The sequence below is a fragment of the Anguilla anguilla genome, chromosome 12 (genome assembly GCF_013347855.1).
Source record: "Anguilla anguilla isolate fAngAng1 chromosome 12, fAngAng1.pri, whole genome shotgun sequence".
In the NCBI taxonomy this organism is placed as follows: Eukaryota; Metazoa; Chordata; class Actinopteri; order Anguilliformes; family Anguillidae; genus Anguilla; species Anguilla anguilla.
In genome coordinates this window covers 16776320-17008819 of record NC_049212.1, presented here as the reverse complement: position 1 = coordinate 17008819, position 232500 = coordinate 16776320, and the positions used below count along the sequence as shown (strand labels likewise).

At 44.6% G+C, this 232500-nt stretch overlaps 10 protein-coding genes and 1 long non-coding RNA gene across 38 annotated transcripts in view; 4 read left to right on the top strand and 7 right to left on the bottom strand.

The window, feature by feature from the left end:
- Window positions 1–11200: 11200 nt before the first annotated feature.
- Window positions 11201–19120, bottom strand: LOC118209019 (aldo-keto reductase family 1 member B1-like). Of its 2 annotated transcripts, none has more exons than XM_035384103.1 (10): window positions 18956–19120; window positions 16325–16492; window positions 15668–15784; window positions 14486–14563; window positions 14166–14288; window positions 13376–13482; window positions 13205–13286; window positions 12081–12164; window positions 11675–11757; window positions 11201–11538 (listed from the first exon to the last, which is right to left on the bottom strand). In XM_035384103.1, exons 1-10 carry the CDS (start codon window positions 19019–19021, stop codon window positions 11496–11498), a joined length of 951 nt encoding a protein of 316 aa, XP_035239994.1. In that variant the 5' UTR covers window positions 19022–19120; the 3' UTR covers window positions 11201–11495. The 2 variants fall into 2 exon arrangements, with proteins under 2 accessions (XP_035239994.1, XP_035239995.1); XM_035384104.1 differs by having other exon boundaries at window positions 18949–19086.
- Window positions 19121–22129: 3009 nt separating this feature from the next.
- On the top strand, window positions 22130–102187 carry sphkap (SPHK1 interactor, AKAP domain containing). 3 transcript variants are annotated; one of them, XM_035385751.1, is made up of 13 exons: window positions 22130–22379; window positions 54687–54781; window positions 74510–74612; window positions 77492–77602; window positions 88776–88835; window positions 90026–90163; window positions 90274–90529; window positions 92270–95672; window positions 96626–96781; window positions 98032–98112; window positions 98208–98260; window positions 100506–100690; window positions 101198–102187. In XM_035385751.1, the coding sequence occupies exons 2-13, from the start codon at window positions 54729–54731 to the stop codon at window positions 101342–101344; spliced, it is 4746 nt and encodes a 1581-aa protein (XP_035241642.1). In that variant the 5' UTR covers window positions 22130–22379; window positions 54687–54728; the 3' UTR covers window positions 101345–102187. The 3 variants fall into 3 exon arrangements, with proteins under 3 accessions (XP_035241642.1, XP_035241645.1, XP_035241643.1); XM_035385754.1 differs by lacking the exon at window positions 96626–96781; XM_035385752.1 differs by lacking the exons at window positions 22130–22379; window positions 54687–54781 and adding an exon at window positions 70183–70739.
- Window positions 102188–107821: 5634 nt separating this feature from the next.
- daw1 (dynein assembly factor with WDR repeat domains 1) lies at window positions 107822–120714 on the bottom strand. Its single transcript, XM_035385755.1, has 13 exons — window positions 120601–120714; window positions 119468–119540; window positions 119167–119311; window positions 118729–118787; window positions 118466–118588; window positions 118218–118317; window positions 117971–118078; window positions 117276–117382; window positions 116979–117081; window positions 116717–116831; window positions 116522–116598; window positions 108746–108908; window positions 107822–108644 (listed from the first exon to the last, which is right to left on the bottom strand). The coding sequence occupies exons 1-13, from the start codon at window positions 120638–120640 to the stop codon at window positions 108610–108612; spliced, it is 1248 nt and encodes a 415-aa protein (XP_035241646.1). The 5' UTR covers window positions 120641–120714; the 3' UTR covers window positions 107822–108609.
- Window positions 120715–125400: 4686 nt separating this feature from the next.
- On the top strand, window positions 125401–129233 carry slc19a3a (solute carrier family 19 member 3a). Its single transcript, XM_035383796.1, has 5 exons — window positions 125401–125612; window positions 126075–126885; window positions 127078–127270; window positions 127698–127839; window positions 128011–129233. Exons 1-5 carry the CDS (start codon window positions 125466–125468, stop codon window positions 128131–128133), a joined length of 1416 nt encoding a protein of 471 aa, XP_035239687.1. The 5' UTR covers window positions 125401–125465; the 3' UTR covers window positions 128134–129233.
- Window positions 128582–159405, bottom strand: agfg1a (ArfGAP with FG repeats 1a). Of its 11 annotated transcripts, none has more exons than XM_035383784.1 (15): window positions 158820–159405; window positions 146358–146451; window positions 140684–140799; window positions 140020–140182; window positions 138449–138611; window positions 137412–137522; window positions 136539–136610; window positions 134447–134656; window positions 133280–133457; window positions 132611–132690; window positions 132402–132497; window positions 131683–131715; window positions 130449–130601; window positions 130208–130302; window positions 128582–129690 (listed from the first exon to the last, which is right to left on the bottom strand). In XM_035383784.1, exons 1-15 carry the CDS (start codon window positions 158984–158986, stop codon window positions 129631–129633), a joined length of 1791 nt encoding a protein of 596 aa, XP_035239675.1. In that variant the 5' UTR covers window positions 158987–159405; the 3' UTR covers window positions 128582–129630. The 11 variants fall into 11 exon arrangements, with proteins under 11 accessions (XP_035239675.1, XP_035239676.1, XP_035239677.1 ...); XM_035383785.1 differs by having other exon boundaries at window positions 130208–130296; window positions 158820–158986; XM_035383786.1 differs by lacking the exon at window positions 131683–131715 and having other exon boundaries at window positions 158820–158986.
- A 1481-nt stretch (window positions 159406–160886) lies between these two features.
- On the top strand, window positions 160887–165161 carry LOC118208855 (transmembrane 4 L6 family member 20-like). The gene is made up of 4 exons (XM_035383805.1): window positions 160887–161304; window positions 161998–162063; window positions 163785–163936; window positions 164457–165161. The coding sequence occupies exons 1-4, from the start codon at window positions 161122–161124 to the stop codon at window positions 164710–164712; spliced, it is 657 nt and encodes a 218-aa protein (XP_035239696.1). The 5' UTR covers window positions 160887–161121; the 3' UTR covers window positions 164713–165161.
- Window positions 165162–165310: 149 nt separating this feature from the next.
- On the bottom strand, window positions 165311–167432 carry mrpl44 (mitochondrial ribosomal protein L44). The gene is made up of 4 exons (XM_035383797.1): window positions 167214–167432; window positions 166299–166767; window positions 165875–166053; window positions 165311–165730 (listed from the first exon to the last, which is right to left on the bottom strand). Exons 1-4 carry the CDS (start codon window positions 167387–167389, stop codon window positions 165556–165558), a joined length of 999 nt encoding a protein of 332 aa, XP_035239688.1. The 5' UTR covers window positions 167390–167432; the 3' UTR covers window positions 165311–165555.
- A 610-nt stretch (window positions 167433–168042) lies between these two features.
- On the bottom strand, window positions 168043–175721 carry mffa (mitochondrial fission factor a). Of its 6 annotated transcripts, none has more exons than XM_035383800.1 (8): window positions 175486–175721; window positions 174593–174810; window positions 174100–174272; window positions 173527–173606; window positions 171743–171892; window positions 170360–170407; window positions 169164–169248; window positions 168043–168879 (listed from the first exon to the last, which is right to left on the bottom strand). In XM_035383800.1, the coding sequence occupies exons 2-8, from the start codon at window positions 174768–174770 to the stop codon at window positions 168748–168750; spliced, it is 846 nt and encodes a 281-aa protein (XP_035239691.1). In that variant the 5' UTR covers window positions 174771–174810; window positions 175486–175721; the 3' UTR covers window positions 168043–168747. The 6 variants fall into 6 exon arrangements, with proteins under 6 accessions (XP_035239691.1, XP_035239689.1, XP_035239690.1 ...); XM_035383798.1 differs by having other exon boundaries at window positions 173527–173618; window positions 175486–175720; XM_035383799.1 differs by having other exon boundaries at window positions 173527–173618; window positions 175539–175720.
- Window positions 175722–177416: 1695 nt separating this feature from the next.
- Window positions 177417–224750, top strand: zgc:158328 (uncharacterized protein LOC567225 homolog). 3 transcript variants are annotated; one of them, XM_035384254.1, is made up of 36 exons: window positions 177417–177705; window positions 179789–179923; window positions 180016–180125; window positions 180453–180557; window positions 197964–198086; window positions 200957–201079; window positions 201811–201936; window positions 202206–202328; window positions 202814–202936; window positions 203028–203165; window positions 203526–203648; window positions 204058–204180; window positions 204454–204663; window positions 204815–204946; window positions 206133–206261; window positions 206605–206733; window positions 207772–207906; window positions 208007–208141; window positions 208761–208886; window positions 209582–209713; window positions 209987–210115; window positions 210618–210749; window positions 211356–211484; window positions 214499–214627; window positions 215456–215584; window positions 216191–216319; window positions 217654–217782; window positions 218107–218238; window positions 218408–218536; window positions 218676–218804; window positions 219433–219561; window positions 219699–219827; window positions 219951–220079; window positions 221850–221978; window positions 223155–223283; window positions 223620–224750. In XM_035384254.1, the coding sequence occupies exons 1-36, from the start codon at window positions 177620–177622 to the stop codon at window positions 223688–223690; spliced, it is 4578 nt and encodes a 1525-aa protein (XP_035240145.1). In that variant the 5' UTR covers window positions 177417–177619; the 3' UTR covers window positions 223691–224750. The 3 variants fall into 3 exon arrangements, with proteins under 3 accessions (XP_035240145.1, XP_035240146.1, XP_035240147.1); XM_035384255.1 differs by lacking the exon at window positions 214499–214627; XM_035384256.1 differs by lacking the exon at window positions 216191–216319.
- Window positions 178952–222862, bottom strand: LOC118209106. Its single transcript, XR_004761682.1, has 3 exons — window positions 222741–222862; window positions 197047–197179; window positions 178952–179165 (listed from the first exon to the last, which is right to left on the bottom strand). It is a non-coding gene; the product is annotated as an uncharacterized LOC118209106 (long non-coding RNA).
- A 7456-nt stretch (window positions 224751–232206) lies between the features above and the next one.
- The window catches only part of mecom (MDS1 and EVI1 complex locus), a 138419-nt gene continuing 138125 nt past the window's right edge, over window positions 232207–232500 (bottom strand). For all 8 annotated transcript variants that reach the window (XM_035385689.1, XM_035385693.1, XM_035385694.1 and 5 more), the window contains one exon: window positions 232207–232500. This exon is cut by the window's right edge and continues 358 nt beyond it. The gene's annotated coding sequence lies outside the window, so the exon portion shown is untranslated.

Genomic DNA, 232500 nt, shown 5'->3' with positions numbered 1-232500 from the left:
CTAAATTTAATGTTATGGTGATAAAATCCATATCGATACTGAAGTAGCTCGAGTTTTTTGCTGGTAATGTTTATTTAACTAATGATTCTCAGTTTACACTATTAGGCTGTTATAAGACTCCCTCGGCTTCAAGAGATGCGATTTCGTCCTTGCGTGATTTATTGGCTGAGTTTAATGACAAGGCGTTTGTTTTAATGGGCGATTTAAATTGGGATTTGTTAACTCCTGATCCCTTCAAAGGTATTTGCAACTCTAAATCTCACTAAACTTGTCAGTTTCCCTATATGACCCAATACGAAATCCCTGTTTTTAACCTCTGCACTACTTGTAATGACTGTTACACTGCTTTCACTTTCTCCACGTGATGTCTGCAACTTGTTTGTCTACTGTCTTGTGTACCATTGTAACTTTGTGTTTTATGGCAGGTTCCCCTTGCAAAAGAGATTTCAATCTTAGTGGGTTTTTTTTCCTGGTTAAGTAAAGGTTAAATAAAATAAAATAAAATAAAATAAAAGGCGAGCGCAATCAACCACAGACCGCCCTGTTATCTGTGCCCCCTGAGGGTTAGTGTTCATGCGAGATACAATTCACACCAAGAACAGTGAGTCCTGAGACACACAACACACTCTCCATATGATTCCCAGATTTTACACGATGGCTTCAGCTTGGGATGTTTCAAGGTGTGATCCCTGCAAGAATACAAACTAAGATGTTTTTGCTGAAAAGTGTCCACCATTGGAAATAAACTTGGTACATTTTGGATAGAAACTGGCAGCAAAAATAAATAAATAAATAAATTCTGCATTTACCAAGAACCTGTGTAAAATCTCACAGTCTTAATGCTTATAGTGTTATCAAGCCCACCTTCTGTGTTTTCCCACCTTCATGATGGCTACCGGTTCCACTGTTTGCACATCCATAATATCAAATGTGGGTGGAGCCACTGGGAAATGTGTGCAGGGCCCTGAAAGGGCGAATGAGGTTATGGTGAATGAGAGAACTGGGGCCAGCGGTACGCTGTGCCTTCTGCATGTGTCTTGCAGCTTGCTCATAAAACAGTTATGGATCTATTGGAATTTGATCTGAGGAGTTCGCTGCTTTAGAGGGAAGGGAGGCTGAGCTCGAAGCCTGACTCACATTCGCACCATCTGTCTGTTCACACAGCATTGGTGACTGCTGACTTTTAAATGAATGTTGAGACCTCATTAAGATGACAGTTGTTCTCAGACAACTGCTCCTGATTAACAGGCCTGCCCTTGTCAGGATTCTTATTGATCTATTTGGGGTTAAAGGGGTAGCATGGTCATTTTATATCAAATAAAAGTCACATTAATGTCAAGTAAAATATATATATTTTTTAATAAAAAAAACATTATGGGCTAAATAATTTTACCATCTTATGCCCAATTTTACTTTCGCCTTAATTTGATTGGCCTAATCACATTTGTAAGCCCCTCCCATCACTGTGATGTGTTGTTAGATTTGGCTACCGTGGCGTTTGGTTCTGTAGTCAAGCTGGGTTGTGAAGTCATTGCATTGGAAGGCTACACTTATGCATAAACAGCTGGTGCAAACAAACTGTAGACACCTGAGTGACCAGATGTGCCTCTCTTGTGTGATGAGGTGGGGAAAACCGTTCTGACAAAAACCCTTCCTGGATGATGCTGTTGTGCTGTTGAGCTTTGGTCAGTGAGACTCCCTGTCACAACAGATCCTGGTGATGGATTTGTTTACGCTAACATGTTGATAGCAACAAAGGAAATCAAGTGTTTTTTCATTTGAACCATGCTGACATTAATTTATTAAATTAATTCAATTAAAATTAATTAAAATGTCATGTTAAACACAATTTAAATTGTAATGTATTGCATGCAAGAAAAAAACAATGAGCTGAAAATTAGCGGTTTTCATTTTAATTGCCATTGGTTCAAATCCTATGAGTCTCATACACAGGGAAGGTCTCCTGATCCACTGTTTGAAGGTCACTGACTGCCTTTGCCTCAGAGGGCATTGTATCTGGAGAGGTCCCTGTGCACCCAGGGCATTAAAGATACACAATTACAGCGATGCACTTTTAATCCCTTTTGCCTCTCGGTAACCCAAGACTGTTGTTCGAAACTCACTCATGGAAAAGTGAACCACGGTCTTTCCAAAGGCAGAATAGATATAATTGCTATTTGATCCTTTTTACGGATCGGCTGGCATTTGATATATTGCTCTTTTAACAATAGCACTGAATCTTTTACGGCTGCAGTAAATCAAGCCATCCACGGGCGGCTGCCGCTGAATGGCCTCCGAGCTCCGCGTCGCTCCTGATGATATTCGCCTGTGCTGCGTTTCACCTGCAGTAACGCGGCTGCCATCCGGAATAATAAAGGAGATGTATGACTCGGATTGATTGTTATTATGACTGTAAATATGCGAATGGACATTTGAATTTGATTGGAGGTTGAGCGGTGGTTTCGTGGTGATATTTGAATGAGGAGGATAAAATGATTCTGGGCACACCTGGCTCCAGACTAATGGCAGAAGATGGGAGAGAGTTATGTCTCCTCACCCTGAAATACCCGCTAATAACACTCTCCACCGCTGCCTGCTTTTGCTCAGGAAATTTATGTTTTTTTTTTTTTTGTTTTTTTGCTGCAAACTGCACAGATTTATCTGTGGAACCTCCAGGGTCTAAGGAAGCATTATGAAGTGTAATGAAAAATAAGGATCCGGTCTATGAACTTTGACCTTCCCCTGGGGATTGAGCAGTCCATCGAGGGTGAGGGTATGTGTTGTATGCTGAGGTGAATCGAAGGTCAGGAAGGAGCATGGTACTCCAGGGATTTGGGTTTACAAACTAAAAGCATCTCTAATATGGTCCTGGGGAGAGGAGAGAAAACATTTAACTGAAAGCATGCGAGTACTAGTTTTTTTCTGTCCTGTGTATGCATACATGAATGCATATGCTTATGTGGATATGTATTGCGGCAATAAATGTGTAGGAACATAAATGCAGACGCGCACATTAAAAAAATATACATAAGATCTTGTTTTGAAAAATGTATATAAAACTGAGTAATTTGACAACATTTTTGACAAGACTCTTGCTCTGGTAGTGTATTATTTATTGAAAAAGGTGAATTACTCAATTACAGTAGACTTTTACTGAGAATATTGCAGCAATCACTCAGACTCAGAGCTGCTGATTTTCACTACAATATCCACAAAACCTGCATTTTCTTACAGGATACAACATCTGAATAAAAACATAAATTAATACAGCTTGTTTCATTTGTGTGTGCTAAGATGGCCAATATTGTTTCTTGTAACTTGGCCTAATTATGATGTCAATACTTTTAATGGTGGGCCTAAATTATGCGAGTCTGAATTGATTACTTATGGTCATTTTTGTACATTGAAAATCTTCAAATATCATTTCTTTTTGCAATGAGTAAATGATAATTGTAATTATCTTACTCAGATTTGAATGAACTGGAATCGGCTATTTGACATTTTTATACACTTAGTCTATGTGAGTCATTCTGGATTAAACTATCTACTAAATGCTGAAAAGTACATCCAAAATGTAACTTGCATTTTGACTGCAAGGAAATAGAAAATTCACTTGAAGGAAATGGAGTTTCCCCAGATAAAGTAATGTTATTAACGTGAAGTGTGCATGATGAAGCTCTCACCTCACACACTGCTGTCCTTCCACCCTTCAGCGCTGATGAGGAGCTGATGTATATGTCTGTAATCAAGACGGCTGCCGATGGTATCGCAATGTTCCCTCGGTGAGCACCTTTAGTTTCCCTGGTTACTGACTGCTTTCGCCTCCCAATTGAAGTCTTATAAAACGTACCCCTAGATGTATCTAGATTTCGGACCCTGTATTTACTTAAAAACACAGGCCCTTCTCTGAGATCTGTCTTCAGCTTTGACACCCATTCCCACAGATTGCTTGCAGGCTTGTGTGCAATTTTGAGCTCAGATGTTCATTATTTCTAATAGCCAGCCAGCTGTAGGACGAAGCTGCTGACTAACAATAGCAAGGCCAGCGCCATGGCTGTACGCTGGTGTCTGTGATGGAGGCTTCATGGCAACCATTCAGGGTTATAAGTAAGAACAGATACTGACTTCTAGAAAATGGAGGCGAAATGCGCACTTGCCATTTCTCATTTGGCTGGCCAGCATTTCATATTTCTTATCTTGTGAAAATCAAATTGCAATGTAATCAACAACAAAAAACAAAACAATTTTTGTGGTCTCTGTAACAACAGCACAGAGCACACATATTCATGTCATCTCTTATTCTTTCTCATCATTTCCGTATCATTCTATGGGCTAAACCTACCCTCATCTCCTGCCATATCTGATAGGACATCAGACCTCTTTGAATACTACCTTTGCCGTTATTGCATGTGGATGAAATGCAGGTCATTCCTCTGTTGATTTGAAAGGAAATGAGAACAGACTGCAGTCCTCAGATCACTCTGATATACATCTGTATGCTATCACCTAAACTGTGCGGATTGACAGTCAGGCACTGCTAGATATGCCCTGCATTACCATGTCCTTCTGTAAATTCCTTCAAATTCCTTCATCTTTTTTCCTCAGGTTTATTTTTTAATGTTCATTTTCAAGCTGGTCATGCTACAACAGAAGGCAAAGGCATTAATGTGATTTTCAAGAGTCTTCATCAGAACTCCCGAATTCTGACTTCCTGTGGTGAGTGACTCAGAGACTGATGGGAAATATTAATTGAGGTGACCATTTGTATCCAAGGGCTGCTGGGCAGGAGCGGTGTGTCTTCTGCAGCTGATTGCAGTCTTGCTGCTGCCCCCTCATCCCTAACTATTCCTGCCCTTTACCTGTGATGACTGAAATGCCACATCAGTGCCCTGACATTTTATCCCCCCCCACCAGTGTTTTTATTGCAGACCACCATCAAAGTAAACAAACCGCAAAATAACTCTTCCAAGCCACTAAGAAGTTGGCTTTTTCCAGCAGTACGTGGGGCATTTGTCCCAGATTCATCACTGCTGAGAGAACTTGTCATGGTAGCACGTCGCACATCAAAGCCCAGACAACCCTAATCTTTAATGCTGACTGTAGCTGGATAGACAAAGGTGAGGAAAAACACGTCAGTGGTTCAGCACAAATGCAGAGTTCGTCCAAGCTATTATTGGACCGGTTGGGAACTGTAACCTTTCCCACCCCAGAGACCTGTCCCAGCTCAGAGCTGTAGAACAACAATAACGAAGCATAGCATTCCTCACAAATGGCTCTACAGCAGTCTGCAGCAGGACCTCTTCCACAGCCTCAGCCCACCTGTAAATCCATCACTTAACCCTTCTGTTTGCTTCGGGTCAAACTGAGCCATATAGACATTTTCATAAAAGAGAAATGACACTTTTGAGAGAGAGCCTACATTTCATAACCAGTGACTAAACCAGTGTACATTAGGTTCTTGTTTTGTGTTTCTGTTGATTGTTCATCATCTGTATTTGCTTTATTTATGTTCAAAGCAATACATATCAATAATCTACTGCATGAAAACCTTGTTTCATTTAATTTTTTCTAATAAACATGATTTATGCCCCCCATGCCTCCATTATAGTGGATTTTTTATACAACTGCGTTATTACAAAAAATGAATGACAATTTCATTGTATTTAAATTTTATCTAGCCGAGGTAAATGGCAACTATTAACATATATATTGTTTATATTCAGAATTGTGATAAACATCATATTTATTGGAGTATTTTTGCATACATTTTATTTTTGCATTGCTTTGAAATCCTAGTATTGTCTTGGGTATATTTGAACCCAGGCTAACAGTTCCATAGGCGCCACTAAGTATACAGAACACAAGGTTTCGTGCAGGAACATAAACAACAGCACAGAATGGAGAGGTGTGCCGTGCCCACAATCCCTCTGCTGTTTCTGTCACATAATTACATCCATTATCACAAAAACCACAGGGGGAAAAAAAATCCGAATGAAAGGATTAGTGGCTTCAAAAAAGAGAGAGAACAGCTCCTTTCTCATTCTTAGACAAAAGGTTCCTGCGCTCTCTGCCTCCCCCAAGAGCAGGAGGGGCCCGAGCTTTCAGAACGTGGTGACACAGAACATTACCTTCATTTACAGCGAGGTAGATGATGACTTTGTGTCTGACAGGGTGACTGTGACAAAGCATCTGCCTAATGATCTCTGACAAATTCCAAAGTCCTTCCCTTCCGACGGCCTCCGCTGCGGGCACACGGGATCCCAGAAGGACCCGCAGCGTGGCCGGCGCGTGGCCGGCGCGTGCCCGTGGTGTTTTGCGCTCAGGTACGGATCCTGCTTCCCGTGGAGACGGTGCTTCCCGTCCCCAGAGGGGAGCGCCCAGGTGGGGGTGCGGGCCGCGGGATGCGCGTCGCTGGAGCACCTGCTGCTGCTCTGACAGACAGGCTAATGCGGCTGACGAGCCCGAAACCACATCCCGTGGGCGGGTACACCGCACCGGGGCCCTCAGCCAAACCGAGGGGAGCAGAACTCAACCCAACAAGCAGACGGAACGGCTACGCACCGACCGTCTGACAGCAGGGGTTGCCATTCCTGCCGCGGAATAATTAAGCAGCGCTTGTTGCTAATAAGAACGTAAAGCCCAAGGCAAAAAAAAAAATTTCCACAACGAGACAAATGCTTGCCTCTGGCAGGAAATGGTATGTCTTTTTTAATCAGCGTGTGAGAGGATGGTGGCCACATTTATGAATAATCATCCAAAAATAGCCTCCCGTGTCAACCTTCCGAGTTCACTGGTTCACCAGTGACGGCGTGAGCAAAATGAAAGCCCTGCATTAGTAAACAGCCGGCGTTCCTCCCGTGGATAAAAATCATTGTTTTCCTGCCAGGCGGCCTCAGTGTTGTGAGAACCACCTGCTTTCACCTGTTTACAGACGGCTCATAACTCACAGTTATTCACGGACAATGAAAATCTAAATTTAAATGTAAAACATCCTCATTGTGGATACTTCAATGCTCTCGTCCGGAGAAGGACCTTTAAATCCTTCAGACCTTTCACACACGTGTGCACACACGTACACATACCCCTCCCCTCATGATGGATGGCAGCTGACCGAGAGATGAATGATGCCGATTATGGAGGAGTCCCCCCCCCCCTTTCTATTCCCTCACCCCTTCCTCCTCTTACTTGCTTATTTTTTTCTCTCTGTCCCCTTCTCTGTACCCAACCCTCTCCCAATCTCTCTCCTCTTTTCTTTCTATACCCCTTCTATTTCTCTTTCTCCCTATCCCCCGCCTCTCTCTCTCTCTCTCTCTTTCTCCCTCACAGCAGTGGTTTATTTTGGATGTATTGGTCTACACTAAACGCGTGTGCACTGCTGCCAAATGGCGGGGTCTGCTGGGGCTCAGCAGTTCAAACGCATTTCAGAAAGCCACAATCCTGCAGCAGTGCCCCACATCCAATCCGCACGTGAAGAGGACATCACCAGCTACACACTCCCTCTCTGCCTTTCTCATTCCAAGAGGATTTTCAGCTGAGCTGAGTGAGAGCTTAAGCTATCGGAATGAGATTTTGCCCCCCATTTCCAATACGTGATGGTCCAGTGCTGCCCATCACAGGGGACAGCATTATCATTACCCTGTTTTGAGGCACAAAGAGATGGAGATTTGTATTATGTGTTTTTAGGCTTCCCTGATTTTTTAACTGTGCCTCACCATTGTGTTGGCTGCAGCTGTATAAGGAACACTGAAGTAGATGTACTCCTCTGACCCAATCACCCACACAGCGGTGCTGTATGGGGAGACCTGACTGACAGGAACCCTCAAAATATATGGTGTGGTTACAGTAATTGTGCAGGGATGGGTGGCTTGGGATGGTGAAAGATCCTTTCATGGGGCCCAAAATCCCTGGAGGCACCCCTGCACCCACAAATACGTTTGCTACACTGCAGGCTATACAGTGTGTAACACAGTCTATAGAAGAGCACTGAGGAAATAATGAATCGGTAACCCAGAACCCCTGTCCACACCCTACCCCAATTGGGTCCAGCCATTAGAGACCACTGGTCATGGCAGGCTAATGATATGATCGAGACTTGAACATGCCGCTTTAAGGGCCCAACCTAAGCTCACAATGACTGAGCCACTCAGTAGACAAGCCCCTTAGGAGCCCAGCCATTCAGGATGGAGTAAACTCTGCTCTCTGGGGGTGAGGGCTGATTCACTTCATCCTCCACACCTCATTTTGAGGCCCGCCATTGCTGGCCTTTCAGCTTTTGTGGATGAGATTAAGAGCTCCACACAAATAAACAAGGGATTTTACGCCTTTGAGTGGCTTTCCTACACGCTCACACACTCGGATAGCAGACAAACGAGCCACCAATGGCGATTCCTTTCTCATCCACTAATTTCCCAGTGTCTCGTTTTTCATGGAAATTAATGAAAGATTTTGGTGTTTTTTTTTTTGACTCCAGGTGACAGCATGACCTCAGCCCAAGAGGAGAGAGGATCCACAGCCAGCAGGCCGGCCTGGAAATGTCTTGTCTTTGAGTGCCTCTTGAAAAAACGTATCTGGTCCATAATGGAGGCTGTGCAGGTCTGCAAGCACAGAGTGGACATGCCCCCACATAATGGAGCCACTTTAAAGTGCAGCGACATCCTGCCAGCACACTGCACTTCCAGCCGTTCTTTATTCCTCCTGGGCTATAGGAGGCAGTTGTTCAGTGGGCGTGAAAAGAGGCAGTGGCAGTTGGGTTTTCTTTTTTTAAAATCTGAGAAAGAAAAAATGTTGCGCTCTGCAGGGTTTTAACAATGGCTATAAAGTGCGGTACATTGGATTGCTCAGAAAGCCAATATATACTGTAAATTTAAAGCTCTTCCCCGGTTGGAAATTGCTCCTAAAGTAAAGATTAGATTCATACCGACTTGCGTTCATTCACACAATACAGCAAGATATCTCAACTGTGCTGTGAAGAAAAAAACAATTGAACAAGTATTATATAAAGCATGGTTTCCCTCTTTTTTGTGGAATATCTGAAATATCCTGTCAATCAGTTAACTTAAGAAAAGAGACAAGGATGGGCATGTAACCATTCTTGATGAAGTGTAGCCCTGGCTGATATTATGTCAAGTCAATTAAAATCACTGTAAATAGTTAAAATAGTGTCCGTCACACTCGCTCATGGACAGCAATATCTAGCTTGTTGACGGACAGATTGCACTTGATTGGTAAAGTTAAGTAACTCTACCTATGAGATCGTTTATTTCTGGCTTATGGGGAGGTACTAAGGGTAAAGCTCTGGCGGTTTTCGGTAGAAATCATTATTAAGTGCTGGACACCGACGGGAGAAAGGTAGCCTATGCATGCTGTTTAATTAACATCTTTATAGGTCTACGATAAGTTTGACCAATGCAAGACTAAGTTAACAAACTATATCAAAGTATAATGATGCATTTTCCTTTAAGTTGTGTTTAACAGAACTGCATGAACTTAGCTAAACCTTGGCTAACAGTAGAGTACCACAGATGGTAGTTGGCAGCATTGCTACAGCCACATACAGACGGGCGAATTTAAGGAAAAACCAAAATAAAGTGTCTTAGGGAGCTGCCAGAACAGATTTTTTTTTTTTTTTTGCTTTTTGGGTTAGAGGGTTTCTTGGTGTCTAAATGTTTTGCCACAACTAGGAACTACTTGGGCCTATTTTGGATGTCAGTGCCATAGTAATGGCAAATGAGTGAACCTTATAACTAATGGCACCAATCTGTATTATGCAATGTTGTCACAAGTAACTAACATCTATTTCTGTTGTTAACCAAAAAGCTCCTTATCACTACTGGTTCGAAACAAGGCATTTTCTTGGATTGAAAAGGTATTACAAAGAAAAAACTCACGCATCGACCATGAATATGCAAATCGATGCATTTACAGCGTCAAGGAATCACAGAAGCCCAAGAAAATATAGTTCAGACATTTTTATTAACATAGTTTATGGAAGATCTGAGGAATGTTTTTTAAAGGCCTATATGTGACAGGTGCTGGTGTTTTGGTCCTCAAGTAGAGCAAGGTCATTTTTCAGTTTTTTGCAGATTATGAAAGTGCATATTATAAGCTTTCAAATGATGTGTCATACATTTGAAATCTGAAAATAGTTGAAGAAGATATGCTTATTTGAATGTTGGTACTCCTAAAATCAAGTAGCAGAGAAAATCCCCTTGAAAGATCTTGAACTTTTCACACTTCTCCCAGGGAGATAATGGGTGGGAACAATAACTAGTTAACTCCACCCCAACCACTCCCCCACTAGAGTACCTGTCAATCCTTGCCCATTTAGAGTTACCCTATTTAAAGTGTTATAACTCCAGATGTAAACACCACAGACTAGAAAAATGTCTTAAATGAAGCAATACATTTGTACCATTTGCAATACTAGCTTAGATTACTTTATATTCATAATTTTGTAAGAAATAAAGTGCCACAAATGCAATGGTCAAGGCAAAAAATCTAAAATGAATTTGCTCCTTTTTTAGTTCGCAATGAAATACTGGGAGATTGTGGGTTAAAGTATACATGTCCTGGATCAAAAACTTCTTGACCACAAGTTCGTAAAATCTAAGGGTGGATATGTAGAACTACTAAAGATCTATGAAGCAAAAACTAAGCAGTGTACCCAGCATCTCCAAATCTACCCAAAATGTCTAAATTATTAACAGTGGTCTAAAATAGCTAAGGGTCCAGAAACAAGGGTCCGTTAGGTGCAACGTCTTTTAATGCTCCCATAGAGTGAATGCCATGGTAAGAAAATGTTCGGTTACGCTGACCTATAAAACGCTATTCCAAAAGCAAAATTGGACATGTTATACATCGTTAGAAAGCTTATACTCTCACCTACTGATTGAGCATCCGCCATTGTAGCAACCTCACACAGTAAACAAACATAGGCTACTACCACGCGGCTTTATTTATGGGCGGTGGCTTGACCGAAACTAAGTTACAATAGCCAACGAAACCAAACATGCTAATTAAACTGCACCCCCAAAAGCCAGCTGTAAGAATCACTAAAACAAGCCGACTTTGCTGACAAATTATGAGTATTTAGTGATCCTAAAAATGTTGTTTATTCTATTGAGTGACTTCTTCAACACTTTAACTTTCGTAATATGGAGAAAAAAAAAGGAAAACAGTAAAAAAAAAAAAAAAATTTAAAAAAAACCTTTTTTGCCTCCTAGCACGATTTCAAGATTTGCGACTTGCGGACCTTTCCTCCAGCACCCGTCACATATTCATGCATGGGATATGAGTAAATAAATGTAAATATAAATGTAAATGTAAACGCTAAAATGTGTTGGTGGAAACAAAGTTTAGCCAGCTTTTGAACAGTTTGAAGTAATCATTCCAGTACACTCGACTCTATGTGAATCAAGCACTGATGCAGAGTGGAGATGGCAGTGAGATCAGCACAGTGGTATGGATCCGTCCTCCTTAAGTGGCAGACAGAGAGCTCAGTACTCAGCTTTGAATGGGTAGTCTTTATGGTCTATCCCCCTGAAACAAAAAGAATACACATCAGGTGGGGAGTAGAAAAATTTGAGGGGCCGCAGGGTTTCTGAGCATATATGGTTAAATATAGATGTAAATTGAGAGGTGAGCATTGGCGCGATCCACTGAAATCCATGCTCACCAGCTGATGGTAAAGGCTCTCCAGTTTCTGTTGAAGCTCATTAGAGTAGCCATGTCTTCCTCGCTAAGCTCAAAGTCAAAGATCTGTAAACGTAATGTAATATAATGAGTAGGGAACTGAGCTTGTAACCCAAAGGTTGCAGGTTCAATTCCCAGGTAGGACCCTGCTGTTGTACACTTGAGCAAGGTACATAAGCTGAATTGCTTCAAGATATACCCAGCTGTAAAAATGAAGAAAGTTGTTTCAGTCACTCTGAATAAGAGTGTCTGCTACATGTCAGTAATGCCAGTAAAACCTTTCCTCCACATAACTGGAAGAAATTCTGGTAAAGGATTTCCTGACTCATGCACCCCCCACCCTGCCTGGAATGCCTGTCCTGCACTTGGGTCTGAGGTAAAGTTGTTACCTGGAAGTTCTCCTTAATGCGGTGAGGCGTGGCAGACTTGGGAATAACGACCACGTTCCTCTGGACATGGAACCGGATCAGGACCTGTTTTCAGGAACAACCACAGTAGAAAACCATGGATCACATTTATGTACTTAAAACCTGCAGCACAAATTGAGGACTGCCTGAAATTAATGTCTTACTTAACAAGGCTACAGCTGATTACACAATCAGCCAATGGTACTGCCTACTACTCACATTTTGTGTATGAGGCAGAGCTTAAAATGTGCAGCTTAAAATTAAAAAAAAAAACCTCATGTTTAGTGCATTGAATACACAGTAAAATGTCCAGTGTTAACGTTTACAGAGTTTATATGCATCCCCTCAAAATGTGTATACAGTATTCCAGCTGTGCTGGCAATTACTCACGCCTGCTCTTTAAAGGTAGAGAAATTTCACGCAAAAATCGACCCTTGTTAATTGTGCAAACTTTTGTGAATTCAACGGAATACATTATCAGCCACACTTCTTATTACTCTGCCTGTTATTTTCACGATCCTCCCTTAAATGCATATGCATTAAGGAGAGAAGTGCTCTTAGTGATGACTCTCGTAAATCGCACTCGTACTGCACTTCGAATCCGTGTGCCACTCTGATACGAGATGTGCGTTTCCTGGGCAGAATGCATCATGTCTGCATCTGAGAACAGTCGTAAAAGGCTTAGCAAACCTGGCCCCATGTGACTAAACTGACCACCGTTTCCAACCTGGGCATGTAATTCAAACAATTAGATTTTGGGTCAGAGGTGAGATTCCTGACCCTTTTTGCATACCACACACTGATTAGATTAGGAAGAACACAAGATTTTGCGTACAGTTTATCTTAAACCAATTTTGGTATTTGCCATAGCACTTGCTACTGGCACGTTCTTCTTTGATTTAGCTAAGCACTAATCTACTTTTAGACAAGAGCATCTGGTAAATTAATGTACACTGAGGTCCAGTTGTATACAGAGTTTTAATTATTCTGTATAATATTATTAAATAATAATATTCCCTTGGACAGGCTCTTACTTTAAATTCCCACAGTCTGTGAGCACTGTGTATTAGTTCACCCCAGCAGTACATCATTAACATTTACTCTACCTGTGCTGTGGTCCTCCTGTACTTGTCAGCTATGGCCTTGATCTTTGGGTCCTCCAGCAGAGATGGCTCTCCAGCAACTGCACTGCAGAAACAGAAAGGATGCTGTGTCATTTAAATATTTACCCCGAAGGCTGAGCTCGGGACAGGTGTGTCCCCAGAACATGTGCTCACAAAGGTCTGTCCGGGGAGCCCAGGGGGCTGTACGCTGTCACAGCGATGCCTTTGGAGTGACAGTAGCTGATCAGCTTCTCCTGGGTCAGGAAAGGGTGGCACTCAATCTGAAGGGGAACACGTAGCATGAGGTGAGCTCCGCTCTGTCACTACATACACTACACTACACAAAGGTCATTGAGCTACTGCTACTGGGGGACTGGCATCATTAGCAAACACCAAAAGAAAACACATATAAACAAATATCAAGGAGTGAGAAGTAGTTTTTATTTTATTTTTATAACATTGGTAATTTAAAAAATTGGCAATAAAAAAAAACCAAAACCGACCAGGGCCATGTAACAGTATATCCATGTCATTTTCCTGTATGGTTTCTCACTCTCAGATTCAAATTTAATAGTGAAATCAGCATTTTTTAAAATGTTTAATTTGTATTTTATTTTATTTCTTTTACAGTGTAGGAGAAAGTGCATTCACCTCTTGCACTCACATGCATGCATAAATCTTAGTGGGAGTAAGTTGAAAAGAATGCAGGAGAATTGTTATTGTTTAAGAAAAATCGACAGTCCCAAGAGATCATTGGAATAATGATATATTATTCCATTATAGCACTGCCCCTGGGAAACAGGCGGCAGAATGACAGGTGGCAGATTTCTTATGCAGATAATACCATTGAGGGCCTGGGCTTAAACTGAGCGGACCTACAGACCAATAGAAAGCTGTGAAAATCAGTTTGTGTCCAGCCTGAGGAAATTCTTCCTGTCTGTACCCTTTTCACTTCAGACTCTACCTGGTTATTGGCAGGCTTGTATTTGAGGCCTGGTTTGTTCAGTATGGCCTCAATCTGTTCATGGTTGAAGTTCGAGACTCCAATGGCTTTGACCATCCCTGCATCTACCAGCTCTTCCATACCCTATAGAACAACAGCATTTATCGTTGATGTCATTCACTGCATTTGAATAAGTTTCATTGTTTCAACATCAGAGACGCCAAACATTCAGATTTATAACACATTATTTATATAAAATTAACTTGACCAAAGCTTTTATATATATGATATGTTTTATTTTAATCAAAAACAAGATGGCTGTGAAGGGTGAATTATTTTACCTCCCAGGTGTCTAAAAAGTTGGTGTCGTCACATAGCATTTTTTCATTCTCATCCTGAGGAAACAGGTCATCTCCAGCCTGCAGTGACAAATTAGTTCATCAATTTTAATACATTTTTCCCATGATAATATTTTCAAAGAGAGTATGTCCTTTGGAAGGAAGCTTCAGAAGACACATGCTTGTTTGCTTGTTTGTCTCCCAAAATGGAGGACAAGATTGCAGTAATGGGTTGGGCTTACAAATGTAATGGGGGAATTGTACATTTGTTGAAGTAAAATGAAAACAAATGTGTAAAGTGTTGTTTATTTAAGAGACATTTACAGCTAGCTACCCTCATTGAAGCCAGACGATGACCACGGGGAAGTACTGGTGCTGGGAGATCAAGGCAGATCTCCCCTCAGGGATGTTCAACACTGCTATCTAAGGGCCCAACGCTGTGTGTGCATTTGGATTTTTAGATTCCTTATACTTCCATGATTTATTTCAATATTAGGAGTTTTAGACTGATCCTCCTTTGTCACATTCCATTCCTACCCAGAATGTTCTACCCCCTCAAAATAGACAAACATTTATTTTCAAACCCACAGGATTATACACAAACCTCTTCCACTGCCCTGTCATCTATCGCTTACGTAATCTGAATACTAATGTATCTGAAGCATTTCCCCCATAAAACCCACTCCTGCCTAAACATGTTGCTTTCCATTCCGTGTGACTGTTCTAATGCATGCTGGGCCTCTTCCATCACTTTCACCATTCCGTTTAAGCATTACGGTACAATGAGACGTATTCATATAAATGTGTCGCACAGTGTTTCACTTAAAAGCATGAGGGCTGTATTTCTCATAGGGTCAAGTATTGGAGAATTTCAATTGGAAATGCCTATCTCAAGTGCTTGGAAATTAAAGTTACAATTTGTATTACTTCTTGCAAAACATATTAAAACCCTCAATCTGATTGCTTACAGCAAGCTTTACATATAATACAGCAGTCTGAATCATTGACTCAACTGGAGATCCATCTGTAGGAGATCATGAATTGCAATGAATAATAAGATAATGAATGATTATCCACGGGTTTACTAGAAAAGGTTTACAGAAGCTAGGCAGACTTTCCTCACTTCAGCATGGCCAGGCTCGCAGAACCATGATGTCATTAGCTGACCGGCAGTATTACGATTACCTTTAAGCCGATGGGGCAGTGTATGAGGTAAAGGTCCAGGTAGTCCAACTTCAGGTCATTCAGGGTCTTCTGACAGGCAGCCTTCACCATGGACTTTTCATGGAAGGTGCACCACAGCTGTGTAGAAGAACAGGGCTATGACCATTAATTTAGCCTCGTTAACTGACATATGCAGAAGAAAACAGAATAGAGCAGAAGACTCATCAAAGTGAAAATATATATTTTCCTGTTAACAATACTGTTTTGATATTTTAAATTAGAACATTGGGGTTAATTTATTTTGCTTAGCAGATGCACTTATCCAGAGACACTTACATAGCTGATGTTTCTTTCTGCATACCATACAATTAACAGCGAGATAATTTATTACGCAAATCAGTTTAAGCATCTTGCCTGAGTGCAACAGCAATGCCCCGCCTGGTATTTTAACCTCTTACAGGGACTGTGCCATAATTACAATTTACAGCTGCCTGGTAATGGTTGCATTTCATTAATTGGTTTACACTTTCAGAAAACTCAAAACATTGTCTGGCTTACACATGCTCAGCAATACTGTGACCATTGTAATTAAAACTTTATATTGAACTATGTCTTGGATAGATCCAAAGTCCATACCGGCAAGGGTAGAACTGTGACATCTCTATCTTAGATGTTTACCTTACTGACAATGAAGAGGTCTTCCCTTTTCACCACCCCTTTCTTTATCATGGCACAGATGGCATCCCCAACCTCAGCCTCATTCTGGTAGATAAAGGCCCCATCAATGTGACGGTACCCAGTCTCAATGGCTACTTTCACTGCTTCAGACGCCAGTCCAGGAGAGGCCTTTAAACACAGACGGAGGGAGAGAAAATGAAAGAAAAATATTTCTCTGTAGTTCTATTCCTGTAGTCTTCTGTGGACATTAATCGCAGACACATCCATGCCTGCCTCCTGGAGAGTGTTTCTGATCTGTCGGACAGGTGTTTGGGGGTTTTTCTTCAGTATGGTGAGAATTCTTCGGTCATCAATTGTAGAGGACTGGACTTCCAGGCCCTTTGCAATTACTGAGCTCACCAGTGCTCTCTTTCTTTTTAATGATGTTCCGAACAGTTGATTTTAGTAAGCCTATGGTTTGGTCTATGTCTCTGACTGTTTTTTCTTATTTCTCAGCCTCATAATGGCTTCCTTGACCTTGACCAATGACACAACTGGTCCTCGTGTTGACAAACACCAATAACACACTTCAAAAGCAATCAAAAACCTTGAATCAAGGATAGATACTGAAAGCTGTCTTACACCTGCAGTATAAGAGGAAGCAGCTGAGCACACCTGAATCAGAAACACCTGTGAAGCCATTTGTCCCAAAACATTATGGAGGGCGGTGCATATCAAGATGTTACCGTGGGTGTAACAAATCACCTTTGTTCAAAAAATACAATATAGATATTTACACTATTTTTGCACAATTAAAAGACTTATTGATATGTTATCATTCCATTGATAAAATTATTTTGGTCCAGAGCTTCCTTGGGTTCAAAACTGTCTATTCAACCAAAAAGAAGCTGATGTGTTTCAGACACCGAGTCCTTCATCAGAGCACTGAGGAAGAGAGTTCAACACTCTTCCTCAAGTGCACAGTAACAGGCACTTGAAAATGCAAAGTTCAGAAGCATGCAACTCCCGACCCAAATGATGTAGAGCAGGTGTGCAAAACTCTAGTCCTGGAGGGCTGGTCTGCGTGCAGGTTTTTGATCCATTCAATTACCTTAATTTTAGTTTTCTGACAGCTCTATAAACTACGCTGGTTCACTCCTGTACATGACATGCACAGTAAAATATTTAGGGTACACACGCAGTTTGTAACTTGGTATATATAAATCGCTTGTCACACAAAGGCAACTTTACAGTACTGGCCAAATCATAACACATGGTGGTGCTATAAAGTTCAAAATATGAAACATTTTCAAAAATTCACATAAAGTCAGTTTTTAATTTATTTTTTCATTTTTATATAGAGATCTTTAACTTACTGCAGTGATCAATACCTAGGAACATATCTATGGGTCCTATGGGGTGCTCCAATCATTAATTGGCCACCCTTCTAGGATGGTTTATTTTTTCCACATTTTCTTCTGCTAGTTTTGGACACAAATTGCTGTCATATCAACAGGGACTGACAATAAAGTAATGCTTTACATTTTCTGTAATGAAAACTATGTAATGGAACCATTAAACTATGTAAAGAAACCACTGAACATTTCACATCACTACAAAAGTCAAAACTGTAAAATACTGATGTCTTTTTTTTTTTTTTTGCTATTTATGGCATTTTGCTTGTGCGCCTTCATTGCGATATTTGAATGATTATATTCAATCAAAAGTCACCACTGTTAACTATAACAATTAACGTCTGGATAGAAGTGTATTTTGACCAAATTATTTATATAGTTTTATATGTCATTCTAATGCCGGTAAAGAAAATAATTTTGGTAATCACAGCATTTACGTCAGAGTTAAGACTGAAATTAAGTTGAATGCTGAATAGCCTACAGCATTTAGTATGGTAGGCTAAGACCAGGAAACGTTTGATTCTGTAGCAGTTTAGAAGAAAGTTTACCAAGCATGTTTATATAAGTGGTCTTCTTTATAGGCTGTGTGTGGCACAAGTTGTACAAGTATAGATGTTTCAGGAATTTGTTTTTATTGCCCGGGTCAAATATGATCGATAAAACTTCCATACTCCGCTTTCGCAGTGCCTACAACTTCAAATATCAGCATGTGCACAGCGGCGAGGAAAACACTAAATTTCGGGACTAGCAGACTGGCTGGGGATGACGGAATTCCACTTGCATGCTGAAATCATCACTTTACCAAACTTAAAATGCAGCTAAACCACGTTACTACGATACTTTATAAACCCGTCTTTGAGTGTTACAATGATTACGTCTTTTTGTAAGCCAACTCTCGTTTCTTCCGCCACGGGTTCCCTCGGCAAATTTCCAATTCATTTTCCCCATAGGAATTTCGTTTTCTGTCGAAAATAAGGTCTGACCCAAACTGTCAGAATCGCTCACACTCTGAGAAAAATCATCTGTCGTTCAGCTAGTGAATCTCATGGTAAAATTAACATAAAACATTGGTGAAAACAAATGTAACTCTATTTAGCACACAAACATTAAGGGAAAGTAAACCCAACAGTAATGGAAGTATCAACAGCTGTAAGAAGCATAAACAGTGGCATGCCGCTGGGATAAATGAATCCAAACTGGAATAAAACCAGTTCTGTGAATACAACCTACCCCTTACCCTCCATGTTCCCAGGCCCACGACAGGCATAGCTGCATTGGTGTTTAATTTAACGTAAGTCTCCATAGTTTATGACGACGAGCAACAATATCTGTGGTTCTGTGTTTTCAGTTTTCTCTCGGGGCTCAAATGTCAGCATTTACCGCATCTGAACGAATGCGAAGTGAGATTATAGGGTGGAGTGAAACTCAATCGTTTCATTGGTTAGCCTGCGTCTGTTTTTTTGTTTTTTTCTTCGTTTCCGCAACGTGACACTTACTGCACTGTGCGACAGTCCACTCTGAGACAGGAAAAGGCATCGGAAAAGCCAGATTTCTATTCAATTTTTCGGTCTATTTCAGACAAATGATTGCGATTCCGACCGTCTGCTAATAATTCGTGCACGATACGCAGCAGGTGTATTTTTACCGGCATTCATGGATCCTGACACCTGTCCAAAACCCAACTTCACCAGCGATGGTGCCGTGCAACAGTGTTGCTTTCCTGCCAAATTTGAGTTCAGCCTGCTGCGCATTCCGTGACCATGGACCCTAATTTAAGCCATATGCCTTATAAGCAATTTTTGAAGAGGGTCTTCTAAAAAAATTAAATAAGCATTGTTATTTTTGTATTCCATGGTTCTGTCATGCAGAGGTGGTAATTGGTATTTCTTTAATGTATGGGCAAGGGTTACAGCAATATGCCAAGTTATAAAGCATGTTCTGCTGAATCATTGAACTGTTGTGAGAATGATAAACTTAATGCCACAATCGGCAGGCTACATCTGTTTCTCTTCAAGTTTGCGATTTTCCTCAGAGTGTGTGAATATCTGTTGCCAGCAAGGGTCTGATGTCTCTGCTTGTTTGTAGAGACCGAAGCTGATTAAAGCATTGTACTCGGACAGCTACTGTAGAAAACACCGTACTTCAACCATTGTCGGAGGTACCCAATGTCCAGTGGCAATATATTTAAGCACCTTGTTTGTGTGGCCCACAGTTCTGAGGCACGGCCTTCTTGCTACAGCCATGGCATAAACGAAATGCAGCATTGGTGCCAGCAGGGATGGTTTTAGCAGAGACTGGTCAGGTGCTAGCATGAGCTGTAGCACTTGCAAAAAATGAATGGTAGCAAAAATTGGCAAATCTTCCATTCATTGTGAATGGCCGCACTATGGATGGTGGGTAATTTTTCCACGAAGGAGTGCTGAGTGGAAGCCATTTGGGAACTTCATTAAGGTCACTAGTTAAACCCTGATAACAATCATTATAAATCTTTTATTCCCATTTGTTCTTTCTTGAGCATGAAAAAAATTTGCCTGCCTCAATGTATGGTTAGGTGAGGTGTATGATGAGATGTGGCAACTGCTGTTTATCCAGCTAATAAAACGGTTTTGACATGATGTTCCACTTTTGGCTCTGAAACATTTTTACAGCAGAAAACCACAACATACGGCATCTATTTTTATCAGGTTGGGACCTGTACTGCAAAGTGCAACTGATGGAAGCACCACCATTTTGTAGCAGTGCTTAAACCGTGTATACACAAAAAGTCGTTCATTATTTGTTCATATACCAAATAGAAATAAACATAATTTTTTGTTTGAGGTTATTCAGATCAGTTTGTTAATGCCAATAACCTTTCTAGACCTACAGTTGTATTGATAAACTTTTTGTTAATATGAGGTCTGTCACTATTTTAATTTGACTTTGCATAAATAATAAAGCATTCTAAATAGAAACCTCTTTTGCATATATTCCTTTACGCATGTTGCGAAACACACATAGATTTTTATTATACCAAAGAACAAATTCAGAAAGGAACAGAAAATGATGAAAGCTGATATGGAAAAAAACCTACAAAATGGCTACAAAATGTCATCTAACACTGCTTCCAAGAATGGAATTTACCTTGTTCTTGATCATATTAGATTTTATATTGCAGATCATAATTTTGTATAACATTTACTATTTTCTTACACATTTGTTATTTTTTCGAAAGCACCTGTTGGTGGAATGCTATACTTCTTCCTCGTATATGTGGAATTTATTGTATTTACCAGTCAAACAGCATATGGTAAATGGACTGCATTTATATAGCGCTTTTATCCAAAGCGCTTTACAATTGATGCCTCTCATTCGCCAGAGCAGTTAGAGGTTAGGGGTTAGGTGTCTTGCTCAAGGACACTTCGACATGCCCAGGGCGGGGTTTGAACCGGCAACCCTCCGACTGCCAGACAATCGGTCTTACCTCCTGAGCTATATCGCCCCATATATTCGGTAATTCTCAGTAATATACACGGTAATATACTGTGAAATTTCTACTAAGTTGAGGTACCACCATTTCTTAGCATTGCTTAAAACAACATGCAGGTAGATGCAACAGTCACACCCTTCATTTAGAATATTGGGAATCCAAGGCCCCTCCCTTGATTTTACAGTGAATCTAGGATACAGAGTATTCTCAGCTAGGCCAGGCATGTTGTACAGACTTTTATGGGTATTCTAGTGTGTTGAGCGATGGTTCAGATATATGTGCCTCCGTCCAGTCCGGTGAGGAGCTGCAATTTCTAATTGTGATGAGCCAGTAAGACACTCTTTATAAGGACCACCTGAGAGAGGATATACTACTGGAAAATGTAATCAGTGCAGACAAACCCACAGTAAAGGAAATAAGCCTGTCATTTCTTCATGAGTAAAGAGTAGCATCCCCATGGCAGAGGACGGCTGATGATTATTAAGATAAAGAGCTGTGTTTCTGGGCGCCAGTTCAGGATGGCAAAATGAGCAGTGCTCCTGCGGCTTTTGTCAGGTAGGGGGAAAGGAGTGACTCACAATGTTTCGGGGGGTGGGGGTGGAGATGGTTGTTGGCAGAGTGCTGTCCCATCTCCTCGCTGGTTAATATGTCAAGGACGATTCCAGTGGATTACCACCCTAATCCACTTACATATTTTAACACTGTGTGTGTGTGTGTGTGTGTGCATGTGCCTGTGTGTGTATGTTTCTCTTCATATAATTGTGTATTTATTTGAATATGTATGTGTTTGTATGTCTTTGCGTGTGTGTTTGTCCATGTGCGCGTGTGTATCTTTATGAGCGTATGTGTGTGTAACATTAGCATGTTATTCTCAGAGGACTTCTGGCTGCTTAGCACCAGCTTTCCCTCTGTCTCAAATGGGATTATCCACAGCCTCACTACACAGTCACGGTAAAAACAGGGCTGAAGACGGCACACTCAAGCCTCTGTTAAGAATCACAGCCAGATCAGCACGAGGCACAGCATCATAGTGAGACTTATACACTGCACTATTTACACTGAGAGAGACAGAGCGAGAGAGAGAGAAACAGAGACAGAGCAAGGGAGACAAAGAATATAAGGACAAGAGTACTCTCAAAGGGAGAACTGGTTCTTCTACCCCAGGGAGTGGGATATGTTCTTTTTGCACCTGGTGAGTACGGCTGCCTGTTCATTACAGTGTTGCTGCTGTCACTACTGTGAAGTGCGAGTGTGTGTGCGAGAGGGAGAGAAAGAGAGTGTATGCTGTTGTATTTCCTGAGTGTGAGACGAGAACAGCCATTATAACATTTGTTTGTATAGAAGTATAATACCTGCTAGTATTTTTGAATAGTCTGAGTATTTAGATATGAAGTCTTGGCAGAATGCAGAACTATATAAATGCATGTTCCCAAGGTGTGGGTGTAAAGTGAGGGACCACATACTCCAGTGAAGTGGAGGGAGGGATTCTCTTCATGGCCAAGTGGTTCACGGCTTATTTCGATTTCTGCAGGGCCACACTTGTACCCCCACACATATCTGCAATACTCAACTGGCCACGCAAGAAAAGACAAGATAATATTTAAACAACACAACGCAGACGCCTAAGCCTACACATTAAGCCTCTTCTACAAAGAATATCTATCATTGTCTTGTTGCAAAGATACATATGCTGCACAAAGGTCTCTGTGTTTAGTGTTTAGTGTGTTAATGAGTGGCTACAGCTGTATGTAATGTCAGTTTCTTTAAAGCACTGAAAAGCTGTGAATAGCTTCATCTTGTAAATTGCATTAGTTAGCCTAACACAACGGGAGTCACCTGAGAGTGAGGAGATGCTGGAGTGGAAGAAAGTAGAAGGGAGAAACAGAGAGAAACAGAGAGGGGAAAACAAAAAAGAGCAGATGTCTGATATGCTTACTCAGCAACTGGAGCCCTCCTACCCCCCCCCCCCCCCCCCCCCCCCAGCACAGTCTGCCTCTTTACCTCCTCACAAAACATTTAATCTATGCAACACAAAGTGTACAGCTGCTATACAACACAATTTATCTACTATACAACACAAGTAGTTTACTATCCAACATAGTGTACAGCTACTATACAACACAATTATGTCATCTACACACCTGTCTGTGTTCAACTCCTATGCACATTGAGTTTATTACTCCTGTTTTCGTACTATGAATTCATCTCCTTTATTAACACTGAGTTCATTTCCCCCGCACGGTGGGGCATCCATATAAATTGTTATTGTCCATCATTACAAAAAAGTGTGCACAAAATGATTCCCTGGTCTTACTGAAAACAGCAGGTGTACCCACACTGTGGAAAAAAGAGATTCCGGTGTGTCAGCCAATTATGTGGAGCATGGTAGTAACATGGTCAACGTTAAATGGTCTAACATCTGTTACTACTAACTGCTGTAGCTGCTCGGCTGGTAAAGAAAGACTGTGCAGTGTTTGGATAGGAAGCAATGCTTCATGCTTGCCAGTGCTGACCATTATCATGAAAATGTGCAGCAATATCCTCATGGTTTATTTATAATGGTTTCCATAAAATCTGATTCAAATGACCAGTTCCTTTCAAAATCTAATTTCAGTGACACACAAGTCCTATTTATATGCAGCAGATAACTCACAGCCCACCTGCTTAAGACCATATATGTTCACGTGTTGCAGTATAATAGAAGGGGCAATGTCATTTTAAACATCACTTTTAATGACATGCAAATTATTTCGTAGCCAATTCATTGTAGGTGTTGTTGATTTTGACAGTGAATGCCAAAGTAGCTGGAAAATCTCTCGGCGTGCACTTTTGCATGCATCGCCTAACAATAACATTTGCATTTCTGTCAGGTTGAACATCGAGTTAAACTTTAATGCGCACTGCACACCCCAGTGAGTTCACCACCCCTACATCAGTCAATTCACCTTTGCAATGCAGCTCACATTTTTTATAAAACAGTCCATTTTCTCTCCTACGAAAAGAATGAAAGAAATTCCAACTTCTACAACACAGTCACGTCTAAAACCCTCCTTTAAAATCCATGAAACTCATCTCCTCTACATACACAGTCAATTGACCTCTTTTACAACACGAGTCAGTTCAACTCCAACAAAGAGGAAAAGCTGGCCATGAATGAGAAAGAACTGGAGGAGGTGAGATTAAAAACATTTTCATTATATTTACACCTATACACCTGGCTGGTGCTTTTGCCCAAAGTAGCTTTCAGTCCTTCATAATAAACCACCAAGTACATACAAGTAGGATAACTAAAAATACCATAACAGAGCAGATATTAATACTGTAGACATTTACTGTAGTGCAAAGTCGATTAGACTCAGCCACTAAGCACACGCTATAGGTGAAATAAGATATGAAGTTGGACTACTTATCTCAGCTCTCAGCACTACACAATACAACGGATACCATTTCCAGTCAATAATACAATGAAAAACAAAATGGGCTTATATTACATTTATAAATAAAGTGGTGTAGTTTTAGTATGAAACCTGTGAAAGTTCTGCAGCTGCGGAAGTGTTTTGAGATGCACACACTCTGAAAACGTGGGTTTTAAGCAGCCGTTTGTTGACATAGTGATTTTTATTCCAATAATGTGGAGCCGGGGTGAGAACAAGTGGTACGATCTTTAACGGGAAGAACTGAGAAATTAGTTAAGGTAAATTTCTGTGACCTAGCTGATGTGTGAGATCTGACTAAATCTAGAAGGGGGGCTGATCCTTTTCTGCATGATCGGCCAACACTGGGGTTTTAAATGTGCCGTGGGCTTCAACCTGGAATCAGAAGAGAAGTGACACCTGCACATATCTTGGAGACTGGAAATAAGAGGAGGTGCGATACTGTGGATGAGTGAGAGAGGTTTAGTGGTGCATGCTGGGAGACCTGCAAGTGGCAAGCTATAGCAGTAGGCAAGAAATGACACAGGGCCTGGCTAAGTGGGGCATATGGTTAAGAATGGACGGATTCCGCTGGTGTTGTAGAGAAAAACTGGAAAACTAGTATCACCTGTGTTCATATAGTGTCATCCATCATGTTTGGGATAAATAATTTTTTTTCTTGATTTGGCTCTGTACTCCACAATTTTAGATTTGTTATCAAACTATTTATATGTGGTTGAAGTGTAAATGCTTTTATTAAAGGGTATAGATTTTTGGTGTCACCATGTAGAAATTACAGCACTTCTTATACATGGCCCTCCCATTTCAGAAAAAAATATGTCTCAAATGTTATGGAGGGCACTGTATATCAGCTGCATTGACTCCTGAAGTAGATGGTGCTGCATTGCCTGTGTTCAGGGGTGCCTAATACTTGTATTTGACTAGATAACAAGCTTACAAAGGTCTGCAGTCAAAGTTGTGAATTCTCTAATGCAATTAAGATGATCCTAATTGCAGCAGCAAAATCTCAGCAGAAACATAGTTCTTCCTGAACTGCCAGACAGTGACTTCTGATCAAGTCACACCTCTTTCTGATGTGGTCACTTACAAGATGGAATTACCCTTCACCCTGTTGCTAATGGTCTACTGAACATAAGAAAACCTGTAGGTCATGTGTACATCTGAGACAAAGGCATTATCCAGTATAAAGAGGATATATCATGTGAAAACCCAATCTAGTGCAGAAGGATGGTCTTTTAATTGAAATCTCCAGAGGGCGTGAGCACAGCTTGTTCGACTCAGATTGCCAGTGCTGCACTTGTGATCTTTATCCAAAGGAATAGATTGTCTAATTCACTGCTTCACCACCACCACCACCCGTGCCAAACGGCAGGTGCATCCACTGCCAGGGCAACAAAAAAATATGCAGACCCGGGCACGCACACACAAAACATGCTCATACGGACAGGTGTACACATGCACAGGTACAATGCTTTCACATTCACAACACAGATGCATATTTACTCGCTTGCACACATTCACAGGTGCAGTATTCCTGTGCAAAATACTTGAAAATGAAGATCAGTGAGGAAGACCATTGTGGTGACTTGGATAATGTTGATATGGTTAAAGAGGGGGAGATGTGGGTTGTATCCCTCAGTTTCATTCTCTGTAAAGTGCTGTATTTTCATCATGGAGTATAGATTTAGCCAACACGGACAAGAGCTATTCAGGGTTGGAACCATTATGACTGGAAACCATGTTCCTTTAAAAGGCTTCATGCTGAGCAAGTTTTCAATTTCAAACCCAGCAACCCAGATACATATCTTCATGCCCAACTGCTTTATGTAATACCATGGAGTTTGTTTGCACATGTATGTGCATGTATGTGTGCGCACATATTTGTAAGTATTATTATTAGTATAGGCGTCTGTGCGTGTGCACATATTTGTGAAAATGTTTCAGTGTTTCATGTATTTCTCTGATTATTTGAGATAATTTCCTAATTTTTAAAGACTAGTAAAGATACATGTACTCTCACAGAATATGTGCATGACATGGTGGTCCACCATATCCCCACCTATGTGCTCACTGCCATTTCTATTAACTTTGTCTGCTTTCTCCAGCAAAATGAGAGGAATTAAAGGGTTGTGAGTCTCTTTCAAAGGAGGGTATATCTCTATTCGAAACCATGAACTTTCTTTTTTCAGTCAATAAAACTCACAAAAAGTTCAAAATAAAACCTCACCTTCTTGCCACTCACTGAAAAACGTTTGTAATGCTCAGTGTTCTGTGCAGCTCTTGCCAAACACTGTGCCCTTTAGAAACATCTACATCCTGCAACCTCAAGGTCTTGATGCGTAAAGATTTCCTCCGCATTTGAATATGTCACGGTGCACAAGCCCAGCATGAATAAACAGGAGGGCGATGATCAATGAGTCGTGAAGTGTGCGCATAGGGCTGTGTCTCCAACAGGGGGTGTCCTCTGGCACCAACAGCAAAGCCAGTCCTGAGAGAGCAGTCTGGCTGACACAAATTCAGGTCACCTCCATCCCTCACCCTGAGCGATGACATAGGGGAAGAGGGAAAAGGGAGAAAAGCAAAGAGGGCAGAGGAAGGGAAGATAGGACGGAGGAAGGGATGAGAAAGTGATGCGGGGAGAAATAAGATGAGAGAAGGGAGGGTACTTGAGAGAACAACATCTGATGTTTCTCTCGGCAGAGCCCCTCCCCTCTCTTCCCGCTTGCCATTGATGGCACTGAATTGAAAGCACCCAAGTTGGGGTGTCTGTATAAGCCATCAGGGAATCACCATGTTCATTTAGCCTCTTCAAACATCTGAAATCTAGAGACTGCGCATGCAGGGCTGTTTCATTAGCCTACATAGCAAATAAACCATTTAACTATTTGCCCAAGGGTAAAGCAGCTTTACTCTGACATTAAAGTTAAAGCCTTCCTATGAGCACCGCAGCAGCTGAGACCAGCATTGAAATGCACACAGGGCTCCACCTTCAACCCAATTCTCTCTTCCGGGAGTGGTCCAGGCTGGTTGTCAGTCGCTGGGCATAAAACCAGCCCCGCCCACTCCCGTACTTATGTGCACTGTAGCTTGGCTGCAGCTGTTGTGGACCCTGGGGGAGACTCACCTGTCAGCAGCTCATGGGGGGGGGGGGGGGGGGGGGGGGGGGAGTTGGGCGGAAGTGAGGGCTGATGTGTCCTGTATGGACGCACCAGATCACAACACATTTTGTGAACCAATGCACACGTAATGTAGAAATGTGACACATTTTTGTCTTAATGTTATCTAAAATCAAGATAACAATCAGTCTTTCCTCAGAAGCCCAGCAGTATATTTCTTCTGAAGCATAGCTCACAGTGTTGCTTTGTCCAGTCTGCATATCTAAGTGATGTCTCCTTAAAGGAGATAACAGGAGGTCACTGAGGACTAATCTGAGAAGAAGACGATTTTAGAAGAAGGAGGACTATCTTTGAGAGACTTGCAGTGGTATTCCAGTGAGCCTGAATGAGGAAATATTTATTCTTGTGCAGCTGAAACTTTGGATGGAGGGTAAAGCTGGATCTCTGCTTCAAGTTTTTGAGCTTTTGGTCTTGATATTCAGTATTGATTTCCTTTGAAATGGAATTTCACAATGGCAGAGTTAGATTCCTGACCGTAATGAACACTTGCCATATTCCTCCCAAAAATACTGAAAGCCAAGGCATTGTTGAAATGAGCATGGAGAGACCTCCCTCACAGTCTGTGATGGAGGACAGCCGCTTGATGAGCTTCCTGTCTGTTGCCATGATAATAGAGTGAGACGGTGGAGCACTGGGCCTGGAGCAGCGCGTGAGTCAGCTGGGTGAGATAATCACAGGGTACGACAGAAAAGTGGAAGTAATTACCCATATTCTCAAAACTCAAATGCGGAGACAAAATCTTTTTTTTTTGTCAACAATTCCTTCAAAAACAATGAAAAATGTCCGCCCCCGAATTCTATTTTAATGGCACTGTTGTTTTTGTGTGAGTTTTTTTCTTTTCTTTTTTCTTTATTGATTTTTCGGTGATGGTGAAGAATCCACAGCGGGTCGAGGGGTGCAGTTCCGGTCTCTGAGAAATAAAGGGTTTGAGAGAGGGGTGGAAAAAAAGGCAGAGAGGAGTGTGAGAGAGATGTAGAAATGGGAAAGAAGCAGTGAGATGCTAAGGAAGTGGCCAGGGGAAGGGAGGGGTCCTCTCAGGTGGTCACTTTGTGCCCTCGGCCCTCTCGGCCAGCACGTGCGCACGGCTTTATGTGGGAGCCTCTCTCTGGTGCTTCATTAGGCTGCACGGCTGGGTGCTGCTGGGGAAGGGCTGCGCAGCTGAGGCTGATCTGTGCGGCAGGATTAGCCCTCTGTATTGCCCGGGCCTGTCACCGCTCCTCTGTGCAGAGGAGAGCAAAGCATCCTAAAGCTGAAAGATTAATGGCTTAAAGATGAACCGATTTTGATGTGATAAATGGAACACTTTGTTCATCCCCCTCCCCGCCCCCCCCCCCCCCCCCTCCCCAGTTTTCTGTTCTTGAAAAGGAACGGAATTGGCTTTTTAATCCAATTCCACAAAGTGCTGTCTGTTCACGGTTGGATGAATTCCAATCTGATCACAGTCAAAGGGCCCAGCCAGAGCCCCCCACCTCATAGGTGACCCCTCCCCCGGCCCTGAGATGTACAAACACATCAGTGACTCATGCGGGAGATGTTTCTTCAGCCAGGACTAACCAACCAGCTGGGTCAGTGCGTAGGTACGTCCAGCAGACAGCCATTAAGGCCGTCATACTTATTTCATACAGTTGAGCTGTCCAGAGTCATTCCGTACTACAAATATAAACATCTAGCGTAGTCATTTTTCAGGGAATCTCCAGTGTCCTGTAGAATCTCTTATCTCTTATGTTTGATGATATTTTAACTGGAATTAAGTACTACACGTTTACTTCCTGTTTCCTGTTACACTGTAATTAAAGAATCACTCCCAAGCCCTCAGTCTGTGCAGCAGACAGTACACTCACACACACACACAAACAGAGAGAGAGAATCAGAATTACTCATAGAGAATAACGTCAATCTCGTATTCACACACAGTAAAATACAAATCTTTCACAGCAGGGTGTGAGCTGACATGACAAAAAAGGTAGTTTTACACATAACAATGCGTTTGACAACGTGGTAATTTATGATTTGCTGCTGCGTTACAGAGCAGTAGAGATTTCTCATTGCTTATTTTTAAAGTGTGAGTTTTGCAGTCGCAGCATTTTTAAAATGACAGCCCTGGCACTGCGGGCACTGTCCACAGAAGATACTGTCTTGGACACCGATTCCCAGGATGGGCTATAATTAGCTTGCTCTCGCTGCCTGCTGTATTTCATGGGCTTCAGGAATCCCAGTGATTGGCTGGGATCTGAATGGGGCATCTGTCAGGCAGACGGGACCCACTGGGACGTGTTTGCAGATAGCGTGGCCTCCATTTCCCTGCGGGGGCTTCCCACGCAGCTGAGACCCCCCCTGCCGCCCCCCCCCCCCCAACCCTCTCCTCGCCCGTCTGCTGCGTGCCCCTGTGCCATTCATCGCACACCACCAACTACACCTTCAGCTCGTAATTACGCTCAGCGTAATTCGTGACAGAGACCGTAGAAAAGGAGAGACCATCCTGACTGCAAAAATTTCACGAACACGGGCAAGAGTTGTGGGGTATGGGGGGGGGGGGGGGGGGGGTTGACATCCTAAAAATGTAAGCACAGTACATTGGGTCCTGCAATACATTGGCAACATCTCTCAGATAAAAAATGTTTTTTTTTTCCTAAAACAGATGTTCATTGTGATACGGTCAGCTGTGGTGATCTTACCCTACTTTTTTCCATCTGTGAGGGTTGGAGCTATTTTTCCCAAGGAAATCTAGGCTGGCAGTATGAGACGGCTGAAAGGGCTCTGTTACTGAAATGCTTGGGTAGACGGATGTGTTGGCGGTCATTAGCATTCAATGTCAAGCAAACGTTTTAGCAATTCCATTTCCCACAATTCCGTCTGATCAGTTCATTTAAAATGCCCTGCAACCACGACAAGTCTGAATTGGATTTGGAAATGGTCCTGCATGTTTAATAAAAAATGGTCCTATTTTGCCATTTAAAGATACTCAGAAGCTCTGACTTAGGAATGTTATGAATACATGATTTGTTTTCTGGCAAATCAAAACTCAATCTTTTTGTGTTTGCTGATCTCCCCTCTGCCCATCCTCCCCCATTGTATTTCCCAGCATGCTCCTGTGTGATCTATCAGTTTGACTTTCTGCTGGGAATATAAGTGTGTGCATGCCTTATCTCTTATAGCTGATACCATTCAGCCAGTCTTTTAGGAAAAAAGGTCCTATTTCTCAAAGGAGCAGCCTATTTATGTTGTTCCTAACCTTTTCAATCATCTGTTTGCCACCATCTCTCAGGAGTTAGTTTATCCTGATAACTATCACATGGATAAATCACCAAGATACATTGAAAGTTAAGGGTCCTCTATACTTAGATGTTCTCACAATCAATGTTTAATTTGATAGATACTGGGCATTATGGATCAAACTGCTGAACCAGATGCTGATAAATTCACATCAGATAGGAGCTTTCCAATCGCCAAGGCAACACTTAAACGAGACACCCGAAGGTTACAAAGGCCAATATCACTGTTCTCAAAGTCTGTTCATCTAACAGCTGATGAACAACGCCAACTCTCTCTCTTGACCTTCTCATGCCTCTGCAAGAGGGCTTGAGATGCATCATTCCTCACTTAATTGAACATTTTCGTTAATTGATGAGGCTCATTAATGCAGCAGCAATCAGATTTTCAGATCCTGAGACAAGGAGGAATGATGAAGTGGTCAAAGCTTGATGCAAAGCTTTAGAGCGAACTCACTTCCCCTCTCCTCCCAATTAGCCAGCATCTCTCTCTCCTTCAAAGCTCCATCTATCCTCTCTGAGCTCCTCTCTTCTTCGGTTCCCTGCGCCTTCGCCTCTCTCCTCTTCAATGTTCCGCACCTCCCCTTTTTCCTAGTCTGTTTGTCCAACGTCTCTATTGTCGTGTGTATTGTCTCTAAATGCCCCAGTGTCTCCCGTTCTGCCCCGGGGTCTGCGGCTGAAAGTCAGATGAAGGTGTGCTTTCTCGTGTGATAGAGGCTGTCACTTTCACTCACATCTTTAGGTCTAATAATAGAGTGGCAGAAATAACCGCTTGTCTTTAAGACAGAGCAGGAGGAAATTGGCCTTTTATTTCTCAAATTACATAGATTATCCATTTTTACAAAGAACATGGAAAGGGAAGGTTTTTCCTGAAAGCAGCGAGTAGGTGCTGGTGCAGCTGTGGGGATTGGTGGCGTAACTATAGGCGGTGCAGACGAAGGAGTTGCACCTGGAGCCAGAATTCGTGGAGGGCCAAAATGACAGGCCCTCCTGCATTCGCCCTAAAGCCCTTTTTATCTCCCAGATGCTCTATTAACGACCATATTCAAATTATTCCAGAACAAAGCAGAAATAAACCTTTAGTTTGTAAACCAATAGTTTACACTACTGGCGAGCATCATGATACGTAGAGTACATTTTGTCAAAGGCAAGGAATCTTAGTGGACCACAGGTCAGGCATTATTTCTGTGGAGGGGACAGACCGGTTGTGTACATGTAAGGCACACCTATGCAGTACCTTTCGAAACAACTGTTTTCTACAGACACATCCATTCTTTACCATTCTGCTGAGATGAGACACATTTTGACTGCTATAATTCAGGTGAGCTGGACAGTGAAGTGAGAATGACAATGAGTCATCGGTTCCTCTCACAATTACATCACTAAAATTTTGCAGGAAAAAATGTCATCATACCTTACTGAAATTTCACATTCCATTGTATTTTACTCAACCTGAATCCTGTTAATATCTGTCCTCAGCATCACCCTTCTTGCATCACCCCGCCCCCTCCTCCCCAATGTAAAAATAAGTCACTACACAAAAATGACTGAACTGGCAACCAGCCATTGTTCAGTGTGCACTTGTTTGTTTGTCTGGGGGAATGGGGCTTCATGTAAGACGACATAAAGAGCACGTTCTCAGCGTGTTATAATTAGCTGGAGTGACGGTGGCCAGGTTGCGGCGGAGACGCGGGGTGCGGTGCTGTGACAGCCCTGTTTCACGGCGTTGCGTGTGGAGACGCGTGTGGAGACGCAGGCGGGCGGGCTGCGCGCGCAGTCCCTCAGAAGTGCAGATGAGAGAACGGTAATGCCTGATTTATCTCGCCTCGCAGCGAGGCGCCAGGCGAGAAGGAGAGAGAGGGGGGAACACAACAAGTTAAAGGGGAATGAAGAGGTGCTGATTAAGAAGGAGATGGTGCAGATGAGGCTGAAAAACATTAGCAGATGGGTAAAGAGACTCCCTCCTGTCCTCCTGTTTACCTCCAGGAGTAAAAAGCATTCTGCCTCGTGCCCTGAAGTGAGCAAAGGCACGTGATGCCGCTCAATCTGGGGCTGCGTGCCCGTGTGTGTGTCTGTTTCCGCATAACTGATATAGTTTTCATCGTCTTTATTTCCCATTAACATGCCCCTGTCTGAAAGTGAAGAGCCCATTGTGATGAATGAAAAGGTATGCTTATGCCTACATCGAGTTGTCATAGTTTATTGTTTATTTTTCTTCACTGTTTTTCATTGCTTGGCAACTGAAAACAATTGCTTAATGCAGTTTTGGACAGCTCAGAACAGTAAAATAATTACAGAGAAAAAAGTAGACTATGGCTGTGTCCCAATACTCTTTTCTCGTTTCCTAGCAGGGAATCCTGTGCCTCCTCTACTGTTCCGATAGTCTATTGCCCAACAATAGATGAGTAGATCAGCCCAGTGAACAAGAGAAATGATAAACTGGATTTTAATTATAATTTCCCATGGTCACGGAACACATTACAGAAACAAACAAAGCTAGAAAATATAGAAAATACAGTATCCCTGTCAGAGTTTAAAAACATAACTAGGAGTTTCTTGAACAGCGTCTTGATTTTTCTTACTAGTTTCAGCCTAGATTCTACATGTTACCTGAATCTGAACTACAGCTTAATGTGTTACTTGTTTCCTTGACTTGTCTTCTAAACGAGATCACTAATCTCAAGAGGCCCGTGGTTAAATTAATGAAATTGTATCAATCAGCCACAAAGATAAGTGTTTCCAAATGGTTTTTTGTGTATAGTTGCAACATGGTGTGATCTGAGCAAGTGCCACATGTTTTTCCCAGTAGTGAGCATCTGGTGGATTACATCAGGCACAATATGCCTTCTCATTCATTCTGTCATTGAGTTTCAATGAAGATGGAAGCAAGGCACAGTTCTTCAGGTGTATTTGATTGTGTTGTGAACCTTCATGCAGACACCATGTTCTCACATGGGTCAGGACGAGGCACAGGAATGTCCTGTTCTAGATGGGGGAGAAATGAATCCACACTGTCTGTGCATACCCCGCCACACATTATGCTGCTCGTAGCAAGCTGGATAATCACAAAAATGTGATTGGTGCAGCTGCAACACTGTTTCCAGTCAACATGAAGAACAGTGAGATCGAGGCAATCCGATCAAAATAACTGCATAAACTCAGGAACATTCTGGACTGCTTAAGGGAACCTTTACTCACCTTCTCTTTGTTCTTTCTCTCCATAAATCTTGTTAAGAAAAATCAAACCTGTACTGAGATTTTAATTATGGTTTATTTTTCCATCAAAATGTGATTTGTTGTTATTGAACAGCTTGTTATGACAAATGACAGCGTGGCACTCCATATGAGGAGAAATGAATCATTCTGAGCTTTATTTGCGCTTACGTATCAAGTGGCCCCCGATAGGCAGCTGAAATACAACATTTATGTTACCTCATGCACTTCAGTCTGGACTGAAAAAAATCTGCTGAGGACAAAACCATCATTTTGGCTACTTTTTCTACAATGATGCAATATTGTTAAATCAAATCACTCCACGAGTAATTTGTTCCTCTGTGGCTTTGAGATAGAGCTGTGTGCTGGAACAGAGGCAGCAGGGGAGAGGCTGACGAATTGAGTTTGTGACCACGGGCCTACCGTGGAGCAGAGACTGGATCCTCTTTGTGTCCATGATTCAGTTATGGGTTAATTCAGGAGGAAAGGGGAACAGGCTGTAGGGTCCTTTCTGATGTGCAGGCATGGAGCTTTGCCCGGAGACACTGAGTGTGTGAATGCTGAATGAGTGAATGGATCTTAAAATGCTTAGTTTTGGAACAATACGAGATGACTGCTGAGAACATGCACATGCGTATGCATACACACACACACACACACACACACACACGCAAACATACACACCTGCACAGGCGCACACACATAAACATACACATACACCTGCACACACACACACACAAACACACATACCTGCGCACACACACACAAACACACACAAACATACATATACACCTCCACACACACACACACACACACACACACAAACATACACACCTGCACACGCGCACACACACAAACACACACAAACATACACATACACATACACCTACTCACACACACACACACACACACACACACAAACATACACACCTGCATGCGTGCACGCACACAAACATACACATACACCTGCACACACACACACAAACACACATACCTGCGTGCACACACACAAACACACACACACATACACATACACCTGCACACACACACACACACACACACACACACACACACCATACCTGCATACTGGATGCTCCCAACAGAACATGAACCTGAAAATGTATGATGTATAATGTGACATGTCCACATGGTGTTGGCATGCTCACAGGCTTGTGAAAACTCACTGGAGCAGAATGAACAGCATGAGAGATGTTGGTGCCAGGAGCAGATTGCATATCAGGAATCAGCACACCGTTAAAATACTGACTTCACGCAGAGAAGGAAAAACAATGCACATAGGATTTCTTTGACAGTTCATTTTCCAGCCAAACATTGGCATGATTGATGAGTCAGTCTTCATACTGGCATTTAACCCCTTAAGTCACACTGGGCCAGATTGAGTTTATTTGCATTCATTCAGTTTATTGTGAAATTTTCAATCACACTGTTTTACGATGCCAACGTTTTATAAACAATGGTACCTTATGCCGTAACATGTAGTGTGGCAAAACAAGCTTGGGTGTCCTCACCTTCTATGCGTTTTGGAAATCCACAGACGACATGACTGTAAAGTCAATGTTTTTATCATGGCAAGGATCCAGTGAATAAAATCCATAAAAAATGTATTCCAAAAAACTCACAGAAACATCAATAATGTCTTTTGTTTACTTAGTAATTCTCCTGAGGAATTACCATTGTTGTCCATTTGTTGTCTGAGTGGAGGACAGTGAAAACAGCTTTGACTCCACAGCACAGGGCATGTGCAATGAAGGACTTGATCCCATTTTACTGTATGTTGGTGAGCATCTAAATTCATTTTCAAAATATATTTATTATTCAGTATGCTTATAAATAAGGAGTAGGCCTGATTTTAAATAATAAATGTGGCATGTGAAATTTTGGGACATGTTTGACATGGTGGGGTGTTGATGGGGGTAGGGTATATGATGAAAACTTAAATCAATCCTCTGTCAAAGGATTGGTAAATTGGTAGTCAATAATGTTTTTGCATTTTAAACCAACCCAGACCACGTTTAAATGCAAATACTGCTGTATAGTGCTATTTGTATGGCATTATGAACGTGCCACACATAGGAATTCATGAACACAAAACACAGATAGGAGAAATATTAAATTTATTTCAATTGGACCGCTTGATACGAAAGCAGTGTTCAGTTATGCAGTCCAATGTTAGCCACTTATGCATTGCACCTGTATGGAGTTAATCAATGTAAACTACTTGACCGAGGCACAAGGTACCTGGGAGACTGGCTGTCCACCCATGAAATAGTGTAAGGTACATGCTTGTTAAATGTAGTTGCACTGGTTCTTCTTATGTTCATTTTTTGAACTGCAGTCAAATGGAGTACATATTGGGATGCCATGTAGGTGAGGCTACAGAGATTAGCACATTTACAGTGGCTGTAAGGAGACGGTGGCTATCCATTTCAATTGTGGCTACTTTCTCCATACATTGAGCCCAAAACACCCTTGACTATTTTTTTATTTGTGCATTTGGCAGTGTATTATTATGGTTAAATAACTGGGCTTGTAACCTAGGTTCAGTTCCCAGCTAGAATGATTCCGTTGTACCCTTGAGCTAGGTACTTGTCCTGAATTGCTTCAGTATATATCCTGCTGTTTAAGCGGATGTAAAAAATAAAAAAGTTGTGTATAAATGGATGCAAAAAATGCTTGAGAGAGCAGAGACTGTTGGCTGCGAAGATTTTCTAGTGAGTGCACATTCATCTCATCAAGGGCGTGTCAGAAATCAATGCAACATAGTTGAAGTGATCATTTTTTCGTTTGTTAACTTCATACAGTGACTTTAAACAAAAACGGACACCAAAGAAACAAAGAGGCACTGGCAAATAAATGGAAAATATATATTGTCTGAGGGGGAAGTAAATATGAAAATGAAATGCATTCAGTCTCACATTAGTTTTGTTATCACAACTGATGGTCCGTAGAGCGGCTCTTCAGCCTTGACAAAATGACCAGTTTGCTGTGGCACAAATGCGTCGTTTTTAAAGGGAAGGAAACGGGGCGATCTGATTGGCAATGATGAAGCTAAACCCCATCACGCCCACAGTTCATTTACTCACATCGAACCAGCCTCTTTTACAGTTGTGCTGTAATTGCCCTAAATCCTGGTGTCATGAAATTCCTCAAATTGGGTTGGACACACCCTAATTCACCAGCGCCTTGAGTTATCGCTAGCATTTGACAACTGCGCTATGACTGTTGAAATTGGGTGAGTAGAGTTGAATTAAAATGAAATGGAAAAGGAAATTACATGCATATTGATGAAAGCCTTCTCATTCAATGATTTTTGTTAAGATAGGCATATTTATTTATATTAGATATTAGACACGCAAAGCCAAATTGAATACTGTCTTAACTTACCATCTAGTTATACAGTTACCAATTTGAGCAAAGTAATTCATACAATCAGATATTTGGCCTACCATTCATAATTAATGTTGATAATAGATGTTCAGTAAGTGGCTTGCTTAAGGGGGCATCACACAAGAACTGGACCGGTTACCTTTTGGCTGGCGTCCCAGCTCTTTAACCACAGCACCGCTGCCTGTGCATCCTGCACACAGCTCCCCCGTGAAGTCCCCTGTGCTGTGCTCCAGAAACGTCTTCATGCTCTCGGCCTCGGAGTCCTCCACCCCACCCCTCCTCCTCCCTAATTCAGAATTAACACTCTGACAGTCCCCAGACTAGCGGAGCGCTGACCTGGGAGGGGAGGCGGCTCTGCCTCTGGGGAGGAGAAGACTCCACTCCGTCTGATTGAGTTCGCAACAAACAACACTCTCGCCAGAACGAGAGCGCATCGGAGCGGTTTGAAAAGAGGCATTACATTTTTTCAGTTTTGGTAAGCCTGGCTTGTTATCAGTCTGAGGGTCCAGTGGCCAACACTTATCTCTCTCCTAATTAACCCTGTAAATGATCAATGTCATCGTGTGGATGGGGGAAACGTGTCAACTTAAAAAGAAAGTGATACATGCTGTACAGTCTCAACCTTTAGTCACCCCCTCCCCGCATGCACACACACACGTGCGCAAAACATGTGTACACACACGCGCACGTGCGTGCGCACACAAACACACACACACACACAACCCATTCATATACAGCGCGAACAGTGATCATCTCAGTACAAAATTTATGTTTCACTTGATTCTAGCTTCATGTGGAGGAGTCTATGCTCAACTATTGCCGTGGTTAAAATGCAAGTACCAGAGATGGACCTGTTAGATTAATAGACCTGCTAGCACAGAGCAGAAGAGGTGGTTATCTCTGACAGGGCAGACCGCTCTGGGATTCTTCACGCTGTACCACCTTCCTGAAGAATACAAGGACAATCACTGAAGAGGTCCTCACAAAGCATGGTTGAAATGTTGCATCTAAATGCATTCATTTTACTCTGCATCTTTTTAGCTGAGCATGATGTAATTATTAATCTTACCACTAATATATCAATTGTTTTGCAGTTATAATTGAAAAATATTCAGATTGCGGTATGGAAAGATGCATTGCACACCAGATGTCTCTTGATGAATTTGTCTTGCTTTCTGCTCTCTCCTGACATCGATAATTTTGGCAGGTAATTACACCATTTTGTGTATGTGCACATTTTTAATCTCTATTTTATTTATTTATTTTTTTACCACAAATTAGACTTGCCAATGAGTTAAAGGAAAAACATCTTTTTGTACCAGTTTTATTTCTACAAAAATTCTGAGGTTTACCCACGCAAACATGCGGCACACGCACACACCCACATGCATACATGCACCTTCACAAACACACATTCACATATCTTTTCTCTCTTGGTTTATTCTATATGCACCCCTGAATGAAAGACACACACACGCGCATGCATGCAGTTACTAAAGTCTTTTTTTAGAGCCACCTCGATCACGGATTGCACATGCAGAGCAGAACAGAGCAGAGTTGGCCTGCCGCAGAGATAACTTTATTCGTGTTCAGAGTACACACAGTGAACATCAGACTTCTTTCTCAAGTTCCAAAAAGCACCCTACACGCCCACACAGAATGGAAGCCTAAATTTTTGTGGGCGTGTGTGTGTGTGTCCCTGTATGCCTGCTGGCATATCTGGACGAGTCGTAGAAACACAAGCCTCACTGTTGCTGAAATTAAATACACAATTTCAGTTGGTCTTTGTAGAGTGTATTACAGGTTTTTATCTTTAACGTTGTTCAAACTGGCTATCAAGCCATCAGGCTCCACAATAACTATTTAAGTGCTCTACATCTGATTTCAGTGTAATTATCCATAATATAAACAAGGCGTGGGTAGGAAGATGAAAGAGCTTTTTATTGCACAGGGAAATGCTGCAGGATAGAGCAGTTTGTGGCACCTTGCTTGATTTTTTATGTATTTTTGTTCCTTTTTATCTACACAAGACACATCTAAAATATTTTTCATGTACTTTTTTAAGAATGACTTTTTGTTGCAGATATTGCAGGTCTCAGAAGTTTTTAATGTGAGCAGTATTGGCTTAATATATCACATAATTTTCCACAATGTAAAAGTTTGGAAACTACTGTTAATGAACACTCACCATTTGTATGTAGTCCTATGAGAGCAACGTCACACAATCCTCTCTGATGTGTGCAGTCGCTTGGCTAATAATAATAATGATGTCTAGACAAAATTGCAATTTCAGACAGGCACTACATATGGATGCTAAATGTCAGAACACACAAGTGCCTGTTGATAAGGCTTTAGAGGCAAGGCTGTGCCCTAATCAATTTAATTATTGGAAAAATTGGATTGTTGGCAAAAAACTTTCCCTCAAAGGGCCTGTTTTGTTTTGTGTACAGACCCAGTGGATACACAGTGGCCAGCGTAACTGCGTTCTGGTGGGAACGGAAACATTTCCGGAATGTTCCCTGCATGTGTGGTCACTGTGATCTTTCTAGCAAATCGAATAATCCCAGCATGCACCCCGGCCAGCCTGCTAAAGTGTGTGCGAACGCACACGGCCTCATCTCACAGCACCCAGCAGCGGTGAGCAGACTGGAAGCCCAGAACACCTGGACACCGCTACACCCCTGCCTACCCCCCCTCCCCCCCATACCTGTGCACCAGATGGACAGACAGAGGAGTTCGCCACCCACTGTGCAGCCAAGTGAATCTCCCCCCGCCCCTCCTTGACCCCCTGTCCTCTGTCGGACATTGTTGCAGCGGGGGGGTGGGGCATCATTGTAATTGAGGTTGGCAGAAGCAGAAAATTGATCATGAACAGATGTGCAGGCCAAACCCCTGGCTGGGAGCCTCACTGAGGAAATGATCCATGTCCGTGAAGGCTGAGCCCTTCTTGATTGGGCCACATGCATCACACCTCGGTTCAGGAAATCGTTTGACCACGACGAAACCGTCCACCATCAATCGTGTCTCGGTGCCTGCTGAAGGCTCCGCTCTTTGCGTTGATAGCAAATACCTTTTCTAGCCAGGGAGGAGTTTATGATGAGTCCTGGCAACCCTCAGGAATCTCCACTTGCACAGTTAATGTGACACATTTGTGTGACTTCAAGCATGAGGACGCTCACTGTTCGAAGGAGGACCGATGTTCCCTCAGTGTGAGACCAGTTGAAGTCACCCTGCCCACCAACTACCTCAGCACTCCAGAGACATTTTGAGGCAGTGAGAAAGCACTGCTTACTCACTGCCTGAATCACATTTCTATTTTAAGATAATTTTTTGGGATTTCTTTAATGCCCAGGGTCCTGTATTATCAGGCTAGTGTTTGCGTGTTCTCTCCCCGCTGTGTTTCTGATTATGTGTCAGTCCTGAAGGCTTAATTCAACACCCTCCCATGTGCGCTCCTCAGAAACCATCTCATTTACAAGCGTTTATCTTTTTTTCCTTTTTTGAAAGTCAACCAGTGACTGACAACTCTTGCCACCGAGGGAGAGAGAGAGAGAGAGGGAGAGCAACACTGTAAAAGTGAGGAGTGAGAAAGGGAAGCCATGAGAAGGAGGGAGCGAGACAGGAGAGGAGAGAGACAGAGTGAGGAGATGAGGATAGGGAGCAGTGTAATGAGAACTTAACGAGCCTTAATGAGCTTTAACAAGCTTGTGGTTCGAATTCTACTGCATTACCTGTTTAACTGCGTTCATGTGGTCAGGCAGACAGATTGCTAATGAAAAAATACAAGTAATAAATCTCTTTTTTTGTTGAAGTGGCATAAATGGTGGGAATGTAATTTTTGGCAAATGACGGTAAGCAGGGGTCTGAATGTTCTGCATCCTACCTGAAGGAAATATTAAATATATAACAGTACTGTGAAGGGATTTGCTTTACAGGTGAAACAGACATACCATGTGCTCTTCATTCTTAAACCGCATGCCATGTTCTGCACCACGCAACACAACAGAGCTTGCCTGTGGATCAGAATGAAACTGGAAACAAATGAAAGTCTCTCCCTCATCGAACTTCCACAGCAAAAATAGGAGTGTTACAGTTAGACGGCAGTGACAGAGAAGCAAAGTGTGGAAGGAAGAGTGGAGGAAGAGGGGATGGAGTCTGTTAGAAAAGCATGACGGGGGGCGGGGGGAACCAAAGCCGGGTAGGCGGAGCTTCTGGTGGTCAGCTGCCTGATCGTGGAGTCTGGTTCCCCGGGTGTTCTGGCCACAGGTTTATTAATGGTCTGAGTGGGTATTGATTTCTCTAAGTATTACTGGAAGAGAGGCCTCTCTGCCAGTCAAACAGAGCACATACTGCCGGCTCCCACTGAGTCCTCCTCTGAGGACCTCTCCCCACAGCCTCCACAGACATCCTTCAGCACGTCTGAAAATAGCTCAGCCAGATAAACGATGCGCTAATGGCTGTAAAGCACAGAGCTGAAAACAATGCGGCGTGGGTTACAGGCTCACACAGACCTGTTAACAATAGGGGCATGTTTCAGCTTAACCTTCTCCTCAGCTCTCACTACTCATCTCTCAGCTGTCCATATCCGCTGTGTGTGTGTGTGTGTGTGTGTGTGTGTGTGTGAGTGAGCTGTTGTCCTGTGGTCCCCTCTTTTTCTCTACATGTGTGTGCATGCACCTGTATTTGTACCATGAAAGTCTCAGCATATACTATCAGCATGTATGTGTGTGAGAACAGAAAAAGTAGGAAGGGGTGGCCCATGCCTAACTCTTTCTCTGACCTTGGACGTGAATATACAGTTAAATGCAAAAGAATTGGAACAGTGACACAATTTTTTTGTTGTTTTGACTGTACTCCAGCACATGGTTTTGAATTAAAACAATAAATATAAAGTGCATACTAAAGCTGTCATATTTAATACTTACTTGGAAATCTTCTGCATTCAGTGACTGCCTGAAGGCTGCGACCCATAGACACCATCACACTGGATACCTTCCCTCATGGTGCCCTGCCATTCCTGAACTGCTGCATCTTCAGTTCCTGTTTCCTGTTTCTGGGGTGTTTTGCCTTCAGTATTGTCTTTAGTAAAACACATGTCAGTTTGATTCAGGATGGCTGATTGACTCAGCCAGTCGCAAACATTCCACTTTTTGGCACTGGATAACTCCTTGGTTGCTTTAGTAGTGTGCTTGGAGGTCATTGTCCTGCTGCAAGGTGAAGCGTAAAAACGAGTTCTGAGGCATTTGTTTGGATCTGAGCAGATAAGTTGTACACTTCAGAATTAATGCTGTCAGCAGTTGCATCATCAATGAAGAAAAACGACCCAGTTCCAGTGGCAGCCATACATGCCCAAGCCGTGACACTGCCTCCACCATGTTTCACAGAAGAGGGGTGGTGCTTTGCATCATGAGTAGTTCCTTTCATTCTCCACGCTTTCCTATTTCCATCACTTCGATGATACAGGTTGATACTCCTCTTGTCTATCCATAAGACTTTGTCCAGATCTATTTAAGGTAATTTTTATCAAACTATAACCTGGCTGTTCTGTTATTGAGGCTTACCAGTGTTTTGCATCTTGTGGCGAACACTCTGTGGTTACACAGAAGTAGTCTTTTACACTTTTTCTTGACAATTCAAAGTATTTTTTTTTCCATCCACTACAGTGGTCTTCCGTGGTCTACCAGGTTGTTTGCTATCGCTGAGCTCACCACTGTGTTCTTGCTTCCTAACAATGAACAAACAGTGGACTTTGACACACCCACTCTTTTGGCTATGTCTCTGATCAATTTATTCTGATAATTTATTTTTTTAGCCTTTTTTTCTGGTCTGCTTTACTAGCATTCATGCTTATTTGGTCCTCGTGTTGAGAGACAACAGCAACATTTCACACTCCAAATGCAAATTTCACACCCAGAATCAACTCTAGACCTATTGTTAGCTTTCTGGTGCATGATCTAATGATGCAAAAAGGCACAGCTAACCAAGAAAGAGCTGAGCCAGCAATTGTCCGCTTATTTTTTTCTCCCCCAAATTGAGGAGACTATGAGGACTGGAATTCCTACGTGAATTACCCGATATGGATGTAAGTACCCTCATATTAAAACGGACAGTCTCCACTTAACCTCATAGTCATTGTTTTATCCAAATCCAACGCACTGGAGTGCAGAGCCAAAACAAATAAAAAACTGTGTCACTGGCCAAATACGTTTGCATTTAAACTGTACCATGGCAAAGGCTGTTTGTTGTTTTGTCAGTATTTCAAGTAAATCTGAAGGTCACATTTCTGTGGATACAATTTGCTACCTTAATTTCCTTTATAGGATTGCCACTGGCCGAATCCGTCAAATCTAAAAGGTTAAATTGGCAGAAATCCGAGCAGCCCTGGCTTCAATTTTCACTTGAAGAAATAAGCTTTGCTGCAAGCAGCGCGGCATTATTTACTCTCTGTCACCGCTGTGCAGTGTAGGGCCTTATAGCCTGCTCGTGAGCCATCATTACCAAGCAGATGGATATGTCATCAGCCACCTCTAAAAATAGACACGCTCCGACCGTGTGCAGGCGAACGGCCCCTGCTCGTACACATACGAGAGAATCCAGGTTTTTGCGGAGTCGGTCGGTGGAGCTTGTCAGTGGAACAGAAAGAAAAACTCTTCATCAGCACCTGTTTGTGTGCAATATTTATACGGACTTCAAAAATCGCCTCAGGGCAAATATTGCTTTATGAAAACCTATGCTGTGTAGTACAAAAAACCTTACAATCACAATTTTTGGAACATATCTTAATGCAAGAACTGTAAAACACTATATAAGGCAAAATGCTATTAAATGTTGCATTTTCATACAAGCGATATACATCAAAATCTGACTATTGAGCTTTGACTGGTGTGTGGATCTCCCGTTTTCTACTCTCTTTATCATTCAGACTCAATCTGTGTGTTCTCGGCACTCTGTCATTCAATTTTTAATATGAAACGTGTCACAGTTCATTCTCACAGGTAGAATTACCTGGAGAGCATCAGGCAGTTCAGCAGGAATGAGGGCAGTATGGACAGAGGGACTTCACATAGGAACACTGTCCCTCTGAGACGGCCATTATGAAATCATAAAAAATAAATAAGTAGAATACATTATATTGACTAATTGTATATATTAGAAAATACATCATTATTTCTACAACTTCTTGTGGGATATTGATAAAAAACAATATTCTAAATTGTGTCCAATGTATGCATTAACAAGATGAAAGTGACAATTGTTGATGTTTCGTGTGATATTTGTTGTATCGTGTGACCAGCATTTAATTATTTGGAATTCATGTTGTATAATACATTAGTATACTTTTTTCATGAGGGATCTTAAGCATGGAGAATTATCTTATGATTAGGATTTTTCATTGCCATGGTTACAGAAGGTTAAAGAAAACTAGGCAGTTCTGTAAACTGTGCTTTATATTCTACAGCTGAGTTCTGAGAAGGAGGGTGGGTTTGAGGTGGGGTGGGATTGGGGGGGGTGGGGGGTAGGTGTTGGGGGGGCAGGCTGGGGCAGAGAAAAACAACCTACCGTTTTCTCTAATTGAACCAAATCACATGTGCTACCTACAAGATCCCAACCACACTACTGTGAATGCAATTCATATTACTATAAGATAAGATAAGATAAACCTAATGCCAACATTCTTGTATGATGTACACTTCATTTATTTGTCTCTAAAAACTGGATGCCTTGGCTGATGTGCATATTCTGTGTGAGTACTGTCTTCCAACAGGGGTGAGATTTCAGTGCTTACCTACAGATATTGGATTTGTGCAGTGTTATGGATGCCAAGGTTTGAATGGAAATTGATAGAAACAGATGAAAATGGAGCTATCGTGTTACGTACAAATGTAAGATAGCGTACCTCTTCTTACCTCTATCCCCCCAGAGGCGTGGAGTGTTAATACAACACTACTCTGCTAATGGCCCACAGAGAACAAGTCAATAATACATTGCTTAATGTAGCAATGGAGAGCTGGTGGGGTCAGGGGGGTACATGGAGAGAGAGAGAGAGAGCGCGCGCTTCTCATCAACTTATGATGAGCTTCTGAAATTTGTGCTTTTCCAATTCTACCACTTCCAATATAAAGTGTGCATGGCAATTTATCAAATATGCAGATTATAAAGTAACGCTAAAGCAATTCTAATAAAGCATAGCAGAACAAAGAATTCAATGATCCACTTCCCAAGAAGTGAGACCTGGAAAGGAAGATAAAGCAGAACAAAGAGAGAAAACAGATTACAGACAAGAAAAGGTAAAATGGGGATATGGCTTTTTGTATTAAAAAACAAAGGTAAACTAAGGCAAACTCACTGCTAAGCAGATTTATTTGTAAACCTGAATATTTATGATTCATATCCTGCAATAACCAAAAAATCCTTCATATAATTTTAGCAGAATTAGGTGCAATATTTGACTAACTCCAATTGACAATACATATCCAAAGGTAACACCAAAGTACTGGACATATCTGTAGTCAAATTCCCAAGGCTTGCTAAACCTGAAAGTGGGAAAACCCCAAGAGCCAAATTCTGAAGTATCTTCAACTTCAATTTTCTTGATGCAAACTAACTGGATAACTCACAGTAACATACAACTGGCTCCAGTCAGGTCTGTATAATACAAGTCATAGGCTAATTAAGATGTTTATTTGAAGTATTAAGACAATGAACCTAAAACAAAACGCACATTTGATTTCAATTGGCCCCTTAAATGAGCCAATGAACTCCGCACTCTCAGGAACACGAAGCAGATGCAGACTGCAGCTTCAACATTAAGAAAGACAACGAGTCGTTACCTTATCAGCACACGACGGGTATTTCTTTCAAAATGTGATTTTCCACTGGGATAAAAAATAATCAGGAAAAAATGGTACACTTCTGAATGCATTCAAAGAAAAGCATTAGTTGGCTTTTATCCCTACAATCAGTCAATCAGTGCTTTCCTCACTGTACGTGATATAAAAATGGAATATCATTAAATCAGTCTGGAATTTGTGCATAGAGCTTTTTTTGTATTTGGGGAAGAGTAAAGGTGCTTTAAGGACTCCTGAATGCTGTTGACTCCTGAATACTGTCGGTTTATGTGACTGTGAATGTGACAGAAGCGGTGAAAGGATGTTTGGCTGTGGCAAGTCCATGTACAAGGAAATCCTTTAATTTTTTTCTGTATCTCCAAAGACAGTTTTCCACCAAGTCTAGTTTGCCTTTGCCCAGATTTACCTCATCCCACTATGCCCTTTCTAGCCTTGTTCACAAAAAGACTGTTTTTCTTAAGGTGAAAGAGAAAAAGGTGCCAAACACACTTTGCATATATGCTCAGATACTGTCGTCTAACAAAAATGTATATTTATTATGAAGACAAAATCACATCGTGCAAACCGAAAAGTGCACAAGAGAAGTACCAGACAAATCTAGAGCGAGCGTTTTAGCTACAACATGCTTTCTTCGGTTGCATTGTTCACATGAACATTCTCTTTTTCTCATTTTGACCTCTTTTTCTCAAGGTGACATCATTTTTCCCCTTCATCATCACCAAATAAATCAGTTTTGACTGCCTCTTTCCTGTCAAAATATGCCTGTAGTCTGATCCCTGCTAAAACAACAGGACCCGTCTCAAACGAACACGTTAAGCTCACTTCTCCCTCCACGATTTCCCGGGCATTTTCCATTATCATCCTGCTTCATCTTTGCTGCTTTATTCTCACCAACTTGTATTCCTTTATTCCCATCGCTGTAATGAGGTAGCTGTCCCCAGCAGCTTGACTGCCATGAAATGGAGCATGACCTTAACCGATGACAGCGGCGTTAATAATAACGTGCAGCCGAATATCTGTGAGGATGTTATACAATCCCAAGAAATGTAACAGGAAATAAGAAAAGCCATGAGCGAATAACAGAGTGAGGGGAGATCAAGAGAGGATCAAACCCTTGTCCATGGGGAATTGTCAAAACGCTGTGACCTTGAATTTGCAAATGTGTCAAATGCAGTAGGTACCTGTAGATCCAGGAGAACCAGATTAGTGACTGTTTTACAAAGAGAGAGAGAGAGAGAGTGAGTGAGAGAGAATTGTTTCTGATTGTGTGTCAGTCCTGGCTTAATTCAACACCATCCTGTGTGTACGCTTCACGAACTGTCTCATTTACAAGTGTTTATTTTTTTCCCTTTCTGAAAGTCAACCAGTGACTGACAGCTCTTCCCTCTCAGAGAGAGAGAGAGAGAAAGGGAGAGAGAGACCACATGAGTCACTTGCAGAATGAGACAGGCTGAGATACTGAAGCCTCAATACCTGACCTACACTAAAAAAAAGCTAGTGCTTTGGCAGGACCCTGACACATATGATTTGAAGTCAAAGTTGAGAAGGAAGCAGGAGGGTGACAGAGAAAGTCTGATATCTGTCAAGATTCTGTGATTGAATTGTGCAATTGCTGTGTGCTGTTCTTGTCTGTCATCCTTGCTTAGGCAACATCATCCTAAACACAAGAAAATAAAGCATCTTGAAAATAAAACATTTAAATTGAGAGAGAGACAGAGAGAGAGACTTTTTGAAAGATGTTGTTAGTGAATCTGGGACATTCATGGTTCAGTACCTCCTCTCGTCACGTCGGGTCACAAAAGGTGGATGAGTGCAGGTTGTCCACACAAGGACACCATCCTGTGTCCTACCTCACAGATGAAAAGATGAACAGAGAGGAGTGACTCACTTATTTAGCTCTAACGAGGAGAGGGTACAGGCAACTGGTTATAAAGTTTCCAAACCAAGCCACAGCACATTATACTAATTGATGGTATATATTTCCTATGTTTACGCATGCACATTAGCACATCTGTTTTTATATACACTGTATTTTGATGCATGTCTGGAAACTTCAATTCTTTAAAAGTTCTGTACATAGGCTACCTGCCAACTATCCTTATAAACAATGTTACCTTGCTTCAAACTATCGTACTCATAGTGTCACCCTTAAAAACCACAATGTACTATACTGAATTTAATTTGAGAAGTGGAGCGATGACGTGTTTTTTGAGAGAACTCAGTGAGCAGGTAGTTTGTGCCGGGGTGTTAGGCTCTGATAATGGGCTGGAGAAGGGAATGAGCTAAGCCCTTGAGCATCAGGGGCTTCAGTATGACGTGAGCACCAAAGGCACACATGGAGAGGTGGAGGATTGGCATATTTTCTGAGACTGTGATAGGAGTGCAGTGATCTGAATGAAAGAGGTCTACTGGCACAGCCAGGCAAGGATACGCACATACAGCACTAGCACAGATTATGGAAGCGCTGTGCTTAAAGAAGTTTAGTGCTCTTAGTACTACACTTACTGTGGTACTCTTAGAGTACTTAGCACTCTTTATCTTCTGTTGTTGTTTCTCGGAGCCATTTTGTGTAAAAGTGTATTAAAAACAGTTATCTTCTTGACATTACATTACATTACAGGCATTTGGCAGACGCTCTTATCCAGAGCGACGTACAACAAAGTGTATAACCATAACCAGGAACAAGTATGACGAAACCCCTAGAGAGAAGTACCGGTCCAAGTGCAGGGAACAACCGCATAGTTCAACTTGGACCCTGAAGGTTAAACTGATTAACACTAACAACGAGAACGGCAACAACGCAGTCTATGGAAAAAATACAAGTAGTCGTTAAGACACATATCTTGACCACAAGTGGTAAATATATTATGTGATCAGTAAATTGAAATAAAGTATACAAGCCAAAAAATGGGTTTTCTTTCCATAAAAATAATTCTTTATGTAGAAAAATACTGGACAAAGAAGTACATGTTCAAGCTGATTGTAAAGTTTCCAAGAGTAGGATGCATTAGACTGCTCAACTATATAGGTATGAGCTAATACAATGACTATTACTTGTTTAACACAAATACTAATTATTTCTTCGTTTTTGTTTTATGTTGATATTACATTCATTATGTATTACATTTATTATGCCAAAAAGAGAAATTATTGCTAAATATTGCATGCTTCCATGATTTGTGCCAGTAGCCTACTGTAGATGCACTACACTAATTTGCATGCGGTGTTTCCCTTGGCTTTCATTGCCTTCTCTCTAATTTACAAAGAGAAGGAAGAGTTCCACTTAATAATCCAATAACCAACAGCAGTCAGGCTCTGAGAACATTCTGCCCAGATGCACCCGTGCTGAACCTCTACAGTCTGCAGAGGACGGCCGTGCGCGCTGTCATTATTACTGAAATATGCACATTATAACTATCCAATTATATCAGCTGGGCATGTTGAACTTAGTTCATTTCTATCACTATAAATTATATTCCTCCTATTCCATGGTCAAGGTGCTTTAGATATTCACACACACGCACGCACGCACGCACACACACACACACACACACACACACACGCTCATCGCCCCCACAGCATCCATGTCGGAGAAACACAGTAAGATTTAATTTCAAAAGAAACTCCAGAGCTTGCACACACTCCTTCATGGATGACACTTAATCAATAACACAATTCAGAAAACTCTTTCATCAACACAGCCTGAGAGCCTGGGCAGGCTGGAGAGCGCACTGTCAGGCCCGTATGTGGCTGAGGTGGGGAGAGAGACAGGAGACATGCAGAGGCTGGGCAGGCTGGAGAGCGCACTGTCAGGCCCGTATGTGGCTGAGGTGGGGAGAGAGACAGGAGACATGCAGAGGCTGGGTGAAGCACATCTGCCCTCCGCAGATAACAGGACTAACGCAGGCTCCTCGTGCAGCAGGAGGAGAGCACAGGCGAAGCAGAACAATTCAGTCCCCAGTATGGGCTCAGGCCCCGCCTGTGTGCATACACACATCTATACACACACGCACATATGCGCACACACACACACATCTATACACACATGCACATATGCGCACACACACACACACACACACACACACACACACACACACACGCACATACGCACACATATGCGCACACACACACACATCTATACACACACGCACATATGCGCACACACACACACACACACACACGCACATACGCACACATATGCGCACACACACACACATCTATACACACACGCACACATACGCACACACACACTCACACACACACACATATGCGCACACACACACATCTATACACACACGCACACATACGCACACACACACACACACACACATATGCGCACACACACACACATCTATACACACACGCACACATACGCACACACACGCACATACACACACATATGCGCACACACACACACATCTATACACACACACACACACATTGATACACACACACATGCACACACACATACACACACACACACATCTGTACACACACACACACACACACACGCACACATACGCACACATATGCGCACACACACACACATCTATACACACACACACACATTGTTACACACACACACACACATACACGCACACACACACACACACACTTGAACTTGAATTTAGTTCTTTTCTATCACTATAAATTATATTCCTCCTATCCCATGGTCAAGGTGCTTTAGATATTCACACACACACGCGCACACACACACACGCATGCACACATACACACACGCACACGCACATGCACACACACACACCTTTGTGTACAGTACATGCATTCACATAAACAAAAAAATGTATAATGCCTTTCTCTATGTACCATACATATCTAATTGTACTGCAAATGCATCTACCTCCATGATACACTCTTGCACCTATAGTACATAAATCAGTACCTACTGCATATGCTGTGAGTTGAACAGGCATTCAGTTTACCGATCAAATTAGAAATTAGCTTAATGAATATGTAGCAAGACAAATAACAATGTCAAAATTCTTATTTGTTCATTTGCATTTCTATGACAAATTGCATCTGATTTTCGGGATGTTCTATTTAAATTCAAGATAAATTCATTGACTTCATTTTTATGCACTCACGGCAACTGCCCTTTGACAGTTTAATTTGAAGCAGACATGTAATTATCTTTCATGTGGTTATAGAGCTTACGAACTTTGGAGAATCAAAAACTAAACATATGGTGTATATTGATAAATGCATGTGACATTTATAATGCATAAAGTGAAAAAATGTATATATTCACTTTATATTATCTAATATATTCTGTTCAAGAATGACACGGTGGTGCAGTGGGTAGCACTGTCGCCTCTCAGCAAGCGGGTCCATGGTTTGAATCCTGGGGCCTTTCTGTGTGGAGTTTGCATGTGTCCCCCGTGTCTGTGCGGGTTTCCTCCGGGTACTCCGGTTTCCTCCCACAGACCAAAGACATGCAGGTAGGCTCAATGGTGAGTCTAAATTGGCCCCTCGATATGAGTGAGTCAGTGAATGGTGTGTGTATGTGCCCTGCGATGGACTGGTGAACTGTCCAGGGCGTATTTCTGCCTCTTGCCCAATGCAAGCTGGGATAGGCGTGGGAGGTGGGAACACATCAGATTCTGAAAACATAAGGTGCTGCTTTTTTCTTGGAGCGCAAATCTTTCATTTTATTTTTTTCCCCATATGCCACCACAACCATCACTGCAACCACAACCTTTACACGTTATTCTGTCATATATTCCAGCCATGTCCCCTCAATTGCCTATAGACATCTCCCTGATAATCCCTGTTGATCGCCCTTGAGGAAGCAGAGCAAACAGACACACACATATTTAAGACTGTTTGTAAAGAGCACTAAACTGCCTTTCGGATCACCTTAAAGCAAAGAGAGACGTGAAATGTCATTGTACAAGCGCTGCTAGACTTTCTCTTGAAAGGGCCTCGCTGAAAGTTGCAGCTTAGCGAATCCGTCAGGCGCAGCAACGCACAACCTGGTTTTATAAGACGTTCTATCACAAAGAAGAATGACACTCTCCCCAATGTTTTGTGACCCAGTGAACCGGCAAAAGAGGAAGAGAAATGGAGCAGAAGAAACAGGATGAATGATTTTGTGAAGTTAGGGAAGACATCCTCGGGTGGTCAAATTCATTGAGAGACTAAATCCACCTGCAGCATTTTGTCAATATTAGAGGAGGCTTCAGTCATAATCAAACCGAAGGGGTATTTTCTCCTACATTACACTCAATCACTGTCTTACCAAAAAAAATGCATTGTACTTATTTTTGCAAGTATTTTCTATAAGAGAGGGCATTTTATTGTTGCTTCACCTTGTCTATCAAAGGAGGAAATTACGAATCGTATCTCACACACACACATACTCTCTTTATAATGTCAGTTTGTGAGTGCTGAACAGAGTGACCAATGTGTTTAAACTTTCACGGCTCTGACTGTGGAGTGCTGTCGGGCGTTAACAGCCTTTATCAGTAATGCACCCTGACTCAGAAGTGCAAATGGGATACATGAGCTCCTGGGCCCAACAGGAGATCAATACAGAGGCCGTGTTCCAAACTATGCACTTGTGCTCTGTTTGCTCGTGTTCCAGTGAGAACACGCTTCCAGGTGCACTTGCAAGACTACACTTATCGACTGTAACAACGCGTAATTTCCGTTTGGAAAGTACTTGTACTTTGACATCACCTCTACAGACCTCTGACCTTAGCAAGAAACACATCTGTGCTGCAAAAATTCATAAATAAAATATACTTACACTTGTACACAAAATCCTCTTGCCTTCTGTCATACATTTTCTTGGATTTTTTGTTCTCAACAAGAACACAAAGTAAATTTGTCTTGCCGTGTTCTTGAGTTTGGAACGCACTTGGTCACATGACCTTTTTACTTCCGCACCTGCTTTACGCCCTAGGTAGAGCACAAGAATACAGTTTGGCACACAGCCAGAGTCCATTGATGATTGATGATGTCATTAATGAAGAGGCTAGCATTCCTCTGTGCTGCAGTGAAGCCTCCGCTCCTAGCATGTTCTCCAATGGCATGCCACGCTCCTGTTTGCTAATCAATTAAGTGAGGATTAAAGGAAGGAGGCAGCGGCCCGCTTTCGCTGCGGAGTGTGTTTGTGCTCGGGATTAGCGGTAAAGATGAGGATATCCGCCTCAGATGCAGCATCAAAGCCAGGCTCTTTCATGGCACAGACGTGCGCCGCGGGGCAATCTTGTGGATTCTCTTCGGCTCTATCATTAAGGGGCAGGCCGTTAGCTTCTGTACCCGTCTAATTACCCACAATCCCCTCACCGCACCCTGTGAGCCTTTGCATCCTGATACTCTGGTACAAGCGCACATCATTAATATGAGCATGGCAGACCCTGTGATTTCTCTGGTATTCAGCTCATTGCAGTTCATCTTCAGTATGACACTGGCATTTCTTGAAATAGATCAGCCATTTTGTGGTCAGGTGGTTGCAACTGTGTTTGAATTAATTATATTTTTACCATTTCTGACAGTGTGCGAGTCTCTAGTGCTCTAGAGACGGGTGAAAAGGCAAGGATGAGTAAACTGATTGTTGTGAAGTGACTCAGTCAGTGCAGAGGTGCTCGTAAGGTTTTAATCGGACACATTTGTGAGGATCTGTAGGACGATGGCTTACTGCAGGTTGTTAAACCTAGTATTGCTAGAGGTTCTAATCAAAGCAGTCATAGAGAACTTTGGAAGTAATCACCTGAAAAGTACAGTCTTCACCTGAGCACAGTATTTCCATTAATTTAAACTTGGTTTCATGTAGATTAGTAAATTTTATTGGAAACCAATTTTAGGGATGGGCTTGCTTTTTACGTGTGAGTACTAATTTTGTTTAAAAAAGTATTGTTGAGATATAGTATAAACAGATATCCTTTTTCATATATAAATGTAATAAAATGTTTGATGAGGTTCTTTATTCAGTTTTCAAAATATCTCCTTCCTTCCTCTTCCTTCTAAGCAATCAACAATCCACAAGCTGACACAACATCAGCTGGTGGAAGAGTACTGCCCATTTCATTTAGGAGCATTTATTACAGTCTTTATCCCTTAGATTTTATTTCTACCTGCATAGACTGAACTGAATCTTCTCTGTAATGACCCCTTGTGTTTTCCAGGTGAGGTAATTCCCAAAGAGAGAGAGAGAGAGAGGAAGGAATATGGGAGACATGCTGAGTAACCTGTTCCGTGTGCTGAGAAACTTCACTGAGAGGTAAGGGGAAGCGCATTAAGCTCACCGCCACACTGACAAAAAATAACTGCTCCTGACTGCGAGACGAGAAAGTTTGAGTCCAACGTCAACACAAGTCAGACGAGCCAAATGCTCCCCTATCATTACCTTACACCTGTAAAAGTGAAGCAAATTCACTTTAACATGAAAACAGACACCCCTACTCTTCATGACATTGATAAATTGGCCTGAAGAGCAGTTAATAGCATTTAGCAATCCAATTAGCCAGCTGCTCAGAGTGGTTGACTGCCTCTTCTCACTAGATACCTCCTAAAGAGGCAGACGAAGACAGGGCAGAAGAGAAGATGTACTGTAACATGTTCCATGGCCACGATCTCTGTGCTGTGCCACCTGCTTACTTTTAGTGAAAGTAAACCTACTATAAACATAGTTTAAAATGTTTTTTGATCAATGTTTTACCTTTTGTCAATTTAACATTTGTGCAAAGACTGATGGTAAAGATGGTAACGTCCCCTTTATTCAATAGAATGTCACCCCAAGGTTTGCTCTTTAACATAAGCGTTCTAAACTGGAAGAAGGTACAAAAATACCAACTTTTTTGTAGTCTGTGTAACAGAAGAATTTCCTTCTTTTTTTTGTAAAGATTGACTGGTGTGAGTCACTCTGTTATAAATTTAGAATTGAAAGTACTTTCATTTAATCCTTCCATTCTCTTCCAAGGGAGAAACTTCAATGTTTGTCATTTTGTATCAGTGATGTACATGAAAGTAATTTGAGTACTGAACATATCCATTCAACCTTGAAGTACCAGGGTGGTTGTGTGTTTAGCAGTTAATGTTGCAGGTATGAGCTCCAGGCAGACTGTTGGTCTCATGAGCAAAGTACTTAACCTAAATTATGTCCAAAAATATCTAGCTGTATAAGTGGATAATATTAAAACAAAAAGGGGAGCTCTGTTTATTGCCTCAAATGTGTGCGTTTGTAAAGCTATTAATAATAGCTTCCTAGAAGGGTTCCATATGACAGAGGACCCTTTTCCGCAGGATGTTGACAGATATGAGAATGATGAGGCCAGCTGTTTGTGAGGTAGATATTGCGCAGCTTCGGGTTGTAAATGCTAATGACTTTCTGGCTATGGAGTGATTAGATCCTCTGCAACCTCCTGGTGGAGTTCTGGGCAGTGTTGAGCATAGATCAGTGTCAGGAGGCACTGGCTGGTGAACAAAATAGTCGGTGCTCCTCTGTCCTCTAACGGGGTTGGTACAGTTATGCATTTGGTAACGTGATGCAATACCGTATGGTTTCTGTGGTTGTATGAAAGACAAAAAACGGCATTCGGCTGTGTTTGGTCAAGTGCTTGCACAGGTCACAGTGCTCACAGCTGCACTGCTCAAACAACAAGCCTTCCTGAATGTCAACTAGATTACATTTTTGTTTCGGTTTGTGCTGATCATTGTGCTTTCTGTGAATGTGGAGAGAGAGAGAGATATGGGAGAAAGAGAGAGAGGGGGGAAGAGAGCGAGAGATAGAGGGGGGAGAGAGAAAGAGACTGAGAGAGAGAGAAAGAGAGATAGGGAGAGAGAGAGAGAGATAGAGAGAAACAGAGAAGGGGGAGAGAGAGAAAGAGACTGAGAGAGAGACAAAGAGAGATAGGTAGAGGTAGAGAGAGAGAGAGAGAAACAGAGAAGGGGGAGAGAGAAAAAGAGAGAAAGAGAGAGAGAGAGAAAGAGAGCGAGTGAGAGCCCTCGATCTGCAGTTTTCTTCACTGCATGGGGTTTGGGTGGAATTTATAGAGCACTTGAGTGATGTAAATTGTGCAGGTGCTCAATCATCTCTGCGCAGGTGTAATTGAACGCACTCTCTCAGCATGTCTTCATGCTGGACAGCAGGTTGCAGATAATTTCACTTTGCTACACTCATGACAAACACTGATTTTATCCACATGCTCTTATTTCAGGCTCTTATTTCATTATTAATGCATAATGGTTTCATTCAGCCAAGATACATTAAAGGGTGCTATTAGTAATATCGTTCTATACAGTTTTATAGAGGAAAAAATGCATTTTTGTGTTTTCCTATTTTTTCTAAGACTGTTTTAATCAGACCCCACATATAACTATTTTGACTGACTGATTAATACCAACTGTTTTTTTTTTTAAATTATTGGAAAGTTTGTTATTGTGCTTACAGTTACATTTAAATGTATTCCCCTGAAATACATTTTTTTCTCTCTCAAATATCTTTTTTTAATGCATTGCAAGGACAAAAGTCTGACAGTACCACTCAAACTGTTGTCTTCTGAAGGTAACAGAAAATCTAGGTTATCTGCATACTGTAGAGCTGGAATTTAATTTCTTTATCATGGAATGTGAGACGAGGGGCATGCAGTTTTCTTCAACTCTGTGGATCTGTAAAAAGATTGAGCTTTGGTTGCTCTCATTCCAGGTCCCAGAAAAAATAATTTTATTCTCTTGTCACCAATTTTAGCTCCATGTTAATTGTCTGTATACATAGATTTTTATATATTATAGATTTGACCTGCAACATCAATTTCCAGAAATTCTTAAGATCATTTTTTGTAATTATTGAAAATGCACTTTGTAAAAAAGAAATTAAAAAAAAAGATTTATGTGACGTGAACCTGCCAATTACTTATGAAGGTGTGCAGGGTGTAAAGGTGGCCCACTGAAAGGCAGTCTGTTTCTTAAACAAGTCTGAGGCTATTTAATTTAAAATGCTACAATGTACTTCCCCCAGTTCTGTCTCCGCTCCTAAATGGGGATCATTTATTCGAGATGTCAGGGAAATGGCTCACAATGGGAACTCGCTCGCAGTGAGATTGAACAGTTGTACTGGAGGAGTGCTTCCTGCTGTTAGTGGCTGCTGAATTTCAGCATCTCGCTGGGGATGCCAGCAAGCACTAATATTTTTCCCGCTTGTTGGCTCTTTAGTTTCTCCTTCAGCTCTTGAGTTTCGTTTTTGAGTAAAAGGGCACAGCAAACGGTGTCTGGTTGCGTTTAATCATTAACAAAGAGTTATAGCCTATGGACAGCCCACACTAAATAATTAACATCAGCAAGAGTGCCAATGAAAAGCCTTTATTTTCTTATATTCAGTGGCAAACATGTTTTGGTTACTGCCATCTTCAGCACCACTGATTTTTAATTGCCCATTCTAAATTGTTTTCAGGTTTTTCTCATCAAGTACACAAGTAATTGAGCAGAATTATCTCACCACAATATAATCCACTCAATGCAGCATAATCCACAAAATCACATAATGTCAAAACCACATAGTGTCATTACACTGCATTGGAACATCTTGTACCAAAAAGATCTGACTCCAACCAAGACCTTTCATTTGTCTGTGTTAATAACTAAAAATGTTTTTCTTGATTAGATTTGTGTGGCATTCATTGATTTGCATTGTTTATTGATGTGGCGACCAACACCGCAAGAACAGACTCAGGAATCCCAAATTACCCTTAATTTTTCAGTTTTGGTGTATTTGGCACCATCTGTGGTGACAGGTGGTCACAAAAGTTTGTTTTCACACTCCAACAAATATTTGGAGTCCCATTCGAACCTACTATGAGTACACTGAGTGCCTGTACTTCTTAGAAGAGAGAGTGGTAGTGTATTTAGGAGGGGAAAAAAAGACCACCTAGAAACAAGAAGACTCCCTAGAGACAACCAACATTGGCATCTGACACAGTAATATTGAGCAACATATCAAACCTCATTTTAAAGATACTTTTTGGATTTCAGGCACTTGCCCTTTCGCAATTGGCACACAAGTTCCGGTGCGTGTGTCATCATATTTGAATGCTTTTCCAGGATTGTTGCCCCCGACACCACCAGTGGGTAATAGCATATAGAGAAGCAATTACAGAACGCAAATGCCCTCGTGAAAAGGTATCAAATATGGCATTTTTTAATATGAAAAAATTAAGGATTACCACTTTATTTTTTGATATTTGCCTGAGAGAAAGTGTTTGAAGGCGTAACTGCACAGTGAAAATTAGGGTCACATAAAACCCAGGACGATACTGGTCCTGGGTTATACTGCATATCTGATGGTATACTGCATATCCTCATGGTATACTGCATATCTGATGGTATACTGCATATCTGATGGTATACTGCATATCCTCATGGTATACTGCATATCTGATGGTATACTGCATATCTGATGGTATACTGTGTATCTGATGGTATACTGCATATCTGATGGTATACTGCATATCTGATGGTATACTGTGTATCTGATGGTATACTGCATATCTGATGGTATACTGCATATCTGATGGTATACTGTGTATCTGATGGTATACTGCATATCTGATGGTATACTGCATATCTGATGGTATACTGTATATCTGATGGTATACTGTATATCTGATGGTATACTGCATATCTGATGGTATACTGTATATCTGATGGTATACTGCATATCTGATGGTATACTGCATATCCTCACGGTATACTGTATATCTGATGGTATACTGCATATCTGATGGTATACTGCATATCTGATGATATACTGCATATCTGATGGTATACTGCATATCCTCACGGTATACTGCATATCTGATGGTATACTGCATATCTGATGGTATACTGCATATCTGATGATATACTGCATATCTGATGGTATACTGTATATCCTCACGGTATACTGTATATCTGATGGTATACTGCATATCCTCACGGTATACTGCATATCTGATGGTATACTGCATATCATTCGCTCACAGTGGGTCTCTCTGGTGGCAGGAAATTGGGCTTGGATGTGGTGGCCATCTGCTCAAGGAACAATATTCACGGAGCTTACTCTCTGGGGTTAAATAAGTAGGGGAATGCATTTAAGGCATCTGCACTGTCGTTCAGGCAAAGACCTGCACAGAGTGTAATTAAATTGATTTGGATCTAATTCATGTGCGATCCATTCTTCAGCTAGAACAGTTCAGCTGCTCTGGGAGTTGAGTGTTTGTGATTGTGATAATGGTGGTAGTGCAGATGCAAGCATGTGTACATGGGTGCGTGCATGTGCAGTTGTGTGGGATGGGGTGAAGTTGGGGGGGGGGGGGGTGCATATATGTGCTATTGGGTGGAATCAGGTTATTGCACCATGGTTTAGTATGGAAACATCATGTCCATTGTGCAATCCACCCCTCCGTGAAAAAGATAAGCCGAATACGACATTCCCTTTTCATTGTGCTTCCCTTCATTGATGAGACACAGGGTTGTGTTCTTGAGTGGACAAACTGCCCTTAACTATCATTTGTGGCCTGACACAAACAGGTACTGAGCCATGAATTTCCCCGATTCACTAACACACAATATTTCTTTGTGGTAACAGTGCAGCCCTTGTTTTCATTACATGAGTACATGTCTCTCCTCTCTCGTCCCTTTCTATTTGAGTGGTGAACTTTCTTGGGTGGTGATCGTCCTCACACATTTTTCATTTATGATCTGATACACAATGTCCTACAACGGGCTGCTTACCTTTTTAGGCTAGGAAAAGAACATTTGGCTGACCTAGTACAGCTGGGTGTGTGCTGTGGGTCCACTGGACCCTGAGAACATTTAAGAGGTTTAATTAATGGTACATTGCCCATAGAAGTGACAAATTGGTGATTAATTTTCAAGGTTTTTAGGGGATCGTGGAAGTGGGAGGATGTGCTTATGTTAAGTGAGTAAGGAAGGGGAGAGAATTACTTTTTAAGCGTTTTAGAAATTAGCTGGGTTCAGTAATGGTTTCATTTGGTTGAATTTATTTTTTTATTAATTCCCTTTCTTTTTTTATTTGTGCGTGGGCTGTAAGCATTTGTGGACATGTAGGTCTTTCTCACACACACACACACGCACGCACGCACACACGCACACACTTTACATCCCTCATGCAAACCCTTCCCCTGGCTCCTCTATCTGCCTTCAATAATCCTTCTTTCTCTCACTCTGTTCTTATAAAAACCCTGTCTACTTTCACTCTCTGATTTTCTATCTCTCTCCATCTCTCTCGCTCACAGCACAGATTAAGGTCATACGATTATTGTTTGACTCCTGAGATAAACTATCAGCCTTTTGTTGAGTTTTTTAAATGCTAATTCATTATAAAATTAGTCTCTGTCGCATTTCTCTGTCTGCCTGTGCCACCTGACAGCTTCAATCCGGGGTGAGATACACGCAAATCCCGATACTATTTACGGAACAGCGCTGAAAATGGGACAAAGCACGTTACCGGTCTGTCAGACATCAACAAAGACACAAATAGAAAAACAGAAGAAAAACAAAGGAGTGAGAGATGAAAATGAAAACGTGTAAATGCGCGGAGGGAGGGGGCGGAAGCGGCCTGAGTCATCGTATGTCGGACAGATGTTTCTAGAAGATTAATATTGTGGAGTTTATTCATTGTACTCTCAGCAGAGTTGCTGGACTGTGTCCTTTTATGCCTGCCGACCGAGGAGAAAGGGCGCTCCCGTGGTCTCACCCCCACACCCCACCCCCACACCCCCCACCACAGATTTTAATAAATGATAGAGACAAACTAGCATATCAGTCACACAGCGACCGTGGTTCGCGCGGAGAGCCGTGGGGATAAATATAGAAGCTCTTCGGTGCGCTGCCTGTTGATCACGGTTAGTGACAGCTCCGCAGTCAGACGTTTCCCGCTTCGCGCCTTATTATTTCCCGTTTACTCGTGAATTTTTAAGCACCCAAACCTTTATTTTTAACATCTCTGGCGGGCCGTCTCATTCGCGCCCGCATTGTCGATGTTTTGACGCGCTGTAACGAGGCGCTTGTCATTGGCTGAGCCTGCCAGGCCTAATTCAGTCCTGATTAGAGTGAAATGGACTGAATGGCCCCCTCAGCCTCCTTCACACTGAGTAATGACGGAGAGCACACCTGTATCCTAACCCTCCCAGTGTGAACGCCTTGTTCTCCACTGAGGTATTCATCAACAACCTGCAGTTAGAGATTCACTGTTAACTGACATATCTGATGGAGGCTCAATTCCATTTACCGACCTGCAGTACCTGGAGTGATTGATCTCAGCAGTGATTGATCTCTGCAATGTAGATTTTTCGAGGTATAACTTTCATAAATATGCATTTGCTCAGGCTGTATGGATCAGTATTTTCACTGAAGGAAAATATCAAAAGGACAGAAATTAGAAAGATAAAATGAGGCAGGGCTAGTGTCTGTTGAGGAATGTTCATATTTGAGAACTGCTGCAATTATTTATTTCAATTCTTCAAAGCAATTGGAAGAAATAAGAATTTTTTGTCTGCAGTCATCAGCAGTAATATCAGCCTGTACTGATTAATTCCGTGGCTCTGTCCATAACACATTATTTATTTTTCTTTTATCATGAAATCTTGTAAATTGGGGTTTCGAACAAACCTTGAGAATCTTTGATCATTTCAGCAGAGAATTCACAAAAACTACCCACACGTTTAGTTGTTTTTGGTCTTTAAAAATTGAAAGAAACTACTGCTGATTATATATACACAAAACTACACCTCCAAGCTGAAAGATCCTGTTCTTTGTAAAGGCCAGCCCCACCTTTGTGCTGATCAGTCTTTGTAGTGTGATAGTCACCAGTGACCCAGACACCGATGGCAGTCACAAATATTCATTATCACATTTCTGCTCCTACTGCTATTTCTACACTCTAATCAGTATTGCATTTCTTATTATTATTTGATTACTTGGTGTGTCAGAATAGTATATAACTCTGACATGCAGTTTAAGTATTCTTTTTCATTAAAGATTTCAATTGCAATCTTGTTTCAGTATTCTGCCTTCATAAGTAAAATGGTGTTATATGCTGATACCTACATGATATGCCTTAGCCACCACCAAACATGAAGGTTATGTAGAGAGGAACTGCCAAACAGAGCATTCATTTATAATAGAGTGCTTTTTACGTATGAAAGCAAATGATATAATGAATATACGTTCTGGTTGTATATAGTAGAGCCGCATAGCTAAAAAAATTATAATAATTCAGTAACGGCACTCATTTGAGAGTCTATATAAATAAGGGCTTACTGTATATAAAGTTTATACTGTATATGGTTCCTATTGTGAATCCAGTGATCTGCAGAATTATAGCAAAACAGTTCCTCTGTCCAGATTTGGGCTGCTGATCTTTGGTTCTGCTTGGGTGTCTCTCCCTCCACTATCTCCCTGTAGTTCTAAGCGGGCCTTCACAGACCCACTGCTCCTCAGTACAGTTCCTTCTTTCGTTCCCACACGGGCACTGCCCATCCTTCTCCAATGGCGAGCAGCCATGTGAGCTAATGATATTAAGAGGGGTCATCTACAGCATGTAGCAAAGTGCAATATGTAGGTATCCTCTGACTCAGAGTTTATACTCTGTGGTCATATGCCCATTGGTTGTGGAGGAAAGCTGATGGTGTGGGGCAGGGTTGGTTTAGGCTGAATCTGGGAGGCTAAAATGAACAGGGCCCTGACCTGACTGTGAAATAATAAGGACAAATGACACCCTTTTGTTTGTTTTTTAACAAATGTGGGACTTCTTGCATGAATGGGTAATGATGTGATGTGAATATGTGGGTGGTTTTGTGGGAAAAACATTCCACCCTGCAAAATGTATTTGACTTTAATATTTTGAATCCTTTTAAACATGTTTAAAGCGCTGTTTAATTTAAAAAGTCACCAGATTAGAGTATCTGTTACATTAATGATCACTGACGTTAATGACCATTGAGATTAATCTGGGAAACGAACTCTGCTGCTGGGTCTCACATACTGCAGATGCACCTTGCCCTTCTCCTGAGAAAGAAATAAGACATAAATCCAAGTCAATTAACTTAACCTGCTGGGTGGGTTAATTCCAACATTTTAATTAGAATGACATTTGCGTGCCATTCTTTCTGAACCTCATTCTGATTAGGTAGGTGTGCTGTTGGATACCTTCATTTCCAAGTATGTTTCACATTTAAAAGGAGAATTAATTTTTCCAATATATTTTGTTTGTGCAAAACGGCGTACCATAATTAGTGCAGACGGTGCCCCAGATACCTGTTCATTATGCATTCCAAATAATGAAACTAAGTGTCAAAGCCCCCGGTTTCCCATTTGTTATCCATCTTAATTATAAACGTTAATGAACTTCTCTGTAGCTGTTGGCTGCCTTTCCTTCTGCTAATAGCTGATCACAGAATAATCCGCTGATTAAGACTCTTATGACAACTAAGCTTCAAAATGAATGTAGCGTTTTAAAGTCCCACAGAATATTCAACAGCTGTCTCAGTCTCTCCCTACTGTACATGCCCTGTCACATGCACATGTACACACACACACACACGAGACTCTTCATTAAGAATACACAGCACCTGGGATTGCAAAATGCGATTCAACAGAAGAGGGAAAAAAGGGGAAAAAACTGTGAATTAACACCAAATTCTGTATCTTCCTTGGCTAAATCATTAAATTACTGCAGATAATTCCAAAGCAGCGTGTACAGAGAACTTATGTTTCCAGTTATATATACGAATGAGCACAAGAGATGAGATGAGCTTGTTAAGAAGAGCTATGCCTCCAGAGGTTGTAATTGCACGCATTTCCTGATTATTCTTCAAATAATTGCATTTAATCTTATTGTCAGTTGAAACGATTTCCTGTGGCACACACGACCTGAAACTGCCGCACTCGAGGGAAGAGGTACGAGCGCGATATAAAAGCCGATATCCAGGTTCATAATTGTGAGTAAACGTGTTCATATGTCCGAATCCCTTTTGCTGGCACCTTCATTTTAATTCCACTCACAGCACGGCTCAGGAAAAAGAACTCGCATGGCAGACCGGCAACCTCGTCTCAGCCTCCTTTGTACAACATCAGAGGTGAATTTGTCTTAATAGTTTGGCTCCAGATTGTAAGTACAGAAGTGGGGTTTACCAAAGCAGCATGTGCCGGTTCCATGCGATACCCAGCCAAACATATGCTAATTTGTGCGAGTACACCCACATTAAGCTGTTATGCAAAGACCCCAATTACCCATACGAACAATTAGCTGCATAATGTATCTGTGTGTAGGACAAATGGAAGAAGTGGAATTCTTTTGATAACATGCACGGTAATGGGAATATCCTGCTTATGTGCCTTAGCAACAGCATCACAAGAAAATTAAAATACTGTTAGACAGAACAAAATGTGTCTGCTCTTGCCACATGTCCATTAAAGTTGATAATCTTATAGGGATTACATACCCTCATCAATAAACCATGTAACATTTTATACTGAACTGCACATGTTTGGTTAAGATCCACACCAAAAACTGTATGAGAGTTAAAATTCAAAATTAAATTCTCCTAAATGTAAAAAAAATCTCTCATTGTAAAAGTCGCATAAAACGTGTTTTCCAGCCTCAGGCAGTAAACATTCAGACTCTAACTCTCAAAAGAGAACTGGCTGAGGCTTTGCTCTGCAGTGCCACTACACAATCAAGCCTGGAGGAATTCCCTCTGGAGTGTGCATGAACTTCCATTTCAATTTAGCTTTCGGTTTGTGTGCAAATCCCATGTTTAGCCTTTAAATGTGCATAAGCGTGGTTAAAATTGAATTTGTGTACTGTGCATGCACTGTCAGGGTCCTGTAAATGCTTTGATTCTGCTATGCTAAGGCTCCTGGTTCTAAATTGGCCCGGCCTGCACCTCCAGCAGGGTTCTGACTTTGTCCGGTGTGTGACTGTGTGGGGGTGTGGCTTTGGCCCGGCTCTCCTCACAGTCACCCTCCAGGACTACAATCTGTCGCACGGCGCCCCACTGCCCCTCTCTTCCGATTAAAAACGACAACTGAGGACAGAACAACTGGCGCTCTCCAACCATCATTAACCTCTCTATCTGATTATAATAATCAACTTCTTTAATCATATCCCGCTGTTATTAATGTGACCATTCTCCAGCAGAGGCGAAATAAAATAAATAGGGAAAAATAACTCCTGTGAAAGCAAGTATGGTTAGACTGATTAATGATGTCATTATCTCTAATTAATGCTGGAGGAACAAGCCATCCCTGGCTTTTAAAAATACACCGCTCTCCATTTGTGTGTGTGTGTGTGTGTGTGTGTGTGTGTGTGTGTGCGCACGCTGCCGGTGATATTGTACATATGGTAATATTGATATGTATGGTGAAATTTGGACATAATTGCAATTACCATCATAGTTACAAAAGCAGTAACTATCTACATCATTTCTGCCATCTTTCTATTGTTTTTTACCTGCAGTATCAATGTGACATGGGTCGTGATGAAGATCATATTGCAACTGCCGTCAGCAATCTCTTTTTCTCCATCTTCGGTGAACAAAAAAAAATCCAAATTACATTGAAAGCCGAGAACAAAAACAATTGTTGCTTTAATTTAATACTTAATTCTGAGTGAAAGCCATCACAAATTGTTTTCATAAGCTAATCATACACATACACACACACACACTTTAATAGGCTAATCACACACGTACACACACACTTGCTATATGGAGCTCTGTCCCCCATTATTTGTCCCCCACTGCACACACACACATACCGCCACAGGTTTTGGTTTAAACATGGTGTCCACCTGCTTGCCACCATGAAGCAGTGATTCAAACAGAGCCGTGGGTTTTGATGCCCCTAACCAAGAATATAGATGTGGCCCCAAAGTGCTCCACCATAAACCACACCCTTCACTTAACAGCTGAAGGATGATTGTGGCCCTAAATAACTGCACAGAGTGTTTATGCCAGTGGCTGGTTCTGGATTCAAAATCCTTTTATGTGGCATTCAATTTCACATAAGGAGGTGTGAAAATTTGTCTGCTTTCATACTGGTTTAATGCTATCCATTTGGCGTCCCAGATATTAGCAATCCAAAATTTTTTGGCTGTTGTGCTCTGTGTGTGGGCAAGCGCATTAATGTACAACCATAGTACAACTCCGCTGCTGCTAACATTAGCTCTTAGGAATAACACAAGAAAGTGTTACTGACAGTTCAATAATGTGTATTGCTAAAGCGCCTTTTCAATCAGTTCTTGAATACCATCATTTTTGCAACAGTGAAAGTTATGGCTGCTGCAACAGGTAAGCAGCGGAAAAGGAGCATTGGAACAAGGAAAGAAAAAAGAAAGGGATAAAAACAGTAACCGGAAACTTTCACATTTTCAAATTAAGGAACATATTGAAAAACAAGAGCAGCAGAACAACAGCTCAAACAGCTCTGCTCAGGACACAGCAGGCCATGGCTTTATGACGGGCCTAACGAAGGCAACGGAAGCACAGGAGGAGGTGTTAAATAACCTCACGTGTGACTGCCTCGCCGTGAGGCTGCTGCTGTCCAAGGTCCTGCAGGCCTTCCAGGTTTGGGGAGCCTGGCAGGTCATCCAACAGCAGGCAAAGAGGAGGAGCAGCCCTCCCTCCAGTGGCCTGGCCAGTTTCATGTGTTGCTTGTGAATTAAGGGTGTTTTTAAAACACAAGCATCATGTTTGTAATACAGTTCAAAGATTAGTAATAGAGGGGGCATTTGTTAACACAAATAATAGCTTGCAAATAATAACTTACATACTATCCATTTACACTGCTGGACATTAACCGACCTACAGTATTTCAGGCTATTTACTGAATGGTAGTGATGTATGAATAAGGCTTCATTAATCACAAATTCAATATCTTTAGCTATCATCAACGATCTGAATTGAACCGATCACAATGTTTTGCCATTGAGTGAAGTATTCCATTAATTAAAATCAATTATTGACAGCACTTGTGCTTACATGGTCACATGGTTACTGGTTTATAAAGCCTCTCTGGGTCCAGCGTAGCAGTCAGAGCTCTTGTCCCTGATGCAGTGATGCTCTCCATTGTCTGGCTATACCAGAGCTGACCATGGCTGGGAGTCCCACCGAGCGATGCTAACTGGCCTCAGAGGGAGGGTTTCAGTCAGCAGCACATTGCTCGCCTCATCATGCCGGTAGTGAATGCTCTGGTTGATTGGGTGCCTGCCGTCTGCCTGTATCGGTTGTGTTGGTTGTGCAGTCAAACAGGCCCATAATGACATTGGCACTGGATTATGCATGTTGAGATGCATGTTAAGATGTGCATGTTAATGCGTGCCCTGGCCACCTCTCCCACCATTACCGAGACAGCCGCAGCGATTCCTGCGTCAGGAACCTGATTCTGTGATCTCACTGCCCCCAGTCAGGTTCCATAGCCACAATGCTGCCCTGCTGGTCAGTGGAGAGGCCTGTCCCAATGCTAAGTCAACTGAAAAAGCTCACATCAAGTTTCTGTGCCAGCTGTGGAAGGTCAGCATATGCTGTCACTCAGAATATGTACTGAAGTACTTCAGCATGAGTGACAGCCTCAGCACCACTTGGTCTGTCTACCTAGCTGCATGTGCCACATCGAGGGCAACACACCTGACCCTGCAGTTATTACTAAGGAAAAAATGAGAAACAAATGGGCAGTGCCTTTTCCCTGCATCCCAACACACTTCAGGAAAGATGGAAGTACAGATGGACAGATACATTTTCAGTGTCTTCTTGATAACCCCCCCCCTCCATTTTAGATTGAGGTGGAAAAACCAGCATACGCACACACACACACACACGCACACACATGAACACACACACACAGACGCACACACAAACATACATCACCAGAGAAATCTCCAAGGAGAAATAAATAAATAATGAAAGCTAACTTGGTTTACTTGCAGTAGTTTGACAGTATTTTCAGTGAGGGATGCTCATGAATGTTCAAATGATACAATTTCCTTGCAGGCATGCAGATGTGAATATTAACTAAGGAACCCCTGCTTTCAGAAGTAGGCTGACCTGAAGCTGTGGTCAAGCAGGGGAAGGGGAACATTGCTCTCCGGACCTCAAGGAGATAGGCAGCGAGATCAAGAACGCAGACCAGATTCACACACACCCTCTTACCTACCACACACACCCACTCACATGAACCCCCCGCCCATACAAACACACACTCCCACACACAACCACTCACACTTATTCCCATGCAGTTACTCTCCCATAAACAATCACTCACACACACAACATGCATTGAGACTAGCCTCCTATTGTTTTGTTGATAAATCTGTGGGCATTTTCTTTTTTTATATATTTTAACTATAGAACAGCTACATTAGCTGTAGTTCCTCAGGGATCAAATGCCTTGCTGCATTGCTTTACCCTGGGGGCAACAGTGAGGGGTGAGACACACTCAGTTGCAATGAAAAGAACAGCATTAACATTACTCTACTGTCTATTATATTGTTCTGTTTGTTTTCAAATCGTTGTAATGGCCATCAAAACAACAATAGAAATTGCTGTTTCAAAGCTGAGAAATAATCTATTTGACAGTGGCTATTAATAATTGTTGTTTTTTTATAAAACCGTCATTCTAATAATAAAGTCAGAGACATTAGGAAAAAAATATATACAGTACATCTCGAGGAATACCCAACTGGGTTGAAATGTTGATGGTTTGATTATTAAATGGGAGCTTTTTTTCATTAGCTATGGTGTTCAGACTCTATGTTTTTTACTGTTGACTAAAACGGAACTATCACGGAAGACATATGGTGGACAGCAGGCTGAAAGCAAAGCCCAGGACCGTTTCTGCCCAGCTGCAGCCCGCTAATAGGTTGTTCCTGACCCTCTCCTTCAGGCTTCGTCAATAACAAGGACACAGGGGTCAGCAGCAGGTCAGGACTGGTGCAACTGTGCATAGATTGGCCAGATTGTAGGTCAGTACTGTACCTACCTATGTCTTGACCTGATCAACCCTGGTCCTACAGTAGGTCCGGTGTACCAGTACTCAAAGGGAGAGACCAGGCGTAGTGTGGTGAGGGGGGTCCTTTGTGGTAGCATACTGTGAGTGTGTTCCTTTTTTTTTTTTTTTTTTTTTGGGGTACTATGGGAATGGGGAAAGATTAAATATTTCATCATTTGTAAGAATGTAGGAGGAATTATGTCAAAGATGGCTGCCGGGTTGGTCCAATGAGTCAATTTTATTGCATCTTTACACATGGACAATTTCATGCAATTTCAAATTTATTGGCATGACAAAATTAGCATTTGTACTGCCAAATACATAACAATGCACAAAACTTTGTGCTGACCCTTAGTGATGAATAAAGACTTATTAACTCCACTATGTGCAAAACAAATAGATTCTTACACCCACTCACACTACTGCACTCCACTAGTCCTAGTGTGCACTGTACACCATGCACAGTGTTTGCTCTTCATATGAAGGGTCATTTTCACCAACATTTATTCACTCAGCAAGAGCCATTTGTATGGCACATTTATGTCTGGATTTTCGAACAGCAGGACTTCTACTTGCATATTTGAAGTAAAGTGTGTTAGTAAAGGGTGCAATGATGCGATTTCACCTGGGATTCCCATTCCGACCCACAGGTCCAAGATCCAGTCACCTAAACACTCCACAGCATTGCAACCTTGTTTTCCCATTAACAGCGATTCTCAAAATGACTTCAAAGAATAACACACGCAATGTGATTGATAGTAGTTTCATATGAAGGTATTGTAAATCCCGGGAGTTATTATTTCCTCGCTTTGATTCTAAAGCTTCAAAATGGACAGTACATAATTTCACGAAGAAAAAAATCAATATTAATTAACTTATACGTTTTGACACGTCATGACGTGGATACACCACATAAGGACGCGCAGATTGGTTTGGACAAGCGCAAACTGTTTCTCTGATATTCAGTCCTGTTATTCTTAAAGAAGACGGCAGTTTGCTGCTGGAGGCGCGCGGCTAAGTATAAACCCTGGCAGAGTCACGGCGCTAGCACTGGAATCCTTCACTCTTCATTCTGGGATGTGCATCATCACGCGCTGCCGCGATCTTTCTCTCCGGTCGAAGATATAATCACGCCGTTCTTGGTTGTTTATCTTTGGCGGGATGGCTGGGGCAAAGTGCCTTCTCAAAATGCCGAGGTATGTGTACGTCCCTTACGGATTGTTTTTCGGCGTAGTTGTGCATGCTTTCCACAGATAATACATGCTGAAAACAGGCATTTTTTGCTCATAATGCACTTTATAAAATGTATTCTCTTTACATATTTCACTGTAGTGTTAAGACGTCAGTAGGGCAAAAGGTTTAACAAACACATACATTGTAACTATATATTAAATTTCTCACCTTTTTTCAACAATGTAGCCTATGTGATCTTAATATTATTTCTCTCAGAAGGCGCCTAATAACGTCAAGGCATCTACTTGCAAATCCTGCCTGGAAAACTCCATTTGTCCGTTTTCTTAGCGCAGAGCAGTAAACAAACCTCACTACTGGCTCCCCTGTCTGGGGATTTGACCATCCGGGAAAATATATACAGGTTATAGGCTACAGAAAGCAAATTATTGCAATAAAAATGTGATTTTATTTAGTTCTAAATTAATTTTACATTATTCCCAAATTAGAGATTTTAACCTGCGCTCTGAATTAAATTAGAAGCGCGCGTGACAGGTTATTCTAATGTGTTTTCACCAATAATTGAATTTGTTATATTATATTATGTGTTTATCAGATTTTTTTACAACAGCTTTCTTTATCACCAAAGCGCACTGAGTATTATTTCTCTCTTTGTGTTTTTTTATTTATTTTATTTTTTATGAAGATGCCATAGTCTGATGCTTGTTTTGTAACATTAAATATTTTTTTAATGGACGTTTAAGTGTAATAATTGAGGTAACAATAGTAGATTCATAAAATAGCAGAAAATCTGTTTCGCGTGCTGTTTAATTAGCTGATATTTAATATCCTACATAAAGCTTGGAGTTTGTCTCCGCAGTGCCATGTTTTTGCGGTGGGAAAATTATCTACGTAAATTATATGTTGGTTCTTCAGTTTCGTGGTTGCCGATTGATTAAACCAAAACATTTACTCCATAGTAATCTGTTTGCCAAGTTCTGAAACTATGATTGCAATTTGAATGAATATACAGACCAAATATATCACTGTGTCTGGTCGTGACCATCAACAGAATTCAGCCCACACAGTGCTTGGCCGTTACAAACATAAGTAATGACCTAGGCATGAATAATTTACCCTCTCTCATTATAACAAACGGTTTGTGAAGTCCGTTTAAGATGGTGATGAAATGTGGCTTAGCATTAAATTAGCTCAAGCGTGTTCCGATACGCTCTGTTTGAAGTGTCTGATGAGCTGTCGAGATAAAGGATTTTAGCCTAAAGGTCAACAGACCAATAGATCCACAGGGCGGGGGCGATTTTATTAACTTTTTTTATGTTTCCCGATAATTCATTTAGAAATGTATCATCACTTATCATCTTGATATATCTCGTATGCAACGTATATTAAAAATTATTACCTGGGTATTTACAGGCTAATCAAATTCATTGTGGAATAGTTGTGTCGCTCAATAAGTAGGCTTCTATCCGTGGCACAATGAAGTCGTACACAGTAAAATGTCCAGTGTTCATTCAACTATTAACAGATTACATTTGGTCCCACTCTGGAATGTGGGAAAAATGTGGTAAGAAAAAAAAATTCCTGAATACCATGTTTACCAAATCACATCCTGGTCGCGGTGTTGCGGTGAAAAGCACCGATCCACATGAGCGGAAGAGGGTCTAAAGAGGATGTTAGATACACCAGTAGTTACTACATTTGAACAGTTTGCACATTAACTTCACAGCTGTATCTGAAATTAATTTCTATACGTCAGGTATATTAAAACGTTTAGGGAAATTTGGAAATGGTAAGTCAGTTCTTATTGTATAACCAAATACCAAATGTTGTACATTTTCTAGGTACATTTGAACAGGCAAAATTGCATATATAACTTAGTTGCTATCCTGCATCCCCATATTGTGTCTTGTGGAGGTGACAAACAAAAGGCTATCCCCATGATGGATGGGTGGAGGTATTGATGGATGGGTGTGAGCCTCGTGTGAAGACATTCTCTCGTTTTGCGGACAGACATTCTCTACCTATTAGGTCACATTTAGGTTATTGAGCACAGCGCTGTTGTTGCCTCCTAACTAGGCTACTACCTTTTAACTGGCCTGCTGTCAGTCTTGTTAAAAACATTTGTAACACAACACAGGCATACCCACCTCTGTTGCAGGTCTTTCTCTGCATAAGAAGAGGACATTAATTAAAATCATTATGTGTGCAGCAGGGTAAAAAAGAGGACATTAATTTAAATCATTATGTGTGCAGCAGGGCATCTTTATCCAAACAGCATACATTTTTAAAATGGAGCCTAAGTGACCAGCATCAGTGTAGTATCATCTCTGGCATTTGGTGTGATGACACTATACATGACATCTGTGATATTACATGGTCCAATAATTCTAGATTTAGCCCAGCTGTGTCCTCTTGGTTCTGGAGCATGAGCACGACCATGAGACAAGACCTGAGTTGCATCATTAACCCAAAGTAGCCTTTAAAAATTAATATATAAAAAGTACAGTATGTGTGCCATTATTCAGGTTTTGAGTTTGTGTATTGGCAACTAATGAAAAGCTAAGACGACTGCTACGGGCTACCTCTAAAGAGATTTAGTTGTTGCTAAAGCTGGTTATGTCATTTTTCTGTTGTACCTAATGCAGTGGTCTTTAGAGGATAGTTTGTCAACAATTCATATAATGAAATTGTGTTTTGTATTCTGTAGTATGACCTGTATTACAATTCTGTATTACAAAGAAATATTTTCGAAGAACATTTGACTTGTTGGGGGGTGGGAGGGATGTGACCCCATTTCCTGCTTTCCCCCCAAGTAATCCCTGCCTATGAGAGGGATCTGTCTGTGTGAGGCTATCCAGATTCAAATATCCACTTCATTCAAAGCACACACGATAGAACAGATGGGAAATCTCTTCCACTTAAGAGTTCTCTGACTCATGTAGAATGTAAGCTAATATTTTCAGAAAAACATTTATCTTTTGAGAGCGTGTCATTATTGTTCGATTTTTTCCATTTTATGAAGTGGCATTTGGTACAATGGTGACTATACTTGATTGTGCATTTAGATTTGTGGAATGGAGCTGTTGAGTGAATTTAGTTCTTGGCTGCACTCCTGGAGTTTTCTTTCTAAAAGGCCCAAGAAGTCTGCACAATTACAAAACTGTAGGATAAGCCAATTTACAGAATCTGATTTGATCATTTGGACAAACACATCATTTTTTATTTTGTCATGGTTGCTTGCATTAGTACGGTTTGGAAACAAATGGGCTGATGCACTTTCCAGCACATATACAGTCCACATATACAGTCCATATATACAGTCCACATATACAGTCCATATATACAGTCCACATATACAGTCCATATATACAGTCCACATATACAGTCCATATCCCTGTCGGCTTTGGAGGTACAAGCGATACCAGTTTAAACCTAAAATTTAATCAAACATTTCTCACATGTCCCCTTTAAAAAACTCTCAATGCTCAAATCTCAGATAAAAGTGCCGTGACAAAAATAGTGGCAATTTCATCATTTTAAATTAAAAGTAGAACTGCGCAGCATGGGTCCTTTTGACAAACTGTCCAGACTCTCTGGTTCTCACCTTATGATTATAAATTTCTTTGGTGTGACAGTAGCGACGAGCACAAGCTGTACACAGTAACGTGTTCTTGAGGACTCTGTCACTGGCCTTATTTCCTCTATGACTTATAAACCACGTGCTCATATAAACAGGTATACGCTGTGAGTTGTGATGATTTGTCTTTATTTGCAGTAATTTCCAGCCCTCTGCGATGTTTGAGATCTCTGACTCTACGGACACGGAGGAGGTCAACACAGAAACTGCTGTGGGGAGCTCCATCACCGCCTGTAAGAAGGTAAATGCTTCTCAATCTGTCTGTGGAAGGGTAAACACTTCTCGCTTGATCCACCTGTAAGGGTGGTGATTACCTCTCAATCCACATCGTAAGATGGTAAATACATCTCACTCCCTCACCTGTGAGAAGGTAAATGCCTCTCACTCAGCCCACCTGTAGAAAGATAAAATTCTTATTGGAAAGCCCATATGAGGGTACTTAGTGCTCAGGCTTATCCATGTGTATGTACATGGAATATATTGCTTTATTTAAGCAAACTCAGAGACAACCAGAGTAAATGTGAAATTTGTAGAGACTTTAGGGGTTGGGGTGGATTGAGGGGGTTACACTGAGCAGCATGGGAAAATTTCACAGAGTTAATGCTACATCCAGTGCCTGTATTAAAATACTATGTCAATAAATATATGTGACAGAGGGCCCTGTCTCTGCCAATGGACAGTAATTGACATGCAAGCACTCACACACTTGAGCGCAGTCTCAAAACAAATACATTTTAAAGCTATGTGATGACTTTCACAATCCCTCAGTTTAAAATCCTCATATTAGCAGTCTGTCGTCAGTGGGTGCATAAAACTGAATGCGGGCAGCTTCATGACAACACGCCATCTGATAATTCTTCTGCTGATTATTCAGTATCATTAAAACAGACCTGGGTTTTCTTTTCGTTTGTGAATGGTTTCCTTTATTTGTGTTTCTGTGTGTTATGTATCTGCGGTGTTCAGTTTGTTGGTCTCCTTCCTAAGGGACAGGGGAAATGATCCTTGAAAGACAAGCCAACACTCCTTTAACCTACACGTCAAGGTCACAAATACGCATGATAAAACTCAAACCTGCCTTATTGTAAATGCAGAAATACGGAAGCAGTCACAGGTAATGGCTCTGTAAAAACTGCTTAATTGGCAAGCAGTGCTAATAAAATGTAGGCCCTGGTGCTTATGAAGTTGATTAACATCAAACTCCAGTAATATAGCAAATACTGGCAAAAGCTATACCCTAATGAGTCTGATGATTGCAAATTAGCAATGTAGGAAGCAGTCTGTGCTGATACTGATCAGTGCATAATTTATGGGTGGAATAAATCATTAGCAAGTTAATGTTTAAATTCAGTTAACTCCAACATTTTACCAGTTTCAAGCTCTAATATAATTAAACATATAATTGCTTTTATATTTGTGTTGAATATAGAAAGTGCAATCACTATGTGATTGACCTAGAACCATATATCATTTTCTGTGGTTGCTTTTGTATAAGCAGTCAATGAAAAGGCTACAGTCAGTAAAATTACATTGCACTGGTAAATTCACTACACCTCTAGCTCTTTTCATGTTCTACTTATTAATGTAATAAATAAAAAACCTTGTACACGTTGTGAATGTGTCTGTACTGTGTGGTTGTAATATTAATAGATTTATCACTTTATTTAATTGTTTCAGTTTTACTTTATCACTTTTTATTTTTATTGAGATATCGGCAATTATAGAAAACAGTAACAAAATTATTATAATACTTTACAATGCCGTATTTATTTACATTGCAAACAGAATTAATATGGAATAATTTCATTGCTGGGCAGTGACCTTTCCCCCATTCCCCCAGCCACATCTCCATCAGTAACTGACCTGAATCAGACAAGAGGTCAGCATATTTTCAATGAGCGGTAGGGCACAAGCATGCGCAGGGTCAGCTGAAGGAGAGAGTTTTGGAGAGGTGGGGGCGAGGACTTGGCCATGTGTGCACTGGGGCACTGGGCTCTAGTGGAAGAGGTCTTACACAAAAATTCTTGGCTGAACTGAATGTCCTGTCCTGTCTCAGTGTGGTTGAACTGAAGGGCCTCGTAGCTCCACTCTTTCTGATGAAGAGCAGCAATTCAAGGAGCAGCAATCAGCGGCTCGTTATCCGGCCCCGCTGGAGTTGGCGGTATTCCGATATTCACATTGCCATACTATCTCAGAAAAATACCACAATATACAATATACCATCTTTATCATAGAAATCAATAAAATAATGAGCAACATCTACCCACTGCTGACGCTGAGCATACCGCTTTTTACCACAGGTTGGCAACCTTACATTTAAAATGATCATCATTTTGTTCGGGCCACAAGATTAAATTCCACTCTGCCTGTACGGTCGAGCTAGCTGGCAAAAATAGCAGTTTAGAAAATAAAATGAGATTAGAAAGCCAACCATAAGAATAGTAAATATCTACCTGGGGTATTATATCTAGCTAGTTATGGTGATTCATGCATGGAACCTGGAAAAATATTTACCTAACAGTGCAAGTTTGAAAGCATTTGAGTGTGTCTGAGTTAGGACAGGTTACTGTACCTCAGGTGCACAGAGGGTAAGACACCCCAGGGAGGAGGTGATTGGGATTAAGGGTTCTGCATGTGACTGGGATTTTACCTGCATTTTACACATGCCCTGTGTGTGAATGGGATATTACCTGTGCTCTTTGCCTGACAACTATACTACCTGTGTTTTGTTAGAGTTGGTATGATTGAGATGTGTTCCATGTTTAACTGTGCTTTGTGTGTGACTTGGACAGCATCTTTGCTTCGCCTGTTCTCTGTGCACTAGAAGGACATTTCCCATTTTAACTGTATTTTTGTATAGTATTTGAACACTAGCTTTGATTGCAGATTGATTTGTATGTGGCAGGACATTGCCGGTTATTTTTACTGTCCTGAGCCTACCTCTTCTCTGGGATTTAATTTGTTTTAACTATTCTCCATTTGTGATTGTGGTATTATCTGTATTTATCTGTTTCCTTTGTGTGACTGTGTTTTTGTGTTTTAAAGGTGCACAGTGTTCCAGTGGTAGTACTGTACCTGTATTCAAAAGAACACATTTTGAGACTGGTGACCTGTGTTTTACAGGTGCTTTGCAGTAACAGTGTGTTGGATTCCACCGAGTTCTGGCTCCAGAATGATAAGACCCTCTGCAAAATTGGCTTTCTGGAAGACAAGTGTGAAGGTAGCTGCACCACAGTGAGTACTGCCACACGCCACTGAGTGTGGCTCCTCGATTGGTGCCTTCTCAGCTGTGACTGTTGTTGCATTTGGGGGTGGGGGGTGGGGGTGGGGGCGGGGGCGGGGGCATGAGAACAATTCAATAAAATGTTTTTTTTTTTTATCAACAAAAAAATGGACATGATCCAAAAAAAGGGATGGATTGAGGACACAAAGCTTTGCGGTTTCTGAGGTTACAAAATGGGCTTATACTTGGCAAAACACTATGGCCAGAGGATCCGAGATGCTGAACAGAGAGAGATCGCAGGTCAGCTGCTGAAGTGAAGCCTGCTGAGAGTACAGGTGTAATAAAGCAAGAAAACAGGATTATCTGTGGTGTCCCGTCCATCGGATTAATTCACTCTGACATGAAACCCGTGGCAGCAGCCTGTCCTCGCCCCTGCCTGTCCTCACCCCTGCCTGTCCTCACCCCTGCCTGTCCTCGCCCCTGCCTGTCCTCACCCCTGCCTGTCCTCGCCCCTGCCTGTCCGTGACTTTAGAACCCCGAGCCTGTCCGTTCTGTGCGGTGAAGAGACAGCAGCCTCTCATTTGCATTCCTAATGTAATCATTCAAAACTAACGATAGCTCATTTAACCCAGCAACTGCCACACATTGGCAACAGGCTTCGCTGTCATTGGTGAACCCCAGAAAACGTTTTCTAATAGTACTCTTAAACATTCACTTCACTCTTCAAGCCTAATTTATGCATTGTCGCTGAACACTTTCCGCAAGTGTCACGTGACACAAATAAAGGTGTAGCATCACGTTCGACGTTCATACTTCGGAGAAGGCCTGTGGGCAGGGTTTTGTTGTCTCTGTGATAATGTGACGCTACACTACTGACCATTTGTTTAACACGTTAAAAACATGGCAACACCTGGTGAAATTATTGAGATTAAATAGGAGGAAGACATTTAAAATGTGCTTTTGTTAATAATGACGTGAAAGCAAAAAAGATGGTTGTCCGGCATAAACTAAATGAGGCAAAACCAGGGAGAATATGTTCTAGTTAAGCAGGTGTGTGAAATGCTGAATGAAGACATGAATTTCAAATATTTTAGGCCAACCAGTTCAATAACATAAGTAACCGTATCCTTCCCTACATCATAAATATGATGCTTTTTAATTTATTCCTATGTCTAGTCCATATTTATTAACACCATTCAAAATAAAGTTGTGCAAAAAAGCATATCCATGACAACAAACCCTCTGGAATTGTTTGCCGTATTCATATTTACTGTAGTTATAAATATATATATATATCAGAATAATAAATATTTTTGAAGAACAAGATGAGTGTACTTGCGTGTGATCTTGTCTTGAACGAGGAGGAAGTGCCTCCCTTCATTCACGTCAAAGTCTTGTCATTTAGTGTGTGAATTAGAAAGTGATATCTTCAAAATTCTGACTATTGTACTCCTGCCATCATTTCTCTAAGAAGTGGAGGTTTTCTTCGAAAAAGAAGTCCACACCATCAATCAGACTGCTTCTCAGAGTCTCAGAGTTCAGTTGTTTTGAAACTGCGTGCAATATTCAGCTAGCTGCAACAACCTTGATATACATTCTCCATCCAGATACACCCTCATCCAAATACACGAACATCCAATTGCTGTCCATCCATCTTAATATAGGGATTATGTGCGCAGAAAGCTGAAAGCAAGTGACACTTTTTTAACCTTTACAGCTCAAAAGTTCAATAAATTACCATCAGTTTTAAACAAGAGAAGACATTTTGGCTTGAGCAATCTATACAAATATGAAGAAGACTGCGGACTGAGCTTGAATAGACTAAACACCCCCTCCTCCTCTGCAGAGGGACCACATGTCACGCAGCCGCATCTGACAAACATTCTCGGGGTGTAGGCCACTTCCTCACGGCACCAACCCGGGCGACGTGTACAATGACGTGAAAGCCGGACTCACAGAGGTCCTTAGAGCACATGACACTAAGAGGGTCTTAACCCCAGAGGTCTTGGAAAGTTCCGTTTATGACTTTTGAAATTTGGCCGTCTAATAATCCTTTGTCTGGTTGGCTGAATTCAGTTATCACTCTTCTACAGCTGATGTGCCGTGAGTGTGTAGCACTCTGATATGGCTAATGTGCATCACTGGGGTAGGGGCTGAGCATTGGCGTTTAGCTGGATTTCACTCCTCCTTCACTGTAACAGCACGGGGATGGCACTGTGTTAATGTGTTTGTTATGGCAAGGCATTAATAGTCTTCAGTGCAATACAGGATCCTGTCTGAATGAGAGGATCAGGTGTAATTAATTCTGAATATTTCATGAATGCTGCTCTCTGTTCCTCCAAAGCAGAACTGTGAATTAATAATGGATGCATTTGAAACGGACTCTGGTTGTGCAGTTTAGGGCTTGGCACGTGCTGGGTATGGGCCAGGAGTGGGCGAGGCAGAGGGTAATGTAGAGAAATTAGGACCAAAACACCATTGTCCCTTTCTCAGGTCTGACTCCACCGCAGGTTTTGGTGGCTACACCAAGCTGATCCCAGGAATCACATAAGAAGAATAAGAGAACATAGGAATAAATCATGATAAGAACAGACCCAGCTAGCTTTGTCATGTCACCTACATCATATGACCCTGCATTAACAAGAGATCCACAGGAGTGGACCCACTCAGCAGCTCCCAGAGAGCAGTGACCCCAGTGATGTGCAGAGTGACAGGGCCAAGCCTGCAGCACAGTGCCCAGGGAATGCCATCACACCTCCCTGCGCGTGTGTGTGTGTGTGTGTGTGTGTGTGTGTGTGTGTGTGTGTGTGTGTGTGCGTGCGTGCGTGCGTGCGTGCGTGCGTGCGTGCGTGCGTGCGTGCGTGCGTGCGTGTGTGTGCTTGTGTGTGTGTGTGTGTGTGTGTGCGTGCGTGCGTGCGTGCGTGCGTGCGTGTGTGTGTGCGTGCGTGCGTGTGTGTGTGTGTGTGTGTGTGTGCGTGCGTGCGTGCGTGCGTGCGTGCGTGTGTGTGCTTGTGTGTCTGAGCATTGTGTGTGTAGAGCTGCATGAGGGCCCAGCTGCTGTTAATAAAAGGAGATTTTGAGCACAGATAGCTCTGGACATCAAAGCTCTCCTCTCCCCTGAATATGGCGGGACACACAGGGCCTCAGGTTGAGCCCTCCCATTAGAGGGCCCACATGCCCACCCACTGCCAGGGCTCCGAGTTTCATTACGGTGTGAATACACGTTTGGCTGCTGTATAGCCACGAGACTGGCGACCCAACTCTTCATCCCTGTCCATGCAGTGAGACCCTGGGATAAGCCTGGGGTCACACACACACACCAGAGTGTATATTGGCCTTCAGTGGGTCTCTGTGTTGTTTGTGTAGTTGTATAACCGGTGGTTTGTTTGTCTTCGACTTTAAAATCGCATGTAAATATTTCTGTAACAAATAGGCATGCAGCTCTAAGTTCTGTAACTTAGAGTCAGCCCATAAAATAGAGTAATCTGATGCAATAGAAATGAAAACATCTTGGTGCAAAGAGAAGTAATAGATGTAGTTGCCAAATGTACACAATGCAAAGAAAGCATAACTTGTGAAGGCTCACTGAAACTACATTAAAAACGATCACAAGATTGTGTTATTACTGGAAACAGACATTGAGAGTAGTTAGGGAAAGGCTCATCTGTACTATGTGAAAGTTTCTAGTGAACAGAAGATCGTGTTAAAACTATTTCACAGAGCATACATTTCTTGTGAAGGTAGTCCGTAGTACTGAATACCAATTTGCTGTTCTTGATAACTGAATATAAAGTGGACGTTTCTAGAATCAAACTAACATCTTATTAAATTTTCAGACTCCCATATTTGTTAAAGGTCATTTTAGGAATAGAAAATCATGTTGAATATAGATTTTTAAGGTCAAGAGGTATATGTAAGTCAAACAATCACTTCAAAGACTGTATCACGCTTCAGAGCTGTTTTTCATGGGCAGTAGGACGGTCTGCCCTCCTTTCACATTTTGTGCTTTGTTCAGGCAGGCAGAGAGCAGACGGTAACAGGCTGAGAGGGGACCGCGTCTGAGACAGAGCCAGAGCCGTGCTGGGGAGCAAAGCCCTGCTCACACAGGCTCACTCACACACAGCTCCAGAGTCAGCTGCTCACACAGGCTCACTCACACACAGCTCCAGAGTCAGCTGCTCACACAGGCTCACACACACACAGCTCCAGAGTCAGCTGCTCACACAGGCTCACTCACACACAGCTCCAGAGTCAGCTGCTCACACAGGCTCACTCACACACAGCTCCAGAGTCAGCTGCTCACACAGGCTCACTCACACACAGCTCCAGAGTCAGCTGCTCACACAGGCTCACTCACACACAGCTCCAGAGTCAGCTGCTCACACAGGCTCACTCACACACAGCTCCAGAGTCAGCTGCTCACACAGGCTCACTCACACACAGCTCCAGAGTCAGCTGCTCACACAGGCTCACTCACACACAGCTCCAGAGTCAGCTGCTCACACAGGCTCACACACACACAGCTCCAGAGTCAGCTGCTCACACAGGCTCACTCACACACAGCTCCAGAGTCAGCTGCTCACACAGGCTCACTCACACACAGCTCCAGAGTCAGCTGCTCACACAGGCTCACTCACACACAGCTCCAGAGTCAGCTGCTCACACAGGCTCACTCACACACAGCTCCAGAGTCAGCTGCTCACACAGGCTCACTCACACACAGCTCCAGAGTCAGCTGCTCACACAGGCTCACTCACACACAGCTCTAGAGTCAGCTGCTCACACAGGCTCACTCACACACAGCTCCAGAGTCAGCTGCTCACACAGGCTCACTCACACACAGCTCCAGAGTCAGCTGCTCACACAGGCTCACTCACACACAGCTCCAGAGTCAGCTGCTCACACAGGCTCACTCACACACAGCTCCAGAGTCAGCTGCTCACACAGGCTCACTCACACACAGCTCCAGAGTCAGCTGCTCACACAGGCTCACTCACACACAGCTCCAGAGTCAGCTGCTCACACAGGCTCACACACGGCTCCAGAGTCAGCTGCTCACACGGGCTCACACACACACAGCTCCAGTGTCAGCTGCTCACACAGGCTCACTCACACACAGCTCCAGAGTCAGCTGCTCACACAGGCTACACCACACGCCTCGCCTTCTCAGAGCTTTTTCAGTTTTTAATATGCATTTTAAATCAGTATACTCAGCTCCTCTGTTCCTTTAGAAAGTGTGGAGAGTTCTAATGCTGGATACACAAGCCTGGATTTTCCTTCCGTCTTTTACTGCCAGATCGTCTCAGAGCCAAGAATTAAAAACCTAAAAACGTCCGTTCATGGTTAAAGATTAGCAAAAAGTATGAGTTTTATGCCTTCATTTTTATATTTACATAAGGACATTGTTATTTAGTAAATATGAATGGTGGTGTAATTACATATTTAATTTGATTTCATTCTAATCAAAGCCACAGGCCACCATGGCAAGATAAATTTATGGCTTGCAATATACAGGCAAATAAAATAATTTTGCTGCCATGGCAAAATTATGGAATTAATTTTTGCTGACAAAACATGGTGGTGATAAGCGATTAGTGATTACCAAAGTCAAGGACATTGCACTTTGATAAGCTGTAAGGTAGCTTTGTAATGAATGCTACTGTTGTACACAACAAACATAAAATGTATGATAATATTAATATTTCACTGTATAAACAAACAATAAACAAATATTATTACCAATTCCTCCAATAAATTAAACCAGATTGAGCATGATCTACCAGCTGTGATGGTAAACAAAGCAATATGCTGCCTAAAATTGCCGCAGTAATCTTATAATCACAGTTGAGCAGTATGATCACATGGGAATTATGCCCAAAACATTCACTAACATTGCCAGGTTCAGGTAAGGAGTATTTAAAATGACATTTACACAAATGAAATCACAGAATCAGTTCCACTTTTAGGAGATTTACCACACGTGAGATTATTTACTGCTGAAAGGATCACATTCAACCCTCAGACTCGATTGCAAAAGATTGTTCTGTCAAAATAAAAGTGTGGCACAAAAAGCCACGCCTCTGAATTACGGTTGGTTTGCTAATCGGCCAGCAAACAGGAACGTGACACTGCACATGGTAAAGTGGATGTTTTTATTGTTGCATGTGCTGTTGCATTGAAATTATTAGGTGTTATATCATTCATTAATTCACAGAGACCTGGCAACAAAGGAATGAATTAATTTTCAGTTTTAATTATGAGAAATAATACTGAATATAATTATATTGATAGTATTGTGGCAATCATAGTAGAGTGGTGGAATATATCACTCTAGTTTTGTGCTTATATTCTTTGTGTGTCTGTCACCTTTAGGTAACTTCATAGCTAGGCAGGATGAACTGGACACAGAGCGTACAACTAATATTTATTGCCAAATTTGCATTAAAACAAACAAGACTGAGATTTAAAACTTGCAGATTGTTTCCCCTGAGTGTTAAAAAAGGCTGCTCAGAAATATTTCTGTGTTGTTGTTTTCCCCAATCAGCACTGGATGTCATATTCATATAATTACCATTAGGAGAAGTTCATTATGGAATTCCTGATTTGATTCAGGTTAATAAAATTGCAAGACACACTGCAAATCTACTTCCTGGTGCCAAAACAAACAAACAAAAAAACTGTCATTGTAACTTAATGAAAATGCTTAAATCTAATTTGGAAGAATTACATGGATGGGTAGGCCTGCAATAACCCTTTTCTATTTACCCAAATTTGATGAATTCCTAGGATGTGGATTGGTTGGATATTCAGTGTTTATGATTGAAGGTTCAATATTCCGGGGATCTTGATTGGTTGAGGGTTCAGAGATTGGAGGTCCCAATTGGCTGATGACCCAGTTTTCTCCAGCGCAGGTGTACATTTGCCAGTTCATTTACTGCTTACTGAGGGGAGATCTCCAGACTTACATGGTGGCAGCTGCATGTCTCTCTGCAAGATACCACAATATGCTAGTCATGCAGAAAGCATCGATATCAAGCCAAACCAACAAAATGTATCACTCTTCTCCAATGGAATGAGTTCTTTCACAGAACATTTGAGTGCTCATCAATTCGACTCAAATCCCAAATTGCTGTCATGTTTATTTTTGTCTTAGCCTGGAATGAAAAATGTGTTTGCTGAAAACCGACAGCTGATTTTTTTCGTGTTCACTTATTGGTGACCTGCTGCTTCAGTAACTGTGACAGAATTCCCATATTCCACACTTTTTTCCCATATTCTCACTCCAGCTCTTTGTCGCTCCCTGACAATGTCATTCACTCATAACGACTGGTTAAATGGTAAATAGAAGGTTCGGCAAGTCTGTTTTAGCACATTGCATTATTTCTTTCTCTTCTTTTGTTTTTTCCTATTCTTGTATTCCCTCACCCTCTCTCTCCTGTGTTCTCAATGAACAGGTGAAGAGAGTACTTTTATTGTTATTTAAATCAAGGCTCTTGCTCTGCATACATAAATGCAACAGAAAGCTATATAGATTTCAGAAATGTCTGAACTCCAGATTTTGTGAGAAGGGTGCATTTGTTCCTTGGATCAACTGGATCTTGGTAACCTGACAAAGTTACCAAGACAAAGGTTTATTATTTTTTTATTTGACCCTGTACTCCACAATTTTAGATTTGTAATCAAACAATTCACATGTGGTTGAAGTGCACATTCTCAGCGTTTATTTAAGGGTATTTTTATACACTTTTTTATCAGGTCTTTTCACAGAAATAACAGCCCTTTTTATACATAGCCCCCCACTTAAAAAATAATGTCTTTGTCCCAAATCAGTGTATTTCCCCATTCTTAGTGGACAGAGGTTCTTTATCAAAGGTAATTACAGGTTGCACTTGCTACCCCTATATCCCTACATCCCTTCTTTCACTCCATCAGACTGAAATTGCTTGTTCAAACTAGGAACCTTTTTGCAGTAAATCAAAGGTCAGGGAAACAGATTGGAACACAGAAAAACATTAAACTTCAAAGTGCTGAAAATGTCCGGAGCAGAGCCGTGTTTGCTGTATGTGTGTCAGCGGTAATGGTTTTGTCGAGTACTGTCCACAGTGCTGAAGTTGAAACAGGTGAAGATCAACTCGCAGAACCAGGGCCAGTAAGGCTTATGAAGATTAGGAACCACATAGGGGTGAGGATGATGATGGTTTCAAAGTGCAGCAGCATAGAATAGGCATGGAGACCTGAGGTGTGTTTCACAACACAAACAGCTCATCTACAGTAGCAGTCTATTAGCCATAATTCAACGTATGTAACAAATAGAGTAGGATTATGGCTTAACACTAGAGCTGATGCCACTGGGCTTTTGGACTTTAAAATGCAAATTACTCCAATACCACAAATGCAATACCCTCCGTCTTCCATGACTTAGCTGGGGTTAAAATAACTGTGCTGTTAGAATTCTAAAAAATCGACTCATTAAAGAAATAATATTTTGTGACATTTTCTTCGCAAAACCCACCTGCTAGACAGTAGGGAACAGGTGCTGACACCCAGGTGTGAATGGGTTGTTCTCTCCACCGGCACGCTTTCAGCAATTGAATGACCAACGCTTTGATTCAAATTGTTGGGTCAAGCGCTATCGAAACTAATTTCACACATATACTCCCACAAATTTAATTCACTGCAATCGTTTGATGATGATGATTTACTTTGATTACTTCAGCGTGGGCATCAATAATTGTGAGCATTGTAATCATAGAAATGATGGGTTTATAACTCTGGAGATGATGCCTCCAACTTACTTTCAGTTTTTCACTGAAATGGCGACTTCGTATAAACTCTGAATAGACTACAGGATAGAAAAATCACGCAAGCAATCGGGACCAGAGGACGCTCTGGAATTACTGATGAGTGACTTCATCATGGACCTGGCATGCGAGCTACGTGAAAATTACATGTCGAACACATAAGCAGCAGTCGCCAAAGTAGCCAGTCACAGCATCACCTCACATACCCATCACTCCTGGGAAGAAAAGCAGTGCCAGGTTGGCAAATGCAGTCTAAAGAGACTAAAAACAATTGCGTGAAATGCCATCAATTTGTGTGCGGTCCCTGCTGACACAAACAACCAAAGCTGTGCATCCCCAGTGGGATTGATGAGTAAAAGGAGAGAGAAAGTACATATGTAAAAGTTCAATCGAAATAGCAGGAGCAAGGGAAGGGAGAAGTGAGCAGAATTTTTTACGACTGAAGAAATTACATTTCTAAATATCACAAATTTTAGCGCTTTTCTCAATGTGCCTGTAATTCTGTGTTTGGGGGAGGCCCTTTCCTGTTTCAGCATGACAATGTCCCCAGGCACACAGCAAGGTCGACATAGAAATGGTTTTGTCAAGAGGTTTTGGCAGCTGAGAACAATATGGGAGAAACCTCACCTGGCCAACCAGAAGGCACTTAAATTGAGGAAGAGGGGATGAGGCCCACATTTGGATGAGACCCAAATTTGGTTTTTATAATGCCAGCTCGCTGAATATTCATGTACCTGGCTTTGGTGTGTCAGTCAGATTCCAGTGTGCCATACTCAAGTTAGACACATTGAGTAGTGGAGATTTTTTCCCCTGCTGCATTATCATCCTTCACCCACATCAAGCATAGCTTTTTAATGTTAGGCCAAACTGTAATTTCAGTTACATATGATTTCTGCAACATGTTTCATTTGACCGGATTCAACTGTGCCTGCACATTGCCTGTGCCTCAGTGTTTTAATTCCACAGTTAAATTGCAGGTTTTGCTGAGTTTAATTTGGTTAACAAATTGTCACAGACATTTGTATTGTTGAACTCAGCTCAGTTCAATGTACAGGTTCAGGCACAGAAGGGACCTCTGAACTGACGCAAATTGGTTATGGACCCTCATAAACAGGTACATATCTAGAGTCAAGCCAAATGGGTGAGGCTTCAGAGTTAAAAGCAATAGGCAGTGAAATAAAATGGTGCATTCAGACAGCTTTCAGAAGTTAAACCAGGCTGAGAAGTCAATACGCCGCAGGACACCTGTAACCAGCGAAACCCCATCAATCAAATAAAACTGATGATATGACAAATGGATGCGCCATAAGGCGTTAATGTTGTGGAGTCTCCCTCCTGCTGAAGGTTTTTGAAGCATGCAATGTGTCTCCTCATCCAGGAAGAAAGAGCTTGTATAAACAGAGACAGTGGTTTTCATTGGTAAAAGTGCAGGTGTGCAAGAAACGTGCTGAATATTGCAGAAATGCTTCTGTCAAATTGATGTGTGAATTCATTTGACAACAACAAAAAAAGACTGTAAGGCACTGAGGCAGAGGGGCAGCAGCACTCAACCTCTCACAGATCCCTCCTTTCAGCAAGCATCTCACATCAGCCAAAGGGAAATGACAGATGTAAATAGCATACGGAATATATTTTTATTTCCTCAAAGAATAATTGCCCGCTGATGCATGTGAACAGTAAATGTTCCCAGTTTTGTCCACATCGATATTGGCTTCTTTAATAGAACAGCCAAATACGTGGCGCGCGATGGCAGAAAAATGGCCCTTGAAGCCGTATCTCTGTTGCAGCAAGCACATTACAGATTGAGAGTGAGTCACTGGTGAGCCTGAGGACCCATAACCAAGGATGTGACCGGGCCGGATGTGTTTATAATGGCATGCAGCACTCCTGTAAATCACGCGGGAGCAGCAGGGTAGCGCTGAGCAGGAAGCTGTGACGTTATGGTGTTACAGGACATTAAACTCAGAGTTTAGAAAATGAAACCCTCCACAAATTTGTGAGGGAGGGGCCAAGAGTGCAGGGGAACAATATCTGTGAGGGAGGGGTCAGAGCAAGATATCTGTGAGAGAAGGACTGAAGGGAGAAATCTGTGAGGGGAGGCCTTTACTCTGTGCTAGGGTTTCGGGGGGTGAGCTTGGTGTGCTGGTGTGCCCCATCACTGGTGTGAGAGGAAACACCTGGCTTCGTTGCTTCAGTTGTCTGAAAAGGAACTAGGTCAAATGAAGTGATGAACCATAAGTCACCCCAGATTAGTGAATGAAAGTATGGAATAAAGACAGGACCTTGTATCAGTTCTCCCCTGTGCCCTAGAGTGTGTCACGTATCTCTAAGCACCAGTCTTTGACATGATGCTGGACTGAAAGCTTTCTTTCTCTCTCCACAGGTCTGCTTTGTGAACCTGGATCAGGGCGGCTTGGATCACCGTGATGACAGTCACATCAAGGTAAACATTTTAACTTTTACCCATATATCTATATGTAGGTAATACAAATACTCCTCCAAACATTGAATCATATGGCTGTAGCTCAATATATAAAGAAAGAAGACATGGTGAAGAGGTTTGTTGTTGTTTAACCAAACATTAGAATGGGCACAAGATGTGTGATCTAAGTGACTGGTTTCAGAATCTCAGAACCAGCTGCCCTGGCATTTTAATGCAGTACTGTCTCTAGAGCTTACAGAGAATGGCAGTTCTGTGGGTGAGTACACTTTGTTAATGAGGAGGTCATAGGTGAATGGGCAGACTTGTTCAAGGTCCACCAGAAAGGCCACAAATATGCTTCAATAACAGCTGTTTACAGCAGCGGTGTGAAGAAGGGCATCTCTGAATGCACAGCATTTCAAACCTTGAAACAGATGGGCTACAGCATAAAACCATGCTGGGCTCCACTCCTGTCAGCTAAGAACAGGAAGATGAAGCTACAGTTGGCATGTGATCACTGAAGATTGTAAAAACATTGTCTGGTCTGATGAATCTTAATCTCTGCTGTGAAGATAGTAGGGTCAGAATTTGAGATAAATAGCTTGAATCCACAGATCCATCTTTTGAATGCCACAGCATACCTAGAAACTTGATGAGTATGTGCATCACTGTATAGGCACAGTCTACATTTTTTTCGAATTGATTTTTACAGCAGGATAATGCACCATGTCACAAAGCGTGCTTCTTCTCAAGATGGTTCCATGAACATGACAGTGACTTTAGTTTACTCCAGTTTACACAGTCCCCAGATCTCAATCTAATAGAGCACCTTTGGGATGAAGTGGAATGGGAGGTTTGTGGCATGAATGTGTGACTGGAAAATCTGCAGGAACTATTTAGACTAGAATGTTATTTAGTCAGGATGGACCAGAATCATTAAGGAATGTTTCAGGCTCTTTGTTGAATCCAAGCCACAAAGAATTCAGACTGTTCTGGAGACAAAAGGCTAACCCTAACCCAATACTGGTCGTTCGTTGTTATGGATGCAGCATTTGTTATATCTGTTACTGTATGTGTTGTTATTTAGTGTGTGAAAACTTAATTCCCAACAGAGAGACCAGAAGTGTAGTTTCTTGGTATTCCTTTTTGTTGGTGATAGAATGGAACTCTGTGGAAGGACTGTTGAGACAAACTATCCCTTTCTCCTACAGAAACTGGCCTCTGTTTCTCCTGATCTGCCCAAACTTATCAACTCTCTGAACATGCGACAGTCAAAAGAGAATGAGATCCTGCTCCTGGGTGGCATTGAGGTCAGCAATACTCTTCCACCAGAGTCCACCCACCATCAGGTAACTCCACCACTCCTTTTCGCAGACTCCGCCCACCAAAAGCAGTGGCTCCAATGAACACAGTTCAGTGAGTGGCACTGTCTTAAATGTGATGCTTTTCCTGCCCTCAGGGTCAGCGTACAGCGGACGTGTGTCTGGTACAGTGTGTAAGGGGTCAGTCACTCACCCAGCCCAGCAGCATCATATACCAGATCAACAAATTTCTGATTGGCCTGGAGTCGGGCCAGGAGCAGCAGCCACACGGCCGCTCCGTGGGACAGCGAGGTGAAGATGACACTAACCGCTCGGTCTCCTCCATCGAGGAGGACTTTCTCACCGCTTCCGAGTACCTGGGAGATGACAGCGAGGAGGACCCGTTCCGAAATGGTGACTGCCCCAGATGTGCAACAACACCTGTTGTTTGTACCACACGTCTTTAGCTTTCACTGTCATTACTTACGGTTCCCTATTCACCACGGGCCAGTTGCACCAGCTGCGCATAAGTAAGAAACTAAGCCTAGTTGTAATGTAAGTCTTTACTAGGTTACAACTTGCGCACTACTAAAAACCTGTTACACCAGACATCACAGTTAGAAGGCAACCCTAAATATAAACTAAATATTTACGCAGGCCATTGACCTGGAATAACGATGTAATTAATATTGTTCAATGACAAACCAATTCAAATGTATTAAAGAATTGGTTGATAACAAGAAAAAAAGACAAAACGCTTAGGTACAACATGCTTTTAAAATAATCTCCTCCATGGACATGCCGTATTAATAAAGTCATTTTTAATAATTATACTAAAGAATAGTGCCTTGATTATTATAGTTTTTTCTCGTTCTCAGCCAATTGAATAGACTGTTTTCAAAGAGCACCTTCCATAGATCACTGTTTTCCTATGTTTTTGGCATCCTCACAACGCTCCTTTTTTCTTGCTTTTTTTCTTTCCCCATTTTGAAGAATTGCTTAAAAACCCCGGCAACATTATGGGTATAACTGTGTTTAAAATATGAGTGCAAACCCATTAGTTTGGTAGAAAAAGGAACTCAGTTTTCTCCATTATAGCCCATGGGGAAATTCAGAAGTGTGGTTGATGCCATATTGGTTGCTCCATTACTTTGCGAAGAGCTTACACCCTACTAAGTTTTGTGTTAAGGACACATGGTGCAAGCAAATTTAGTAGCTGCCTAGTCGTAGTAGCTAGTAGTAGCTTAGTAACTAGTAGCCTTTACATTCCAACTTAAGGGAGAACTTAAGAAAAGCTGGTGCAGCCCTACCCAGTACCTTTCTATTGCACCTTTAATAATCTACAGCACTACTCATGTAACAAATGAATTGTGTTGTTCAATATACTCTCCGCCACTTGTTTGTATTACACTAAATTATCTTGTTCATCTTTAGAGTGACCTGTGCTAATAAGAAATAATATGAACCAGTACCGCTGTACCAGTGCAGTACCATATGGTATATAATTTCATTAGCTGAGCTCCTTCCTCTGGGTGGCTTATTCCTTCCATGTCATATCTTAAATGAGATATCTGTGCCTGTATCTAAAGTTATATGATTATAAGTTATATGAGCTAGACAAAGGTCACTTTGCAGATTCATATCATTTCACTTTGAACCAAAATGAATAATAGATACATATTCCTGTGCATTCAGCCGTATCTAAAATGAGCATCCCTATTTGGGCGGCCTGTCACCTTCCCTTTGTAACACTTAATTACTGGACCCGTTCTTCTCTGGGCATGCCTTGGAATGCGTGTAGCTGAAAGCAACTCCAGTAAAATGAATCAATGCATATCATCATCAGCATGATTATGGCCTTAGGATTTCAGGGTCCTTCCTAATCTATAATTAATCTCTCGTATGAAATTGGAACTAACACAGTGTGAAGGTTATGTTCTCCTCCGCTTCTCCAATATGCACGATCAGATCATCCCAGATAAACTCTGTTGGTTAGGGGAGGAGGAGGAGGGATTTCCCAGGAAGCATCAGACGGCTGGCTGTTTTACAAAAGATGTATCTCCCTGGTTCAACAGTGCATGTCCCTCCCTGCAGATGCGCAGACGGGGCTGACTGGACCACTGCACTAATGACTGTGCATATCTCTTCCTGCAGATGCTGACTGTGGGGATGCTGTCACTGAGCCCCCTGAGGAGGGCGCGCGCAGTAGCGTGCCGCGAGGTCTGAGGGTACGCCTAAGTAAGCGGGACGGGAGTGAGGACTCAGAGGTGACCATATGTGCCGCATCAGAAACGCCCCCGGGGTCCTGTCCATTTGGGACCAACCCACAGAGAGTCAGCCATGGCAGACAGCCCAGCCCCCTCAGCAAACAGGAGTCTGCTGGCCACTATGCCACCAACCTGGCAGAATCCGTCCTGCAGGATGCTTTCATCCGCCTGTCCCAGGACTCACCTTCCTTCAGCACAGAGGCGGCTGTAAGCGTGTCTGCAGGCACCCACACGGAAGACCTCCCGAATGCACGCACTCGGTCCTTCGAGCTTCCTAAAATTGTCATAGTGCAGAGTCCTGATAACTGTGAAGGGGTGGCAGATTGGCCTGGGAGCGTGTCCTCAAATACCACGACAGAGCAAGATGCCCCTCACCAGCCCCCTGGGTTTGAGCCCTGCCCCCTGCTTCAACCTGGACATTCTCCCAAAGCTGTGGAACTGGCTCTGGCATGTGCAGCTAATGTGATTGGGACAATCTCCAGCCCCCAGGTTACAGAGCAGCTAGCACTGGAGAGAAAGCCAGAGGAGGAGGAGGAGGAGGCTGAAAGTAGGGAGGACTCAACTGGCGAGGACTACTCCGTCTCCTCTGCAGTGTGTAGCATGGCGCAGATGGTGGGTGCAGTTGCTGTGGTGGATCTTGCTGGGGAGGAAGATGAGTCCCAAGGGTCATATCCTCCAGGTGAGACCTATTCCCCATCAGTTGGACTCCTGTCTGCAGCACAGGCTTCTACTGCCATCACTCTTCACAGCGACATTGCAGAGGGAACCAGCATCCAGCCGTTTTGTACCAGCGTCGCTCGGGTTCTCCTCAATGAGGCGTCAGCAGTTCTCTCTCAGTCTGGGGAGTGTAAGAGCATTTCAGACTTCCTGAAATCTACCCAATACAAAATTGTGGAGGCCATAACGCATCAGGAAAAACCAAGTGTTGATGAGATTGATGTTGATGATTCTACCCACATGGTTGCTGACAGCATTTTTAAACATGCCCTCGAGAAAGCTATGAAGAGAAAAGAGTTGGAGGCCCCTGGCAAAGATGTGCCTGACATTCAGGGCTTTCTTCTGGAAAGTATCAACAACCTTCTGTTCGATGTACTTTCTATAACATCAAAGAAAATCAGTGACATTTCAAAGTGTGATAAAGGGTCACTTGTTACACGAGAAACTGAAGTCCACTCCAAAGATTGTGAAGCTGCCATAAAACCAAGCAGGGAGACATTAAGCCAATTACAGAATCTCACTGCGCTCAGTCACCCTGAGAATTGTGAGCACCAGAACAGTCTGCTTCACTGCACAGGTAAGCCGTTATCCTTTTCAGGGAAGAATAAAGAAGAAAGTGTGCTGGAGGAGGAGGATAAAACAGGCTCACTGTGCTCTCGTAATGATAATGATCAGCAGAAAGTGTCTCTGATGACAGGCACCACCTCCCCCATCAAAGAAGGCCCTGACTTCCAGTTCCAGCCTTGCAAGAGCAACAGATCTCCAAACTCTACTGACCCAAAGTATCCTCCCACAGAGCTGTCCACCCCAATCGATTCATCAGCCAGTATTGACAGGCTCAAGGGCAGAGCAGTGAGAGAAAATGAAAGTAAATCTTCTGTGCTGACCCCTCAGCAATCACTGTCCTCTTCAGGGCCCATGGTCATGTCAAAGACAGAAGAGGAGTTCGGATCCCCTGTGTCTTGTTTTGCAGATGATCTTGCAAGCACTGTGGTTTCCATGGCCACAGAACTTGCAGCAATTTGTTTGGAGAACTCAAGTGGGAAACAGCCCTGGTTCTGTGCCCTTAAAGGTGGGTCCGGGGTGGGACCAGAGGGTTATTTTTTGCCCTGTCGCCCTTCAATAAGGAGGAAGGAGGTACAAAGCAGCACAGTGGTTACCAAGAAACACCGTCCACCACGTCTTAGTGAGATCAAGCGCAAAACAGAGGAGCAACCAGAGCTAATGGAGCGGCTGGTCAACCGGGTGATGGATGAGTCTGTGAATCCGGATGAGCCTCCTGACCCCTTTGCTGCATTTGCTTCTGAGGTCACTGCCAAGATCATGAGCTGCACAGAGTTCAATGTGGTGGACACCTCGAAAGCAGGTCAACCCCGAAACAGGCTGCAGTGTGAGCGCTGGAGCCGGGGGAAGGCAGCCAGCTATGAGAGTATCCCAGAGGAAGACCTCGATGCTTCAAATCTAGCTAAAACCCTGGGCCTAGGAGCACGGCTTGGTCAGAATCTGAGTCGCGGGAGTTCCATTTCTAAGCAGTCAAGCTGCGAGAGCATCACAGATGAGTTCTCCAGGTTCATGGTAAACCAGATGGAAAGTGAGGGCCGTGGCTTTGACCTGCTTCTGGACTACTATGCAGGAAAGAATGCCAGCAGCATCTTGAATTCAGCTGTACAACAGGTGGTGAGCAGAAAGAATGGTCACCTTAATGTGAGATCCACTTGTGTATCTAAGCAGTCCAGCACAGAGAGCATCACAGAGGAATTCTATAGGTTCATGCTCAGAGATATGGACAAGGAGAACAGAGACTATAGCATGACCAAAACTAAAGAGTGGAGTAATAGCCTGTTGCCTCCATCTCCAAGGTCACCCTTTTGCATTCGGCAGTCCTCCATGCCAGATCGGCGATCATCTGACTCCAGGTTGACTGTAAACTCTCCCATCAAGGCTAACTCTTTTGATGGCTTTGCTCGAAATGTGCGCGGGGACACCCTCAATATCTACCCTGCAAGCTCAGTGTCTGCAGCAGGCTTATGCAAGTCAGACTCCTGCCTCTACCAGAGAGGTCAGACGGATCAGATCACAGATATGCTCATTCATGAAACCTGGTCCAACTCCATTGAATCCCTAATGAGAAAGAACAAGATCATTGCCGATCCAGAGGACAGCGAGGACCTGGAGGGGCTTGGTGACTCACAGCCACATGTTGAGCTTTTCGCCAACCGCTTAGCAGCTGACATTGTGGAGAGCGGGAAGTCAGTACTTGGCGGTCAGCTGGAGGGCACGGTTGAACGGAAGTCCCTGCCAGTGGGAGAGAGAAGGAGGGGTTTTAAACAGTCAAGGCCTGGCTCAGGCAAAAGCAGGTCCAGCCAGGACCCACTAACCAGCACTTGGGGGAGTGACTCTGTCTGCATGACACCGCCAAGGGTCCACAGGGAAGTCCCTCTGATCCACATTGAGGGAGATCAAAGGGATGAGCTCACAGAGCGTGCTGAGAAGACCCAGTCACACCCTGGAGAGACAGTCCCAGTAATCCCTCCTCAGAGGAGCATGGAGAGAGCTCCAGTGCGCCACAGCAGGTATGCAGGTCGTGGATTTACAGTCTGTTAAACCCCCTGAGAGCCGACTGGTGCAGTGGAAGGACAGGACAAATCTAGATGATAGAATGTCACAGAGCCGTGAAAGCCTTAGAGGGCCAGTCTATTACAGCAGTCTTCTAAGCCACTGTGCCTGATCTGAGACATCAAGAGAATGAGTCTTAGAAACACAAACAACCCACACTTCACTTCCCTTATGGAATTCCTTTAGGGTTCAGTACATTATTTATATGATGGACTCATTTTCCATGATGTTCAATTGAAAGAATGTTAACTGAAATGATTAACTCCCCAGAACCTTTCTATAAGACATGTAATCAATCTTGAAAAAATTTTGTATCTTTTAATGAGTAGGTTGAGTTGACCTTGGATTTCCACCAATGATAGCAGGTTCAAGTTGTGGCTTTAGAGACAGTAGAGCTGCTATGTAATACATTTACAGCTGCCTCCTCTGCATCTGCGAAGGTCACCATAATGCCCAGTGTGTAAATGGTAGACAGAATCTCTCACGCACTGAATCAATGACGTGCATACACATACGTACACACACATACATACACACATGTGCACACACAGGCACACTTACACTCCCATTGATGAAGACGGTGGGTTATTTAAAGACAGCAGCAGCAGTTTAATGGGCATAGGAAGAAACAGACTATGCATTTTCTGGAGGCTTAGCAGAAAGAAACTACTACTACTGAGATCAGTTTGACAGGCACAGCTACTAGAGGTGGGGGCAGAGACGTGTGTGGGGTGTTTAGACTGGATGCCTTAGCCTGTGAGAGTGGATGGGGATGGAGTGGTGTAGGGGGATGGGGGGAGGCTGAGACTGTAGGAAAGGTGAAATTGGGCTGGGGTGGTGGGAGGATGAAACCAGATGAGATTCACGTAAATTGATCAAAGCGGGTGATGCTGCCATTTGCTCTCCCCAGCAGTGAAAGTGAGGGGACAGCAGTGTGCACATTGGGGGGGCAGGAGGAGCTCTCTCTTAGTGCTGGCAGTGAGGAGAGCACAGGAAGTTGGTCACAGATCGCCCCTGACGACGACCCCCAGGAAGAGACCAGTAGCTTTATCCAGCTGAGCGAGGGGTCAGTAGTCACTTGCCCCGGACGTGCGGTTTCAGCGCTGCTTGCCCTTCATCGGCTCATCGTGCTAGCACTGCTTCAGTTACTCACGCTTTCCTCTTTGATTTGTGCTCGTGCCAGCAGAGGTCTGGCCTTCTCAGCTCATAGCGGGCTTCTGACTTAGCCATTGTAATGAGCTTTGTCACGCCAGGGATCTGCATGCTGGCTGGGAACGGAGATTAGAAGCAGAGAATGAGACACCCAAAGGCAATGGGGGCGTTCTGACCTTCAATTCGCTGCAAAAGTGACCACACCGTCCTGGCTACTTATCTAAACCATTCATGCCTGAGGAATCAGCGGTACTTCTGTAGCAATGAGAAGGTAGATCTCACCTTCAGTAGGATGATCAATGGTTCAGGTTTATTCATAAAGAGAGTACGTGTAAAGGTCATGTGGGTAGCTGACAGTGAAACAGCTAGATATATTATAAGAGACTGGCAGGCAGGTTAAGCTGGGTTTATCGGTTTTGTTGATTAACGTTGCACTTATTGGTTGCACTTATTGATTATAAATGGGCCTCTGCGCCTCTGTGCCTTCTTTGTGATGCCACATTTTGTGATGCCATAACTTTAGTGTTCTCCAGTACTGTACGTCAACCTGCATAATAGTGTGTGCCAAGTGATCGTAATGTAACGTAATGCTATGTAATGTAAAGTTGGATGGAACAGGGAGGTATGGAGATGGTGATGGGATCAGGAAGCGTGATGGTAGAGAATGGTTCTCTTTAGATGGGGGACCGGATAAGATACGGTTAGATAATAGCAGTTATGGTAGGTGTAGTTTAGGACTTAAGGGCGGTGCTTATCATAAGCTTTGCTGTGAATATCATAGATACAGCTATGCAGCTCTCATCTAAGACACACGTGACTTTCATTCACCTCTTTACCTTCACTTCATCTGTGATTGGTGGTCTCTTACATGGTGACCATAACCTGCTTTCACATTATCATCTCTAAAATGAAAGATGATGAATATTATGCTGAGAAAATGATATGAGGAAGTGAGAGAGAGAGAGAGAGAGAGAGGGGGGGAGAGAGAGAGCACAAGTATATGCTGCCAAATACAGTTCAGTTGTAGCTGATGTTAATATGTGAATCACTGTCTGAAAAGTGACACTTTATGCATCATCAAGACTGATATTGCTCTCCACTTAAGTCAGTGACTATGTAAATGTGGAGAGATAAGATTTGAATTTCATTGCATTTGAATTTCAGGAATGGAAACAGCAGTGCATCCAGTCTGGGCGTGGCAGACATGGAAGCTTTTTCTGAAATGCCTCCAAGTAGACTGATCAGGTAACCGAAAAGATGCGCCCAAGCTCAGTCGTGCGTGGCACGATTTAGGCGTTTCCTGAGCATCCTTATCTAATGTTCCTCTTCCTCTTCTTCAGTGAAACAACCGAGAAGAAGAGATCTCTGAAGGGGAGTCTGGAGAATGTGGATGGTAAATATGGGCCCCTCCCTCTCAAGCCGACGTGCTGTGGTAACACAATGTGTGAGAGAATGGCAGAGAGTGCTGCAGTTCTTTAAATAACTGACACAATGCACACTTCATGATGACTAATCCCACATTTACCAGAGGACAAACTTGCCTTGGTTTAGACTTAATGTTCATGTTCATTTTGCATTCATGCAATGCAAGTTTACTCTCCTGGCTTGTGTCTGTGAAAAGATGAATTTGTGACAGGATGTAAAATAAATAGTATTGGCAAATGAGTTGTAGCACCTCTCCTGTTCCCCATTTGCATGTCTAGTGGTAAGCAGCACAGGATTTCAGCAGTTAATTACCCCAATGTTTTGGATCACATGCAAAGGTTTTTTGATCGCCTGATTGTTTCAGTGCATGCTGCTTGCTGGTAAAAGATTTACTAATCATTTTCAGGTTTTATACCCGCAAAGCAACTACAGAGCATATACCAGCACAGGAAGATGTTTATTTCAAGTGCAATGCTTTATTTAAACATCTGAGAAAACCAGGGATATATTTCACATCAAGAAAAAAAGATATGAGAGAATGAAGGGATTTACTGCAACCAGAAATTGATATTTTGTACCTGAAGTATGAATTAACAGGCATACTATCCATGCATCAATAATTGCATACTGAATGAAATAAAATAAGATGGAGCTGCAGATGGAGTTTGTCTTTAGTAGACATTGCTGTAGTTACAAAGTCTTGGATTTATACATTTACTGTATAAATACAAATATCACTTTTAGCAACAATTTTGTTGTGGTAATTAAGGAGATTTCCATTGTGTTAAAACATTTGCTACAATTAGACTCATTTAATTTCCCGTGACTAGATAAAAATATACTGTTAAAACTAAAGTTACAGTGCTCCCATTTTCCCAAGTGTACATCCAAAGAGGTTACTCTTTGCAAATAATTATTATTATTGGTCCAGTCGAAACAGCCTTGTTTATTAATTTATTTGTTTAATTAAATGCTAATTGTTACCCTAATAACTTGTAAATGTTTTACAAGACATGCAGTGAATTGCAGAACCTAATGCCACATAGTAACTTCTCTCAGCTTCCATGAGGCTAGGACAGAAAAATATTGCTCTTATCTGTTATGGGGTTTATACTCAAAAGTTGTGGTAATTGCAGTTAGCAGTCATTTCAGTGCCTCGAAGGCCAATTGATATTATTCCCACAAATTTAATTTCTTTCAGAATAAGTTTGAATACGTTTTTGGCAGCTTCTAACTTCTTTCTGCACGATTCCCCTGCCTCAGCCTAGTTTAACAGGCCTAATAAAGTTTTTCATATGGATTCATTTCCATATTGAGCTATATGTACACTATATGACTAAAAGTATCTGGACACCCCCTTGGTCTGGGACTGTTTTTCATGGTTTGGGCCAGACCCCTGAAGGCAAATCTTAATGCTACAGCATACAATCACATTATAGATGGTTCTGTGCTTCCCCAACAGTGTGGGGAAGGCCCTTTCCTGTTTCTGCATGACATCAAGGTCCCTATAGAAATGGTTTTGTTGAGAGCGGTGTGGAAGAACTTGACTGGCCTGTACAGAGCTCCAGTGGCGTAGGTTTTGTTTGAACATCGGGGGGGACACATTAAGCAGGGGGTCTGGCAGTCCTCCTCCAGGAAATTTTGAGCATCAAACACTTCATTTCCTGCATTCTGGTGAATGTTTATGCACCAATTTGTGCATTTAATGCATCAATTTAAAGGTCCTCTGCTTCTTTCATGTCTTTATTGGGGGGGGGACAAATGCACACGTTCTAAATATTGAGGTGGACGCATCCCCTGCGCCCCCCCCCCCCCCCAAAAAAAAAAAATCTACGCCTATGCAGAGCCCTGAACTCAACCCCATCCAACACCGTTGGGATCAATTGGAAAGCCAACTGCAAGCCAGGCCTAATCGCCCAATCAGTGCCCAACCTCACAAATGTTCTTCTGGCTGAATGGAAGCAAATCCATATAGCAATGCTCCAACATCTAGTATAAAGCCTTCCCAGAAGAGTGAAGGTTGTTATAGAAGCAAAGGGTGGAACAACTCCATATTAATGCTCATAATTTTGGTTGAGATGCTGGGTGTCAGGTGTCCACATACTTTGTGTTTTTGTGGTTCTGCTGCAGATCCTCTGGCGTTCTGGACCTTCTGGATGTAAATATGGGTGGTACAGTACTCCCCCATGCTCAGTGAAACTCTTGTCTTTCAGAGGGCATCTCAGGACTGTCAGTGGGGGGCAGCAGCAGTCACAGGGAGCTGCTGGTGGTGAACTGTGATCTGGAGCCTGAGGGTGTGGACTCGGAGCTGCGAGCGACCTTGCAGTGGATTGCTGCGTCTCAACTGGGAATGCCAGTGGTCTACTTCAGGAGGTCTGAAGAGAGACAGATGGAGAAGGTGGGTTCTCCTCAGGTGACAGGCTCAAATATACCTACAATACACTTTAAAGGTATTTATTTTACACTGCATCGCAACATTATTTGTAACCCTTCTGATGATATGTATGGTATATAGTAGGATTCAACAATATGGAACATTAGGACTATAAAACACACTTATACAGGCTTTTAATTATTTATCTAAATCCATCACATGCAGTACATCCTTTTTACCAACTGGCCTGGTTATATTTTTTTCAAATTTTGTTTAAGAAAGTTTAAAAAGAGACCTTAAAAATCAACTTGGTTTGGGTGCAGCCACAAGGTCTAGAGGGATAGTGTGAAACATTTGGACACATGCCACCGTGTCTGCATTTAAACAATGCTTTACCATTGAAGATCATGACCATGTATCTGTTAAGATAGCATTGATGTTGTACTAGGTATTGATAGTTTTTAGTAGTAAGATGCTGACTGTGTGTGTGTGTGTGTGTGTGTGTGTGTGTGTGTTTTTGGTGTCTTGCAGTTCCTGGAGGTGGTGCACTTTGTAAATCTGAAGTCCTGGAGAGTGAGAGAGCTCTTCAGCGCTGTGGTGCAATACTGTAACCTGCAGGAGGAAGGTGGGGGCCATTTTGTGTCCAGCCTGTTTGACTGGCTGCTAAAGACTCATTAGGCCCACTCATGTGCTCTGGCCCACACAGTGAACCCTGTGCTGTCACCGTGCCCCCTGTCGTGTTCACTGTAGAGTCCCCGAGTCTTGTGACACTGTGACCTCACCTGGAGTACAGAGCAGCTGCACTACTACATGCCCTCACCCCCCACTTTTGAAAATGAGGAAAAAATGTTTGTCAGCTGTAGCAGACATCTGTCCCTTTAAGATTAGCATGTTTCTCATTTTCAGATGCACAGGAATAAATATTTTGTAAAAATTGCAAAAAAATAAAAAATATAAAAGCAGTATTGTTTATAGCAAGGATAGTTCACAATCAGAATTTTGCGTCTGCAGATTTTTATGGGTGGAAAATTATGAGATTTCTTTAGTACCACTTGACAAGATTAAACTTTACGAAGTGTTTTACAGACAAAAAAAAGAGATTAATGTTGGTTTTAAAAGTTTAATATTCAGCAACTGGTATTGAGGGGAATCTACCCGTTTATACTCACCAACATGTCCGCTGATTTTACTGTCACTGAAATTAATTTATCCATGATTCATATAATTTTAAATTATTTTCTATAGTTGTATATATTGTATATTCTAAACTGCTGCACCTTGAAGTGAAAGACTACGGTCTGGTTTAGTTTTTAATACCACTGAGTGATGGAGGAGTAGGAGACGAGTTTGTAAAGCTGAAAATATTTGTATGTGAATCTAGTCTGTCTGAGTTTATCTGTGTACTAGTGTAGTAATGTTTTGTCAGCATTCAAAGCACACAATTAAAGCGTCTACTCTTGTCTGTTACCATATTATTGAATGTATTGACCTTTTGAAATTAATAAATTTAAGTAAGGCGTTTTTTGCACAATTCATTTATTTTAAAAGGAAAAAATAGGCTAAATGGACACATGCAAACTCAATCCCAGCTGCTTCCATAGTGCTATTGAAAACACCTACAGCATATTTTAAATTTTGACCTGATCTCAGGGACAAGTATGTTTCCTTGTTTGGCACACTACGTAAATCCAAAGACGTGACAATAACAACTTCACATTACACCAGGGGTGTATCTCAAGAGACCACACTTCCAAGAACACAAAGACTGAGAATGTATTTGATATGCAATGCCTGTTTGTGATGTAGTTACGCTACCACTACAAGACAGGCACCAGCATGTAGGTCTATCTCTAAGGCTGTGCTATTAGCTTACATTAACTTGTAAACTAATCTCAGTTATCAATATATTATCCTGATATATAATAAAGCCAAAAACACTCAATGTGTGTATCTTTTCAGTCTCATTTCACAGCCTTAATTAGTCTGTCAACATGCAAGTGCGTGTACCTAAAGGGCAGGCTCGGCTAACTCCACGCAGTCAGTCTAGCACCAGCAACAAGCAAGCCGAGCCATTCCTCATCTACAATTGCTCTCTGTAGCAGCTAGCAACTAGCTAGCACTTGCTGCAGCATACAAACTCCACTTGCCTCAAATTGATGCACGCCATGACAACATTTAATTTCATTTCATTCTTTTATTATGTTTAGGGACAATGTACAATTCTAACATAAATTTCACCAATAGAACTCTGGTGCATTGTACCAGATATAGCTATGAGATCATTTTCATCTGCAGTCCCTGGGCAGGTGTACGACAATAAACAGACAATCACATTGAAGACAAAATACATTATAAAACACATAAACTAATACATTGCAATACAGCTACAGGACATTACAATAGTAAAACATAGAGGACTTCCCTCAGAAGCACGAGAGGAGCATCCTCTAACAGTGTAAAGGTGGAAAAATATATGTGTGTGTATATATAGTTGTGTGTGTGCGTGTGTGTTTTGAAGAGAGGAGTTTATGTTGGCAAGTTTGATTTGCCTTAATCCATGTTGTGATTGGGATGTAAACATTACTGTTGTTTTTTATGTCCGAGGGGAGGAACTCCAGAGGTAAATTGATTTATTCAAGAAAGAAGACGGTCCGAGAAGCGAGTACTGGCTACAAGTTAGCTGAACCTCCCCTTTCTGAACGTCAAATTAAACTTTTTTTTAGTTATACATAATTTATGTTTTAAATGAGCTCAAATTTAGCTATTGTAACATATGTCTCACTGCATTTCATTCTAAGAAAGATTTCAGTCACATTCATTGGTGCAATGAGGTAACTGTACATTTGGGGCCAGATTTACATACATAAAACTAGCAGCACAAATTACAATATTATGAGGGCATGTTGGTGTGTTTTGCTAAAAGAATTTAAACGGTAACTACATATTCCAAAATTTTATTATTTGTAATCATAATAACAGATAAAATGTTTGATCTTGAAGGAATATATGATGTGAATAGTTAAAAATATGTAAGAACCTAGCTCTTCCCAGAATTAATTAGTTATTTTACAACTGTATTTTACAACCTGAAACTATAGTCTTATTTACTAAGGCTACAGCTAATTACACAATCAGTGAATGGTACTGCCTACTATTCACATTTTGCGTATGAAGCAGAGCTTAAAAAGCAGTTAAAAAACATATGTCTCGTATATTGAATACACACTAAAATGTCCAGTCTTAACTAAACTCCAGTTGAGTTTATATGAGTTCACTCTCGCCACTCTGTAAGTGTTTATTTATGACTGAACATTGTACAGTGTATCTTTATTGGATGTTGGGAAATTGATGTATCTTCTGGTGCCACATAAAAGTGTATCAGGCACTACAGACAGCGCGGGACAAAATGCACGATATTCCAACTGTGGCAGCAATTGCCGACTGGATTCATCCAAATGAGAGATACAGTAGTTTAAAGTTGCAAGGAGCTTGACTATGCTGGCATGGAATGGAAACGTTGTGTGGGAGGTTGTAGGTCATCTTTTATTTCTCCCAGAAGACTAACTATTTCTATGGCTGGGTTTTTGCCACAGAACTTGTAGGTGCCAGGGATTCAATGATTTTTATCTATTCCTATTACTGGCAGTTCTGTGAATTTCACAGTTTTTAGTGTTTTCTGTGATTTTTGGCAGTTTTGGAAGGGAACTATAATGCAGCCCGCAGCTGTAGTAATAAAATGCTTGATGGCTCCTGTAAACAGTCTTTTCATGCAGCTACGGTAATATTGTCAGTGACAACAGGCACTGAAAGACTCAAACCTCACAGCATGCTTTGAAGAAATAACTTTAAACTTAAAAAAATAAAAAATAAAAACTAAAAAAAAATTATTTTAATAATGCAATTTTAAAAAATTTTGTTGTTTCTAACAATGTTACAGGCGAAAAGCATGCTCTTTCTGGACAAATGCAATTTAATGCACCAGCCTATCAATGCATTTATTCATATTATTTACTAGCAGGAACTGCCCACTGATTTTTTTAAACTTCAAGCACTTGTTACTCTTGCTAAAGCTAATGATATTTCCATAATTTACCAATGCTGTGCATGAGATCTGTAGGTTAATTGTGTAATATTAATAATTAATGTTCTTAAACACTGCCTCTTTTTTCAGTTTTACTTGATTTTTAACTACTTTGCCGTCACTGCTCTGACTTTAGCAATAATTAAAATAATAATTCAAATTAATAATCTGTACCATTTGATGGTTTCTTCCTTGAGGAATAGAGATACTGTGATTCTTGTAGCAAAGATTCTCTCAGTACACCTCTGAGGACTATAACCGTGTCTCCGTCTTGGTTGTGCCTCGATTTATGCCTGCTATTTTGAGGCAGAGAAAATTTGTGCAAAAATTGACGCTCTTTAATTGCAAGAATTTTTGTAAAAACAAGAAACACTATCAGCCAGACTTATGCGCTATACTCCCTTAGATGCATATGCTTTGAGGAGAGAAGTGCACTTAGTGATGACTCGCATGCTGCGCTCCAGCCCTGTGCACCTCTTTGATAACATAAGACGCACGTTTCTGGGGCAGAGTGAGTCATATCTGCGTCTGAAAATAGTCGTAAAATTCTTAGTAAATCTGGCCCTTAGTTGTGAGCTTGTCCCATCTTATCTGTCATCACGCAATGAATGATGGGATATTCAGTCCATTCTTGTTGGGCAAGGATGCATTGAATGCATACTCAATATTTGGGGAGGGGGGGGGGGGGGGGGGGGGAGATCAAGAACACTTTTGGGATCTTTAACCATTTTCTCTTCTTTCTGTTCTTGCTTTTTAAACAGGACTTGAGCCTTTAAGTATAACGTCATACATGTACACAAGAACAGGCAAGACCACATACTGACAAATACCTCAGAAATAGACAACAACTGTAAAAAGAAGCAAAGAAGGTCTTGTATGTTATCACAGGGTGAAAAGGTGAACTCATTACCTGGATGATTATGATGATGGGAACATATCGAGTGATGGAAGCTACACCTCTGTGCACAGTTATGAATTTTTAGTGGGATACCGGAGGCATTTTTAGCAAAGGTCAGTGTGGCCACTATGTTTTTAAAGTAGATTTTAGTGTATGTCTGGAGGTCCAGTTCAGACTGTTCCATCCTTGTTGAAAACCCCCCGGCCAGGTAGTTTTCATGCTGACTTTCTGAAAGTTTGTCATTGCAGAGTCCGATTCAGACTCCAGAAGATAGTGGAAGTTTTTGGCCCCATTAACCATTTTGCATAGGCTAAATAGTTTTTGGGGGGTTTGAGGTGACCATTCAAGGGGTTATGGGCACCTTTAACTTCAAACCAAGTAAAGATATTGCGCCGGCCTTACTGTGGGACCTGAAGACCAGGCTGGCTGTAAAAGACGGTTGCAGAAACCACCAGATTAGATGAGTCGCCTGTTGCCTACACCTCACATTTTGGGTTTGGGACTTCCTCATAGCAAGTACCCGTTGTTTTTTTTTTCTTTTACCACACACACAGCCACACACACACACACACACACAGACAGGCACACAACTCTAGGTTAAGCTCACCTTAATCCTTGAAAGCTAGTGTTAGGGACGGGTTTAAGGGCTAGAGAGTACTGAATGGGAGCTTGTGTCCATGATTTTCACACGTGTCTGTGACTAGCTGGGCAACAAGCTGGTTTGCATTGCATAGGCCTACCTAAGTACAGCTCACATCGGTGGGTTTTTCCTAAATTCAGTGTGTGCACAGTAAACTTACTGTCGTGTAGCATCAGTAGGCTATTTCACTGTTGTGCGTGTTGCTTGCGTGTCATTTTCTATTTATAAAAACCGAGAGCATTCCACTCCACTGACTTCCTTAAATGGAAGCTAACACTTGCAGATGAATATCGGCTGAAAAAAGATGAAATGCGCCAGCTTGCTGAGTTTATTCAAGTTTATCTACCAGTTGATTAAAAAGCCAGACATGGCAGAGCGGCTCACAGTCAGAATGGCCCTTGTTGGTCCAAACTGCAAGAAGTGTAGGACTCCTGATGCCGGACAATGCTCTGATTAAGAGACCATAAAAACGACAGTCTTGACCTCTTACGAACTCGTACCAGAGGTGTGTTGGCAACGTTTCCACCCACTAATATGAAAATAGAAAACACATTCAGAATTCAAAAGGCAAAAGGAAAGCACATTTTAGAGGCGCTGTAGAGCAAGTAAAATTGATTAGAACATAAAAGCATCTTGCACTACTTGAAATTTTTCGTGTCACTGGATATTAAAACATGTTTGGACTACCATAAAATTGCTATATTAAGAAGAGCTGCATTGATCACAGATGATTGCGCTCACTCATAGGGCCAGTTTTGCCACAGAGAGAACTTTGTGCTCTAAGTGGAGACCTAGAAAGCGCCCAGGTGTGCACAGTGCCATTTACACTACAACAGTCAGAGAAAAACTGAGTAGGCTACAATCTGCTCCCGCTAATGTTGGCCCCGAAGGCCTTGTTTCTTGTTTTTGTAAGTAGAAAGACCATATTAACTCTGAATGTTTTAAATTCCATAGGACATCCCAGGACAGCTGTTGGGTTGCTATAGTGTCGCTGTTTTGCCTACATTAAACTGTGAGGTGTGCAGCAAAGATTTGTGTCCTGCTGGCTGTGTAACTAAAGCCTGTATCTGGGATTTGTTTGGTGCCAACAGAGCATGCTCAATCTCATAGTGGCTGATGCAGTTGAACTGACAGACTCCAGTGGCCTGAATATGTGTGCTTCGAGCAAAAGGTGTCAGTGGAAATTTTATGCCTGTGCCTCTAGATCAGTTTGAATTAGAATCTAATACGGAGAATGGCCAGGTGACTGTGATGTCAACCTTGCCTGTGCCTGGAATTGTCTTCCTATTAGGTAATGACCTCATTAAACTTTCTCAGTCTGTTGTCCCCTTTGTGACAGAAACCTGCTGTGCCTGAGGCAGATTCCTTACAAAATGAATTTCCTGAACTTTTCCCAGCTAATGCCTTTACACGCTTTTTCTTTAAAACGAGGAAAGGATGAAAGTAAGGTGAAACTTGAGTCTCGCGTCATCTTGGTAAAAATTTTGATGATCTGGGAAAAGATGTTCACTGTTTAATAAAACAGCAACACACTGATACTTTTATCAGGGAAATTTAATGGAAAACCAAGGCAGTAAAACTAGCATTCCTCATTGACAGATGACAGATAATTCAATGCATTTATAATAATTAAATCTTTCCTTGTTAGACATTATATGCATCCTCTAGCAACACAGAGTTCACTCCAGTCCCAATATGTACTTACAGAGTATTCAACACATAGATGCTGGAGTAAGGGTATGAGGAAAATATAGCATTCAAAGTAAATATAAGAAGGGTTGAAAGGAAGTATTTTGTGTATCCAAGATTGGGGTGTTCTGATCATACTTAATGAAGTATAATTCAAATACTGTATTTTCACATTAATACTAGGCATTTGAGCTAAAGGGCTCAGTAGACTTCAAACAAATTCAAATTTGGCAGATTTGCAAAGGCAAAATGGTGGGTTTGCGTTTGTGTGTGTGCAGGCTGGCCAGCCAAGCTATTCTAAATTTTCACACAGCCTTGATCGCGGCCCGCGATACACCTTCCCCAGCATTTTGTGTAAACTTCCTGTTTATATCGCGTCCAGCTGTCTTCTGCTCTTTTCCAAGATGAATCAGTTTGAAGCTAGGCTTGCTGTTTAATGATGAACACCTGAAGCCACAGTGAGGATACGGACATTCACCTCCAGGGCCATATTCGGCAGCAGTTCGACAGTCATGCGAACATGCCGTATTCAAAAGTGTTTCAAGTCTACTGACCCCAGGACAGCTAAACAGTCATTTCCCATCCAGAGACCGAGTCACCTCAGTTTAGGAGGGCCCAGGCGACATGGTCTCCCCTCAGCGCCAGATTCGGCAGGTGTTGTCCTTACTGCCTGCGGCACACAACAAGACAGGGGGAAATGGCGTCGTATTTTTGGACACAGCGCACGCACAAACACGGCAGTCCGCGCGCATGAGCGCATCCGCTCAATACCTGTAATAATGGTGTCACCCTCATAGTTGAAGGCAGAGGAGAAGATTTCATCAGTGTGTCCTTCCAGGACCTGCAGGCAGACGCCGGAACTCGTGTCCCACAGCCGCGCGGTCTTGTCGGCGCTGGCGGTGAGAACTCTACTGCCCTGGGGGTTAAAACAGATCTGCAAAGAACGAGAGCGGAGAGGTTGATAAAGCAGAGAAGGCATGGCGTGTGAATGTGTGAGAGAGGGAGATGAGCAAAGAAATGTGTGAAAGAGAGAGGAATGTGGTGATTAAATGAGAGACAGAGAGAACAAGGTGTGTGTGTGTGCATGCGTGTGTGTGGAAAGGCATGCCATGCTAAATATTTTCTCCGAGTCAGTCTGTTACAGAATCTGGATTTTAAACATTCTTTTTTAATTAAAGAAAAAGAAATTGGTCACAAAAAGTTCTTTAAAAGACAAATGAGCAAAAAATTATTAAATTATTATTAAAGTTATTAGTGTGGTTGTCTTTGGCACGAAGCCAAGTTGTAACCCTAAACCTAACCCAAGCAGTAAACCTAACCCTAACCACAGCTATAACCCTAACCGAAATCCTAGCTGTTACCCTAACCCTAACCCTAGCTGTAACCCTAACCCGAACCCTAACCAGAGATGTAACCCAAACCCTAACCCAAGCTGTAACCCTAACCCTAACCCTAGCTGTAACCCTAACCCTAACCCTAGCTGTAACCCTAGACCAAACCCTAACCCTAGCTGTAACCCTAACCATAACCCTAGCTGTAACCCTAACCCTAACCCTAGCTGTAACCCTAACCCTAACCCTAGCTCTAACCCTAACCCTAACCAAAGCTGTAACCCTAACCCTAACCCTAGCTGTAACCCTAACCCTAACCCTAAATGTAGCTGTAACCCTAACCCTAACCCTAACCCTAGCTGTACAACTAACCCTAACCCTAACCCTAGCTGTACAACTAACCCTAACCCTAACCCTAGCTGTAACCCTAACCCTAACCCAAGCTGTAACCCTAACCCTAACCCTAGCTGTAACCCTAACCCTAACCCTAGCTGTAACCCTAACCCTAACCCTAACCCTAGCTGTAACCCTAACCCTAACCCTAGCTGTAACCCTAACCCTAACCAAAGCTGTAACCCTAACCCTAACCCTAGCTGTTACCCTAACCCTAACCCTAGCTGTAACCCTAACCCGAACCCTAACCAGAGATGTAACCCAAACCCTAACCCAAGCTGTAACCCTAACCCTAAACCTAGCTGTAACCCTAACCCTAACCCTAGCTGTAACCCTAACCATAACCCTAGCTGTAACCCTAACCCTAACCCTAGCTGTAACCCTAACCCTAACCCTAGCTCTAACCCTAACCCTAACCCTAGCTGTAACCCTAACCCTAACCCTAGCTGTAACCCTAACCCTAACCCTAAACGTAGCTGTAACCCTAACCCTAACCCTAACCCTAGCTGTACAACTAACCCTAACCCTAGCTGTACAACTAACCCTAACCCTAACCCTAGCTGTAACCCTAACCCTAACCCAAACTGTAACCCTAACCCTAGCTGTAACCCTAACCCTAACCCTAGCTGTAACCCTAACCCTAGCTGTAACCCTAACCCTAACCAAAGCTGTAACCCTAACCCTAACCCTAGCTGTAACCCTAACCCTAAACCTAACCCTAGCTGTAACCCTAACCCTAACCCTAACCGTAGCTGTAACCCTAACCCTAACCCTAGCTGTACAACTAACCCTAACCCTAACCCTAGCTGTAACCCTAACCCTAACCCAAGCTGTAACCCTAACCCTAACCCTAGCTGTAACCCTAACCCTAACCCAAACCCTAGCTGTAACCCTAACCCTAACCCTAGCTGTACAACTAACCCTAACCCTAGCTGTAACCCTAACCCTAACCCAAGCTGTAACCCTAACCCTAACCCTAGCTGTAACTCTAACCCGAACCCTAGCTGTACAACTAACCCTAACCCTAGCTGTAACCCTAACCCTAACCCTAGCTGTACAACAAACGCTAACCCTAACCCTAGCTGTAACCCTAACCCTAACCCAAGCTGTAACCCTAACCCTAACCCTAGCTGTAACCCTAACCCAAACCCTAACCCTAGCTGTAACCCTAACCCTAACCCTAGCTGTACAACTAACCCTAACCCTAACCCTAGCTGTAACGCAAACCCTAACCCAAGCTGTAACCCTAACCCTAACCCTAGCTGTAACCCTAACATTAACCCTAGCTGTAACCCTAACCCTAACCAAAGCTGTAACCCTAACCCTAACCCTAGCTGTAACCCTAACCCTAACCCTAGCTGTAACCCTAACCCTAACTCAAACCCTAGCTATAACCCTAACCCTAACCCTAACCCTAGCTGTAACCCTAACCCTAACCCTAGCTATAACCCTAACCCTAGCCCTAGCTGTAACCCTAACCCTAACCAAAGCTGTAACCCTAACCCTAACCCTAGCTGTAACCCTAACCCTAACCCTAACCCTAGCTGTAACCCTAACCCTAACCATAGCTGTAACCCTAACCCTAATCCTAGCTGTAACCCTAACCCAAACCCTAGCCGTAACCCTAACCCTGACCCTAGCTGTAACCCTAACCCTAACCAAAACCCTAACCCTAGCTAAGACCCTAACCATAACCTTAGCTATAACCCTAACCCTAACCCTAACCCTAACCCAAGATGTAACCCTAACCCTAAACGTAGCTGTAACCCTAACCTTAAATCTAGCTGTAACCCTAACCCTAGCTGTAACCCTAACCCTAAACATAGCCGTAACCCTAACCCTAACCCTAACCCTAGCTGTACAACTAACCCTAACCCTAACCCTAGCTGTAACCCTAACCCTAATCCTAGCTGTAACCCTAGCCGTAACCCTAACCCTGATCCTAGCTGTAACCCTAACCCTAACCCTAACCAAAACCCTAACCCTAGCTAAGACCCTAACCCTAACCCTAGCTATAACCCTAACCCTAACCCTAGCCATAACCCGAACCCTAACCCTAGCTGTAACCCTAAACCTAACCCTAAACGTAGCTGTAACCCTAACCCTAGTTATAACCCTAACCGTAGCTGTAACCCTAACCCTAATTCTAGCTGTAACCCTAACCCTAACCATAGCTGTAACCCTAACCCTAACCCTAGCTATAAGCCAAACCCTAACCCTAGCTGTAACCCTAACCCAAGCTGTAAACCTAGACCTAACCCTTACGCTAACCCTAGCTGTAACCCTAACCCTAGCCATAAACCTAACCCTATCCCTAACCCTAGCACTAAACCTAACCCTAACCCTAGCTGTAACCATAACCCTAACTGTAACCCTAACCCTAACCTTAAACCTAGCTGTAACCCTAACCATTGATGAAAACCTAACCCTAACCCTAGCTGCACAACTAACCCTAACCCTAGCTGTAACCCTAACCCTAACCCTAGCTGTAACCCCAACCCTAACCCAAGCTGTAACCCTAACCCTAACTGTAACCCTAACCCTAACCCTAACCCTAGCTGTAACCCTAACCCTAACCCTAACCCTAGCTGTAACCCTAACCCTAACCAAAGCTGTAACCCTAACCCTAACCCTAGCTGTAACCCTAACCCTAACCCTAAACGTAGCTGTAACCCTAACCCTAGTTATAACCCTAACCGTAGCTGTAACCCTAACCCTAACCTTAAATCTAGCTGTAACCCTAACCCTAACCATAGCTGTAACCCTAACCCTAACCCTAGCTGTAACCCTAACCCTAACCCAAGCTGTAACCCTAACCCTAACCCAAGCTGTAACCCTAACCCTAACCCTAGCTGTAACCCTAACCCTAACCCTAGCTGTAACCCTAACCCTAACCCTAGCTGTAACCCTAACCCTAACCAAAGCTGTAACCCTATCCCTAACCCTAGCTGTAACCCTAACCCAAACCCTAGCTATAACCCTAACCCTAACCCTAGCTGTAACCCTAACCTTAACCCTAGCTGTAACCCTAACCCTAACCCTAGCTGTAACCCTAACCCTAACCAAAGCTGTAACCCTAACCCTAACCCTAGCTGTAACCCTAACCCTAACCCGAACCCTAGCTGTAACCCTAACCCTAACCCTAAACATAGCCGTAACCCTAACCCTAACCCTAACCCTAGCTGTAACCCTAACCCTAATCCTAGCTGTAACCCTAGCCGTAACCCTAACCCTGATCCTAGCTGTAACCCTAACCCTAACCCTAACCAAAACCCTAACCCTAGCTAAGACCCTAACCCTAACTCTAGCTATAACCCTAACCCTAACCCTAGCCATAACCCGAACCCTAACCCTAGCTGTAACCCTAAACCTAACCCTAAACATAGCTGTAACCCTAACCCTATTTATAACCCTAACCGTAGCTGTAACCCTAACCCTAATTCTAGCTGTAACCCTAACCCTAACCATAGCTGTAACCCTAACCCTAACTGTAACCCTAACCCTAACCTTAAACCTAGCTGTAACCCTAACCATTGATGAAAACCTAACCCTAACCCTAGCTGCACAACTAACCCTAACCCTAGCTGTAACCCTAACCCTAACCCTAAACGTAGCTGTAACCCTAACCCTAGTTATAACCCTAACCGTAGCTGTAACCCTAACCCTAACCTTAAATCTAGCTGTAACCCTAACCCTAACCATAGCTGTAACCCTAACCCTAACCCTAGCTGTAACCCTAACCCTAACCCAAGCTGTAACCCTAACCCTAACCCAAGCTGTAACCCTAACCCTAACCCTAGCTGTAACCCTAACCCTAACCCTAGCTGTAACCCTAACCCTAACCCTAGCTGTAACCCTAACCCTAACCAAAGCTGTAACCCTATCCCTAACCCTAGCTGTAACCCTAACCCAAACCCTAGCTATAACCCTAACCCTAACCCTAGCTGTAACCCTAACCTTAACCCTAGCTGTAACCCTAACCCTAACCCTAGCTGTAACCCTAACCCTAACCAAAGCTGTAACCCTAACCCTAACCCTAGCTGTAACCCTAACCCTAACCCGAACCCTAGCTGTAACCCTAACCCTAACCCTAAACATAGCCGTAACCCTAACCCTAACCCTAACCCTAGCTGTAACCCTAACCCTAATCCTAGCTGTAACCCTAGCCGTAACCCTAACCCTGATCCTAGCTGTAACCCTAACCCTAACCCTAACCAAAACCCTAACCCTAGCTAAGACCCTAACCCTAACTCTAGCTATAACCCTAACCCTAACCCTAGCCATAACCCGAACCCTAACCCTAGCTGTAACCCTAAACCTAACCCTAAACATAGCTGTAACCCTAACCCTATTTATAACCCTAACCGTAGCTGTAACCCTAACCCTAATTCTAGCTGTAACCCTAACCCTAACCATAGCTGTAACCCTAACCCTAACCCTAGCTATAAGCCAAACCCTAACCCTAGCTGTAACCCTAACCTAAGCTGTAAACCTAGACCTAACCCTTACGCTAACCCTAGCTGTAACCCTAACCCTAGCCATAAACCTAACCCTATCCCTAACCCTAGCACTAAACCTAACCCTAACCCTAGCTGTAACCATAACCCTATCTGTAACCCTAACCATTGATGAAAACCTAACCCTAACCCTAGCTGCACAACTAACCCTAACCCTAGCTGTAACCCTAACCCTAACCCTAGCTGTAACCCCAACCCTAACCCAAGCTGTAACCCTAACCCTAACTGTAACCCTAACCCTAACCCTAACCCTAGCTGTAACCCTAACCCTAACCCTAGCTGTAACCCTAACCCTAACCAAAGCTGTAACCCTAACCCTAACCCTAAACGTAGCTGTAACCCTAACCCTAGTTATAACCCTAACCGTAGCTGTAACCCTAACCCTAACCTTAAATCTAGCTGTAACCCTAACCCTAACCATAGCTGTAACCCTAACCCTAATCCTAGCTGTAACCCTAACCCTAACCCTAGCCGTAACCCTAACCCTGACCCTAGCTGTAACCCTAACCCTAACCCTAACCAAAACCCTAACCCTAGCTAAGACCCTAACCCTAACCTTAGCTATAACCCTAAACCTAACCCTAGCTGTAACCCAAGACCAAACCCTAACCATAGCTGTAACCCTAACCATAACCCTAGCTATAACCTTAACCTTAACCCTAGCTGTAACCCTAACCCTAACCCAAGGTGTAACCCTAACCCTAACCCTAGCTGTAACCCTAACCCTAACCCTAACCCTAACCCTAGCTGTAACCCTAACCTTAACCCTAGCAGTATCACTAACCCTAACAATAGCTGTAACCCTAACCCGAACCCTATCTGTAACCTTAACTCTAACCCTAACCCTTGCTGTAACTCTAACCCTAACCGTAGATATAACCCTAACCCTAGCTGAAACCCTAACCCTAAACCTAGTTGTTACCCTATCCATAACCCTGACCCTCGCTGTAACCCTAACCCTGGCTGTATTCCTAACCCTAACCCTAGCTGTAACACTAACCCTTACCCTAACTTTAGCTATAACCCTAACCCTAGCTGTAACCCTAATCCTAACCCTAACCCTAGCTGTAACCCTCGTCGTAACCCTCACCCTAACCATAACTACACTTCACAATGTCTGCAGGAATTGTCTAGTTTTATTATACAGTTTGTTCCCCAGCAGAGCTGTATATTGTCTTTAGGGACATGTCTGACAGCACAGGCTTCAGGGACATGTCTGACAACACAGGCTACAGGGACACGTCTGACAGCACAGGCTCCACCTCATAATCTTCCCTCAGCTGCTTTAATCCAATTGTTGATGCAAAGATTTGAAAACTGGCTGGGATTATTCAAAGCTCTACTCTCACTATTGCCATTTTATTTAAGAGTGTTTTTATTAAGCCCTTGAGCCCCGGCGTGATAAATGTATTTGAATAGAGAAACGGGGAAGGTTTTCCCAGACAGGAAATGGAACTATTCTGGATGGGCTGACAATGACAAAGCACAGCCGAGATGTGAGAGCCCAGACATCAGACAGGGAAGACAGAAAGAGCTGGGGGAAAGGGAGGAGTGGGGATGAGAGCTGGGAGGGACAGAATGAAAGGAAACTGATCGTATAGCAGTAGCATAAGCTTTCAAAATCAGCTTTTGATTGGTGTCAGTTATATCCGGCTCATTTTAGTAAACCGAGACTGTGACTGTGGCTAAACTCCTGTTCTCTAGCGGAGAGTCACTGTGTTGGTGCAACAGTAACACTGCAACACATTGTGACCAGGCTGAAAATGGTTGCAGTAGTGCCATCGCCACTGATCTCAGAGCAGTCATGAGCCTCACGAGTGCTGCGGAGGGAATGGTCGCTCTCTGGGGGGTTGAGTGGGGGGGGAGGGGGCTGGCAGTGTTTATAATGACTGTGCAGATGCAGGTGCTCAAATGGTCACAGATTTGCAGGTTTATTCCGGGGTTCAGACCCTCCCACGCGTGTTTCACAAACAAACAGCCTCACACTGGCAGAAAACACCGGTGCCCATATTTCTAAAAATGAAAGGCCCTTTTTCAGAGGCTCGCTGACGCGCCGAGCTGGAACTCGTCCCGATCTGGGAGAAAACAGACCGAGGGATGAAAAGAGCCCCTCACACAGCCATTATCCCGCTCTGTCTCTGATGCTCAGAGCCCAGCCAATAGTGCACAAGGAACATCTGTGACATCGCTGCTGTGACCTGGTTATAGCGGAGCTCTTGAACCTGCAAAGGTGCAATGATTGCTCTGCTCCAGTTGGGCCATGACCCCCCCCCCCCCCCCCCCCCCCCCACCCACCTCCCCGTTACCTTAGAGATCTCGCCCTCGTGTCCCTCCAGTCTGGCGGTGCACTCGCCCGACGCCGCCCTGTACACCCTGGCTGTGCCTGTGATTGAGAGGCGGAGAGCTCTTTAATCCGGGTCACAGGCTCATTCGCGCACGCTGCACTCCCAGTTCTCCCCCAGAGGGGCGGTGAAGGAGAGCGCCATTTTAGTCGAACCTACCATCAGCGGACGCCGTGGCGATGAGCTGGCCGGTGAGGTCGAAGCAGACGTCCAGCACCTCGTCTTCATGGCCCGCCAGCGTCGATACGCACTTCCCGCTGTGCGCGTCCCATATCTGACCGGCGACAGCAGGGACAATCAGTTCTCCAAAAAGTGCTCCGAGCTCCATTTCACAGCGAGGCTCGCTCTAGACTCATAAACGCAGGAACAGAACAAGCTGTGCATCAGGATCACCCCGCCTGCCTTTAAAATGAACGCTCACCTTGGAGGTCTTGTCCATGGATCCAGTGACAATGAGGGAGCAGTTCCAGTTAAACTGCACACTGCTGATCTCCCCTCTGTGGCCTATCAGAGTGTGGATGCGCCTGAAAGCACAGAAAAACAGCGTTAACAAGCCTACGCTGCAGACACAGAGTCAGAGGAACGGAGAGAGAGAGGAAGGTGAGATAACAGGAATGCAGGAAATGACAGACTGATAGGGAGAGAGAGAGATGGGGCGACAGACAGAGAGACGGAGGAAGACAGCGAGTGGAATGCGGCCGCTCCCCCGGATCCCCACCTGGCTGACGGGACGTCCCACAGGGACACGGTATGGTCAAAGGAGCCTGTGACCAGCCGGTCACCCGACGTGTTAAAGGACAGAGCGATGACTTCAGCTGAGTGGCCCTGGGGAAGGAGGACAAAGAGAGAGTGAGAAAGGAGGAGAGAGAGACATTCACTTAGGTGAGCTTTCTAAAGCACAAGGCAAGCAGAGAGAACTTAAGGCCCATACACTTCACTATGATATCTTGTCTTGAACACATCTCACTTTTCAGGGAATACTAGAGAAATGAAAGGAAAGATGAACTAAAAACATCTCTCCCGTGTCCTCTGTGAGTCCTGTTCACGTTGCGCACCTTGGTACAGGCAGGAGGGGCCCTTCAGTAACAGCGACCTGACGAACCCTTTCTACTGCAGTTTCAACTTCTCACTCCTCTGCCTCTCCATCTGCACATCAATACGACATCACAACTCATCTTCAGCGCTTCTGGCTCAATAGTAACGGGGAGTAGTTTATTTGTTCAGCCTTAATCAGAAGTCTACCCGTTGATGAACCATGCATATGTGCCTTTCACTCACTAATCTGCAGGCTGAGCCATTGAAGTAGGGACAAGTGCACTGGGGAACAGATGAAGGAACGAAAGGACAGATGAATGTGTGCGACAGAGATGCAAGACAGAGTCGCCTGGGCAGGGGGACTGCGCAGATACGCACGTTTAGCGTGGCCACCTCCTCTCCTGTCTGGATGTCCCACAGCTTGGCTGTGGTGTCCATGCTGCCAGTGGCCAACATGGTGCTCTGGGGGTTAAAAGCCAGACATACCTGCCGAACACAATCGCTCGGGTCAAAAAGCCATTCGTGGAGCCAAAAGTTGTTCCACACCGTGTCTAGGGTGGAGCATGCGTGACTGATCCTAGCGACATGGGCGGTAAGAGGGCTGGAAAACAGGTTGTACACGTACGATTTCAGCAGTGTGCCCGCGGAAGGTGTGATAGCATTTGCCCGTCTCTGCACTCCATAGCTTGCATGTCTTATCGAAGGATCCCGTGGCAATCTTGTCTCTGAATCGCAAGGGGAGATAGAGACAGAGAGCTGCATGGTGACTGAAATGCCTCCCGTGAGATTGGATGATTATGGGCAGCGAAATGGGCAAGAGCAGAGGACTGTGGGTAGCGAGCAGGTGTGAAAGCGATGATGCAGGCAGGTTACCCGTAGGGATTGTTGAAGGCAATGGCGTACACCACATTCCTGTGGCCCTCCAGGGTGTGCAGCTCCTCCCCCGACACTGTGTCCCATATTTTACAGGTTCTATCATAGCTGCCAGTGATGAAACTGCAGCGGGGGGGGGGGAGGGAGGGAATGGGGGAGAAACAGAAAGAGAGCATTTTACCGCTCCTACATCCCTGGAATACAGATGCTTGGAGCTTCAGCCATTTTAGCTACAGCTGTATGAACTGAGCAGATAAACTCACCTTGACCCTGATTTATTGAAGGCAACATTCGTCAGCGGCAGGATGTGAGCCTGCAGTGCCTGCAGGGAGGGACAGCCAAAGCAAAACCACTCTGAAGCGGAAAACAAGACTGCATTTATTCATTCCAAATCAATATGTTTGACCGTACAATTTTCATACATAATTAATCCGGCTTTGATGTGCCAGGGAAATCTGCACACTGTAGCTGTGCCCTGCTGCCCTCTATAGGTTTTAAGAGGAACAACACTTCCACTATAATCTGTGCCCGAGGTGTTCTACCCTGGCACTGCGTCTCACTGATGTCACCGTCAACAGCGACTACGAAACTGTTGTAGTGCCAGGTGGAATATTGCTTGACGTCATCCACGGAATAACACATGGTAAATTAACCATACGCGTTTAAATGAGTAAAAAGAGCACCGCAAAGGAGTGTCTGACCTTGAAGAGGTAGAACCTGCGGTCCTCCTGTTGGCCCAATTTCTCCTGCAGCCGAAGGATCAGATGTTTGACCTGATTGGCGCGGGAGGCGGTGATGAGTGGTTCTGTCCTCCTGATCTCTGCTATTAACCCCTCTGCATCCGTGCTGGGGCCGGGAACAGGACAAGCAAACCATTCACCTTCACTAAGAGTCTAGCATGCACCTGCACACAACTGCAGTGTTATACTCATTTAAATAAAACACATGCATGTTATTTTCATATTAAAATGTAAGACATATTAAAGACATGAAGTGACTTACTCAGGAGAAAGGTCCAGCAGATCAATAGATTTAGTCTTCAGTTCTCCCCCTTTCTCAAACTCCAATATTATTCCTGTAAACGAGTTGCATGGTCAGTTTTTAGTTCATTTTAATCTGGAGGTTGCTTGGATTAGCTAGTAAATACATTCAGGTAGTCCAATAAAACCTATAATTTACATAGCGCAAAGACAACAGATAAAGAAAATATGATGAAAACGGCCTAAAAAGTGAACCCGGTCTTCTAGCCAAACAGAAACCAAACACTCCGCAAACTCCGTATGTCAGCCACATGGTGTTGCGTTCATTGTATCGATAACCAACAAATATTCATAATGTGTACGACTGACGGGATAACTTGGAAGGATTAACGTGACTGACTAGCCTACCGAATAAATTAATTTAATGATGATGCAACAGCAATATCAAACTGGCAGCGGTCTAACTCGCTACAGCTGCTAAAGTTGTCTGTTCCAGTAGTTCCAGCAACGGAGAACTTACCGTTACATCGTAACAACAACAAAACCGCAACTTTACAATTATGTATATTACACGTAGGTTAACACACAAAACACGGTTCTTTTTCCAAGCGGGAAAACATAATGATGACAAAAATTTGGTTCGACAAATTTCCCTATAATTAATTTTTTTGCTGTTTCCCAGAATAAGTAGGCCTATACAAGACGAAGTATCTTTACCTTCAAATTTGTCTCACAGCGCAGCTAAACTACGTGGTTGTTCCAGTTTGCTCCTTTATTTAAAGTGAAAAGTTTAAAGTTTTTTAAAAGTCAGCATCCTATAACTTTCACCCCATTGTACGGAACGTCTTAAAGTTTGCTTGCCAACATAATCCGAACATATAAGAAACGTTTCCAAAGGAACTGTGGTTTGTGGTGGTAAAAACGTGTTAATCATAACAGCAGTGCTGTTACTGTCACCCTTTCGCAACGTAAATATTTTTAGCAAAATTTCATTAACGCGTTTTACTAGCTGGAAACATGCTGAAGACAAATAATAATGCCAGTGGACCAAGTAAAGTTGGAAAAACTGAAATAGTTACGGAAACAATCGTACAGAAATCGTATGCAAATAAATTACACTATAATTTTGAAATAATTTAAGATATTATTTATTACCTGGAGGATAATATCTAAGAAGAAACCTTTTCAGCTTCATCGTGACCTAATACAAACTGTAAACAAACCGTCTCTATAGAGACACACGCCTGCGGGTTTTGCTTGCAGTAGTTGCGCAGGCGCAATGGAAAACTAGGGTTAATACAGCAGTAAAGTGTATTTAATTTTGGACAAACTCCAGAAGTTATCACATTTTTATATTTATTTTAGGTTATTTTAGCCTCAGAGTTAAGGTTAGAGCGTTTGGGTTAAAAATCTTTATTTCCCAATTGGCCCTCGTTGAATTGGATGTTTTCATTTTTTTCCACTTTATGGATGTACTGCAAGACTGTAGTGTGCGAACGTCCTCTAAGTACCGAAGATTTAAGAGGCAGTTTATGGAAATCAACACGGGTTTCTTCTTTCTACTAAAAAATGCAATCTTTTACAGTGTATCCATAATTCAGAAGAAACAAAAAACAATAAGACCAAAAAAGCAACAACAAAATAATAATAATAATCATTTTAAATAAGTTTCTGCAGCAGTAACTGCACACCAACAGAGATCAAAATACAGACTGTGCTGTTACAGTCCTTTTATTAACATGGGGCATCCCATCGAGGTAACAGCACAGTCAGGACCTATTTTATATGGAACATTTAAACCCCTGACATTGCTGTTGTGACTGCCTTCGTTCTAAAAGAGAAAACACAAAGCTTAGCTGTAGTGCCTAGACATAAAGAGAAGGCAGAGAACAAGTTCCAACGAAGACATCTTTTCTGCAGCACCCACACTGGTGTAGATATTTCTGGAACAGTACATGTGAATGAGGATGAGGTACTGGGGCAGGATGAAGAGGTCCAGCTGGGTTTACCCGACTGCTATACAGTTCCTCATCTCTTACTTGTTTTACTATACAAAAACCTTGGAGGACCAGGTACATTTTGAGGGAGGCTCAGGAGGGTGTGCACAGTAAACGCAGACACAGGCACTGGATTTGGCCGATTGGAGGAGCTATGCTATAGTGGGTTGATAGATAGAAATTTTCGAAAGAATGACAACTTTAATCTGGCGTTCCAAAAAGGCAGCTTTCGTGTTTTACAGAAGCACTGGGTATACAGTGCAGACCAATAAGGACAGATTCACTACTTTTTGATAATTTATCCCTCCTCCCCATCAGAGACAGGACACTATTGTTGAACAGAACTCTGACCTTTAAAGCAGAAGCCATTCATACTGAAAAAGCAAAGAGAGACAACTCTGCTGCCAGGCAGTTTGAAAGGTGGTTATGCACCCAGGTGGGCTTTGAGCCCAGGCCATTCCGATGCCTGTGTGACAGGTTCCCCATTCTGCTGTCATGGCTAAAATGTGATCTCAATAGTCACTTGGGGACTATTTTGGAACAATTGTCAGCCCAGCGATGTAGAGATATTAATTAAGCCATTCTGGGTGACCTGATTGGGCCAAATTTCACATCTATTATTTTCATTATTGCTAAGTGAAGCGTTTACTTACTGATATTTATGTCACAGGCTTTCCGTCACAAATTAAAATTCTGTGAGTTTATATGAGAGTGAGTCTCTGTATCTGTGTATGTCCATGAGTGAGAGAAAGAGAGAGGGAAACAGAAACCAATAAAGAGAAAGAAAAGGGAGTAAGTGATATCTGTTTAGAATTTCAGAATTTTCCACTCTTCTCTATCTCTCAAATGCTACATGCATTATAAAACATTGCAATGTATGTAAAATGCTACAACCCCAACAGTATAAAATATTAAGAGTAACTGGGTGATGTTACTGTGCCTTTAACAGGGCTAGGCATCCTGCCTGAATCATTGCTACATTTTGTTTGTCCAAAGGTCAGGTGAGTTTAGCTAGAGATGTGTCCTGCCTGCCAATTGCGGGGACCGTGGCTTCTCTCAGAGGCCTGGACTGACAGGCAAAAGGAGAGAAGGAGCTGCACAGACTGAAAAGTGAAAGACGAAGTGCCATCAGGGGGACACAGCGGTGACAATGAGTCATCATGGCTGTGGGAGAATGCCAAGCAGTGTGACAGTACATGTCTGAAAGGACATTAAAGATCATGGGCCAGAGGGTGCGATTCTATTCCATACATTCGAGGTGCCTGAAATATAAGGCATGAAGGTAACTCATAGGGGAATCTGAAAGCTGTAACATGTAAGTTCCTGAATGCCACAGTGGGCAAGTGCTACAGCACGTTGAAAAGTGCAGCTCATGCAGGAATCTGAAAGGCACAGCATACTGGCGTCTGGAAATGACAGCAAGTTCTTACTGTGGTGCACAACCTAGCGCCGACAAAAAGACACGTCGTGCTCTGGAGCCGATCTGACGCCGCCCATCTGGATGAAAGTCACGCAGGACGTCTAGAGGAATTTCCCCCGCTCCTAAAACAATTCCTGTCTGTCTGCAGGACAGGCCGCAGCATTCTCTGCGGGGCACGGCTGGCTAACGTTAGCGTCACGGCGTGAGCTGGCGCTGGGTGCGTTTCTGGCGGTTAGCACAGGGGCTGAGTCTCTAATGGGCCTCATCGGTAACATCTGGGCCTGCTACGCCAGATACATCACACCTTCATCGCTGCATACTAATGATGACCAGCACCACGTGAGTCTAAGCACTGAGCACAGAAAGCGTGGAACAGTCTGATGCTCAACATTACCTATAAGTACTGACCAGTCCAGGCAGTTACTATAATCAGTGCACTGGTCACTGCTCAAGTACTGACAAGTCCAAGTAGGTAACACAATCAGTGTACTCATCCCTGTCTAACTACTGACCACTCCAAGCAGATACCACCATCAGTGCACTGATCACTGACTATGCAGTCCAAGCAGCAGGAACTGCACTGAAGATGTAATCGAAGTACTGAACCCTTTCTGGAAGTGAAAGTCTTGAAAGTTATAATAGCATGCTCACCAATCACACACAATACCTCTTCCAGTGTTGAATTATTCAAATTTTAATTTGAAAAACATCAGTAAAATGTTCAAAAGAGTAATGAAGTCTTTAGAAACAGTTTTTAAGAACAATTTCAGTGGGACCTTTGAGATTTGCCATTTGAGCACTTCACTGAAAGTTTGAGTTTGAATGAACTTTTTTATGACGTGCTTTTATTTTATTTCTCATTAGATATATTTTTACATTTTAATTGCTTTTTGTTCCTCTGGATCACTAGCGACCCACTCGTGAGCTTAAAATGCTGAATATAAAATAAAATTTCATAATGGTATTATTCTTTGAACGGGTCATACGCTATAAAATTTAATAATCCTCACATTGAGCCATGCCCAACCTTCACAGAGTCCACCTGGCAGACCCCTTTACATCACATGGCCTCTGCAGATTTCTGATTGCAGTGAGTATATGGAATGCCACCCTCTGTCCTTTGGCACCCACTGCTCCATTGCCCTCGAGCGCCAGACCATTCTCACAGCCCTGGTCAGGGCTGCAAGTGGGCAGAGTGTAACACCGGTGGGAAGGCTTAGAATCTATCATTCAAACAGAGATACAGAGCCATTCAAAAGTATTGGGACAGTGCTGTCACTAAAACAAAAGAATAACATTCTTTTGCTTCAACCATTATTTACATAGGAAGTCCCTTGACATAAAAATCTTTTTCAATGGAAACTTGACCTTTCTCTTAATACAAGGCCTTGAATTTCTCTTCATAATAAATATATGACATTTATAAAACACATTATTGAAATATAATGAAATATTCCATCCTGTAGTGACAGTGCCTAATTGAAGGACAGTGCACATGCAATACCAAAGGTCTATTACACGCACTTCAACAGTAAAGTGCTGCAATAGTGACCCCCGGTGGTAAAGCGATGGTACCGCAGCATCCATGGATGCCGTTTCTTCATGTCTTGCCGTTTCTTCATGTCTTCCATTACATTACATTACAGGCATTTGGCAGACGCTCTTATCCAGAGTGACGTACAACAAAGTGTATAACCATAACCAGGAACAAGTATGACGAAACCCCTAGAGAGAAGTACCGGTCCAAGTACAGGGAACAACCGCATAGTTCAACTTGGACCCTGATGGTTAAACTGATTAACACTAACAACGAGAACATCAACAACGCAATCTATGGAAAAATAAAAATAAATAAAAATACAAGTAGTCGTTAAGACAGGCGCATCAACTAAGTCACCTATGAAACAGCTGCCTAGTTACAACCCTAAGTTTAGTCATTTACAGGGGGGAAGGGAGGGATGGGGAGAGGTGCAGCCTGAAGAGGTGGGTCTTCAGTCGTCGTTTGAAATGGGTCACAGTCTCAGCTGTTCTGACCTCCACAGGGAGGTCATTCCACCATCGTGGGGCCAGAACAGACAGGAGACGTGTTCTGGAAGTGCAGGTGCGAAGAGGGGGAGGTGCTAGGCATCCTGAGGTAGCAGAACGGAGGGATCTGGCTGGCATGTAGGGTTTGAATATCTTGTGGAGGTATGCTGGGGCTGATCCCTTGACTGCCTGGTATGCTAGGACCAATGTTTTAAATTTGATGCGAGCTATAACAGGCAGCCAGTGGAGGGTAGTGAGCAGGGGAGTTACGTGGGAGTGTCTGGGGAGGTTGAAGACCAGACGAGCCGCAGCATTCTGAATGAGCTTCCAGAGCATACTGCGCGGCTAATTTGAACACATTACCGTTTAATTTGATAAATGCCTCGACTCCGGCGAGAGGGAAAACACCAGTGCTGCACTTTGACCAGGTTGTTCGTTAACAGTCATTTTTTACCCCCACACGTGCCATGACAGGAGTTCAAAGGTTGATCAGTTCTGCCCCACAAACGTGCATTAATCGCTCAGACAGAACAGAGTCGCCTGCGCCAGCACAGAGGACATTAGCTCATTCAGAGGAGATGGACGCTCTCAGGAGGCTACAAGCCGGGTGGGGGTATCCCACAGTTCTACTGTGCGTCTATGGTTTCTTCAGTACCATCAAACCACTGGAGCCTTTCCTCATCCCGTACCTGACGGGCCCAGACAAGAACCTCACGACAGAACAGGTACTGAGCTGGCACCAAAAAGCCCCGGTGAAAGACTAATGGTTCTGAATCTATGTTTTTGTGTCAAGTATTCTTATAAATATGCATTTTTATCATTTTTATGCAAAGTGCATTGGACTACATGTTTTGTATGAAAGGTGCTATACAAACAAAATGCATTTATTATTATTATTATTATTATTATTATTATTATTATTATTATTATAAAGCAGGGTCCTTTGAGTGATATTTGTGATGTTGAGATAGGATTTTGTTAGAAATACTCTACATTTAAAATTAAACCTTAAAAGTGTGGAATTATTTTAAGTGTGGAATAATTATTTTTTTTATTTGAACTGCATCATTTGAAACATTCTTCAAGGTTTAACAGATCACTGATAGGTTTCACCTAAGTAGAAGACAGACAGAAAAATTAGCGAACAGGCCTGTTTCTGACGCGACTCCTCCCCTTGTTACTCCCAGGTGGCCAATCAGATCTTCCCTGTGTGGACATACTCCTACCTGGTCATCCTGCTGCCCGTTTTCCTTCTCACAGACTACCTGCGCTACAAACCTGTCATTGTGTTCCAGTGCGCAAACCTGCTCGCTACCACAGTCATGCTACTGTGGGCGGAAGGCGTGGCCGCCATGCAGGCCATGCAGTTCCTCTACGGCATGGTGACGGCCACCGAGGTGGCGTACTTCTCCTACATCTACAGCGTGGTGGACCTGCAGCACTACCGGAAGGCCACGTCCTACTGCCGCAGCGTCCAGCTGCTGGGCTACACCCTGGGGGCCGTGCTGGGCCAGGCTCTGGTCAGTTCCAGCCTCATGTCCTATCACAACATCCTCATCATGACCCTGGTGATGACCTGTGTCGCCCTGGCAACCTCCCTCTTCCTGCCAATGCCACAGAGGAGCGTGTTTTTCCACCGTCAGGACAGTAGGGCAGCGGCGACCCAGCCCTCGGCTGCAAGCACGCCCCCGAACACCCTGGAGGAAGAGGAGGAGAAAGGGGCAGGGGGAAGTGGACCTCCTGAGACGGCCAAAGGGGCGGCGGAGGTTCCCCTGCAGAAGAGCGCGAAAGGCTGCCTTCGGGTCGTGCGGCACCTGTGGAGGGACTGTCGGCAGTGCTACTCCGGGTCACTGCTGTGCTGGTCTGTCTGGTGGGCTCTGGCCACCTGCGGCTACAACCAGACCGTCAACTACGTGCAGGTCCTGTGGGAGCACGTGCAGCCATCGCAGAACTTCACCATCTACAACGGCGGGGTGGAGGCGCTGTCTAACCTGTTTGGTGAGCCGCCGGTCGCATTTCCAAACCGTGACAGCGGTCAGCCACCCAGGAGGAACATTAGTCTACTCTATTCTAAATATACTCTGTCTGCCGCCATTTACATGTGCGGAATAAGGGAACAGGTCAGTTCAGTTTAGGGATTCTCTTCCATGTTTGAACAATGTCGCTATGGTAACCCTGTGGTCCGTGCAGGGGCAGCCTCGGCCTCCGCCGTGGGCTTCGTCCAGGTGAACTGGGCGGCCTGGGGGGAGCTGGCCCTGGGTTCCTGCTCCGCCCTGGGGGCGGCTGCCCTCTTCCTCATGACCTTCATGGGCTCCATCTGGGTGTGCTACGCTGGCTACGTCATCTTCAAAAGCCTCTACATGCTGCTGATCACCATAGCGATGTGAGTTTGTTGGATCGTGGCCAATGTGCCATAGCGAGGCACAGTATCACTCACTGCTCGACACCTTTCAACAACAAGCAGACACACCCTTAGAGAATGCATGCATCTCTCACATCAGTCATAATGAAGGTTACATATGATGATGTCTGATTTAGTGGAGGTGAAAAATTATCAGTGTCTGAAATCAGAAAAGAAAAAAAAATACATATATAGCGAGACTAAAATCTTCCAAGCAAAAACATTCTGGAGAATTACACGAACATTCCCTGGGGACAAAAGGTTCTAGAACGCTGTTCCATCGGCCTAAATGTTCCACAACTCGACTACGCACAGGCTAACCCAATCTGCAACATCACATTCTCATGTGCTTGCTGGTCCTAGAACATCACGTTTGGATCACAGGCTGCACTACTCCTCTCTTGCGCAGGTTCCAGATTGCGGCAGAGCTCTCCATGGAGAGGTACGCTCTGATCTTCGGGGTCAACACCTTCGGCGCTCTGGTGCTGCAGACCGTTCTCACAGCGGTGGTGGTGGACAGCCGGGGGCTGGGCCTGGACATCGTCCCACAGGTGAGGGGGGACTCCGTGGGAGTTTATGCAGCAGGTCCCTGCTGGGGGGAGTGGGGCCTCAGGGGGAGCAAACACCAGCATGAGGGCATTGAGCTAAAGCTACATGATATCTGCCTTAAGCGTGGAAGGTGGGAGAATAATTGTCTGCTACGCTTCTCTATTGTTTTACAGTTCACCATTTATGGGAGTTACTTCTCCACCATCGCAGCCATATTCCTACTGAGGGGCCTGTACGGCCAGGTGAAAAGATGCAGAGGCCACGCCCACAGCTCTCCTGAAGGAGAGGCTGCCTGAGTGACTGCCCAGTCCATCCCAGCATTACAACTGTGCAGGCAGTGCCCATCACTGCATGTCAGGGCTGCCCAACCCTGTTCCTGGAGATCTGCCGTCCTGTAGGTTTTAATTTCAACCCTAATTTGGCACATCTGATTCGACTGCATAGCAGCGTGATGAGATCTGTAGCTGCTGAATGAGGTGTGGCTTTGTTAGGGTTGGTCTGAAAACCTACAGGACGGCAGATCTCCAGGAACAGGGTTGGACAGCCCTGCCGTAAATCACCTTGTAGTCCAATGGATGCCATCACTGCCCCACGTACCCCCCGTGTGCCCCTCCCCCATGTGCTGCTACGCCCCCTCTGCACTGCACCGCATCTCCGCACTCCGCACGGTCCCGCGGAGGAGTGGCCAGGGCGACGGCACCGTGATCAAACAAACGCAGATGTGATCGGGACATTTTGCTTTGACTTTTTATTCTTAATTAAAAGTAAAATCTAAATACAAGGCAGATGAAAAGTGCTATTACAATAGAGCTAGAAATATATATCAGATTTCCCAGGGCTGCATGTCCTCCTGTCACCACGACTACCTACCCAGTCAATCATCTTCTCTGGGCGTGCCCCCAAGGTGGGGCCAAACCTTTCATGTCCAACAGAGTGCAATGTCTTTATAATGATAGCCATTTATAAATCTCTCTATTTTACAAAATGTTCCAACACATGAATGAGTTGTACAGAAATACAAAAGAGTTTTTTTTTGTTTTTTAGTTAAAATCCATTTTAATATATATGTACACATTAACTTAAATTTCTTTAACACCCAACATAAGTGGTCTTCGTCTGCGATGACTTTGAGTGAGCACCTGAGGACGTGACAGGAGAGGAGGGGCCAGCGAGGTCCGGGGGCGGAGCCACAGGCGGCTGGGCGGAGCCGCAGGTCGCTGGCCGGATCCGGGGGCGGAGTCACAAGCCTTTGCACGGGCATGGCCGCCCATGGAAATGGAACGCGAAGCATTTTCCTCCTTTCGTCTGCAGAGCCTGTTGTACCTACTGATTCCGAACCGCCTGTATTGATTTGCTTTTTCTTGTCCTTTTCCCACAAATACAGAAACTCTCAGTAGCCCAATGCTTTTTCCCTGTAACATACATGTGGTAAAGATACCAATACTGATATGCACAAAGAACAAAATTTCTAAGAAAATTATGTACAGATTTGCAGCATAACGAATGTGGTATTTGCAATAACTTAGCATTAGCCAGTTTGAATATACATGTGGCTCTGTGGGTGTGGGGCCAGTTCACAGGTTAAATACAGGATGAGGGAGAGACCGTTCTTCTGCACACCGTTACCATGTTCTGTTTTGTCATTGATGTTGTCGCCGCCGTTGTCGTTTTTAAAACCCGATACAAAATGCAAGTTTTAGAAACATGTTTTAAAGCTACTTGTGGAACAAAACAGTGCAAGAGGCGTGTGGGCTCCAGCTGTCACCTCCTAGTGGCGGCTTGAGGGAGGCGCGCTATAAGAAGGGGTTTGTGGAGGAACTTCCAGCGGGGTACTGTCCTGCAGGGGCTCCAGCCTGTGAGAGGGAGAGAGAGAGCGAGAGAGAGTGGGAGGGAGGGCGGGTTAGAGAGAGAGAGAGTGGGAGGGAGGGCGGGAGAGACAGAGCGAGAGAGAGTGGGAGGGAGGGTGGGGGAGAGAGAGAGAGAGTGGGAGGGAGGGCAGGAGAGAGAGAGAGAGAGAGAGTGGGAGGGAGGGCAGGAGAGAGAGAGAGAGAGAGAGAGAGAGAGGGAGAGAGAGAGGGAGGGAGGGAGGGCAGGAGAGAGAGAGAGAGAGAGAGGGAGGGCAGGAGAGAGAGAGAGAGAGAGAGAGAGAGGGAGGGAGAGAGAGAGGGAGGGAGGGAGGGCAGGAGAGAGAGAGAGAGAGAGAGGGAGGGAGGGAGGGAGGGCAGGAGAGAGAGAGAGAGAGAGAGGGAGAGAGGGAGGGAGGGCAGGAGAGAGAGAGAGAGAGAGAGAGAGAGAGAGGGAGGGAGAGAGAGTCTAGTCACTGCTCACACATGGGCTGTGAAACCGAAGCCGCCCCCTCACAGGACTCACCAGGAAGGGGTTACTCGACACCCCGGGTCCCGCCAACGGCTGCCCAAACGGGGTCACCACAGGCTTGGCCTGTCCGAAGGCCGCGAAGCCTGCACCTGCGAGAGAATCAGAGGGCCAGAGGGCCGGGAAGGGAACAGGAGGGCGGGGGGGGGATGGGACAGGGAGAGGAAGTTACTAAGGAACCGGGATGAGTGCGCACACAGAATTATTCGCACGCGCACACACACACACACACACGCACCGTTGGGCTGCGGAGGGTAGGCCGGGGGCTGGGGGAAGGGCGCCTGTCCTGGGAGGGGCTGCTGGAACGTCCCGCTGAAGCTGGTGGGGAGGTTGTAGGCGGCGGCGTTCCCGAATCCCGCTGGCATGCTCATGGAGCCCGTGCCGAACGAGGCTGCAACACAAGGAGGGACGGGTTAGTGTTAACCAAACACACTCTTACACTCACACATGCTCACTCACTCACACACACACGCACACTCTCACACTCTCACACTCTCACACTCTCACACTCTCACACTCTCACACTCTCACACACCAGGGCTCCGACACCAGGCCCCAGGTCTGGGCCGTTTCAGCGCCTCCAAATCGTAGCGGTGTGTCAGAGCGTGGCCCGGCCAGGATGCGCTTAATGTGCCCCCGAGGGGCCGCGCCCAGCAGCCCCGAGGAGCCGCGCCCAGCAGCCCCGAGGAGCCGTACCCAGCAGCCCCAGCAGCCCCGAGGGGCCGTACCCAGCAGCCCTGAGGGGCTGCGCCCAGCAGCTGCGGTTTCTCATAAGCTGCCCCTACGGCCCCGCCCGCCTTCTGTTAGCAGCTGGCAGCACAGCAGTACTGTAGCAGGACTGACAGACACATGACCCAGCCTGGTACTGCTGACACTACAATGGCAGACACTACACAGCACCACACAGGGCACCAAGAGGAGGGGTGCGGGAGGAATACACCCACAGCGACTGAAAAACACAAGGATAACCGCTATCTACAAGTTTGGAGCAGGAAAGTGTGATGTAAGCTTTCAACATGGAGGTACACATTCAGTTTTTCATTTCGACACTGAAGGCCAGTTAGAATTTTACTGTTCAGCGAGCGCACGGCGTTCAGCTCCTACGCCTGGGCGGCCATTTTCCAATCTCTTACTCCCCATGCAGAAAGGAAAGCGCAGTAATGCGCATCACGACCAGCAGAGGGCAGTGATGTGCGTTCACCTTCCGCTGCCTTTAGAGAGCAGGGTGGACCTGGCAGGTGAGGGAGGGGGGAGGAGTCTGTGTGGAAGGCCGTGGCACAGAGCAAGGCAGAATGGAAACCAGAGCACAGAGGAGCTGATTAACACCTCACTGGCCACTACGATGGGGTCAAAGGGCAGAGCACACACCACATGCAGAGTGGAGCAAACAGGAAGTCCAGATGAGTTCTAGAAGCACTGCGACACAAAACCACGAGGAGGGGGCTTAAGGCAGGGGGGGTAAGGGGACCTACCAAAGTGGGTGGGAGGGAAGGCTCCAAACAGGCCTTGTCCAGCGTAACAAAACAACCAGACAGATTGGTCACACAGAGATGCAAAGGCCACTGTCTTTGTGTCTCACACAAGAGGGCCCGTGTACACTAGCACACATGCTTTCCACTTCCAATACAAGAATTCCTTTACCTTCACTTGCGCTGGGTGATATACTCGTTTGATAAAGATAGGTTTTTTTTGCAGTAACGATCATCGCCACCATGGGGTGCACTACCTTTCTTTATTGTGTTTTTTTCTTTAATTACACCTGAAGCAGTAAAAAACATCCAAACTTCACAGACAATGTGAAAAACTTTCAGAAAAGAAAAGAAGACAGAAAGCAATACACCACATGGTGGCGGTGATCGTTACTGCGCTAAAAAAAAAATAGAACGAGATCATCTAACCCAAATCCGCACTTATTTCGCTTTTATCAGCCTCAGGATTGCAAATATCCTTTGAACTTCACCATGGAAATTGGGTTCAGATGGATATCACATTATTCACAAAATACAATATTACATGACATTACAGTATACAGCATTAATACAGAACCCACATTCACTAAGGGTTTTACCACATAAGCTCCACTGAGTCAGCAAAACAAAGTATCTGCATGTTGTCGGGCTTAACACTGTTCCACAAACGATGAAACCTGAGCCCCCTGCCCCGCCCGTCTCCCCGCACTGCGGACCTCTACCTGCTGCCACTGCCGCTGCTCTCCCGTTGGTCTGGAAGGGGTTGGTTGCCGCAGTCGCCGCGGCACCAGCAGCTACAAACGGATTTGTTGAGGGAGCTGCAGGAGAAGGGGAGAGTGAAGTCACATCTGGGCAACTGGCAGTGCTGTAAAAACACAACTCTGAAGGAAATGAGTGAGTCCTGCATGGACTGAGGAGGCTCTCTGCTCACCTCCAAAACCCTGGGGCATGCTGGGTACCACCTGCTGCGCCTGGGCGGGCGTGACCCCCGTAACGGCGGCAAAAACATTCCTGCATCAGACGAGAGAGCAGACTGGGTCATGACCCGGTCCCCACAAGGGCTGCCCTGCTGCGTGTGTGTGTGTGTGTGAGAGTGTGTGTGTGTGAGTGTGTGAGAGTGTCTGTGGTATGTGAGTGTGTGCGTGTGTGTGTGTGTGTGTGTGTGTGTGTGTGTGTGTGTGGTATATGAGTGTGTGTATGGTATGTGAGTGTGTGTGGGGTGTGTGTATGTGTGTGTGTGTGTGTGTGTGTGTGTGTGTGTGTGTGTGTGTGTGTGGGGTGTGTGTGTGTGTGTGTGTGGGGTGTGTGTGTGTGTGTGTGGTATGTGTGAGTGTGTGTATGGTATGTGAGAGTGTGTGTGTGGTATGTGAGTGTGTGCGTGTGTGGTATGTGAGTGTGTGTATGGTATGTGAGTGTGTGTGTGTGTGTGTGTGTGTGTGTGGTGTGTATGTGTGTGTGTGTGTGAGAGTGTCTGTGGTATGTGAGTGTGTGTATGGTATGTGAGAGAGTGTCTGTGGTATGTGAGTGTGTGTATGGTATGTGAGAGAGTGTGTGTGGTATGTGAGTGTGTGTGTATGAGTGCAGCAGTACGGTCTCTCACCCTGGGGCAGTGCTGCTGGTGCTGTACACACTGCCAGTGGGAGCAGAGGAGCTGAACACGTTGTCCAGCTCGGCCAGCGCTGCGTAGCGGTCTCCCCCGAGCCCGGTGGGCGGGGCCTGAGGAGGCCCCACCCCCGCGGAAGCAGGAGCAGAGCTCACTCCGCTGGGCACACCTCCCCCTGGCAAGAGACAGACAGCAGACTCTGGGTCACGGACGGGAGGACCACTTCATCCTCAGCCAACAGACAGACAACTCCCCCAAAATCCTGCGTGCAATGCAAGTCAAAAACACTGCAAAGCATAGTTTCATATCCACAAAGAAAAAAATTAAGCAGCCCCTAGTTTCCCTCCTCCAAGAATTTCAAAGGACAGACTAATACGCTCTGTATTGCACCAAACCACTTAAAGGGTCTGTTCAGTTTCAGCATTGATCTGCATGTTCCAGCAAATCCAGAAGTGGTGCATCGTCACCTGAACATTATTTCATACCAAACATCCTCCCTGAGTGAACATCTGATGCATCTAGGAGGCATAAATGGAAATAGGGGGCATAAATGGAAATTAGCAAGAGGTAAATTCCGCAGAGACACCAGGAAGCATTTTTCCCCACACACAGAGCAGTCACTGTGTAGAACAGCTTGCCAGGTCATGTACTAGAGGCAGAAACTGAGGGTTTTTAAGACCAGGCGTGACATGGGGCTGGGCAGTACCTTTTTTTGTAGGTAAACGAAGTGCACTAGGTACCCCTTAGCGGTGGGAACCTGGCTAGCATTTTTGGGCAGAATGGCCTGTTTTCGTCATCATGTAACGTTATTGTCATCAGCAAAATGTGACCCGAGAAAGGAATTTCAGCCTATCAGAGACAGCGCTGGTGCCTCAGCAAAACCACCGCTGGACATACTGGACAGCACATGCTCCGGCGGCCAAATGGCCGGACAACCAATCAGGGAAGAGAGTGGTTGCCGGCGAGCACAAGTCTGAAGGCTCAGTCTCCCGCCAGGTTAACTGAAGACCAGGAGCCTCCTCAATCCCGCCGGTCCCACACGCTCCTCACAGGAGGGCAGACGGCCCGGGACTCTGGCTGCGGTCCCCCTGGGCCTGACCCTACACCATTAGCAGGCCTGTCACTTCAGATTCTGCAGATACGGCAGCGTCCCGGCAGGGTTACCTGGCTCAGGTTTGGCAGAGCTAAAGATGTTATCCAGGTCAGCCAGAGCGGCGTATCTATCCGCGGGGACGCTCGGGCCGTCTACGCCCGCTTTGGGGGCTCCCGCCGAGTCGCTCTGGGACGAACTGAAGGAGCCAAAGTCGGCGCTAGAGGATTTGGGGAAGTTGTCAAAATTTGCAAAGTTGGCGTTAGCTAATCCGGGGGTGCTACCTGTGAGGAGAAGAGAAACAGAGGGGTTGAGTGGTTAGAGGGCTCCGAGCCGGAAGCGGTTGTCACCGATTAACGGGGACTCGGCAAAAGGGGGTCGCCGGTCGAATGGGACAGACCATTCAAAAACCAGTCCATTTCTATGGTATTTTTACCTGGTAAATGTTAGCATTGACTGCTAAAGCCCTAAAATGACAGCCAGGGTCTTAAGACCCGGCGCCTTTCTAAAAGAGCTATGTTCCCTGAGGTCAAGTTAAGGCCTGCCATGGAAGAAGCTGAATCAGGAAGCTGTGATGTCATGTAACCCAGCTGAAGCTTATTAAAGATGCACACAAAATAAAGGCCAGTAATGCATCACCCACAAATGACACCACATGCTTAAATATTCATCTTTTTTTATGGGCCTACAGATAACATCGTTGTCATAAAAATGACATTGAGGTTCACGAAGTCCCTAAACAACTAGCTAGCCAACTATTTGAGCAAGTCTATGACTATCCTTAGTTATACGACTTACAAAAAATGTAAGCGATGGATTTCATGGTACCGCACATTAACGGAGAGGCTATATGTCTTCAGCCAGCGAGCTAGACAAGCAGGCGGCACGAAAGACCAGCGCTGATCTGAACAGCGAGTTCATTTCAGTGGAACGTTTTTTCCCGAGCTAGCTTGCCAAAAATTGTGATCAATTAAGAACAGACGCACCACGCCACCAGGCCAATGTGAACAAACGACCCCTTTGAATGCGTGTTTCTAAACCAGCCTTTAGCTGCGCGTTAGCTTACGCTTCATTACCTTTAGTGGCCTGTGCAACGTCTCTTCAGAATTTCACTTGCCGGCTGGCTGACCGACTTGCTATCGGCAGACAAAACAAAACCCGACCGCACTTCTGGCTGTGTTCGATAAACAATGGCGCGTTACACGGCCTGGTAACTCCGTCCCGACGGCGCCCGGCTCAAGGGCAGGAGCGAGGCCGCCGCCGAGGCCCAGAACGGTCTAAACACAACAGGGGAAACGGTGAACAGGCCAGTCGAGTAACATCGTCCCATTTCAGCTTCCACGCTACAGCAGGAAGTCTCCTTACAGTCATTCAGGTACATACACCGAATGCACACAGGGGTCAAAGGTCACGGTCAGGAGAGGAACAGGAAGAGAAAACGGGAGTTCTGTTGGTATCAGGACAGCACTTCTGGGGGAGAGATTCTGGGGGAAAGGAAGGGGAGCTTCTGGTCATTGCCATGGAAACCCAAAGTCTGCCTCTCATTCTGGAAAGAGGGACCTCTGGTATCAATTTACAAAAAAAAAAAGTTACCCTCATTTTTGAAACAATGTGAAACTAATATCTGTTATACATAATCTGTAACTAAACCCTTTTGGCACAGAAATAGTAACTTCACATTACATACGATCCTTATTTCGAAAACTCAATACAGTAGAGATGATGGACCGGTGGACGGTGTTTTGAGTGAACCTCTCGTTTCTCCGTGGTGAAGTCCCACTATATCAAAATTCAGTCCCTTTCCTCTTACTGCAAACGCTGGAGAGGCAAAGAATTCCTCCACGGGAAAGATGACACCAAGGCTGTGCTGAAATAACCTTTGAACTTTGACCTCAACCCCTCCCCTCACTCCCATCACGGCTCACTGAAGAACCGCCGTAGTCCAGACCTCTGACCCGCGTAGACCCAGAGCAACGCTCCAGAGCTCAGAGCCCTGCTCCGGCCAATCAGAGCCGAGGCCTCGGATCCCACAGCTTAATCAAAGGCCGGCTAGCGGCAGGGCTATCAGGGACGAGCGGGCGGGTGGACAGACAGACAGACACCCGGGTGGAGGAGGAGACAGACGGAGGTGCGAGACGGGGACAGACCGGGACCCGTGACACTTACTGCGGGCGGCCAGGAGCGGCCGAGCGGTGGCAAAGTCCCCCACGCTGCGGCTGGACGACAGAGCAGCGAACGCTGGCGGGAAATCAAAGGACAGAGCGCAAAGAAAAGGAAACAGAGACACACAGAAAACGCAAAGCAAAGTCAAAAAGAGCGCCTGGGAAATACGAAAAGCTCCAGCAAAAAATAAATAAATAAATAAATAAAATTTAAAAAGCAGCAGCCGGGGTGATGCAAAGAGGCGGTTGGAGTTGTGCGGAGCATTAGCGGGGGTCAGAGGTCACGGTGCAGAGACTCACTTGTGTTAACGGACAGGGGAAGCGATATAGTCTCTCTTTAGAACCCCTCCCCCAGGGAATCGGGGCACTGGGTGGGGTGGATGTCAATCAAACGGCGAATAACAGGAATGAAGGGTAGCATATTTACGTGAACGGCCTTCATCGACACCACCATGTCATAACAGCACGAGAGAAGAAAAGCAAATGCGGGAGGGGCACCATTCCGGAACTTTCCACAGGGTTATGATAAGGGGGGTTGAGCCACACAGAAGCATGCACTTACAGGAGGAAAAAAAGCAACAGGAAGTGTAGAATGGAAATGGAAAACGTGTAACATGTAGGTGACAAAACGTGTTTCCCCAAAAACCTGCGTGTGTGTGTCTGTGAGTCGGAGCGCAAATATGTGTGCGTGTGTGTCTGTCTGTCTGTCTGCATGAGCGTAAGAGAGAGTGAGGTGCGTGCGACCGTGTATGTATGCATGTGGGCGTGTGTAAGAGTGAGATTTGTGCATGTGTGTGTGTTGATGCGTACGAGAGGGCAAGTGAAGTGTGTGTACGAGTGCACGTGCACTTTGCCAGGAGAGCCTGAGGTGCTGTACCTGTGTGAGGGGGCTGGGACAGAGGTTGAGGTGCAGGGGCAAAATGAGCTGCTGCACCAGGGTTTCCAAACGCATCAAAGTTTGCAAAGTCTGCCTGTGCAGCACTCTGAGCTGCAGGAGTCAGAGGGGAAACAAAAACCAAACTGTTAATGGTTCCACAGACACTGGAATGAGCAACTGAAGGATGAGGCACACACAACAGATGTGAACAGACATGCAGTGACAATGGGCATCGCCTTCAACCAACAACACCAGGGTCAGGGATGCATAGCTCGAGGAAGACTAACTAAGCACTGGGCACTGAACCCAGATCAGTTTCCAATACAGAAAGGCCAAGGCATAGAGAACCCTGCCACAAACACACACTCGCTGTGGACAGCACAGAGTCTGTGTGGAGTACGCTGCCACAAACACACACTCGCTGTGGACGGCACACAGTCTGTGTGGAGTACGCTGCCACAAACACACACTCGCTGTGGACAGCACACAGTCTGTGTGGAGTACGCTGCCACAAACACACACTCGCTGTGGACAGCACACAGTCTGTGTGGAGTACGCTGCCACAAACACACACTCGCTGTGGACAGCACACAGTCTGTGTGGAGTACGCTGCCACAAACACACACTCGCTGTGGACAGCACACAGTCTGTGTGGAGTACGCTGCCACAAACACACACTCGCTGTGGACAGCACAGAGTCTGTGTGGAGTACGCTGCCACAAACACACACTCGCTGTGGACAGCACAGAGTCTGTGTGGAGTACGCTGCCACAAACACACACTCGCTGTGGACAGCACACAGTCTGTGTGGAGTACGCTGCCACAAACACACACTCGCTGTGGACGGCACAGAGTCACACAAACACACGGCTGCGTGAGCCTGTGTATCAGTCTCACATTCGCTGCTCGCTGTCCCTGTGGAGCACCTGCGCCGCTGCACACAGGCAGCTCTAACTCTGACGCACAGGAAGTCAGGGATGCTGTATTGAGTACAGGGGCCATTCCGGATCCAGTCCTCAGTTCTGCGCAGGCCTTACCTGGATGACTGTTGAAATGTGCGAAGTTTGCGAAGTTTGCCGAGCCTGCAGCCTGGGAGGGCGGGGCGGCGAAGATGTCGCCGCCCAGGTCGCTGAGGAGGTCAAATTTCTTCTCAGGGAACTGTCCGCCAGGCTGGGCCTGTGTGCGAGCCACCACCGGGGACTGGAACCAACACAGCGAGACACATGTAACTCACAGACAACACAGCAACCGCACAGCACTGAGCTCTCATACACACACCAAGCTCACACAAAGAAGCCGTCTCAGATGAGACACTCTCACAGAAAAACACTAATATCATAGAAAGAACTCTGACCCAAGACAAAATCACTTCATGAAATTTCACCAGGACCATGCCATAAATCAGACCATACTAATTTCTTAAGAGTTCGCAGTGAATTTTCAGACACAACTCACAGACAGCGCAGTGACCTCACACGGCAAATTTCAAGGATCTTAGTACTTTATGCCGGATAAAACTAAACAAACGCAAATGAATAGTCCTCAAAGCTGGACTTACTCGGCAGCCATTTTGGAGTAGAATGCTTACCACAGCAGCTCAGGTGGAGGTGGGGGGGGGGGGGGGGGGGGTTTACATTGCTAATTAAAGGCACGGAAGATGACTAGACTGTGAACCCCACGCGATTTTCAATTAAGTTCTCCATTGGTTTATACTTTAACCGAGGGAAGACTCCTGAGTACAGGCACAATGACAGCACATCACACCACCTGCTCCCCATCTGAGAAACGCCCAAGCTCAGCTTCACAAGGGCAGGAAGTCTACAGGGCGGCTAGGCCGTTGGGTTGGAGGGTTCAGTGTGAGAGCAGAGGGAGTTTTGGCGTACGCTACGGCTAGGCCGTTGGGTTGGAGGGTTCTGTGTGAGAACAGAGGGAGTTTTGGCGTATGCTACGGCTAGGCCGTTGGGTTGGAGGGTTCAGTGTGAGAACAGAGGGAGTTTTGGCGTATGCTACGGCTAGGCCGTTGGGTTGGAGGGTTCAGTGTGAGAGCAGAGGGAGTTTTGGCGTATGCTACGGCTAGGCCGTTGGGTTGGAGGGTTCAGTGTGAGAACAGAGGGAGTTTTGGCGTATGCTACGGCTAGGCCGTTGGGTTGGAGGGTTCTGTGTGAGAACAGAGGGAGTTTTGGCGTATGCTACGGCTAGGCCGTTGGGTTGGAGGGTTCAGTGTGAGAGCAGAGGGAGTTTTGGCGTACACTACGGCTAGGCCGTTGGGTTGGAGGGTTCAGTGTGAGAGCAGAGGGAGTTTTGGCGTATGCTACGGCTAGGCCGTTGGGTTGGAGGGTTCAGTGTGAGAGCAGAGGGAGTTTTGGCGTATGCTACGGCTAGGCCGTTGGGTTGGAGGGTTCAGTGTGAGAGCAGAGGGAGTTTTGGCGTATGCTACGGCTAGGCCGTTGGGTTGGAGGGTTCAGTGTGAGAGCAGAGGGAGTTTTGGCGTATGCTACGGCTAGGCCGTTGGGTTGGAGGGTTCAGTGTGAGAGCAGAGGGAGTTTTGGCCAGCAGGGTCAGAGGTCACAGAGCAGCAGCACAGGTAGCGCGGAGCGGGCGGTCTCACCTGACTGGGCGTGCTCCTGTTCAGGTGCAGGGCAGGGGCGGATTCTCCCAGCAGAGTTTTGAGGGGGCGCACCTCGGGGGTGCTGCTGGTGCTGCTCGCAGAGGAGCCAGAGATGGAGGCATGGACGGACGCCACCACTTTGGCCTGCTCCGGGGGGACATACCTGCAGACCACGCGCATGCACACACACACAAAACACACACACACACACACAGGCACGCATGCACGCACACATGTACAAACACAAAAACACACATGAACGCGCACGGAAACGCACAAATTCAAACATAAACACGCACACACACACATAAACACGAACATACACAAAGGCATATGCACACACACAAAAGTCACACAGAGATGCAATCCATCAGAAATGGGCAGAAAGCACAGGTCATTGCCTGTAACAGGTTTTTATACCAGAGCTGGGTTAAATGTCTGCATTTAATTTCAAAATGTCATTTTTGATCTATGTGAAGCATTTTAAATGCACCGGCCCAAAACATGTTGTATTTGAAAACGTTTGCTTTTTTTGCAATGCTTTTATAAAATGGTGCTAGTATTTCCAAAATACTTTTCAAATTCTATTACATTTCAAATACCTTGATCAAATACTTTGATCATACTATCAAATAATCTGTTTGTGGTAAATTTAAGATCTTACCATCTTTTTTTCTCATATTTTTCTTGAAGGAACTCTTTGACTTTCTGTGGTTCACGGAAGTCTGGTATAGCCGAAGTTCTGTCGTCGTACAGACCCAGCCATATCCGTTTGCACACCTGAAAGACAGGAAATCATCTTGAGAAACTGTTTTTATGTTTGTAAGAGGAACAAAATTCAAATAAGGCAACCAGTTACAAAGCCAAAAACGTGCTGTTATCTTTGTCGTTAATAAGAACGAATCCCTCCAGATTCAAAATTCAGTGGTACGGTAACAGATTGAAAATAGAAGAACACAAAAACATGTGACAGCCTGCTTTGCCTGGTTAAGTGGGCCAAAGCACAGAGAAGGGGAGGGAGAGGGAACGAGCATGAGAGACAGAGGGAGAGAGAGATAGAGGGAGGGGGGAGAGAGAGATAGAAAAGAGAGACAGCAAACAGCTAGAAGACCTGCAACTGGCCTAAATTCCTGGAGTCTTCCTAAATGTACCACATTCCATTAAAATTCTGCCACATTCCAGGGCTCAGAGGTACCCTGTTGTGGCCAAGACGATATTAACCCCTTCAGCACCACACAGGGCACACAGCCCGGGTTCACACACTGATATAGCTACACCGAACTTGTACTGACCATACACATTGCAGGAGCGCATTTTCAAAGATCACGTTTTAATAAACACCACCAAGTTTTTATTCTCAGGTCACAGCAAAGAGATCTACATTCACTCACACCAAATGTTATGTTGAATTAATAATACAACAGAATTAGGCCAGATCATTTACATTACATTACAGGCATTTAGCAGACGCTCTTATCCAGAGCGACTTACACAACTTTTTTACATAGCATTTTACATTGTATCCATTTATACAGCTGGATATATACTGAAGCAATGCAGGTTAAGTACCTTGCTCAAGGGTACAACGGCAGTGTCCTACCCGGGAATCGAACCTGCGACCTTTCGGTTACAAGTCCAGTTCCTTACCCACTGTGCTACACACTATATAATATTCCATGTCATCCCTAATACACATTGTGGCAAATTCAGGGATTTTAAATGTTTTATTGGAAACATTAAAACATTAAAAGCTTTAAAAATTAGTTTTGAAAACATAGCGCATTTAATCCAAACATACTTTGTCGTCACCAATCTGGAATGTCCAAATTCAACCCGTGCAACATCCTCCGTCAAAGAATGACAGTGCCAGAGGACTGCACAGCAGGCAGACAGACCGGAGCTATCCAGCAGGACTAAATGAGTCACCTCTGAGCGATGAGCTCTGGAGCGCGTTCAAAGCTAAACCGGCATAGCGCTAAGGTTAACTGAACGGCCCTACATGACTTCTCTCCACAAAAAGCACTGGCACTCAAACCATGAAGCACATCACTGCACGTAAGACTTAAACAGCTCGCTGCACTTCAGAATTAAACTGTCGGAGAATCCTCTAACTGTATTTTCACGCAAACTTGCCATTTCCCAAACTGACCAACCGACAGGCGCTTCGGCTATAACTAGCTTTCGCATCAAATAGAAATGGTCAATATTCATTTCAATGGAAATTTTTAATGCACATTTGGGCGTGCCAAATTCAAAGACTTAAGAGCATGAACAGATTTTTGCAGAACCGAACACATGGAACCAAACCGTCGGTGGCAAAACAAATAGTTTGAATATTACTTTATTTATTCATTTATTTACATGAACCGTCGGATCCATAATCAGAACCCTCCTAGTTTCCGTAATAACTTCTGCTCTTGTGCTCCTGATACACGCCCATATACAGGAACACCTTTGCGGCAGAGGGATGGAGATGAGTGGCTGTTATTAACCGACACTCAGAGAGAGGAGTCTGGCAGCGGAACAGCTGTCTGACCGGAACACAGTGCTCGTTAAAAGCCAATCAATGCAGGAAATACACAGCCTTCATCACAGAGACGGGGAGGAATCAGCACTCAGCCACGTTCTGAGAGCCCACTCCAGCCATGTGCACTCAACACGGCATGGCACTCCACCTCTGACCCGCCAAACACACTCAACTCCCACTCTACACATGCTGGTGCAGTCACACTTCTTTAACTATGCCTGGTGAGTGAGTGAGTGAGTGAGAGAGAGAGTGAGTGAGAGAGACTGCCAGATTGGCAGACTGACTGACGGTTAGTTCTACAGACATCCACAGATTAACCATGTCACTGCTAGGGCTCTTTAAATGCGGACTGAACAGACGAATGCTGTGTGGGTTGGGGAGGGGCCATGGTGAAGGTTGACTATGGAGATATCGGTGCTGCTAGCCTGCAAGTTGACCTTGCACAGAGACAAACAGCACCAGCTGGGGGTAATCTGGCACAGGCTCCTACCAGTCAAAGCACACACATCCAAGCTCACATCTAGGCTACAACCTAGAAGTCAGGCACCCCACACTCCCTGCACCAGCAACATTAATTATTGCTTCACCTCCATATTTAGGGATTTGGATTCCATCAAACCTCCTTCCTGTTATTCAAATCACACCACAGAGTGACAAGTATGACCGGTTTTTCACATGAAAATGATTAGCTGAAGCAATTACTGCAGGCTATTTTTGATGGAGATACACTGAACAGTAAAAAAAAAAAACAATTCAACTATCCTGAATAAGCCACAGGACTGATGATTTATCACAAATGGTAGAGCATTGTTCCTTGAGTATTTTTTATTCATTTTCTTACTGATTCAGTGCAGGACCTGGCTTAGACGATAAGCAAGAGGCTCAGTAATTAAACATGTGCCTATTCTCAAACTGTGACTAGCTTTATCGATATTTGGGTCTCAAACTGTTTTAAACAAAACACTGTGAACGCTGAACAACAGGCATTTTTGGCAGAGCTGGTGAGCTAGCCAGCCATTTCATCTGACCCATAAACAAGTCAAATGGTGATAAGTGAAAGTAGTTTAGCCAGCTAATATGCCCCAAGCTAAAGATGTTCTAGAAAATGTTCTTTCCCTATTCAAGTTGTGTTAGCGTTGACCATCATGCAATGAACTAAAATGCATAGTTAGCTGGCTAGCCTTGGTAGCTAGTTATTGCTTACTGGATTACAATTACAAAGATTGCCTTAAATTTAAAACTGATAGATTATTGTCTGTAGATAGATGTGAAACATGTTAATAGTTCACTACATAATTGAATGAGTAAAGCGCAACCCACAGGGTATTTGCAAGCACAGTTTGTCAGGACTCAGTAAACAACATTTCTCAAACCAATGTTTACTACCAGCAGACAGAATAGTTAGCCAGGTTGCTAAATGGCTAGCGCACTTGCCACTCAGGCTACATCAAAGTGGGCTAGCCAGTTAGCTAGCCATTTAACGTTTGCCTGCTAGCGGCCAACATTACCATGCGATGTAAGAAATGTGATGTTGCACATATAGAGTCAAATGAAATGACTGCCTGTCCATACTAATTAATTCAAACAGTTCCAAGGAAACCCATTCCTTAAGCATTTACATCCTTGAGTTTCAACTGTAGTTGGCAGCTGTTCACTGTTTTTGAAATAATTAGTGTGTTAAGCCCTCAGGGAACGAATTACAAAAAATTCGCTAGTTCCCTTCAAAAACAGAACCCAAATTGTGTGCAGATATTGAAAGGTAATGTTACACACTCGTGATTTTGACTTAAAAAAATGAGGACACTTATCCATAATTTCCAGTCAGTTTATTAATGATCAAAACAGATTGTCACAATAACATTCTGGTCTTTCTAAACAAATGTGTAAAAATAGATGTGTGTCATTTCCACCAGAGAAGCACAGACACACTGATTAAGAATATAAATCTATTATTGTAACTAATCAATTTATCTACAGAACAATTTCCTCCTGCCTGGAAACCCACAGTAATTATCCCCTTCATCAAGTCTGGTGACCATGAAGATCAGTAAAAATAACCTGACCAGCCTTCCCCTAGTAATACGAGCCTCAGAAAATGTGTTTTCTGTCCCATTCAGAGCATACGCCAACACTGGATGTTCCATTTTATCTCAAATAAATGTTATATTTTTAAATGTAAAAAAAAACAACTGAATTCAGTAGCTACATCCTTAGACTGCAGCAACTAACCGTCCTGTGCATTTTGGAACAACAAGCAGTGTTAACCATGGTTTAAACGGGTGCAAATCATCTTGTGCACTTCACAGCATCATTTTTTTCTGTAATGTAGACATGCCTTTCAGAGAAAACAATGGGTCTGAACATCCTGTGGAAAAGAGGCTTAAGATGGAGAATACTCTGACTGCCTATCCTGTCAGCTACCCAATGGGCTGTCTCCAGCTCAGTCAGTCATCCAATGGGATGTTGTCAAGCTCATCAGCCAGCCAATGGGCCGTTACCAATGCTGTCACCTATCCAATGGACTGCTGCCAAGCCCATCAGCTGCTGAATGAGCTGCCTCCGCGGCTACTATGACAAGGCAAAAAAACTGAGAGCTTCATTAGCTCATGTTGAGGGCTCTCGTAACCGTTTGAACACTGTCATGCCAGATGACCCAGACCCAGGATAACAGCAGCCATTGTAATTTTATCACACGTGGCCATTATTATAACACTCCGCACCCTTAACTTTTCCGGATGACGTGTAAACAAATAAACCAAACCTAAGCAAACAAAACTGAAGACCAGATGAGGAATTTTCTTAAGTGTACTCCTGAGTGCAGCTAAACGCTGGACACAAGTACTACACAGGGCAGTCAAACAGCCCTGAGTTCTCCTGGTACTCTGTCGCACACGCACACACGTGCACACGCAGTCCCTATTAATACCCAAGCCTGACCCTAAAGGACATCTGGAAAACGGTGAGGGCAAGATGGCGCCTCACTGAGCTATCATGTTAAGGTCTCTGCAGTTTCTCCGCATGCGCTTCCCAGGGAAACATAATAAACTCAATCTTACAGGATTATGGAAACTATCCCAAGAATGTAATCGCAGCGTAAACCAAAAGCTGAAAAGGAACACAGAAATGCCTCCAGCAGCAGTGACAAGGAGAGGAGCAGAGAGAGAGAAAAAGAGACAGAGAGAGAGATGAGCAGTAAAGAAGAGACCAGTAGACAAAAAAATATGAACAGCAGTGACACAGATGGGGAGAGTCAAGCAACAGTAAGATTAATCTGAACAGGAAAGAGACTAAGAAACGAGCAGCGGGCAGCAAACAACAGCGGCATTCAGGCAGAGATGAACAGCACCAGCGAGACAAACAAACAGCAGAGAGACAAAGACAAGCAGCAGAGAGACAGAGACGAGTAACAGGGAGACAGACAAGCAGCAGAGAGACTAAGACGAGCAGCAGAGAGACAGAGACAAGCAGCAGAGACACAGAGATGAGCAGCAGAGACACAGAGATGAGCAGCAGACACAGAGATGAGCAGCAGAGAGACAGAGACGAGCAGCAGAGAGACAAAGAGCAGCAGAGAGACAAAGAGCAGCAGAGAGACAGACGAGCAGCAGATAGACAGACAAGCAGCAGAGAGACAGTCAAGCAGCAGAGACAGACGAGCAGCAAGGACAGCAGACAGACAGAAGAGTGAGAAAGGAAAGACGTGTCAGATGAAGGCTACGGTACCACATCACGTCAGCAGAATCCACGCTGCTGTCCTAAACCCCCCCAACATGCTCTGCACATGCTGCTCATTGACATTTTCAGCACACACCTCATTGCCGTGTTTCTGGAGGAATTCTATTTCTTGCTGCGTGAAGGTCGTCATGGAGATGGACTTCACTCTGTGGGGGGGGTTGAGCCCTCGTCTGGTGGGGAAAGACAGGAGGGAGTTCAGAGACAAAAACAAATAAAAAAATAGAAAACTGAAAAAGAGAACAAAAACAGATCCATACTAGACATTACACAGAGGACAAGCTGAAGGGCTTATCCTATAGGCAGTAGGACATAATAATAAATGAACAGGGCATACTGTATGTGTGTACGCGAATGTGATTAAGCATTTTTGGGCCAATGCCTCTGAGCATGTGCAATCCCTGATGTCGTCTGCACAGACCCTAAGGAGGAACACTTCCTGCCTCCATTTACCCTCTGGCTGGTCAGAGCTCTGAAATGGTGGAACAAGCTAATGAAATATCTAGAAACGTGAAGGCAACAACAGAGCTTTCATCTTCTGATCACCTCAATTACCCTTTACTGCACGCATGTCCATTAATCTACTGTGCAGACAGTTATGAAGCTTTAATTACAATAATACACGTGTGTAGAGAGCAAGCTCATGCTCACTCATGCACGGCGAGTGGTGCTTTTATAGAGTGAGCCACCCAGCAGCCCCAATTACAAAGTTAGCATGCTATTAATTCATATAGCTGGATCTTTACTGAAGCAATTCACGAGCTTCCTTTCTGAAATGAGAAAATGGCAGCACCTGTACTTCTTATCCTTCACGGTTATGGGCATTTTGACAATCCACCAACAGATCTCATTCCTAAATGTCATACACTATGAAAACAGTGATACAAGTTGTATCTGGGATTCATTGTAGAGCATGTTACATGTCAGATGAAACTGGCCCACCATCTCCCTCGTTATACGCAGACACCTGGCCATGCGCATGTAAGCTTTCCCACAGTGCCGTGGGCCAAAGCTCACAGTCAAACACCGAACACGTGGAGGCTGATTACCCACAGTGCACCGCAGCCCTGCTGGGACCAGTGAATTTTGTTGTCATTGCTGGGGAAGAAAGAATGTATTCCCAAGAGCCCTAGAGAATGTGTGTCTCACACAGACCAGACATCAGAAGAGGACACACGCCAGGGGCAAGAGGTGTGTCCAGGGGGAGGGGGGCGAGCTCAGGGTCAAACATCTCGGGCCCGAATGCGTCCAATACACAGACTGGAAATCTCAGGCATACAAAGACTGTTTCTGAATCGTTACATTTCAGAAAAAAATCTCAGAAGATATCTTAACTATTAAAGAAAATCAGATTCTGTTAAATAATAAAAACCTAGCAGATTAGAAAAGGTAAAGAGGACACTCTGGAGGATTCATGCACACCTGCCACTCCAGGCCAGGTGACAGCGCTGCCCTGGAGAAGCGACAGCGTGTCTGTCTGACTCCCGCTCTGCACTCGGACAGCGGCCAAACGGCTGAGCTCAACTCACATTCTGCTGACACCCAAACGGTTTCTACTGCGGCCTGAGCCTTCAGCCTTCACCAAACCGCTATCTGCTGAAGAGCAAGTGGGACAGTCCATCTAGGCAGGGTAACACGCTAAGACAAAGATGTGTGCACACTGCCTACAAGGGATGGGAAAAGTAGGAAACCAGCTAAACTGAACTGTCAAAACTGACACTAGATCAGCGCTAATAATTTTGATTAGATGCCTACATAAATTACAATGCGGATAGGACATTGCAAAAGAAAGTGGTTATGAGCTGTTATGAGGTTGGCACTTGCATTAAAAAATGTTTTTAATCATTTAGCGATTTTCCTAAAAGTTTTGCATCTTTGTTATTCTTCAGCAGTGAAACATTTAGAAGTCACACCCCTGACAATTTTCCCACACTTTTCCCAAACAATTAGTACAGACAGCTTACACAATCCCTGATCGACACGCAGCTCATTTACACCAGACTCCACTTGTTTACTAGCTGCTGTACAAACTCGTACATACTCCCGTCTTAGGGGATGAGGAGCGTCTCTGAGGACAGGTGAAACTCTACCTGCACTGTGTCACCTGAGCCAGCAGGCACCAGCACACCTCAGTGAGCACGTCATTCCAGTCCACACACACAGGGTCTTACACACATGCACGTACAGCACCCCCCCCATAGAGAGGGAGACAGAAAGAGACAGAGACAAAAGGAGAGAGACACAGAGAGAGAGGAAGTAACCCTGAATGGGTCCACAGGGAGATGGGAGTGTGCGCTTTTGCAAAAACGTAAAATCCCTCCAGACCCAAGAGTATAAGAGGAGACTTGTACACTTCTGGCTGACTGTCTGCAGCACTAAATTATTCACTGGCAGTGCTCGGGAGTAAGGGGAACACACACCACTGAACTGCTCAGACTCAGAGTCCTGAGCCTATCAGGCTGCTACACTGTCTGGCCTGGCCTCAGCAGAACTACAGCACTGACAACAGCCCCAGAGGACCGGGCTCAACAGCTGTCTGATTACAGTACTGCAGACTCCGCTTTTATTATTAACATCACAGACTCACACATTCATTTGGCCAATGATATCAACAGTTCCCACAACACACTGGGATGACACAGAGAATTCTTTAAACATCACTACGATCTTGCATTTTAAACTCCTCCCCCCCGGGTGAATATTTAAAAGACAGTTTCCTGTCCTCAATTGTTCATAAATTTCAGCCCAATAAAATTATGACAACACGCTTAAGTCTGGCTGTCAGCCAAATTAACTGAATGACATGATGGTGTATTCAAACTGAACTGAATGATATAGAACCTAATGACAGTCGTCTAGTGACAGAATATTCAGGGTTACAGGAAAATAGACAAGATCAGCAGGGGAGCTCGAAGAGGTCTCACTGCACTGACAGTCTTTATGCCTGCAAAGCACCAGGGAATAAAGAAAACTGTTGGTACAACGGAATGCTTAATGAATTATAGCCCAGTACTCTACGGGCATTACCGGTAGGTAGGTTCATTCGGAAATCCGCCAAGTAACAACGGACCGAAGTAGCTAGCCGACAAACAGCTACACAGCAAATAATTACAGGTTCTGCCAGAGGAACAATTCAACAGAGACATCATTACGGTACATACAGAACTTGTTCCTATTAACCCAAATATAGTAGGCTACATGGTGTCATTATTAAACTTTGTAAAAAAAAAAAGTAAGTTTGCAAGTTTGCCCATTGTCAACAGCTTTCCTTGTCAGTTAGAAACACTTTCACTTTTGTGAACCCCTTCTCCTGCCCACATTCTCCACCAACTTCCACTGATTCACAAGCACACTTAGCCCACACCGCCACATGGCACCTATTCAACAAACCTTAATTAGGAGTACAACTAAAGGGAACGTGTCAGTGAATATGTCGTGCAATTGATGCTAAGTATTTGTGGGTTGAAACACACAAAAGCTTAAGTAACGGTATTGTTTAATTCACATTACGGAGCAGATGATTTAGCACTTGCATAGAAAAAGGGGGGATATGAAGGTAAGCATCAGCCAGGCAACAGTAATTACTAGCTGAGGTGTTAAACAAAAGCCCTGAATCAAAGCGGCTCTAAAGCTTCCCTGGAACTCCTCACAAAGCATAGCGAGCTCCCTCGCGCCCCAGCCAAACTCTCTATTTTAATCTCTCAATTTGATAATCAGCCCCCAGGTTAACAGGCTAAGTAAAAGGCCTCTCTCTCGCTCTCTCATTTAATGCGTGATGAGTATTCTAGGATAAAATGGCTGCCGTGTATTACCCAGCAGGGGGCTATCAAACATTCCTGCAGTTGGGTCACTTCACTCTTCACTGTAAAGTGCTTTGAGGTCCTTCAATGGGATGAAAGGGGCTATATAAATGTAATTCATGACTATTATTACTCTGAATGTCCTTTGTGGCTTACCATAAACTACCTAAAGAGCTAGGCCTGATACACTAAATGCATACCTGCCTTCAAGTGATTTGCAAGTGATGTCATCTCAGTGTACGACAGGATTTTGGCAACTACGTAAAAAATCTTTTTTTTAAATCCACACATGGTTAGCTTGTGCAATCCATCCAATCCCACAAGATCACCAGTAACCACTAGAAAGAACATCTTCATAAGACATGAGCAGTCTTAATATGTCAAAACATCTAATCATTCTTGGATAAAAACAAAACTTCCCAAACAAATTGCTTTCACGTTAATTTAATTCATATAATTTTTTTAACATGGCAACTTAAGTATATTTTGATTTTTTTACGTTATTTTACATTAAACTGAGAGACCATCATAAATAAAATAAAATATGCACAGTTAAGACAGTTTGACTCCTTAATATGAACCTTTCTGGCAGTTTGCCAGCAGTAAATAATAAAATTCTTATCTCTATCCCGCCGCACCCCACTAATGACTTCAAGCAAAGATTTCCGCCGTTGCTCTTAAATGGAGAGATCCTGTATGACAAATACAGAAAGACTGTAAGTGCAGCAACCTGCTGCTGGACGTGGTGCTGAGTGACGCACAAATGAGCTGAGAGGGAGGACACAAATGAGCGGTTGGGTCTACTCTTCATCAAAATGGCCGCTGCGCAGTCCTCAGGTGGAGGAGACAGCGACTCAGAGGCCTGAAGAGTGGAAGCAGGTCAGCTGCATTTGATGTGTCTTGTGGGGTGTACAGGCAGGCCCTCAGTCTCGCATATTGGCAGAAGTCATTGCAGCAATAGGACAGGCCTACAGCCATGACTGGGCATTTTAAATTGTGAAAGAATAGGCACAAAAAAGTAGCACATATATTGTCTCACATGAACAGTACAAAAATGAAAATGACAAATTAATGTTAATATAATGTGAACAGCTATCAAAGACAAAATATCATAGATTGAAAAAAATGGTATTAAATCAAACACGCGGTTAAAAGGAAGCTATCGGTTAACACTGTAGTGTTTTTCGGTATTCTGGGTCTGACAGAGATGTGGGATCAGAACACAGCCTCCCAATGAGGAAACTGGGTCAGATATAAGGGCCTGCGCCCAAGGGATTCTCAGACTAAATCATGATGCCAGCACAACCTTGCAGCGCCACAGCAGATCTGTGTCACTTCCTGCTTACTGGTACTAGACAGGAAGTGGGCAGCGTACGAGTGTATGCGAGAGCATGTACTCACATGTGCCTGTCTATACGCACAGTCCTGTCACATATTTCTATGTACATGTAAACTGGACCTTCAGACAGCATAAATCACCATTAGAATTTTCATAGATCAACACGGGCTAAAGAATTTCTAAGCACCATAACACCCCCCCAAAAAAATGTTAAAAAACAAATGCATGCACTATTTATGTGGAAACACGGTCAGATTGAGCTGTGTGTGAAGTATGACCCTGAGCTGGTATGGGCTTTGGCTACCACGGCGATGGTACTGCACCGATTTGTACCAGTTACAGTGCTGCTTGTTACAGAGCCATTAACAAGCCAAGTAACAGCTTCACTCAGCATCCTTCTGTCAGCCTTTAAGGCTGTTACAAGCTCTGTGCACACGCTCTTGCAGCAAGCAGATAATTCCACAGAGAACACACGGCATGTACGTGCATGTGCTCCAGCAACCATGCGCACACTGACACACACTCTCACTAATACGCAAAGACCTCAGCCTGAAAGGGAGCAGAGAGAGATCACACACACGCACACACACACACACAAAGACACACACAGACAGACACACACACACACACATTTCCGACTAAAGGAAAGCAGAGAGATCTCTGCACACAGCAGGAGATTTGCCCTTGTTTGCATATTCTGCTTCCCCAAAAGCAGCTAAAGCTGTCTGTGAGAAAAACAGCCTCACAGATAAACCTCTATAAGAACAATCATCTCTACCTCACAAACACACCTTCCCCTACCACAGACGGGAATACAGAATGGGGCTTATTTATAGGAGGACACATATAACCCAGCATACTGCACAGCTAACTGCAGCAAACCAGCCGCAAGGACAGGGAAAGACTCCACATACACTGCAGACGGGGAAGGTCTCTGTCAGACTCTAATGACATTCGGCTCTGTGCACCACCAGCAGTCCCTCGCTACCTTGTTTCCACTCCTCAGGTCTTTCCCTGCTTCTCATTTCAGGGCAGACTGACTGAGAGCGAGCTCAGAACTCTCTCGCCATTTCACGCTGGCCAGTTTCGAGTTGCTGGATTTGGTTACCGGGCATTGCCAAATACGCACTGCTGCACTTGCTGCTTAAGACTCCCCCCAGGAACTCTGCAAGCGTTGCCCTGGTGAGAACCCCACCCCAGCTCCCCCCCTCCCCTCCCCTCCCCTCCCCACTGCCACATGGAATGTGTTTACACTCAGCATTCCAACCCCACCCCTCAAACAGCTCACAGGAGTGGGGGAAGGAGGACTAGTGGGTGGGGTTACTCAACTAACCCCACACAGGTACAGCACATCTGGATAAGAACAGAGACCGCATATCCTGCACCTAAAATTATGTTCGTTTTTAAATCAAAAATTATATAATCTGGGAATTTATTCAAGTTCACAATGAAACTAAACAAACTAGATCTTAGAGATCTATATTTAAATGAATAGGCAAAGTAATCTTGGGGAGAAACGATACAGAGAGAGGTCTGACACTATAAGGCACAAGTAATGATAATCAGCACAGCCCTAGTAGCAGCAAACATGCTAACATAGGTACAATTCCTGCATAAATGTGTATGATGGTGCAAGATGTTTGTTTTCTTGCTAATGAAATCTAATTGTACAAAAACCACTTGACTGCCATCTCTAGCAGCATGTATTATGGGACTTAGGTGACTTCCAGATGGCTGCCCAGAAAAAGCAAGCTCACTTACACTCACTCAGCGCATAAGGCTAAAGGCACACGCTCATTTTTGGGACCGTTTCAAGCGATAGCACAAATATCCTACAGTTTCCCCGACTCAAGTAAAAAGCACATAAAAACAGAGAATAATGCCTTTTTCTATCAGCCGAGAATTATAAAACACTGAAAGCATACTATGTATAATACCCAGCCAGACAACATTGCACTCCAAAGATTCAAACAAATTACTCCCAAATACATAGGTGGGAGGAAGCTTTTCACGAAAAGTACATGTAAATTGGCATTCATGCTCTTGGCTACCTTTGAGATTTCAAAATCAATAAGCTTTACATTTTATAGCACTGCCAATGAAGCAATTCTGAGGGTAAATAATGTTACTATCCTTTAAACTTCATCTGGAGTGCATGCAGCCATTTCTGTGTTTCTGTGGCCTCAAGCTCCCATAGTTCATTGCAAAATTATTGTCTACGATATCTAAGAGATGTTTGTGAAAAGCTTGATGGGAACTGTATTACAGAACAACTGTTTTACCAAGCATAACATCACAATGTTGGACAGTTATACAATGAAGGTACAATTTATAAATTGTAAAAATACACAAAGTTCTGTTTGGATAGTTTATTACCACAAAAAAACATATGGGAAAAAATATAAATATGCATGAATAAGTACAATGAATTTTCCTTAACTGACTCATTACTTTCTCTGATACTGTGACTATAAATGTTTCTTTTCGCTTTTCTTCTCACTCTCGAGTCAAACCTGCCTGGGGGGGGGGGGGGGTCGCAGAGAGAAAAAAAGACCTCCTAAATATTTTTATCTATTTATGCTATTTATAATCCTGTTTAGTTATTGGACATATATCATTTGAGTGAAAAAGAAGCCTGGATGCTTTGCGATTTTCAGTTTGAAAACCAGGTTAAACACATAAATGAACAACAACGCATCAAAACCCACGTTACACCAAGAAACTCAACATCCACCCAAAGCCCACAAACATAATTTCACACATCCCTTCATTACTTCCCATGACTACGACTAAGCCGCCACACAGATCGATCAGTGTAATTAGGTACAATTACACACCAATTAGCAATACCCCACACAGGGCTGGTGCATCGCCAAACAGTTTCCTTGGAGTAAAAAACAAAAAAGGACTCTCTCACTCAATGCATCCGACTCCAGCACTGGTTCCTATGCAGTGATCTGCCCCACCAGTCCAGAATCAAACCCCCATCGTGCCCGATGCCAACTGTGCCCGGGGGGGGTGCTCTGGGGCAGCGCATAACTGGCGCCAGTGTTTCCCCAGATCGCCAGGGCACGCCCTTGCCTCCTCGTGCGGCGGTGACTCCTCTGGATAATGGCGCACCTGCGCTTGGCCTGTGCCAGCTCCTTAAGATATGCACAAGGGCATGAAGGCAGAGCTTCCCTCTCCTGCAGTCGACCGGCGCTCAGAAAAACGCTGTGGCCTCACCGGCCTGAGAGCAGGCAGCCCTCAGACTCACAGGCTTACAGTCCTGATCAGGCATTCCACTCTGCGGATTACGGGCAATAACACAAATGAGAGTTTAAAGATATGAATACTAATGGCCTGCTGATTTGATACAGTACAACTGGCAAGTGGAAAAGAGCAAAGGAAGGATTTAGAGAACCTGAAGCATTTTATTGCGGATTGTGACCGTATCAGATTGTTGGCTCGCTCACTTACTTTCATTTATAATGATTTCTCAATGCGTTCTTGCTCCCCGTTTAGCATGAGAGGAAATTCATTTTAAACAGCATATTGAAAAATAAAAGATATTCAATTTCAGACGGTATCACAAAGTCTGGTGCCTGGCTCAGGATAACTGGTGGTAATTACACTTGTCATTGCCTACAACTCAAAAACGAATGGGTACCCTTGAGCTCATTTTAAAATAAATCCTCTGGAAGCAGTGTTGATTTTGTTCCTTTCAACCAGACTCGATGGGGAGGGTCCAACGCGAGTGGGCTGGTAAACAGGTTCATGTTCTCTGTCCTTCCTAATTGACAGTGAAATGCTTATTTGTCTCAAAGCATGGGCAGGCATTAGAGACTGGAGTCATCAGCTTGGGGTGCTATTGGTCTTGAGACAAACAGACAGACAGATAGACAGACAGACTTCCTTCCTTCCTTCCAGACTACATCCAGCAGATGTACCAGACCTCCCATGAGGCTTACTAACACAGCATCACCTACGTTCCCCATTAATAGTCTCAAATTACAGGAATGTAAATATGCAAATGACACTCCTAATGCATTGCAGCTTGAGATGTTCCAGGTCTTACTGTGAGAACTTGTGTGCAGACTGGAGGCTTCCCACAGGTGGAGCGTGTTTTCACAATCATGGTCCTATTAGAACCAGGAACAACACACACACACCTCTGCCACATTCATCTCTGAATCAGAGACCCACAAATGCACACGCGCACACCTACACACCTACACACACACACACACACACGCATGCACCTCCTACTCACTCCCACAGATCTGCAGAATCTTCATCTGTCATACTGTCAGTCTCACGAGCCCAAAAGTCTGTGGGCGGTCATCCTTCCCAAAACGCCGTTACTGTGTCTGTGGTCAGAGCAGAGGGCTCCTCCACACGAGTTGTGAGTTTGAGGACAAAGGCCACAGCAGGAAAGGGGGGGGGGGGGAGCGAACGAACAAGCTCACACACACTCCCCCCCCCCCCCCCCCCCCCCCCCCGAGCGGCTGCGGCATCGCCACGGCAGAGACTGTGTGGCGCAGCTTTTAAAAGAACTCAATTATTTCTCATGGCAAAGTTTAATGGGAGAAAACCTCTGGGAAATTTACGCACAGTATGATCCCAGCTGTGCCACTAAAACAGACAGGAAAAGGCCACTGTCTCTGTCTGAAGAGAAAAAAAAAAACTAGAACTCGAACAACGTCTCTGTGCATGACAGGGCGGAACCGGACTGTAGCCCAAAAGTAAACAGTAAATGGACTGCATTTATATAGCGCTTTTATCCAAAGCGCTTTACAATTGATGCCTCTCATTCGCCAGAGCAGTTAGCGGTTAGGGGTTAGGTGTCTTGCTCAAGGACACTTCGACACGCCCAGGGCGGGGTTTGAACCGGCAACCCTCCGACTGCCAGACAATCGGTCTTACCTCCTGAGCTATATCGCCCCTATAAAGGGGGGGGGGGGGGGGGGGTCAGGGTATCAGAAAAGACAGGGGCATCACAGTCCCCAGAACAGCAGATCACTCTAAAATGCATGTGGGAAATTAAGCGATGCTGTTCTTCTTGGACGCGTGTCCTGGTTGAGGACATTTTCCATTTTAACCCACATGCACGTACCAAGATGGGCATTCGGGGACCAGGTCAGAATACTAAGCTAAGTTCAGGGGTCGAATAATGATGCAACTTCATGACTATAACATTCAGGGTTCATGATGCTCCTGTTCAGGGGGGAGATGGTGGTGTCTAAAGGGTAGGTGATGGCATTCATGGGAGAAGGTGATGGTTCTGAACTTTAAATAAAGGCTGTAGGATTCAGGGGGTATGTCGCTCCTGTCCAGCTCTGAGGCAGTCGTGTTCAGGGGGCGGGGCGAGAGTGCTTTGGGGGAAAAAAGTCTGATGCAACTGACTTGGTGAGAAACAGTGGTACCATTGGCAGAAGCTGCTGAGGATGACACTGCATTCTGCCAGTATGAGATTAAGCCAAGCTGGGAGACCGTCTCCCCACATCATACAAGCTCCAGCCAGCAGCCATAGCAGCCTGTAGCTCTCTCATGTTAAGCCGCTGAAGCTAAGCAGCGTGTGGGTTTGGTTAGCATGTGGGTGGGGGACATCTTGGGAAAGGCTGCTGCTAGAAGAGGTGTCAGTAGATCAGCAGGTGGTACCTTTGGATCAGATGTTAACCTGAGGTCCTGGTTTAATGCTCCTTAACGTAAACACTTTGCAAAAGAACAGGGGCGTAAACAAGCCTCCCGGTCACAATGTTACTAAAATGGCTTCGGACATCTGGCCCCCTAACCATCCCCTACATTTGATTGGCTACACAGTTCCTTTAGTTCAGGGCCGCCCAGCCCTTTTCCTTGAGATCGACTGTCCTCTGGGTTTTCAATCCAACCTTAACAAAGCACACCTCATACAACAGCTAGAGATCTTGTTAAGCTGCCAATTAGTATAAACAGGTGTGCCAAATTAGGGACGAAAAGAAAACCTACCTAACGGCAGATCTCCAGGAACAGGGTTGGGCAGCCCTGCTTTAGTTCTTTCCTCCCACTGATTCCCCAGGTCATCAAATCAAAAAAGTCCTCAGCAGACCTCTTAAAACAAAAACTATCACACTGACCACAGACAGACGTACTTTACAAGAAAATACTGATGATACAACCAAAACAAGAATGATACTTTAGGGTGATTAATTGGAGATTACCACAAGGACTCAAAATACAAAACACTGTATCTACAGTATAACAGAAGGGCTAGAGGGCAAGACTGCTCATGAATTTGCATCCACAACATTTGCCTGCATTACAGAGGTGCCTTTACATTACGGTTCAAAAACAACCAACTTGCAAAACGTTATTTACCAATCAAATACAGCCATGTTTGACCTGTGGTTAGGAAGCGTTGGTATACTAGATATCCTAAACAAGCACATTCTGAACACATTGGGTCCAAGTTTCTGTACACAAGTTCGGCAGAAATGCAAAGTACACTGAACATCAGAAACGTTAGTAAGCAAGCAAGGATAAAGACAACACCAGATAAACACCAGCTACACATCAAATAAGCTCTTTTATTCATTAGCCTAGGTGCGGTTAGTAACCTGAAAAAACTCAATTTCGTGCAATGCGACTTTTGAATTGAAGACTGAATTATTTTGCTTGGTGGGACGGGGGGGAAAAACAACACTAATCCTAAATCCGCAGCTATACAGATGTTTGGTTATACAACAAGATCGCATCGGTATCTACGGTGCTGGCGAAGTCTACATAAAAACTGCAGATTCATGTCTAAATATTATTGCAAAACGTCAACGACCTTGCTCTTTATATTATTCTTTAGGTGACTAAAGTTTGCATGGTAAATATTAGTCCAGCGCTTCTCATCACGGGTGAAGCCAGCATACTGTAGCATTTAGAATGTTAGCTGGCCAACGTACGCGACCGTTGTATCCCTAACTGTTCAACATCTTTGCCTGTTATAAATAGTAAAATTACTGTTCCTGGCAGCTTGGTAATCCATACCTCCGTTAACAAGACAGCTAATCAAACGACCATGTAGCAACATGTGGGGTTTTTATATATATATAGCTGGCCGCATGAAACAAAATAGAATCGGATAGCCAACTGTTACAATTCGTCAACGAAATAAATCCGTAAAGCGAAAACAAAAACGTTTTATTGATAGTCGGAGTATTCCATAGCTAACGGTAGTTACATATGTCTAAGGAATCTTGCTAGCCACCCAGATAGTTAGCCAACAACCCCAGCCCCCACCCATGTTCATAAATGTAGACAATAACGCTTTATAACGTTGGACATGCATCGAAATCTGTTGAAAAGCACATAACATACCATATGGAATGATGTGCACATTAGCGAGCAAGGCCTGTCAAAACATAAAAGGTCATCTGATTACATTTATACTTACAGGATACCGGAGCAGGTGGTACAGACGAATGAGCCCACAGTCATGTTGGCGTAGGTCGGGCCGCGCTGGTCGCAGTCGAAACACTTTCTGTTGGGCGGCAGGCTCGTCATCTCCCGTAGCATCTTTAGATGCTTCTCTTCCTGCTTTCGCTTCGCACTCGCCGCCATGGCCGGGGCCGGGACTGTCGGGGGAAAAGATTGATACCAAGGAAAGGTGGGGAAACTACCAATTTCAAAAAGTGATCACGACAGCGGCGCTAATACCGAGACACACGGAGGACCTAAGAAAGAGACGGAACAGGGCGGCTGAATGAAGAGTCGAACCGGAATTCAGAGCGGCCTCCAATTTCCACGAACAAGGAGTCAAGGCGTAATAGTCAAGAGGAGGGTCAAATACTGCCGACTAGCGCTCTGTACTCACGGACTAGCGCCCCCAGCAGCTCGAGCCGTACATGCAATGTTGTGTAACTACATAATCGTGGCAATCAGCTCCCAAATGAATGTGTTGGAATTGAAGTATTTATTGATGGTTTTTGCTTTTAAAGGTCGTTCAGGTTAACCGTTAGATTGAAGCTAGGTAGCTATTTTTAATTAAGCTCATAACAAGCGTTTTATAAACTAAAACCTTTTCAATGATTGTATATTTAATATATATTTCCAAACTTACTTACAAAATTCTCCTGTCTATCTGAGCCAGTCTAAGTCTAAGACTGTCTGAGACAATCAAACTGAGCCACTCAAAGCACATCAATTATGAAGCTGTACGGGGCTGTTGAGATTTGGGACCCCAGAAAAAGGGACACTATCAGTCCACAACAGCGCAAACAGAATACTGAACCTTACGAGACTTAAGAAATCATATTGAACACATATTTATCTTGTGATCTATTTCTTTTTGATTCAGGTATATAGATCAAAAAAGTCAAACTGTGTTCATGTGTTGTGTAGCATAAATTTACATAATTATTTAGCCATGGTATCCACAGAGGGAAATTGGATGGGAGGATATGCAATACACTTTCCCTTTATACTGTGGATCAGGTGAGATCCCATACTGTCTCAAAAGAGTATGTTTCTCTCATGAACAAGTGTCAATCGGTGAACTTTCTAAGCTTCTGTACATTGGACACCTGTCTGTCATTAGCAGGGATTTCCAGACTGGGGCAAAGAGAGGGGTGTGATTCAAGATGGTAATAAGAACTTAAGAGCAACATTGAGAATGTACCTTGGATCCCTATGTAAAACCTATCAGGAAGTCAAAATTCATAAGACCATATTTCAATATACACATCAAATGTATATTTTTTTAAAATGTACATGACCTCAAAATAAGCAGGAACAAGTTTTAATGGATACAATTAGTGTATATGAAGACTGGCTACCACACAAAACAGGACGGTATTGTTTAATAACAACACACACAGTTACGTGGAATGCTTAGCGAACCGCTTTGCTCCAACACTGCCCGCAGACATTTTCTCCGGGACTAAATCCTGAGTGTGACTCGTCTTATCAGAATGAGCTTGTTTTGGAGGGAAGGGTCTGTAGGCCTTCACCCCTTTGTTGCTGCCGGCTCTTACAGACAGAGCGAACTACACATTTCATAAAGAATGGATAAGATGAGCAGGAAGCCCATGGCCCTTGCCAAGGCCCTGGGCACACGCAGGCTGGGCCATGGACTCTCGTCCCTAGGCTGGGCCATGGACTGCCTCAAGGCCATATAGCTGGGATCTTTGGGTTTAAAACTCATCACGAAGTGCTTGCCTGACACTCATGGTTCAAAACACAGTTCATATCGTTGTGATGAAATTTGAACCTGGAGTCACATGTACCACTTTTTTACTGGCAATGACGTGACCAGCTGACAAAAACAGGGTGTGGAAGAGGATAACACTGGCAGCTCACTGAACAATGATTTATTACCCTCTCCCTTCCTATAATTATATAACCACCTGATCAATGCACTTCATTTATAGGCCTGGGAAAGCAATATAGGCTTTGGAGCAGTATGAATATAGCAGTATGTTATTGATAGCACGGTCAAGTTTAAAATCTTTGTCAAAGCATTTATGTTACAACATAATAATCATCTATAATAAAGCAATTAGGGCAATCATTTCTTATTACCTGGTAAACATTCATCTAGTAAACCAGTGCACCTCATTCAGTTATCACTGACTACCTGGCATAATCATAAAGATGAGGGAGGGCTTGTGAATGTTTAACTAGCGAGGCTTAATAACAGCTTGACAAGGAGCAGCCATTTCACACCAAGTTCCGGCCTGCATTCCACGTCCTTCGCCATGACCTGCTGTGAGGCCTTCACGTCCTGTAATGGGTTCGTTCTCATGTCCCTCTGCATCATCGCCATGGTGTTGAACCTGGTCCCCATGTTTGCGGACTATGCCATGGACGGCTTTCTGTTCCGCCGCCCCGTCTCCTGTTTCGAATGGTGGTTGCCAGGCTTGGTGGGAGGTGGCATCCTGGTGAGTAAATGATTCCTCGCCCAAATCATTCACCCCAGGCATCTAAGAAAATAGGAACTGTTGCAGAAAATATTAGGAGTAAAAAGAATGTAAGCTGTCTACTGATCACCAAAAGCTTATAGTCACATGACAAGAGATGAGGATGTTGCCAGATCTTAACGCAGTTTTACTCAAGTTAAATTGGGCACTGAAATGTAATCTTTAGCTCCGTAACTGGGATTAGACATTTCAGGGGGAAAAATGCAATTAGTCTTCAAACCTAATTCAGCATTATACTATTGGCTGTATAATGTATGGTAGCACTGCACTGCTTTAACTTTTGCTTGAAAAGCTCCAAATAATTTGCCACAAATATGCTCAAATATGAAAAGCATTCTTTGAAAGATCAGAGAAGACCCACACAAAGTGTTCTACTTATCTAAGTTAAACTACTGCAGGCCAAATCTATTGTTTTGTTTGATTTTCAAACACAAAAGGAACGGTAAAAAAAAAAACTGTGTTTAGTTTAAATCTAATTTTATTTAGCGCTCTTTACTTTAAAAAAACTATTGATTTTACTGATCTGAATTTCATAGGAACTGGGGTGGTTTACACCAACATGGAAAAATGGAGTTTGATGTGAAAGTGACAGAACTGCAGTCATAGGAATTTGAGAGGGGAAGTATAGTGACTGTGTCATTTTTCCCACTCCAGGTTTTGCCTTCGGTTACCATGGCGTTTTCTGCAAAAAAAGGAGGAAGCTGCAACTCCCGCTGTGGGGTGAGTGGCTGGCTGTTTACTGGACACCATTACTGAAACTGACCAATGGGAGTGGCTGGCTATATACCAGACAGCGCTACAGCAGCTGACCAATGGTTTCTTTTGTCCCACACCTTCTATGAGCAAAACAGCCTTACTGCTATTAGTCACAGGGAAGTCTGTTTGTGTGTTTAATTCATAATCTTGTATAATACAGACCATAATTTCTTATAACTTCACTGCCATTTAGCTGATTCTCCTATTCTGAGCTATTTACAATACAATTATGTCCAAATAACAGGGTTGAAAGTACAGTCATTCCCCTGGGAAAATATAGAGCCAGGACCGACAGCTAGGACACAAAGTGCAGACTCGATCGACAACGTGTCAAAAGACCCTTTTGAACATTTAACCAAGTTACACAAACAAGAACAAAACCATGCTAATGACCATGAAACTATATTACATGAACAAGAATTTGATTTTATAAATAATCAGGTGTTAGGGCTATGTAATTTCTACATTCAAGAGTCTCAAAATTGACTGTATACCTTCCCACTGACAGAAACAAGCATTTGTAAACAACTGCACATCAGTCACAAAGAATGCATGAATAAGCAGTTTGCATATTTTATAGTGAACATTTGTGAACTGTCTGTACATCTTTTTTGGTGTTTGGCACCAAACAGGGTGCCAAACACCAAAAGTGTAGGGCAAACTATTGTTATTGTGTTTTATTATTATTCTTCTGTAGTAGGTGTCTACGGCAGCACCCATTTTGGCTTAGTCACCTTTTTTTAAAGCTTGGTATACTGATAGAGGGGCCATTAGCCATTAGCCCTTTTCCCAAATTTTGGTTTTATCAGACCACATGCACAGTGCCACCATCAGGACAAATTAAAAAATTTTAAAGGGGTGGTTTTTCCACGCCACGTGACGAAACTGTTATCAAAAAATGTGGCTGTGAGAGGCCCAAGGTCACTCAACAGTAAGTTAAAGATCTTGGCTTGTTTCTAAAAACATAAAGATCCACTCAATGTTTTAGAAACAAGCCAAACCATATTGATCTCAGAGGTCAAATAGTGCACAAGAACCAATTCATGAAAAGCACTAACTTTACATTTTCAAGCTACTCTCACACTGTCTGTCTTATTTGAACCACACTCACTGTTTCTGACTCTTTGAACAGTGCTGATCACTACCAACCATATTTTGATGAGGCCACACCTAAAGGTCACCAGATGTCAATGCATATAATCAGAAGTCTCAATCAAAGTTCAAAGCTAAAACAGCAAAACAGTTCAATTATGAGTGTTTTGTAGTAAAAGCGAGTGCTGTAGACCAAAAAAATAAAGTCCTCTCTGGACTTTGATGTATAGTAGGAAAAGTTATTCATTGATTTATTGATGAGTGGCAGGTTGTTTCTACATAAAAAATATTGATTTATGAGTTAAAGTTCAATAAAGAGGTTTCATCACAACTCATCATGTTCTATTGCAACCTTTCATTAGAGCCACTGTGTGGCCACATTTAAAAACATGCGTACCACTCACGTCTTTTCCTCTACAGCCACAAAACGCTTTTCAATGTCACTGCCACTTCGCCCAAGGTCCAATGCAGGGGGTCCCGCAGGGGCGCTGCTGTGCTTAGCCTCCATAGTTGCTGCTTGCATATATATATATATATATATAATTATTATTTTTTTGACAAGTTATTGTCTGTATATCTCCTCTTTCCTCCAGATGCTCTTGTCGGCCGGTATTTGTTTTGTTGGCATTATTGGCGCCCTCTACTGCCTGCTTGTGTCCTTTTTTGCTTTGGGCACTGGGCCACTGATCTGTGAGGGAGCAGATGCCAGCCTGTCTAGCTGCAATTTCACAATCAAGGACATTGGGTGAGCCACCGTTCCTGCAATACAAAACAATTAATCAGTTACTTATTACACTATTTTTAAGTACAGATTGTTAGAAATTCATTTGAAATCAGTGTCAACTGCGGCTGGGAGTCCTGCAAACAAGTGCATGATTGGCTAAAGTCTCACTAAGCGAAGGAGGGTTTCAAACAGCAGTGCATCTACCTGCCACACTGTGCATTTCCAATTCCTCCATTCGTTCAGGGGCCTGTAGCCCACTGACACCAGCTGCACATGTGGCACAGTCTTCTGTGAAAATGACTGTGTAGCTCAGCTGGTAGAATACAGTGGGGGAATTAAATCAAAGGCAGGCAGAACTCACTTTAGAGGACACACAAGACTGACCTCTCCTGAACTAAGAGGACACTGCAGTAAAAGACAGATCAACAAATAAAATTAGGAATACTAAACTGGGGGAGAACTACAAAAACTGGGGCAAAAACTAAATCAGTCAGTTTTGACAGGTTATTTATTTGAGTCTCATTGTCTCAATCTGTGTCAGGTCTTTGTCCCAGATGAACTTTGACATCACCTGGTACTTTAACGAGAATGGCTGCTGGAACAGAACCCAGGGCACCCGAATCCTGGGAGAGGTGGGCCTGGAACTGGACAACTACCAGCTGGTGAACTTGCACCTGGTGACATTTGCAGGGCTGGTAGCTGTGGGCCTGTTGGAGCTGATTTTCAGCTTGCTCCAGGTGCTGGCAGGGATCTGTGGTTGTGTCTGTGGAACCTCCAAAAAGAGGAGGCAACAATGATGAAGCATCCGCTCCCATAACTGCCCAAGGATGCTCTCTGTGCTGCAGAGAAGGACTGCACTTCTTGGGTCTGAACCCAGACTAACCTAACCAGGGGAAAGGCTAAGCTAAGCAGACACCTGTGATGGCATCACATGTGGCAGTACAGAAGACCAAAATGTAATGGATGAAGCCATTACTTAGATGAGCTGTTACAAGCATGCTGTGCCCAGTTGTGTACAAGGCACAACTGAATTTAGCAAAATATTCTCTTAAATTGAAAACACTGCTTACAAATAAGACATCAGACCCTCTTCTTCTGCCATCATGTGGTACCATCGTACTTGTCCATTTAGTATCTTCCCCTCATCAGCCTGTCACAGAAATCTACAAAATAAAAACCCCATTTAGTATCTTCTCCTCATCAGCCTGTCACAGAAATCTACAAAATAAAAACCCCAAGCTCCAGATTATTAGCATCATGTTTTCATTAAAAGTACCATTTAAAAAAATTATTTATTTGAATCTTTATAATCTCTATGCTGTTTTGCTTTTGATATTTTCTCTAAGCAAAGCTGCACCATCTGCTGTTAATAACAAATTCCAAAATTGCACTTGCTCTCAGTAATAGTTTTATTTATGACACTTTGCACATATATAAACAATAGTTGGAAAAGCATTGAATCTCTTTAATTGTTGTGTGTGTGCCTGTGTGTGGTACCAGCTGATGTGCTCCACAGCACCCCTCCTGATATCACACCGAGTCTATGATCAAGGTTCTGGGGAAGGAAGTAAGTCCCGGGGGAAATTTTGGACATTGCGGTCCAATCTTGGACAGCGGTGGTTCTTCAGTGGCAGACTGCCCTATGTGCTTTGGAGGGCACGGACAGCAGGAGCAGGGTGTTGGCTCTGAGGAGAGAAGTCCCAGGGCCTCCGATTCTCTGTGTACCCGTACAGCTTCCTCAAGGCCACACGGGCAGCTTCCTCCTCCGCAGCCAGGACCGTCTCCCCCGGACCCTCAGCAAGAAGCTTCTTATCACTGAGGAGGAAACGTACATCACCACCATGAGAACATAGAGTAGAGCATATTCACACACACACAGAGATACACTTCAAATATAGACACTAATATATGAATATAACACAACCCCAGTGAGTGGAGTATGTAACATAACACACAGACCTATAGAGTCCCACAAAGTAGAGGGGGAGAACCGTGCTGGCACCCGCCGATCTGATGAGGCGAGGCTCAGGGAGGGACTGCTTTCTTCGGGACATTTCTTCTACCAGCAGGCCCATGGGGTTCACCACCGGCCACACCTCAAACAAATCCTTCCCTATAAGCTGTGGGACCAGGAAGTCCTAACCAGAAGGAAACACACATAAATGCATTAGAGTACTACATGCATGCACAAACTATTCCACTCCTCACACATATATGTGGAGAATCATAAAAATGAGAACACAAATGGAGGCAATGAGAACAGTTTTTTTCAGCATGCTCTTACTAGGTGACTCTGAACATTGGGTTTGAGCAACACTAAGCAGGACATAAATGCATAAATGCAGACAGTGGTCTCCTGGGAGACAGAGTAACAGGCTCATACCCGGAGGAAAAACCCAGCCTGCTCTGCCCCGCTGCTTTCATGGAGAGCTCCAATCACAGCGAAGAAGGTGGCCTGCAGGACCTCGTCTGGCACAGGACACTGGCTGCTCATCGCGAGGTCTTCCACCGCCAGGTTCCGCGCCACGTGGCACATGACTGTGGGAGAGGTCAGGTGACCCACCACGGCAGCCACGGCCTCCGCCGGCAGGTTGGGGAAGTTTCCCCGGCACCAGTCAGAGAGGAAGCTGTGCGTGAAGTCCAGGCCACGCCCTCGCAGGTCCGTGTTGTCCCTCAGGCTGAGGGCGGCAGCCTCACCCTCCAGGCCCAGCTTGCGCCGGTTCTCCTCCTCGCTCCGCACATAGCAGGGGTTCACAAAGGCGGTCTTCAGGAGCTCCAGGGAAAAGTTTTCCTGAAGCCTGCTGCTGAAGGCTTGTACTTCTGCATGGTAGTCCCAGTTGGGTTGATGAGATCTGAGAGGCAGTGGAGAAAGGGCTCACTGTACCGTCACAGGCTAAGCATGACTGCACGTTCTAAGACATGGCATCACTCACTCGCTCACTCTCACACCCACTTAAACCAACCCCATTGTAACAATGTGAGAAAAGTACAAATCTAGCTATATCGATAACTAGTTAATATATGCATAGTCGGCAACACAACACTAGTTCACCCACTTGCATTTGGACAGGTAGCTAGCGAAATACTCACGGAAAATACGTGCACCGGTTCAAACAGCCATTGGATTCATTACTGCATTTGCGCACAAAATTATGAACAAACTAATCATGCTACAGAAGTATACCCGCAATGGCCTTGATGTGATCTCTAAGCTAACCAACCGGCGGAATCGCTTCTAAGTTAGCTACTTAGCTAGCTAAGACAGTAAGAGAAGTCTGTAGTAGTCACATTGTCGTACCGCGGCTTTGGTGGCGGTGGTCCCTCCAGCTTTCTTTTCCTTTCCATCAATAGAGTATATGATTTCATCCATCGCTTCTTTTCTCTGGTCTGGGTAAGGAGAACATTCCTACAAACATGTTGGAGGTGAATACCAAGAGCGGCTACACCACGACTGACAAGGTAACTCGACGCCATGACACCTCTCCGATATAGTGCTTCACTGAAAACTGTCCGAATTTCATTTCAGCAATGTGACATTGGTTCCACCAATTGTGCGACGCATTAATTATTTGTCCAGTGTAAAATTTAGTCATAATACAAATATTTTATTGTTGCTGTGGCGTCAGATAGCAGATTTGGACATTTTGTGCCTCAACATGCAACCACGTTTTTTCTCCCATTACGAGAATTTCATTTCTCTTTGCCTCACTGTGCATGGGGTAAGAGGAGGCCATGAGAGGCCGCGAGAGGCCACAGTACAGTTGCTAGAATTGAGAGGAACATTAGAAAGTTAGAATCTAAACAAAAATTAGTTTTAAAAGTTAAAAAAAATTTTTAACATAGTTTTTGTTTTTAATTACTAATCGCGACATTATTTTGTAAAAAAAAAATTATCTGAGCAATTGTATTAGTATGAAATAATTTTATTTCCTATTTTCTGAACAACCAAAATAGCTCATTGCCTATAATGTTTATTTTGCACAGCTTTCTTTGCTCATCTTTATCAGTGGCTTGCATAATTCTGGAGGGCACTATTTATGTACACATAAATTTGTATCCACATACGTATACATCTACATACGAACATGCTTTCCCCAGGTATTGCAAATACTGTATGAAGATGACAGTTGTTTTTCCAAATAATTCCGTAATTTATTTTCATTCATTTAGATGTTAGCCACGTTCTTATGTACACTGTAATGGGGAAATGTAAATGAAATGTATCACAATTCAGAAAGAGGATAGGCCTTGTGCATTCCTTAGACTGGGAGACATTGATCATACATATGTAATCTGCAGGTTCAGATTTACTTACTTAGCATATTAAAATGCATTATGCAAGTACAATCAAATACATGAGGACAAAAACGGTGACGGCATCACACATGGCAACTGTGTTACTAACAAACAGTAAGGATATTGCGCATCATGCACTCAAGTATCTAAATAAATATCAGTAGACCTCCAATGCTGTCCATTGTAATCAATACTATGATTGCTTTTTTAAATTTATAAATGAGACAGGTGAACACAGTGAAAAAAATCTGTTACAATGAACACTCGTGTAAGAATATTTACAGCTGAAATGTGCTTTGCCTTCGTGTCCCTAAAACCACAGAGAAAAAGCAAAACATGAAATTGTAAAAAAGAAATAAAAAAGGAAAAAAAGATTAACATTTTTAACCATACAATAAAAAAAGGAAAACCCATCTGACTAACACTTTTTGTACATAGTGCAACGATGCGCTCTGGTGGCGGGGCTGAGAGCAGTAGTTTTGGCAGAGGCAAGGTGGTTCGGTCCAGCTGGCCCGACGCGGGCTTGCTGGGGGGCTCTAGCGGCGGATCCAGATCCAGCTGTTGATGATCCAGAAGGCCACGGTGATAGAGTACATGAACATTTCCCGCTTGGTGCGCTCCTTATTTTCCTCCTCCAGCAGCTGCAGTCGTCGGTTCAACTTAAGGATCTGTGCCAGACACGAAACAATGCATTGACTAATTCATAAATGACTTGATCGATCTATCAATCACTCAATCGGTCCACTGAGAAAACCCATCAAGCAGTTCGTCCAACAAGCTATCAATCTTTCAATTCATCTGTCCATCAATAACTATTGATAAATCAATGAATCAAAGCATAAGTTTGCCTGTTACAACATGAGTAACTTGCATACAGCAAATATAGGTTGTTTCCCTTAGGAAGCAGTGATGTCAGCAGAAGGATGTTGCTGTGCAGTGATTGGAGGTTTACCTGTCGTCGTAGGGAGGATGCATCTCCAGCAGCCATGTCATCTGGAATTCCTTCCTGAGAAGTGTCCATACTAGAGAGACTAAGCCTTCACAAAAATGAATGAAACAAAATCTCATTGTAGTTGATCATGTATCAGTAATGTGTAATACAATTACATTTTCAGCACCATTCTGAATAAGAAACATGACAAAACTAATGAAATTCATTATATTAATATTTACATATATTTACACATTAAAATTTTAACACATTTTCTGCATCTTTTAAACTATATACACCATACTAGTAGTACAGCACACAAAAGTTACAGCAATACAGTAGCAGGCTAGCTACAAGCTACAGTTTTTTTTAAAACAACTAACATGTATAGCTACACAATCTGTCTTTCTTTTCTTTTATACCAAACTGTTTTCTGTACATGCTATGTTGTACCAGTTTTCTTGCTAACCGAGACCAAGTTCCTCTTCAGACAAACCTGCTAAAGGAAAGGTTAAAAAAAGGAGCCAGGCAGCCTATTATTTTAGCTGCCTGGAATGAGATCAATATGTACTGCATTAGGTATGCTTTCACAGAAAGTTCACAGAAATTGTGTACTGTAAGTGAATGCAAGAATGTTTATGCATGTATTGAATTATACTCATTTACTTGTGTAACCCAACAGCTTGGTACTGAAATGCCATGCCATAAAATAATAACAGATTGCAGTGCTGTGACAGAATGGAGGGGCTAATAATGGCTTTAATGGAATTAGCAAGGTTATCCAATGAGATACTGTTCTATTCTCTTCTACTGCAGCCTTAAAATGACAAGTTGTAGAAAATGTAATGTTGCATATCGGACACTTGTACGTACAGGACTTATCAGGGATACCAACAATAATTACACTTTCTGCTCCATGAACTGAATACAGTAACTATGTCTGCTGAATTTATTTAGACTACAAGTAATACAGTATGAGTAAACCAGAATCATATTTAGTCTTAAATATACTACAAACAAATGCATAACACCTCAAATTTCTCTGATGATACCACTCAAATAAATAGCCATACCCACAGGATAATAGCCACAAAACATCCATTTCGGGCAGAATGTGGTTTATCCAGGCCCTGCCCTGCGTATTAGCGTGTATACAAACAGAACAGAAGGACAGACAGGGAAGCTTTCCAAAGGGGGTTTGTCTCAGGCAGATTTACCTGCACTCATGCAGAGGGTTGAAGGCCCCCCCTCGCAGCACTGGCTTGCTGAAAAAGGGCAGGAAAGACGGGAGGAGAGATGAAGGACAAGAGAGACAGACAGCACAAATGCGCACACACTGACACACACACACACACACATACAGTATACTCACTATATGACCACAACCTAGTCAATGTGTCATTGCGTTGTGGTTATAAGTAAGCACGCTAGCCCATAGAGTGCTGTTTTACCTAGCATTCATATCTCATGTGAGCTATGGGATAGACTAATCCCATACCTTAGACCTACAGTGAGCCATCAAACTCAAAGGGAACACAGGCCAGTGGGACATAATGAATGACTGGCAGTGATTCACCAGTGGTCCATCCAGAACCTTTCACTTGGCCAGATCACTCCCCTGACAGGTGTTCACTAACCCATCTTTGCAGGATGATGAGAACTTACCCAGGATTCATAGCCAGTCTGATTATTTTTGCACATGTACATGTTTGGTTTTTGGTTGTCATAAGCCAAACCATAAACCAGATAAGCACTATCAAAGTTGATCAAACAATGAGTCACCACATTACTTGAGCGAGGATTCAGAATTCACCACAGCAACAGGGTTCACCAGGATTAAGGGGTGGTTACGAGCTCAGGTCGCATCACTGAAACTCACTCAATCCAAACAGTACCTATTGAACTGGACAAATCGTAATCTATAGCATCGCTTATAAACTAGGCCATTACATACTAAGCACACTACACCTCCTCACTGGTTACTGTTTCATGGCCAAGTGCACAAGTGCAGCCCTGTTAGTGTTGAAAGATCTATTCCACAGAGATAATAAGGATTTCAACTGCAGTTATGAGGAAACAAGAATGCCATTTCATCATTTAAGAAATGCCATTTCACTATCATTACAAACCACCAATACAGCAGAGAACACTTCGCTGTTGCACAGCGACATTACTGATTAACTAGTGATAAAAAGCAACTGAAAAATAAAGTATTACAAAAAAAAAAACATATTAATAAAGCACAATTTTACACACCAATCAAGTGCTATAAAACAATAATGGGATGTCAGGAGACGCAGAAGCATAAGAAAGCTCTCGTGTGAGTTAAAACTCTAAGCAGCGCACGCATCACATGAAACCATAAAGAACACAGCCAGCAACTGCAGGATTCACATTCTGCTAATGTGAAAAAAATTTAAAAATGAAGCGCAGTGAAGGGAAAGCTGAGCCAGATGCCGTGACTGTGCACGAGTTACTATACGTGGTGGCACAACAGGACGGCAGTGACATGGAGGAGTCTAACAGCCAGGCACACAGACTGGGTCTCGAACAGGTCTCTGGGGTCAGCGGTCAGCGGTCAAGGGTCAGGAGCCGGTCACCTGCAGTGGTTCTCATCCAGCACCTCCAGGACCTGCTGGTAGGCGCGGCTGGTGGTGGACTGGATCATGGACAGAACGCCGCGTGTGCTACGAGCGCCGTGTCCGTCCTCCGGTATGGGGCGGAGAGGGGCTCGCAGGTGTGCAGTCCCCCTGCCCACCAACACAGAAGCCAGGCCAGCAGAGAGGGAGGGAGGGGTAGAACCAGAGAGACAGAGAGATAGAGACCCCCGGCCACACCTCACCGATGCCACATACAGAAACGCAAAGACGCAGAAGGCCGGAACTCCACCATAGAAATGCATGAGAGGAGCTACAGCATGCTCCCCCTACCCCTGCAACAGCCAGCATGAAAATACAGAGCGCACAAAAGCATGGAATGGCTACTCCGTCACATACAATCTAGAAATGAAGACAGCTTAAAGCACCTAGTGTACTGGATTCTGAGTGTAATTACTCAAATATAAAAAGCCAGTGTAATAAATGAGTAAAGAACTGAAAATAATGTATGAACTGTACAGAACCTAAAGTAAAGAAGTGTAAAGAACACAGGGTATTGAAAAAGATTCCAAAATATCCAAAGCAATGAATGAAATTTAAAGAATCCAGAGTAATGATCAAGTAAAAAAAAAAAAAAAGAAAAAAAAAAGTTCACCAGCATAAGAATCCATTTGTGATGAATGTAAATACAAATTAGGTTTTTTGGGGGGTGATCAACTGAGGAGATACACAGGGATTATATAGACGTACTCAGTAACTATAATTACATGTGTGAAATATTAACTAGAATGGTTCTACACCTGGAGTAGGAATTTGGAGTATCCTTGACTTGCCTTTAATATCTTATATTTGTGATATCAGAGTCTACTGAGCAGTTTTGTGATTCCTGAACAAAATGCTGCAGATTCCTGGACTACTGAGCCTTGATAAGAAGCAACTGCTCAGATCCCACATCCCCCAGCCAGGACTTACAGACCAAGGTCTCACCCAGCACACTTCACAACGTCTTTACCCCTACCAACTTCTCATTTAGAAACCCACCTTGCTCAGAGTAAGAGCCTTTGAGCGTGTTGGCTAAAGCCAGAGCCATCAAATTAGAACAACATGTTACCAACGCTGTAGTGATTTACCCCTCACCAGGTGCAGTGCCACAGAAGCACAAATGTAGGAGGCCATTAAATGACCAGTAATAAAAATTGCTGCCGCATAAAACAAAATAGATAAACATGGAAGAAAGACTGGCTGAAACCAGCTAAAGAGGATATGCTGGGTTTCTCATTAGAAATGTCAAGAAAAGAATAACTTTGATTTTCATATTTATATTTGAATGTAATCATAATGTCTCTAATTGTCAAAATGAGGGTGGAATAATCATGATAATTTTTGCAACGTGATCTTTTTTTTTGCTGCGGGTAACACTGACAGTGGTATTTTTGGCCTTGGTATTGCAGTGTCAAAAATGTGGAACAGGCACAGACTAGCCTAGACCCAGCACAGACAAGATGGCGGACACATACTACAGCACCCTGCAGACCAGCACTAAACGAAGTTAAAAACAGACAGAGAGACTAATAACAAGGCCCAGGGAGACCCCTGAAACACCAATAACACACTGACCAGCAACAGACCCACAAATCCATGGGAGGTCAGAGAAAACAGCCTTGCAGGCAGACAGACAGACAGGCAGACATGCCGATAAACAGACAAACAGACAGAATAGACAGATGGAGGATGGGCAGTGGGAGCAGGAACACACGCGGTAGTGAGGCGTTCTGGGTAATACTCACAGTGGGTCATTTCTGGTCAGCTGCCCGTTCTGATGCATCAGGGTGTTCTCACTTGCAGACCGTTCCCGCCGTACTCGAACCTGAGCCCGCCCCTGCAAGGGGAGTGGACAGGTGAGTCTCAGAAAGGTGACTCCTGTATGGGACAGTCAGCTTGACTCTGATACAGGAGTCAAACTGGTACGAATGAGGCTGAGGTTGGGGATGCCATCTGTGCCAAGATAAAGGAAGGGGTGGTGAAAAGGGAAGACCTCTTCATTGTCAGTAAGGTAAACTTCTAAGATAGAAATGTCACAGTTCTACCCGTGCTGGGATGGACTTGTGGGGGATTGTGCATGGCCCTTTGAATTGCCAGGAAAATGTACACCATCACACAAGTAAGTAGGAGTCAAACCCCAGGAGGCTAGGCTGAGTAGAAGGTCTGTTTCTCCACAAACTGAGGAATACATTTCTCACTCTTTCCCTGTAGTGTAGGAACTCAAGCATATAGCTAACCAGAGCAGCCCAGCTGTGCAGTGAGCGGTTGTGCTAGGGTTTCGTGAGAGTCGCTGAAATTTGGTGGCCTGCACTACCCACCTCTTCACCCTGCTGGGCTGATCCTCCAGACCGCTCCGTCTCCAGGAAGTCCAGCGGCCGGTCGTTGAGGGTGAGGACTCGCGGGGGCGTCTTCAGTGCCAGCGACTCCAGGGGTGTGGACTGGATCAGGTCCAGGTCCCTGGGTCTGGGGTACTGGGAATCCTGGTTGTCCCCTAATGTGGGCGATACAGAACGTGTGTGCGTGTGTCTGTGTGTGTACGCACCACAGAGCAGAGAGATAATTCAGAGCACACATAGATAGTTAGAGCACTGATAGTTAATTGGGAATAAAGAGGGATACAGTTTGGAGCACAGAGGGAAATGAACTGTGGTATATCTGACAGACAGTGAGAGATGAAAGAAAGGAGTACAGTGAGGTAGTTTGGATCACAAAGTAGGCTATAGAGGGACACTTTGGAGCACAGTAAAGAGAGAGAGATAGAAGTAGAGAGCAGAACTCTGAGATGACAGATGGGGCAGACTGCTGTCCTACCTGCCACCAGGATTCGCTCTGGCACCTGCATCAGGATGCTGTGACGGGCCTCCACAGGCCCACCCTCCAGGCCATCGGAGGCAGTGGGAGCCACATGCAGCTTCTCCGGGATACGCATCCGCTGGCTGATGCCCTCTGTGTACTCGATCTCATAGTGAGCCCGGTCAATTTCTGCCATTTCTTCAGAAGGATAAGTGAACTCTGCCCCGTTCTTCAGACTAAAATACAAACATTCTGGTCAAACCACTAGCACACATCTGCCATTTCTGTTAACTGAATCCTTGCTTGATAGTTGACTGTTAACCAATAACTACCCGGCCTCTTTGTTCACAATCAATTCAACCTGCACATAATACTCAACAGCCGGCTCAGCTGCTTCCCTTAATGTTTGAAAAAAATGCAGTACAAGTCAAAAACATCGCCTCGCAAGGAGAATATTCTCAGCACAGCACAACAGTTTTTGGTTCTGATTAAAGAAAATTCCTCATGACTGCACGTGACACGCAGGGTACAACAAAAATGTGCGTTTAGAAAATATGGACAACATATTTAATTGTGGGTATATTTGATCACACGCTATTGGGTACAAGCAGTAACAGTAGTATATAATTAGCTAACGTTCGCTCAGCGAGCAATGACGCTAGACAGCGTGCAGGCAGCTAGCTAGCCAGTCAATTAAAGCCAGTTAGCTAGCCAGACCAGTCTTTCTTTTTTTTACCATCAGCGACATGTAGTCCGTTAGTTAGTTAGCTTCTTAGCATAGTTTTTTTTTTTTTTTTTTGCTTACCAAGAGGTTTGGAAAGAAAACAATTAGCTAACGTTGGCTAACCGCAGACAGCCTGACTTTCCAGATCAGCAATGGCTAGCTAACCAGTTTGGCAGCTTTCACTTACCTTCTAGGCCTTTGTTTAGTACGTGAATTATTTCTTATTCTAAAACGACTTACGTTAGCTAACGGAAAGTCTTTTCTCTTCTTAGCTTTTTAGCTATATCGGCTATAAGATAAATAGGTGTGTTCAGCGCGGCTGTGACACGGAAGCCCGTGACAATGCCGCTGACAGGCAGCAGGCAGGAGCGCGCAGCTAACTGTGTCGTTCATGCATGAACTGAATCTAAACAGGAAGTCATCACATGATCCACTTTGAAATATTTTTGATCAATACTAGAAGCTGCGCAAACTGCGCTGATCTTCACCGGAAATGCTCAACCGTACTGTCCGCAATATGAGCATATGCATATTCCAAATGGATTTAGCGTGCACACTAATACATGCAGTCATTCACTAAATATAAATTATCACCCAGTTAAGTTTTGCGTACAGTCACGTCGGCTAATGCTCATTTTCATTCTCACCGCAGCATCGCCAAATGAGATGGTTATTTCTTAGAATCGATATTTATTTTCAGGTTGCATCGTAAAAAAGTTTTACCAAAATTTTTATATAATTTGAAGCATATATTTAACATTCAACACGTAATCTATAGTACATACATTGTGGTATTCCACAACCATTTTTAGAGAAAAGTATTGTGAGATGGTAAATGGTAAGTGGACTGCATTTATATAGCGCTTTTATCCAAAGCGCTTTACAATTGATGCCTCGCATTCACCAGAGCAATTAGGGGTTCGATGTCTTGCTCAGGGACACATCGACATGCTTAGGGCAGAGGATTGAACCAGCAACCCTCCGACTGCCAGGCAACCACTCTTACCTCCTGAGCTATGTCGCCCTGAGCTAGGGTAGCCTAATTTGTAAGAAAATTAGAAAAATGTTGTAGCTTTTTATGAGATGAAGCCTAGAACTATTGTCAGTTTCCAACAGCAAATTCATGTTTGACTGGCCACCGAAAAACTCTTTGGAAAAAGTCATATGAACAACAGTTAGTTAAGGGTACATTTACTTTGGTTTACCTTCATGTAAACTTGCAGACAGATCAAGTTTTTGTGCATAAAATCAGTAACTCACTACAATGTTCCGGAAACCCTAAGTGTGTAAAATACAGAACTATCTGCTTTAAGAAGTGATCAAAGCAATTATAGGCTCTCTATAAAGTAGTTATGATACTGCCACCAGTTACCCTACATCTTTAGCAGACTAATGTAACCCCACCACCACTTAAGAAGCGCCCATAGCGTTTGCCTGTCCTGATCCAAGGAGTCTCCACTGCATGTTGACATCTTTTGCTGCAGTCACTCTGTCCAGAAATAAAGCAAAGACTGCACTCTGGGGATTTAAGCTTATTAAATTATTTAAAGGGTCTAGAACCCATAAAAACTCACCAAACCTCATGCACAGCTCAAACTGCAGCGTTCCAAACCCACAATTTGACCTCTGCTGAAACATAAGATTCAAGATTTGCTGTTAATTTTGTGTATACAGTCAAAATGAATTAATGCCACAGAGAACTCGGACAGGTCTGTAGTTTGTTATTATTCAGAACACACATAAGGAAATCAAATGAAATGCCAGAAATCAAAAAAGCACTGTTAACACTACAAACTGTCTAAAACTGCCCATTAACGAAAAGAGAATTATGAAGAGATCAGTGCATATGTAGCCTATACGACGAAAGGCAGCCTTTATACATCCAGAAAGGTTTTAAATAGGCTATTATTCGTACAGACAGATGCAGTTTTTTATCATCTAAAATGACACGGGGTTTGAAACTCGAAACTGACTGGATTGCCTGGGTGCTGTATCTCGTGACCATTGTGCGGTGCGGTGCAATGACACGAACCCTCTGCTGGAAGTAAGAGGTACGGCGGGCGACCAAGTAAGTTAATTGATCAGTCCCAGAGGAGACTGCGAGTAGGCAAAGGGAGCAGGACCGCTTTAAAAAAGTTTCTCCAAAACGAGGAGCAACAAGAATAAGTAGAGCACTTACGCTCTTAAACTCTCTCAAGCGGAGGGGACCACAGTTCTACAAGCGCTCCTTTACACGACGGGACCAGTTTTCGCCGACTCCGAAATTATAGATAGGCACCAATTCATTTGTGCATTTTGGGATATAACATCTTGGGCTGAACATGTATTCACAAGGTCTTCTCGTTTGGTGTATGACAGCTTTCAACACAGTATACTTAACGTCTTCTGTGGACCTACAGCCGGATATGTAAGTAATGTGCTCTTGCATGAGTTTCTCAGTATGATTTTAAAAGATTGTGAAATAAATGCAGGGAATATACGATACAATTTCCATTGATCGCGGAGGGAACTGGAGTACTAATGAACAGCACACGCGTGAAAAAAGGAATTTATTTTCCGATAAATTATATTTTTGAAATGTCCTATCGATAGACCGCATAGAAGGCATACATTAAAAATGCTATCGATATTTGCCTCGCTGTATAGCCTAGGCTCCTATGCTGACTCAGGAAATGTGTGCGTCAGTCACCTAAGTCACGGTTGTTGTAGCCCATCATGTGTGAGGGTTCTGTGCACTTGTATAGTATACTGGTAGTTTACTGAAAGTGTAAAATAAGACCAACCGCCAAGAGTAGCCAACAGTGGTGGAAACGACCGCAATTTACGAAACAAAAAAATGATATAAGCATTATTTAATCTATAATTTTTTCTGCATTGTTTGTTCCTGCAATACATATGAATTCGATGCGTGAGTACAGAATGAATCTATTTGAATTAATTTAATATTTCTTCATGTTACACATTTTTGTTCTATGTATTTACACTCAACCGCCTCCACAGACTACGTTATATCTCAGTTTATTCTTTGATCGGTTAGGTCACTTTTTTTAGTCTTCTGTCACAAATAGTTTGAACTGACGTCAAATGAAAAAACAAAATTTGGCTGGTGTCGATGGCATTGGTTTAATGATAAATACAGCATTTCTGATACAGGACCGCTAGATGTCCTCCTACCCGTGTCCTCATTTAAACTGATAACCATATTGTACTTCTCTCCGTCTAATAATTGAATGGGACAGAATATCCTTCTGATGTTATTCTGGAAGGTATAGCGAAAACTGTAAAGAAAGGAGAAAACAATAATATTTTATTAATTTAGAGAGCATCCCCAGTAAACAATAATGTGCACTTTTGAAACCAGACGGCGAGGATTTCAGTGAAGTTGGTTTTTACCTGTGACACAATAGGACTGTAGTGTTTGCAAGAAATGGAAACCACAAGTCAAAAGTATTGTTATTTTGTATTTTTTAAAAAGGACAATACACAATAATATCCTACAGCCCTATGTACCGTTTATTAGTAGTCCATTTTTTATTCTGTTGATGTAGTAAGTAAAGTGAATAATTCTGGAACAGTACATTAGGCAGGTATTTGTTGAAAGTAATAAATCCTGTAGGAAAAATCAAACCTGAAGGTAATATTATTCCTGAGGTTGGAGGACGTCGTGAGCTGAAACTGTAGAGTCAGCTGAAAATGTCCATGACTGAAACTGGAGAGCTGAGTTTATTTGCCTATGTCGTGTGTGTGACAGTGGTCACTGGTAGAGCTCCTTCACTTGAGGGGGTGTTTATGGTCTGCTTACATTGCTGGGGTCTGCAGATTTTCTAATGGCATGGCAGCGCCGGAGAATCTGGTTCACTGCAAAACCTAAAAAATAATGAAATCTTAAACAGTATTTTAGTCATATTTAGACTTAATATCTTATATTATTTTGTATTAAATACGACAAGAAGATTTCCAATGAGGTGAGACAGTTTTACTCATTTCAAGATTTGCCAAGGGGGTAAGACAATTTCAATCAAAAAGTAACTTAAAACAAGCAAATGCGTTCTACTTGAGAAAAAAAGTCACTAGACTAAAACACTTTTTATGATAGACTTGCTTTGCAGCATTAGTCCTGTTCCCAGAGGACACTGTACAATTGTGGGGGGGGGGTTGTATATTTGTGTGCACCCATGTGCATCTGGACATTATGTCATAGCCCCCATGACCCCTGTCTCATTCGGGTCTGTATGTTCAGCACCTGTCAGGCATTAGACATCTGGATGTGTGATGATTGATGATGAGGTCAGCCAGCTTCTCTCTTTCCTGACCTTGTCTGCAGTGCACAGCCCACAGTGGAAGTGCATTTTCTCCATCTCAACACTCATCTTCTCTGCTTTTCTTCTTCTTCTTCTTCTTCCTCTTCTTCTTCTTTACTTCTTGCCCATTTGTGAACTACCTAAGCATGTTTTTGTGTGTGTGTTAACTGAGTACATTTCTGTCCACAGGCCTAACGTGTGTAAGGAGCAGGAGCTCTCCATGACAGGCCTGCGGCAGCCATGTGTGCAAGCTTTCGCTCGGATGGTGAAGGTCTGGAAGCAGGGCTGCAGCGGTCACCGCTGGTGTATGGGCTATGAGAGGAGGTGAGACACATTAGCTTTATGTTGCTACTGGCTCCATTTCCCAATATTTCCCACAATGCACTGCATCTTATGACATGACGCCTCTCTTGCAGGACAGCGTACTACACAGCCTACAGGCAGGTGTACAATATGGCGGTTCACACGGTGTACCGCTGCTGTCCTGGGTGGACCCAGCAGGGAGAGGAGAAGGGCTGCCTGCACAGTAAGTCCACATTCTACTCACTGTGAAAATAATTTAGGGTACTGTGAGTGTTCTCTCAGGTGTGTGTGAGTGTTTTTGTGTGTGTGCCCGCGCTATGAGTCAGTGCCTTCTTTAGGTGTATATTTTTATTAGAAGTGTGTGTCCAGTATATTGTTTTGCATTTCCCGGGTGAGTATCCCTCAAGAGTGGGTTTCCCTCAGGTGAATGCGTATCGTGTGGCTTTGTGATTTGAGGGGAGTGTGTATTTCCCATTAGAGCATGTCTCTCTGATAAGTGTGAATGTCAGGTGAGTGTCCCCCTCAGGTGTGCATCTCATGTCGTCCACAGGGGTGTGTTCTGCAGGAACATGCTTTAATGGGGGCAGGTGTTCAGAGAGTGGGGAGCAGGTGTGTCAGTGTCCAGGAGGGTTCCAGGGAACGCGCTGCCAATATGGTGAGTCTCTGTTTCTGGAACATTCCAGCACTGTGTACCTTTCATGTACGGTTCTGTACACAGTCTGTTGCGTGATTCTAGACGTGGTAAAACGATAGCTTTCTCTACAGGGTTTGACATTACAGCTGACAGTGAGACGTGCTACACTAGCATTAGGCTTTGTTAAGCTGTTTATTCCTCTCCCTTCTTTGGCTTTGTAGTGTTTGGGGTAAGACGTGCTGCCCGCATGCTGCTAAGTGTTTACTTAATGCAGCAGCTCAAAGCACTCTCCTACTATCTGATTGGCTTAGTGATTTAAGGGACTTAAGGGACTGAACATGTAATCCAAATTGTAAGTGTACAGGATACATGGAGGTGTCTCCATATCACACCCATCCACAGCCAACTGGTATGGGGCGCCCTATAAATTTTAATTAGCCTTTGGCTGGTTCCATGTCTCCAGGGCATAAAGAACATGGTCCTGGTGCTCTTAAAGTGGGAAAAGGCCTAACCTTGGGCTTTCCCTTGGAAAAGATAGGTATTTCGCTGGCCCTCATTGGCTGTTGCACACTGTGGACCCGTGTGTGTTTTGGGGGAGGGTAGGGTAATTACACAGGGGGTAATAACAGAAGGAAGTGCTGTTTCTTTGAAGGCTGATGCCTCAGGGCAGTCCAGTCTCCCCCGCTGCTTAACTCCCCCTTGGTGCTCTGGCACTGGCATGGTAATGAGAACATGTTGTTGCTGTTTCCACAGTAACCTCCTGTCCTAATAATCTGTGGCTGATTGAATACTTCAGCATTGTTACTTCAGTCACTCAAATTTTATGTAGTGTTTAGCTACAGTATTTAAAGGTGTACTGTACCGCTTCTGAAGTAAAACAAAGACACATTTCTGATTTCAAGACACCAGTAAATGCAGGAAGAGCTGAATGAACTTGTATTATTAAGATCACAAATTAATTTTCACACCACAGAAAACACAGGCAGGCATAAAATACTGAAGCATTCTCAGAGGTACCTCTTTGTCTGTAAACACCTCTCAGAGGGGTGCAAGTATGAGGTTCTGAGGAAAGAACTGGGCTTCTTCTCTGACAGGAATTACCCCAATCATCACACTAGTTGTTTTTGAACTTCAAAGTAAGATTTCACAGAGAAAAGCTGTCGCCTGCTTGTGGCTCTGTGTATTGATTGTTTTAATGGGAAGCTGAGAGATTTCTCACATCACCGGATGATGAGGAGCGGGTTGAGAGGGAAAGGGAGGAGAGACAGGGGGACTCAGCCTCTTCTCTTCCAGTTTGAGTCAGCTCTGGAATACACACACCTCCAGCTGGGAGGCACTTTCACACTGCATCTCAGGCCTATGTTATTGAGACAACAGCGAGCAACACTTAAATATGGAACAAAACAGAAGCGTCAACTTTTAAAAGTATTTAGTGGCAATCTGCATGTCCACTTCAGTTTAAGGCATTGCAAACAAAGAAGGAGGTTTCTTCCTCAGACCCTGGGATTTTTTTTGAGCAGCTTCCACTGAAAAATGAAAAAGTAATCAAGTAAAAAGCAAGCATCCGGCCAAGGAGGCCGGCCTCTGAGCCCTGGTCCCATCCTGTCATGCCTTTCCACAGTCCGCTAGCCAGGTCCATAACCTGCCTCAGCCTTCCTGAGAGGAACTGTAAGAGATGTCATTGAGCCAGAATCTTTTTGCTTTTCCACCAATACCAGTCGTCTTAAAGTGAACCACTCACTGTCCACTCTGTGAGTGTGAATGGGGTATCTACTGTCTACACCAGACTATCCATCACAATGTCTGTTGTGTTTTCCTAAACTGTACTGGGAATGGCAGGTATTTACTAGGGGTGGGGGGGGGATATGGGAGACCTGGAGGCAGAGCCCATAGCTAATTTGTCATTCTCTTATCAGGACTGTGGTTGGATGAGACGCAAATGCACATATTGAAAGGAGATAAACCTGACTGTGCAGGAAAGTAGCAAATTAAAAGATTGTTATGTAGCCATTGGATTCCTTTCCAAATTCATTCATTTCCATTACCTTTCCAAATATAGTCTCCCATGTTCTTTGTGCTTATTCTGGCAATAGTTTATAGTAGAGTGAGCATCTGCATTTGCATAATTCATTTATCAAGGTCTTAGTATCTGTTTTTATGTCCCATTCACAATATTGTTTTAGGAAGAAACAGGACATGAAAAATGTAAAACGTGTTAAATTAAGTTAAAGGTGTGTTGCGGAATAGACAGACCTTTAGCTTGGTATTACTCACAACAGTATTTAAGATGGAATCAAATTTCCATACACTCCTGCATCACGCCGGTTTTGTTTTCCATTGAGACGGGTGAATTAAACACGACTGCTTGAGTCTCAGCAGGAGTTCCTCTGCCTGTAGGGCTCTGCTCATGTTCCCCTATTTAAAGTTTAAGTTGTTTTATGAAGCTGCTGGAGGAGACTGACAATGTTTTCACTCCCACTGGAGGAGGCTGCTAGCATCCGGCATCCAAAAATAATTTTGGAATTCAATATTTTAAACCATCAAGGATTTCTGCCCAGAAAGTAGAATGCTTTCTGCGAGAGAGGATGAAGTATTCGGTGTGTGTGTGTATTTATGTGTTTGTTTGCACAGCTTATATGTGTGTCTGTGTGTGTGTGTCTGTGTGTGTGTGTGTGTGTGTGTGTGTGTGTGTATACGCTTGATAAAGTGTGCATGGGATTAAAATGATGCGTTGTGAACTACTCTCTCACTGGAGTCACAACATATTTCTCCCAGAGAGCTGAGCTCCAGTCTCTGCCATGTTCTGTCTCTTCTTTTTCCTCTTCTTAAGCACTTTTCCTTCCCCGTCTCACCTTTCAGCACAAATTTACTGCTGCTGTCCTTTTCCAGCACAGTTTTAGCATGAAGCAAAAAACCAGAGATTGGGGACCTGATCTGGCACCTGCCCCTTTCTACTGGCCCATGGTGTGACGGGAAGGCTTGTGTGTTAAGGTGTGTGCAGTGGGCAGGCTTGTGTGTTAAGGTGTGTGCAGTGGGCAGGCTTGTGTGTTAAGGTGTGCGCAGTGGGCAGGCTTGTGTGTTAAGGTGTGTGCAGTGATTTTGATTTGGGCAGGGAGGGGTTTCATGTCGGAGGAGTCGCTGTGCTGATTTACAGTTCATATATAAACACTTATGCTTAGCAGATTGTGAGAGGGGATGCCACTGTGTGCGTGTGTGTGTTTGGATGCGTGGAGAGAGACAGATGAATTGTGTTTACTTGAATATGTGAGTATGTGTATGCATATGTGAATGTGTGTATGTGTTTGTGTGAGAGAGAAAAAGAGAGTGAGAGCGAGAGGGATAGATTGCCTGCGTGTGTGTATGTGTGCGTGTGTGTGTGAGAGAGAGAGAGATATTGGTCATGCCAAAGGTTAAGCTACAGCATCTCTTCCCCATAGGGATGTACATTAAGCTGTTTCCCAGGTTTACAACAACATGGCTCTGCTATGCCAGCAGCCATCTCTCTCTAGGATCGGCCCCTTCTTGTTAAGCATTTCTTGAGAGAACAGAGCTCACACGCTGGCCTGGTGAAGCCTGGCTCCTTGGTCAATACCAGGAAAACACGTGAGCAGAGCTCCCCAGGCTCGGGAGCTCTTAATGGGTTTCACAGCGCAGGAGCAGGGCCTCTCTCAGCAGCACTGCCTGGGCCCTACTCTAGCAGGGAAACCAGGGGCACATTCATATACTGTACACATGAACAGCTGCTGCAATCTCAAGAGTTGTGTTGTTTTAAAATTGTTCTGAATAAATAGTGTTAGAATCAATTAAATATTTTTTCCCCTGAAGATCATTTAGGGTGAGGCTGAATAAAGAGTAAGCCCGATACATAAATATCGCCTGATAAATATCCACATGCAAAAGCAGATCACTGTGCCTAGAGCATCAGAGACTGGTCAGATACTACTGTAAGTTAGTCTGTCCTCTGTCTGCTGCTTGCTTAACACGTCCCAGTGCTCAGACCTGGCCAGCTCATAATCACTGTGTTTATAACTCTCAGTCGGCCACAGTGCGTAACACTTTTGTAAGATTATCTTTCATGGAACACTGATTGAGTACAGAGAGAATAAGCAATGTGTGTAAAAAGTTGGGCTTGTTCTTTTTGCAATATAACCCAAAGTGCTTTTGCAGTGAGCTCAAGTCCTGTGATGCAGGCACGTAAAACAAGGAGGTTATATGGATAAAACTGGTGATCAGGGCAGTCAGTCTCTGGCCAACCTGCAGACTCACTGCTCCGGTGTGCACAGGCTGCACTGTGCAGACCCTGTGCAGCTGCTCTCTGTACCTGTGATCAGAATGATGGAGGATTTTAGGTGGGTGAAGGTGGGTCTGTGCTTATTACTTGGGACCCTGTCTGGCTCACACACAGCCACCACCCTGGGCCACCCTGTCCCCTAGTGTGTTCTGTGTTTTGGTTGGCTGGTGCTCCTTCGTCAGCCTTTCTGCAGGTATGCCTGTCTATTTTAGACCTGTTATAAGAGAGTTTTGTGTAAGTGCATTGAGCTTGAATCTGTTTTCATGAATGGATGAATTAATCAATCAATCAATCAATGAGTCAGTAAATGTTTTCAGACTCTGTTCACGGCCCGTTCCAGCAGACAGACAGACCCAGGCTCCAGGTGGAGGCTGCAGAGCCCCTGTAGCTGGCTGTAGTCGTGGCTGCGTTGTGTAGTGCCCTGTGTTTAAGGCCGATATTCCCCCCTTCAAGATCACCCCCCACATTTCCTTCCATGTTCTTCATCACAGCAAATTCTCTCCATGTGCTAGAAACCAAGTGCAGGTGGAGCTATCCATCTGAGGGTTAGCCTGCAAGCGAACGTGTACTAATTGCAGCTACACGGGACTGTATCAATCACCAGAGACGTCTGATGGGTCTCAGGTATGTGTAGAATGGATCCACTAGGAAAAGTGTGTAGGGGTTGGCTTGGTTGTAGTCATGCCTGATTAATGGTACTTGGTCCAAGACCCATGTGAAAGTTGGATTTCAAGGAGCGGTTCATCTGCAAAAGATGTGGACACATGGTTGTGGTTTCTACTGCTCTATGAAGCGGGGGATTTCATCTGTGTTTAGTTTGGGATCATGCTGAAAGCTGTGGTCAGTGTACACCAAGCAGTTGTTCCAGATGCCTCTGTGTTCAATGCACAGGAAATGAACCAGTGCATTTTTGACAAGGATAAAGGAAGAGTAGCCCTGGCTGGTGCTGGTTTGAAGCAGTGCTTTAAGGATAAAGGAAGAGTAGCCCTGGCTGGTGCTGGTTTGAAGCAGTGCTTTAAGACTGCTGTTGGATCAGGGGTGCTGTGGGTGAAGGGGGGGCGGGGGGAGAGCTGTCAGTGGTGCTATTAGGGGAAGTGTGACTGGTGCTGAAAGAGTGGGGCTGGATCAGCGGTGTTGTGGGTGGAGAGTTTGTGTTTGAGTACAGTGCGGAGTCGAATGCATTACATTGTGCCTCAGTGGTGGGAAGCAGGGTGCAGTAGCAAGCTATTTCCAAAGGGATTCACCTCTGATGCTTATTGTGTGATCATTTTAATGTAGCTACACATATGTAGTGTCATGTATGTTGTGATGATTTACATGTTGAGGTTTCCTTCTCCAGGTGCTGACTTTGATATGTTTAAAACCCCTTGGATTATTAATTTTCTTAGGGTACTTTCACAGCTAGTTTAGAACTTATGAAAATATTGTGAAATCATGTGCTGGTATTTGCATTACATTGTGAATTTAAGCGGTCAAACCAAGACCACTAAAGAGGGACAGCCATAGACAACACAGAAGTGAACTTTGTGCATTTCCCATGTCGAGCCATAAAAGCTTTGTGCAGTATGAAAGCACATCCATTCAAATTCAACATTAAACACACCAGTCACAAATTGTACTGACCTGTGGAAGTGACTTCTCATTAATTGATTATTTGTCTTCAATTCATCTATCTCTTTCTCTCCAGATGTCCAAACAATTTCTTGTCCACATGTTGTTCTTGAATTGTTTCCAGAAAGACAATGTCTTTTACAGATAGGCACAACAGTTTTTCCAATATGCTCAATTTATGCTGAAGTTAATTGGCAAAAGCACCAGTGACACACAGGGAAAGCCAGAGCACCACACACAAGGAGTCTCACTCATATCTACATATTTTCCAGGAAAACTCCACTGAGTCTCTGTGTGAACAGCCAGCAGCCTGAACACAGCTGAAAAATTGCAATGTGAAATCAGTTGAATTCAAATTTGCATGTGGACTAACCACTTACATTCAAGTTTGGCTGAATCTTTCAAGTGTGAAACAAAATAAACTAATTTAAGAAAGAAAAAAAATAGTTTGAAAGTGCACCAGTATGCAAATACTTTCAAGTGTACTTGAAAGTGCCCTCAGAATCTATTATCTGCTCAGACTTTCTCTGGCCCACTATGTACACTATGTGCACTATGTGACTGTGCACCATGTGACTGCAGGGACTTGCTTTATCCATTGAATGACATGCACTTCCAGTTTAGAGGTAAAAATTCCTGGAGGGAGAGACATCGAAATGAAGTCTGCATCTCAGGAAACTGCAGGTTATCATTTCTCTCCCTCGGTAGAGGCTGCGGTGACATAATCTCATCTGTAACTAATGTTTTCATGCCAAGTTCCTTTGCATTAAATCCAATAATGCCTGCACTGTTGACTGGGTGGTTGGAGGAGTGTCCTCATGTGCTTAACAGATTATAGAGCTTGAAAGGTATGAAGTTATTTTAAAGCCTGTCTGCCTCTGCTTAAATAAAGTCATAACGTGTGTGGTTATAATGAAGATTGGTTTCCTTATTTATCTTGGTCTCTATTCAAGAAAATGCACTAACTTTGCTCTTTGGCCTTTTTGCGGATAAAGTTGCAAAAATCTCCGCTCTCCACAGTGACAGACATGCTGTTCTCTATTCAGGGTTTAATAGGAATGGAACCAGTGTTACTAACAGCCTGTGGGCCCTTTATGTACAGACAGCTTTCAGTGTCCTGCGCAGAATCTGATATATATTTCAGACTGCACCACAGGCAAGAGGCCCCAAACTAGACTGCATAATTAGCCATCATATATTATGTATTATATAAACAGTATTCTGAGAACCGTGTTAAAAAGCAGACTTTCTGCTTCTAGCCTTCACGAGGAAGACTAATGGAAATGCCTTCTTAAAAAAACTTTCCAATGTTATGATGACTGTCTGGTAGTTCTGTTCTCATCAGCAGTCTGTGAACTCACATGTGAAATGGAGCAGAGTTGGTATAACTGAAGGAGTTGTGTTTTGTGTTTTGCTGTGTAGGTTGTTGTGTAATCTGTCATATGTTTTCTCTTCTGACATCGGTCTGGAGACATTTAACTCTATTTAAGTTCAGTTATCTGAATTACTATCTTATTGAACTAGACCACTAATACAAAACAACTGCTAACAGAGCACAGTCATGGAAATAACTCCCAATTTGAACATATTACTGGGAGACTGAAATGGCCTCTGTAGCAGGAAAAATATAATAGCCACAGCCTGAGAGAAAATGGGCATTGGGCCTCATTCACGAAACATGCATACAATCACATTTGTTCGTAAACTGTGTGTAGGAACGTTTCCACGAAACAAAACTCGATGCGTTGCGTCCACAATAGTGGGCAGCATGAGAGTCAGCGGTCAGCCCCTCCCCCCTGGTCCACAATCGCTCCTAGGGTTCCAGAAAGGCTTGAGCCATGCCTGCATGCAGAAATTAATTCAGCCCAATAATAACTGTGCCAATTATCTCATTAAGGGTCAGACTGGGACAAAACCCAGGAGCATCCCTGTCACTCCAGGTCTGGGGTTTCCCACCTTTCCTGTGAGACTGACATACTCTGACAGCCAGGCCCAGTGCACCAGGCTCTACATGCTCAGCATTAGTAGCAGAGGAAGAGGCTAATTAGAGCTTTAATCACAGCCAGACTGCTGGGAACCTCTCGCTTAGTAACAAATATGTCCTTGTTTTTGTCAACATGTCAGCTTAGGGCCAGAGGGAAGAAATCCGTCAGGATCTCTTCAACAGTCACGCTTAGAACACAGGAGCATTAAATAAGTTTGAGATAATGAATCGGGCCGTATTGAACCTGGAAGAGATGAGAGCCAGCAGCTACTGTAGCCCCGCAGACTCTGTGGCCCCAGGGCCAGGACTGAGTAGTGGTACTGACAGGCAGCCCCAGGGCATACATGTGTTTCCTTATTTACAAAGATGCCTCTTAAACCTCTGCTGACCTAAATGTTAGTACATTTCTACAGTAATGGGAAGCAGACATTTAACAAACTCTCTTATTCAACTTACACACATTTTTGCATACATTGCATTTATCCTGCTAGAAATTTACTGAAGCAATTTAGGTTAAGTACCTTGCAATGACAGTTTCCCACCTGGGATCACACCTGCAAGTTCAGTTCTCGAAGCATTCTTCTACACTGCCACCAATTTCTTGGTGTATGCTTTGATAATGGTTTAGAAAAATTCTAACAATATCTGTTTTTGATCTAGTCAGCCTCTCTTTTATCTTCTTTGTACTTGAATGAGAGAAAGGTTGTTAATGCTTGTATTCACAGGTAGTTGTTGGCTCTTACACTGTGATGGGAGAACTGATGGAGAATGCAGTCTTAAGTCTGTCAGCACCATAGTGCTCTGTCCATTGGTTTGAACGTGGTCCATATTTCTCTATCTTTCCCCTTGGGATGTCAGCATTTTTACTGATGGGGGTCTTAGGTGCAGTAATAGGCCGATCTGTCAGGGGTGAGAGGTGCGAGTGGTGCGGAGCATAGAAACAGAAGACTGTAGAGCTGTGGGCAGAGTGGGATGCAGGAGCCCTTTAAAAATACTGCTTTGAATCTTTGTTTCAGTGTGTAATGCTGTTACGTTCTCCCCCCTGTCTGAGTGTGTATCACTGTTACATTTCCCACCCTGTTTCAGTGTGTAATGCTGTTATGTTCTCACCCTGTTTAAGTGTGCACCTGTGCTGCTCCTGTCTCTCACGATACAGGGCCAGAAACAAAGCAATCTGAAATTATTTGTCACAAGGGAAATTATTTTCCTCAAGCATTTTAATCACACACTTTGGCAGATGGTTACTCCTTAATACAACCCAAAGGCACAGCCACAACTTCGAGAGGGGCCAGTTTTTTGGAGAGGAAACAGACATCAGTAACACCCCCCTACATGCTTTGTCTCACTCCTAAGAGCTTTCCCAGCTGCAGCTATTGATGAGTGCTGAACAGAGACTGACCAGCTCCGCCCCTAACCTGTCCATCACAGCCAGGCTGAAGTTGCTGTGACCCCTCAGTATCTGAAAACACATGACTCTGACTCCTACATTTCTGAGATGGATTAGTCTGACTCTTTGGTCTTGGAGACACTGAGTTCAGGCTCCTAAATATTTCAGAAACTAAACCCTGACTCAATATCGGAGAGATTTTGCATTTTGGATATTACCATGTAGATGGAAAGTTTTACTTGTGGTTCACGAACACCCAGTTTAGCTGTTTTGCATTTTGTTGTTTATTTTTTGCTACATTTATTATCTGAGAATTACCTTAAAACAACCGACCACAACTGCAGACAAAGCAGCAGTGTACATGGCAAGATTAATCATCTTTCCAGTTGTGAAACTATAATTTTGCGGTATGTTCGCCACTGTCATGCATATCTGTGATTACATGTCCTTATCTTTGTACTGAACTCTTCAGGGAAGTTTTATGATACCATTACGCTGAGCCAAATCCACAATGTTATTAATGTCACCAAAGGACAAGGAAACTAATTTTCTTTTCATGCACTCCTTTCCACTCATAATTATTCAAATGCAGCTCCTGCACCGCTTTATACAAACTTATTTATTTCACAGGCGTGCTCGAGCTCCCATGAGTGAGTCAGAGTTGCAGCTTTATTTGTATATATAAAGCCAGGCCTGTTCATAAGATTTAATAAAGCCTATTTGTTGAGCACCAAGAGAAAACAAATCTAGTTTATGAACGCTAGTAAAAAAATAAGCATATGTAAATATGCTGAAAATCCATTAAACTGTAAATCATATTTAAACATTTATTGTCTGAAAATCCTGTTTTATTTCAGACCCCTAAATCCCACAATGGCAACACAGACCAGGGCTTGTAAAAAGTAGGACAAGCTGTGGCTGTGAGCAAGCAGTGAAGTTTCTCTATGTGAAGAGCAGAGTGAAGTTTCAGTGAGCTCTCCTTGTCTGTGGCCCCCCTGTTTACTCGTGCAGACAAGACCGGCTATCTAGATGTTTGGTGAAAAACTGGCTAAATTTGGTTGAAAAATGAGAGTTTTCTAGCCAACAAGGACATAGCCAGGCTATATCCGGCTAAAACCTGAGCTAACCTAGTCCAACCGTTTATGTCAAGACATCTCTCAAGTTAAAGTTCCACCCCTCTAGACATCTAGATTCCATCTAGATTTGGGCTTGTGCTCACTGGGACTCTCTGAGAAGGTTACAGCTGGGTCTCCTCTCATTGCTATAGGGGCTCCTCTCATTGCTATGGGGGCTCCTTGCATTGCTATGGAGGCTCTGGGATGAATTACAGAGATCTAGTTTTATTAAAGTTTTTGTTTGAGTGACTGATGGCTGGGGATATTTCAGTTCACACACATCAGTGACGCCGTTCAAATTTGTACTGTTCTACAAATGCAACTGAGTATATATTCTGTATGTTTCATTATGTCTGTGCCTTTGGGTGAACCTCTCTCACATATGTTTTGCCCATTATAATTTACATGAAAATGAACAATTCATTGTTTGGCTCCATTTCATGGCCTCTTGGTAGACCCTGTAACGTTCTGCTTTGATATGAACTGGTGATTGTGAAAGCTGTCAGGTCACTTCCTGCCTTTGAGTCTCACTTGAAAAGCTATTCCCAGAAACTTCTCAGCTGCTCCAGAAGTTTCCAAGCTCTGTGGTGGACTTTAACCTTTGGCCCTATTGATTAGGTCATCAGGGCATGCTTAACAAGAACCGATGTGTCTTTTCAGACATTCAAGAGCACTGTGTCATTCTTGTGGGATGCATGCTTGTGTCTGTTCTGGAAAAAAGGAACCCCCTGGTTATCTTCACTACATCTCAGACGACTATAAAACAGCACTTGGCCAAGAGGAGAGGAGAAGTGTGCGTAACATCTCAGCAGTCTGACAAAACATCTCACCTCTCATCGTTTACAGACATACATTGCAGACAGTTCTCAGGTTAAACAGCTTTCCAGTATGAACAAAGAGCTGGAGTGGGTGGGTGTTCCTGAATTCAGAGTAAAAGGGGGCAGGGTTGAGGTAGAGTGTGAGGGGGTCTCAGTCTGCACTGAATGACGGGGGGTGGGCGAGAGTGAAATTAAATTAAAAAATCTATTATTAAATAATTATTTTCTCATTTAGGATAAATGTTTCTGAGTTTATTTATCTTTACACTGACACTTTGACATTGGGGTCTAATTCAGACTTGGGTTGCATGACTGTATGAAAGTGTGTGTATGCATGTTTTCTGAATGAATCCAGTCAGGGCTGACCTATGGTTTAACTGCTGTGACAAGAGACTGAAATTCCCCTGATCTGAGTCTAATCCATTCTGCAGTAGCCAACTAGCAGATAGCAGCACACTGTGGTAAGAAGAATGCAGTTCACAATGGAAATAGTTCTCTTTCCCCACGAAATACAATTCATTCCAACCTACGGTTCTAATTTCTACATCATAAAGAAAGGAATTATGCAAAGGCGGCAGTTTCTCTTTCAGATGCAGAACACTCTGAGAGTCAGTGGTGCATGGTGTGCTGCTACTGGCTGCAAAGACAAAAGGGGAGTGGCCTGCTGTCCAGTGAAGTATGGCTGCAACCTCCCCTGAGCCGGTGATTTATTGTGCGGTCAGCACTTCAAACGAGAGTCTTCTGGGGGAGGAAAAGAGAAGACCCTGGGGGGCGGGCTCAAACCGGCCCAAGATAGAACAGGTAGTGTCGATGACACTTAATGAGGCTAACAGGAAGAACATCTGCGAAGCAATGTCTTCCACAGAAATACTGAAGCCTAAAACAAAAGCAAGTCATGCACAGTGCCGCTTTACATGGTATTTTCTTAGCATTGACAGAGGCAGTACAGGCACAATTGCGGCAGTTGACTCTTTTAAAGTATAAAAGGCACGATGGTTAGAATGGCCTTGCAGTGTAAATAGGATGGTTCAGCACAGCTCAGAACAGACATGAGTGCTGTCACACCTGACCTGACAGGCCCAGAGCCCTCCAACAAAGTGGAGCAGGACCACAGTGCCGGCATTCTGACACTCCCGTTTGGAAAAAGCCTTGGGTCGTAACCTTGATCGCCCTGCCCTGTCTACCAGGGACTTTCCTGGGTGTTGTAATCCACTCGAGATGGAGGGCGAACACACAGGCAGGAACCGACTGCGGTGCGATCTGACGCCTCAGGGCTATATGTGCCTGTAACACCCCCACCTCTCTCTGAGGGACAAGACCCTGAGGGACCAGATCCTGAGGAACCAGATCCTGAGGGACGAGATCCTGAGGGACCAGATCCTGAGGGACCAGATCCTGAGGGACCAGATCCTGAGGGACCAGATCCTGAGGGACCAGATCCTGAGGGATGAGATCCTGAGGGACCAGATCCTGAGGGACCAGATCCTGAGGGACCAGATCCTGAGGGATCTCGTTAGTGACATCATCTCAGCAGAGCTCACCTCTGTAAAGTAATGCAGCCACACGCTGTGATGAAACTGGCCACTACGGCCTACAGCAGTGTGTGCTCCTGAAGCAGTTATTCATCTGCTTAAATATATTAAATATTTCACAGCAACAAAATGCTAGAAATGACAGCAAAGGATCTGAAGTGCAGACACTTGGGTTATGGTTTATAAATGAGCGGTGGAATGCACCGGCCTCTAAGTTCATTAGCCGCACTGTTAACCTGGATTCGGTGCGGCGAGCTTCAGAGGAATTAAACTTTTGACTTCCTTCCTGGACCAACGAACCCCTCCTGCCTAGGGGGCTGATCGGTATGCAGATACTAATGAAATGCTCTGGAAAACAAACCCTAGTCACCGCTCCTCTCCAGAGTTTTTATGTTTTCGGGAAAAGCCATTAACTACCTATCTATCCCTTTCTGTTATTAAGACCTCATTAGTCTTCTGTCTTCAGCCAACTGTCTAATTGGATCAAAGACCCCATCTCTGCGAGACGGGTCACGGGGTGACGGCGGGCGGGACAGCTGACATCGGAATGAGGAGTTAATGAGAAGGCAGGAGCACAGAGACTGCCCAGGAGTCCTCACACCCACACCTTCAGATGTTTCCCACCGGGCAGTACAGTCACAATGACAGGGCCTGCTTTTGTGCAACGGGGAGAACACCACTGTAATCGCCTAATTGCTAAATTATCTCTGTTCTTCTTCTGACAGGCCTGCAAGTCCTTGGAAGCCAAGTGTGGGTGTGGCCTGCAGTTGTGATGTCACGGCGACCCATCCTTGGTTTCTGAGGCCTTGTGGAATGGCTCACCTTTCCCATCTTATTCCACTTCAGTTCCACCTCTCTGTGCAACTGCGTGTCCAGCAATTGAATGCTGATGTTATAAATTAGACCAAATATTTGTGAAGGTTTATTTTGGACAATGTACTGTGTGTTGGAGAATGTTTATTTTTTGAGAGACTCATTAATATGCAAATTAACTTATTTCTAACTTATTAACTTATTCCCTTTCTATAATTCTGATCTGAGGATCTAGTGTGACCCAGTTTTTGCAATCGAAACCTTTGAAAACAAACCCTGAAACAAAAATAAAAGCCAGACTGCACCATTAGGTGAATGCTTAGATTACAAGATAAAATGCACCATTTTAACAGAGGAAGTATAGCTGGCTGCAGCTCTCACACAGGAGGCAACAGGCGCCTTCACAGATGAATGGTTCTATCCTCAGAGACAGATCTGCCCTTACTCCAACTGGCCTGCTCCATCCTACCCACCACAGCCAACAGTTTAGGTCAGTCCTGGTGGGATGCAGCCCTAACACCGACCGAGCCTATGGGTACCGTATCAAGCTTCCTTCTTCTGGGAACATTGTTTTATTTTGTCCCCCCCCCCCCCCCAATTATTCCTCCTGATTCGGAATGCCCAATCGTGTTCACCATTCGTGCTAACTGCTAGAACCCCTGCTATGGTGGACTGACAGCAGTTGAAACCAGCCCAGCTCAGAGGAGGAGAGCGTCCATCCTGAGACCGGTCTACTCTCCTCCACAGGAAAACTGATATTAAACACAGCTATACGGCAGGGCCCCTTGCCTATGTTGGAAGTCTGACAATCAATAATTTCAATCTCAGCTCCAGGAGGGAGGTGAGGACTTTCTTATTTCCTGTTCAGAAGTTTTCCTGACTGGGGGGGGAGAGAGCCCAGGCGTAGAGGTACATTGCCGGGCTGTAAATCTGCAGGGACACCTTTATGTTTCTGGCTGCACGCCTGCGTCTGTTCTCTGAAATTGATGGATTTCTTTTATTTTCCTGCTCGCTCTCTTGGCTCCCCCCTAAAACGTTAACCCAGTACGCCTCGCTGATCAGACTTGCTGGTTTAGTGGAATTCCTGAGAAAACTGCAGCTCTTTTTCAGACAAAGGTTTTTGTGAACTGAATTCTTGTTAAGTCAAACGTTTTAAAATGCATTCTGTGTGGAGATATTCGTTTTCTGTTTTTTTTTACTTGGAAAAGTGTGAGTAATGGAGTGAGTAAACACAGCGTTGACCAGTTTCATAGGGCAGGGAGATTGTTCTCCCACACAAATGGAGAGCATACAGATAAATATAAATGATACATATGGATGATAGAGAAAGCACAAATAAACACAATTTCTTCCAAAGTTCTTTCGATAAAATTAATTTTTGCAGTTGAGGAACGGTTCAATAATCATAATGGTAATGAACAAGCTAAATAATTTAACATCATATTAATTATGTAATTAATAATGCAAACATTGCATGCAAATGTTGTACACACATTAGACATGATCCTGACTGAAAGAGCAGAGTGCTTTCAGATCACACCAAGCCCTTTCTCTGCATCAGTGATGGCTTGTGCCGGGTCATGTCTGGGTAATGCATTTTTACGGAACTCTTTGTTGGCGACGCATTAGTTGAGCTGCTGTGCAGAGAATGGGGGTGTGGAGCTAGAGACTGGCAAATTACATTTAGCTCACTAATACGGTGTAGGAGCACACAGGGTGAACAAGCAATTTGGAAGCCATTTAAGACCATATGAATTATCGATAAACATGAAAGCAGCTTTCATGCCTGACTTAGTAGAACACAGCAATATAAGAATTCAACTAGATGTTTCTATGGCTTTAGGTAATGAACTGAACAAAAATAGCAACAATCAACTTTTTAATCTCATTTGTTTACTTATATGTCTAAAGTTGATCAATAGTAATATTTGCATACGGCTGTACAGAAAATAATTATACTTAAGAGCTTCACCTCGGGTGCTATAAAAATCCTGAATGCATTATGAACGTTTGTTGTTTTTGGTCGTTCGCTCATGACCTCCCAAATGAATCGCTGGATCACACACGTCTTCTGTGTCATAACCTGCCCTGTGTTATTTCTGCTGTCTTACAGTAAGAACTCTGGAAGTCATCTCCTCATGCAAAGACAGTACAGTAATTTATCCTGGCAGGACAGTTTACGAGCTGAGTTTTTTTCACCAGTCTCATCCTGTTCTTGGCATCTCCGGTTGAACATTTGGCTTGTCTCATCACCACGGGCGGCTGTTCTGCAGTCATTTCCATTGTCTCCAAGCTATTGTGACGACTTTAGTATTCACAGTTTTTCTCCAGTTCGCTTGGCATTAATTGTCCTGAAATATCTCTGAGAATTTCTCTCAGAAACACCTGGGGAATTTTTCTACCCTTTCTCCCATGTACATAAACAACATTTGTGGAAATCTGGCATGTCGTTGTATCAATTGACTGCACAGAACTAAGGTTTTTAATTCACGACTCCTGGCTAAATCAATTTTCACTGTGACTTGGAAAACAAAATGTGAGTGATGGAGTGAGCTGTCGACGGTGGCCCCCATGAACACTGTGTTGATTAAGTACAGTCATGGCGAATTAAAAAAAAAAAAGTGCTCTATTATTTACACAGTGACTGTAAATATCTGAATATATGCTGAGCCTGCTCGTAGATATCAGTACATTGAGAATGATCATTGAAATAGCAAGGCTATCGCCATCTTTGTATTCAGAGACATATGTTTGCCTCTGTTACCAGCTGTGTCACAGGCCTGCAAATATTGTTACCCACTTGTCTCTCAAGTAGAGAGATGCCTACTGCGTGCTGAGCTGGTGAATCTGCTTCTGCTTCTGATTGTGCAGCCTCTGTGCTTACTGTGCATCTCAGATTACAGCCTGGTTACCAACAGCCATGCTGTAAGGCCTGATACAGGGGGTGAACAAAGCTAACCTTCTGTCATCCACAGTCACATGACCAGCGGTTGGCCTCCGGTTCGTCCTGGACACTGGGCCTCTTTGCTGCTCTTCGTCTGAATCATCGTTGATATTCTGACCCGTTCAGATGTCAAATCCGCACAAACAACCTGAAAGAGAGGGTGCAATTTATTATTTTGTTTCCTCACTGCGCTGAGCTGGTAAACTTGTCAGAAAGTCCATCAGGGAGAGACAAAGGCCCACATTAACTGTAACCACACCAGCCTGACGATTCAGTCCCACACAGGGATGGAGGGAATGTTCTGGAATTACAAAAAGAGCACTGCAAAGGTTCAGTTTTAGGGCTCAGTCAAGTGTGGCCATAAAAGTGCTCAAGAGTTAGCCCTGCCACTGAAAAATCCTCCTGGTGCCTCTAAGTTCCACCCAATTCAAATGCAAACCGCCGCATTAGCGCCAAGCTCGCCTTTGGTGCTGCATTGTAGTGCTTCATGTTTTATGACCTCAGACGGAGGTGGCAGGCAGCGGAGGGTCAGAGTGCTCAAGCGCCTGAAACCCTCTCCCCTCCCCGAGCACATGTGACCGCTCCACAGCAGGGCCATATTTACGGCACGACCCGTGCTCTAATGGCCTCCTCTCCTGGGTCTGCTGGTCATTACCAGATCACTTTTATTATGGCCTATAACGTTTGCGAGACGGCGGGGAAGGCCATACCCAGGAGCCCAGAGTACACAGAACAAAGGCCATGAAAGCTTACATCCTGAAGGAGGGGTAGATACGTTCTGTTCTTGACAAACAGGGAAAGGAGGGGAAGGCCGAGCAGCACTTTCAGTTAGAAAGAAACACAGGTACTTGATTGGCCAAAGTTTGATGTGGTTGCTTTACGCCCTTTTTTGGTGTGGGTGCCCGTGTGACTCTGTCCTTCTCCCCCTGCAGATGTGAATGAGTGTGCGGCTGAGAACGGAGGCTGTGAGGGCCAGTGCTGCAACACCATCGGCAGCTTCTACTGCAAGTGTCCCGAGGGCCAGCGGCTGGGCCAGGACGGCAAAGCCTGCCAGGGTAAGGAGGTGGGGTCAGGGACAGGGACCTCTATACCATGATCCTCTGGGAGGTCTCCCACAGTAGTCACAGTTGATGGAGATGTTTTCACAGTGGCAAATTCATAGACACTTCATACAGACTCCTTACAGGACAGTGATATGTGTTATTCCTCCCACCCTACGTATAACCACATGCTGATGTGTGTGGCCACTCTCCTTGCTTGTATCAGTAACCCCATAGTGCATTATGCTGTGCCTGAAGCCTGAGAAACAGCATTCAGAATTTGCTGTGTTGGCTTTGTGTGCCGAGGTCCAGTTGCCTACAGGGACAGCAGGTTGTAACTGGTTTAAACAGGTGCCCTGACCCAGGAAACAGTGAGTGTCACTGCAAACACAGGTGCAGGAAGAGGGATAACTCAAACTCGGGGCGTCTGAGGAACATCTGATCTTCACACAAAGCACTCTGCTCCTAGGGTAACCAGGGTAACTCAAGATAAGCATTAGATTTTTGAAGAATGCGGCCTTGCTTCCTCTGTCTCCCTGCAAACGGCGGTAATGACAGAGGTCACCTTGGAGGGTGAGGGGAGCGCAGGGAAAGCCCGGCTGGGGTCGCGCGCTTCCTCACACAGCTGCCTGTGACCTGCGTGAGACCCGACCGCGCGGCCCCGCCCTCCTCTCAGCGCGCGGGGTCGCCACGGTGTCACCGCTTAATGCGCTAACCACATGCGCGGTGCTCCCACCCCGGCTCGGCCTCCGCGGGGACAGGCAGACATGAAACAGGCGGCCTGGCGTGAAAGAGAGCCTTTGTGCCCCTCGGCGAGCCCTCCTCACGCAGGAAACACACAGTGCGGGCGCCTCTCCGCACCTCCTGCCCTACTGCACGCACACTGTGGCTACTACCAAAAACCCAAACAAGCGCAGCGACGTTCAAGCAGCCCGTGATACTGGATATCCACACGGTCCCGGCATCGCTCACGCTCCCTCTGAAGCTCAACACCTCACAGATCTCACAGAACCGCAAACTGGAACCGGGTTCGAATGGGGGGGGAGGGAAATGACTCCAGTACACAGCTTGACCTGCAAGACTTAATTATGGAATATATGAACCGGCCTTTCACATGACCGTTGCATTCTTGAGCATTTTGTTTAATTAAAATTGAAATCTGGTCAAAATTGCATCTGAATATTGTCAGTCTGGTGTCTACATCACACAGGGGTGTTCTGTAATGTTATTCTGACCATAAACATAACTAAACAAACATTGAAAAAACAATGCAAACGTGCTTCCTGTTCAACCTATTAAATCACAGTTGACATGATGCAGTGGTTTGGATAACCGTTTAAAATTAAAAACCTCCAAATCCTTTAAAACAAATATTGTCTCTGATTTTGTGATGCCAGCACCAAAAATAGTACTAATTTAAGGACAGCTGTTTTCTTCTCTGAAGCAGTTGTGTCCAGTCAGTTGAAAGGTGTTGTAGGACGATGGAGAATATTTTTTTCCCACTGGAAAACAGCTTTCAGTCATAAATGCAAGTCTCATGAAAGAGTTGCTGAAGGTGCAGTTCTGGAAGATGGAGCTGACCCGTGACTGGGCTTGCTGCTTGGCTGAGAGCAGACATGACTGGCTGTAACCCTGGATACCCGGTGCCTGGATGGAAGACCTTTCTCCAGGCAGTGGCTTGGCAAGCATTCCAGCTCTGTGACCCTGCTTTTCAGCAGCTGGCTCTGTGTTAATTAAAGAGAAGGAAATTAGCACCAGAGCTCTGTGAGCGGGGTAGGTGGGGGTCAGAGGGGGAATGAGTCGGGGGTAGCTGGGGAGTGCTGAGCTTATCTTCTCAACACGCAAAGACGGCAGAGTTGCGTCCGGACATACAGGAAGAGCACGGACGGCAGGCTGGTTCCGATCTGTTCCCCAGATGTGAAGTTTACTGTCATTACACATGGAGGACTTTCACAATCCATGGCTCTGTAGCACTCAGGTCCCCTCCGGGGCTGGAGGTTGGGTGACAGTTGGTGGTGATAGCTGGGGCTCTCCCAGCAGCTCTTTGGAGACTGGCTGCATTTACAATACTTCCCCTGGGGAGGGCGCACTTCCTCATTTTCCCTTTTCCTCATAGTGGATACGGACCACACTGTTGTCATTGTTTACCATGAAGAAAATAGTTCTTTCATAAGCAAACAGGGGCATGTCTAATGGGGAAATGTGAGTAGTTGCGAATATTAGAGAGTTACTGTTAATGGGTGCCTTAACTGCCCTGTGTCAAAGCGGGACGTGAAAACATAAAGCGCCAATAAACATCACATCTTCAGATTCAGGGTGTGAACTCCAGGAGGTCTTCCAGGAAAATAAACAGGCTTTCATCAGCCTGCAAAAATGCTCCACAGCACCGACCGCAAATAAGTGCGCACGTGTGGCTGAGCCTTTTACGGCACTGAGCACGGATATGTGTGACACGGTAATAGCGAACAGGCCCCCAAAATGTCTTCTTTTCTGTAACTCCTCAGAAAATAGTGCCTTTGTGCAGCAGGATGAACTGGTCTTTCGTATTTTATTTCTGTTCCAACAGAGAACAAAGAGGAAAGAGGCATTTTTCTTAATAATTGATGGCTGTAAAACATTTAATACTGCGGTTGTTGTAAACAGCCTTCTCTGTGCCCCTGGCAGGAGTAAGAGAGCGCACACACCTGAACGCTACGTCATCTTGTGTGAGGTCATGCCTTTCTCTGCTGCGCGAGGTGTGCCTGCCTCTGGGAAGAGGAAGATGAAGAATATCTTATAACGAAGAGCGAGGTCCTGACTGCAGACATCTCTCTCCCTCTCCCTCTCTCTCTCACTCTCTCTCTTTCCCTCTCTCCCTCTCCCTCTCTCTCGCCCCCTCCACGTAGATGTGGACGAGTGTGAGGAGCTGAACGGAGGCTGTCAGCAGACCTGTGTGAACACGGCTGGGTCGTTCTACTGCGAGTGCAGCGAAGGCTTCCGCCAGCACACAGACGGGCGCACGTGTATCAGTGAGCAACCGTCCCACCAGCCCCAACAAATCAACCAACAACAGTTCCATCAGCTTGTGTCCAACAGAGCACATTCTACCGGTCAGCAGCGTTAGTACAGTTTAAAAAAGCTAGACATGCAACACTTCCATCCTGGTGCCCTGCTCCCAGATCAACAGGCATGGTAAGGAGAGCCAGGCCGAGGGGGCACCAGAGGGGGAGCAGTGGGGCACGTGTCCACTGAACACCAGGACTGTGGCATCTGCTCAAAGCATTACAGCCGCTTCCTATGAATCACAGAGTTGCTCTTAATTTTTTCCAGTCTCTGAGGAAATTGTGTGGTGGGAAGACAGTGGGTGCCTAAGGTGGGGAGGGAGGGGGGCATAATTAGTGAGTCTGCTGAAGTCATCACTATATTTAGCATCTCTTCCTCGGTTACAGTGCGTTTCATCACGTTTCTCATTATGGTGCCCCTATAGGAGGCAGCTCTGACTTCCTAATTCACCACATCAACATATTACTGTGTTAAAACAACAATATCCATTTACGATATGTGATCACATGCACTCCTGAACATCCTACATGGAACAGAAAACCACCTCATTCTCCAACAGAACAGGGGGGGTGGGGGGGTTCCAAGAAAAGTAAAGATCATCCTGCGCACCTGTACTAGGAACAATACCCCCCCCCCTATTTCCCCTGCTATTTTTGCTGAAGTCTTTGCTGATGTGCTCCTGCCTGTTCCCTCACAGCGGTGAGCTCCTGCTCGGTGAAAAATGGCGGCTGCGAGCACAGGTGTGTGGACATGGGTAACGACCACTACAAGTGTGAATGCCGGCGGAACTACCAGCTCAAGAGAGACGGCAAGCACTGCGAGCGTGAGTGCTCCCCTAATCCCCCATCTTCTCAAATCTTCTGACCCCTCCTTAGTCACTAGAGCACAGCCCCTCAAACCCGGGCTGGAGACCACTCAGCTGCATTTCTAATGCATTCACAACAAGCTGCAAAGAAAGCATTGTCTGGTTACAGTGTGGCATGGAGAGTGTGTGGGGAAACAGTAGTAAATCATAATGGTTGCTTAATGTGGGCATTGTGTTCAGGCGAGTAGCTGACTGTCCTCTCCCCTTCTCTCGTGGGGACGCTGCAGTGAAGGACCCCTGTGTGCACAGGAACGGAGACTGTGCCCAGCACTGCAGCAGTGAGGACGGGCTGGCAGTGTGCAGCTGCAGGGCTGGCTACAGACTGGCTACTGACCGCAAAGGCTGCGAAGGTACACACACACAGACAGACACACACACACACACACACACTCTCTCTCCCTCTCAAAAGCTTTTTCACAGGTTTCATACTCATTAGCCCTTCTTTTAAAGGTGGGTGAAAACGCCTTGTTAGTGATTTTTTCAGTGAACTGCACACCAGCCCCTTCAGACTACACAGCTGCATAGGAGCTACGCTCCCTGGCGCATCTCACTGATCCTTCTTTACCTCATACAAGGGGACATTTCATAATGAAGTATTTTTATCAAGGCAACACGTAAACACTTAGCTTTAATTGGGGGCTAAGCAGTTAAACCATTTAGCTTAATAGTTGTTTATACTCTCTGACTACAACACTTGAGCATAAACATCCAGCATCCAGGAGATTAAAAGCAGGACTTAGCGTGACTCTGCTGGGTTCCTGCCCTGGTGTTTGCTGGGGGGGGGGGGGGAGCGCGTCTGCGGGGTCACGCCTGTCTGACTGCGGCTCTTTCACAGACGTGGACGAGTGCCGCTCCGGGCAGGCCCGATGTGCACACCGCTGCGTCAACGTCCCGGGGTCCTTCACCTGCGTCTGCAACCCCGGGTTCGAGCTGGGAGCCGACGGGAAGCAGTGCTACCGTGAGTACGCCCCCCGGCCGCGAGGCGGTGCTCCAGCGCGCGATGCCGCCGCCGCCAGGTCTCAGGGTCCGCCTGTCGCTCTGCCCCTCAGGCATCGAGATGGAGATCATCAACAGCTGCGAGAGGAACAACGGCGGCTGCTCCCATCACTGCGAGCACACGACCAACGGCCCCCTCTGCTCCTGCAACCACGGCTACCAGCTCACCCGCGACAGGAAGAACTGCGTAGGTGTGTGACCCCCCCGTTCCATAATCTGTACACGCATGCATGCAAGCGTATGTGCAAGAGTGCGTGATGGTGTGTATATATGTGCATGTGTTAAAGTGCATGTGTGCAAGCACAAGTATGTGACCTTTAGTGCATGTGTAGGAGTGCATACGCGTGCATGTGAGTATGAGTGCATGTGCGAGACATTGAGCACATGTGTGAGACTGTGTGTATGTGTGTGGGACTATGTGTATGTGTGTGGGACTTTGTGTATGTGTGTGGGACTATGTGGATGTGTGTGAGACTCTGTGCAGGTGTGTGAGGTCACACGCGTGAGGCGGCTTCTCTCAAAGTGAAGGCTGCGTTCTGCTTGCCCTGCAGACAGTGATGAGTGTGAGAGCGGAGAGGCCTGCTGCAGCCAGTACTGCAAGAACTACCCCGGGGGGTACGAGTGCAGCTGCAGGGCGGGGTACAGGCTCAGCACCGACGGCTGTGGCTGCGACGGTGAGGAGACCCCCCCCCCCCAGGAAGCCCAAACACCCCCACCTCCCTCACCACCTTTCAAACCACAGCCACGCCACACTCATCTCCTTCAGAACACAGCACTAGCCATTCACTCCCAGACCAGTACTGTACCCGCTTATCTATTTACAGAGCCATATAAAACATCTCCCATGGATCCATAAAAACACATCAGAGCATGAATACATGTTGTAAAGAAATCCTGTCCTGGACCATCGGAGGCACATCCTGCGCTCTAAAAAACGAAGACGTTGTTTTCGTGGTTGAAGGCGAAGCGCCACTAAAGATGCTTTACGGCGTCCAGGCAGCAAGGAGACGTTTGGGAGGGCTGCGTAGCTCTCTCAGGAAGTTGGGATTCGGGGGGGTTGGCTAAGGTGCGCTCCTCTTTCAGATGTGGATGAGTGCTTGGCCGAGAGTTCTGGCTGTGACCACGTCTGTGTGAACACCCTGGGGAGCTTTGAGTGCCTCTGCCAAGGGGGGTTCCGCCTGGACTACAACCAGCGCTCGTGTGTCCGTGAGTACTGGAGGAGGAGGAGGTCTGGGGTCAGTTTGGGGCAGTTTGGTGGTCACACAGCCCAGGCCGAAGGACTGATGGGTGGGTGTGGGTCCACAGGGCTGGAAGAGTTTGTTTCATGGTTCTCATCCAGGGCGAAAATGCAGATCTACCATCTCTAGATCTAGAAGCACTAGAGTGTTTGAGAACACCATAGAATATCAAATCAGAGAGTACAAGGCATTGCAAATCTGTCATGTCCGATAGACTCTAAACCCGGCCTTCTGCGTCCAGCTCTTTACGGCGGAGACTCGGCCGAAGACGAGGAAGACGAGGAGGAAGAGGAGGAAGACCTGGAGGTGGTGAGACTGCCTGGCCTGCTGTTCCGCAGGCCGCCGCAGCTCCTGCACTACACCGCCGCCCTGCACTCCCCCTTCAGCGGCAAGGACGGGGGCGGGCCCCGGCAGCACCTGCGGGGGGAGCTGTCGCTCGTCAGCCGCATCGGTGAGGCTATGTCATTCACTGCTTTACCATCCCTGTGTTAGGAACTCAAACCGACTCATAAACACAACGTGTGTGTGTGTGTGTGTGTGTGTGTACGCATGTGTGTATGTATGTCTGTGTTTGTGTATGTATCCATGTTCGTGTCCCTCAGTGTGTCTGGATGACACCTTCGGTGACGACTGCAGCCTGACTTGTGGGGACTGTGAAAAGGGGGCAGTGTGTAATCCAGACAGGAATGGCTGCGACTGCTCACCCGGATGGACCGGCATCATCTGCAATCAGAGTGAGGGCTCCTGCATTAAGGCCTGTGGGCACTGGGTGCATCAGCACTGCATTATCATCATATCCCTACTGCATGAACACTGCGCCTGCAATTACATCAGCACTGCGTACCCGCTGCACCTACATAAAGTGTCCACTCATCACCACTGCACACTCTTCACCTGTGGGTGCCACTGCACCACCACTCTGTCATTGACTACACAGTCATTATATCCCAACTGTGTCAGCACAACACTATCAGTGTACTCTCACTGCATCACTGCTGGCCTTCCCCAAATCACGCGTTGCTCATCATCACAGCAATCGGCAGCTACTGATGGAAATCATTACAGTAAAGTAGGATCGTTTGAGCACTAAATGGCTGGTAAAGATCACAGAGAGCTGGAGGGGGTGAGCCAGAGGGCAGAGTTCTGCTTGCTCAGGGTTCAGATAAACCAAAGGCAGTAGTGCCTCTCAGAAATGTCAGGCAAAACCCGCCTAATGAGGCAGTGATGTCTCTGTTGGAGGATGCGGGGATAAGAACAAACACACCACCTGGAGCACAGAGTACAGGTGTGCAGCAGGAAACCAGTGTTCTTAAACTGACATGTTGACTATTGAACTTTTTTTCAAGTTACCTATGATGCAATTGCGCCAGTTAGAAATTAGAGATGTCTATTAAAAATCAGCCTTTATCAATCCTGGTTATGTGCTCTTAAGATTTTCATTTTCAGGCCAAACGAAACACTTCATCACATATTTACACAAATAATTAGCCAGGCTGTCTTGCTTTTCATCCCTCAAATAATGGGCTGTTCTCTTTTTCTGCCGTAAGCCGTGTTCATTAGAGAAATCACCAGTACATCTGTATACAAGTAACTGAGCTCACAGCAAAATTAGTAATGTGGCGTGCATCTGATAAACATCCTATGGGTAATGTAAGAAAGGTGTACGTACTCTGACTCCATCTTTCTCACTCTCATCCATTCTTCTCCCTGTCATCTCCTCCTCAACTTTCTCTTTCTCTATTACAATGCCTCTTTCTCCACCTCCCTCTGTTTGTCTGTCCTCCATCTCCTCTTATCCCGCTTTCTTATCCGCTCCTCTCTCCCTTCTCTACCTCCCCCTCTCTCGTCCAATCCCCACGCCCCTCCATCTCTCCCCCCTGCGCCCCCCTCCCTTCTGCCCTCCCGCCTCTCTCTCCCCAGCCTGTCCACAGGGGACTTTTGGCCCCTCCTGTAACAGTATCTGCCGGTGTCAGAACGGGGGCTCCTGCGACCCTGTGACCGGAAGGTGCCGCTGTCCCCCGGGGGTCCAGGGGACGCTCTGCGAGGACGGTAGGGGCCCCTTCCCGCCCGCTGCGAGGACGCGCCCAAATCAAACGGCAGGCCGTTGCGGCCCCGCCGCGGTCCCCGCAAAGTCCCCCTCATTACCGCCGCTGCAGCGGCTGGGCTTTCATTACCGCGGCGACCGCTCCAGACGAGCGCCTGTAAGACCTAACCTGCCCCGTGTGCCGTCTGCCTAATCCCGCGCTCCCCTTTAGAATCCACTCTACTGGCCTCCACACACATCCTGACCGCTCCAGCAGGGAGCAGAGGCACGTGCCCTGGGTCAGTGCTGCTGTACGAACGGTTTATACAGCTGTCTGACTCATCCCTGCTCTGCCTGCGTTGTTGACAGGTTGCCCCCAGGGCTATTTTGGGAAAAACTGCCTGCGTAGGTGCAGGTGCCCCAACAATGGGCGCTGCCACAAGCTGTACGGGGCGTGCCTGTGCGCCCCAGGACTGTACGGCCGTTTCTGCCACCTGCGTGAGTAACATAAAGCACACACTACAGCTGCACCACCAAACATCATCACTTACCTGGTCTTACCAACATCACACTGCCTCACTCTCCTGCTCTTACCAACATCACACTGCCTCACTTACCTGCTCTTATCAACATCACACTGCCTCACTTACCTGCTCTTATCAACATCACACTGCCTCACTTACCTGGTCTTACCAACATCACACTGCCTCACTCTCCTGCTCACCAACATCACACTGAATTCCCATATAAAACATAAGAGAATATTGTTACCACTCCATTGATGAAAGTACATTCATTAGGCGGTACATTACCAATACATCACAGCCAAATGGCTCGATTTCATAAACATCACAGCTAGAGGGTGTGTTGCAAATATATTGCCACCAGGGGGCAGACATTACATACACACTGCAGGCAGAATGCAGAACAAATGTATATGGGTGTCCAAAACCCGTCATCAGCAAAGGCATTATACAAACACTGTTCCTCAACACAGTCTGAAGATATCCTATAGCCTATAGACTCAAAAGTCATCAGACAGGTGGTTTAATCTAACTGTAGATACTTCTATTAACAGAATAAATTCCACTAAGATGTGAAAGTTGAATGTATTACAGAAGAATCCATCATGGTACTGATGGTGTGTGTGTCTGCATGCGTGCGCGTGTGTATGTATGCGTGTGTGCGTACGTACATGCATGCGTGTGTGTGTGTGTGTGTGTATGTGTGTGTATGCGTGTGTCTGCGTGTGTGTGTGTGTGTGTGTGCGCGTGTGTGTGTGTGCGTACGTACATGCGTGTGTGTGTGTATGCGTGTGTGTGTGTATGTATGCGTGTGTGCGTACGTACATGCGTGTGTGTGTGTGTGTGTGTGTGTATGCGTGTGTGCGTACGTACATGCGTGTGTGTGTGTGTGTGTGTGTGTATGCGTGTGTGCGTGTGTGTGTACGTACATGTGTGTGCGTGTGTGTGTGTGTGTGTGTGCGTGTGTGTGTGTGTGTGTGTGCGTGTGTGTGTGTGTGTGTGTGTTCCTCAGCTTGCCCGCGGTGGAGCTATGGCGCAGGCTGCTCTGAGGAATGCCCCTGCGTGGTGCAGAACTCTCTGGGCTGCAACGCCACGGACGGGACGTGCACGTGCAAGCCTGGTTACCAGGGTAACGCCTGCCAGAAAGGTACGCGTCCGGCACAGATGGCGGCTACGTGCGGTTTGGATCTGTTTCCAAAGTCACCAAAGTGCCGGTAACTCTTGCACCTCTCCTTGCTCTGGTGCAGACTGCGACTCGGGGTTCTTTGGCACCGGATGTGGACAGCCATGTAACTGCACTGTGGGAGCGCCGTGTGATGCCCAGAGCGGCCTCTGCACACTGAGCTGTCCCCCAGGATTCCACGGGGAGCGATGTCACGAAGGTGAACCCCTTTACTTCCTCTACGGCATCCCACAATCCACTCCTCACAGCCATAAACACAACCGCAGTAATACGCTGTTAGTGTTCGTATGCGCATACGTGTTTGTGTTTACAGTATGTCATTTTGTTCATACGTTCCGTCTGTTCCTTTTGAAAGCCCTACTTTTTCTCCTCTTGCTTGTGGAAAGTTGTCTTTTCTCCAACTTCGGGGTCCTTGCTCGAAGGGGCCTGAAATATTTAATAACTTTCCTGAGTTTCTGTTTTTACCATAACCCTGTTCCCCAGAAGACCTTTCCGAGATAACGCTCAGGGCTGTTCCAGTGTTAATGCGTTGCACAGACCTTTTTGGGCTCTGTTTTTAAAGAAGACGAAGGGTCCACATCCTCTGGGCTCTGTTCTGTTTTGAATTGAACAGATCGGACCAGGGTTCCACACACTGTCCACTCTTTACTGATGGGAAAATGGGCTTCTGAGGTTCCAGGGGAGAAGTAAACCTTAAAACACGCATCTCAGAATATATTTGAAACCTCACACCATGGTGAGTGGAAGTGTTGTCTTGCTGTGTCAGGGGCAGTCTACACACCAGGCTCTCTTCCTCTCTCTCCCTATGTTTGGGTTAGCCTGCGGTGCTGGACGCTTTGGAGAGAACTGCCAGCAGGAGTGTGACTGTGGGGGGGCGTCCTGTGACCCCCACACTGGCCAGTGCATTTGTCCCGCAGGGAAAACCGGGTCCACTTGCCAACAAGGTGAGGATGCCAGCCTCTCATCTCAGGTGCCCATGACTGTGAGATCACTGCACTTTGCCTCCCTATGGATGTCCCCCATCTTCTGACCTCCATCTTATGTGCCCTGCGTGGGTTCTGTCCCCTCCCCCTTTCTCTCTTTCTCTGCTTTATTTTCATGAAAAATACATACATACCACCAAAGCATATGAAAAACACTGCATCAGAAAATGGTTAAAAGAGAAAGAAAATCAATAAGTACAGCTTGCACTTTATCCGTCTCCATTCTTATCCTCTTTCTATTTTATCTCTCTCCCTCTCATTCCTTCCACCCCTCTCTCCCTTCCAGCAACAGCTTTGGAAGTAATAGCAGAGCTCTCTCAGACAGATTAAGTTTCCGTACAGTCACAGCGGTTGCTGTGTTGGAGTGGGCCAGATGACCCGGTGATAACACGGAGGTCCTTTCTGCAGCGTGGCCAGAATTAAGATATAACTGTCAGAATGGGATTTGGCCTAATGACTCCAACAGGACCGTGGAATACACCTGGACCGCCCGAAACCATTCAGGGGCAAAAGAGTCCAACAGAAAAAGCCAAAACATGTTTGCCTTCAGGTCCTGTTGAGGTTAAAACAGCAGACGGTTATCTCAGTGCCTTTAAGTATACTGAAGTTCCTCAGGTTAAACATGACTTTCTCCTCCATCTCCTGCCTCTCCACAGACTGCCCTGAAGGATTCTGGGGTGTCAACTGCCAGCTGCCCTGTGCCCCCTGTGGGAATGGGGGGTCCTGCGATACACAGACGGGCCTCTGTGACTGTGCTCCTGGCTTCACTGGAAAGTACTGCCACAACGGTGAGACAGACATTCAGCACGTGCTGGCCTCCAGAACAAAGAACCACATCACCACTGCCTGTAACTCCACTGCCTTAGAATAGGATGTTTTATAAGGGCAATGCCTCTGTCCTTCTGTCCCTCAGATTTCTGTGTTTCTGTCCTTCATATTCATATAAATTATGGCTTCAGAAGCAGCTGTTTTACACTCAAACAGGCAGTGAGTGCAGAGCTCATTCGGAGCAGGCCGGTATCTAACTCAAACCCCTCGCACCCTCGCCCCTCACGCTGCAGCTTGTCCCGCTGGGCGTCACGGGCAGGACTGCGCGCTTCCGTGCACCTGCCACCCCGACGCGCGCTGCGACCCTGTGACTGGGGAGTGCTCCTGTCCTCCCGGGCGTACAGGCCACGACTGCAACACCTGTGAGCCCCGCCCCTTTTCCACACCTCTGCCGCCTCCGGGCATCACCGCTTCGCTCTACAAACCCACCTTGTGCTAAAACCCTATTATGTTATCAACTTCACCCAATGCCATATGAACTGGCTTCACAACTAGTATAGAGCTCTTTTATCCAGTACTTGTACAAATATAGTACTATATGTAACAACCACAAAAAGGGTGCAGAAGACACCCTGGCACATTGGAACAACTCATTTCATAGTCCATAAGAGCAATCATGAAGCTCCACTAAGATGCATTATGCTTTTATGAGCTTTACTGCTGGTGAGCGTACACTTCACCCAGCTCATATAGATAGACTAATATAATATAGACCTAATACAGACCTACATTTCCTCACCCACAATACTTCACACAAATGTGTTCATACCTGCTTCACACAAAACATTTTGCATGCACTTGTTTCACCCAAATCCATAATCAAGTGCACCCCATCTGCGTGTGCCCCTGTCTCTTGTTCCACAGTATGTGAGGAGGGGTACTGGGGCATAGCGTGTGCCCGGCCGTGCCAGTGTGCCAACAGCGCCCTGGCGTGCGATCCTGTGAGCGGGCAGTGTGCGTGTGAGGCGGGGTTCACCGGGGACCACTGTGAGCAGAGTAAGAGCCGCCGTCTCACGCCAGCCTAGAGGTGCCACGCCCCGCATGCCCGCTGGCCATTTAGACCACAGCCTGGATAGGCTTCCACTTCCTCACTGCACCTGCGCCAGAGTCAAAGGATCTAACTTTATTGTGCATAGGGCCATTTACAGCTACAAGTAGCATATTGCAGTAGATATTATAAATGGGAATAAATAAAAAAGACTAATTTACTGCCCTTGTGGGGGCAAAAACTGTAAAGTTATTCCCCAATCACTTTAAGGAATCACTTTAAGCAACTGTGCTGAACTTCTGTAAAACAGCAAGGCTTGCAAAAAAAGAAAAAAACTAAGCCTGCTAAGAATTTTAAGGCTCTGGTCATAAACAGATATGGAAATAGATAAGTAATCAAAAAAATAATTAAGTCAAGGTCCTCAACAGGCAGATGCCTGGAGTTACTGTAGTTGAGAACACAGTATGTAGAGAAACACTGCCATCTACAGGCAAAGCTCTGTATCTGTCAGGTTTTAGAGCACAACCCCAAAAAAAGGGTAAATTGGATATGTGTGTGTGTGTTTATGTGTCGTTTCATAATGGAATCCTACACTTCCCATGACCCTCTCTCAGAGTGTCCCGAGGACAGGTATGGGGAGGGCTGTGAGCTGGCTTGTCAGTGTGAGAATGGGGCCAGCTGTGATCATGTGAGCGGAGCCTGCACCTGCTTGGCTGGCTGGGCCGGGACCTACTGCGAGAGAGGTGAGTCACACACCTGTGCATCCCACACTGGGGTAAATCTACACACCTGTGCATCCCACACTGGGGTAAATCTACACACCTGTGCATCCCACACTGGGGTAAATCTACACACCTGTACATCCCACACTGGGGTAAATCTACACACCTGTGCATCCCACACTGGGGTAAATCTACACACCTGTACATCCCACACTGGGGTAAATCTACACACCTGCACATCTCACACTGGGGTAAAACTACACACCTGTACATCCCACACTGGGGTAAATCTACACACCTGTACATCCCACACTGGGGTAAATCTACACACCTGTACATCTCACACTGGGGTAAAACTACACACCTGTACATCTCACACTGGGGTAAATCTACACACCTGTGCATCTCACACTGGAGTAAATCTACACACCTGTGCATCTCACACTGGGGTAAATCTACACACCTGTGCATCCCACACTGGGGTAAATCTACACACCTGTGCATCTCACACTGGGGTAAATCTACACACCTGTGCATCTCACACTGGAGTAAAACTACACACCTGTGCATCTCACACTGGGGTAAATCTACACACCTGTGCATCTCACACTGGAGTAAAACTACACACCTGTACATCTCACACTGGAGTAAAACTACACACCTGTACATCCCACACTGGAGTTAAACTACACACTCATACACTTCATAACAGGATAAAGGTCTCACTTAAAAAGTAGAGTAAATTAGTAGGAAATGGGTTTTTATGGCACCGCAGAAGGTCATATATTCTAATCCCAGGAGTGTTTCCAGGATTGGATACAGACTCACTAAATTTCTTTCCCATGGTTCCAGTCATCGTGTGTACAGACACAATCTAGATGGAATACAGTGGCCACTGTGATTTTTGCAAATGCTATTTCATTTGGCCAGAATGCAAAAGATTTATATAGTAGCTCATTTATTCAGATCAGACATTTTAAATTGGTAGGAAATGGCTGCGTCCCCAAAAATGCACCCTGATAACTGACCAGAGTCTAAGAGCTTATAACTAGGTAGTTTCCCACAGTGCACAGAGCATCTTGTGTTCTGCACTGTAACTTGTTTAATGGTAGCGGTCAGGGGGCGGGGCTGCTTCCTTATAACTGGGTTACACACCAGCCTCCGGTAAATGAGCGCTGTGATGTAATGCATGTCTCGGTGTCGATGCCGGCCAGTTCTGAAAGGCCTCTCCACACAGTACAGACAGGAAGTCTAGTAAGTGGCAGGGTAATCCGCTGGGTTAGGCCGGCTGTGCGGAGTTTAAAATAACAGTTTTTAAAGATCTGGAAATAATCTGGCTCCGTAGCAGCTTGTTTTATCTGGAGTCTGCCGCACCGATACCTCCGCATGCAGAGACTTCATATAATGACCGGCAAATCGTTACGCGAGAACCTCACAAGGAGAACAGAGGCCTGCCCTCGCTCTAAGGACAGCACAACTTTATGAAGATAGAGAGACCGACTTCTCTCTGTCTTCATCTGCTGCACAGCCTAATTTTGTCATCTGGCAATCTTATTTTTTATAAGTTTATCCACCTTAATCTTCCAATTCTGTTCCTTTCATACTCTGAGAAACGGAATTATTTCTGTACACGATACACAATGAACAAGAGCTGTGTGGAGAGTGCCCTCGTCTGGCCAAACACATTACAGCAGTCTCAACAATTATGCACTGCAGTTCCAAAAACCTATTCACACTTGACCTTCCTCAGATTTCATACATACTGCATCTAAAATATATATGCATATACTACTTTTTTAGAAATATAAACCCCAACCCACCCTACATGCAGTTTCCAGGTAAAATCCTCTCTCGTCTTCTCAACACATAAATTCACACTCATGTATTTCTCTCTCTCTCTCTCTCTCTCTCTCTCACACACACACACACACACACACACACACACACACACAAACACACGCACACACACACCAAGCTGTACAGATTATAGTATCCTTGTCAGTCTTCCTCTAATGAATGCAGCATCTCGCTGACAGTTTTTAGTGCGAGTCTCGATATAAGGTTATCTGCCTGGGAGCACTTCCCTACGGTGAACATTTGGAAAGCATTAAAGCCAAGGCGGACATCCTCTGCGGGTGAGAGGCGGAAGCCGTCGGGACAGAACGGGCGAGGGAGTGATAAATTCAGCCTCAGTCCCGGTCGTGGGCATTCCTGAGCGCGGCCATGATTGGACCCGACACGGGATGCGTCCCGCCAGTGTCACTCAACCCGAGATGGGGGCCCGAGAGGGCAGCGCCCGCCGGCCCGGGCAGAGACAGGAAGCAGTCAGAGAGCAGGCCTTAAATACACAGCGACACATCGCTCTGCGCTCAGTTTCCGTCTGCCCCTTTAACTGCGTGGAAACTGACGCCCCAGTGTGTCAGATACATCTGGTCATGTGTGGAAACGAGCTTCGCTGCATCACATGGGAAGACCCGCGCCCCTTCGCCTAGTCGTTTGGCGAGCATTCGGCGAAAGTGGGAACGAGGCGCGTTTCGAAAACGCAGCTTCTCTTCGCGGTTCCGTATCGCCTTTCACGCCGTGCGCAGCCTGCAGCTCGGAGAGACATTTTAACAGTCAGATTGCATCGCCGGCTGCCCAATGAGAACCAGATTGGAGCGACCGCGGCAGCACTGGGTTTAAACGCTAACCTGGCTTTGTTTAAGGGGCGGGGCTCCCGGACCCTGACGACAGGCCTGCGCACTCAGCAGGTGTTCTAATTACGCGGCTCTCCCAGCGCCTCTCTCGCCGCAGCGGGGGGGGACCCGCCGAGCCCCGCCTTTGATGTGGCGCGGGCGCTGGGCAGATGGTGGATGTGAGATCACTTAACGAGCGCTGACGCTTCCCAAACGAGCAGCAGAGCCAGGCCCGGTTTCGTGCTGCCATTTTTTCTTCGTTCTTTTTTGGTCGGCGGTGGAGTGACTGCAGACTTGGCTGCTTCTCCTCTGCGTTAGCGTCCGGCGCTAACCGGAGGATGTTCTTGTCTTGGCTCCCAGAGTGCCCGGGCGGGTTTTACGGCCTGGACTGCGGCCAGATGTGCGAGTGCAGGAACGCTGCCCGCTGCCACCACATCACAGGGGCCTGCCACTGCTCCCCGGGCTGGGCCGCAGCCCAGTGCACCCTGGGTAGGGATCCCACATCATTAAAACGGGGTGTGAGAGAGAGGCACCCTCGGCCCATCGCGGCATCCTTCCCCTTAAAATACGCTGCAAATGTGTTTTTGTGAACAATTATCTGTGTAATGATATCCTGCCTGTCTTGTTTTTGGGATGTGTGCATGTGGGTTTGGTTTGGAGAGAGGGGGGCACATTGTTAATTAGGGCACATTCGGGATAAATACATCCACGTGTGTATTGGGCCAAATTTAAAAACAGTAACTTGGAAAAGGGCTTTTAGTACCGCCAGTCTTTTCTGCTGGGCTTTAATGAATCCGGTCATGTGACTCCCTACATCAGTGTCTTGCTGTAAATGGGGGGAAAGGCACTTTCCCACAGCCCTGTGCGGTTCTCTGGTCTGCGGGCCAAGTCTGTGTGGCTTGACTCTGCCCGTGCAGACTCAGCTGCCCGTTAAAATCCCGTCCCGCCCGCAGCCTGTCCCAGGGGGCGCTATGGGGAGGACTGCAGCCGAACCTGCGGCTGTGAGAACGGGGCGAGCTGCGAGCACGTGGGCGGGCGGTGCAGCTGCACGGCGGGGTGGGCCGGGGCGCGGTGCCGGCAGCGTGAGTGGGCCGCCCCCGCAGACCCAGGCGCCGTTAGTCAGGGGTGTCTCAGTGAGCCACGAAAGGCCTCCAAACACACCCGCTCCAAAAGCTCAGAGGGCAGGATGTGTGAGTGTGTGTCAGCGTGGTGCGTGTCATCAGAGGGTGTGTCACCAGTATGACAGTCTATGCAGGTGTACATAACTAAGTGTGTTGTGTGTTGAGTGTGTGTGCGTAACCTGATCTCTATATTCAGCTTGTCCTGCTGGATCCTATGGAGCGGACTGCAGCCAGCTCTGCCTGTGTCAAAATGGCGGCTCCTGCGATCACGTAACGGGTCGATGTTCCTGTCCTGTGGGCTGGAGCGGGTCAGCCTGCGAGTCGGGTAAGGGGGGGGTGGTAGGGACTGTCGTCCTAAACCACACCTTCAGCAGCATGCGTTAATAAAATTATAGAATGATGTAGCCGCAGGATGTAGTGCCCTAATTATCCCACTAAATTTCCTATAGCGTTTGAGGATAATGTAGCAGGACGCAGTGTCCTAAGTCTCCCACTATCTTTGCTGTAGGGTGTGAGGAGAATGTAGCAGGACACAGTGTCCTAAGTCTCCCGCTATCTTTGCTGTAGTGTGTTAGGATAATGTAGCAGGATGCAGTGTTCTAAGTCTCCTGCTATCTTTGCTGTAGTGTGTGAGGAGAATGTAGCAGGACGCAGTGTTCTAAGTCTCCTGCTATCTTTGCTGTAGGGTGTGAGGAGGGGCGATATGTAGCAGGACGCAGTGTCCTAAGTCTCCTGCTGTCTTTGCTGTAGGGTGTGAGAATGTAGCAGGATGCAGTGTCCTAAAGTCTCCCACTATCTTTGCTGTAGGGTGTGAGGAGAATGTAGCAGGATGCAGTGTCCTAAGTCTCCTGCTGTCTTTGCTGTAGGGTGTGAGGAGGGGCGATATGTAGCAGGATGCAGTGTCCTAAGTCTCCCGCTATCTTTGCTGTAGGGTGTGAGGAGGGGCGATATGGAGCAGGATGCTCACAGACCTGCAGCTGTCTGAACAGAGGGTCATGTGACAGGCTGACGGGAGAGTGCACCTGTCACCCGGGGTGGACTGGGGATCACTGTCAGACAGGTGAGAGCAGTGCTGCCTGTGTCTCACTGCATTATGGGATAAATTGTAGTCTTTAATGAGAACGCACTGCGTCTCTCTTCCCCACAGCCTATCCATAAGGTTACCATGGGCAACACTGTGAGCACATATAGGGATCCAGACCATCATATCCTCACTTTAAACCAGGATGCAGGAGCTTCTGAAACGCGCACGAGGACACTACTGTTAGGTGCATAGTGCACCAAGCCAATGAGACAACTGAGCATTTTAGCATTATTCATCACGGTCTCAAAAGATCCTTCTACCAGGTCTGTGAGAACAGAGAATTAAAACTCTGGGACAGAATGGTTCATTTTTTAAATTATCCATTCATCCAAAGATTATCCATGATTTTTTCTAGACATGTACAAATCCAATTACCACTAATAATCAAGGATAGCATCAGACTGGCTCAAGATTCACTCCTAATAAGTCTGCAGCATTTTACATGTAGAACCAGGTCCTGTAATTTCACATTCACTGCCCTATTACATTGATCACTAAAGTAACAGCTGTCCAGTCAACAGGAGTCATCAGCTTAGTGTACTAACAGCGTAATGCTAAATCTGTGCGTGTGTATGCTGTGTGTGTGTGTGTGTGTGTATGCTGTGTGTGTGTGTGTGTGTATGCTGTGTGTGTGTGTGTGTGTATGCTGTGTGTGTGTGTGTGTGTATGCTGTGTGCGTGTGTGTGTGTGTATGCTGTGTGTGTGTGTGTGTGCATGCTGTGTGTGTGTGTGTGTGTGTGTGTGTGTGTATGCTGTGTGTGTGTGTGTGTGTGTGTGTATGCTGTGTGTGCGTGTGTGTGTGTATGCTGTGTGTGTGTGTGTGTGCATGCTGTGTGTGTGTGTGTGTGTGTGTGTGTATGCTGTCTGTGTGTGTGTGTGTGCGTGTGTGTGTGTGTGTATGCTGTGTGTGTGTGTGTGTGTGTGTGCGTGTGTGTGTATGCTGTGTGTGTGTGTGTGTGCTGTGTGTGTGTGTGTGTGTGTGCTGTGTGTGTGTGTGTGTATGCTGTGTGTGTGTGTGTGTGTGTGTGTGTGTGTGCGTGTGTGTGCGTGTGTGTGTATGCTGTGTGTGCGTGTGTATGCTGTGTGTGTGTGTGTGTGTGTATGCTGTGTGTGTGTGTGTGTATGCTGTGTGTGTGTGTGTGTGCTGTGTGTGTGTGTGTGTGTGTATGCTGTGTGTGTGTGTGTGTGTGCTGTGTGTGTGTGTGTGTGTATGCTGTGTGTGTATCCTGTGTGTGTGTGTGTGCGTGTGCTGCGTTGTGTTTATGGACATGGCTGGTCAGTAATGGGAACCGTGTGCCTTGCCCCTCCAGCCTGTTTGCCAGGGCTTTTCGGGAGCGGCTGCACTCAGCTGTGCGAGTGCCCAGTCGGAGCGTCCTGCCATCATGTGACGGGGGTGTGTGGGTGCCCCGCGGGCCTGTTTGGGAGCGGCTGCACACAGAGTGAGCGCCTCTCTCTAATTGTACACAAGGCTTTTTTATCCACGTCTCAACATCTGATAAATGTTACACTTAAACTGGCGAGAGAAACAGGGGGGCATTGTTGTATCTCCCCCATACGGATAATGGTCAGGAATGCAGACGCGCTTAATGACAGTAATGTAATGGGCTCTTTAGTCTGGTCCTGTCTTATCTGCCGGGCACGCTGCTTGCACTAAGTGCTGTGCTTATGTGAAAACATACACTGGAGTATTTCATGATTTATCGCCCGTGTGTGTGTGTGTGTGTGTGTGTGTATTTAACAGCTCTGTTTGATTTCTTCTCCAGCCTGTCCCACTGGCACGTTTGGTCAGAACTGCACAGAACTGTGTACATGCTCTGGGGAGCATGAGCAATGCCATCCGGTCACAGGGGAATGCACCTGTCAACCTGGTTACCATGGACACCACTGCAAACTCAGTAAGGGCTGCCTTGTACAGACCAGTCTGTTGCAGTTAGCTGCTGGTACTGTTTTTTTTCTGATGAATCATGGTGTCTGCATACATTTCTTTTTGAAGCAGCATGAAGGTGTTCACATCTGTATGATGCTGTTTAAAGGTGTGCTATGACCCTCCCCTTCACCCCCCAGGGTGTCCAGAGGGGACCTACGGCCCACACTGTAGGGAGAAATGCAGATGTGCCAGCGGGGGGCGCTGTGACCCCTCCACAGGCGCATGTGACTGTCCAGCTGGCTTCGTGGGGGCCGACTGTAGCCAAGGTGAGCCTGTCAGCATTACATGTTCATTAAGGGAGGGGCTCCGACAACAGCTGCATAGCAGATTACCGCAGTACCATGCAACAGCGTAGATTAGCACACTCTGGGGCGAGTACCCATGCTATGTCCGTGTGCACCACAGGATGTCCCGCTGGACACTACGGAAGAGACTGTGCCCTGCTCTGCTTGTGTGGTGAAGGGGGGCACTGCCACCCAGTGACGGGGAGGTGCGTCTGCGCCCCAGGCAGGACGGGACAGTCCTGTGAACAAGGTGCTGAGCTACACTACCACCACACCAAAACAAAACTCTGAATCCAGGCTGAAACTAAACAGTTCGTTTTAATTTTTCAAAATGGCTGCCACAAAAACTAGCTTGGACAGTCTGCTAATTCTCTCGTTTCCTCTGTGAAGGAATATAGTTTCAGCCATGTTTGCCTGGAGACCAGAAACCCTAAATTGCATCTTTGATCTTGTCTTTTATCAGTGGTTGGGCTGGTGCTTCACATGCAGCTGCAGACGTGCCTCAGCTTATGTTCCCGTGTTTAATGTTTGGAGAAGTAGCTCATTTTCCATGTCCTGTGTCAATGGACTTGGCAAAGACACAAGTAAATAAACATGAGAATCAAAGTGATTCCCTTATTGTTTTCTCAATCTAAATTACCCAGAGAAACATGATTAGCCTTTTATTGCCTTGCCAAAATTAGGCCACTTTAGCATCACAATAATTAGCTGTTGCAAAAATAAACATATGTGTGAGTGTGTAAGAGTGTGTGTGTGTGTGTGTGTGTGTGTGTGTGTGTGCTTGTGCACGACTGCTGAAAAGAGAGCTATGATAGCGGGAATGTTAATGTTTGTTTCCATCACTACCAAGATGTGACTGTGCATTGCTCCCGTTTCAGAATGCTCCAGGGGGCGCTATGGAGAACAGTGCCGGCAATTCTGCAAGTGTCAGAACAGGGCCGTCTGTGACCCCCGGAACGGGACCTGCACGTGCGGGCTGGGCTGGACCGGGCCTCGCTGTGAGGCGGGTGAGTGAGCCACACCAAAGAGACACCGTGGAGAAAGATGTGTGTTGAGAGAGGCTGTGTCTCAGCATCACTCAGTGCCTCAGTGTGTTCACCGTGTCTCTGAAAGTGAAAGGTGAGCTGGTCTTTATGTCTTCCAGCATGTGCCTCTGGGAAGTACGGTGCCAACTGTGAGCAGAGCTGCGTGTGCCAGAACAACGGGTCATGTGACCGATTTACAGGCTGCTGCCACTGCACTGCCGGACACTACGGACACTCCTGCCAGTACAGTGCGTGCTCTCCCTCTCTCCATTTAAGGCCTGCCTCCACTCTGAGAGAACATTTAGAGTTCAATAATAACGATTAAGAGTTCAATAACAATGGTAAATTTGCTTTTTTTTTTTTTTTGGAAGGATGTCCGTACGGATTTTTCGGACTGCACTGCGTCCACCGATGCGACTGTAAGAACGGTCAAGCGTGCCATCATGTGACCGGGGAGTGCTTGTGTCCCCCTGGCTTCCATGGCTCTCAGTGCCAGAAACGTGAGTTTGACCATCAGCACACACCACGTTCCACCAATCAGAGAGCAGGTCTGATCACCGCCATACTGCATTTTGCAGAAGAGGCGGGGTTATGCTGTTGCCATTCCATGTTATCCTGAGCAGAGATGGGTTGGACCTTTATTCTTTGGTATTTTTCTGGTTTTGACAAAACATATAGCCTGTTAGACTACATAAATTTAGTGAAAGCGTATAAATATATTATGACACATAACTATTATACATAAATGTTTAAAGTATAACTATATAAAATATTGTATAACTATGTTAAAAACGAGTTACATGTTCTTTGTTGTGTCATTTTGCTATATAACAGATTGAACACTTGATAATGTTTTCAAACATGTTAAAATGGTAGTTTATTTTCTGGGTTTTTTGATATTTCCATTTTAGTGTATGTTTTCAATTGGGTTAGACAGATTCCGTGTGCAGTGTAGGATATTTTACATATTTACAGACGTTTCTGATTACCTGCCAGCTGTACAATGACTGGTACGGGCATTGGGGGGGTTGTGGTCTAAATCAAGAAATGCACTTTAAGTAACTCCAAAGGAGCTTGTACTGCAACATTACGCCTCCTGGGGTAGCATGTGTGTATATTACCCGATTATTTTCAAAAAATAAAATGTAATCGTAATTTTAGTTGGGGGTGTTTCCTATGGCGCGTGCAAGCAGAGAAGTCTGCACTGGGAACTGTCAAACGGCTTCCTACAGTATATCAACATGGCTCCCCGCGTCCACGGGAGAGAAGAGATTGTGCCGCTTGAGAGCCGACAAGTACTAGCAGTACCAGCGCAATATAAAAACTGCTTATAATTTTGTTTATAAAAAGAACTATAAAATTAGTCTTTATAAGCACAACCTTTGTAAACATAGCATCACTGCACATGCCATTTTGTGGGAGTGATTTAAAACAGATTTTCTTGTCTTAAACGGCGATGTCCCAGTGTCTCTTTACCAGCAGTTGTAAAGTCAGGTAGTCATCGTAAACTTCTGTGAGCATCAAAAATATCCTTCAGTGCACCTCACAACTGTCTGGGCCAAATGAAACTGTACACTAAAGCTGAAATGATATCAAAAGCCCCATAAAATGAACTATCACTTTCAAACCAACATTGATGCAACACAAAACCATACAATGCTGTGGGACTTGAAAACTGTAAACACTTCAGGTTGTAAATCTTCCCTGTCTGCAGATAGATCCTATAATTCTTAACTCCGGGTTTGTATTTCACAGAATAGAGATTTGATTTTTACAGACGTGGATTTGAACAGACTGGATATGACCATTACGGTACCCTGTTTTACAGAGCAGAGGCTGGATTTGAATCAGACCTCTGAAAGTCACTCACTGTTGTGTTAAGAGTGGAGGTAGAGGATTGAGTTACTCGATTTCATCGGACAGAGAGCAGACAGGGTCATCTGATGAGAGACAGATGTTCCCTTGGTTCTGCAGAAAGGCCTGAACACATTGCTGCACAGAGGCAGGGGGGCTGGTCCCTGTCCCAGAGACTGAACTGCTAATAGCCCACTCCAGCCTCAACAGGGCACACTGTGGAGCAAGGAGCAGAAACTGAGCAGTGTGCTGAGGCTGACCAGCGTCTGTGTGCGTGTGTGTGTGTGTGTGTGTGTGTGTGTGTGTGTTGGCGTGCATGTCTGTCTGTGTGTGTGTCTGTCTGTTTGTCTGTACGTTCTTGCATCTGTCTGTCTGTCTGTGTGTGTGTGTGCGCGTCTGTGTGTGTGTGTCATCAGGATGTGAGGAAGGCAGATTTGGGGAGAGCTGCGAGCAGCAGTGTGACTGTGATGGGGCCGGTCCCTGCCATCCAGTCACAGGACAGTGCCTGTGCCCACCAGGGAGAACGGGAGACAGATGTGAGAAAGGTACAATCACCCCTCCCGCCCCACAGAGACACTGACCCAAACTAGCACACACTCAAACTGGTGCTCACACTCATCTCACGTGCCCTGAAAACAACATCACGAGGAAATGACTACACATCATCCTAAAATGAGACTTACTCCCTTTTAAAATACAATGCCAGCACCAGGGCTATAACCTGACCAAAATTTTTAATAAAGGTCATCAGAAGCACAGGTCACATGGTTACCATTTAAAAAATTGCTCTCACATATTTAAAGAAGAGCAGGCCTACTTACAGTTTTTCAGTGTATCAATGAGACTCATTTTATAGCGTAGTTAGTGTTCAGAGCGATTCTGAGTACGACTGAGTAAAGGCTAACGAGAATTCACGTCAGAAAACTAGCAAAGATCAAGTTTAGACTAACCAGTCATTAGTTGCTAGCCACCATTACCTTTTTACATTTTGGCTATTTATTAGTGCAGTTCAGAAACAATCCTGTAGCAGAAATAACTTAGCGGAGTATCAGAAACGTTCGTCTGTTTTCCACGTTATGACTGTTTATGTTTAGCACACCAGTTCCTCGCGGTTGGATACAATTTACCATTTAGCAATTTAGCAGATGCTTTTCGCCAACGCAACTTCGAAAAGCGCATTTCACAAGGTCAGCCAGGCAACACCGCTAGAGCTGTGAGTCAACGAAGGGTTGGGTGGAAACCGTTGGTTTTAGGCGTATGTTATGTATGTACCTCCGATAATATTAAGTAGATCAAAAATTACTTACATGCCACTGTAGAAATTAGTTACGTTACATGAGGGACACGTGTCGACAAACAGGCTGTCCAACAACGAGAAGCGAGCCAGCGAGGACGTGACGCATGCGCCACAAAACTGAATCTACGTGCATTCCAGTGGCCGCATTCATGATGGGACCGTGAGGAAGCTACTTTGAAATTTCAACTTACGAAATTAGGTTCAGGTCATTGAGTGCGCTAAAAACATAATCATAAACACCCCGTTTTATCTTTTTAGCTTTATTAGACACAATATAAAACTGACTCACACACCACAAAGGGCTAGAATGCATAAAATTCAAACCATTAAGGCCAGAAAACATTTGATATCTCAAAAATCAATAGAAGACAGCATGTCTCCCTTTCATTCCCCCTCTGATACCCTTCCTCTGCCCCCATCTCAGATTGTGAAGATAACCGCTTCGGTCCCGGCTGCTCCCTGCCGTGCCAGTGCGCTCCTCGGGCGCGCTGCGACGCCCGTAATGGGCGCTGCATGTGCCCTGTCACCTGGACGGGGCCCACCTGCGCGGAAGGTAACATCTCGCCTCGTCGGTGGGGCACCGATACGTCTCTCTAGCGCAGCCCGTCACGCGAGCGCCGCAAAGCTGAAACAGATTTAGAGAGGGCCTCTGTCAGTAGCTGTCAGGATTCAGGTCAGCAGCTCGAGCCTTGTTCCTGTCTCTCCGTCTCCCGGCTGGCCTCTCTGACAGTTATTTTAATTTCGACGCCGTGGGGCACCGGGCTGGAAGCAGGCTCCGTTTCCCCCGGCCCGGCTCAGAAGAGACGGGCGTGCCTGCGCAGCGCTGGCAGCGAGACCCACAACATTTGTTCTTCATTTGAGGGGAGTGTGTGTTTTTCCTCACTCGCAGGGGGACCCCCAGAACCGGCCCAGAAGCACAGCCAGCTGCAGGGGGGTCAGGCTGAAGGAGCGCAGTCCTAGTCCTGCTGCAGCCATGGTGGACCTGAAGTCCTCTGGATCACCAGGCACCCACCCTCCCCTCCAAAAATTCCAAAATAGGAAGAGCCCAGCAGTTCTGGGGAACGGGGGTAGGGGCAGAGCTGTTTTTTTTTTTTACACAAATGCACAGTGTGCCACGTGTGGGATGCAGGGCTCCACAGATGAAGGAAGAGATCCTGCCACGTAAAAACACAGTGTTACTCCTCGGAGCGCAAACAAAAGGTTGTACAACTGACCGGCTCAGTACCACAATAACCACATCCCCGTTTCACATGCCACAAAACCCCCATTTCAACGCCAAATATCCCCCTACCTGAATAGCACCCCTACCTGAAAAGCCCTCCCATTCCTGAAGATCAATCCCCCCAAACTTGGAATCTCATGTAAATACTGTGGGATATTAGGATATTGTTCCTATTATCACCCATTAACAACCACTGTAGTCTTTAAGTGTGTTGAAAGGTACTTCTCCTGTGGTTAGTATGATTTTGTGTACAGTAGCTGCTTAAATGAATGCTCCACTGTTATTTAATGTTGTAAATTTTAATAAGGAGTTTTTTTCACAAATGCAAGTGGCACAAACAATGCTGTGAAGACCTAACTTGAAGTAATATCATACTCCATCTATGAAAGGGTCAAACCATATTGAAGGACTAACATATCTGTGCCTTGTATAGCATTCCTGTTAAATGTTTTGTGTAAATATCCTGTTGATTACAGATCATTATCAATTATTAGAGGATAAAAAAACACCACTATAACAAATACAGTAAGACCTATTACTTGGTTTTGGTATTTTGTGTGCCAGTATGTTATCTATAAATTAAATGCTGGTTCTCAAATTGTTAACCTCAACATTTGTATATATGAATATTTTTACAATACTGTTTCACTGAGGACATTTTTACCAGTGTTTTTCTCAGGACTTAAATACTCCCATCACAGTGATCGCCCGCAAGGGGGGAAATGGTGCTATTTGATCATTAATAATTGTAATAAAAAAAGCAAAAAAGTAATAAAACTTATGTTTCTTAAAAAAACACACACCCTGTCTGTCCCCATTACTTATAGCTGCAAATGAAAGGGAGATCAGTCCTTTCCGAATGCAGGTTTAGCATGGTATCGCACGGGAAGGCCAGCTGAATGGAGAGCCCCATCAGCAGCGGTGCAGAAAGCACAACCCCGCCCGGCGAGGTCGAGAATGACCTGTCACAGAGCTGTGATGAAAGAGAGGAGAGAGGGAATCCAGGCTCGCAGCGGAACGGGGACCGAAGGCTGGCGGACGGGCGGGGAGGGGGGGGCGAGGGAGCGGGAGGGGGGGTCAGGCGGAACGGACCAGTTACCTGGGGACACCTGTCAGGTGAGTGATGGGCACCTGCGCGGGGCGGCCGTCTCACGGGCATTTCCCGCGAGCAGCAAAGCGTCTCAGCGTCCGTGCGCGGCTGTCCGGGCCTGGGGGCGGCCGGCCGGGCGGGTGAGTGAGTGATGGGCGAGCGGGCGGAGCGCGGAGAGCGAGCCCCTCCAGGCTGATGGATGGGCTGCAGGACACCCTCGCCCCCGTATTGTGACGACGAACAGATGTTCTCCAATAATGTTTATCACTGAGGCCTTCGTCCTCGCGCAACACACACCTGTTTCCAGTCAAACAAGCTGGAGAGCCCATCCATCCACAGCTCTGGGTGGCCACATCCTTCTCTGCTCACATCTCTCCATCCTGCTGTTCTCCGCTCTCTCCTGCTCTCTGCCCAACACTGCTCAGTGCTACTGGTCAAACACCCTGTTCATTCGCCTACTCTCTACTCAGCACTCTGTTACTCTCCAATCAGTGTTCTCAACTGTCCACCCAACACTCTCTACTCTCCCCTCAAAACTCAACTGAACACTTTCTAGTGCTCTCCCCTCAACACTCTCTACTCTCCCCTCAAAACTGTACTTAACACTCTGCTCTCCCCTCAACACTCTCTACTCTCCACTCAACACACTCCGCTCTCCCCTCAACACTCTCTACTCTCCACTCAACACACTCTACTCTCCACTCAACACACTCCGCTCTCCCCTCAACACTCTACTCTCGCCTCAACACTCTCTACTCATCCCTCAACACTCTCTACTCTCCACTCAACACTCCCTGACTTCTTAACTCAACACTCTTCACTCTCCCCTTTACACTATCTACTCTCCACTCAACACACTCTACTCTACTCAACACACTCCGCTCTCCCCTCAATGCTCTCTGCTTGCTGCTTGGCATTTCTCCTGCCCAAAGCCCTACCACAGGCACGTTCAGTAGATGGGGCTGCAGTGTGGGCGAGAGGGCCAACATGAGGCCCAGGGTGGTGCGCTGGCGTAGGGGATGCAAGGTTATTGAGACACAGCAGGAAACGGCCGATGAAATAAGCCATTAACAGGGCAGATGGGATCAGGGTGTTTTTGGTGTAATTAGCCGTGTATTCGCGGTGAAGCGTTTCTATCACTTAAGTCTCCTACCTCAGAAAGCTTATTATTTTCCCTCTGTTGACTCTGATCCCACAAGAGCAACTTTTGAACTCGCACTTACAAAGACCATGTTTCAGATAAAGTGCGGGAGGAATGATTTTAACAGCCTTGCACAATTAGGCTGGTTGCTGCCTCAAAAAATAAACCCAAATACCAATCCTGCATAAAGATGAATATCTAGGAACTCTCCCACACTTTACTGCTGTAAACACAAGAAGAGTGTAAATGCGTGCATTGTTTCTTTATAAAAACACATTTTTACACCACTATAGTAGACAAAAGTATACAATAATGAGAGTTAAATTCCCAATGTGTACACAATTCTGACTACACAATATGTTCACTATTATTTTGAAACTATGTTATTGATAAAGTATTCCAATTGTACAATTTTTATTCAGGGTAAATTTTATCTCCTTTCCAACACACACAAAGTTTCGACCAAAGCGCTTTTTTTTGTCATTTATTTAGGTTGACGTCGGTCATTGTCCTACCACTAGATGGCAACCAACACAACACTGAACTTGCAACTTTTCTCAGTTCATCTGGTCTTTGCTTTGCACAAGAAAGCGAAATCATTTAACTACAATTTTTAAGTGAATTAAGATAAATTAAATTAAATATGTTGTTATCAAATTACGCAACAAACAGTTCAACAGCTAACAGCTCAATAACAAAAAAGATATATACACTGGTTTGCTAATCGGAATAAGAACCATTATTTACCATGCTGCCAAACTGCTATTGTGCACGTTTTCCAGCTAACTGTCCAATCTTCAAACCGTTATGTCAACGCACGTTACAAATGACATTTCTTACAAATCTGCGCCTTCGGGGAAGGGAAGCGCGCTGGCGCGGTAGTTCACTCACCCATTGGAGGTCAGGGCCTGTATTCATAAAACGTCTCGGAGGAGCACTGCAGTGATCTAGGATCAGGTTTCCTTTGGCCACATCCTAATTTTACTTCTATGTGCTGAAAGGCCAAACTGACCCTAGATCAGCTTTTATGAAAAAGGTGCGCGTTTCTCTTAACCCAAGACTCCCAGCCTTTGACGAAGAAAAATGAGCAGGGTAAAGTCATAAAAACGATCTTCAGCAGCATATATTAAACTGGTAATACAACGTGAACGAATGTGATAGGACTTTTGAAATCCGAATTTGAAATTGTTTAATCTTGGTATCTGAAACAGAGATCATGAGTTGATTTAACACGGAATATTTTTCTATGTAATCATGCAACTGTAAGTAGTGGATACGACGATCGTCAATATCGCAAATGTGTATAATCTTTTTAAAATCTATTTGTAATGATGTTACAACAATGAAATAATATGTTCAAAGTGTCACGATTAGAACTTTAGTGCGTTCTGTTTTAAGTTTGAGTCGTGTGTTTGGGTCCATGTTCCGTTAACTGCTTCTATTGCAACTTCTGGCACATTATCGTGATTTTGGTTCCTAGTTACTGTCAGGCATTCCGCTACCATGTTTTAAATCGGATTATGGAATACTGACTGGACATCAAGAACAAACAAAGAATCGTTACTGTGTTAATGTGAGCGCCAACTCCGACTATATTTGTATTATTAAAAGCATATATGCGGTCAAAAGTTCTAGCAGTGTCCCCTTAATAACAATAATCAGCTTACACTCCATTGTTAAAAAGAGTCCCTCATCAAGCACCTGAAGCTTAGAAAACTACTGTGACTATTTGCAAAGTTAACAGTATGTGTATGTGTGTGTGTGGTGGGGGGGTCATTTCATTTTCCCAGATAAGTAAGGAAAGTGTGACCATGTTCTGTATTTTTCAGTATGCTGGTGTGATGCGCACACGCAGATGTGTGTTACCCCATGTTTTCCCCTGGCGTGGGACGGGGTGCCAAGCCAATCTGCGGGAGTGCCAGCTGTGATGAGCCCCCGCTGTGGGTCTCAGGTCGGCGCCCTGGCGGGGGCGTGATGTATGTGCCAGCGGGCGGCGTGGCACGCGGGCAGGGCGGGTGGCAGCGGAGGGAGCCGCGCGCCTGCAATCAGCCCTGATGCATTCTGAACCCCTGCCAGCTGCCCTATTAGCTGAGTGCATCCCCCCCCCCCAACCCCCCACCCCTCTGCTCCCGGCCCCCTGGGCTCATGCCCTCACCCTCCCACCACCGCCCCAACGCACCGCAATTAAACAAAACAAATCAATTTCCCCAATTCAGGCTCGGCGCTAACGCTGGAGCGCCGGGGCCCGGGCTGGCCCGCTCGGAGCCCCTCGGGGAAGCGGCGGGGTTAATGAGGGTAATTAATTGCCCTGAAATGCGGATTATGTGAGTGGATGCGCCGCTCCTGTTGGCATGTTATAATCCATATTGATTGAATCCGCTGTTGCTTTCAAGTCAAAAGGGAGCTCTGCTGACCTTAAGACCCCGCTTCTCCTCGAGACCACGGAAACAATGGAGCAGAGACGGAATTCAACAACGGAATAAGAAAATAAAAACACAATAAAACTGCAGCTTTGTCTGCGGCTAAAGCCCAAACCCAACACAGCCTATAAGCCATCCCGAGAAACAAGCTCTCCTCGTGCAGTCCCCGACGGACTCCACCAGAGCGCATGTTAAATTAGATTGCGTGGAAAATGAATGCATTTCCTCTGTTTGATTCACCTGGGTAGGACGTGCGCAAACGGGGAACAGTGTGGACGTGGAAGGGTCATGCCCCAGGGCTCCGAGGGGGCAAGCCTTAATGGTCCGTACCGTTCCCCTTACGCCGGCACATTCCAGCCCATTATCGCCCGCGCTCCAGCCCCACTCCCTCCCCCTGACCTCATCACAGCTGGCCAGCCCGTGCTGACCTCATCAAAGCTGGACGCCCTGCGGAGCCAGGGATCAGCGGCCGCGCAGATAGCGAGGGCGATTTGCAAAGAAAATGTTGCGAATCGATCAGGATCGCGAGACGGAGGTAATGTGGTCATACGTGGCTCTGCGCTGCCCCTCCCACCCCCCACCCCCCTCCCGGACAATGGAGCGCGCTTTCTGAACACAATGTCCTCCCACATGCGTGGAGGCTTCAGAGGGAGAGGCCTGTGGGATGTGAACTTTACTGAAGGGTGGAGTGATGAGCTGGGTCATGGCGTCTCCCCGCCTCATCCATCATGGTCTGGAGGAGCCGCGGCCAGGCCTGAATGCGGACGCACCCACTGTCCCATTCAGGCCCCGTCACTGCAGCTCGCATTGGAGAGACGCTCCGACTCCCCCAGTGTACGGGCAGAGCTGCAGAGCAGTGCCAAGGAGAGGAAGCACAGTCAAACAGATGGAAAGAGGGAGAGGGAGCACAGAACACAGAGGGAGGGAGAGAGAGAGAGAAAGAGAGAGAGAGAATAATCCTACAGAAGTGGGCCAGAGCACAGTAAACCGACACAGCACCATGAGCTCACAGACACAGAGCACAAAAAGAAATTGCAGTCAACTCAGACTAAGAGCAGACATGTCACAGACACTAAGAGCAGTCAGCTCACAGACAGAGAGAGCAGTCAGCTCACAGACAGAAAGAGCAGTCAGCTCACAGCGAGTAGCAGTCAGCTCACAGACAGAGAGCAGTTAGCTCACAGTGAGTAGCGCAGTCATCTCACAGACAGAAATAGCAGTCAGCTCACAGCGAGTAGCAGTCAGCTCACAGACATAAAGAGCAGCTAGCTCACAGACAGAAAAAGTAGTCAGCTCACCGACAGAAAGCACAGTCAGCTCACAGACAAAGAGAGCAGTCAGCTCACAGCGAGTAGCACAGTCAGCTCACAGACAGAAAGAGCAGTCAGCTCACAGACAGAAAGCACAGACAGCTCACAGACATTGAGAGCACAGTCAGCTCACAGACATTGAGAGCACAGACAGCTCACAGACATTGAGAGCACAGTCAGCTCACAGACAGAACGAGCAGTCAGCTCACAGCGAGTAGCAGTCATCTCACAGACAGAGAGAAAAGTCAGCTCACAGACATAAAGAGCAGCTAGCTCACAGACAGAAAAAGCAGTCAGCTCACCGACAGAAAGCACAGTCAGCTCACAGACAAAGAGAGCAGTCAGCTCACAGTGAGTAGCAGTCAGCTCACAGACAGAGAGAAAAGTCAGCTCACAGACATAAAGAGCAGCTAGCTCACAGACAGAAAAAGCAGTCAGCTCACAGACAGAAAGAGCAGTCAGCTCACAGACAGAGAGCACAGTCAGCTCACAGACAGAAAGAGCAGTCAGCTCACAGACAGAGAGCACAGACAGCTCACAGACATTGAGAGCACAGTCAGCTCACAGACATTGAGAGCACAGACAGCTCACAGACGTAGAGAGCACAGTCAGCTCACAGACGTAGAGAGCACAGTCAGCTCACAGACACAGAGTGCAGTCAGCTCACAGACGTAGAGAGCACAGTCAGCTCACAGACACTGAGAGCACAGTCAGCTCACAGACATTGAGAGCACAGTCAGCTCACAGACATTGAGAGCACAGTCAGCTCACAGACACTGAGTGCAGTCAGCTCACAGACATAGAGAGCACAGACAGCTCACAGACATTGAGAGCACAGTCAGCTCACAGACATTGAGAGCACAGACAGCTCACAGACATTGAGAGCACAGACAGCTCACAGACAGAGAGAGCACAGTCAGCTCACAGACAGAGAGAGCACAGACAGCTCACAGACATTGAGAGCACAGTCAGCTCACAGACACTGAGAGCACAGTCAGCTCACAGACAGAGAGAGCACAGACAGCTCACAGACATTGAGAGCACAGACAGCACACAGACAGAGAGAGCACAGTCAGCTCACAGACATTGAGAGCACAGACAGCTCACAGACATTGAGAGCACAGACAGCTCACATTGTACTCTTTTATTTCTCAGGGGCCCCCCTCATAGCATCGTATTGAAATGCATTACAGTTACATTGTAGAAAGCAATAAAACAAAGTACCTCAACTTGCCGATTACTTTTAAAATGAGATTATAAACAAAAACAACAGCAAAAAATCTGGTGCCTCAACACAGGAAAATAAATGTGTATAATTTGTTATTTATTATAGGTTTGGCACAAAGGATTAACATGACCGAACGTCTCACGAGCTTGCACACAACCGTAGAAAATATCAGGTACAGTTCTAATCAGACCAATCATGCGGTTATGAGGAAATAATACCTGCTATTTTTTATTCTTTCATTCTTTTTTGTTTTTACAATTGAATCAATAAATTGTCATACAAAAGACCCTAAGTAATATCTATTTCATCAACCAGCTTCATTAGAAGAATAAAGAATGAATGGCGTGTTTAATACTATCTGGCACTCACACGTATTCTACAAACCCCACAGACTTCTGGGACAGGGCCCAACGAGGAATCGGCTCTTCGCCAGGCTAAGAGCAGTGCTATTCAGTAAACAAACTACAGTTTGCCAAGAAATAAATACAATTCCCAACATACACCACAGTAACATCGACAAGAACAACATCAACAGCAACAAAAAAAGGAAAACATGATTGTCTAAAAATGAAAGAGACATGGAGATGGAGTAGCTAACGACTAGCATTCAGGGTATTTAGTGGCATCAGTGAATGAGTACAAGGAGCTTGTATTAGAAGAAGTCCTTCAACGAATGACAAAGTTCAGTATTTGCTATTCTTTTTGCATTTTGCACAGAGTGATGGGAAGGCTGCATTACAGACCGGTCTGTGGACGGTCTGTAGGCAGTCATAGACAGTGCTTCAATTGTGCAGGAACACACAGCAATGCAATTTCTTAAAGTCTCTCGAAGAGGTCTGTGATCAGTGTTTTTTTTCTCGATAATGCTCAGGTGGCATTTCGGTTACATCGCCCGGCTGGGAGATGAAGTCAGTCTCTCCTCTCCGGTCCGAAGAGGTCCCGGGGCGGCCCACTCAGATGCCTTTTAAAAGCTACACTCAGATACAAGGGATAGCCCCTGACCTTTCATCCATGCGGGGGGGGGGGGGCGGGAAGGCGGGGGGGTGCGGGTGGGATGTCGGGGTCGGAGGGGGGGAGATCAGACGGGGACGAGGAGGAGGGGGGCGGGGGGAGTCCCGTGGGGCCGGGCTGAGTGCTCGCAGTCGGATTTACTTCATGATACTCCTGCGGAAGACTGTGGGCGTGGCCACGCCTGTGAAATTCACAAAGTTCCGTTAACGTTTCACCGTGTCACGCTGATCTTCCTAAACACCAGCTGCCTTCGCTGTGCAAAACAGAGTAATTAAACAGAATAAATACAGTTATCGTCGCCGCCGCCGTCACTATTAATGTCATCGCTCAGTTTAAGGTGACAATTTT

Bases quoted from the DNA above. Each gene is read 5' to 3' on its own strand.
- mrpl44 (XM_035383797.1), bottom strand. From the start codon at position 167,389: ATGGCGTCGAGTTACCTTGTCAGTCGTGGTGTAGCCGCTCTTGGTATT. The intron at 166,768-167,213 runs GTACGACAATGT...ACTGCCTCTCAG, and splicing joins CCACCGCCACCAAAGCCGCG to ATCTCATCAACCCAACTGGG. The intron at 166,054-166,298 runs GTATGAGCCTGT...CCTTCTGGTTAG, and splicing joins AGGCTGGGTTTTTCCTCCGG to GACTTCCTGGTCCCACAGCT.
- LOC118209019 (XM_035384103.1), bottom strand. From the start codon at position 19,021: ATGGAGACTTACGTTAAATTAAACACCAATGCAGCTATGCCTGTCGTG. The intron at 11,758-12,080 runs GTAACAACTTTA...TTACGTTTACAG, and splicing joins GCATTAAGGAGAACTTCCAG to ATCTTTGACTTTGAGCTTAG. The intron at 11,539-11,674 runs GTGAGCATGGAT...TTTTTGTTTCAG, and splicing joins AGAGCCTTTACCATCAGCTG to GGGGATAGACCATAAAGACT.
- zgc:158328 (XM_035384254.1), top strand. From the start codon at position 177,620: ATGTATTCACAAGGTCTTCTCGTTTGGTGTATGACAGCTTTCAACACA. The intron at 204,947-206,132 runs GTGAGGGCTCCT...CTCTCTCCCCAG, and splicing joins CGGCATCATCTGCAATCAGA to CCTGTCCACAGGGGACTTTT. The intron at 207,907-208,006 runs GTACGCGTCCGG...GCTCTGGTGCAG, and splicing joins GGGTAACGCCTGCCAGAAAG to ACTGCGACTCGGGGTTCTTT.
- slc19a3a (XM_035383796.1), top strand. From the start codon at position 125,466: ATGGACGCTCTCAGGAGGCTACAAGCCGGGTGGGGGTATCCCACAGTT. The intron at 126,886-127,077 runs GTGAGCCGCCGG...TGGTCCGTGCAG, and splicing joins GGCGCTGTCTAACCTGTTTG to GGGCAGCCTCGGCCTCCGCC. The intron at 127,271-127,697 runs GTGAGTTTGTTG...TCTCTTGCGCAG, and splicing joins CTGCTGATCACCATAGCGAT to GTTCCAGATTGCGGCAGAGC.
- LOC118208855 (XM_035383805.1), top strand. From the start codon at position 161,122: ATGACCTGCTGTGAGGCCTTCACGTCCTGTAATGGGTTCGTTCTCATG. The intron at 161,305-161,997 runs GTGAGTAAATGA...TTCCCACTCCAG, and splicing joins TGGTGGGAGGTGGCATCCTG to GTTTTGCCTTCGGTTACCAT. The intron at 163,937-164,456 runs GTGAGCCACCGT...AATCTGTGTCAG, and splicing joins TTCACAATCAAGGACATTGG to GTCTTTGTCCCAGATGAACT.
- sphkap (XM_035385751.1), top strand. From the start codon at position 54,729: ATGGGAGACATGCTGAGTAACCTGTTCCGTGTGCTGAGAAACTTCACT. The intron at 74,613-77,491 runs GTAAATGCTTCT...TGTGTTTTACAG, and splicing joins CCATCACCGCCTGTAAGAAG to GTGCTTTGCAGTAACAGTGT. The intron at 95,673-96,625 runs GTATGCAGGTCG...TGCTCTCCCCAG, and splicing joins GCTCCAGTGCGCCACAGCAG to CAGTGAAAGTGAGGGGACAG.
- agfg1a (XM_035383784.1), bottom strand. From the start codon at position 158,986: ATGGCGGCGAGTGCGAAGCGAAAGCAGGAAGAGAAGCATCTAAAGATG. The intron at 138,612-140,019 runs GTGAGACCGCCC...TGTTGGTTCCAG, and splicing joins ACAGGAGCACGCCCAGTCAG to TCCCCGGTGGTGGCTCGCAC. The intron at 132,498-132,610 runs GTGAGCAGAGAG...CTTCTCCTGCAG, and splicing joins CATGCCCCAGGGTTTTGGAG to CTCCCTCAACAAATCCGTTT.
- daw1 (XM_035385755.1), bottom strand. From the start codon at position 120,640: ATGAAGCTGAAAAGGTTTCTTCTTAGATATTATCCTCCAG. The intron at 118,079-118,217 runs GTACGTGTACAA...TGTGTTCGGCAG, and splicing joins GCGGGCACACTGCTGAAATC to GTATGTCTGGCTTTTAACCC. The intron at 116,599-116,716 runs GTAGGTTCGACT...TCTCAATCACAG, and splicing joins CGCCACGGCGTCCGCTGATG to GCACAGCCAGGGTGTACAGG.
- mffa (XM_035383798.1), bottom strand. From the start codon at position 174,770: ATGGCAGAAATTGACCGGGCTCACTATGAGATCGAGTACACAGAGGGC. The intron at 174,273-174,592 runs GTAGGACAGCAG...CGCCCACATTAG, and splicing joins AGAGCGAATCCTGGTGGCAG to GGGACAACCAGGATTCCCAG. The intron at 169,249-170,359 runs GTAAATCTGCCT...ATTTTTGTGAAG, and splicing joins AACCCTCTGCATGAGTGCAG to GCTTAGTCTCTCTAGTATGG.